We start from the raw sequence: 231,142 nt of genomic DNA, 5'->3' as shown, positions 1-231,142 counted from the left end.
CAAGTTTCAGCCCTCCCAGAATTTTCAACTGAATGTCTGATCTTCCCCAAAAGATTAAAGGTTCTGAATTAGAAATGATACTGCATTGCTCCTTTCCCCAAGTTTCAATATCAAGCTTCTACCATTGGTACTCAAGAGCTGGGACACATCAAGCGTGCATCACAAAGAGCACTCAGATAAGACAGAATGTATTCAATCACACACTAGTACAGCTTATATATAAGAGAATCATAAAAATCCTATAGTGTAAGAGGCCGCCATTTGGACCATCAAGCCTGCACTGACAAAAATCCCACCCAGGCCCTATCCTCACAATCCCATGTATTTACCCTGACACTAAGGGGGAATTGACCATGGTCAATCAACCTAACCCACACATCTTTGGAGTGTGGGAGGAAACCAGAGCAACCGGAGGAAACCCACACAGATGTCACCCAAGGCCGGAATTGAACCTGGGTCCCTGGCACTGTGAAACAACCATGCAAACGACTGTGCTGCTGACAAATAATTTACAAGATTTGACCGATTGTGCTTTTTGTTATTACTACTTAGCAGAAAATCAGCTCAATGTAAGGGTGAAAGCAAGATCCCGCCCAAAAAATAGTTTCTTAAAAATATATTTTGGCCCCAATATAAAAATTTCCCTTATTGGAGATGGGTTTATTCAAAGTTACTACTAATGGGTTGATCAAGAAACTCAAATGACAGTCGTCAAAATGTTTCAAAAACAAGTAGGTAAAAAATCAGTGAAATGGTTATTTCAAAATGACAGAATTTATTTATTTTTTTTTACAGTAATCATATCAGGCCCCACTGCTATCCAGTAAGAGAAATTAGCTTACACGCAAAATATTTGAGGACCCTTCTTGGTGGACAGATTCTGAAGCACATATAAACGCACAACATGTGGCTGCTTCTTAACCGAACACTGAGTTAAGCCATCACTTCACTACCATTTGATTTTAATATTATAACTTGCCTACAATTGTGCACTTTGTCAAATGGAAAAAAAAAGATATATAGCTGCAACAAAGGAAAGAAACTCAAATTAAAAGCGTAACCCATCTCTTCACCACCCCCCCCCAGGAACCTCAATAGAATCTGTGCAAAATCATTCACGGGAGGGGGTTGGGGAAGGTAAGAAGAACAAGGGCTAATTTTTCACCACAGGATAAAATTACAATCTTCAAAATAAAAGAAATTCTGCGCACCAATATTGATAAATTTACACCTTATGGAATTTACGTTCACATGATAGCAAATTACAAACTTGCTAAGGAAGAAATGAGACTTGCGACTTCATGCACATACACCAGTACACGCAAAGACTTAGTAAATTCATTAAAGATCCCGCAACTTTAAGTCTTCTCCATAATGCCAAACTACGTTTAGCATAACATACTTGCACAATACAACTGCTTAGGAAGTTTTTGACCAGTACTTTGCAAATACAAATGGAAAGTTATTAGAATAACTACCTCTACTGTCTTATTATTCAAAGTCAAATGAGATGCAAATTGTTTGAAAAAAATTGTCATCATTCTTAGGCATGTATCACAAACAGCAGTCAGATAGGTCTGAGCATTTTCAAATACACACTTATACAGCTAAAACCCATTAATATTTTGGATCAAAAGGCATGGGGCCCAACTCAATTTCAACATTTGCCATGTGTCTTCCATTGGTACGGCCTGGCTTGTTCCATTTACGTTCCCTGTGCTGGTAAGCATGCAGAGGTTTCCTTTCATGTCTCTGGTATCTGGAGCCATCTGCAGTTCTAGATGACTGCTTTCCACACGGTTTGTATTTACCAGCATCATAAAGCCGACTGCAAGATCAAAAACAGAGTTCATTGTTGCTTTTCAGCTAAAAATAATAATTTTACCATAATCACACACCGATGGCTGCATACTCAATTCTGTATTACCATTCCGGCAACACATATTTGAAGTGCTTTTACTAATTTCCAAGCAGCGACGTTTAGAAGAAAGAGAGGGGGTCTTAGAAACATATAAATCCTGATGGGACTGGACTGGCTAGATGCGGGAAGAATGTTCACAATGTTGGGCACGTCCAGAATTAGGAATCACAGTCTAAGGGATAAGCTATTCTTCTAAGGCGAGGAAGAATTTCTTCACTCAGAGTTGTGAACCTATGGAATTCTCTACCACAGAAAGCTGTTGAACCCAGTTCATTAGATATGTTCAAGAGGGAGTTGGACATGGCCCTTGTGTCTAAAGGGATCAAGGGGTATGGAGAGACAGCCGGAGTGGAGTACTGGAAGTGCATGATTAGCCATGATCATATTGAAAGATGGTGGAGGCTCAAAGGGTCAAGTGGCCTATGCCTGCACCTATTTTCTATGCATTTGAAATGCAAATGAGTTCTTCTAGAAGATCTTTTTGACATTTTTGCACTGAAGTATAGGGCAAAGCAAACATGACTATGCAACCCAATAGGGTTTGGAAGGATATTCTAACACCTTTCCACCCAGCAATATATACAAATTATGCTCCATTTTCCATGGATGAACAATACGTTTCAATCAAGCCAATGAGTTCTTTAAATTTTCTCTCACTGCAGGTAAGATTAAAATGAAAAAAAAATTGACGCAATCCATCTATTTTCTGCTGGGTTAGGCACTCCACAGCACAAATCTAATAATTTAGAAAAGACCATTGCACTCCGAGATACCACAAGGTCATTTTGAATGACAGATGGAGGATATTGCAGTTGGACTTTTTTTTGGAAATTGTAGGGAGGGAACTTACTCTGCATCTAAACCAATGTTTCTTTTTGTTAAATCGAGAAGTGTTAGAATAATGTTGACAATTGGGCAAAAAAAATTAATTTCTACCTCGCCTCTCAATTGTGTGGATAGAATACTTCACATCAAGCAAACGCAATTTTCAATCATGCCAGAAAAATTATAAAATCCTTCACAAAGAAAATGGCAAGCTTTGATGAATTTACCTTGGGCCAAATCGATTGAAATAATTGTCCCCAAAAAAGTGCCTATAGATGTATTCATCTAGGTCATCAAAGGGGTCAATTTTGTCTTCTTGGTGCTCTGCAATATCTTCAAGGTAATCTTCAACATCATTGACAAAATCAGAGAATAACATTTGATCGTGTATAAAAAGGCCATTATGGAAGAACCGGCTTATAAATTTCTCCAGCTCACTCCAGCGTTGGAACTCAACCACCTCCTCTTGAAGGTAATTATGGAGAAGTTTATGGAATTCTTCAACTTTGATGGGATCGAGCGCTTTATTAAAGAGGCTCAGCGATTCCTGATGCGCACATTCAAAGACACCAGAGCAACCTTTGGGGCTCCTGTAGTGGGCATGCTTTCCAAAGTGATCATGGTCACTTGCGCTCTTTTCAAAATTGAGAGGCTCCTTGGTGTACATTCTGTGGGGTTTCCTTGTATCACTATATTGGGAGTGCGTATGAGCAGTTTCCCTGGGTTTATATTGACAAGAATCTTTGTCTCCGTGAACACCACGCTGGTTTGTTCGACAAGGGTCTTCATCATGGCGCTGCTGGAACCCTTGACGTCTGGTCTTCGCATCTTGTGCTTCTTCACGTCTCTTATTTTTATGAAACAAATTTTTTGCTGAGTTTTGGAAATGTCGGAATGTAGATTTAACAGAATCAGAGAATTTCTTAAGGTTCTCTTTCACAGCTTCTTTTGCCAATTTAATTTTTTCTTTGTGATGACGCACAAACTCCTTTGTTGAGTTTTTTACAGCATCAAAACCATTCTTAAATGACCTTATAAAACTTTCTTTGGGTTGGTGTTTTTTACCCCTATTCCCATAAAACCCCGGATTTGGTTTTCTGTCTGGCTTCTTTGAAGTTTTTTTAAGTTCAGAATCATCCTTTACTTCCTTTGCTTCAACATAAAGTCTTTCCCACAAGTCAGAGCGTTGCTGCTCAAAGTCCAATTTCTTCTCCAGTTCTGCAAGTCTGGATTGCAAACTTTCGGTATCTTTACCTTCTTGCGCTGTGTTAGCCGAGGACTGAAGATGACTCAAAGAATCCAGTTCCTTCCGGAGAGCATCAGTAATTTCCCTTTCTTTGTCCAATTCCTTCCTTAGTATCTGAGCCTCGGTCACAAGGTTCCCCTTCTGTTGAAGAAAACTCTGTATCTGTTGCTTTTCCTCCTCCAGATGATCCTTTAGCTTCTGGTTTTCAGTGATGATTGTCTCAGCATCCATCCCCTTTCCTTCTAATGTCCTTATTTGTTCCCTCAACTTACGCAGCTCATTCTGCAGCAAGGACAATGCTTTCTCTTCATGTTCCAGGGATTCCTTCATCCGCTGATTTTCTTTAGCAAGGCTTTGGTGCTGTGACTCAACTGAAAGCTTCTCATCTACAGTCTGTTTTAAACGTGTTTCCAAGTTTTCTCCTTGTGACTAAACAAAGAAGAAAAGTGTTAAATGTACATATGTAAAGGTAATCTAACATATTACAAAACACAGTTTAATGACTAGTCATGTTGTAGGACAACTGACCCCATGTTTAGATTTTTAATAAAGTTAAAATTTAGAATGTCAACGTATGGAGGAGGCAGCACATTAACGTACTTGCTGCACATGATTACAATATGCTACACTTCAAAATATTTTTCTTTAATAGTATCAACTCTCAGCAAGCAGTCAAGCTATTGTTTGAATGCAGAACATTTGGTAAAAACCATAGTAATATGAACTCTTGGAGCAGATGAGGAAAAACATTTTATATTAGCTATTTCTTTACAAAAATTCATTTGCAGTAGCTTCAAGTTGGAGATGCAACTTCCAGTTTATCTGGAATTGTCAATCTCACCCATTAAGTGCTTTCTGTAGCAACCCTGGTCAATTGTGGAGAAGCATGAGCATTTGGCAATCAACCAGAAGATAATTCAAATGTGTCACAAACATGAATAAATTATTCTCCAGAGGAATTTTGGGGACATTTGAGAAACAGGTCACCAGATCAATCTGATTTGATGAATTTCAGTTAATGGCACAAGTGTCTGTTCAGTCAGACAGTGATATATGGTAGAAGAGCGAAGAATTTTATGGATCAATCACTTTTTCTGTTACAAATGACACCGATTCACAAATTCCTCTGAAAAAGGACTTTGTCCTTCTGATTTTCTAAAACTGACCTTGCCTCCTGATATCACCAGTGGCACAATTGTTAAAAATATTGTTTAAATTTAAATTAAACAAAACATTTTAGTAAGTGACCATAGCAATTTCACTTTTTTTTAAGGATGAGAGAAACTAAAAGTATGCCAGATCAGACAGGTCTGTTAAAGATTAATGTTGGACAGAGATTGTGGAGGAAATAATGATGGTGAAGAATCTAGTCTTCACAAACGAAGGCAAATTCCAGATTCAGTATGGCTCAAGATGCTAAAAGACAAGAAGATGCCAAAGTACAGGCAAGAGGACATACTGTAAATTTGGATAGTTTGGTTTTACAAAAGAAAATTACACGTGTTCAAAAAGGAACATAAGAAAGGAAATAAAGATTAATTGGGTATATGTGCTAAAGATCTCCAAGATGACGGGAGGATGTCGTCTAATTATTCGTAAAACAAGCAAGACATGAAATATATAGACTGGTTAACACACTAACTGTAATAGGGAAAATACTTAAAAACATTATAGAACATTATCCTAACCCTATAGATCAGTAATGTCAAGAAGCAGTAATAATGTGGATGCAGAAGCAATCGTGTACACAGTTTGCCAGAATTCTTTGAGGTAACCAGATAATGAATGATATTTGTAATGAGTTGGTTTCTTTGGTCAAAGGCAAATTGAATATTGTAGTTTTCACAGATAGCAAACTAGGAGTAAAAGTATGGTTTATCCTTATTTTAATTACATTTTACCAACAGCAAAACAAATGATTGAGACATACAGACAAAATTAAAAGTGGAAATATCATAGACGTGTAAACTTTAAATTTAAAAAAATTTTTAAAAAGTGCCCCTCCCCACCATCATTATGGAGAAAGTTGACACTGCACAAATGTAGAATTAGTTTTCTGGAGCCAGAGAGGTTTTTCAGCAATAAATACAAACTTAGTACCTCATTAAACAAGGTGTAACTTTCTCCAAGGGTTTTTTTTTTTGCAGTGAGGCAATAACATAAAACGACCGCGATGTCGGCAGACCAGTGATCTCTACTTGATTGCAGTCTGGGTGGTGAGGAATGGCGAGGCGGGGCAGGGAGGCCCACAATAGTCTTCAACAACACACTTTAAGCAGCACAGAACCAGCGACAGAATCTTCTGGATTTCTGCTTCTAACTGGTTGTGTGCAGAATCTAGAGGCTAATCAATTACAAAGGAGTAATGATGGCAAATGCCATCATTATTGTCGCAGAATCCAAGCTTATATGTATTATAATTTTCAGAATGCTTGGATAAAATTGCAAAGGTGAGATGTTTAATGGTTCAAGGAAAATGATAAACTAACTTGTCGGGTTGAAACTGCTTTGCTCAGAGCATGAGCCAAAAAATAGCAATAAATAGAAAAGCAACTGCTTAGATGGCAGTAATCTGCGGAGGTCCACATGGATCTGTACTAAGGCAAATGGTATTTACACCATTCACGAACGGGTGAGAAAAGAACATCCTACAATATCATTGCATTTTCTGAAAATTCCAAGCTGAATAGGTAGGGAGAGTAATAGTTAAAATGATACAGAACAAATAAGCAGATGAACTAAGTAACTGCAGATAGGTAATATATTCTGAATGGGAGTTCAGATTGTGTTTGCAATGGAGCATCTGTTAGAGACAAAGAGGGAAAAGGGGAAAATCATGGTAAAATTAGTAATTATTCAGTTTTTAGTCTGTAATAATAAAGCTAAACAAAATAATAAAAGATCCATCTTTAGGACATCTGACTCCAAATCAAAAAGGTTACTTCAACCTTGTACTGATCAATAGTGAGACCATGTGAAATTTTAGCACCAAAAAGACATTCAACTGTTGGAAAGGATTTAAAGAGGAGAAACAAGAGTGATTCAAAAACAAAGTACTTCAAGTCAGATCTAACTTAAGACAAGGCCCTGGAAGATTCCCTCCAAGTCATGTAGCATCCTGAATTGGAAATATATTGCAGTTCCATCACTGTTGCAAAGTAAAGCTCCAGGGGCTACCTACACACCAAGGATCACAGTGGCTCACCACCATCTTCTCAGGAGCAAGATAAAACTGAGGTTTTTAAAGAGGTATTTAATTTGGTCAAGCAAATCTGCCAATGGATGGCAATATTGTCAATGGATTAGTAAATCCAAAGACCCAGGGTAATACTCTGGGGACCCCAGTTCAAATTCCACCATGACAGATGGTGAGATTTGAATTCAATTAAAAAGAGATCTGGAAATAAAAGTCTAATGGTGACCATGAAGTAAGTTGTAAAAACCCATCTGGTTCGCTAATGTCCTTTGAGGAGGAAACCCTGTTGTCCTTACCTGGTCTGGCCAAAGGTGACTCCACAGCAATGGGGCTGGCTCGTAAATGCTCTGAGGGACGAGCAATAAATGCTTGCCCAACCAGTGATGCCCACATCCCATGAATGAATAAAAGAGAGGTTGGTTATATCAGAGGGAGGGGATAAATGTGGGTGAAAGAGTGTGAAATTTTACTGAGGAAAAGAACGTCCAAAGTGTAGGTAAGGGAGAGGTTAAGCAATTCAAAAGTTGCTGAAAATAGTAGTGATAGGAAGGCCAAAGGCTAAGGAGTTGAGAGATTGAAAACGTAGTTGTAAGTGACATGAGAGAAATTTCTTTTTCAGTATTGAGCACTGAAGTGGGATTGAAAAAACAAAGAGATCTGGGTGGCAAAAGATACAAAGAGGTGGTTTGAGACAGTTTCATCTGTCATCAAGACTATAAAAGTAGAGATCATGAGAGATGGCAAGGTCCAGGTCAAGATTAGGAGCAGCATCATTCTTGGCCTTTTGGCTGGGGTGCAATGCCTTATTCTGTCAGCTTGGGTCTTCTTTGTCTCTCTTAAGGGGATCATGAATTGGATTAATTTGGATTTTGGAGGAATCAAGGAATGGATTCGGGTCCACTCTGAGCATTGGCTTTGTAACTTTAAGGATGGAGTAAGAAGTAGCAACATTAATTCACAGTGTGTTTTAGGAAGCCACAGTGACAGTGAAATGAGGAGAGACAGCAAAGTAATGGGCGTGAAAATCACTGAGGTTGGATTCCAGCATATGGAAGAGAAAATGTCCTGCAAAGAAATTCAGAATGCAGCAGAGAACAAGGATTCTAAATGGGAAGCAAGAGAATGGAATACAGTAAAAGGTACTCGAAGGAGAAGGTGCCCGCAAAGGAAAAAACTGGTGATAAGCAAATAGCACAGCAGAATGGGAAGGTGATGAAAATTATAATCTCGGGGTGGTGAGGGGAAGGTAAACATGATGCAACACTGGTAATTTATTGCTAAGCAAGATACATTTGAAACAGAGACTAAATTCTAAATATTTATAGTCAATCCAAAGACCAATGAAAGTACATTGGAACTGAAGAATCAATTAAAAATTCTTCACTGCCAAAGACCAAAAGCACAAACATAATAGTTTATTGCTTATCCTAAAAGCATTTCAAGTCTCCAAGGACCAACAACTGCACATGCTCTGAAGTTAAACATGTGAATCACTTAATAGCTATCTTACATAAATGCAGTCATTGCACATCATCAATTGCCAAGAAGTGTCAGAACCCAAGGCAAGCACTTCAAAACAATCTCATTTAAGGTATTCTGAAGGCAAGCATGGGAGTTATCTCATCGTTACAAAGAAGGATATATAGAAGATAAATTATGCAAGTGTAGGCATTCATTTTATTTAAATGTCAGGTTGCAGACGGAAGCTGGCAAATATAACTTCTAAAATTTACTCTTGGAGTATTCCCTTAAACCTGCTAATTCCCTAGGTACATGAGAGATTGAAGCTGACTTCATAAACGGTAGTAAAGTCTCAATTTACACAAAGTACTTAAAAAATACACACACTTACTAGGTAATTGCACATCAGTACAGCCCTTAGGCATCTGTCAATTATCAAAACTGTGAAAAATATTACACTGCGTTTTGCCAGGGGAAACAACAATCAGTGAATGTATGTGTACACATCTGCAGATAAAATAAACGATATGCCATGCAAGGTACAAGCCACAAAGGTTGAAACAGGCTGTGGAGACTCAGAGGAGCAGTGAGAGAATGAGAAGAATTACAGCAAATAAAATCATTCCAGAAGCCGCCCAGACGGGCAGGAAGTGGGAAGGTGGAGGAGGAGGTAAAAGGATGAGAAACGTTAAGTCACTGCAGTTTGCTAAGATCATCTGCTTACTTCGGCTTAGTTTTTGTTGCAAATTTTGTGGGGGAATTGGTGAGCTTTGTGGGCTTGTTTATGGAGGCTTTTTTGATTGATAACATTAATTCTTTTCTGAGGTTGTTTAGGTAGATGGTGTGGGTTTTTTATGGTGGATGATGACTGCTTTCTTTTTCTTAGTGGATGTTGCAATTTGGTTTCTTTTTGTTTTGTTAAATATCGAGAGCCCTTTCTTGATTTTTTAGCAGACATTGCTGGCTCCTTTCTGGGTTTCTCTGGACAAATCTGGGCTTTTTTGGCAGATGTGGGCTGCTTTCTCTTTTTTGATGGGTGTTGTAGGCCTTTCCCTGATTTAGTTTGGATTTTGGGAGTTCCAGAATGTGTTTCTTTGTGGTAAGAATGTGCTCTGTTCTGTTTTTTTGGGTGGTAAGCGCTGTGGGCTTTTTTGCAGCTGCCTTTGGGCAGACCTGGACTTTCTTTGCTAGGCATAGGCTGCTTTCTCTTTTGGTGGCAGATGCTGTAGGGCTTTTGCTGTGGGTTTGGGTTGATATTACAGATTCTCTGATTAGCATGGTGGGTTTTTTTATGAGAGCACTTTTGGGAAAATTTCTGGTCTTTTCTGTTTTTATACAGAAGACGTTGGGAGTTCTTTTTTGTGGGCTTGTCTCTCGGGTTTTGGGGATACATTCCAGATTTTATGGCATATTTGGTGGGTTTTGTCTTTTTCTTGATGAATGTCAAAGGTCTTTTTCTATTTTTTTGATGGGTGGTATGGGTTCTTTGGAAATTCTGGTGAAGGCTATGAGCTTTTTTCTCTTTATTTTGGCAGGGCTTATGGGTTCTTTTCTTTTTAGCACAACCTGTAATTTTCCTTTTGGGCACTTCATGGTGGCCATTCTGAGTCTGTTTTCTATGCTTGTGGAACCGGCTCTTTCTTAGATTGATCTCCCGTGGATCCAGATGCCAAAGTTCAAGCCTGTCCTGATTGTCTCGCTCCCTTCTACTTCTCTCCCTTGCTAGAACTCTCCCTTCTAAGTACTGTGGGTCATCCCCCCTCCCAAATTTCCTCTTCCACTCCTGTGGCTTCATGGTTGTATTTCTTTCTCTCTCTTTTCCCAAGTCTTTTTTCGGACTCCACAGTTGGAACTGTTGGTGGTGTCCTGGGCTTGAATTCCTCTGGAAACATACAACCTGCAAGATCAGGCCAATTTTAAGAGAAAGGAAACAAAAACAGAGGACTGTAAGGAAGCTTAAATTTTAAAAAGTGCCAGATACAAATTAAAAAGTTCAAATAATTCCAATACACCAAAAAACACTTCGGTTCATTTGGTCTGTATTAAGAATGCATTGGTCTGTATTAAGAATTCCTTCCACAGTCCAAAGATATGCAGGTTAGGTGGATTGGTCATGCTAAATTACCCCTTAGTATTCAAAGATGTGTAGGTTAGGTGGATTAGCCGTAGTAAATGCCCGGGATTACAGGAAAGGGCAGGTGGGCCTGGTTAAAAATCCTTGATGGACTGAATGGCCTCCTTCTGCACTGTAGGGATTCTACGGTTATTTTGGGGTGGCACAGTGGTTAGCACTACTGCTTCACAGCTGCAGGGAGCTGGGGTCACTGTCTGTGTAAATTTTGCACAATCTCCTCGTGACTGCGTGGGTTTTCTCCAGGTGCTCCGGTTTCCTCCTACAGTCCAAAGATGTGCACGTTAGGTTGATTGGCCATGTTAAAATTGGCCTTTGGTGTCCCGAGATGCGTAGATTAGAGGGGTTAGCGGGTAAATATGTAGGGATATGGGGGTAGGGCCTGGGTGGGATTGTGGTCGATGCAGACTCGATGGGTCAAATGGCCTCTTTCTGCACTGTAGGGTTTCTGTGATTTCTATGATTGTACAGTCACCTATTATAATACAATATACATTTCAAATCGTGGGCAATTTAAGTGAATAGAGGGATGGTGTAGTGGGTTGTGTTAGAAACTAAATATAGGAGAAGAATCAAGCATTTCAATGAGAAAATAAATTGAACATCTATCCAGTAATTCTTGATGGTGATTCCTGTATACAAGTACTATTCACTCGCGCTATTTCGTTCTGGAGTTTTATTCAGGAGCTGGTTAATTTCAAACTATTCACTGTTTCTGTATCTGAACAATAATAACATACAACTAAATGTGTTTATATTTGACAGTTGGAAGACTTTAGAGTTCAACAAGAGAACAATGTCAGATCAGGTATCTGAATGATAATATTTGGAAACAAGTCATTAATTTGAAACACGCTGACATGATCATTTGTACTGTACTGAAATGGTCACATTAAATATCCAACAGCAGTCGTCGAGTTACCTGAAGCTCAGCTTGCTTTTCTTTGAGCTGCGCGTTTTCTTTTCTCATTTTATCCATAAGTTCTGTCAGTGTAAGCAACATGTCCGGTTTTTCCTTTAAATCTTCCAAAGATTCCTCAGTTCCAGCCTAATTTATAACATGGCAGCTATCAGTGAGATTTAATACTGCTGCACTTACCACTTTTTATATTTTTGTATGAAATCATTGGTACTTTAGCTGTTTTAAGATGGTTATTTCCCCTAACCGTAACCAGCCACCCTTCCTTCCTGAATGTATTGACTGTTTGTTGTGTTTGTCACATAACACTGCTCACCTCTGTTTCCTTTCAGTGGCCAGTACACACGAGTGAACCTTAGTAATAGCTACCAACAAGCTACTTACCACACACGGCATCACTGTTTGCCCTGATTCAGTCTTCATCATGCACCCACTGGCGTGCGCTTTGAGCAGGGATTGCTGAACAGCGAACAAGTGGAAATTCTGAGTGTTTGTTTTCATTTGTTCACGAGATGTCAGCATCTCTGGCGAGGTCAACACTTGGAGGTGGTGGTGGTGAGCCACTTTCTTGAACAACTGCGGCCCGTGTGGTGCAGGTACACCCACAGGGCTGTTAGAAAGGGAATTTCAGGAATGTGACCCAGCAACACTGTAGGAACAGCGATAAGTGACTTGGAGGGGAACCTACAGATGGTAATGTTCCTATGTACCTACTGCCCTAGTTCTTATGAGTGATAGAAGTTATTGGCTTGAAAGATGCTGTGAAGGGTGTCGTGGTGGGTTGCTATAATCCATCTTGTATCTTTCCCTAAATATGGGATACTGAAGAGAAGAATTCCTACTGTCGCCTCCTCAGATGATGTCACTTAGGACAGATCTGAGGTTGAACCAAAGACGTTCTTTATGGCACAGCTACTCACTTCAGCTACTCATTCTTACACCATATCTATTCACATTCAGATAAAATATTACCAAGGTTAACTCAAAAAGATCTTCCAATTAATGGTCATTAAGGTTAAATTCTCAACCCTCTTTAGCACTCAGCAATTTTGCAATGAGAAACATTGAAATGTTAAATAATATATTTAGTATTCACCAAAGCATTTTACCCTTTACTATCTAGTAATATTTGTTGTTGCTACAAATCCTGTCCAACAATTTATAAAATGAGTTATTAGTTATTGCTGGACTCCAATGCAACCAGTGGGAAGTAACACTAAACTCAATATGAAATATTCCAAATATTTATGAAACACTCCACTCACATTCTCAACAAAAGTAACAGATTTTGTTTTCACATTTCTTCTTTGGGAGAAATGCCAAGATATTTGATCTTTTTAGTGCTTTTGGGACTTGGAACATACAAGATTAACATTCCTCTTCATTAGTTCAATCTTCCCTCAAATGTTGATTCTAATTTTCACTGGCACAAACTATACTTAGTTGATCGATATTGGGAAAGTCAAAAAGATCTGACAGTACTGACTGATCGCCAGACATACTGGAATGTTCCTTTGGTTTTCTGAAGTTGGGCCAACTGGTCATGTGAAGTATTAAGTCAGCTGCTCCACTGAATTTATTGTATGGCTGGAGCTGGCAGCTATTTAAAGTGCTGGGTAAGTTATTTTAAGTGGTGTGACCGAAGTGGTGCAACATCAAGCGACAGAACATACACTTTGTTCTGGACAGAAAAGTACCTGCAGGAATTGTTAAAACCGAATCCTGCTGAAGATCAATCTTGTTTTGATAGATAAAAGGCCAGATGGAATTGGGCAATACTGCTCCATTTCATTAGTAAGGCCGCTGGAAAACGGTAGCTTTGTTTTTAAAATCATGGAATCTGCAAAAATACCGTTGCTCCATTCCTTAACTCGATCTATACTGTATGCTTTGGGCAGGAAATTTTTGACCTCAATAGTTTTGTGGCCAGAGGAGTGAGTGTGCAAAAAAAAACAAGAGTACTGGCATGAACTGAGGAACTGTGCAGACATAGCAGAATAAAAAGGAAGAGCTGGGAGAAAGTTGCCAATATAATCAGGGGCAACAGGGTGGAGAGGAGAGTGCCAAGATGAATGAGTGGATTAGTGGAGTGTTGTACTGGCATGAACTGAGTGAGTGGATGAAAAATTTGGCTACACGATCCAGCTAGAAGGGAGGGGCCAAATAAAACAGTTTAAGAGCCAGGAACAGAGAGAGCACATTATCCCACATGTGCAAAAATAAATGAAAATCCTTGCAACTTTTTGCCACAATTTCTCAATGACTCTGCTCATGAATCTCATCTCCAAACTACATTCTGATCCCTTTCTGAAAATTCAGCAAGTGAAAGCCATGAAACAATGCAAAGTATTTTGTATTCTTACTAAGTAGTAGCATCAGAAATTGCACTCCAGAACATTATTCCCCACTCAACCCACTACTATTGTGCCAATCAATCTGCTTCTAGAAAAACAGTATAAAATATTCATTTGACTAAAACATAGCATCAATATTTTACTGTTTTATTGCAGCTTTATTGTACTGAAGGTTTAACAACTGAAGTAAGGGTTAAACATAGGAGAGGTTTAATACCTGTAGGCCCATAACGATTTTATGATATTTACTTACTTGATCCTTTTGACAATGAAAAAGATCATCTTTAACATCATTCAACTCATCTTCATGAATTTTCTTCACCATTTTCTGTTGTTCCTGTATTTGGGTCGTTCCTGCAATCAGCCAAAAGAAAACACACCATGGTACTATCAAAAGACAGACTTTTGGATATTCCTTTATCAGTGCATTAATAGCTGGTTACTTGGTAAAGAAAGATCCACCATACACAACTAGCACATGCAAATGATGACAGCGCTAATTGTGAAAAACAAAAGCGGTAATGTGATATGATCGGTACAAAAAAAAATTGAGCACTAATCTTTGCCAAGTTTACTTCATACAAATCTAGTGGTTGATACTGGATATAGTTTATCCTGTCAGATCACTGCAAGTTTGTGTACCTAAGCATGCATTCGCTCTCTTACCTTCCCTTGAAATCCCAGTGATAAATATCAATCCCCAAATAAAACATGAATGTGGACAGAATAAAGTAAAATATATATGTTGTAATTTAACAAATAATTATTTCCATGAATCTAGCTAAGACTTCTCAAGATTAATAAGGCTGAGTCTCCACTTTTATATACTGCACAGATAGTACAAAATAAAACAATGATTCTGTTATAATGAGCTGGCAGACAAAGTTACAAACTCATATTGCGCTAAATAATGTAAGTAGGTAATCTCCAACATTATCTAGTTCTCTCTTTTTACACTATGTACAGCATCATTTTGTAACTGTGTGCTCCACTACAATTATTCCCTCCCAAAGATAAGCAATATCTTAAACTGCATAGGGTGAAGTCCAACACAAACCCCTCTACTGTAGCTCAACTTGCAAGTCAATAATTTGGGATTTCTGCAATTTGCACAAAAAATACTGTTCTGCTTTTGTCTGACATGTGAAAATGGTACAACCTTGATTTTAAAAACATGGCTTTATCTACTTTTTATCCTGTACAAATGATTCCCTTATACCTTCAAGTCCATCTGGATTCATACCTCTGCTACCAACATGTAGGAAGGCTACACACCTGGAGCTCCATTAGTGCCCATTTTACCTGCCATTGAGAAGTAATTCCAAGGTAGCAAAAACCCCATCTCTGCTCCTATTCTTCGAAAGTTGGTGATTAGCACTCGCATGCGATCCTTTCTCTTTAGTAAAGAAACCACTGCATATTTTAAACACACTTGTATTGCTGAAAGAGGTCTACTTTTAAATGTTGCTGATAGTGATTTACTTTTGAAACAACTATGTAAAGCATTCTATTTTAACATGGAAAAATGCAGGTGTAACCAACTTTCACATATTGCGATTTATGTACTTATTTAAAGCACTTGCCTCAAACTTTTACCCCACCATCTAAAAAAGTTACCTTGTTACTAACTAATAGCAACCAAATTTACACTGTACATACAGACTCAACAGAATTATTTGTTTCTCCCTCTGACTTGCAAAGCTCTTAACTCAGACTAGCAGCTGGAGGAAAATGCTCCTCAATGGAGCACTCTCAACAAAATGTGACCACAGTGAGATGCACACAAGCATTCATACACATGCACACACATAAAAGTAAATGTTTTGCACCCGTTGCACAGTAAATATGTAGTCAAATCATTTTTCAGTGAGGTATGGCAGGAAATAAGAGGAAGGGAGCCAAGGCATTTACTGGCAGCATCAGAAAAGCTGCCCCAAAATTAATCTAATGAAAAATAACATTGATTTGAGATGTACAATGTGGATTTAAACCTCAATCTGGTCTCTAAAGAACAGCATAAAACAAAATACGTAATTTGATTCAGTCATGTCCCCATGATTTAAGTTCTGATAATGTTTTGTAATACTCTTTGAAGTTCAGAGAATTGAACCCTTTACTTCAATACATGCCCTTATGGCCAACAGTAACAAAGACATCCACAAATCAAACTAACTCAGGAATTCCAGTAACAACTGAATTAATATTCTATCATGCGACTGGGATCGGAAAATTGAGACTGGTAGTTCTGCTGATGGGTAAAAAACACCAACTGATGGTGTCTTCGGCCATGTAGAGCGGAACATCCTGGGTGTGGTGTCCAGTGTCTGCAGTGAGCAAATCTCAGTCAGGATGGGCAGTGCTCAATCTGGCCTGAGTGCTCACAGACTGGCGAAGATAAACTAGCCATTGATTTTTTTTCCCAACAACCTGTGCACGATAGGACACAAGTGAGATGAGAATGACATCAGACTTAGCATCAAGCTTGATGCTCTCACATTGAAAACAACTGACCATGTTCACCATCTAGGCTTATACTGTAAAATTGGCTACTTAGTTGTGGGTGGATGGCCGGTGGGGGGGGCTGGTTTTGAGGAAAAACCATGAGCACAAGGAAGCAGAAAGCTGTAAACAATGGCTACATAATTTAGTAATATTGCAGATAAATGAATCTGAGTCACATCACATTGATTCATTGTTCTAATTCGCTACCACCCTGAAGTATCCCATGTTATTAAACATAATCTTAACACTTTTTTCAAAAGAAGCGTGCTCTGTTGGAAATAATTCAGTAAACTACAATCATTCTGCTTCTTGCTAGTCACATCAGCCTGCACTATAAAAAATCTGGTGGGACAGAGGGGGAGGAGGGGCTACCACACAGACATTAGCTTTATTCATGCATGGTCTGTTGGATTGGAAGTCTCCTCTGTATTAATTGTAATGCTCCTATACAAAAATGAACTTGGCAACCTCAAGTCAGCTTCTAGTGAGCACAGCCCATTTTTCACACATTGCGGAAAGGTTTTTTTTAAAAAATGCACTCTGATGCCTTTATGAGGTCTGCAGTGAACTGCATAAAAGTTAAAGCACGTTGCTGGGCTAGGGCACAAACTGAAAATAAGTACTGCTGCACTACAGAGATATACCCATCACCAAGGAGAAAATAACTGTGCAAGTGAAAAATTGAGTAACAGAGCAAACGAATGCGCGCTAATATAACATTCTAAGTGACAAATAATCCCTAAATGTATTCTACATACTGCTGAAATACTAAAGTATAAACTTAAAATATACATTTTAAAGCATTTTTTAAAAGCATTTTAATTGGGGCTATCAAGAGCAAGGATGGCCCTCTCATACTCCCCATTATTTCAAATGAGCTTCGTCTCACCCCTCTTCAGAGGCAACTGGCTGCCATCTTGAAAGTCTCCTAAACAGGGATCAAGTATTAAATTTGCAGGTTAGTCTCAACCCCAAATGCAATTTATTTCAACAGAGATTTGAAACAAGTTTTTATTAAATAACTATATGCCCAAATTTACGAACAGCTACGTGCACATAAACACACACACACACACGTTATTGTCTCAGTTCAATATGACAGGCAGCTGAAAGTGTAGCAATATAGTCTTGTTTATCACTGTGCAACTGCAACTTCACACTGCATCCCTGTGCAATAATCAAAGGTGCATTGCAGTCGAACCCCAGTCAGTGTAGCATTGTGAAACTGGGTCACCTTTTAAACCAGCCCAGGCTCTGACAATATGAAAAAACTGTGCAGGCTTGACTTGCCTCACTACCTTTATTTTTGATTTGTATTGTCATGTAAAACCCCATTTTATAACTCACCATTATTTGCATGTGGGGCCATAAAAGAACAAATTGTTATCATTTCAAATTGGGTTTTGGGTTGGTATTTGGATTTTTGGACAAGGTGAAAAGCAGTAGCAGTGTTTCAAACTTAAAATGGAGGGTATATGTAGGCGTGCCAGTTTCAAGAACACAAAGGCACAAAATAAATATCCTTACAACTGAAAAATCTAACCATTAAAAATAAATGAGCTATTTTTTTAAATCCATTTAACCACCACTTTTTTTTAAATTGCTTTTGAGTACATGTATTGATTTCAATTGTAAAAAAATTTGCCGAATGTGTAGATTATAAAAATTGAAAAAATCTAAATAAGGCTTGAATTAGGCATGTCACTATATGATTATACAGTGCCATGTGAAAACAACTGCACATTATAAATTCAAGCAAGTGTGGATTTGAAAATACCAACATTATTAGCTTATCCCAATATTAGTTGCATCTAGATTTTTCCATTTCATTTTCCCTTTTCATTTGTTAAGGATTAACACAAGCAAATGAGTTCACAAACTTCTTCCCTCACTTTGCAAAGAAAACCATGCACACATAGCAAATTTATAGATCTGCACAGCAGCACTTAATTTACTGCAAGTTCATGCACAGAAGTTCAAAGAAAATGACATTCTTCTATACCAAACACATTCAAATTGCAACATTAAGATATTTGAGGTTTCTTTTGCATGCTACAGCAAAGATTGAACAGATAACAAATGGCATACATTACAGCAATTAATCTCAATACATAGGTATGTGCAATCAAATTTAAAAAAAATTGAGGCATTTACTGCTGTACATATTGAATCAAATTGTACATGCTGCATACACTCCATAATGCTTTCAAGTACCAACTCAAATCCTAATGTCCAGCACAAATAAAACCTCACCTTGGCTACTGCAAGTATTATCACTAGCTCCTGTGGGTGATTGTGTATATAACTTCAAATGTTGTAAATAACAACGTGAATAAAAAAGGCACTCTGAGGCACTGCCATGTTTACCTGATCCATCCCATCTGGCAGCACAGTAGTTAGCAGTATTGCCTCACAGCGTCAGGGACCTGGGTTCGATTCCAACCCTGGGTGACTGACTGTGCGGAGTCTGCAAGTTCTCCCTGTGTCTGCATAGGTTTCTTCTGGGTGCTCCAGTTTCCTCCCCCAGTCCAAAAGATGTGCTGGTTAGGTGCATTGGCCATGCTAAATTGTCCTTCGGTGTACCTGAACTGGCGCCAGTTGGGGCGACTACAGGATTTTCACAGTAACTTCATTGCAGTTTTAATGTAAACCTATTTGTGACACTAATAAATAAACTTTAAACTCTCTTTAGTTAGTAGTGATCAGGTCAAAGACCATCATTCCCTTAGACAGCAAGGTGCTAGCTAAAAATCTCACATCTTTGGAGACCATCACAAAAGTTGGAGAGTTTTGAGCATACTTGTCCCACATTAGGTGCAATATCCCTTTGAAATCCAAAACTAAAATGTAATACTTCTATATTACATTCATGTAAACAGCTGGGACATTGCTGGTGTTTATTTCTTTTGAAAGAAGTCACTAATCTTTCTTTTAAGCTTACAAAACAAAAAACAATCTGTGTTGACTTTTTTAAAAAAACAGGAACACATCAGAGCAATAAAACTTGCAGCATCAAGAGAGGTTCCAAGACTCTAGTTACCACTCCACTGCATGTAAATTTGATAAAATATTTCCACACAATCCTCATCACTTTGGTTATTGTACTCACTGTCTTTCTTACCTTCAAATTCACCTGAAAGTACACAAAAAAACTAACCATAAGCCAAAATACATAAAAAACTTGGGTAGTGCAATGTACCATAATGGCCTTTAAACTAGTTGCATCACATGCAAAATATGTGACATCTCTGGAAGATGCAATAGCTCAGTTCCCTAAAATCATACACATAAACAAGAAGCACATTTCTTTGTGTAATGCATGACTGCAAGCTGTTTATTTTTAAAGTATGCTCTACTATAATGGCCAGAATGTATACATTCTTCATAAAAAGCAGCATCTTATTCCTTCTTTTACTTTAATTTTTAGCAAAGGGTACACTTGAGTATTGCTGAAAAAAGTGCATTAGCATAGCTTTTCATTATGCACTCACTGTTCCCTTTAAAGTTTGACATTCTTGTGTCTGTCCAGCTAAGTGCAAAATGAAAAGCACATCTATTTTTTCAGTGATACTCAAGTTCTGTTCTACCAAGCAAAAGGATATATTTTACTGACTGACATCCAAGGACCTGTGAACAGTAAAGTTTAGCATCTCAACACCTAGACAATGCTCCCAAGCACCAACTGTACTCAACTACTGATCCAGAAGTTTTTTAAATTCCGTTGCAACTAACTTTACTACTCGGCTTACAGCAGTCTTTTTTTTGGAAAATCCTCACGATGACAATTCCCAGATAAAACTAATACTATTCAAGAATTAAAAACAAACTATTCTCCAAATTCTGACACTCAACAATGGCAAAGATGTGGCAAAAGTTCTATCTAACCAATGAAGACCACCCCCAGCTACCCTCAACACACATTGCACTCCAGAATACTTTTGTAAATATATTCGTTGGCTCATTATTTCTTTCCTTCCCCCTAAGTCTTTGTTTTTTTTTGTTTGTAAAGCTCACATTCCTCTCAGGTTGACAGGAAGATGGAGACTCAACAGGATGACTGCACGTTACAGAATTGACGAAATTTGTCTTGGTTCGGATGAAATCACAAAAGTTAGTAAAAAGGAAGAAAATCAAACTGACGTAACCACAAGACCGAACTATTAAGTTACAGCACAACTTAGTTCCCTCACTGAGTTGTCCTTCTGTACTCACCCCTCCGTCCATACCAGAGCCTTCAAATATCATGTTACTTCTTCTCTCCCTGCTTTCAAACACATCTCAGAATTTCTCTCTTTGATCTTTTCCCTAATTCTCCAATTATAGCCAAGTGTCCTTCTGCTCTTCCCCTTTTCTCTTCTGCGGCATACCGCAGAACATCAACTATAGCAAATGGGTTAGAGACACACAAGCTGACTCTGCTAAACTTACCATAGAAGTGTCCGAATCCCATGCTGAAAGCGATAACCAGTGCAAGTAAAATACATTTATTCAGAGTGGTATTGAACCGATGCTGTTGCTGCTGCTGCTGTTCCCCATCCAGCGCGTCCTCATCACGCTTTTCCTCTGTCTCAGAAGATGATATTGTTTTTTTTCTAATACGTCGTCTTCGCAGCGTGGGACTGGATTTACCACTGGTTTCATCACTACTTGATTCATCTCTGCTTCCTTCAATTGCGGACACTGAAAAAGTTATGATAAAGATCATATAGACTGCTCTACAATAGGCATCAAGGCAATAAAAACTACCTGTTATTACTAACTTTTCAGGTGGGACAATGGATTCATTTATAAATCTCTGTAAAGGAAAAATACTCTATTCCCAGCTATACTTGTTTGCTCCTATCCCTGCTTAATGCAGACTATGAAATATTAGCCAAGATCCTAGCAATGAAGACTGATGTGGCTGCTCTGGCCCTCCTCCAAAATGAGCCAAACTGGGTCAATACAAAACTCAACACAATCTAAAATGGAGAATCAAAGGCTGTTTTCCTTCAAAAGATTAAGAGGAGATTTGATAGAGATGTTCAAATGGTAGTAAACACAAATGTTTACTTTCAAGATTCAGTTGTTTTTTGACTGTCTTATAAATGTATTTCCAAGTATTTATGCAGCACGGTGGCTCAGTGGTTAGCACTGCTGCCTCACAGCACCAGGGACCTGGGTTCAATTCTGCCCTGCGTGACTGTCTGGGAGGAGTTTGTAGTTTTAACCCATATCTTTGTGCATTTTCTCCTTGCTCCAATTTCCTCCCACAGTCCAAAGATATGCAGGGTAGGTGGATTGGCCATGCTAAATTGCTCCTTGGTGTCCCAAGAGAGATTAACAGGGTAACTAAGTGGGGTTACGGGATAGAGTGTAGATCAGAGAGTGTTGGTGCAGACTCAATGAGTCAAATGGCCTGCTTCTGCACTGTAGGGATTCTATTCTACTGAGTTCCAGAAATGGTGCAAGGGAGGCAGAATGAAATAGAGGAAGGTAATGTTTCAGAGGTAGTAATGAGTGGTCTTGGCAATGGGCTAAAGCTGGAGTTTGAAGCTTAGCTCAGGATCGAGCAGAACACTTTGGATGGAAAGGAATTGGATCACAGAGTTGAGACAAAAACTTAATAAGTCAGTTTTGGTCTAACAATCTTTAGCTGGTGGACGTTGTAGTTCAACGTTTCAATTTCAGATAAGCTGTAAAACAGCATTAGTGATCATGTAATCTATAAGGAGAGATAAAACTGCTTGTCATTGAACACGGCCAAGCTAACTGAAGGTTTATGGTAAATGCCACCAGAGAGGCAACAAACAAATAAGGAAGAAAAGAGGGTCAGAGGTGTAACATTGGACACATTTGATACACCCTGTGTTTAGCCGAGGGAGAAGCCATTGCAGAAGATATGTTATTAAGGAACAGATATGAAAGGAACTTTGAAAAACTAAGTGCTATGAAAGTGGGGAAATAATGGAGAATGTTGGAGCGGTCTGACCACATCAAAGGTTGCAGTGAAATCCAGGAGAATAACGTGTATGCTTCAGAAAAAACTGATGAGTACAAGTTTATGAATAAACGATAACAATACACAAACCAAAATTTTCAGCACTTCAAAGCTAAACATTCTGACCAAGAAAGGATGTGGATCAAGAGACAGGCAGAAATTATACAAATATTTAGCAAGAAAAGACAGCATTTATTGTACATACACATACAGGAGAAGGGGACAGCCACTTCAAGCTATGATGATAATTTCTTCACTCAGCTTTAGCAAGCAAAGTGGATTACGAGGACCCAGGAGTTGTAGTATATCTGGAATTCCAGAAGGCATTTGATAAGGCACCACATAAAAGGTTAGTACACAAGCTATGATCACATGGGATTGGGATAATTTATGGATCATTTGGATAGAGGACTGGCTAACCAACAGAAAGCAGAGAATTTGGATAAGTTGATCTTTTTCTGGTCTGCAAGATGCAAACTAGTGGAGTGCCTCAGGCCCCAACTGTTCACAATCTATATTTAATGACTTGGATGCAGGGATAGAAGGAACTATGCCAAATTTGCAGATTATACAAAATAGGCAGGATATAAAGCTTCAAAAAATTTACAAATGGACATTAATAGGTTAGGAGCCAAAATTTGGCAGGTGGAGTTTAAGATGGATAAGTGTGAGGTTATGAATTTTGGTCAGAAAAATAGAAAGGCAAATTATCTAAATGGAGAAACTTCAGGTGCTTCAGTGCAGAGGGGTCTCGGTGTCCTCATGCATGAATCGCAGCTGCAGCAGGTAAAAAGGAAGGCAAATGGCAGCAAGTATAGAAGTAAGGGAGTGTTGCTGCAACGGAACAAGGCATTAATCAGACAGCACCTAGAGTACCGTGCACAGTTTTAGTCCCCTTGAGGAAGGATGCAGTTGCACTGGAGACATTTGAAAGGAGATTCCAGAGATGAGGGACCTGTCTTTTGAAGAAAGATTGAGCAGCTTAGGCCTATACCACCTGGAGTTTGGATGAATGAAAGGAGATCTAATCAAGGTGATAGAGGAGATTGTTGAAATAGACGTAGAGAGGATGTTTTCTTTTGTGGGGCAATCTTGAACAAAAGGTCATTAGTTTTAGGACAAGGGACAGCAAATTTAAAACAGAGATGAAGAGAAATTACTCTCTCAAAGGGTCATGAATCTGTGGGGTTTACTATGCCAGAGTGTGGAGGATATCAGAACATTTATGGAGATACGGATTTTTAATTAGGAAAGAGTTGAAGGATTATGGCAAATGGACAAGAAGGCGGAGCTGAGACCAAGGTGAGATCTGCTATGATTATATTGAATGGCAGAACAGGTTCTAGCAGCTGAATTGCCTACTCATGTTCTTATTCTCTAGAGCTACTCTGGAAAGCAGAGAAAGCATCATTGAGTATGTCGAAGGTTGAGATTGATAGACTTTGACTCCAAGGGAAGCTGGGATCAGGCAGGAAAGTGGAGTTGAGATTGAGGATCAGCCTTGATCCATTATACGACAGAGCAGACTTGAGTGGACGTATGACTCCTGCTCCTTTTCTCATGTATGTCCAATAAACGGCATTTAGAAGTGTAATTATCATTACTTAGGTATTGATAAAAATCAAAGAATCTACAACTGGTCTAATTGGGTTGGACACAAATAAATGTTCTGGAGTTGTTAGCAAATCACTGATTTGAAAAACATTAATACAGTCTGCTGCTGCTTTTATCTCTTAGGGGCTCAGAATGAAATGATCTTGGCGAGTTCTGAATGGAATTTTGCTGTTGGATTAATTTAACGGAGGTAGGTTGGAGAGGGGTTCTTGCCCATTAGCAGGAGAGCTGGTTACAGCCCTGTGTCATCCCTTTTAGAGAAGGCCTGCTGAATTAAGGCACTTAATTGGACAATGGGCTTTCCCCTTGTTTAAGAGCACCAGAGTAGGAAGTCCTGCCCGCTGAGAGGCTGACACCTCGATGGAACTGCAGCTCCATTGGAGGAAGTACTCACTGTGCCTGTATGACACCCACCCAAAGTCTATTATCATCACTGAATCCCAGGTCTCAGGTAGCGTGGGAAGGCAGCAAAGGAAAAGAGAGGCCCTCATTCCTGATCTGGGTCCCTCAATTAGGCACCAAGTGCCTGACAACAAGGAACCCAACCCAGCAGCCCACATGGCAAGTCCACTCCCCCACTGGATGAATGCCAGCAGTTGTTGGTTAGTGCCTTCAAATGGACATTAATTGCCCACTTAAAGACATCAATTGACGAAGAGTCATCTGGATTCAAAATATCAGCTCTTTTCTCTCCTTATAGATGCTGCCAGACTGGCTGAGATTTTCCAGCATTTTCTCTTCTGATTTCAGATTCCAGCATCTGTAGTAATTTGCTTTTATCAACTGACGGGCAGGGAAGGCCATCCACACACCAAACTCACCATGTTGAATGCATTAAATTCTGCCCATAGTCAACAAATGGGGACAACTTGCAGCACGGCCAACATAAGAAGTTGATGACACTTTTCAGAAGGAAGTACTCTTAATAGTTAAAAAGACTATTGTTGTACCAATGGGGTCCCTTGGGGTCCTTAAAGCAGGGGAAGGCCCATTGTTGTCCTTGCAATCAAGCTGTTTTTGAGCAGTTGCGTTAAATTGTACTAATATTTCTTACCCTGATTAACATGAAGTTACTAATTCACAAACAGAGTGACCCATCTACAAGTTCCTGACAAATCCAAACAAATTGTCACAAAATCTCATTCCTTGCATAACATGTGTTTTTTCCTCCATCATTCACAGCTAAAAATAACAGTCCATTTCAGATAGTAACATGTAAATAAATTGCAACGCTTTTGCAGGTTAGAATACCAAGTTAACTGTATGCAGCTCAGTTAAAACAAGCAGCATAAACAACAGTCCTATGAATCACTATTAGTCACCCTGCTTAAAGCCTACTGGTTCAGTTTAATCACACCACTTGGGAAAATCAGATTGCCAGACAGATGCTCTTTCAACTACTCAGTTCTTTTACATATTCTAGAATCTTCCACAGCTGCTCCTGCATATTTCATTTCACCCAATTTATTTCCAAGCCACTTATCTCACTTTCCTGAGGTAAATGCAGACTACATATTAATTTCATTTTTTTAAAGTGCGATTATTAACCAAATTTTATTTGGAAAGATTGCGAAGTTCTGTTTACTTAACTTAAAAAGAGATCACGATACAAATATAGAAGCCCACAAAAGACACTTGAATCTGCAACCCTCAAGACTTTTGAATGCAAGCTGAGAATTCTATCAGAGGATCTAGAGGCGTGGAAGGTAACGGGTGACTTGGTAGGTGCACAACCGTCAATGGCACAACCCGAAGGAGATAATGAGGAAGTCAAAGAGACCAGAGTGTTGTAAGAGGTGGAGACCCAGAGAAACAGGAGAGGGAATAAAATCTGTACTGAACACTGTGCGTGAAGCATAGCTAGAAAACACAATGTACATACAAAATATATATGCAGTGAACACATGTTTACTTTTGAGATCCAGTTGTTTTTTGACTGTGTTATACCTGTATGTCCAAATATTTGTGCGGCACAGTGACACAGTGGTCAGCACTACTGCCGAAGAACGCCAGGGACGCAGATTCAATTCCAGCCTTGGGTGACTGCATATTCTCCTTGTGTCTGCGTGGGTTTCCTCCGGGTGCTCCGGTTTCCTCCCACAGTCCAAAGACGTGCAGGTGAAGTGGATCGACCAAGCTAAACGGCCTTGTCCCAAGGTGCGAAGGCTAGAGTGATTAGCGAGGTTTTTTTTAATTCATTCATGGGACATGGGCATCAGCATTTATTGCCCATCCATAGTTGCCCAATGACAGTTGAGAATCAACCGCACTGCTGTGGCTCTGGAGTCACATGTAGGTCAGACCAAGTAAGGACTGTAGATTTCCTTCCCTAAAAGACATTAGTGAGCTAGGTGGGTCTGTCCAACAATCAACAATGGTTTCATGATCATCCAGATATCTTCTATTGAATTCAAATTCCACCATCTGTTGTGGAGGGATTTGAACCCTGGTCCCCAGAACATTAGCTAAGTTTCTGGATTAATAGTAATACCACTATTAAGATGGTTTACTGGAGAGTTGGTGCAGAATTGAGGGGCAAATAGAATCCCTACAGTGCAGGAGGCGGCCATGATTTACCAGAAATTTCAATTTAATGTCATGAAGGCTGTAAATTCAATAATCTAGAGTATAGAATGCAGATTAAGGCGGCTATGATATCATAAAGTTGGCATCAAAGGAAGTCCACTGTATATGAGCAAAGAATCACTTGAACAAAGAATAAGATTATCTTCTTTTGGGGTAGTAGAACGATTATTTTTAAGCTCAATATTTACATGTAGTAATCCAACAGCTAAACAAAAATAATCAGTTGACACTAAATACTAAAGAGTGATGTTAACATTTACTTAAACATTGACAATGCAGCATTAAGTTACTGCAGTCAGAAACTGTTTGCTAGTTACATGTGAAACAACCTGTCCTTACCAGTTTCTGGTGGGGCAAAGGTATACTGGCTACTGGAAGATGAACCTAGATTCAATTCATCATCATTTATCTGTTCTTCTGCTGCAACTTCGGGTTCCTCTTGGACAGCTTGAAGGTCTTCCACAGGTGGCGGCTCAAGAGTAACAATATCTGAATCGTCACTAGTTGCACCAATAAAAGTACTGTCATCGACCAATTTTTCTTTTGGTGCCTAGAACAAGTAAATAGAAATCTTTTGTCAAGTTTTCTTTTCTTTAAATGCCAGCAACAACCCTATTCCTGTAAATGCACCAAGTGGGCATCTAACTATCTTACAACCATGTCAATTGGTAGAATACCTGTGGCAGCATGATTTTAATCTTTTTTTAATAGTTTGAATTGCAGGAATACAAAGCTTTTGATTTCCAACGTTTTTTGGTATATTTCCACGGTCAGGAGTGTAGGATGTCATTAAGGATAAAACAACAATGGAAAAGAGACACTAAATCAAAAAAATACTGATTAGATCAAGCTCAAGTTATACAAGCCTATAAAATGTTGAATAAACATACAGGTAAAGAGTTCCATTGCCATGGGAAAAGCTGAATTTGGTAGGTGAACAAGCATCAACAAGTGTACCTAAAGGAGCTAATCAGGAAATCAGCAGAGGCAAGACTGTGGTGGGAAGTAGAGACCCAGAGAAATAGGAGGGGAAACAAAATCTTTATTGAATTCTGCGCATGAAACATTGCAAGAATGTCACATGCAGCTGGAAAACACTATTAATATACATACAAAAGTTTACTTTTAAGATCGAGGTACAGAAGCAAAACTGCTTCTGGCTATTTGTGACTCATCAGAAATATCTGGATGATGCAATGTCTTGATCACAATATAGGATTTAGGAAAGAGATAGAGAATGTAGAATAGTGTGCTTACAGCTGAAGTGGGATAAATACAAGCAAACCATATTATGCTCAAACTTCCTGTGATTGTGGATAGAAACTTGTGACTTGTGCTATCAAATAAACCTGTTGGACTTTAATCTGGTGTTGAGAGACTTCTTATTGTGGATGGAGCCAAACAGTGCTGTAACATGCCTCCTGCATTGTTATTCTTCAGATACTCTGCACTCCTGAACCCCACTGTGCTGGCCTCAAGATAATTAAAAGTCAGTGTTATGTTTTTAGTTGTTTTCTACCCTTCCATGCACCAGATTCCTCCACCCCACCCCCAGTACTTGTACCCTAGATCATTCTCATGCAGTATAACCTCTGTTAAAAATCACAGTTATGTACAGCTAAAAGTTACATTGCAACACAAAAACGATAAATTTCTAAATACAAATTAGCAACCCAAATAATCACTTTAATTGGAATTCTTATGAAATCTGCTATCTTTATTCAGTCATTTTATAGACAGACTAGTGGCAAATTGTCGGAGTTTCAGTTTTGTTCTTTAAATTCATTACACAAGACTTAAAAGCCACAACGTGTTATCACTTGATAAATGAATACTGCGACTGTGTGTTCATACAGAAAATGATTTCACCTCAATCTCACCTCAGAAAGGAGTTCCTTTTCCTCTAATGTAGCTGAGGAGTTGAGAGTTTCTATTGGCAGTTGTGTATGTCCAGTTTCTTCTGCTGAAAAATAAATAAGGGAGAGTAACATATTTTACACTTTTGATTTTAAAATGTAGAAAGTAGTATAAGTAGTTGCCACAGTAAAGATCCCAGGAGAAAGCTATCTGTTCCCTTTGTCCACTGGACGTACTGCAAGTTGACCACAGTTCTCAAAATTAAAACTTCACAATGCAGAGTACATCGCAGAAACGAAATAATGCAATGCAACATTTCCACTTAATAAAAATAATCAATATACAAACTATTCACATTAGATTTTATAAATGTATTGCAAGTTAAATTTATTATAGTAAATTACAATTTAACATTTAAATATAGAGTAGTTGATTATAATCCCTTTATAATGCTATATCATTGAAAGTGTATCCAGGATCGAATTAAATCACACAGGACAATTTGATTAATTGAAAATCAAATCAATTTAAATCTTTCTTGAGGCTTTTGTTCAATAGGAACACTGCTAACTAAGCTATATTGATAGCAGTGACTTCTCGTTCCTAAGGCCCTTTCTTCTTGTCATTAAATATACATTATACAATTAAAATTGCTAGTGTCTGCAGCTTCTAGCAATTTTAGCCTCTATTCCAAGGTGTTTATATTTTTTCCAAGCAGTATTCTCCCCCCAACCCCCTCCCCGCCATGAAAGTAAGGCACTGTGATTCAACAGCTTCTCCTAACCAGTGAGAAACTCGTTCAAAAGTGTAGCAACGAACACTTCCCCACCTCATGAACAGGAAATGCACTTATGCTTAGCATGATGAATATTTGGAACTCAGCATAGCGGAGCACCTGTTTGCTGAGATAAACAAGCACTTGAGCTTAAAAATGTTCTGGCCACACACTGCAGTGCAATCCCTTGGAACAAAGCACTTTCTCGCTCTTCCAAATGCATCACAGCATGCATTTCATTAAGAATGGCAAAACCAATCACCAATGCAATGCATGATTTGACAACAGGACAAATCAGTGCACTTGATTGGTATCCCATCCATCACCTTCAATGTTCACTCCTTCCCTCACTCGCACACAGTGATAGCAGTGTGTACCACTTACAACTCAGCAAAGGAACTTTAAGAGCACCTTGCAAATCCATGACTTCTATCACTTGAAGAACAAGCGCAACAATACACAGGAATATCACCATCTATGAGTTTCCTGACGACGAAATATATTGCCTTTCCTTCACTGTCACTGGGTCAAAGCCCTGAAATTCCCTCCCTAACAACTCTGTGGGTGTACCTACACCACACGGATTTCAGCGATTCAAGAAACCGGCTCACCACTACTTCTCAAAGACAGTTATGAATGGACAATAAATCCTGGCCTAGCCAGCATGACATCAATATCCCATGAAAGAAAAAAAAGGTCAAAAGAAAGGAGAAAAAAAAGAGTAAGAAAAGGAGAAAGAACTTGCTTTTATATAGATTCTTCCAGGGCCTCATCACACACCAAGGTGTTTCACATTCATAGAAGCACTTTTAAAGTGTAGTTACTATTGTAATGGAAGGAAATATAAAAGTAGAAACTGAGTTACATGATTAAGTATTTTGTTTTCAGAGATGTTAGCTGACATACAAATATTGGCCAGGTCACCAGAAAAACACCCCACTCTTTATAGAATTGGATCATCACGAGAGCACAAACAGAGGCTTGATTCAATGTCGCATCTAAATGATCAAATAATGCAGCACTCGCTTAAGATTCAAAACAAGTGTTGAATTATGTGCTTAGCTTCTGAAGTGAGACTTGACCCAATTACTACAATTATGAGGCTTATAAGGATATGATAGATGCCTTTAAATTTAGGTTAGAGTGAAGGGGGTCACATCCAAATCCTGCCTGACACCAACCCTCATTACATCAAGGAACTTGCTGAGCAACAGGGCCTGGGAGAGCAGTGTGCAAACACCATTCAGAGTGAGAAGCCAGACCCAGCACCCACTCCCTTTGCCTCATGCCCCTTTCCATCACGTGAATGCCTGCCACCTGGGCAAGATGCTGGTGAGTATTCAGTGCTCATGGAACTGTATCCCAGCAGGAGGGGAAAGGGCAAAATGTTAAACAAAATAGTGACTCATTACTGTACTTAATTGTACTTATCTCAGTTGTAGTAGAAAATTAAAAAGTATGTCTAGATACTTCCATTTTGCTATGATGCTTACCTTGCAATTCCAAAGGTTTGTGAAGTTGTTGATCTGATAAAGGCTGTGAAACGCCTTCAGCCTCTCCTTTATCTGAACTGAGTACCTCCACATCAGAACCCTAAGCAAAGAAGATCAGTTAACTAGTACCACTTTGATCATTTAAAACAAAATACTGGTATCAGCAGGGTACAATCTCTCAGAGATCAACTTGAAGGTGTGCACATTATGAAAAGGATTTTCTGCATCTGGTTTTCCAGCAGTGGAGGCATCCTGCCATTGGCCAGTGCAGACATCAATGCAATGGTGCTCTCCATGGCTCACCGGCTGCACTGCCAGGGAACACTAGGACAACTTCCGCCACTGGAAAACTCACTGCAGGAGGGCAGAAAATCCCAACCTATAGCTTTATTTTGCTCAAGGTACTCTAGTTAGAGTGCTCAGTGATCCTAAACCCAAGTGGATTTCATGGTTCCTACAATCCAGATCGTGCCTTTATTTGCCTCTTATCTAGGCAATTGATGAGGAAACCCAAAAATCCTTTACCACTGGACTGTATAATACACCACAAATTGATTTTCCTCTCAAAAAGGCAAGTTGAATGCACTTGCTCAGACCAAGGCAATTTAACACAGATGATATTCGGCTCAAGACAGTGTACACTATTTACAAAATATGCTATCCTTCAATGTCATCCTGAGCCATCTTTCATCACAATTAGATCCCCATAAAGGCAGCCTAGTTCCTGTGCCAAGCAACCATGAAGTCAAACTATCACTGGCCCTCTGTTGGCAGTAATCCCTGACTCTCTATTCTGAGCCAGATACTTTAAATGATTTCATGCACGATCTTTTGACAATACGCCAGACAAAACATATGAAATTCTTTATTTTTCGTAACCAAACAGTGTTTTAAAGAGACAGATTGGGATATTAGTGTCAGTCTGAAACCTTTGTGATAATTGGAGAAGCAAAGGTAGCATCAAGCCGTCAATGGCATAGAGTGGCACGGTGGTATAGTGGTTGGCACTGCTGCCTTATAGCACCAGGGACCCGGATTCAATTCCGGCCTCGGGTAACAGTATTGCGGAGTTTGCACGTTCTCCCCGTATTTGCGTGGGTTTCATCCAGGTGCTCCGATTTTTTTCCACAGTCCAAAGATGTGCGAGTTAGGTTCATCAACCATTGTAAAGTTGCCCCTTCGTGTCAGGGGGATTAGCAGGGTAAATATGGGGGGATACAGAGGTAGGGCCTGGGTGGAATTGTTGTGCAGCCTTGATGGGCTAAATGGCCTCCATCTGCACTGTAGGGATTCCATGAAACATGTAGAGTGGAAACCACAGCCTCCACATTCAATCAAAATCAGCATTTCAAAAGCATGTTTCATTTTCACAGCAGTCAGTCCCATGTTTAATGATACATGAAGGTTTCCCCATTATTTTTGTTTGTAAAAGGTATAATGGATATGGTGCAAAGACAGGAATAGTGAGTTAGGCTGCAGATCCGACATTTCAGTGAATGGTAAAACAGAATCAAGGAGTGACCTTTTGTTCCTAATATTTTTTCAGGCAACTGTCTGAATTCCCAAATCCATGTACAATTACATCAAATGCACCATTTATACCAAAATGTCCCCCCCCAAAAAATGCATGTCTCGATTTTATCCTGATAATGCAAATATTAGCTGGGCTGCAATGGAAACTCCCTCCAGAAAGCAGCTAACAGAAACCATGTGTACCGTTTCCAGAAATTCATTACTGATTCAGCCAGAAGGGTAAGAGAATACATAACATACAATGTGACCCATCAAATCCAATCCAACATGATGCTATCGTTTAAACCCAGATGTGTACTTACTGAAAACCTTCAATCAAATGAATTGCTTCACAGGAGGTTAAAGCTGCCACAGAGTAAGACATTGAAAGCACATTTTACCAGGAGCTATATGTTTTCATAAAAGGTTCCCTTCAACAAGTTAGTAATAGGCAATAAGGAGTAACATGCTCCAAAGGGCAGGGGCTAAGTACACTGGCAATGATATGGTCACAAAGGTGAAACTAAATCTTAAAATATTCATAATTGCTGGTACAACAAACCCATATTTTAAAATAACATTTAAAACAGAGAGCCATATGGATTGAGTATGCTTTTCTTGAGACGTTATTGTGAATATTAATGGCATTTTATCCATAGGAACAATTGTTATAATATTTAACCACTGCAGTCCATCAGCATCTACTGTTCAATTGCTGAATATATCATGGTACCTTCAAAGTATAACAGACAGTTTATGGTCCTGATTGACTAAAACTGCTTTGTTGCTGAACCAATCTACTGAATGCTATCAAAACAGTCATCTGGCACGATGATATTCAGCATTTATGTACTGAAAAACATTTCAGCCACTAGGTAAATATTGTTGGCCAGGATTTCCTCAACACAACAACAGCATCAGGTTTTGAGGAAAGTTATGCATATTTCACTCCCGAACCTCTACACAAAACGTCCTCAATCAATAGCTCCATCCCAGATATGTTCGCTGAAACCCCACTTTGCTCATTTAACATAGCTTTGCCCCCCAAGCAAAAAAACTTATCCTAAATTAGTATAAATTGACATCCAAAATTTAAAAGCAGCAAGACCAAAGTCTTCTATTTCTGGCTTTATATTTTTTCCCCCCATTTGCTTTTATTGAAATCAGTATTTTCTCTATCTTTAAGTGTGTTTGTAATGCATCATATACTGCTACTTTTATTATAAAAAGCTCCCCCAATTGCATTTTCTTAAACATGGTATGCTTAACGTACATGGTTTGATAACTTCATACTTTAAATTTCATAACATCAATTAGATCAAGAGGGACTAACACAACCCACCCTTTCATCAGACCCCGATTATAAAAATTAGCAAAATCACTCTGGTTTATGAAAACGAAATTCACACAAATTCCTGCATCAGCTGCCATCAGTAGGATTAGCGTGGAAACCAGCTTATAACGATTGTGGAAATTTTCATGTCAATTGATGTTCACGGTACCATTCTACCTTATCTGAATTAAGCACATTGACTAGAAATGTTTGTAGCAATATTTCTACCCAATCTAGCTTTTAGGCTTAAATACAATTAGAATTTTTTGCAGCTATTTTACACTTATGTAAATTTATAGATAATTTTGTATGTGAAAACTGCATAGTGATATTCTAAGAAACTTCATTCCAGTGTAAGTCTTTTGTTTACACCCCCAGTGGAAAATATCCTCAGGAACAGCAATTTCAGCTTCTTTAATTCCAGGATTCCATTTATTAAATGGGAAAGTCAAAAGCAGCGACAAGTGTTTTGAATATAAAACAGTAATCAATGTCTGGGCAATTACAAAAAAGTCACCACTTTGAGTTGCATGGTTGGTATTTATCTCAGATTTTCCTTCTTCCAGAAAACCACTATTCTACATCTATCCAAATCGGGACGTATAGATGTGGGAATCAATGTATAATGCAGATCGGCATAATTTCTTGTGCCGACTCTAACATTAAGGAAACCAAACCCAAAAATATCGTTATCAATTAAACACCATCACACTTGGTTATCCATTTTCTCCTGTTTAAATCCCTATCAATTTACACCCAGGTTGAGAAGGATGGAAAGCCACATCTATTTTCTCTATCTTTAAGACAGACAAGCATGGGCATCTTCAGAGGCTAAGGAACAATACTAACTTTGGCTAGAAATCACGGGCCGAAATCTCCCAAAAAGTGACTGCCATTTCTGGTGGGAAAAGCGGTGATTACTATTCACCCACACGTAGTCATTCTTTTGAAGCTTGGGGAGGTTACCGCAGGAAAGAGATGTGCGGGACCAAGGAACAATGGCAAAACCTGCTCTTCAAAGATTAATGGCGTCCCAATGTCAACATAAACATGAAGGCCACCCAGCACCCACACCTCCAAAATCCTGGCAATGGCCCTGCCTCTGCCTCCAATGGGGTCACCTAAGGCCCCACCCCCTTCAGATACTCTGCCCCTTTCAGTGCCACCAGAGCACCGCCAGGTTAGCACTGCCATGGTCGTGGGGGGAGGGGCAACATTTCAGCACTGTGCATCCATCTCCCTGACCATCCAGGGGCTTTAATGGCCTCCGAGTCCCAAGCCCGCTTCCTGTTTGTGCCAGAGGGTCATTAAATACCGGGAGCCAGGTGAATCTAGCTAAAACCTTGAAATGCATATTTAAATATGATAATCTTGGTCACACTCTCATTGGGCATGACTGCGTGAGGGGAGGTGGGGAGAATCCCAATAGGGGTTCTCTCGAGCGTAAACCACATTTGACCATACGCGTATGATTCTCCAGCCATAACGCGATTTCCACAGGGCTGAAGAATTGCGCTGCACACCCTCCAACCTCTTCCAGTATGTGCTCAGTACTCAGTGCTGTTCAAGTGCATACTTACATATATAAAAAAATACAGCTGATAGCCACATTTAATATCCACCCTGTGGTAGTTCTGGCATATCAGACTGTTATGATAAGCAAAATAGTGAGCAGGAACTATTATGTTCCACTTCTGCACGATAGTCTATTTTCTTTTTGAAGTACTGTATATGCGGATTAAACTTCTAATACTTGACTACTGACAAAAAAACTTTGCAGTTTCTTCTAAACAACTTTTGCCACAATTATTGAATATACAAAATCCAATTTTGCTCATCAAAAATGCTTTATTAATTCTCAAAAAAATGATGCCTAGCTTCCCCTTGTACATGAACAATATGATTTATTTTAATCAGGGATCATTTATAAATTTTCCATTGTGGGATTTAATTTCAATTCTGAACAATTATGAAGATGTTGCATCCACTACATCAGCCTAGATGCAAGAATGCTGTACTCCAAATAGAACATAGCTGGGATTTTTCACAACACATCTGCAAAGCTATACAAAAATTATGCAGAAGTTTATCTTTCACTTGCCACTTGGTACAAAATAAAGCATAGCAAGAGCAACTAGCTTCGAAGAAAGCCATGCAAATATCAAACTGAATATTATGCAAACTGGCGTACAACTTGAGAGATGGGAGAGGTGCAGAGATTTCCCCTATTTACCTCTGCATGCCAAAATCTTAAACACACTTAGAAAAAGTTCAAGAACATGTTTCTGTAATAGTGCATAGAGGAAATTGTTCCTTTTTTAATGCAAGTTATTGCACAGTTCTTGCGTCTCATGATTTTTAAAAACTCAGTTCTTCAAATGCACAGATAAGACGTACAATTCAATGTTTATCTTTGTGCTTTATGAGATAGAAGAAAAATATTGTTTACTTCATGGTTAATTATGGTCCAACCACAAGATGATTCACTATCGCTGGAACTCTCTGACATCTTCACACCAAGGTAACTGCAAAACAAAGTACATCAAAATCAGCAAAAGAAAATCAAAGTGTAACTTTGTTATGCCGCAATCATTTGGTTTAGTCTATTGTTAATAATACTTTCAATCTAAGTTCCTAGAACTCAGACAATATTAGTTGAACCAGACTGGTCCCCATAAAGAGGCCAACACTACTCTTAATCTGTACAAAAGGAAAACTTTCTATGCTGTTTAATTTAAATTGTTTAGTTCATACTAGTGACTAATTCAAATTTCTTCCAGGAACAAAATTGGATTAATAGTAAACTGAACTGTAATAACAGACCGCTTTTGTTTGAGGAACCACATGACCCATCTTTTCTTCTTGCACCTTATCGAGAAGGCAAGGCCCCTGCTGTACACAGGGAATGCAAATTTAAATTAAATACTTACATATAGTTGATAAATACATCCTTGTGATGGCACTATTAGTCTATAGCTGCAAATCAATTTAAAACTCAACAGCGTTCTAGCAGCTACCAACATCAATCTATAAAGTTAAAGCTACAGGCATCTGTTGATTTTTTTTTAAAAACCAAATGCAACCTCTTTCTATTTTGATTTTCTTTTGTTGGCTAAATGTCATACCCCCAGATGCAAAAATCAGACATAACAGTTCCAAGGTTCACTCAACATTTTTCATATCCATGCACAATTCAAAAAATCCAGATTTGCTTGACATTTCAGAAAACCTTTCAATCCTGTCAAATTTTTCATTCAATAAAACTGACATTAAAATGCACAAAGCCACTATTGAAAGCTTAAAAGGGCAATTAAACCAGATTACAGCAACTGTTCAGCTTGTGCAGGTTTCAGTCAGAAAATTTATACTGTAATACAGCTTTATTTGCATGAAATAGAAGAACATGTATTCCAATAATAATCATAGGATTTGACAGGAGCTGGAAACTTTTAGTACCCTCCCATTATGTTTAATGCACTGATGGCAAAATTTTGCAATGCTTCTCTGTAACTACAAAATAGCATTCATAAGAACTAGCAACAGGAGTGGGCCACCTGGCCCCTCGCGCCTGCTCTACCATTTAATAAGATCGTGACTGATTTTTTTTGGACTCAGCTCCCCTTACCCGCCTGCTTACCATAACCTTTAATTCCTTTACTGTTCAAAAATTTATCTATCCTTGCTTTAAAAACACTCAATGAGGTAGTCTCAACTGCTTCACTGGGCAGGGAATTCCAGATTCACAACCCTTTGGATGAAGAGGTTCCTTCTCAACCCAGTTCTAAGTCTGCTCTCCCTTATTTTGAGGCTTTCACTGCCAGTGGAAACAACTTCCCTGCTTCTATCTTATCTATTCCCCTCATAACCTTATACGTTTCTATAAGATCTTCCCTCATTCTTCTGAATTCCAATGAGCGTAGCCCTGGTTTACTCAGTCTCTCCTCATAAGCCAACCCTCTAAACTCCGAAATCAACCTAATGAAACTTCTTTGCACTCCCTCTAGTGCCAGTACATCCCTTCTCAAGTAAGGAGACCAAAACTGTACACAGTACTCCAGGTGTGGCCTCACCAGCACCTTATAAAACTGCAACATAACCTTGCTGCTTTTAAACTTCATCCCTCCAGCAACAAAGGACAAAATTCCATTTGCCTTCTTAATTACCTGCTTCATCTGCAAACTCCTTGAGGTTCCTGCACAAGGACACCAAGGTCCCTCTGCACAGTGGCACGCTGCAATTTTTTAACCATTTAAGTAATAGCCCATTTTGCTGTTATTCCTATCAAAATGGATGACCTCACATCTGCCAACATTGTACTCCATCTGCCAGACCTTTGCCCACTCATATCTTTCTGCAGACTTTAAGTGCCCTCTGCACACTTTGTTCTGACACCCATCTTAATGTCATCTGTGAATTCTGACACACTATACTTGGTCCCCAACTCCAAATCATCTATGTAAATCGTAAACAATTGTGATCCCAACACCGATCCCTGAGGTACGCTACTAGTCACTGATCACCAAGCAGAAAAACACCCATTTACTCCCATTCTTTGCTTTCTGTTTGTTAACCATATACTAACCAAGTTAATAACCTGTATGGTGTTAACTTGGACCTCAGCTTCATGTGTTCTACTTCTCCCCAGTTCTTACTGATCAGTGTTCAATACCAAATCAAACTTTAAGCACACACGCTAATATTTTGCATTAGAAAACTGATAAGCACATCAATAGAAAAATTTTGATTATGGGCGGAGAAGCTGCTTTCAAAATAACATTTGACAAGAAAAAAACTTGCAAGATACCAGGAAAGATTAAGGAAATAGACTTGTCCAATTAAGGATTTATCACCAACACAATGGATTGAAACAGCCCCCTTCAGAACTGTAATTGCTATGATTAGGGAGATGTAATCAGGGTTGTGACATTTATAATAGCTGCGACAAACTGGATGGTTTTCACTAATCTAGGAAATACAAAGAAAACTTACAACATATCTGTATAACCAGCAGTAACTTTGTTCCACATGCAAACTTTACAGTCACGTTCTTAAGCTAACAATCTTCCTTAAAAAATTAAATCCTAACTTTTCAAAATAAACCATTTTTTTTAAAACTTCTACCTGTCCATTAACCAGGATCTTATTTTGAATCATCACCAGCAAACACTACGGACTGAATTTTATAAGAAAAATTCTAAGCATCCAAGTGTTAATAGATTTGCAGATCTGTTTTTGGGGTGAGTTTTAACGCCCAAGCTTATGCACTTATTGCTTGACTGTTTCTAGCTACTGATGGCAACGCGTGGGGCTTAACATTCCAGCCAGCTTGATCAACCAGCAGAGGGAGCTATTGCACTTGTCAGGCTTCCGCTGCTGCAGTCAGCCTCAACACAGCCACCCCCATCCCCACAATTGCGGGGACCCAGAGTCAATCACAAGCCCCACGTCGCCCAAAAATATAGCCCCAACACCACCCCCACCAAGCCATCACAATGGAGGACAGCAGCAGGCTGCCCTCCCTTCTCCCCACTGATCACAATGCAGAGTGGCTGTGGCCCCTGTCCCTCCACCTGCCATTCACAGGAAGAATGCACAGCAGTGTCCCCCTCCCCCCTGCCTGCCTAATCGGCCAGCCTGGCACTGCCCCCTCCCTCAGAGATCCCAATCTTGCTGGCGTCCTTTTCTGGCCCTGCCCTCCATGCTCACTTCAAGCCCCAATAAAGCCCTGCCCGGTGGACACTGCCAAGGTGCCAAGCAGGCACTGCCAAGATGGCAATGCCTAAGTGCCAGGCTGGCACTGCCCAAGGGGCAACTCCCTTGCCATCAACCTTCCCAGGAGGCCTTAACGGCCTCCAGTTCTACTGGCAAGAGAACAACATACCTGTTCCCATTAATTGAGAGCAGTTTTTTCCCCACCCCCCCTCGCCAGAGGAAACCTGTCCTGGTCAGACTGGAAAAGCAAGTAAGCCCAGACGATTGAGCATCAGACTCGCTAAACAGATGTAAATCACGTTTAGCATAAATTTGAATAACATTCAGCCTCTCACCCAAAATGAGCGAGATGCTGACTGCGCCATAAATCGCCGGTAAGATCGCAAGAGCCGAGAATTCGCTGCCTATGTGTTCAATATCACTCTTCAAATGATGATATATGTGTAAACCAAAACGGCACACCAACTTAATAATTGATTTCTACAACTATTGAAATATGTCTTCATATAATTTAGGTAAATAAGACCATAAGACAGTAGGCATTTTAGCCCATCGGTTCTGCTCTGTCATTCAATGAAACCATGAATGATCTGATGCGATAATCCTCAACTCCACTTTCCTGCCTAATCCTGAAAACCCTGAATTCTTTTACTGATTAAAAATCTGTCTAAAAATCTCAGCCTTGAGCATAATTTAATGACCCAGCCTCTCTGCAGCAGAGTTCCACAGATTCACAGCCCCCAAGAGAAGAAACACCTCCTCTTTTCTTTCTTAAATTGGTGATCCCTTATTTTGATATTATGCCCTGTGGTCTTAGACTCTACCACAAGGAGAAACAATCTCATTATCTACCTTAACAAGCCCGCTGAGAATCCTATATGTCTCAATAAGATTGCCTCTCAATGACTACTGGTCCAACCTCTCCTCATAAGGAAACCTCTCCATACCCGGGATCAAACTAGTGGACATCCTCTGGACTGCCAATGCCAGTGCATCTTTCTTTAGATAGGGGACCAAAACTGTTCACAGTATTCCAGGTGTGGTGTTACTAGTGCTATGGACTATTATTTATATAGTGAAAAATTACAACATGCTACTGTGCAGAGGGACCTGGGGATCCTTGTGCATGAATCACAAAAACTCAGTTTGCAGATGCAGCAGGTGATCAAGAAGGCAAATGGAATGTTGGCCTTTATCACGACAGGGATAGAGTATAAAAGCAGGGAGGTCTTGCTGCAATTGTACAAGATACTGGTGAGGCCACACCTAGAATACTGTGTGCAATTTTGGTCCCCTTATTTAAGAAAGGATATATTAGCTTTGGAGGGGGTGCAGAGAAGGTTCACCAGATTGATTCCTGAGATGAGGGGGTTAGCTTATGAGGAGAGATTGAGTAGACTGGGCCTGTACCCATTGGAGTTTAGAAGAGTGAGGGGAGATCTTTTAGAGACATATAAGATAATGAAGGGGCTAGACAGGATAGAAGCAGAGAGATTACTTCCACTTACAATGGAAACAAGAACTGGAGGGCACAGCCTCAAAATAAGGGGGAGTCCATTTAGAACAGAGTTGAGGAGGAACTTCTCCCAAAGGGTAGTGAATCTTTGGAATTCTCTGCCCATTGAAGCAGTGGAGACAACCTCGTTAAGTGTGTTTAAGTCACAGATAGATAGATTTTTGACCAATAAGGGAATTAAGGGTTATGGGGAGCAGGCGGGTAATTGGAACTGAACCATTATCTTATTGAATGACGGGGCAGGGTCAAGGGGGCTAGATGGCCTACTCCTGCTCCTATTTCTTATGTTCTTGTATAACTTTAGCAAAAATTCCCTATTTTTACACTCTACCCTCTTTGAAATAAAGACCAACGTGCAATTTGCCTTCCTAATTACCTGCTGGCTTCTGTAATTTATGCTCGTAGACATCCAAATCTCTCTGTATTGCAGTTTTCTCCATTTAAATGATATTCAGCTCCTTTAGCCTTTCTACCAAAGTGCAGAACTTCACATTTTCTTACATGATTTTCCACCTACCAATCTTTTGCCCACCCATCTAACCTGTTCTATTCCTCTGGAGACTCTGTCGTACCCTCACCACTAGTTCCCACCTAGTTTTGTGTCATCCACAAACTCGGCAACAGCACATTCAATTCCCTTGTCCAAGTCATTAATGTATATTGTAAATAATTATAGCTCTGACACTGATCCTTATGGCACTCCACTCGATGCAGGTTCCCATCTTGAGAATAGAATATACTTATGCACATTCTCAGGTTCAGTTTGCTTCCCTGGTTACATTAAAAATACAATGTATGTAACTGGCAAAAGTTATTTTGGCTATTTAGTGAGTTAGTTGATGTTTTTGCTTTATAAATTGTAAGTGAAGTAAATAGTACTTGAATCACTATTTTCATAATTTGCCAAAAGAACTACTTAAATTGTAATGAAAAGATATTTCGAAAATTTTAGTTTAAAAGTCCAACTTCATATTGCAAAGAGAAGGAAAGGGAAATTGTGTATAGCTCTGTAAAACAGGTTTTTACACTACTATATTAAACGTATCTCATCAAAATTTCTTCATCAGGAAAACAAATACACAAGTACCATTTTGCTTAAAGCACAATTTATTTAAACTCAAAAATATGCTAGTGTTTGCTCTCACAGCACTAAGGATGAAATCACACATTCTGCCAATGCTGAGCTCCAATGATCGGCAATACATATTCAAGCAACATAGCAATTTCAGCATTTTGTGCATGGCACACGTTGACAATCTGGACTTGATTGAGAGTCCAGTGTATTTTGATAGTTGCTCCCAACTATGGAATGAATAGCAGATAACAAAGAAAAATGTAAAAGAAAAATGAGGAAAAGAAATGGTTATACTTAAAAGTAAAAATGAAATTAAAACTTGAAGCACGTGACCTGTAGGAATGAAAATAACTTGCAGAAAAATAATTGCAAGCAGAAGTGTTTTTTTAAGTTAACATATTTTGAATTCTGGTTTCATTTTACATCCAGGATGTCATTACGTCAGCAAATATAGGCTTTTCATCGGGTGGAACCCCTGCCTTTAATGCTGGTTTCCAGCCAATGGGTAGCCATCTGCCTTTTAAACCAAAAACTGCAATGCAAGCAGGAAGAATAAAAGTGAACTAAGCATTTTAAACAAATAAATGGCAACAAAAAACAAATCCTCCTAGCAAAATACCAGTAAATATATAGGGTGGAGCGAAAAAAGCGAAAGGCAGAAAGGAACAAAACGAGATGACATGATACAGAAGTCGTTTTTATTTAAACTGTGCTTCAAATCTTTGTAGTTGAGGGTGAATTTAAATATGCTAATGCTTTGCCTTATGTTTCAGCAGCTTTATTACAGCAAGAAAATTTAAAACAATCATTAAATCACAAAGTAGACAGAATTCTAAAGATTAAATTCACAATAATTAAGGATGAAAGAGTAACTAGGCAAATTATTCACTGTTTATTCACACAATTTAAAAATTAGGAAGCATGGAATAAAAAGGGGCACTCAAGCAATTGATTCTCATATAAAGAAAAAATAAACCAGTGAAATAAGTTCCCAGAAAAGCCACCAAAGTCAATATATAAATCAGTCTAAAAGAAAAACAAGTACAGTTGTTTAGATGAAGCAATAAGACGAGGAAACCAAGATTTAAGTCAATGAAAATGAAACAGGTCTACCAGGCCAAAGTGGCCTTCTCCAAATTTTACATTTGAATACACCCCAAAATAGTTATTGAGGTAATGAATTGTCTCCTCACCCACATCCTACACAGTGTGCTTTTCTTGCAAGCCCAAATAACCACCTCTTGTGATGTAACCACGCTATGATAATCTTCCATTCTTGTAGAGCTGGTGGCACAGTGGTTAGCACTGCTGTCTCACAGCACCAGGGATCCGGATTCAATTCCCAGTTTGGGTCACTGCCTGTACGGAGTCTGCACGTTTTCCTCCAGTGTCTGCAAGGATTTTCTCTCACAGTCCGAAAGAACATAAGAAGTAGGAGCAGGAGTAGGCCATCTAGCCCTTCGAGCCTGCCCCGCCATTCAATAAGATCATGGCTGATCTGTCGTGGCTCAGTTCCACATTCCCGCCCTCTCCCTATAACCCTTAATCCCCTCTCTTATCAAAAACCCATCAACCCGCGTCTTAAAAATATTTAGCGAGGCAGCCTCCACCACTTCAACGGGCAGAGAATTCCAGAGATTCACCACCCTTTGAGTGAAGAAGTTCCTCCTCAACTCCGTTCTAAACCACCCCCCCCCTTTATCTTGAGGCTGTGCCCCCTAGTCCTACTGTCCTTTCTGAGTGGGAAGAGCCTCTCCACCTCTATCCTATCCATCCCATTCATCATCTTATATGTCTCAATGAGATCTCCCCTCATTCTTCTAAACTCTAACAAGTACAAGCCTAGTTTATTCAGCTTCTCCTCATAGCTCAACCCCCTCAACTCCGGTATCAGCCTAGTAAACCTCCTCTGCACTCCCTCCAAGGCCAAAATATCCTTGCGTAAGTGCAGCGCCCAAAACTGCACACAGTACTCCAGCTGCAGCCTCACCAGTGCCCTATACAGCCGCAGCAAGACCTCCCTACTTTTATATTCAATCCCCCTCGCTATGAAGGCCAGCATCCCATTCGCCTTCCTGACCACCTGCTGCACCTGCAGGCTGGGTCTTTGCGACTCATGCACAAGGACCCCGAGGTCCCTCTGCACCGTCGCCTGCTGCAGTTTTTCGCCACGTAAGTAATAGTCCTTCCCACCATTATTCCTACCAAAAGTGGACCACCTCGCACTTGCCAACATTAAATTCCATTTGCCAGTTCCTGGCCCATTCGCCCAGCCTATCTAGCTCCTTCTGCAGACTCTCCACACCCTCCGCACAATTTGCCGTTCCACCAACCTTGGTGTCATCAGCAAATTTCGACACCATACACTCGGTTCCCTCCTCCAGATCATCTATATAAATGATAAATAGCTGAGGCCCCAGCACCGACCCCTGGGGCACTCCACTAGTCACCAGCCGCCAATCTGAATAGCACCCATTAACCCCCACTCTCTGCCTCCTACTCTCTGCCTCCTATTTGACAACCAATCCTCTATCCACGCTAACACCCTACCCCCAACTCCATGCCCCCTTACCTTCTGCAATAACCTCGTGAGGTACCTTGTCAAATGCCTTCTGAAAATCAAGACAGACCACATCCACCGGCTCTCCTCTATCCACTGCCCTAGACACATCCTCATAGAACTCCAATAAATTTGTCAGACACGACTTCCCCTTAACGAAACTGTGCTGCGTCTGCTCTATCAAGCAATTCCCCTCAAGATGCCTCGCAATTTCCTCCTTGATGACGGATTCTAACATTTTACCTACCACAGACGTTAAACTAACCGGCCTATAATTCCCTGCCTTTTGCCTGGCACCCTTCTTAAACAACAGCGTAACATTAGCCATTTTCCAATCTTCCAGCACTTCCCCGGAATCCAGCGACGTTTGGAAAATAACCACCAAGGCATCCACTATCACCTCCGCCATTTCTTTCAGAACCCTCGGATGCATTCCATCCGGTCCTGGGGACTTGTCCACAATCAGTCCCTCCAGTCTGTCGAGCACCGCCTCTCTATTAACAACAATGTCATTGAGACCCTCCAGTCCTACCACCTTTCCATCGCTAACACCCAGCAAATTATTCACGTCCTCCTCCGTGAAGACCGAAACAAAAAAGTTATTCAAGACCTCAGCCATTTCCCCATCCCCTACCACTAAGTCCCACCTCTCATCCTCCAAGGGTCCAACGTTCACCCTAGCCAGCCTCTTCCTTTTTATATATTTATAAAAACTCTTGCTATCCTTTTTTATATTAAGCGCTAGCCCAGCTTCATAGTTTCTCCTACCCTTCTTTATCAACTTCTTTGTCAATCTTTGTTGACATTTAAACCTCTCCCAATCCTCTTCTCGCCCACTACTCTAAGCTACTCTAAACGCCTCCACTTTTAACTTAACACTTTCCTTCACCTCCTTCGTTATCCACGGCTTATTACCTCTCCTCCTACGGTCCTTTTTAACCATCGGAATAAGACATGCTGGTTAGATGCATTGGCCATGGTAAATTCTCTGTCTACCCAAGCAGGCACCAGAGTGTGGTAACTAGGGGAATTTCACAGTGCACACTTCATAGCAGTGTTAATGCAAGCTTACTTAAGACACTAATAAACTAAAAATGATTTAAAAATTGTAGGTTTCAGGAATATTCACATTCCTTTTACACATAAATTAGGGAAAGATGCAGTTCAGGACTGTTGTATGAAGTGTGGGAAGGCAATGGCCTAGTGGTATTATCACTAGACTATTAATCCAGAAACTCAGCTAATGTTCTGGTTACCTGGGTTCGAATCCCACCACAGCAAGTACTGGAATTTGAATTCAGTACAAAATATCTGGAATTAAGGGTCAACTGATGACCATGAAACCATAAGGGTGGCACAATGGTTGGCACTGCTGCCTCATAACACCAGGGGCCCAGGTTCAATTCCAACCTGTGTAGAGTTCACACGTTCTCCCTGTGTCTGCGTGGGTTTCCTCTGGGTGCTCCGGTTTCCTCCCGCAGTTCAAAGATGTGTGGGTTCCATTGACTGGCCAAGCTAAATTTCCCCTTAGTGTCAGGGGGGCTAGCAGGACAAATAGGTGGGGTTACAGGAATAGGGCTTGGGTGGGACTGTTGTTGGTGTAAGCTTGATGGGCCAAATGGCCTCCTGCTACACAGTAGCGATTCTATGAAACCATCGTCTGTAAAAAAACAATGCATCTGGTTCATTAACGTCCTTTAGGGAGGGAAATCCGCCCTCCTTCCCTCGTCTGGCCTACATGTGACTCCAGAGGCACAGCAACTTGGTCGACCCTCAATTGAGTGCCGGAATGGCTTAGGAAGCCACTCAATTCAAGGGCAAACTTGAGATGGGCAACAAATATTGACCAGCCAGGGAAGAATTTAAAAACTACAACTATTCCTCATCGCTGCTGATTACCATCAAAGCAGAGAGGAAGGAGGCTAAATTTGATTTCATCATCCCTGGATTAAAGTGTGCGGTCATTATTACAACAGGTAACGGGGGGAGGAGAAGTGGAAGTTACACAAATACGATCAGATCTTGCTGTAAGTCACGCCGAGCTGCTTGATCTGAAGCCAGGAGGAAGTGAGCCCGCTGCTAGAACCAAAATAAACAGCCGGCCGTGCGGTGACCTTCGCCGCCGCCTCGTCCTCCTCCTCCTCCACCTGTGCAATAAAGTAACCCAGACATCGGGGGAGCTGGAGCCGATGGCGAAGACGGTGAGGAGGAGGGTGGGAGGTGGAAATAGGTCAGTCCGGGGACGGGGTTAATTCCCCCCTGGCCCCTCACCCCCCTGCCGAGGCCCTCACTCCCTTCCCCAGCCCCCGCGGCCCCTTCAAAATCAGACACCCCCCAAACACCCCCCACTCCCCCAGCCATCAGCGACCCTCCTCCCTGCAAACAGCCGATGGATTGTCATTCGGAGCCAAGCCCTTACCTGCCGCCCCTCTCCTCCAGCCGACGATAACTAAACACTGTTGACTGGTTAAAAAACAACAGCCTCCAGCCGCGGCCCCCTTGTGATGTTTTGACTGACGAGCAGTGACGCTGCCGAGCGAAGCAAAGGCCTCCCCTCCCCCACCAACTCTCCCTTCACCCAGTGCGCAGGCGTGCGGCCCGCCGCGCGCGCCGCATTGTGGGATTTGCAGTCCCAACCCTCCCTCCCGCCGGTCCGCCGCCACGACACCCGGACTACAACTCCCGGCATCCCCCCGCGCGACGGGTGCGCGTCATCCCCAGCGACCAATCAGGCGCCGTTACCAAGGCAACGCTGCCACAACAAAAAGCTCGAGCCGAACAATGGATCCATGGCGACCAATGGATACACACATAGAGTGGCAAACAGCTGACTGCATTGCCTACAACTAGCATCACCCTCCCTGTCTACACACACTGCCATTGCATTACCAAGCTGATAGCTGGTCAAAGGGAGCTGGAGAAATCGATCAACATCCCAGAGAGGTGACTGCTGCGCCTGGAAAGATCCCGACCTACCTACTTAAAGGAAGAATGAGCTGTAATCCACATCCAGCGACACGAAAGGTCCAATTTAGAGACCCAACGTGCGATGATGAGCCGCCCTCCTTTGCTCCAAAGGCTGCGCCCAAAAATGAAATCAATCCATCCCTCGCTCGAAAAGTTCATTTTAAAGACTCGGTATGTGATAATCTTAAACTACCCTTTGAATTAAAGGCTGATCCTTCATGTGATGCCAATTTTGCTTCACTTGCTGAGAAGATTCAGGTTGAAGACTCAATCTGCGATGATCTCAATCCACCCTTAGCTCCTAAAATTGAATCTAAAGCTGACATGCGTGATAATCTTGATTCATCCCATGCTCAGGTGGTTCAGGATGAACTGCAGGGTGATTTCAATCCATCCTTTACTGTAGAGCAATGTGAAGACAGTGTGTGCAATGATCGCAACATAGCAATCGCTCTAAAGGATGACTGTAAAGACCCGGTGAGAAATGATTATAATCAATCTTTGACTCCAATGGTCGAGCAAAGAAAAGAAATGAATGTGGATGATCCCATCCCTGCCATTCCTACAACGGTAGAAACCAAGGAGAAGATGTGGCCTCCCTGTATGAATCCTGGAAACCCTATCTTTTCTTGCATGGCAAAGATCCCAACACCATCGTATTCCCCGGTTCCATTCGTTAAACCTCAAAACCCTCTCTACAGAACCACCTCTGCGGCATATGGGTCTAACCAACCAACTTGTGAAAGTGTACCTTCTGTCTACAAACCATTATCGCAGTCCTTCTCTGCAGCTCTCCAAAGTGGTGGGATGTATCGTAACTGCTCCTTGAATACTAGTTCGGACAAGAACAGAGTGCATAATTTACTTCCATTTTGATTTGTTGCTTAAAGAGCAAAGGTGGCTTGGGTTCATGAGTGCACACGATTTTGTGATACTCAACAGGAAGAAATACTATGATAACATATGTTGGAGAGCTGGCATCGTGAATAGAACTATTTAGGAGAGATTTTTGGAAGAAAATGAGCAGAACTGAAATTTATGTTCATATATATGAATATGGGCATATCTATGTATAATTTTATTCGTGTTTCAAAATTTCTTTCAGTTATGCTTGATAAGGCAGCAGTTAGAAGAATACAGAGGGGCCTAACATTTAAAATATAAAGAACCTGCAGTCACATGCATGTTTTCAATATAAAGTCTTACAAATCCCCTACACTAAATAGTGCTGTTGCACCTTCAATTTGCATCCACTTAACACTCTACCTGCCCTGGCCAATATAATACAGGACACAGATTCTGAGGAACATTTTATGTTTTAGAAGTGCCCCAGCTCAAAATCACTTCTCTTTCCTAACCGTTTAGTCGTTCAGTAGTCGACCTGCCAACCAGTCAGCACTCTCATTCAGTATACATTTGTTTTCTTCCCTGGATTTGTATTCTTGCAAAATTTCCTGATGAGTACAAGATGAAAAGCTTCAACAAAATATATCTTTTTTCAGAGGTGACCTTACTCCGTGACAATCACTTCAGAACAATACCTCTCTTCCAAGTCACACCCTGCTTTAGTTACATTCTCGTTTTGACCACATCTCATTGTTTGTTTAGGTTCCACTCCTTCATCAGTCACTTAGAAAGAGGCGTGAGGCAGAACTGCCTAAGTTGGATGTATTAGAATTAAACTACCTTCAGACCCAGTCTGCTCTGATCTGTTTTTTCATTCTCCACCCCACAGCTTCCATTCCCCTTCCACTTCTATTCTGTCCAATATTTCTATGTTTGTAATTTAGGCAAAATAGCTCCAGACTTAATTTCAGTGTTTATAAGCTCCTACTTCCTGTTCTATACCAGCCAGTTTGTTTAGGTCTTTCTTTCCAACCTGTGATCATCTACGTTCTGAAATACCAATATTGTTTATATTATTTAATTTTAAAATACCTCTGTCAATTAAAAAATACTTCCCAGCCCCATCCTATTATTTAAAGATATACTATTCCTACTCCTATTTTGTTGGCCCTGCTCATTAGGTAATATTAAAATTTTTGCATATGCAATGCACCTACAAAAATGTCACACTTACTTCCTGTAACATTTTCCAAATCAAACGTTGTTGATGACAGCTCTAATAGAAAATAGCCTATAATTCAACGGTTATGAGCAATGTCACTGACGATCTGTTAGTAATATTTTCATGTAAAAAGTGTATTTTTACACACTAAGTGTCTGTTTATACTACAACTTTAATGTTGCACCAATGCTGAAGGTATGGTTTAAAGTCAGGCTCTGGCTTTAGCTGCACTTTAGATAGCAAGATGGTTGCACACAATTCTTTAATGCTGCATGGACTGCAACTCCAGTATGCTGTCGAAGTCAGTTTGATAAATGGGAAGACTGAGTTCTTTGAAATGTTTAGGTAATGTGCATCATCTTGCACACACTTTAAGCATTGAAGTTCTAACTGCTAAGCAAGGACCTCCGCTGATGGGCCACACAGTGACACAGTGGTTAGCACTGCTGCCTCACAGCAACAAGGACCTGCGTTCAATTCCAGCCTCAGGTGGAATTGCACATTCTCCCCATGTCCTCCGGGTGCTCCTGTTTCCTCACACAGTCCAAAGATGTGCGGGTTAGGCTGATTGGCCACGCTACATTGATCTTAGTGTCAGGGAGATTAGCAGAGTAAATATGTCAAGTTATGAGAATAGGGCCTGGGCAGCATTGTGCATGGTGCAGACTTGATGGGCTGAATGGCCTCCTTCTTTACTGTAGGGATTCTATGATTCTATGAACTGGAGCTCCAGAAACCAAAAACAGAGTGCACTTGGCTTGAAGTAATATTGAGGCTTCCAGTCTGAGACTTTTAGCTATTGTTTAAAATACAACTCAACCTACACAGAACATAAATTTCCGTTGCCATTTGCAGAATCGAAGTTAAAGAATAGTTTCACTACTGACAGCAATTACTGGTCCTTTCCTGTTACTGTATTATTGTAAGGTTACGAAGAGGTGGTTACAACAAAACCAGGGTATTTTTAATCTGCATTTGTGGTTTTTCTGCAGGTTATGTTTCTTTATTATGTTTTTTAACTTGAACATTGGACATTTTAAGAAGCTGCACTCCTCAAAATAGTGTTCACATTAAATGCTTAAAGAATAGCATTATTTTCATTCTGCATGAGGTACTTAAATAATCAACAGATCTACATAGTGGGATAAACAGTCACCATGCACCCTGACTGTTAGAAATAATATGTATTACTAGGTTGTTACTCAATACAAATGTAATCAAAAATGTCCTAACATAGCCAGAAGTTATTAGACCATCTGATTTGGAAATATATCACCGTTTCCTCATTGTCATTAGGTTAACATCCTGGAATTCCCCTTCCCCAACAGCACAATGTGCATACCTAAACCACATGGACTGCATCAGTTCAAGACAGCAGCGACTGACCACCATTATCTCAAGGACCACCTTGAGGACAGTAGGGATAGGCAATACATGCTGGCCTTGCCACATAAGTTCCGCACACATGAGGACGGTCTCAACAGGGATCTTGGGTTCATGTCGCACTATCTGTAACCCCTGTGACTTGCCTGGGTTTGCAAAACCTCACTTACTGTACTGTCTGGAGACAATACACATCTCTTTAAACTGTGATCAGTGCTCCTACCACTCACATTGTCAGCCACTTCAGGTCTTGAACAGCAGGTTAGGTGTAAGGATTCGCATTTTAATCAGTAATCTCTAAACTGTCTGTGCTTTATATGCTCTGTCTGAGGCCAGAACTCTCCATTCACCTGACGAAGAGGCTGTCCCCTCGAAAGCTAGTGAGAATATTATCAAATAAATAGGTTGGACTAAAACCTGGTGTTGTCAGACTTTTTACTGTGTTCTTGCCACTAATACCATATCCCATGAATACATTTCAAAAATGACACACAGATGGCTACAAACATGCTTTTGTATTAACTATGGAACTTGTTGTTCAATAAAATATCTCTATATTCTCAAAACTAAAATGATTTCAAATGATTTGTGGGTATAACCTGAGATATATTAGTTAACTTTGTCATCAGGTATTTGATGGCAGATGGTGAAATTTGAATTTATTACAAAATCTGGAATTAAAAGTCTAACGACCATGACACCATTGTCATTGTCATAAAACCAATCTGATTCATTAATGTCATTTAGGGAAGGAAATCTGCCATCCTTACTTGGTGTGGCCTATATGTGATCCACAGCAATGTGATTGACTCTCAAATGCCCTCTGAAATGGTGAGCAATTCGGGGTGGGTATTAAATGCTGGCCCAGCCAGTGGCACTCACATCCCATAAATGTTCTTTTAAAAATTTGAGGTTCTGAGGCTCTGGGAGGAGTTGAGGGGCAAGGGAGAAGCACAGGTTTTGGATGGGGACACCTCCCTCAAGGGCCCCTTTCCACATGGCACCAAAGATCAGCTCCCCCACAGGTGCACCTTCCCGCTCCCACTCCCAGACTTCTACACCCGCTTTTCACTCCCACAACCCAGCCTCAGCTGCCCTCCTCACCGTGAGACCCTATGCACTTACCTGGCCCTGGACTCCAGGATTTAGAATCCAGGGACTGTGTTTAGTTCCAGTGCTGGCTACTGGTGCCACCGGCACTGCTGGGACAATAGAGTTGCCAGCCAATCAGATTGGTCGGCAGCTCTCTGAGGCAGGACTTTTGCTCGAATGAGGGGTGGAATTCCCAACTCCAGCCAATTAACATTCTTCAGAAACATGTTCCTCACCGCCGGTTCAGATGACAGGATGGGAAATGGTACCACCTGAGAAACCCTGCCCCATTTATCATGCGTCGGCCAAACATGACTATTTTAGAGTACATCATATTTGAATGCTAGCAAGCAATGAGTGTTTAAGTTATTCTATTGCTTAAGATAAAAAAGAAGGCCAAAAATGCTAACTAGGCATACCTCTCTCACAGAATGGAAATGTGACAATTCAAATATGAAATTTAAATTCCAGAACTAATTCACACACTACTGCCTTCCACCATCAGCTACTGGTAAATGTATACGCTGAAATCTTGCTGCAGTTTACACTAGTGGGATCTTACAGTTCTGCCGACCCTACACCCCACCACGGGTTTTCCAGCTGCAAGGGGTGCAGTCAACAGAAAACCCCACTGACAATGGTGGGATCATAAAATCTGCCGCCAGTGATCAGTGCATAGCAGGGAGGAAAATCCCACCCAGAAAGTAAAAACGTTCATTGTTATCCTAGACCAACTGTCTCAGAGATGCCAGTATATTATTGAAAGAGAAGTATTAGAATTTACATGCATCCGAGTTACTGTATTAATTGCTAACTTAACTTCCTCTGAGTCATCCAATATAAACCCATTCACATTAAAAAATCAAGCATTATTCAGCTACTAATACAACATGTCACTATGTAAACAAGCAATACATCTTGCCTATTCTGAGGTATATCTTGTGATGCAGTGGGTTGTATCCCTTCCTCTGAGCCAGAAGCTCCAGGTTTGAATTGCACCCAGGATTTGATGGCCAAGGAAGGTACGTTCATAATGCAACCAATGGCAGACATGCAAATGGCAGGCAGCAAGAGCAGCAGGGACTCCATGCTTGATGCACAGTGATGCCCCCCAAACTATAAGCCTTTGGCAACAGATTGACAACTTATAACTCACTATGGAAATACATAAAAGTCTGCTTTAGTGGACCACCAGGTGCAGGATGAGAATTGGAATGGAATTCTGAAGTATCAAATACTTGACAGACACAATTATGTATTTAACTACAGTAAACAAGATAATAGCAGTCAATTTAATAATTAAAGAACAACAGTTACCAAGATTACCAAAGTATAACACTTACTAGATTCAGTTCAATTTCATATACTACATTTATAATTAAAATACCGTGGTACATATTTTGGAAGGTTTTTAAAAATAAGATGGTAATGATTAACAACAAATAAGGATTCCTGCCAAACTTTATTAGATTCTTTCAGAATAAGATCTGATCACCTTAGTCCAGCAGCAGTTTAGTGTCAATGTTGTCTCTCATCTCCTCCTCTGCCTCCGAACTATATCTTTAACATTTTATCCTGAATCTCATTCTCCCCGGCTTGTCAGCTGATTTCTTTTGTTGAGTATTTCTGTGTTATTGAAAACATGAGCTACGTTCTGATGCATTGCATTCCTTTTCCTCTTTAAATAGTTATTTAATTTTTCTTGTTTTCACATTTTCCTTATAATACGTCTTCTGCTCCAGGTGGGTTATCTCATTTCACTATTCAATTAAATCTTCCGGCTTAGAATATCTTTAAAAATACAACAATGGCAAAATGGCAGTAGAAACAATGCAACGTTCCAAATTATCATTCCACATTCAGTTAAAACTCAAGCAAGTACTCTGTGGTGTTTGACCGAAAGACTCTATTAATCTCAGCTGTTGCTAGGGCTTTGAAACAATCATCAATATGTCGAAACATTAATGTTTTTGTTGAATGATGTTCAAAAGAACTGCAAGGATACTAGGACTGCATTATTATCCTGTCCAACTAAAGCTTTTTTGTCATGTTATTTGAGAAGTTACTCCAAAAATGTATGCGTTTTTTTATTGTTAATTTACAAATGTCAAAAGCAGTACCGTTCGCCTGAAATTGCATATGTGGTGTTATGGTATCTAAGCAGCCACATTGGTATAGAAGCTTTAGATTTGTTTAGTCCTCGCATGTATTTAGATAGAGCATGTTGAATTCATAGTGAGATTACACAAAATGCAGTTTGCAATGACTCCTTCTGGGGTAAATTTCTGCTGGTCTCTGAAACCTGCAGCTAGATTTTAAGTTCCCGACTGGCTAGGAACAAGGGTTTCATTAGATTTTTAACCCAGTCACTGTATTGCATCATTCCAACCAATCAGCATGAGCCAGCTTAGTGATGACCTACATGAGTCAATTTTAACTCCAGTACTTAAAGGGACACTCCAACCTGGCAATTTGATGGATTTTGGAGTTGGAAGCACAACAAAAGTAACTGGCAAAATTGAATCTAGAACTTCAAAGACTATGCTTTGTTTCAATGATGCCTCCCTGGATGTGAAGCTGGAGGCTGAAAGGGCCCATACTGTTAGTTCTTGTCAGGGGGATGAAACTTGCCAATGGGGCAAATAAATTGTTTTTTTAAGGATGTGCAGTAATCACCAAGCCAGGCAATAAGTTGGTGATTACTGCACACCAGGCAATCCACAGTGACTAGATGAAGCTCTCTGAGCCCTCTGCTGAATTTTGTCAGGGGGCAGTCTTCAATGGTGCACACCATTGATTGGGATACACCACAGCTGCAGGGAATCCCTCCAAGGCCCCACTTGTGCCAATTTGCTGCACAAAGACCTTGGCCAGTGCAGAAATGGTTGAGGAATGCCCAATGTTAGCATAGCAAATTGTAGCTGGGTGGGCAGGCTGTGGGATCTGTGATGAGGAAATGATTTTGAGTGGTGGAGTGTTGGTTTGGTTGTTGCTGCCATAAGACTTCTGCTGTTATTCCTTGGTACAATGGTTTTAGCTATATAGGCTGGTGTGATGGGAAGTGAGCAGCAGATGGATCCGTAAGGTCTTTGTGTAGCAGCAGGCTTGGGTTGATGTAAACATTCTCCTGGAGCTTTCTTATTGCAATCAACCTCCTTATGTGAGGGGTGGAATGTTGCTCGGGACCGAGAGCCAGAGAGATGGCCATGGATTAGTGTTCATTGGGGAAACTAATGATTCCACAAGGAAACTGAACGCAGCAAGCTCAGGCTTCAAGCATTCCAGTATCACCACATCAAAAACTACAAAGAAGCTGTGGCTGGGTGTAACCCACATGTTCAGCAGCAGGATCCCAATGCCAAGCTCATGAATTGAATAACATAAACCAGACAGGGGAGGTGCGTACAATGCTATTTCCCTCACATGCTGGCATGCATATCACTCCAATCCCATTGCTCTCCTTTCTCAACCATAGTCCAGTACCACTCAACACCAAATTACCTTGCAGGTACACCTACCTTTCTCTGTCATTGCATGCATCTCCGCTTGTCCATCCACCTCTGACATACACCCTCGTCTTTTATGCAATGTCATGCCTTTCCTTAGTTACAATTCATTTGTCTAACACATGCCATTATTCTCATTCATCAGTCTCGTCTTTCCCTCCTTGCAAAGAGAGCACAAAGCATGAGAGAGCCACAGAACAGTGGTTGCCCCCAGTCATCTCTCAGTTGACACTCCAGAGAATGAGGGATTGGACATTGGTGGAACTTCAGTGTGTCTGACCCTAACACCGGCTACCTGGTGTCAGAACTAAACATCACACAGCAGTCAAACATCATGCATGTTGACTTGATATAAGGTAATTAAACATAATCCACGAAGGACCAAAGGTATCTCTCTCCAGTAAAGAGAGAGGACTTGTTACATATAGCTTGAGGGATACCACTGTGCAAGCATGAGGCAAAGTGAGGAGATGACAGTCTTCCAAGAACTACTGGCACCTAGCAGAATTCAAATTCAGTACCAGTGAGCAGATTCCTGTGTTGAATTGTCAATTCAATTGACAATTCAATTTAATTGACAATAGAATTGTCAATTAAACCTTCTATCTCCTTGCTGATGTTTGAGAGGAGACTGATGGGGTGATATTTGGCAGGCTAGTAATTGTCCTGCTTTTTGTGGACAGGACATGCCTGGGCAATTTTCCACATTGTTGGGTAAATTAATTATAACTGTCCTTGAACAATTTGGTTAGGGGCATAGCTTGTTCTGGAGCACAAGTCTTCAGTACTATCGCCGGGATGTTGTAAGGGCCCATAAACTTTGCAGTATACAGTGCCTTCAGCCAGTTCTTGACTTCACATGAAGTGCGTTCAATTGGCTAAAGATGAAGATTGGCATCTGTGATACTGGGAACCTCAGTGGGCCACCTACATGGAGCAACAAACAAGGATAGGCAGACCCTCACCATGGCTTGCAAACTTTGACTGTCACCTTAAACAGGCTGTTATGATACCCTAGCCTTGGTCAATCATACCCCAGTGATCTGCAGAAAAGTGCTGTCCAGCTGATTGCCTGCAGGGATGTAAGTGCAAGTGAGCCTTGGGAAGGATAATAGGTTGAATTTTCTTATGTTGAAGTTCCTTAACTGCCACATGCAGATAGTTGATGCCACACTGGACTTTTTGGAAGTCAGTCAGAATCTCAAACCCAAATGCCCGTTTATTCTGACTGGCAAAATTTTGACAGCAAAATTGAATAATTGCCTGCCCTGGCAAACAAACCATCAGGCACCCATGTTATGCATTTGTGGGCCACTGACTACAAATGTCTCCAGCACAGCCTTGAGGAACCAGAAGCAAACATTAAGGATGATAGTGACTTTGACAACAAGCAGTAAAGCATGGTTGCCAAGTTCAATTGGCAACAGATATGTTTCCAGCAAGCTCTGCCACTGCCTAACGTGAAACTCTCAGCTTCCTGAAACTGTTCACCCAACAATTTGGAACTCCATGGGCGGACCCTGTGGCGATAGGTATGTCTACTCCAAGTGCGGCTGCACTGAAGTATTGCGTACAGTTCTGGTCGTTGCATTATAAGAAGGATGTGGAGGCATTGGAAAGGGTGCAGAGGAGGTTTACCTGGTATGGTGGGAAAGCCTTATGAGGAAAGGCTGAGGGACTTGAGGTTGTTTTCGTTAGAAAGAAGAAGGTTGAGAGGTGACCTAATTGAGGCATATGAGATGATCAGAGGGTTAGATAGGGTGGATAGTGAGAGCGTTTTTCCTCAGATGGTGATGGCTAACACAAGGGGACATAGCTTTAAATTAAGGGGTGGTAATTATAGGACGGATGTCAGAGGTAGGTTCTTTACTCAGAGGGTAGTAAGGGCGTGGAATGCCCTGCCTGCAGCAGTTGTGGACTCACCAACTTTAAGGGCGTTCAAATGGTCAGTGGATAGGCATATGGATAACATTGGAATAGTTTAGGTTAAAGGGTCATTAGATTGGTTCCACTGGTCAGCGCAACATCGAGGGCCGAAAGGCCTGTACTGCGCTGTTGTTCTGTTCTGTTCTCTTCCCATAAGCTGCACCTTTCTGCTTGCCACCTCTCTCCAGCGGAGCTGCAGGTCTGTGAGGAGTAGGTTGTTGCTCTTGTAGGTCCTCATCTGACATCCAAAGTAATACACCATAAGGACCCCATGTTGACCTGACAGCTCAGAGTTCCAAAATGCGGGTAAGAAATACAAACCTCCCAGGTTGCCAAAGTAATCGTCAAAGTTGCCTCTTAGCACAAATACTGCAAATAAAGTCTTTCACACAAGCAGGCAAAATACCAGCTAACAGTTTTCACTGGCACACTTCCCTGTCACGTCCTCTCAATTGCCACTGTGTACTCACCTTACTTTCTTAGGCAAGTTCCAGGAACTTTGGGAAACCCATAGATCCACAGTTAAAATGCAGTAATGGACCAATTAGTATATTAAAATTGACACTCTACTTCTCCTGAGGGGTTTGTTCAAATGCCACCTAAGATGCTGTAGTGAAATGTGGAAGCTAGTGGATTGGAGCCAGCTTCCCAACACGCAGTTTTAAACAATACCTGCTCCGACACATTAGTGACTGATACGTTATCATGGGCATCACAACTAAGATTGATTTTATCTTCACCTTCCACACTCAGATACTTTAATGAATAAAGTTACTCAGCAGTCATGGTAGTCCAGTTGGAATCTGAATGGGCAGCTTTTCACTATAGTGAAAACAAGGTTCACTGAAGACCCCAATGTGTAACTTCAAAGAGTAGTATTTCTTAGCAGAGACAACGCCATTATAAAAGCACATGGATGAATAATTTGCCATTGGAATTTTGACCAGAGATTTTCTAGAGTAGGTGAGGACCCAATAGAACAACTTTGTCAACCACTCTACAATCAGATATATGATTAAATATTCTATCCTCATTTTAATGAAGTGCATACTCAATTTACGACAAGAATATCATGGAAGTAAAAAGTCTTCTTCTCTCATAAAGAATGAGGAAGTGCAAAAAAGCATTGACAATTAATGCCCAACAGTGTCTTAAATATTCTCTGCAGCTTTCAGTTCAAACTGATCCAAATTCAGGTTTTCTTCAGAAAATCAAAGTCTGGTTCGGATTGATGTGGAGATGCCGGCGTTGGACTGGGGAGGGCTCAGTAAAAAGTCTCACAATACCAGGTTAACTTCCAACAGATATTGTTGGAATATTTGGTAGCATGAGCTTTCGGAGCGCTACTCCTTCATCAGGTGACTGAAGAGGTGGGTTCACAAATGGCATATATAGGCACAGACTCAATTTACAAGATAATGGTTGGAATGCGAGTCTTTACAGGTAATCAAGTCTTTACATTGTCAATCACCAGGCAGGAGTGTTCCCTTCCTGTCAGGGAACACTTCAGCAGTCAAGGACATTCAGCCTCTGATCTTCAGGTAAGCGTTCATAGAATCATAGAACTATACAGTGCAGAAAGAGGCCATTCGGCCCGTCGCGTCTGCACCAGCCACAATCCCACCCAGGCCCTAACCCCATATTCCTACATATTTTACACGCTACTCCCTCTAACCTACGCACCTCAGGACACTAAGGGGCACTTTTAGCATGGCCAATCAACCTAACCTGCACATCTTTGGATTGTGGGAGGAAACTGGAGCACCCAGAGGAAACCCACGTGGACACAAGGAGAATGTGCAAACTCCACAAAGACAGTGACCCAAGCCAGGAATTGAACCCAGGTTCCTGGAGCTGTGAAGCAGCAGTGCTAACCACTGTGCTACCGTGCCACCCAATGCGTTCTCCAAAGCGGCCTTCACAACACACAACAATGCAGAATCGCCGAGCAAAAACTGATAGCCAAGTTCCGCACACATGAGGACGGCCTCAACCAGGATCTTGGGTTCATGTCACACTATCTGTAACCCCCACGACTTGCCTGGGCTTGCAAAATCTTGCTAACTATCCTGGCTGGAGACAATCCTCAGTTCTTTAATCTGTGCTTAACCCTCTCTGCACTCACATTGTCTGCACCTGTAAAGACTTGATTACCTGTTAAGACTCACATTTCAACTATTATCTTGTAAGTTGAGTCTGTGCCTACATATGCCCTCTTTGTGAACCCAACTCTTCACTCACCTGACGAAGGGGCAGTGCTCCAAAAGCTCACGCTACCAAATAAGCCTGTTGGACTTTAACCTGGTGTTGTGAGACTTCTTACTATGGTTTGGACTGAGGCTTTGGATGTATTACTACCCCTGAACACAATGTATGTGATCAAGAAAAGGATGAAAAGATAGAAATAAACTATCAGTAAGTCTCTGACACTCCTCACTTGGTTTTTAGGAATTGGGAGGTGTTCCTTGAATCACATGACGTATCTTCTCTGCATCTTCTTGTATTGTCTTGTTGCTTGGGTCAATCTTAAGAGCAGCTTCATAATCCTGAAGACCTGTGAGATCATAATTAAAAGCATCCAGTGAATAAATCAAAACTGTTGTGATGTGACACTGAGCCACAAAGGTCAGGAAGGGTTCAGTCTGAATCCCCAGAATGTATTGGGTTGCATAATCTGAGCTGAGGTGGCAGGTGAGGAAAAGGAAAAAAATAGTCAGGATTATAGATCATGTTGAAGAAGCAATTGCAGATGTTGCACACTTTCTGAGCGTGTTTCTGTTGATCTTCAACAATGGGAGTTGAAATTTCGTTATAGCACACCCCAAAATTGCATCGTCCACCAACATTGACAATCACACACACACTTAAATCCCATAGATCCACTTTCCCCACATGAGTTTGTAAATGTTTAGATAGACAAACTGTGTTGGGAAAAGGTGAAGTTTTTCCCCTTTCACTCCTTATGACATTGTGCATATAAGAAATTGCTTATAGAAGAGAGAATAAGAGACAGAAACAGGGATGGACAGAGAGAAATAGCAGGAAAAGGCTATGCACCAGTATGTTGCTGACTGCAATTACCATTTATTATGAAAGATACTTAATTCTCTACTGTCATAAATTGAGGGCAACTTAATGTGGCTAAAAGTGTAGACGAGTTTATTACCAACTATAAACAATTATTTATAACAAAGGGTCTGACAGAATTAACAATGCAACTAATCTCCACTTCTCCCTGGTACCAACTGAAGGGTCCTCCCTGACCCAGGATACTTTCCTTAACACCCAATTGGCTCAGTTTCCTACCTTAACACTCCATAGGGACCAGCCGGATCACCTGGCCCTTAGGGATTGCCCTCTTAAAGAGGCCACACTACCGCAGTTATTACACTTGAAATACTGTCTGAATGACATAAAGGCTCTGTTAGCTAGTACCTTCACAAATAAATCAGGAAAGAAGGAATGAGCTGGAAAAGGGAGAACTGGTACAGCCAAATTTTAACTCCAACATCCGCCAATTATATGTTTCTACAATTTCTAGTATAATTACAAAATTGTTCTCTTACCCTCCACATATAATTCCAATTCACAAAATGCTGCTCCTCTTCTAATGTGGGCCTTCAGTCTGCTGTTTGCATTGTCTGGAACAGCAGGAGTTAACAAATCAAGTGCCTAAAGGGAAAAAATAAACTTGGTACTTAAACAAATAAAAAGATATAAAATAAGAGCTAGATTTCATTTTGTTTCAAAAATCAGTGGTGAACATTTTCTAAAAGCGGGATGTGATTTAAAAGTTCATATACCAGAGAGACAAGCACTGCTCCTTCAAGCCACTGATTAAAATAGCAGATCTGGTCCCAGTGGCATCACTAGAACTTAATCTATGTACTTAAAGAGAACTATGTCATTTTGGGGTAGATGCTCTTGCCATCTTTAATTTAGTGAGTTGCACTGGCAGAATTGAGGGGAAAGTGTCTGTCGCCTATTTATCCTGAGTCAGGAAGTGACATGTTCCAGAAAAAATAAGACTAAGTATAAGAAATGGGACAAATAAATGAACAATAAAGTACGAATCGCCTTAATATTTGTGACTGATCCTTAGTCAAAAATCATCCCAAATGTAAAAATGAACTGAACCATGGTTAATTTTTGCCTTAATCTAATTAATTAGTGTTAATCAATTTCCCAGAACCTGAATGTGAACTAACCTTGGAGGAGTCTTCAATGGCTTTGTGTAAATTTCTTAGTTTAAGGTGGCTTGCAGCCCGGTTCAGATACAAGACTGGAAGTTTGTTATTCAATTGTATTCCCAGGTTATAGGCATTAATAGCTGCAAGATAATCTCCTGATGCAAACAGCTTGCTAAAAAAAGGAAAATAACATTTGAATAGTTATGATAACCTGATTTGAAGTTTACAACAGATAAGCTAATCAGACCTTCATAGGCTAGCAATGTGTTAACCGCCATAAATTAAGGTCTCTCGTTGCAGTTAGTCATTGTTTAGTAGTCAACATCATGTGACAGGTTCCAGAATGTCTTTCAGAGGATACACATAATAAGCAAATTATTGCATTGTTTTCCAAGTGCCACATCTTTATATAAGAGACCAGTCACTGTTAATAAACCATTTGCACGTAGAGGGTTACATAGCTGGGTATGTTCTTTCATTATCGAACACCCACTCCAGCATAATTTTCCAAGGACAGCAAGACTAATTGTAGGACTGCTCAAATTGCAAGTGGAAAATAAGTTCCAACCACCTGGGTAGCTGATATAAAGGAAAATATTCTTTGCAGATCACAGATTGAACCTTTAAAAAGGCTAGAATTTAATAATGAAGGATTTCAGTTAAGCAAACCAAGAAGGTAACACAGGAAAAGACAAAGAGCCGTATATGTTTTGAGTAATCCTTGACCAGTTGGTAGCACTCTCGCTTCTGAGTCAGAATGCTGTCCATTCAAGCCCCACACCGGAGTCTTGGGCACTATACCTTGACTGACACAGCAGTGCAATCCTGAGGGAGCACTACACATTTGGAGGTGCCTACACCACATGGACAGCAGCTGTTCAAGAAAGTGGCTCACCAATGCCTTTGAGGGCAATTAAATAAGGATGGGCAATAAATGTTGACCGAGCCAGTAATGCCCACATCCTGCGGAAAGAATTTTAAAAAGTTGGCATGGGAGAGGACACTGATTGATTTTCTTGACACCAAATTTGGAAGATCTTGTGAAGGAACCACTGATCGTACTTCTCCAGTGTTTTGAGGGGTCTGAGGAAGGTTAAGTCTCCAAAGCATATAGGATCTCAATATAAACCAAGATTTCAAATGTGGGTTTGAGATCCAAAGATGTAGCTGGCACATCTATGTCTGCCTTTGTTGAGAGGAGCTTCCCAGATATAGAAATGGCACACAGTGTCTCGGATCTCTCCACTGATCTTAATCAATGATGGGGAGGTATTGTGCTGTGGGAGCTAGCTGAAAGAGGACCTAGTTTTCTGGGTATTTCATGTAAGACCCATTTACTCAAATGCTTCAGAGAAGGAGTTGACAATGACCTGAAACTCAGATTTTACATGAGTGCACACTCAAGCATCATCTACATGATGGAATTTAATGATTAAAGCGTGGAATATTTTGGTTATGGATGGAAGACTGCCTCGGCTAACCAGCAACCTGTACAGTATTGGAGCAAGGAAGATGGAAAAGAAATTGTTGCAATGACACAACCTTATTTGATCTGTGATGGTTCTATTAGGAGGATTGTAGCTTGCGTGTTAACATGGAGCAGGTGGAAGATGGTGACAAATTTGTGAGGGCAGCCAGGTTTTAGATGGATATCCCATGAGTCTTCACGGTTGACCAAATTAAGGCTTTGTGAAGTCAAAAGAAGTTGGCACTGTTCCTTGCATTTTGCTGATGAGCTGTTGAGTGCGAAGTTCTTTTCAAATTCAAATTAATGACTTAAAATATTGTCATAACTTACTTTCCTTTATCCTTCAGCCAGTCTGGATTTTTTTCCTCTTCCTTCAGGTCTTTAAGTTCAGCAATATTTGCATTTTTAGCTCGTCTAGCTTCTGCCTGTTTTCTTAACCACTGTGAACCGTTGAAGAGCCTTAGTTCAGATGCAATATACCATACAATGAAAGTTGAAGATATCTTATGAGATCACTGTATGGAACTGCTTTATCAACTTAGCGTATATGCTCTAGAAATTCTAAAGCAATCATGTAAGTACTATATTAAATATAAAGTTCTATTGCATCCTAGATTTTCTGTTACAATATACACATGACAAAAGCACAAGACTAAATGAAACCAGAAAGCTTGTGTAGCAACCAGCGCCTCAATCAACAGCACCACAGATAATCACATCCAGGATTTCTCACACAGGTGAGTGCCAGAATTTACTTGGACCACCAGGCAATGAGCAGACATGAGACACAAAATTAATCAGGGAAAATCTTCAGTGTAAGTTCAGTGCAGGATTCCTCCAAGCCATAATAAACTAGCAACGGCAGAGCCCCAGAAACAACCTGCCTATTCGTTCTGCCGATGGGGAAGTGTGTGTAAGTACATGAGCATTATTGGGATTAGCGAGGAAATGTGTGGGGTGACGGGGATAGGGGAGAGGTGCCTGGGGAGAAATAGGCAACAAAATTGTAAAATAAATTAGAAACTCTATTGATTCCCAACACATAACAGGCTTTTTAAAAATCAATAGGGAACAACCATAATTTCATAGAATAGGATAGAATCCCTACATTGCAGAAGGAGGCCATTCAGCCCATCAAGTCTGCACCAACTCTCTTACATAATATCCCATCCAAGCACCTCTCCCCCTATCCCCGTAACCCCACACATTTCCTCGCTAATCCCTTAACCGACATCTTGGGACATGAAGGGGCAATTTAGCACAGTCAATCCACTTAACCTACACATCTTTCTACTGTGGGAGGAAACCAGAGGACCTGAAGAAACCCATGCAGACAGGGAGAACATGCAAGCTTCACACAGACAGTCACCCGAAGTCGGAATTGAGCCCGGGTCCCTAGCCGTGAGGCAGGTGTGCTAACCCCTGGGCCAGCATGCCAACCTTCCCTTTCAATTTATTTAATTTGAAACTCATCTCCAAATTGATATTTTAACCAATTATGTGAGCTGCCAAATCAATGGAATAAACAATGTATAAATATCAAGCTCAGTTAATTCTGTCACGTGTTTGAGGAAATGCATTCATTTTTACAAAACCCTTACCTCCTCCTCCTCGGCAATAAGAGATTCTCTCAACGCAGTAGGGAAAACTCGTGGTGTGAAGTTTATCTGAATATTGCCAGCTGAACGAGGACCTGGGATGATTTCTTCCTTTGAGCTTTCAGTAAATATACTGCCAGTTGTACCTGCAATTAATCCATGGTTAGAATTAATTTAACTATCAAATACTTTCACATAGGAATGACTACACACCTTGTTTGCAGAGAAAGGAACTTAAATATGAGAAGGGAAACCTATTTTGATGTGACTTTTAGATGTATCAGGAAGTACCTGACTCCTGTGTTAAAGATACAGAACAAGGAATTTTACACCATAGAACCTATCAACTGTCAAGTAGAATGCTGAAAAATGAGAGTTAGTGCTAATCCACCTTATCTAACTTTACTTTTACTAATGATACTGGAGCTGATAATGCAGTCATGTCAAGGTGGCACTGGGACTGCTGTATACTAAACACTGGCTACACCTGCGGGCCATGAGGTCAGCTAATCCCAATAATGCAAGGTCAGCCAATTTTCCCTTTTCAGATGTTACACCTGACATATTATGCTTGCTTGATGTGATGCAATAAGTCTGGGAGTATAGCACTCTTGCCACCAAAGCTCTTAAAAGATTATTGGCTGTCCTTAAAAATCTGTGATTCTTTTGATGCAAAATACATTCTGGGCAGAATAAGCCCTTTCAGTGAGCAGGCTATGTAGGTCCTATAATGAAAGGTGCCTTTCAATGCAGAGCACCACTTTTCTGTTGAATGGATGGAGGGAGGTCTTATGAACTGCTTGAGTGGCTAAGAAAAAACTTTATTTAGCTACGTGGGATCGACAGTGTAATTCACAAATGTAATATCTTAATAGATTATATCGCCAGAATTCACCACAAACGTGGCCCATTATCTTCGAGAAAGAAGTTATAGAAATTTGCAAATGCTGATTATGGTATAAGAATATGTACGCCTATTTTCTTTTGAATCGCTGTGCCCTGCTGTTACAACACAGCGCTGCCCATGTTAGATATTAAATGGGTCATGAGTCAGGCATTATGCCAGCAACGTTCCTTATAGCTGCATATTCACACACTCATACAAGGTTGCTATTGTCCTGGGTATGTCAATCAAGGCCATCTTCAACTCAACTCATCTTTCCTTTGTTGAAGTCAGTTGCTAAGAAAAACGGCAATATGTTTTTAACAAGGGCCTAACAGGTTTCTTAAGAAGCACCCATTTTGTACATGTCATAATATTAAAATGTTGTTGTGAATGACTACTGATTGCCCATTGAATTACAATTAGTATGCCCCACACCTCTTAAAATTCCATGTTCAGTCGTGTAGGAAAGCAGGTAACACAGTGGTCATTCCATCCCACTTTCTTCCTCTGCCAGGAAATTAGGAGACCTATGATTTACATGTGAATATTCTGGCAATCTAGTTACATTGTTACATACAGCAGCAGCTATCCTTAAACTCTCAATCATGAGTGGGCTTGAGCATGGGAGAGGGAGAACCCAACGGAAGGGAGAAAAGTTACTTAAAATAAGAAATCTGAAATTTATCTGGTTTAAAATCATATAATGAATCTTTTGTCAATGTTATTAGACTCGGTTGAATCCCATTTTAAATTATTTTTTGCTCTATGGAAGGGAGAGACTTCACATTAATTGTCTGTTTAGAAATTAATTCATTGAAATTGAAATAGGTTTACCTCCCTTAACAGAATGCTGGTTTGGAGCTCTTGAGGCAAGATTCTGCATTTTATTTTCTTCATTCCTCATCCTCCTCCTTTTCTCTGCCTCAATCTTCTGCCTTGCTATCTTTAGTTCCTCCTTTCTCTTTAGTTCCTCCTTTCTCTTTAGTTCCGCTTCTTCATATTTCTGCTGTTTCCACTCTTCCAACTCTTTGGTCGCTTTTCTTCGCTCTTGCTCTTTCAACTTTTCAATCTGTTTTCTGTTATCCTCCTCTATCTGTACAGTTTTAGTGTAAGTTTATTATTGTTAACCATATGGATCATGCTTATACCAAATTTCCATAGTTTGTGACCTTCCCTTGGACTAAAACACACACTCAAAGGTTCACCTGGGATCATGATATATCCAAATACACCTGAGCTTCACAGTGACACTCAGGAGCATCTTAACATTAGTCTACATCTCGAAAGAGACACATTGCAATGTTGGTGGAGAAAGCAGAGGTGAAAATTACTTCGGTACTTTGTGGAGTGCTAGTAACTAGCATAGGAAATCAAAATCCAAATGTGTATGAATCATAGAATCCCTACAGTGCAGAAGGGGGCTATTTGGCCCATAGAGCCTGCTTTGACAATAATTCCAACTAGGTCCTATCCCCGTAACCCTACATATTTACCTTCTGATCCCCCTGACACTAAGAGTTAATTTAACATGGCCAATCCACCTAACCTGCACATCTTTGGACTGTGAGAAGAAACCAGAACACCTGGAAGAAACCCATGCAAACTCCACAATAATAGTCACCAAGGGCTGGAATCAAACCCAGGTCCCTGGCGCTGTGAGGCAGCATTGCTTGCCACTGTGCCACCAGTGTAAGCAGGCAAAGTTCAGAAATGAGAGATGAAGGTAGCTTTTTACAATGGAAGCAGTTAATGAAAGCTACTGCAGCATGATGTACTGTGTGGTGGACAGGACAAATGTTAATCTATACAAATTCAGTGGAGAGAGGAAGTAATGATTATAGAGATAAATGTAGCAGGATTCCTTCCTCAATAACACAACTACACCACTGCCCCAATCATAAATGGACTCAACTTACCATCAATCTAGTATTCATCTTCGATAGGTTTGTAAACAGAAGATATAAGAATTAGAGAATGAAAACTGGAGGTAAACATGTGACAAAATGTAAGCCAGACACCTGCATATAATTTGTTTCCAGTTTGTATTCATAGATAGTATTTTTGATAACCTCCATGGGGTCCATGAGGAATCATTTAATGATTAATTTCCTTGTGGGGCTCATTGAGTACGAGTTCCCCTGGTAACAGGCAGTGGTTGCCCAGTTAGAACTGAAGCTTTTATAAGAAAAGCCCAGGACTGGGCCTGCAGAACTGTGGCCCCAGGCAGTGTATACCATGATATTGGCTTTACTTTGCATTCTGTATTAAACTGCGCTCCTTTCCAATCAGGCTTCCTGAGTCATTACAGTATTTGATGAGAAAAGAATTTAACACCAGCAATAAAGCTGAAAGCCACTTAATACAACCTTATAGTATAAATACGAGAGAAGTCTCATAATGATTAAGATGCTTGTATGTACTGTCTTGCATTATTTTAATTCATGAGATTGAAGTAATACTTCCCCGAAGCACACTCAGTTTGGTGATACTGGTGATGTCTTTCATTACCATCTCTGAGGTTTTAAGTTTATACCTTATGGTATTGTCACATGGCAGGAAAAGAGTGTTACAGGAAATGCATGACTTCTGCATTATGGAGAATGGTGTCATTTTACTGAGGTTACCCAATTACTATACTACTGTACCACTGACCATCTTGAACTGCATTTTAAAATCTTTAATAACTTTATTAGCTTTGTTGCACATAATGGTTTGAATTTTAAGAAAATGAGTGGTTTTATACCAAATTATGCTCTCAATAACTCTATTCTAAATGGATAATCTTGTGCACAAAAAGAAGCATTAAATATTTAATAGGTTCTGCAACAATTACCTTCATCATCTTTTCCAATGAGTACTTCTCATTTCCTCGTTTTCTAACTGCTTTTTCTTCTGCTGTTGCTTGAGCGTTCTTTTGAGCAGCAAGTATTGCACTCTCCCTCTTTTTCTGCAACACTTCCTTACTAACTATTAAACAAAAGTCAATGTGATTGCTCAATGCAAAAACACTAATTATGCCATAATTACTAGATTTAAAATAATAATCACAAACAACACTGCCAGCACATTTCATATAAATTTTCATCCACAGGAATCAACATAAAGCAAAAATTTCTAACCCTTTCCTCACCTTCAACCGTTGAAAGTTGCTCCCACATTCCCAATTCTTTCTTACACAAGGTGAAGATGATAACACCATTGCCAACTTTAGCTGAGCTTTTTGTCTCATCGATAGAAGCAAATAGCACTACCTCGAACAGAAATGGAGGAAAATTCACCTGTTTAAAATAATACATTAAAAATTAAAATCTGGAGGCAAAAGGAGATTTGTAATTCTAAACGATGCAAAGTGAATTCATTTTTAGTTTTATCGAAAACTAAAATCTTGAATGTGTTTTGTAATGAACATGTCAGCAATTTTACTAAATGGCTTGTTGACAGGTAATATTTTAAGGATTCCCCTGCTACCTCATCATACCACTGCATAGTGCTAATGGGCTTTGTAATGCATGGCAATAAAGGTAAATAAATGTGCAACTCTAATAGCTACATTCAAATGTTGGCCTGTGACATGCTATGCGACTTTATATCTTAGATGATTTAACAGTACAAGGACATTTCCACAATAATGTTATTTATTGTATCAACTTCTTTCTAGTGTGCGGTGCAGATCAGATGCAGACTCTAATCTTACAGAAAGGCCATATTTACACACTTCCAAAAACAGAGTAATACCTGTATGAAACCCACAAATGGAGGGGATTTTTTATGCCTAGCTTCATTTTCAGAGTAAATTTAAGTAGTGGTGGTAGAGATGGTGTGGAGCAGACATTTTGTGTAAAATTCTCATTGACTTAACATGATAGCCCACCACAGCAATTTCATAAATGGATACAGTGAAATAATGACTTTCACAGTGAATTCTCCCCAATTGTCATGTTGCCACACACAGGGAATGACAAAATATACATGCTATGCAATACAAGTCATAACCAAAAAACACAAGTAACTTTTCAATATGTACATGTATATAAACCTCAGAGGATTCTGGATTCTCACTGGCCAACTCCACTGCCAGTTTGGACAATGAGATAATGTAATTGAAAGGCATGCAACAACAGAAGTGCGAACCAACTGGTACAATCTGGGATGTTGCTGAATAACTTGAAATTTTGCAGTATTATTTATGACACTGACAGGGCAAACTGCAGATTTATTCCCCTTTTTACAACAGAAATGCTTTAACATCCAGTGGATAGTATGAAATCCAGAAAAATACAAACAAAAACTGCAGAACAAAGATGCTGTGCCACCATTTACATGTAATGTGCAAATTCGAGAGAAACTTCAGAATGCCACATATTATAATTAGAAATTAGAAAATATAGAAATTGAACTGTCTTGTATTTTATGCGTTATGTGATGTACTTTTACAAATAAAATAATTTTTGAGGAATGGTGAATGAAGGATACAGTAAGGAGCCAAATTTGGCTACCAAATAAATCCGTTGGGCTTTAACCTGGTGTTGTGAGACTTCTTACTGTGTTTGCCCCAGTCCAACGCCGGCATCTCCACAGAATGAAGGATATCTAGTGGATGCAATACATTTAAACTTTCAGAAAGTGTTTTTGATAAGATTTCACATTTGAGGTTTTGAACCACTCAAGATGCACACAGGAATAGAAGAAGCTGAGAGCCTGGCACTTCGTAATCTGAGCCAAAGGCAGACACACACACAGCCGGAGCGGGACCCTCACCTTTAAATAATCCTCCGTGCAGAAGATGTCCGCTTTCCCGGCCCTCACCCCCTTCAGCGGCACCGTGATAAACACCTGCCTCTCGGTCTGATCCCAGCTGTAATCCCTGACCAGCAACGGCATCTTCACCGGCGCCCGTTACCAAGGGACGCGCGTGCGGTTGCTAGGGTTAAGTCCTTCCGGGACAGCGGCTTTGGTTCCGGTGTAAAGGGTGGAGAGCTACAATGGATAGCCGTCTCTGAGTGTGTCATGTCCTCATGTTCCAGATCATCTCTACAGCTCAGCACCCCTTACAGTAAAGTTTATACGGTCTATTCCAACAGTGATGGGTTAAAGATGTGTCCAAAGATGTGCGGGTTAGGGGCTAAATTTGCCCCTTAGTGTCCTGAGATGCATAGGTTAGAGGGATTAGTGGGTAAAATATGTAGGGATATGGGGGTAGGGCCTGAATGGGATTGTGGACTGTGCGGACTCGATGGGCCAGATGGCCTCTTTCTGCAGTGTAGGGTTTCTTCGATTTCTATGGTTATGATATGAAATTCAGTGCTGATGAAACTTAGTACAAACTAAAATCAGGGATGTAGGTAGAAGGGCAAAAATATAGACAATGCAACTTGTCCAATATGTCACAATGGAACTCCAGTATTATTATTATTTCAATAGTGTCACAAATGGGCTTACATGAACACTGCAGTGAATTTACTGTGAAAATCCTCTAGTCGCCACACTCCAACACCGGTTCGGGTACATTGAAGGAGAATTTAGCATGGCCAATGCACTTAACCAGCACATCTTTCAGACTCTGGGAGGAAACCAGAGCACCCAGAGGAATCCCACCCAGACACAGGGAGAATGTGCAAACTTCACACAGATAGCAGTGCAAAAACTGTGTGAACATGCAGCCTTTTATTGGAGACAGAACGTTTTTAAAATAATCAGTAAAATGAAGGACTTTGGTACACACAATATCAGCAGCAAGTATTCTCCAGCCAGGTGTAGCACATATCCAACATAAAGTGAAAGCCTCGCCATCCCTCCATTCATTGTCAATAACATTGTAGAAAATGTCCATGATGCAAGCAGAACCTTGTCAAAACCTCACTATACCAATGCCTCCGCCTTGCCTTTTTTTCATATCAGTTACTCCTTGCCAACTTGAATAAGTCTGCAGATCCAAAAACTGTTCCAGCCATTTTGCCGCACTATAATTAAACCTCCTCCAATGGACTTGTGCACATATATAAAACAGATATTTTAATGTTTTATAATTTGATGAGAATTTGAAACTGCAGTAGGAAATTACATTTTCTATACTGTTGACAACAGCCTGGCATTCAGAAGATTCATGATAAACAGTCACAACTCTTGCATTAAAACTGATATCCTGTTGCAAATGGTATAAAAGATATATGTACACCCAGGGAAACTCCTCCTGCAAATATGGTCTGGGCTTTAACACTTCATTATTTTTCAGATGGTCTTTTAAATAAGGCAAGTTTCTTGACACTGAACCGCCATAGAACTTGCGTTATAAAATTGTACAATGAGGGAAGTGGCAGCCAATGGAACCATAAACAGTATGAATATGTATGAGACTGAGGCAGCCAAAATGGGACAGTATTAGGTCTTGTATAAGAATATAACTTCTCAGTAATGAAGCCACTGGGGTGAATTTGAGCCCATACCCTCCATCTGCGGCAATGGTGGTGTGCACCCAAAATCTAGAACACGCAATTCTCATCGGCAAGTTTCCAAGTTCTGATCTTCCAGGCCCTGGAAGATCGGAACTTGGGAATTTGCCGATGCAAATTGCGTGTTCTGAATTTTGAGTGCATGCCGCCATTGCCGCAAATGGAGAGTATGGGCTCAAATTCACCCTAGTGGCTTCACCACCAAAGTGGAGTGAAACATGCTGAGGGACTGCAGAAAGCTCATTTTAATACATTGGCGTGTCATTAGCCAGCAATCTCTTCGGGACTCCCCCCTCACCAGGTAATCAATAGGCACCGATGTGACTTCACACCGGCGCCATTTACAATAGTTCTACATAAACATGAACCTGGTACCTTCACCTCAAAGTGAGATCTTGAGGGTGAGCACTCAGGCAGCCAGCTCCCTCCAGGATGTTCACTGCTCAGGGGGTGTAGATAAATGATACTCAGGGTTGGGGATCCCTCAGTCACCATATCAAGGTGGGGAGTCCACAGAGGTCATTTTCAGGCCTTCCCCTTCATTCTGAGCCACTCTTTTCTTTAAAGGGGTTCTGAAGGCTGGTATACAGGCAGCATTTCCTGTTTCCTCCTTCCTGGGTTCCTGTCCATATCACAGTTGAGGGAGGTCAGAGGGAAAGCATACCAAATCTCTGGCCCCAATCTCATCTGTTATGCAACCAGGAGTTTTGTGCCCTATTCCGTGGTAGGGCAGATTTAATGCTGCGTAGACTGCAGTCATCCCTGGGTGCCAGATTGAAAAGGCGCCCAACATCACTGACCCACCTTTGAAGAAAGAAGACAGAAGTCCTGAAAATTAAGATGGATCTCCAAGACCATTCTGAGGCTGGAAAATGGACCCCCTGAGAAAAAATATGGATCTCCAGGGACATCCTGAGACTGGAAGATAGACCTCCTCAATGACACTGAATCTGGCAGATTCACCTGTAGATCCTTCTCCTGCCCACTGCCACAGTGTTCAAGAATTCAGGATTCTGAACTCTGGAAGCAGTCCCAGGCATTGTTCAGATGACATTAAGGGGAGGGGGTCTGAATGGGTGTGGGGCATAAGGGGAGGTGGGCGTACGCTGACAAAACAAATATTACTTTTAATTTGCTCATAAAATCAAGAGTCAGAGCAAGAAACATGACTGACACAGCCAACCTTTTGAGGTGCCTTTTTGTTTGGAATCCAAACTTCCCTTTCAATCCTGCCAATCCAATTAAATCTGTTATTTCTTCAGCAAACACGAAACAAAAAGTTCCCTTTCCCCCAGACGAGTTGGGTTGCTAAGGAACATGATTAAGCCATGGTTGTTGCAGGCTGTCAGATTGAGATGAAATATTCAGTAAAGATCAAGCACTGAAAACAGCTATTTGATGAGCAGGTTGCAAAAATGCGAAAACTACAAAAATAATTATACAGCAAATACTGTTCTTGAAGCCAGTGGATTTATCAGAAATGATATACTCTTGAATCCTTTGCAAGTCTGGCTCTTTAGTTTCAAAACCATTCATTTTTATATCATACCACATCACAGTACTGGATTAAAGTTTAAAGTTTTAAAATTTATTTTATTAGCATCACAAGTAAGCTTACATTAACACTGCAACGTAGTTATTATGAAAATCACCTAGTTGCCACACTCTGATGCCTGTTTGGGTACAGTGAGGTAGAATTTAGCATGCCCAATATATGTAACCAGCACGTCTTTAGGACTGTGGGAGGAAACCGGAGCACCCAGAGGAAACCTACGCAGGGGCAGGGAGTGCAGACTCTACACAGACAGGGACCCCAGGCTGGGAATTGAACCCAGTCACTGGCACTGTGAGGCAGCAGTGCTAACCACTATTATTATCCAATGGTATTACAAATTCACCAAATCCAATAAATTCAACATTCCTTTAATGATCAACAGCGTTGTTCCCCTTACAGAGTCTTAAGCAATGAATTGTTCAAAAGCCCAACTCGCAAACACACCTGAGACCATCCCATCCACTTATTTGTAAGATTTTGGAGGAATTATCTCACATTTAAAAACTTATCGCTCCATGATCCATTTTAATAACCAACCCCCACAATATTCATGAACAAACAATATTATTAATCCGAGCTCCATCATACTCCAGTCTAAAACTGGTTAAGGGTCTCAGGCTATGATCTCTGAACGGGCACCAGTAGCACAAGTGTGGAGCTTTTTTTCTCCCAATGTTTCACTTCTATTCTGACCCCAGTACCACTAACCTCTGCACAACAAAACAACAGGCAGGATCTTCCCTGCTGGACTCAACCCCATTCTTGGGATGAAATGAAGTCAGGAACCCACAAATGTTGGTGGTTGGGCCCAGAGGGCGATATTTGATGAGATAGCCTCCATAGGATGCCATAGGAGGCCATTCAGCACTGAAAGACCAGAGGTGGCCACTGCTGGAGTGAGTGAGAAACTGTAACGGAAACCTCAACATGGAGGCACCCCTGAAAATTTTTCAATATTTAAAAATAAAATGTGTCCTCAATAGTCCTAAATAACTACCTGCCACTGGCTGGTGGGTAGCACTGGCTCCACAGAAGCATCCTTCCTCAAACTAGGGTGGAGGCAGGAACATGCCAACAGAATGGCAAACCAGTGCTAGCAAAAGATTACAAGCTAGCATGTACTGGTCTCATCTCTGCACACCAATGAAAATTCAACCAAGATCTATTATACACTAATGCTTCATGAGCATTTTCACTTCCAAATCTTAACTAAGACAGACCCTAGCTGAAATTCCATTTGAAATAAGGAGAATAAATGTGATATGCATGGTAGGGTGCCTCTTATATTTAAAACATTTGCATCTCTGCTGTTAGAATGTCACGTGATCTGTTGTGACATAAGAACATAAGAAATAGGAGCAGGAGTAGGCCATCTAGCCCTTCGAGCCTGCCCCGCCATTCAATAAGATCATGGCTGATCTGTCGTGGCTCAGTTCCACTTTCCCACCCTCTCCCCATAACCCTTAATCCCTTCTCTTATCAAAAACCCATCAACCCGCTTCTTAAAAATATTTAGCGAGGCAGCCTCCACCACTTCAACGGGCAGAGAATTCCAGAGATTCACCACCCTTTGAGTGAAGAAGTTCCTCCTCAACTCCGTTCTAAACCGCCTCCCCTTTATCTTGAGGCTGTGCCCCCTAGTCCTACTGTCTTTTTTGAGCGGGAAGAGTCTCTCCACCTCTATCCTATCCATCCCATTCATCATCTTATACGTCTCAATGAGATCTCCCCTCATTCTTCTAAACTCTAACCAGTACAAGCCTAGTTTATTCAGCCTCTCCTCATAGCTCAATCCCCTCAACTCCGGTATCAGCCTAGTAAACCTCCTCTGCACTCCCTCCAGGGCCAAAATATCCTTGCGCAGGTGCGGCGCCCAAAACTGCACACAGTACTCCAGCTGCGGCCTCACCAATGCCCTATACAGCTGCAGCAAGACCTCCCTACTTTTATATTCAATCCCCCTCGCTATGAAGGCCAGCATCCCATTCGCCTTCCTGACCACCTGCTGCACCTGCAAGCTGGGTTTTTGCGATTCATGCACAAGGACCCCGAGGTCCCTCTGCACCGTCGCCTGCTGCAGTTTTTCGCCACGTAAGTAATAGTCCTTCCTACCATTCTTCCTACCAAAGTGGACCACCTCACACTTGCCAACATTAAATTCCATTTGCCATTTCCTGGCCCATTCGCCCAGCCTATCTAGATCCTTCTGCAGACTCTCCACACCCTCCGCACAATTTGCCGTTCCCCCAATCTTGGTATCAGCAGAAGGGATGGTGGGCTTTTGGGACACTTCCATCTTGGACCTTGAACAAGTAACATCTCCTAAATAAACTTGCATTGTTTTTGACTTTAACCCATGAGTGTGGCACCTCATTATTTTTATTTTTGTTGAAATTCCTGACTGGGAATTTCTAACAGAACCAGGCTGTTCAGAAAGTTCCCAAACTCTCTCCATGGTCAGGGCTGAGTTATAGCATCTATTCTGCAGTTATGATGTGCATGGGAATGCTGATGGTAGATTCCTCATTATTCAAGTATGTCCATGACATACATGATTTCATCATCTTCTCTGGGTCATTCCATGCTTCGAGATTCTGAAATTGGATCAGCATGGATGTCCACAGAATTGATAGCTCATGTTGTCATGGTTAGTGCTCGGGGGGCACTTCTGCAGTTCTGTCACCTCTGATATTCCTCTGGGTACATTGGATGTTGCAAGTTTGGCACTGATGTTTCTTGAAACTCACTGAAACAAATTCCAGTGCTTGCCGCCATGTGTGCTGGTTGGATGCAATGTTTTCCCAAGAGCAGTCAGTAGCCTGCAATGTAGTTTGTGAGGTTTTTTTTTAGGACGTCCTTGTATTATTTGTAGTGGCTCCTTGTATTATTTGTACTGGCTACCTTGATGTAATTGAGACAGCTCCCCATGGCATATCTACTTGGCACTCATCCATGTGGGAGACATGGTCCGCCCATCTAAGCTGAATTTAATATCAGTGCACTTTCTGTACTAAACACTTCAATATGTTTGTAGGTTCTTTTTATTGTATTGATTTGGTTTATTATTGTCACATGTATTGGGATACAGTGAAAAGTATTGTTTCTTGCACACTATATACACTGGATGGCCTACTCCTGCTCCTATTTCTTATGTTCTTATGTTCTTATATAGACAAAACATATTGTTCATAGAGTACATAGGGGAGAAGGAAAGGAGAAAGCAGAATCGTAGAATTGTCATAGAATCTACAGTGCTGAGGGTGGCCATTCAACCCATCCAACCTGCACTGATAACAATCCCACCCACACCCTACCCCCGTAATCCCATGTATTTATCCTCCTAGAACCCTCAAAACTCAGGGGCAATTTAGCATGATCAATCCACCTAACCTGTACATCTTGGAGTGTGAGAGGAAACCAGAGCACCCGGAGGAAACACAATATAATGTTGCAGTTACAAATAGGGAGAGATCAGAGCTTAATGTATGGTAGGTCATTCAAAAGCCTGAAGGCAGCAGGGAAGAAACTATTCTTGAGTTGGTTGGTACCAGATCTCAGACTTTTGTATCTTTTGAAGCACCTCAAGAATGTAATGTGATTTACGTGGACAATTTAAATATCATTGCACCTTCTATGCTGGCCATTTTGAAATGTTCCTTTAGATACTTTATGAATAAACATCTGAGCTGCATTTTCTGGTATTGGTAAATGCCGACGTGTACTGTAGAAAACCACAAGATTCAGAATCCAGAATCCGCAGGATACTTTTATCTCAAGATTCAAGCCCTCTAATGGGACAATCCACATTCCAATGACTGGTAACTCGCTTGGTCAATCAGAACTGAATGCAATTTAAATAAGGTATACTATGAAATGGATCACAATAAAACTTTAAATTCTCTTCGCAACTAACCAGCGGAAGAGAGCTATTCCGAGCTATTAGGTATATTTACATATGATCACTATCACTGCCTAATAACAACAGCCTGATTAGTCATCAGCATTTCTCATTAGCTGTGATCTGTAATGACCTATTTTATCCCGTCATCATTCTTAAGCTAATTACACCAGCGGTTAAGGTTATTCATTCATCGCAATTCACAGATTCACCAGAGACAAGCGCCTCAACAAAGCACAAGATTTAGTACCTTAATTCATCAAGTTTTTACATAAAACCAACTGTCATGCAAAATTAACTGCAAACTCACAAAAGGCAATTAAGGCTGGTGTACTTGTTTTGTGTGTTGAAATCCTTTGCTGATTGCATTTGTCAAATCCCATCCTGCCGGCTGTGTGCCCTCATTGTTCTGCGATAAGTGGCATCATAGAGCACAATGTGCACACTGAACACCAATGTACTTTAAAATTCTGACAGCAAATTTTATCCTTACTCAAATCGTAGCACTCAAAATCTTTTATTTGTAAATTGAATGATAGCATTATTGAAGTTAACTAATCCCTTCCTGCCAAAGAAAATGTACAATGTCCCTGTCAACTTGTAACCACACTCAAACAACACCAAGGAAAATGTTCCAAATTACTTTTTTTTAGGCACAGATGCAATCATTCTGTCACTTGGGACTCTTACCGGACTTCAAGCGCTTTTAGCGAGCTTTAGAATAACTTGGTTTATTCTGGATCGCAGTTAGTCTGTCTGTGTGACAATCTAATTTTTCATTTGCTTATTAAGTTGGCATCAAGAGAGGCTTCAAGGCAGCGCGCATTTGTAGGATCATCAGATTTGGACATTGCCTCTTTTGCTTCAGAATGGTGGTACAGTGGTTAGCACTGCTGCCTCACAGTACTAGGGACCTGGGTTCGATTCTAGCCTTGGGCGATTGTCCGTGTGGAGTTCGCATGTTCTCCCTGAGTCTGTGAATTGCCTCTGGGGGTGCCAGTTTCCTTCAACAGTCCAAAGGTGTGCAGGTTAGGTGGATTGGCCATGCTAAATTGCCCTTGGTGTCCCAAAATGTGTAGAATAGATGGGATTAGTCATGGTAAATGTGTGGATTATAGGATGGGGGAAGAGGGCCTGGAAGAGACATTTTGTCAGAGAATTAGCGCAGATGGGCTTCTTCTGCACTGTAGAGATTTTATGAGTCTGCAGTAGGGTGGTCATATATAGGAAAATACAAATTAGGAGCAGATTTAGGCCACTCAGCCCCTGGAGCCTGCTCCATAGAAATCATAGAATCCCTACAGTGCAGATGGATGCCATTCAGCCCATCGAGTCTGCACTGACCACAATCCCACCCAGTCCGCATCCACACAACCCCATGCATTTTTCCTAGTTAGTCCCCCTGACACTAAGGGGCAATTTAGCATGGCCAATCCACCTTGGACTGCGGGAGGAAACTGGAGCACCTCGAGGAAACCCTGCAGAAATGGGGAGAATGAGCAAACTCCACACAGACAGTGGCCCAAGCCTGGAATCAAACCCGGGTCCCTGGCGCTGTGAGGCAGGAGTGCTAACCACTGTGCCACCATGCCATTCCACCATTCAATAAAATTGTAGCTGATCTGATGGTAACCTCACCCCCACATTCCTGTTTACCCCTGATAACCTTTCACCGCCTTGCTTATCGAGAAGCTATCTAGCTCCACTTTGAAAATATTCGAAGATTCCTTTGAGGAAGAAAGTTCCAGAGCCTCATGGTTTTATAACGGACAGCCCAGCCAGGGTCTCCCATGAGGTTGGCAGTATGGTGAGCGCTTCAGGGATGCTTTGAGGCCCTCCCTAAAACTGTCCTCTTTGGAGTCTCTGTTGTGACTGAGCTCCCAGTGGAATAACTGTCTCTTATGTGTGTCCTTTATGACACTCTCATCCTGCGTCAGTACATCATGCAGGCCCAGTGATGCACACAGCACACTGCTCTTGACCGAGTATCTGCTACAAAGTTTGAGGAGAGAGTGTGAGTGACACGGCAGCAGCCTGGTAAGAACCAATTAAAAACATCACTCAACATTTGATTAATTTTTTTTAGCCCCCCCGATGGTCATTAAAAGCCACACATGTACAAGCTCCCCTAGTTTAGTTCACACTAAAACATGGGGTATGGGGGTTTAGTTCTCCCCCCTCCCCAGAGGATAATCAGTGGCAAGTATTCACAGTGGCAAAGTGCCATAAACATTTATACCACAGCGAGAAGGCAGGCCCTGAGCCTACCTCAGTTGAAAGGGGAATCGATCTCCATGCTGTTGGCATTAATTTGATTCATACACTAGCTGCTTAGCCAACTGAGCTAACCAGCCCTCACTGCGTTATGTGCAGAATTTACATTTAAAAAAATGTGTATTTTCTCTGATTGTGGAGTTGTCAACCTTTCAGCGATGGAGGTTCTCCTGTTGATCATGTTGCCTTGGGAGTTCTCCATTAAATGGAAATCCCAGTAGCTGTCACTTAATTGGTCACCTTCTCAAAAATTGCACCCTGGGACCAGTCCCAGCCTGGCATTTATAGATTCCCAATGCTGGGATCTCCATCTGAAAGCACAAGTTCAACCCACTGAAATCATTGACCTAAAATGGTAACAAGCAATTTGCAGCCAGCATTAAGGACAGGGAAAGATTGCTTCTGTAACTACAACAAGGCGAAGCATCTCTCCCTCTTTCTGTATCAGTGAAATCAATACTTGAAACATTGTCCTCCTCATTGCCTACATTTCTTAAAGTACTTCAGATATTTCCAGAGCAATTAAAGTAAAGTTTATTTATTAGTCACAAGTAAGGCTTACATTAATGCTGCAATGAAGTTACTCTGAAATGTCTCCTAGTTGCCACATTCCAATGTTTGTTCAGGTCAATGCATCTAACCAGCATGTCTTTCAGACTGTGGGAGCAAACCAGAGCACTTGGAGGAAATCCATGCAGACACAGGGAGAACATGCAAACTCCAAGCCAGGAATTGAACCCAGGTCCCTAGTACTGCAAGGCAGCAGTGCTAACCACTGTGCCACCGTGTCACCCAATTAGCTTTCTTATACAGATGAAATAATTCTGCATTCAACAAATCCTAACCTGTGAGTTATGTGAATTACTTGATCATAGTTTTCTCAATCCCCTCTATGTTGAGAGGTTCAAATAACTGTGTCCCCTGTTCCTTTACTAATTGGGGTGGCTCATTGTGTTAAGGAATGCATTGAGTGTTGCAGGCTCCAGGAAAGATTGCAGGGATGTATTTTTTTGCATAGAAAACCACAAATACTTGATTAATATTCACTTCGCTGATCAGAATTCATTTCTGGCCCTCTTGAATTATGCATTTGTGACAAAGTTGCTGTACAGCGTAGCAATTATTTTCTTCCAGTTAACAATGATTGTCAGTGCGACTTCTAAAAAAATTAGCACTTAAAGGTTTGCCACTGTTTCACACGTTGTGATTTGCTCTCAGTGGGCAAGATTTTTCTATAATTTTGTAAATCAAAAACGGGAAAAGATTAAGTTAAAGAAGGGAATGCCAGAATGCCTGTACTTTTACTGAAGTTTGGAAGGCCAATTTTGAAGTAATCAAACCATTTAGCAACACCATATACAATTATAGATATATTTTGATTTGATTTATTATTGACACATGTGTACAGTCAAAAGTATTGTTTCTTGCGCACTATACAGACAAAGCAAACTGTTCATAGAGAAGGAAACAAGGGAGTGAAGAATGTAGTGTTGCCATCACAGTTATGGTGTAGCTAGTGTGCTAGGGTGTATATTAGATGAAGATGGAAATACACATATTAATTTGCAATTCTCTATTCAATATTGAAATTGCAAGCCCAAAAACAATTCTGGAAAAGAACGAAAATACCAATATTTTGGCCATTTAATGAAAACTGAAAAACTACTGCCATCTCTTCTAGGCTGCAAAATGAAGGACAGCAGAAAGAGGTGTATATTTGGAAAACAGACATCACAAAGGAGGAAGTTTTCCCATCCCGCCTGCCACGGGAATGGTAGTGGGTGGGGGGGCAGACAATGTAAAGGTCCGTTGACCTCGGGTGGGATTTTCTGGAGTGTGGCTGGAGAATCCTGCCCAGAGTGTTTCTAGATGATATGCGGTGAATGTGTGAGGATGACTAAAGATAGATGAATCTGACATACTGTGACACAGATCCCCGGGTGGGAGTAGTTACAAGCAGCCGCAATTTACTGAATTCAATCCTTATTCTAAAATTCCACCCAACAGATTCATAAATCACGACTGGCTCAGTTGATTTACTCCTGCCTCTGAGGCAGAATGGTGTTCATAGAAACATAGAATTCTCACAGCACAGAAGAGACCATTCGGAGCATCGAGCCTGCTTCAACTCTCTGATAGAGAATCTCACCCATGTCCTCTTAACTACCCTATCTCCATAAGCATACACACATATACACATTCACAGATACTGGTGACTGCAGCAAAACGGGGGAAGAGAAAAGGAGTGTATGTGTGTGTGTTGGGGGGAGAAGTGGGGGAGTGGTGTTGGGAAGTGGGGCTGCTGAGTGAGTAAATGGGTTCAGGACATTAGGAAGAAGGAATATGTATGTGTATTTGTGTGTATGTATGTGCATGTATGTGATTATTTATGTGAGTGTATGTGTGTATAATGTGCATGTATGTGTATGTTTGCATGTGTATGTATATGTGTGTGTGCGCACGTGTATGTATGTGTGTATGCATGTGCATATATATGTGCATGTATGTTTGTGCATATGTTGGTTATATGTGTGTGTCTGTGGGTGTGTGTGGTGGGGAGGAGAGGGGCTAATTACACTTTGTGTGGTTTGATGGGGACAGGCAAGTGACTTCACTGAGTTCTCTGTCACCAAAGTAAACTTTGTTAACCTGCATGAGTACATCAGTACTTTTCACAAGTACTTTAAAAACACACATTTTCATTTTTGTTTAATATGTGTTGATAATAAACAAACTTTAATAATTATCTACAGAATGATATCATACTACTTTAATGCTGTTGTGTTTTTTCTTCTGGGGTCATGTTAATTTTCAAATGTTAAAATGGAGTCACAGCAGCAACTCTAATTCCTACTCTTGGATTTGCAGCAACTGGAAAGGGACAGAATGATTGGTATGATTTGTGCATCTTGAGTTTCTAAATCTGGTGCAAATTGTTTGTTTGCCATAATTAGGAGTTGAGGAAGTGTTTTAAAGCACCCAACTTCTCCTCCGAACAACAACAATGTTGGAATGTCAAAAGAGAGGTGAAAGTAACTGCCCTTGTAACCAAAGCAATGTTTAACCATTGGACAAGGCAGCTGAAGCAAAGCTGAGGACATGCACAGATCTTTTGTGAGATAAACATCATCCAAAATAATGAAAAAAGTTTTTTATAAAGTTTATGTATTAGTGTCACAATTAGGTTTACATTAACACTGCAATGAAGTTACAGTGAAAATCCCGGCGTCGCCACACTCTGGTGCCCGTTCGGGTATACTGAGGGAGAATTTAGCATGGCCAATGCACCTAACCAGCACATCTTTTGGAATGTGGGAGAAAACTGGAGCACCCAGAGGAAACCCATGCAGACATGTGGAGAACATGCAGACTCCATCCAAACTGGGAGTCAAACTGGAGTCTGTGACACGGCCCAGACAGAATCATAGAAACTTTACAGTGCAGAAAGAGGCCATCCGGCCCACTGACTCTGCACCAACTCTCCGAAAGAGCATCCCATTCAGGCTGTCTCCTCTCTGTAACCCCGTGCATTTACCATGGCCAATCCACCTAACCTGCACATCTTTGGAGTGTGGGAGGAAACTGGAGCACCCGGAGGAAACCCACGCAGGCACGGTGGGGGGATATGTACAAAATCCATGCTTGAGCATTGCTGTAACACTTTCAGAGTTGGAAAGCTGCAGAAGTTCTGTAAAAGCAAATTTGGTGCAAATTGTTCTGCAGAAGGGTCATTTAGACAGAAACACTAACTCTGTTTCTCTACACAGATGCTGCCAGACCTGCTGAGTTTATCCGGTGTTCTGTTTTTATTGTAGCAATCCTATATTGGGAAATCTGTGCTGCCAATGGACCCTAAGGATCTGTCTCTGTCTCAAACAACACACATGAAATGAATTCAATCTGCATTCCTGCTTCAGGTACACATTCCCAGTTTCAGCAGAATACAGCAATTACTTGCGCACAGGCAGCATGATTATTAATCAGCTGGCAATTGAGTGTTTAGGGTTTTTTTCAGGATTTTTTTTGGATCTTTCTAAATGATATGGCAGCACTACCAAATCAACTGATGTCACATCATCAAGTTTCACTTCACTTTTATTGTTGACCCCAGCTAGCAGATTTATTTACCTTTTCTCAATGGAGCGTTGTTTCGATGTCTTCTAGCTGAGCACCTTGAGTCACTGACTTTTGTAAGTTGATTGTGACCCTAAATTCCTCTGCCACAGTTGAAAAGCTGCCTAGGCCTCAGGCCTACTCTGAATGTGCCACCTAAGCTGCATTATCGGCAAACTGGAGTTCACACGTCAGACTGTGTCTTCACTGTGGGCCTCTGCCCTTAGCCTGAACAGGCAGAACTGTCCACCTATCACACTGTTCAGGGAGATAAACATTGAATCTACCACATAGAAACAGACCAATCAGCCCATCTGGGCTACACCAGTGTTTAAATTCCATTCTTTGTAATTATCACTTCCTTTCATCTACCATACAATCAAAAATTCTGAAACAGTCAGTGTGGGTGCAGTATTGATGGGCTGAAAGGACTCCTCTGCCCTGCATGATTCTATGATTTGATGTTACCACTGGTCTGAAGAAATCACTTCGATATAAACAGAATCTAATCAAAGCAGTCAAACAATTTGGATGACATATTTCAAGGGGCCAGCATCATGGACTAAAATTGATAGCAGAATTATTAATTCCTTCTAACATGAACTGCAGCAGTAAGGACTGCAACAGAACAGTAGTGTGAAAGTGTAGGGACTGGCAGTATAGCAGCGTTCCTTTATAGGAGTGTAACAGTGTGCTAATGTGACATTACAATGTGGGAAAATTAATCTACAGAATGTAATGGAGTCAAGCAGTATATGAGTGTGACAGTACAGGAAATGAGGTCCAATATTTAAAAGAATACCACCCTCTGCTCCATCTCAGACAGCCCGATCACTTCTCTTGACTCCAATACCTACCTCCATGATCCGAAATCCCATATATGTCCCACCATCTATGTGCAGCAGTTAAATTTATCCTGAAGATTATTGAGCCAAGTGTAGGTAGATGGTCACAGTGGTAGAGTGGTTAGCACTGCTGCCTCACAGCACCAGGAACCTGAGTTTAATTCTGGCATCAGTTCACTGTCTGTGTGGAATTTGCATGTTCTCCCTGTGACCCAAGCCAGGAATTGAACCCAGGTCCCTAGTGCTATGAGGCAGCAGTGCTAACCACTATATCACCCCAATTTTTGGGATAATGTAATGGGGCATGAAAAGGAGGTAGCACATTCCCCTACGGATCACACACAATCTATTCTTATCACTGGCAGCAGCTCTGCAAATCCGCTCATTTTCGGAAGTTTGACTGTTATAATTCTGCTGATAGCCTGTAGAGGTCAGTACTGCACTTTGAGTCTTTAACCCAGTCTCTGGCACTCAGAATCCGACAGTGCAGAAGGAGGCCATTCGGCCCATTGACTTGTGGAAACCCATTCAGCATAGCCCAAACCAAACTCTTCAAGAAACATGCAGAAGTAGAGTTTTCATTTTCCTGCATTTCACTCAGACTTTTCCTCTACTTGCCCAGGATTTCACATTCCTAAGAATGAGCATTGACTGGAGTTTGACCAGCTGAAGGGCAGCATGGTGGCACAGTGGTTAACACTGCTGCCTCACAGTGCCAAGGGTCCAATCCAGCCTTGGGTAACCATCCGTGCGGAGTCTGCATGTTCTCCCCATGTCTGCATGGGTTTCCTCCGGGTACTCCGGTGTCCTCCCACAGCCCGAAAGACGTGCTGGTTAGATGCATTGGCCATCCTAAACTCTCCCTCTGTACCCAAAGAGGTGCCCGACTGTGGTGACTAGGGGATTTTCACAGTAATTTCACTGCAGTATTAATGTAAGCCTACTTGTGAATAATAAATAAATGTTAAAACTTGAAGGGCTGAATGGCCTCCTTTAGCACTGTAGGGACTCTATGAATCTTAAGCCCTGCATCTTACCTGCCCAGCACAATGGTGAGTTTTCCACTGCTTGCTTCCTCGATTAAGGCGATGGTTTAGAAAAAACTGATCCCATAGCTGAGTCTCTCCAGACACATTCAGTCAGACACATTGATGGGTAACCCTATAGTTGTGGTTTGGTCTGGTTTCCCCAGAGGGGAGGAGCTCCAAATTCAGATAAAACTCCTGGGGACCAGTTCGTGAAACACTGAAAGCAGGAAATTGAAAACAAGAGCTAAGATGCTTGTGAGTTTATTAATTAAGGAGAGACTAGACAGAGTTATGGGTAGAGAGCTGGTCATATCAAGACCCCGTTTGCAGGCCTCAGCGCATCAGCGATAGGCAAACAATTCCAGTTCAGTTAAATAAAGGGTGAAATTCTAAGGAGAGATTCCCCAAACTGGGCCAGTATTCCCTGGAGCAGAGAAGGTTAAGGAGTGAAATGATTGAAGTTTTGAAGATATTGAGGGAAACAGATAGAGTCAAAAGAAACTATTTCCACAGTGGTGTCCAGCGCAAGGAGGAATAGACTAAAACTCAGAGGCAGAACTTCCAGGGGTGAAATTAGGAAAGATTTTTACACAAAGTGTGGCAGAAATTCAGAACGCTCTTCCTCACTTAGGATCCCATGAGTAACTTTGATCGAGGCTGTCTTAATCCTGTTGGTGGATTAAGAAACAAGGCTGCAGGGAGCTGAACGGGACGGGTTGGCTGAGCTACAACAAGGTGTTCAAAGGCCCTGGAGAGAAATGTTGGGTTAGAGGTAGCGGAGAAGTTGGCTAAAATAAAAAGGCAAAGGGAGGGGCTTCTGGAAAGGATGGAAAAGAGAAGAATTTTGGGATATTGGCATAAATTAGGCAAATAACTCCATTGCAACTGGATGCAGTTCCTCCCCTTGACTGTAGATAATTAATTGAAATATTAGTAAGAGTGTAGGGACAGAATTGACCTTCATGATAAATTTAATGGTTTGAATCCCTTCTGCTGTCAATGTTGCTGCTGTAACAGAAAGAGTAGAGATAGTTTACTTATTGTTTGTGCCTTTGTTAAAATCTAGCTGTTTATATTAACCTGCAGCAACAGCCTAGCCAATGCCTGATGTCTGATAACCTGCTGCCAATGTTATCCAAAGACCCCGGAACAGCATCTTCACTTCCTTTTGAACCTGCCTGAAGCATCAGAACCAAATTCATGTCCTCCTCTTGTGACTTTCCTTGTGCTGAATTAAAGTTTATTTATTAGTCACAAGTACACTTACATTAACACCGCAATGAAGTTACTGTGAAAATCTCCTAGTCGTCACACTCCGGCGCCTGTTTGGGTACACTGAGGGGGAAATTTAGCATGGCCAATGCACCTAACCAGCACGTCTTTCAGACTGTAGGAGGAAATCAGAACGCCTGGAGGAAACCCACGCAGACGTGGGGAGAATGTGCAAACTCCACACAGACAGTGACCCAAGCCAGGATTCGAACCCAGGTCCCTGGGACCATGCCACCTACGGATTTAGTTACTTGTCTCATTCATGCCAAAATCTCAAATTCCTCTTTTCTTGTCTTCCCCTTTCTCCAAACCCAACATTTCTTCCCCAGAGTCTTTGATCATTTGGAGGAAAGCAAAAAGCCTCATTACCTAATTAGTCAGCCTTTCTCATTTTCAACATTTTTAAATTTGACAATGTTCCAAGAAAATGATGAAAAAAAAGCAAGTTTTTAATGTCCCAATGGTTTTTCTCCAGGGTAGATTAATCTTCAACTTGTGGGGGCTCCAGGCCAATCCTGGAGAGTTAGCAACCTTATCTGCCATATACCAGAGCTGAGAATAACCCCTTAACACAGTGCGTAGACCAGAAACTGGAGTCTTCATTTCCATTAGGTTTAAAAAAGAGACTTTCAATTATACAGCATCTTCTCACCTCTCTCAGAGATATCCAGGGTGGCACCGGGGTTAGCACTGCTGCCTCACAGTGCCAGGGACCCCAGGTTCGATTCCTGTCTTAGGTCACTGTCTGTGCAGACTCTACATGTTCTCCCCGTATCTGGATGGGTTTTGTCCAGGTGCTCCGGTTTCCTCCCTCAGTCCAAAACACATGCTGGTTAGTTGCATTGGCCACGCTAAATACTCCCTCAGTGTATTCGAACAGGCGCCAGATGTGGCGATTAGGAGATTTGCACATTAACTTCATTGCAGTGTTAATGTAAGGCTACTTGTGACTAATAAATAAATAAACTAAATAATAAAATAAACAAATTGCTTTGAAATACAAGGTAGAAAATCTTTTGTGCAAAATGAATAAAGCGTTGAATGTAAATGAAGATTGAAAGTGTGGATTGTCTTATAGGTTAACTATTTTGGAGATGAAAAGGAGCTTTGTTAAACATGCACAACTGCCAAGCATTCCAGAGATTATGAGTTCAATACTAGTTATCAGGATTGAGTTGATACAAGGCTCACTTCCAGTGAAGAGATAACAGGGATATATAAACGGTGCCGTCATTGTTATTGATGCACTGAAAGAAAGCATTCTTTTTAAGAGATTAACAGTCTGATTGTCTTCTACGATCTTTTGAAGAGGTCATCGTTGAACTGAAGTGAAAGTCCACAGAAGGGAAATTATATTTCACATGGAAACGGAATCTACAGCTGGACTCGCAGCTCACTCCCTACTGCACCCACTTTCATTACCAACAGTTGGGCACCGTCACAGACAGGGAGAAGGTTCGTTATCAGACGAGAGATGATCAACACACGGCATCCCTGGGCACAGGCAGATCCCAAAGCCAGAACAAACCATCAGCGACCCCAGCCTCATACCCAATTCAAACTCACAAGCACAGAAAGGTGAAATGGAGTCCTGAGAACATCCAGCCTCAGCGCAGGGACACGAAGGATTTGTCAGTCACATTGAAAGTACTTTTCCTCAAGGACGTTTGATGTTAAAACAATGGAAAATTGGTCATCGATCATAGAATCCCTGCAGTGCTGAAAGAGGCCACTCAGCCCATCGAATCAGCACTGACCACAATCCCACCTAGCCTGTAACCCCACTTATTTACCCTACTAATCCCCCTGACATTCAGGTCAATTTAGCATGGCCAATCCACCTAACCCGCACATCTTTGGAATGTGGGAGCACCCGGAGAAAACCCACGCAGACATGGGGAGAACATGCAAACTCCAAACAGACAGTGACCCGAGACTGGAATCAAACCCTTGCGCTGTGAGGCAGCAGTGCTAATCACTGTGCCACCACAGTTGTCCTATTAACTAACATCTTGCCCTGGGTCCTGGAGAACTAATTTGTGGATAGTTCCCTGAATCACTGCAAGCCAGTAATGCGCTCCAAAAACTGCTCAGGGAATTTTTTTTTCATTTGGATTACAACACTCAGATTACCGTCATTTACATAACATCTGCCTGCTTGAGTTGTCAGCATAAGCATCAGCAATATGATTAAAACTGCTGCCTCACAGCGCTGGGGACCCGGGTTCGATTCCCGGTTGGGTGTCTGTGCAGAATCTGCATGTTCTCCCAGTGTCTGCATGGGTTTCCTCCGGGTGCTCCGGTTTCCTCCCACAGTCCAAAGACATGCAGTTAGCTGCATTGGCCATGCTAAATTTTTCCTCAGTGTACCTAAACAGGCGCCAGAGAATGGCAACTAGGGGATTTTCACAGTAACTTCATTGCAGTGTTGATGTAAGCCTACCTTGACAATAATACATAACGCTCTCTCCATGTCTGCGTGGGTTTCCTCTGGGTGCTCCAGTTTCCTCCCACAGTCCAAAGAGGTGTGGGTTAGATGAAGGGATTAGGCCATGCTAAATTGCCCCTTAGTATCAGGGGCACGAGCTAGGGTAAATGCATGATGTTGTGGGGATAGGGCCTGGGTGGGATTGTAGTCGGTGCAGACTTGATGGGCCAAATGGCCTAATTCCGCACTGTAGGGATTGTATGAGATAAATCACGATATACACTCATCAAATATAATGTCAGAGTAAATCAGGAATTTTTTTAAGAATTGCAAAGAGCAAAAAGCCAGGATTAGGTTGGTGTTGAGGTGAAAATGTAAACTGGCTGCAGCTACTGGTTGTCCCTGCCACACTGGGAGCTTATCCTACTTGGGTGGGATGGCTGGAGTGTAGCCTGTACCACACCAAGAGGAAATAACTGTGGACGGACATCCCCCCCACCCCCCAACTCACAATCAATCAGAGAAATTTCCACAGTCTATTGTGTGTCTAGTCCCACACTATCATCACACAGCGAGTAGGCCTCAGTCTGTCTGAATGCAGGGGTCAGTCCAACCAGCAGGGTCAAAAGCTTTGTTGAAACGCACAGCTGTACAATCAGATTTGTTCCAAATTCGCAGCTGTTTACAATCAAAATGCCCCTTGAAAATTGTAGAAATTAGCTTCTGATGTGAGCTTCGAGTCAAAACTTTCCACCTCCTGTCGGTGGCTTTTAAACAGCTCGGCAAGTTGATTGGATTGAAATCACCATTCTCCTTTTACTCTGTAGCTCTGTCGGCCGGGGCAGGGGTGTGTGTGTATGTGTGTGACTGCAGTAATGTGATACTGTCTGCTGGCAAACAGGGAGAGCTGAGTAAACAGTACCTGGCTCGGGACTCCATTAACATGGCACCTGATCCATCGTCAGTGCCTTCTTTGTACGGGCTCAGCCCTCGGAGTTGCGAGATGGCAAGGGTCCGCGACGGGCTAAACTGAACGGAAACGCAGCTGCTCTGACAAAGCATGGGGCAGGAATCTGCTACTTACAGGACACAGCTCTTTATGTTCCAGTCAAATCCACAAATGCTTCCAGATCTTTGAAAAACATCCAACACAATTTTCGCGGCAGTGACCAGCTCCAGAACCATGCCTCTGAATAACAAAGAGTGAAATTAAAAAAGACACTAAAGCTTTCTCTGACTAATATCCCTAAATTCATTTCTACTTACTTGTGACACTAATTATAAAAACTTTTCTCTGAAGGAGATATACAATCACAGATTCATATCTGGATTTTTGCTACTGCACAGTTAATGCAGTCAGAACTTCAAATCTCTCAAGTGCTTGTGCCATAGAGTTATTTTGAATTATTTGAACGGGTGGTTTTCTAGACAAATGAAATAGAAACCAGACAATAACTGAACAGAGAGCTGCAATAGAGAGAGAGCAGGCGGAGCACATGTTATATTGCAGAGTGACTAATGCAAATGTGCAAAGCAAATTGGTGTCACTGAACATCTTCCGTGCAACTTTCTCATCGCCCAGTGAAATGGATGCGTGCTGCATTGTGTGAGTAGCTTTAATGCAGGGTGAAATCAAATCTCAGGGGGAAGGGGGCTGCTCCAGGCAATAATCTGCCTGGTTTTAGTTGATGTTAGTATCTAGTCTGACCACATGGTTGAACTAGAATTATCCTCCAATCTGATGGCAATCAAAATATTTTTTATTTATTTGTTCATGGGATATGGGCATCACTGGCTGAGCCAGCATTTATTACCCATCCCTGAGGGCATTTAAGAATCAACCACATTGCTGTGGGTCCAGAGACACAAGTAGGCCAGACCAGGTAAAGACAGCAGATTTCCTTCCCTAAAGGATATTAATGAACCAGGTGAGTATTTTTCCCAACAATTGGCAATGGCTTCATGGTCATCAGATTTTTATTGAATTCAAATTTCACCATCAGCTGTGGTGGGATTCGAACCCAGGGAAGTATCCTATGTCGCTGGATTACTAGTCCAGTGACAGTAGCATTACACTACTGCCTCCCCAATACTTGTCTGATGAGACAACTACAATAAAACTTGCATTTCTGTTGTATTTTTGGTATTAGGAACATACAGACACAATGACCCATGAGAAAGTTCTGCGTTTGGCTAACAACCCACCACCTGACCAGAACACTGAATATGTACACGGAGATTGTAAATACCGGGGCTACACAATATGTACACGGAGATTGTAAATACCGAGGCTACACAATATGTACACGGAGATTGTAAATACCGAGGCTACACAATATGTACACGGAGATTGTAAATACCGAGGCTACACAATATGTACACGGAGATTGTAAATACCGGGGCTACACAATATGTACACGGAGATTGTAAATACCGAGGCTACACAATATGTACACGGAGATTGTAAATACCGAGGCTACACAATATGTACACGGAGATTGTAAATACCGAGGCTACACAATATGTGCACGGAGATTGTAAATACCGAGGCTACACAATATGTACACAGAGATTGTAAATACCGAGGCTACACATTATGTACACGGAGATTGTAAATACCGAGGCTACACAATATGTACACGGAGATTGTAAATACCGAGGCTACACAATATGTACACGGAGATTGTAAATACCGAGGCTACACAATATGTACACGGAGATTGTAAATACCGGGGCTACACAATATGTACACGGAGATTGTAAATACCGAGGCTACACAATATGTACACGGAGATTGTAAATACCGGGGCTACACAATATGTACACGGAGATTGTAAATACCGAGGCTACACAATATGTACACGGAGATTGTAAATACCGGGGCTACACAATATGTACACGGAGATTGTAAATACCGGGGCTACACAATATGTACACGGAGATTGTAAATACCGAGGCTACACAATATGTACACGGAGATTGTAAATACCAAGACTAAATAATATGTACACGGAGATTGTAAATGATGATCTGGCAGCAGCATTTCTAATAGCAGTAGAGGATTTTTTTGAATAATTTACAAGTTGCTCAAGTCCACATTTTCCTCCTCATTTGGGGCTGATTAAGTGATTGGCCCCTGCAAGCACAGCCTGAGGACGGGCCACAGCACTGTTGTTTCAGAAGCAGGATTTGGGTCACTGTTACAACAGAGAACTGTTCTCATTGGACTGAACATCAAAAAGGGAAAGGGGGCTGAATGTGGAGCCTGATGTGAGCCCGAAGCTCATTCTCCACTTTGGAATCAGACATCAGAAGGGCAGCACGGTAGCACAGTGGTTAGCACTGCTGCTTCACAGCTCCAGGGACCTGGGTTCAATTCCCGGCTTGGGTCACTGTCTGTGTGGAGTTTGCACATTCTCCCCGTGTCCGTATGGATTTCCTCCGGGTGCTTCGGTTCCTTCCCACAGCCTAAAGATGTGCGGGTTAGGTTGGTTGGCCATGCTAAAATTGCCCCTTAGTGTCCTGAGATGTGTATGTTGGTGGGATTAGTGAGCGGATATGGAGGAAGGGCCTGGGTGGGATTGTGGTTGGTGCACACTCAATGGGCCAGATGGCCTCTCTCTGCACTGCAGGGATTCTATGATCATCCCACTGGCATCAAATCAAAAGCAGCACCATTCTTTCCATTAAAGCTGATAATGTTGTCAGTAAGGGTTAAGTGGCTCGGGCAGGGTCAGTTGCTGCTCTGTGAAGTTCTTCGGCCCCACCTGAGCGGCCCATGAACAAAGATGTTTGCATTAGGGGACAGATTTGGAGGTAACGCTTCACCCCTGCCATTCCTCCCCTCCCCCACTTCCTCCACCCTGTAAAGAATTGAAAACTGCCCTTTTAGGGGAGTCTGGATGTCTCCTGAAGTTTCTACATTGCTCGCGCTGCAGTGACTATGAAATTACTTTAATCATTCCGAGTGACTCATAAACTCAAGTGTGTTGAACACACTGTGAACAAGGCTGAGAAAGCAGACTGATATCACAGCAGTAAAAAACCATCCCAAGGATTGAGACACCCAGTTCAAGCTACAGTCACAATGATATTTTCATTTTAACCCTTCCAAAATGGTAAGCTGTTAATCTAAATGAGATCTCTGTACACAGTGATGAAGAAGTGGAGGACAGCCCTCCCCAGTGTCCTGGCTATTACCAATCCCTCAATTAACATGACAAAAAGACAAGACCTGCCTGTTGTCACATTGCTGTTTGCGGGAAAGTTTAAACTTTAAGTTTATTTATTAGTGTCATAGTAGGATTACATTAACACAGCAATAAAGTTACTGTGAAAATCCCCTAGTGGCCATACTCTGGCGCTTGTTCGGATACACTGAGGGAGAATTTAGCGTGGCCAATGCACCCTTACCAGCATGTCTTTCAGACTGTGGGAGGAAACCGGAGCACCCAGAGGAAACCCATACAGACAAGTGGAGAATGTACAAACTTCACACAGACGGTGACCCAAGCCAGGAATCGAGCCCAAGTCCCTGGTGCTGTGAGGCAACGGTGCAAACCATTGTGCCACTGTGTCGCCCCAGCTCACCACCACCAAGGGCAATTAGGGATAGGCACTAAATACTTGCCTCGCCAACAATGTCCATGTCCCACAAATGAATTGAAATAAAATGTGAGGGAAGGAGAATGTGAGTTGTTACCTGATCGAGGTACTTCATAGAATCAGAGAATCCCTACAGTGCAAAGGAGGCCATTTGGCCCTTCAAGTCCACACCAACTCTTACCCAGGCTTACCCTGTAACCCCACTTATTTCCCTGGCTAATCCACTAACCTAACATCTTTGGGCACTAAGGGGAAATATAGCACGGCCAATCCACCTAACTTAGATAACAAAAGAGTTTAATAGGGTGGGTACAGAGGATCGTGGGGCATCTGGAGCCACAAATGCAAGAAAGTCATTAATACAACCAAAAAAGAATTAATGAAAAATATCTGCATGAAGAATTATTTGTGAAATAGGAGGAAAAAGTCATATGTTGAAAGGGCTAGGATGGAAGAAAGGAGTGTGGGGTAGTTCCATGAATTAGAGATAACACAAAAGCAGTTAATAAAAAGGACATTTGTGATGATTTCTTAACTTTATGCGTAAGGGCAGTAAGTACAAAAGTTAGGAAAGGGTGGTGAATTTTTGCAGGACCATTATTTGTTTCATGTTTATATTTATTTATTGCTCACAAGTAGGCTTACATTAACACTGCAATGAAGTTACTGTGAAAATTCTCTAGTCACCATACTCTGGTGCTTGTTTGGTTACACTGAGGGAGAATTTAGCGTGGCCAATGCACCTAACCAACACGTCTTTCAGACTGTGGGAGGAAACCGGAGCACCCGGAGGAAACCCACGCAGAGGGTGCAAACTCTGCACGGATCATGACCCAAGCCAGGAATCGAATCTGGGTCCCTGGCGCCGTGACCGTTAAGTGCTTTGGGACACCCTGCACTAGTGAAAAGTTTTACACAAATCAAGTCTTCCTCTTTCCTTTCAGATCCTTCATATGTTGCACGTTGGGAGTGCAATTGTGTAACACTGCCAGTTGTGGTAGGCCTTGCGTATCTTAAAATTGTGTGAAATTTAAAATGATTTACCTGGAAATCCTCTAAAAGGAAACCAAAATACAATTACCAACTCACTTAAATTGAAGCTAAACTGCTGTGTAAAGGAACTGAATCAGATGCTGGTGACTACACACGCTCAGACATTCACGCTTTTGCAGAGTAGCTTCCATGGCAATGACCCATCACAGCAGGACGTTTGGCCGTTGCGATGGAAATCATTATTAGTCAATCAGAAAATTAATATTAGCCAGTCTCAATGAATGGGCATGTTCCGACTGTTCTCTCACACAATGCCTGCAGAGTAAATACGTGGCTTCACTATTATTGTTGGGCTCAGTTGCAAACAGAGATGTATAAAACAGAGCGAGTTGGTTGCCGAGGGGGCCGGGGATGGTGTGTGACTGAAAACATTACACTTAGGCGTAAGGCGAATATTTATTACCACCCAGTGAAGGACTGGCATGATCTTCGAACCCAGGTTCTGAAGAAACAATCGCGATGATGGGCATCGGCCTGTACAAAATAACACATTCATCCTTTTAAAGGGGCACAGCTACTTACATGCTGAGCTTAATGTCTACATTCAATCCCTGTTACTCATTCCTGCATAAAATTACTATCCTATTGTGCATTCTGTAGCTCCTCCAGCAAGAAGTTTGCTGTGCAGAATGATGAGCTGATTCGCTGCTCGAATCCTTAAAACACACACTGTTTGCCTCCTTCATTTTGGATTTTATCTGACGATCCTATTCTCCTTATCCTTACTATTGTCTTAATTTTCAGAACCAGCCTCTATCTTAAATGATGAGGATTTCTCCGAATTAATATGAACCATTTCACAGCACTTGGTCAGGACATGCCAGTCAATGTTTCTCATGATCTCAGAATGGTTGTGGTGATGGTCCTGTCCTGTTCCTTTCTTTATCTTTTCACATCGTACTCAAATGACTGCTATATAGTCATCCACAATCGCAGAATTCTTACATCACATGAGGCCATTTGGCCCATCACATCTATATCAGCTCTCCAATTTAGCATTAGTGCTATTCCCCTGCCTTTCCCTGTAGCCCTCCACATTGTTTCTATTTCCAAAGATATGTGAGTAAGGTTAATTGGCCATGATGATTTGTCCTTTAGTATCGGGGGACTGGGAGGGTAAATATGTGTGTTTATGGGGATAGGACATAGGTGGGATTGTTGTCAGTGCAGGTTCGATGGGCCAAATGGCCTCCTTCTGCACTGTAGATTCTATGATTCTATTTGATAACCATCCAATGTCTCTTGAATGCCTGGATTGAACCTTCCTCCACCACATTTCCAGGCAGTGCATTCCAGACCCCAACCACTCACTACGTGAGGAAGGTTTTTTCTCACATCATATTTGCTTCTTTTGCAAATCACTTTAAATTTGTGCCCTCTCCTTCCTGATCCTTTGACAAATGGGAACAGTTTCTCCCTATCTGCTTTATCCAGCCCCTTCTTGATTTTGAACATCTCTATCAAATCTTCTTTCAGCCGCCTCCTCTCCAAGAAAAGTCCCAACTTCTCCAATCTAACTGAAGTTTCTCAGCCTGGAGCCAACTCTCCAATGTGTTCACATCCTTCCTATAATGTGATGTCCTGAACTGTACACTTACTGTTAAACTAAACAAGACACAAAACCTCTTCATAGGAACAACCAAATTACGCACATCTTACTGCAATCACCAGACATATTCGGCATATTGAAGGGACCATTTTCTCCCTCTGGACATCCTGCTCAAACAATAGGTGAATATGGGTTAATCATGTGGACAAAAGGACATCATTTCACCTGACCCCCTCCACCCCTGTTACAATTGCAACAGGTATGTAGGGTTAAAATTGAGACCATGGTGTAAAAACGAGGGGTTCAAGAGCATGGTCACAGGAACTGGTTTTATAGGAAAGTGGTTGTACATGAAGTTGTCATCAGTCACGCACAGGAATAGAATCCCTACAGAGTAAAAAGAGGCCATTTTGTCCATCAAGCTTACACCAACAACAATTCTGCCCAGGCCCTAAACTCTTAGCCCTCACGTATTTACCCTGCTAGTCCCCTGACACTAAGGGACAATTCAGCATGGCCAATCTACCTAAACCGCATATCTTTGGAGTGTGGGAGAAAACCGGAGCACCCAGAGGAAACCCACGCAGACACGGGGAGAATGTGTAAATTCTGCATAGACAGTTACCCAAGCCGGGAATCAATCCCAGGTCACTGGCACTGTAAGGCAGCAGTGCCAACCACTGTGCCACCATGCCATCCTTGACAGCCCAATTGATCTGTTTTCCAACTTCAGTCTCCACCCACCCTAATCCTGGCTGCAGACCCTCCCATTCCCTTCCTCCTCCTTAGGATGGCAGAGTGGTTAGCACTACTGCCTCACAGCATCAGGGACCTGAGTTTAATTCCAGCCTCGGCTCACTGTTTGTGGGTGTTTCCTCCGGGTGCTCTGGTTTCCTCCAGAGATGTGCAGGTTTGGTTGATTAGCTATGCTAAATTACCCCTCAGTGTCAGGGGAACTAGCAGGGTATATATGGGGGGTTATGGGGATAGGGCCTGGGTGGGATTGTGGTCAGTACAGACTCGATGGGCCAAATGGCCTCCTTCTGCACTGTATGGATTCTATGATTTTAACTTTATCTAGCTTCCCCTTGATAGAGCAGAGTTGCCTTTGCCTCAACTACTGCATGCTGTAAATTCAGGATTCTCACCACACTCTATATTGAATTGATAAGGAACCAGACCATTCAGCCCATCTGATCATTTACACTCCACACCAGCTTCTCCTTTTCACTCACATCCATCTTCTCTGTTTCTCTCACATTTGCTTGTATCTGCTCCCCTTCAGGGTAAAAAATTCTTTTGATTTTTTTTAATTATTGGGTTGACCCGTGATTATCTTCTTTATATCTCCAGCCCCTTGTTTGGCTCTCCCCCACATGTGGAAACTTGCAGATGGCAGCCCTATCAAGTCCGCTTCATAATTTTAAAGGCCTTTATCAGGTCACGTCTCCGACTCTCCCCCACAGAGGGGAGGCTATGAAGGTGGTCTGCAAGTCAGAGCATCGTTAGTTTTACTATCACATTAGCTGAAGATAAAACAGAACACGAATCAATGCTACTGAACTGGAAAAGAACAGCTTTTAGAGGGGAGTGGGAGAGCAGGGAGGGAATCTTACCCAGACTAATGGAAAAGCTGACAGATAAAGCTGGAGAAGATAATGCCACAGACTAAAATATTCTAGCTCGACAAAGGCCAGAGTTCTGGCAGTGAATAAAAAGATTTGTTCCAAAAATAAATCTTGAGGAGGGGATATTACTGAACACTGAGATCCATGGAAGAAAATCAGGAGAAAAACCACAGAAAAGTAGGAAAATAGGGAGATTAGAACAGCTGAGAGAGATTATCAGAAAAAGGGTTTTCTGTTAGAGTTATAGAAAAGGCTTTTTTTAAAGCACATCACGGCATGGTGGCATAGTGTGCCAGGGACCCAGGTTCAATTCCCAGCTTGTGCTGAGTCTGCATGTTCTCCCCTTGTCTGATGGGTTTCTTCCCACAGTACAAAAGATGGGCTGGTTAGGTGCATTGGCCAAACTAAATTCTCCCTCAGTGTACCTGAACAAGCACCAAAGTGTGGCGACGGGGGGATTTTCACAGTAACTTCATTGCAATGTTAATGTAAATCTACTTGTGACGTAAATGAATTAACTTTAAAAACTTTAATCAGATGAGGGTGGGACTGCTAAAAGATGAAGGAGGAGAATGAAAGAATGTTTGAGATGCTTAACAAAGTTTCACCTCCACTTCTGGCACAAGCAGCTGAAGGAATGACTAAAGGTGTATTGAAGGAAGGCATGAAGGAACAATTAATAAAATGAACATTTGAAAGGAGCTGCTACTTGGGCTTAATGGGACACCAAATTAATGAGCTACCAGACCCGGATGGTCTACAGCTCCAGAACACAAAGGGAGGTTAGTGATGAAATATCTAAACCCTCAATCTTACAGGATTCTTTCAAGACAGCCCTAGCCAATATTTCACAAAGAGGCAGTAGCTGGTGGATATTATCACTAGACTATTAATCCAGAAACTCAGCTTATGTTCTGGGGACCTGGGTTCAAATCCCACCATGGCAAATAGTGGAATTTGAATTCAATAAAAAAAATCTCGGAATAAGAATCTAGTGGTGACCATAAAACAATTGTCAATTGTACGAGTGTGGTGAGCAGATTAGAAAGACCCACTTCATTTTCCAACAGTCTACCAACCTCTCAATGTCATTTAAAGGCCTCAAAACTGCACCTCTTAACCATTCTTCCCAACTCCATACCAACTCAAGCCCTCTCACATCACCCATGCCACCTCCATACACCACCCACAGGTCACCCACACCACATCTATGTCTCAAGTCCTCATGCTACCTCCAGAACCCCCTCAGATTGCCCATGCAATCTCCATGCCCCATCCTCATGCAACTTCATCATCATTGTCACATCTTTTTTTCTATTTCTTTATAAATGGTTACATATCCAAGAGGTAAAGTGGAACTATGTAAACAGCTAGAGAATAGTTAGTCAGCTTTGGTTATTTGGCATTTCAGGTGTTGGTACAGTCCTTGTACCGTGTGCACCAAAATGTGTCGAGTGATGCACTGATATGCTGAAATGAAGAAAGATTTTGCTTTGGTTAAGTGCATTCACAGAGGGAAGAATCACTTCCTGGGCAACTGTTCAGCCTCTTGTGAAATATATAGCATGTTAGCTCCAGTCAGAAAATCTCAAGACTTTCCTTCTTTGGACTGGCATCTGCTGCATACACATATACCAATGTTGGATTTGTGACTTTGGCCCTGGAAGCAACAGATTTCTTAATCTGCATTACAAAAAGGTCATGCTGAATAAATCTGCATCGCTCTACTTCTCAAGAAACTTCACTACACTTGCCTCACGTGCCAGGGACCCTGGTTCGATTCTCACCTTGGGTCACTGTCTGTGTGATATTTGCACATTCTTCCCATGTCTGCGTGGGTTTCCTCCCACAGTCCAAAAGATGTGCTGGTTAGGGGCATCGGCCATGCTTAATTCTCCCTCAGTGTACCCGAACAGGCACCAGAGTGTGGCGACTAGGGGATTTTCACAGTAACTTCATTGCAATGTTAATGTAAGCCTACTTGTGACGCTAAGTAAACTTTAAAAAAAACACTCCTAATTGACAAAACTAACAAAAGCTACTGGATAGCAAAGTGAGTATTTCATTTGAATGAAAATATTGCTGCCAACGGTGACTTGAGGGAGATTTGGTCCAAGCTCTCACTAGAGACAAACACTCAACCAAAGTATCAGAGATTTCTTTGGAAAAGTAGAAGTATCTGTATCCTTCAGACAAGAAAAGGGGAGGGAATTTGGTAGAGTGGAGTAAGGTTTTATTTTAAACTGAGTTGATATAAACTAGAAATTCCTCAGGGGATTTAAGTCTATGAGAAGTTAATTGCTTGATAATCATTAATGAGTTCAAATACCTTTAAATATTTTATGGGAAGGTGATGGTCTAGTGCTTTTATTGCTAGCCTATTAATCCAGAAACCCAGCTAACGTTCTGGGGGAGTCAGGTTTGAATCCCACCAGGGCAGATGTTGGAATTTGAATTCTTAACCTGGAATTAAGAATCTACTGAAGACCGTTGTCGATTGTCAGAAAAATCCATCCGATTCACTAATGTCCTTTAGGGAAGGAAATCTGCCATTCTTACCTGGTCTGGCCCACAGATGATTCCAGTGCCACAGCAATGTGGTTGACTCTCAACTACCCTTGGGCAACTATGGATGGGCAATAAATGCTGGCAAGCCAACAATGCCCATGTCCCTCAAATGAAAAAAAATCCTGTTTCCATTAAGTACACAAGGCATATTTTTATGGAAAAACTTTATTTAAACTGTGCAATTGTTCAAAATTTGGACTATTTTACAACAGTTTTAAAACATTTGGCTTTTAGACTAGTTATATTTTTGGCATGACTTAGCAATATTACAGATCAGGCACCTGAATTCTAGGTGGCATTCACCGTAATGCTATTATAAAATAGGGAAACACAGTTTCTCAGTAAAAGTAGTTAAAGACATAAATGAGGTACATTCACAAATCAAGGCAAACGTTTATTCTCCTGCAGCAATGGAGACAAAAGTGAACCTGATCCCCTGAGACAAATAAAATTTGATATAATGCAGGTTCACTATCCACTGGCAGGATCACAAACACAGCCTTTACAAGACAATTGGCAATTGAAGCTAGAAGGTTCAGAACACCTGAGATACATCATTAGACTGGACCATCCACTTCTTCCCTTTATTCACATCTTAATAGTATGCTCTAAATCAAAAAAAACTAACACATTATTGTTCTCACAAAAGGAAAAAAATACAATAGCAAAACAAAAGCGGAACACAGTTTTTTCCTTCCGCCCCGCGACTGATGTAATGTGCGCTTACATGACACACTTTGGTACTGCGACATCAGTTAGCCCACAAGTGGATATAGTCAATGTCATCTAAGCAGCCAATACAGCAGCTGAGCAAAGCTTAACACATGTCAAAGTGAAAACACAATTTCAGATAGTTTAACACAATTCCAGATTAATGTGCATCAACAAATACAAAATTTCAAAATGAGGCAGTAGTTTCTATTTCGTCAACATCTCAAACGACAGAAGTAATCAGCAAATTCTCATCAGTGAGCCAGCATATTTCCCACAGCCTTTACCAGATGAATGGACAGGATTATTTCCTAAGGTTGTGCTCATGTTTCCCAATGTTGTCGGTAATCGGAGATTCAGCAGGCGCAGATTTGCAGGCTCTATAATTCATCTGAAATTAAGACAATTTGGCCAGAATGTGACATATCTGTGGATGCAGCCCGATGCATCACAAACCTCCCAAGCAGAGTTTCTGGGCAAAATGTATTTACAGTAACTATGAACAACGACCTGTGTAACATCTGACAGACATTTGAAAAGTGGGAAATATGCTGGCAGTTTTTAACAGCAGTTCCCAATCCTGAAGTACAGTACATTACATCTCAGAATATATTACCCTTAATGTATTCCTGCAGATTGGATATTTCTTGACCCATATTAAAATGGAGCACGAGTTCTACAGAAGCTACAATAATTTTTAGAAATGGACCTTCAACTTGGAATTACAATAGCAAATCACAATAATGACCAAGATTTGCATGGGTCTGGATTTTCTTTGATATCGGGAAAGGCCGATGTCGGGTGGGGTTGGAGAGTTGAAGCTGTTGATGGCAACAGAGGATTTTTCCGCCACATAATGCAGGACTTTGAAAAAATAAAGTCACGGGTGTTCCGCGACACATTGTTGGCGGGGACAGCCTCTATTTCGCCTGCTCCCGCCATCAACTCAAGACATTCGATGGTCCAGGGCATCATCTTTAAAGGCCGTCCACGGGCATAGTGAGCAAACCAGCTCACCCAGGTGTACACCCCCAACATTCTCTGGAACCAAGATGGCACCACCCAGGTATGGCCCTTCCTGAGAGTACTGATCTCCTGAGACTTGTTGTGCTTCACACCATGGTGGGCGGATATTTTTGTAGTGGAGCGGGGTGGAGGTGGAGGAGGAGGAGTTATTTCAGTATTACGGACGTGATAATTATATGCAAATTTATTATGAGATTCCAGATGACAGGAACTGTGGTGTGTCAATGACAGGGGATGGGGTGTCAGGCAGAGGGAAGAAATGCTTCCTGGTTTGATGTTGTCGTGAAACCCAATTATGGTATTTTATGGACAATCTATTCTGCTAGTCCAGTTCACGCCGTGGATGGGGAGAACATGGTGTTACCTTGACTGCTGATCTCCTGAAATAGGACAATTTTATCAAGTCCGAAGCCACTAAGAAAGGGGCAATGATTTAATATATCTTAGATTTGCAAAACGAATAGGGAATTCTAAAAGATGTCTCCACATCACGAGATGCAAAAGGATGTGGCGCAAATGGGTCTTAACTTGTTCAAAATGGTTCTGTGAACTTACAAGTTCAATATTTTCCAACAGCACAATCAAAAGATGTGTGGGTTAGGTTGACTGGCCATGCTAAATTGCCCCTGAGCATCAGGACAACTAACAACAGGTGAGGTTGCAGGAATACAGCCTGGTTGGGATTGTTGTCAGGGCAGACTCAATGGGCTGAATGGTCTCCTTCTGCACTGTAGGGAGGCTAAGGAAAACCAGAGTAATATAAAGTAGTATCGACATCCAACCTGCAGTGTTGAGCAGAGTGCCACTAACACCATCATGGTTTAAATTATACATAGTAACTCATACCTCAATGAGGAGACAATGCGAGCAATGGCCATAATTATTATTTTGTGCGTTGTGATAATGTCAGTGTACAGTACTTCAAAAAGATTGCTGTATATAATGAAAAGATGCCAGCTCTTAATCAGGAAGTTTAACATGGACATTTGTTGTTGCATTAAAATAAAAAGCAAACACTTAAACAACATCGTTTAAGAGAAGACAACAATCTACTCTTCTTGGATTGAAGAGCTAAATTCTACTTTTGATACACAAAGGTGAACAAAAATAATCTTTGGTTTTCATGGGCAGCTGATCTAGCTGTATTTGAAAATAGTAACACTGTATTTATATTGATTATGAAGGAAGCAGCTTTATTTACTCCTCTTCACACTGTGAAACTTGACTAGTCAAGAGACAGAATCCTCTTTATTGCTCAACACTGGTTACAGTTTTTTTTAAAGCTATTACAAGACCCTTTTCTTTCACATACTCCAAAACTGCCATTTAATTGGATGTAACTCTGAGTATACACTACAGACAACGTGACTCTAAGCCACAGAAGTATGCAGCCATCTTTGGAAAAGTCCTCAGTAAATTGCATAGTTGCAATTCAACTGAATTGTTAAAGCAATTCGAGCAAGTTACAGGCAGCTGGAATATTTCACTTTGGTTTTGCGCAGAAGAATTTGGTATTTCTTTTTAAAAACAGTTCAAAATTAGAACCTAGCTTCATCAGGTGAAAAAGTTTGTCTCTTTTTAAAAAAACTTCAAATAATGAAAATAATGCCCAGGGCATCCAGTAAAGCTTAATCAGAAAAAGAGAATCCTCACCTGCTTAGTGATATTAAACAATGCAATATTGAAGAGCAGTGCGCCTTTACACTACAAGAAAATTCTCTTTTTTTCCCCCATTCATCAACTCCATTGTGGGTTAGATGAAAAGTGACAACAGTTCTTAGGTTTGGAATTCAGATACTGCATAGACACAGTGCCCTGTCAATATATATATAAAAAAAAATCCAACAAAGGAAAGGAAATCTTTGGATATAGACACACATCATTTACCTTCGTATACTGCCTTGACTCCTAATACTATAGGATGACACTAATCTGAAAGACAAGTGCTAAACTGACTATTACTATAATTCTGATCTACACTATTAAGAGCAGAGTGCAGCTAACCAGAAGATAGTACTGAGGATAGTTCAATGAGCCAATAGAAGGACAAAACTCAAACATTAAAACCTTTAGGATTTGGATAGGGCAAAGATCCGGCTTGTAACTAATTCTGGACATAAAAACATTGGATATCTATTTAATATAATTCTATTTTTCTTCTAGTAAAGGCTGAACTATAATAGGCCTTGGGTGTTCACACATCAATATAGCTTGCTCCCCAGATCAGTTTTCCAATTATACGACTGTAATATTGTTTTCGAAAAATCAATTTTTCTATTCAAACACATACAAGTCACTACTTCTGATTGATCAGTAACTATCATAAAATTAAGAGATTTAATTGTAATTAAATGGCCCAAAAGGAAATCTCACAGAGGGGGAAAAAAAAGTTTATGTACATTTTCTTTGGTAAGCTTGTTTTAAAATAGTTTTGATATAATCGGTGTCACGGAGGCGTGAACATTTACTGGCACATATTTCTAGTGATCTGTTCTAATTCTTAAAAGCTACACAGTAACTATTTTAAAATCAAAAATTCAACAAGATACCCTGTCAGTACACCACACATCTCAGCGTGGCAGCTCAAATGTAATTATTTGATCCCTGAGGTTAGATAAAAGAATAACACTAAAATAGGTTTTTAAAAAGAGGTAGTATCAAACAGGAGGTGCAAGGTTAGAGCTCATGAGAGTAGCAGCTTCTATTCCCTGTGAAAATTTTTGGTATCGTAAAGCTCTGATTTACATAAGCAATTCTTAAAAATAAAACTACAGTGAAACGCCAAATGATAGTCTTTGGACTGTAACTCTGTGATGAGTTACTTAATGCAATACCCGTAAGCTGAAGTTGTTTTGATTAAATGCAAAATTTCTGGTCTCAAAACATACACTAACCTTCCTCCACTGCCCACCCCCCCCAATACGCGCGCACACACACACCCACACCCCTCCCAAACACACAAAACACGTTTGTAGAAGTAACTCAGTATTCTAACCATTACAATTGGATAATAAATTAAAATTAATTTTGGACATACATTAGCAGCAATGCTAACACAGTTTAATCAAATCTAAAGGATTCTGCTTAATAATTGATGTTCTTAAGGGATAAAATTAAGTCTGGTGTGTACTCTTCCTGCGCATTTAAATGCAATAGAAACTTTCTTGATGACAAATAGCAACATTCTGTAATTACTTGGCATTTGCCACACTGCTGAAATAAGTGAATCCATGCACAGCGGAGAACAGAAGTATTCTGGGCTATAACTCTGAAAAGGTTATTTAACCGTCATTGTGGGATTGGGCGGGGGGGTGGAGGGTAGAGTTAAATGAAGTTAAAAACAAAGTACGCTATTAATAAGTAGAACTGGTGGAAATAAAATGTCTGTTACAATGAAAAAAAGCAAAATTCTGCAGATGCTGAAAAATGTGAAATAAAAACAGAAGCAGCTCAGCAGGTCTGGCAGCACCTTTGGAGCGAGAAACAGAGTTAATGTTGAGAGTCTGCGTGACTTCAGAGATCTGAAGAGTCATAAGGACTTGAAATATTAACTCATTTCTCTTTCCACCTCTGCTGTCAGACCTGCTGAGCTTTTGCAGCACTTCCTATATCTCTTGAAAAGAATTGCTTATGTTTTATCCTCTACTAAATCTACCAAAGTGGACCTGCATCTTTAGCTGATGGTTTTTACCAGTTCTGAGACTGATCATGATTATGCACAGATTTCAGAACTTTAGTTCCAGGAAACAACCCATGTTAATGCTACGGGATAGAAATGAAATCGAAAGTTACATGTTAACAGGTGATCGTGAGGAATTCCCTTGGAACAATACATTCTTAATACAAATCACTTCAACTTCAACTAAATATTTTACGCAGTTTAGTATTTTTCACGAGGTATTGCCCTGAGGAATGAATGATTACGAATGGAAGGGTATTCTACACTTACATAAAAATGACATACCATAATAAATTAAAAGGTTGCCCAAAAAATAACAAATGGAAAGAGAAGTGAATGAGTATGAACCAGCCCAACTGATGTACATGCGTGTGCTGAAATGGACCAAACATGCAATTGCAAGGGTGTCCGTTAGCATGTATGAAATCTTAACCTTGCTTGGACAATTTAAGGCTATGGCTAGGAGTCGCTGCAGGAGCCAGGTTTTTCCTAATTTCTGTATCTGTGTTATATTCTCCAGTTTCTAGCACAGGAAGCCTATAGGTTAGTCCTGACCAGCTTTGATTTGTCTGCTGTCTCCCTCAACAGATATTCAATGAAACTGAAATGTACCCAAAGCACTTTAGACTCAGACTGGATTCATTCTGATTGCACACAAATACTTTTTATAGTTCAGATGCCCTTCAAATTAACAGCGTAGGCGAGTTCGCTCAATTCATGAATGCTACACTGTGCACAAACATATACCCCTTAAAAGAGTGGAAGCATTTCCTCATCCCTCTGATAAAACACACTTCACATTTTTCACAGCTCTCTGTAAACGTGCATTATAGACCAACATAACAGCTGTGAAAAGAGATCATATTAAGTTTCATGGATTGGGACTGAGACTTAAAAACTCGCATTCAAACACATGACTGAATCCTTTACCTTACATTAAAAAATAAAGCCAAGTGAATCAAAACAACTTCAGCTTAGTGGCGTTGCATTTGGTCCCACTTTAGAATGATAGTTGCTTGTATAAACAGAACTTTAGTTAAACACTCTCATGGCAATGTCCTTACAACCCCTACATCACAGCAGAACATCAACAAACATTTCTTTTAGCAAAACAACGTATTTCTGTAAGGAAGTATCAGCTATTAGGCAATGGAGTCAAATATCTGTTAAATACTGGAGTTTACCATTCGGTAACATTGAGGTAGATTTTTCAGCAGAAAGCCTGACATATTATTTCTGCTCCAGTGATATACTTTTCAAAATAAAAATCAAAAGAAATGTAACGGTCCTTTTCACATTTTTGACATACAGACATTCATGGTGGGTAAAATTTAAAATGTAACATTCATCAAACAAAAGCGTGTAAGAACCTGGAGTGATAAAAAAAAGACCCAGATTTTTGTTCCAGAATGTTCTTTGGCTTACTGCACGTTGTCCATTGTACAGATAAATTACGGTCAAACTGGATCGGGTAACTTAAATTGGAAATTCATTGTTGGCGTGTTCAGGAGGAGCAGTTTTTGGAGAAGGCATTTGACAAGGTGAGGTAGTAGGAGAACCAATCAGCAGGAGTTTGGCTCCCTCCGAGGTAGACTTGACAGGAACGCTGGCTGTTTCTGCCTGGACAAATGGCCCCAAGAAGGTAGGTGTAGTACATGTGACAGAAGAAAGGTGAGCCATTTCCATTTCCTCCCTGGAATCGTGCGAGTATCTGCCCGAATCCCCAGTTTCGTGGCTTCCGTCACTGTTGTGAGAATATTCCGTGTCTCCGGCAGTGCTGAACACAGCCTGCAGAGATGTAGGTGGAATGAGTATCGAGCCACCTGATTCGTCACAGGTCAGCCCAGTCAACCGGTAGGAGCTCAGGCCTCGACCATTTCTTCTCGCTGGCTGCTAGCAAAAGAATTAATAGTTACATTTAGCCAGTATTTCACATTCCAGCAAGTCCCTTTGTAAACACTGCAGTGTAAAACTGTTAACAGGATCATTGGTATGTATGGGCAATTTGTACAAACGGCTGTATGATATATTAAAATGATCACAGTAGAAAACCCTGATTCTTTAGAAGATATCATAGCAATGCAGATGGTGCAAGCTTGAAAAGAGGAATACTATGAAGCATGCTTCAAACAGTTAGCTGAGAATTGCTGTGTTTCTCTCGCATGCTGAACTGCAGACAGCCATTATTGAGCTAACTTTATTTACACCTCCCCAGCAGAAAGGCAACATAAAATGCTCAGATTTATTATACCCAATAATTAAAGGAATTAATACTTCAGATGGCTGAGTGTAATCACCCCATAAAATTGCAAATGCAGGATATTTACTACACTTAGTGAGTAAATCAAGTCAAGCATCTGATTCTCACTAAGTCACAGAACACGGATCGATTCTAATGCAACAGTGACCATCAGACCAATGAACCTGAAGCCTTGTTCAGATAGCAGCCGAAGCTCCAGAAACACACTACATGAGATTCCAGCCACCCGATCAGCATCACTTTCTATTTCTCTGTCTTGTGTGTCTAGCTAGTTTTTTTTTAAAACATCCCCTACAAGAGTTGGTTTCAAATCTTACCTGCTTCTCTTTGTGTGCCTTCACCGATTTCTTCATTGGCCCAAAGAAGCACCATTTCTTTGGCTTTTCATTCACACAAGCAGAGCTGCTAATGATCAGATCAGATCCACCCTATTGGGTACAACAGAAAACATTCAAATGGTTTACTTCTTGCTCAATTACTATATATCATTAGCGAATCGAGGTGTTTGAGTCACACACGTTGTTCTAGGTTGAAGTCTCAGTAAAGCCCTTCCCCCTCCCACCCCACCTGCAACCCACCAACCAGTTTCACTCACTTTCAACCACAATGTCAGAAGGACACGTAATGAGAGCTTTTAACCATGTTCCCACATTCTGATCAGAGCTTTTCTCTACATTATTTCTGCCCTGTGCCAATATCTTCATCAGTTTTATCTTGTGTTAAACACAAGTACAGAAGCACGAAATGAATAATAATGCAAAATATTTCCATATTATCCCATGTTTTTCTCAGTCACTTTTTCTAAGGTAGAATTTAAAAGTTGCAATTAATATATTTACTCTCAAGTTGCTTCCCAACTCCCAATTGTTAATGTGACTTTTTTGTTTCTTTATGTCATGTCCTGCTTGTCACCTCCCCTGCTGATGCATAACATGCCTCAGTCATCTAATCTGCCCTGCTTATATCCACTTGCTCCTATTCTCACAGTAAGTGTTAGGGAACATTATAGAAAATTAAGGTTTGTTAGTGGTATATCAATTATATTGTCAGGATACAGGTGAAGGGTATTGATTAATTAAATGTTTGGAGGGCATAAAGTTTCCTCTAAAGTTTTCTTTTTGTTACAGTGCCCCATTAAGCAACTGTTAATTTGTTCAGTAGTTTATTGTATTGGTACAAAAAGGGGATAACTGGGACATGGGGTTGTGTGTGACAGGAGCTGCAAAACTGAACAAAGTCAATAATCTTTCTTTATAAAGAAAAACTATCTTGGTGTTGGCTTCACAATGCAGCTTGGGTTCTGCTCACTGAGTTCTTCTAGCTCCCTCTGATCTGAAACTGGCGTTGACTACAAATCAGGAAGTTCCAGGTCCATTTCCCAGCTTACTGATCTGGTTACTATGGTTACACTTCAGTTATTTTGATGAATGTAAATCACAGGCATCCAGAGATTATAAATGGCACTAAAGAAGTACAATTCTTTATTTAAGGGTGATAAGAAAGACTGGGTCCCTCTCATAATAGATATTCTGTAATTCCTGCTGGAAAAGTGCACGTATGCATATGGTTGGATGAAGGCAAGAATGATCATGGTCACAACATCTCCTGTCACAGCCCAAGGAGGAATTCACGTATTGAAGTGGGCGAGAAGGGAGAAATGTGGCAAGAGAAGTTGTATAAAAGGAACAACAAGGCATATTGGACTATAGAGGGATAAGATAATAAAGGTAAAATCGCAATAGTCCCAGATACCCATAGGCTGCTTCCTCTTTGATGGGGAGAGCTGACTGGAAGCGATTTAGTAAGAAGTCCAGGTTAAAGTTCAAGCTTGTGGGTTTACTATCAAATAAACTTGTTGAACTTTAACCTGTTGAGCGACTTCTTACTGTGTTTACCACAGTCCAACGCCGGCATCTCCACATCACGGAAGCGATTTAACCAGGGGGTCACCAGAGCTCACGCAAGGAGAAAGGCTGAGAAGGCAGGACCTCATGAATAACGTCAACCAGTATGGTGATTGAACCCGTGCCATTAACAGCGCGGGTTCGATCACCATACCGGCATCATTAACCAACTGTCCAGCCAACCGAGTTGAACCGAACCCCACGGGGGTAAGATCGTATATAAAATTGGATTTCCACAATTTCCATTTTGCCTCATATTCTCCGTCACATATTTTTAAATTTTTAAATGGGTGATTTTTAAAATGTCTTGCCAGGTAAGCAGTCTATAGTTTGATGCTGAGGTCAACAATCCATCAACAGCTTCAGCTGACACAGTGTGCATCATTGTGAGACCACGAGGAGTGGATTGCTTAGGGCAGAAACTCAGTAAACGGGTGATGGTCCAACTGATAGTCATTGTGAGGAGATAAAGAAAGAGAATTCACACAGTTTCAATACTATGGGACATGCATTGGTGTTGAAACTTCTGAAGGATTACCTCATTTCACTCAGACTAGCACATTACTATAAAAGACACGAGATAGGTAAAGCAGAAATAAACGTTAACATAAAATTAATCACCTTGGTATCCAAGAAAACATTTTCGGGCATCATTGGCATCAAGGTTTCCACAGTCTCCTGGTCATTCGGATTCTTGGTGATATGGTTGCCATTGACCAGTGGTCTTGTCACATGGGCCAACTGTACAATTCCTTGTTGCTCAGCCTTGGTAGCAGAGGATTTCCTGAACAAACAGAAATTCACCAAGATAATTTACCTTGGCAAACATGCCAGATCCAACAATGGCATCTGTTATTAAGTATTCATGGTGATTTTAATCCCCGATTCAATTGTAAAATGGGTGAATCGGGATAAGTACAACTTATTACAGGAAAGAATAATTCTTAAAATAATGTATCGGTTTGAAGACTCACAGGACTAAGGACGTTCAGCAGACGACTAACATTTTGATTAACAGAAGCTTTTCCTTCACAATTACATTATGTTTACAATAAATTCTAACATAATTCTTAAACCAAGAGAACTGGCAGTGAGTTAAACATGGGATAAAAGCAAATTCCTGCGGATGCTGGAATCTGACACCAGCTTTGACAATCTGGACTCGAAACGGCAGCTTTTTTCAGATGCTGTCAGACCTGCTGAGATTTTCCAGCATTTTCTCTCTTGGTTTCAGATGCCAGCAACTGCAATAATTTGCTTTTACCTCATACAATTCTTGCCAATTTAATGAGAATATTTTGCATACTAGCCTGAAGAGTTATACTTTGAAAACAATACCTTGCTTTGCTTCGATAGAGAAGTATAAGGATGCAGATGATGATACAAGTTAGGGCTATGCAAACTCCAACAATAATTCCAGTCATCGACTTCTGGTCCAGGTGGTAAAACACATCTGACTTAGCTTCAGTAAAAAAAAAACAGAGTGATCTGGGGCATTAGAACAATTAAATTAAAAGTGCAACAAAATGTTTTCAGCTGCTGTTGTTTCACAATACTATTGTTTTCGGTAATGAAACACAATGGGAAAATGTAGATTTGAGAATCTCTCTCATTATGCACATTATCGTAGAATCCCTACAGTACAGACAGAGGCCATTCGGCCCATCGAATTTCCACCAACTCTCTAACAGAGCATTTTACTCAGGCTCTTATTTCCATGACCCCACATATTTACCCAGCTAATCCTTCTAACCTACATGTCTTGGGACACTAAGGAGCAATTTAGTATGTCCAGTCAACCTTATCTGCCACCATGTCACCCTTCATATCACTGACAATATAAATACGGGAATGTGGAACTGAGCCACGACAGATCAGCCATGATCTTATTGAATGGCGGGGCAGGCTCGAAGGGCTAGATGGCCTACTCCTGTTCCTATTTCTTATGTTCTTATATATCACTGAGGCCATTATTGATAAATACAAAGCAATTAAAAATTAAATCTTCATAAAATTTTCCTTTTGCATATGTAATTTGCATAAAGGCTTCTTGTTGTCTGTAGCAATGATCCACATGGTGAATCTGGACAGAAATAAATTTTGTTCAAATTTGTGGATAAAGAGGATATGCAGTCAGCCATTTGTAGAAACAAAGACGACAGTAATCATACATTTGAAAGTACTGCCACCAGATTTTTTTCAAGTTTCTGCTGACATTATGGGTGGAAGGTTCCTGTCCCGCCTGCCACAGGAATCAGAGGGCGGGACACAAACCAAGCAAAGGTCCACTGACCTCGGGCAGGAACTTCCAGCCTTGGGATGAACACAGCCAGAAAAAAATCTCGCTGTATATATCAGTTAAGTTTCATTCCGATAATTCCAATATGTTGCTTTATTTCCTGACCCCTCTGATCTGCAATTATATGATGTGACAGAACTTTCCAAATCCAATTCTTCGATAAAGACTTCCATAGAGTCAGCATAGAATATTACAATTGAAACACTTACACATCCAAAAGTTCTAACTCAGTCACAATAATTAGGCATAATTGTTAATTGCCGGTGGGATAATTTTAAAACCATCTTCTGTTTTTAAATTGCCCGGTTTAGATTCTTTGTAGCCTGTAGGAACAGCATTTCACTTACAAGTATGCCCATTGAGCCTACTTTGAGAGATCTTGTCAGGAAGGCCTAAGAGATTACATTAGTTACACACTTGCCTAATGGCAGCTGACTGTTTACTGACCTTTGGCATCTCCGTTGCTGAGAGAGTCAACCCATTTAGGCCCCTGGCTAAAGTGTAGTGTTTCTTTAGCAGGAATTGCTAGTTCCACAGCATTTGAAAAGGGCCCTTCTCCGACTTCATTAGATGCAGATATCTGAATGAGGTAGACATTTCCTGAAAGGAGGTTCTCCAGCAAAGCCATAGTAATTGTCCCTAAAAACAAAGATGACATTAATGAATCCATAATTTTTTTAAAAATGCACTGGAGGCAGTATCAGTGTATTGCACAACTAATGATCTATTAGTTTTGCACCTCCATATATCACTCTTATTTTAATTCCAGTTTGGAAAAGTATCAATTCGCACAGTTCTGCATCTGATACAAATGTGTTGCATCATCTAAAGGAAACTTACATAAGCAAAGTCTTCCACTAGCCAACTCAAGAGCACTGTTCGGAAAGACCCAAATTAAGTTATCTGACTGGGACAGACGTGGGTGCAATACCATCGGGTATGGGTTTCTTCATCCAAGTCCACAACATAGATCGAGAACAGTATGGAGTCAACATCAATCCTGATTGCACTCCATTCAGCACTGCCTCAGGTACTGTTCTAACAAGTCCCCACTATTTTCTTTCATTCAGCCAGTTCAATATCCATTCCCAAGTTTTAGCTTGGAATAGGACAGGGGACACAAGTTAAAATTAATAAAAGGAAAAATTAGGGCTAATAAAGAAGTTTTTCCTTTGCACAAATAGTGACAACAGATCCATCAACAAGACCATAAGACATAGACGGAGGTGGTCGTCATTTGGCCCATCAAGTCTGTCCCGTCATTCAATGAGATCGTGACCGATCCGATAGGATAACCATCAGCTCCACTTTCCCGCCTTATCCCACAACCCTCAACTTCCTTACTGATTAAAAATCTATCCATCTCAGCCTTCAACATACATCAAGAAAGGTACTATAGTTCCAACAATAAGGGAACTGTGGGCCCTTATTGAATGGATGAAGCAGATTGGATCTAAATGCCTTCATCATCCATAATTATCTTACGATGGTAATTCTCAACCAAGTGTAGGTGGTGAGGGAGACAACTTCCTCACCACTTAAAATCATATTAGCTGTTAGTTATTACACAATTCTCATTCAGATAAGCCCTGATAATAAATGCTATTGATTTAAATGTAATTTGATGATTTGGTAGTTGCCAGAGTTCGATTTACATTAGGTTAAAGCAATTCATGTGTTCTGAGTGAAACTCACCTTCCCTATGAAGCACTTGCCATTCGCCTGCAATCCAGGCCTTTCTGGAAGCATAAAGGATGGTGTATTGAGTGATGACTCTGTTGGTGCCTTCTGGGGGCTTCCAAGAAATTAGAGCAGTTCCTTCTTCAATTAAAGTGACTTTTACACTTGAAGGTGGATTGACTGGAGCTGTGATAAAAACAGTTAATGAAGAGATCTTCAAAAATACTCATATCACAGGGCTTATACATCTAACTTTTAAGAAATTCCAAAAAAATGACCACAACACAGATCAGCACATTATACAAGAATTAGGACTTTTAATTGATTAAAATATTATTGTCACACGTACTGGGATACAGCAAAAAGTATCGTTTCTTATACAGACAAAACATACCATTCATAGAGTACATAGGGGAGGCCAGAACAGTGTTGCAGTTACCAATAGTACGAAGAGAAAGATCAACTGAATATGTGATAGGACCATTCAAGAATCTAATGACAGCAGGGAAGAAGCAGGAAACAGTTGTGTGCCTGTGTGTCCCAGACAAGGTTGTCAATCTGCTCTGAATTTGGGTATATTTTGTGCAACTGGCCCATGTCATCATTAGCCCAAACTAATTTTGTGCCAGTACTTATAGTCAGGATATTATCTTAGTTTAAACTGTATTTAACCAGAGCCCTTTAAGGTGAAAGGGCTAGTATCTAACCCACTTTCACACGCAGTTCAAGGACTGCCGTTATTTGGCATTATTAAAATACAGACAGCATAATGCAGCTTTTTATATAATCCTGATATGCATTGCTAACCGTTCATTACAGCAATGCACTATAATGTCACAGAACTAATCAACCTGATCACTTCCATTCTGGCATCAAATGCAGTAAGAAAGGTTTATTAAAAGGTTGTTTCCACAGAACATTGATGACATTTGATATCACAATAAATGAAACTGGAACATTCACAATGGAACATTGTGTATGGACTGAAGAGCAGATACCAGGTTCAATAGTTTGACACAACTTAAAAGATCTTCAAGCGATTTCATGAGCTGTGAAGATTGGCTGGCAAATTATTTTTTGTTGGATGGGGTCATATTGTTGGTAATTTAGCTGATAACTTGACAATGCTATTTCTCAGAAAATGTTCAGATAATTTATCATTGCTGTTGGAGATCTAATGCTTTACTCATTTCTCAAAACATTCCCCATTGCATTAGGTATAACCAAGAGCAGCATAAAGCAGGGTACCGATTCGTCTTTAGGTAATGTGCAATTGAGTTATTTAAAGTTTAAGATTAGGGAGATTGACACTGTTCCTACCTTCTGGCAACGTAAGCTGATAAACCACAGGACTCCAGGGGCTGGAGAGCTGGTCTGCATGAAGACGCACAGCAAACTCATACTTAGTGAAAGGTTGTAAGCCATGAACAAGCATGTGTGTTTCAGACCTATTTAAATGAAAATAAAATAGAGTTATTAATACGCTAGAATTCTGAAAGGCCAATTATTAGACTTAATTTTTGAGCATAGTTATAAATACCAAGCAGTTTGCAATATAATTAAATTTCTTCAAAACAGCTTAATAAGTACCTGAATTCAGTGTAAAAGTGAAGAATTTTTGAAATCTTTAGCAAAGTGCGGATAAATATCTTTATTATTCATTCAACAATTCAACATGAGCCAAAATATTCAGGGTTCCAGAGGGCAGTGTCTTAGGCGAACTTCAGCTACTTCCTTCCATCACAAGGACAGAAGTGGGGACGTTTGCTGATGACTGCACAATCTTCTGCACCATTCGCTACTCCTTCAGATACTGAAGTAGCCCATGTCCAAATACAGCAAGACCTGGACATTGTGCAGGCTTGAACTGATAAGGGGCAAGTGACATTCATGTCACTCAAGTGCCAGGTAATGACCATCTCCAGTGAGAGAGACTTTAACCATCTTCCCTTTACATTCAATAGCATTACCATCACTGAACCCCTCACTATCAGCAAACACTCACTCTCTCCACCACCGACGCACAGTGGCAGCAGTGTGTGCCATCTACAAGATGCACTACAGGAACTCACCAAGACTCCTTAGACATCACCTTCCAAACTAAACATCATCTAGAAGGACAAAGGCAGCGGACAATGGGAATGCTACCATGTGGAAGTTCTCCTCCAAGCCATTCACCATTCTGATTTGGAAATATATTGACATTCCTGATGTATGCTAATAATCTAGATCTTGGTGTGCAGGGGTCAATTTCAAAGTCTGCAGATGACACAAAACTTGGGAAGGATTGTAAACTGTGGAGAGGACAGTGTAGAACTTTAAAAGGACACAGACAGGTGGGTGGAGTGTACAGATAAATAGCATATAAAATACATTGTGGGTAAGTGTGAGGTGATGAATTTTGGTAGGAAGAACATGGAGAGACAGTATAAACTAAGGGGTAAAATTCTAACAGGGTGCAGAAGAAGAAGGGCTTAGGTGTACATGTGCATTAGTCAATAAAGGAGACAGCAGTTAATAAAACATTATATTCTGGGCTTTACTAATAGGGACATGAAGAACAAGAGCAAGGAGGTTATCTTGACTTGTACAAGACAGTACTAAGACCCCAGCTGGAGTATTATACACAGTTCTGGTTGCCACAACGAAGGATTGGAAAAAATGCAGAAGTAGTTCACAAGAATGGTTCCAAGGATGATAAAATTTCCATTATAAGAATAGACTGTTGAGGTTGAGACCCCTCCTTGGAGAGAAGGTGGCTAAAAGGAGATTTGACAAAGATTTCAAAATCATAACCAGATCAGGAGAAACTGGTCCCACTCATAAAAAGCTCAAAAATAAGTGGGCACATATTTAAGGTGATTTGCAAAAGAAACAAACGTGATGTGATTAAAAAAAAATCTATTTCAAATAGCAAGTGATTCGAGTCTGAAATGCACTGCTTGGAAGTGTGGTGGAGAAAAGTTCAATTCATACATTTGTGAGGGCGTTAGATGATTAATTGAATAGAAACAACGCGCAGGGATATGGGGAAAAGGCAGGACAACAGCACCAAGTCATCATGTTTATTTGGAGAGCAGGTACAGACATGATGGGCCAAATGGCCGCCTTCTGCACTGCAACGATGAGGAGATTCTGGGATTGTCCAGGGCGATGAGGGATGGGCAATGAATGCTTTTCTCGCCAGTAATGACCATATCCCATAAATGAATAAAAAAGAGCAATATTTAATCAAGTGACATTGAAAATTTGTTGCTGAGTTAAGGTGAAATTGGATCGGTGATCTGCATATTAAAAACAGGGTTTAAGTTTTAAGCTTGGAAGCTAAATTCTATCAAAAGAAAGGAAATATGAAACAGCTTGGAGACGTGTAATTCTATACACGGATCAGGAAAATATTTATCTCAAGTGATTGGCATGAGTGAGGCACAAAGCGTGTAACAACGGATTAAGATAACCTATGATAAACTATTTTATTTCACTCTGGAAGAAGGGTGACAGAACGAAACTCTGCAAAAGGAAGAGGATTCTTTCTTGATTGTATCACAGGAATATTGACCGTAGCTACTTTTTTACATTTAACTTGCAACTGAAAATTTCATACTAAATGCTAACCACTGTCGGTCTTCCTTTGACTGTTCCTGCACCTGCCAAGACCCACGATCCCAACCCAAAAGCTAAGTGACAAAGCCTGAAACGGACTGTGGCTTATGTTATTTAGAAATAACCTCCTTTCACGCACCAAAAACTTGACAATTTGATCTTTATTTTTTCATGCATGCCAAACTGGAATACAGTGCTTCAGAAGTCAAAATAAAGTTTTTAGACCTCATAAGCACCCTTTCTAATTGGTTGGAGATAAGAGTTTGACGAGTTAATTTTTTTTTGTTTTCATGTATCCGTTTAACAATTTTGACAATGTTTGACAATTTCTAAATAAACTTGCAGGATCTGAACCATTTGCAAGGCAAATTTTAAGACATTTTGTTCTTGTGGCATTGGTTATATTGTAACAATGGCACAGCAATATGAAAAGTCACCTAACATCTACCCCCGCCCCTCCCACACAAGTTCAGTAAGAATGTAAGGCACAAGAGAGGGGGGAGAGAGGGAAAAGGCAAAGCTGAATTGCTCTGCCATAAAAAAGAGTCACAAAAAAATCACAATGCTTAAAATGTGGGATAACAATAAGTTTTGGATTGTTAAACAACATGGAAACATATCTTAAAGAAAATCACAAATGCAAGTTAATGGTGATGATATAAACAAGTACTTAGTTAAAAGCCGCATTCACTCTGGCTCGAGCTTTCATACTTTTAAAGCGTAAACAACTATCTGGTGTCAGGCCAGAGGGACACAATAATCTCTCTCAAATTGCTAGACAACAAAGGATAGCAGTATGGGGACTCGAATTTTCACTATCTGGCATTCTTGTTTAGAGTGTGATTAGATTGGAGATTGATACTGAACAGCACCCATCTAAAATCACCCTGAACAGGCAGGCATAGACAAACGCAACGCATCACAAGTGAACATACTTGCAAAGGCTGAAGGTGTTGATTGAAAAGAAATAACGTACGCTAATGAGATACATTAGTGTAAATCTTAAAACAGCTTTCCCCAAATAGTTTCATCTGGACTCCAAGCATCTTGTTGATATTCAGCAGATTTCCGAACTTCTGAATTTACAAGACGACTTGAGATGTCTGAATTGAATACAATGCTTCAATAAAATAAATAGTATTCGGGACGATCTCCAAATACAATTTCTTTAAGTCAGTCACATCAACAAAGCTCAGATGTACTTGTGCAAGAACACACTGCTATAAAAGTAAAATATTGTTATTGATGGAAATTCAAAACAAAACAGAAAAATGACAAATACTCAGCAGGTCAGTCAGCAACTGTGGAGAGAAAGTTAACACTTAGATCAATGACATCTCAGCAGAACTGAGTTCTAAAGAAAATCCATCGATTAGGATCATCGATCTGAAGTATTAACTATTTATCTTCCCTCCAGATCTGTTGTGAATTTCCAGCAGAATTTTCTGTTTTTAAACAATGTACATTTGAAAATTATGCAGTTCCATTGTATAATTAATAACCCCCAAACCGCTGACTGTTGCAAAGTCAGCTTTGTCATCTTGCGATATAGATTCACAAATAGAGATGTTTACTTACGTCTGAAGGTACATGACAAGGGAGGCATTCTGCAGCCCCACAGGATTACAGCGGACAGTATAGTTGATCATTACTGCAGCAGTAAAAACCGGTTTCCCCCATTGTAAAGAGATGGAGGATGAACTGTTGGCCTTTGCGTACAAGTGATGAGGTGGAGGTGGAGGAGGAACCATGCGATCACGAACAGCTACCAAATTTAAAAAAAAGTTCATCATCTGTTTTGGGCTCTAAAAAGCACATTTAAATACTAGCGCTCTTTCATTAAATCAGAAATATGGTTTGAGTTTGCATCCGAAAAATGTATGTTTTCTACAAGTATTTATCAACTTGAGGAAGGAATAACTATTTCAATGGAGAACAGCTGCAAGCTCGGGGGACAAGATGTTATCAAACCCCTGAGAAATGGCCAACATAAATTCAGCAAGATCGATCTTCAAAGCATGCATGTTGGAGAGTTGAATTGGAACCACATATGCACCTTGATTAAAATAGCGACAGTTTTCCAAACCTATTGAACAATCAGGACATGTTATCAAGTTCTGTAGCAAAACAAGAGTATTTAACACAGCTTTAGAGTGATTCAAAAGATTAAACAAATTTAGGAAAATTCTGAGGATCCCTACAGTGAAGGAGGTCATTCAGCCCATCAAACCTGCACTTACCACAATCCCACCCAAGCTCCACATATTTATCTTGCTAATCCCCTTCGGGGTCAATTTAGCATGGCCAATCCACCTAACTTGCACATCTTTGGAGTGTGGGAGGAAACCCGAAGAAAACCCACACCGACATGGGGAAAATGTGCAAACTTCACACAGGCAGTGGCCCAAGGCTGGAATTGAACCTGGGTCCCTGACGCTGTGAGGCAGCAGTGCTAACCACTGTGCTCCTCCATGGGCATATTAAGATGTTGCCAACTTACACAACAGTAAAAACACTAAACTGAGAGACAAATGGCAAAGAATGAAATGGTTCAAACTCAGACAAAAATAATTTCCAATTTACTAAATCCGCAGTTGCTGTTTGGATTTGGAATGTTGCGACATTCAGCAGCTTAAGATTGGGAATTCAAGGCTGGGGTTTTCTGCCCCACCCTTGTGGTGAGTTTGCCCGTAGCGGAGGTGACTCACCATTGCCTGCTGGTGGGACCTTCAAGTCAATGGCAATTTGCATGGCTCACCCACCCTGTCATGGGGAACCTGCCGCATTGGGGATGGAGATTGACTTTGTTGGAAGTGAAAGATTGGCCACTGGTGGGACAGACCAGAAAATCCCACCTCAAATCCATTTATCTCCACAGACAGACAATGTTATTTACTGCAATTTTTTTTTGCATAGCAAAAATTAAAATCTTTAAAACAGGTTCCTATAAATCTGAAGTGATTGATGGGAGCTGGTGATTTTGAAGTAACTAACTGGCTACTTTAGGTCCGACAGGATGTCCTTGTTTACAATTAGCATTAGTAGCAAGAACTCTCACTTAACATTTAGCCATCAGAATTGGGGAATGGAGGTGGGGGCGTTCTAGCAAGGTTCTATTACAATAAAATGCTTTCCAGGTTCACTGGATTTTTCTGGAGATCACTCCTTCAACATTTGATACTCTGTACAATTTTAAAATGGAGAGTGAAAAATAAGCCACTTACACACGCATCCTGGGGTGCTTACGGTCTGGTCTGCCTGGTAACCTTCACCCATATAATTGTAAGCCAGCAAACGGATATGATACTTTCTCCGAGGATCTAAAGTTTGAAAAACAGTCATTTAAGGCTTACGTATATCCTCTTTTCTGCTCATTATATATATCTGCATTGTCACATAGCTCCTTGCTTAGAAGGTCTGTTCTGTTGCCACAGATTAGTGGCTGTCGCTCAGTGCCATCTAGCCTGCAGAATAATTTTTAATAATTCATAAATTAATCTGAAAAGTATGAAGCAGTGTTAAAAAGTTAAGCAAGTATAATTTATGAAAACAGATTCCAGATATCATGGCATTTGTAATAATCTAAACATGGACAATAACAGGGGAAAAACATCAAAAACATAAAAATTAATTGATTTTGAAGTTCAGTGATGTCCTTCCACATTTAACGTGCTTATTTTAAGCATTTTAAGAGTCAAACACTCCTCTTTTCTCAACTATTTTATTTATTAGTGTCCAAGTAGGCTTATATTAACCCTGCAATGAAGTTGCTGTGAAAATCCCGTAGTCACCACACTCTGGTGCCTGTTCAGGTACATTGGGTGGCACAGTTGCACAGTGGTTAGCACTGCTGCCTGAGTACCAGCAACCCAGGTTTGATTCCTGGCTTAGGTCACCGTCTGTGTGGAGTTTTCATGGTTAGACATGCTGGTTAGGTGCATTGACCATGCTAAATTTTCCTTCCGTGTACCTGAACAGGTGCCGGAGTGTAGCGACTACACATTTTCACAGTAAATTCATTGTAATGTTAATGTAAGCCTACTTGTGACTAATAAATTTTTAAAAAATTACAATGAGGGAGAATTTAGTATGGCCAATCCATGTCTTTTGGACTGTGGGAGGAAACTGGAGCACTGGAGGAAACCCACACAGACACAGGGAGATCACGCTGACTCCGCATAAACAGTGACCCAAGCCGGGAATTGAACATGGGTCCTTGGAGTTGTGAGGCAGAAGTGCTAACCACTGCGCCACTGTACCACCCAACGAGACTTCATGCTGAATAAATCTAAATACTGTTGTATCGTTGTATGCAGATGATGCTACTTTCCCTTCTCCAAAACATTTGAAAAAACAAGCTATTCACTAAACATGCAGAAAACTCATATCCTCAAAATCTGACAAGAAAGGCGGTCAAAAAGCAGCATCCTCTCCTAAGCCAACTTGCTCAGCATCATGGCGCTAGTCATTCTTGCCAGAAAGGACATATCATTTGTATACCTGACACCAGATTCTCACAGCAACTGCTCTACTCAGGACTTATGTTGTGGCAAGAGATTCCCAAGAGGACAGCAAAGACTCAAAGATGTTCTCAAAGCATTTCTAAAGAGGCCAAAGATCCCCACCCACCCACTGTATACCCTGGCTTACAACAGGTCAAAATTGTGAAGACTCATTTGGCAAGGCACCAAGCATAATTGAGGGGTTTTGTTGGGAAATGTGCAACGGTGAAGTTGAAGTGTCGGAGGGATCACAAAGCTCCAAAAAACCCAGCTATCCAACCCTTTAAGCTCTACCCGACTCCTACGATAGAGTCATGTTGAAAGGGCTAGGATACAAAAGCAGGGATGTACTTCTGAGGCTGTATAAGGCTCTTTTCAGACCCCATTTGGAGTACTGTCAGCTGTTTTGGGCCCCATCTTCTAAGGATGGATGTGCTGGCCTTAGAAAACGTCCAGAGTAGGTTCACAAGAATGATCCCTGGAATGACGAGCTTGTCACATGAGGAATGGTTGAGGACTCTGGGTCCGTACTCATTGGAGTTTAAAAGGGTGGGTGTGGCGGTGGCGGGGGGTGTGGCGATGGATCTTACCGAAACTTACAGGATAGTGCGAGGCCTGGATAGAATGGATGTGGAGAGGATGTTACCACTAGTGGAAAAGCTAGAACCAGAGGGCACAACCTCAGGCTAAGGGAATGATCCCTTAAAACAGAGATGAGGAGGAATTTCTTCAGCCAGAGTGGTGAATCTGTGGAACTCTTTGCCACAGAAGTCTGTGGAGGTCAGGACATTGAGTGTCTTCAAGACAGAGATAGATAGGTTCTTGATTGATAAGGGGATCAGCGGTTATGGGGAAAAGACAGGAGAGTGGGGATGAGAAAAATATCAGCCATGATTGAAAGGTGCAGCAGATTTGATGGGCAGAATGGCCTAATTCTGCTCCTATGTCTTATGGTCTATGAGTCTGCAGATCATGCATGGATTGGACTGATCAGCCATCAAACCAGAAAGGAAGCCAGTCATCCTCGATCCTGGAGACTGCCTGAAGAGGAGGATATTGAATCCCAAGTAGTTGTGACCAATATCTCTTATCCATTCTGCCTTTGGGTTTTCTCTCCAGGTTGAGAGTCTCAAAACCAACAGTCAATGCCAGATTTTGGACCTTGCTGGTGTATTTTTTGGGAAGACATTTCACAGTACCTGCAGGGTAATTAAATAAAGATCGGCAGCAACCAAGTCTAAGAGTAAGGTAGCCACACTGAAGCTGGAGAGCGCTTTGGTACAGTCACAATTTTAAAAACTGTGCTCATTAGCTCACTAGGGCACTAGAGAAACACTCAACATGGAAGCTGAACACAGAAGTGCATCTCCCCGAACCTTTCCAAGTTGGGTTGAGTGGGGTCAAGGATCGCTCTAAGCACTCTTGAGCGTGGGAAGCAATGGGTGCGTGAAGCGGATAACTACTTGGCACGCCACCGCAGTGATGCAGCAACTATAACACTATCGCACACCCACCCCCCACCCCCACAACAAGGTTTCCCACTCATTTAACAGTACTTATAATTCGTGCATAGCTCACTTAAAAAAAAATGTTCATTTTTCAAACACCATTGATTTCCGGAGAACTGGATTTGAGATACTGTACCTGTACTAAATGTTACCAAAATAAGAATTCAATTTGCCCATTCCTTTACGCTTTCTGATCTTTAAAAATTTAAAAGGGCAAAATTCCATCACAAATCCTGTATTCTTAAACCCAGAATCCTTTTGGAAGGTTTCAAATGAAAAACACAGGAATGTATAAAATCCAATGCACAGATGTTACATTCCATCTGGCCAGTCCCCAAGTTCAAAATTATTCCATGCACAATTTTGGATAATTGACAATTATCTCAACCTATTATCCATTCATTGGTTTTTTCCCAGTGCTATTCCCACCATCTCCCGACCTCCCAGTCTTTTCTAGTTATATTTCCCTCTGTGCTGCAGTGTAGAGTTTTGTGATGTCATTGTTCAATTTATCCACTCAATAAGATCTCACCTGAGCTCTCTGCCCTCCAAGTCAGAGTGTTCCCAATTTCAAGTGTCCAACACAAGTCAATTTAGTTATGTTTTCAGCAAACTTGTAATACAATGGCTAGAATTCTACACAGTATGATACTGGACCAGTGTTTTGTGTAAGATCATTCTCCACCTTTGTACTCCATCTTACTGGTTAAATGCCTTTAAGATCTTATCTATTTTCTTTAATATTTGCCACAATTTTTCGAAGAGATTCGGTGAGTGGATTAGAAGTACACAAGCTCACTTTCTGATGCTGTGTTCTGTTGACTTACTCCATTTAGTTTATTCCCTTTTCTCAGTTTCAATATCGTGTATTCACATTCACAGTATATTAAAACAGTCCAACGACTACCTAACTTTCCTCAAATTCATTCATATTCACTACACCATTTATTACACACAACAGTAGCAACTTGCTTTCAACAAATGCGATTTTGAGATAGTGGCACATCCTGAATAAGCATCTTATTCATAGGTGCGAATTTAGTGAGATTGCTTTATTCTGCTGAGCAGTACATCAAAATACTTCAACTTAAAAGAAAGGTTTGAGCATAAGCACTGCATTCGTGCAGCACAAATTATTTATACATAATAAGCATTCTAATCACAAGTCACATTGCCAGTTTAAGCTGCCAGGCATTGGAGAGTGTTCAATGATTTCTCTATCACTGCTGATTTAGAAACAGAGAATTAATAACAACCAAGGTACAATTTTGCACCCGTCTGTTAACCCCTGGAAAAAACATTATTGGACATATCTGCAAATAATTCATTTTTAAACAACAATACACTTTTAAAGGAGTTGCCTGAGCTCTGAGGAAAATTAGCTTGAATATTTTAAAAAGTCAAACTCTTCTGCTAGCAGCAAACAATCATTTTAAATAAATTAGGGAATTGTCATCAGCATCTGCATACTTGACTGCTTCGATATCAAATTAAAAACATTGCTCTAAATGAAATTTTTTTTAAAAACTATAAGCACAGGGTAACTAGCTCATGGATCTTCCAACAAAACAACTTATCTACAGGGGACCCCTGCTGACTTGTTGAATGCCAGAGGTTGGCCCCACTACCATTTATCATACTGTCAAATGGCTTAAAATGTCTGCTGCCCTCCCGAGTGGTCATCCAGAACCGGTCACTGTTCCATTAAATGGAGACAAGTGAAGGTCTAATGTCAACACAGAATTGCCCTTCCTCAGAGAGAGATACTGCTCACAGCAATAGTTTACACAATGCATCTTAACACACGAGGCCTCTCTTTGTAATCGCAGCCAATCCATCACTCTGCGGCTCTATAAAGTTTAAGATTTTCTTATCCAAGACTGCAAGGCAGTGATATTTAAAGTTTTGATTACCTTTACATGCTACATTTGGGGGCATTTGTACAAACTGAAGCCAATGCAACATCCAGTTTGAGTACAACTTTATCTTAAAATTCAAAATGGGAAAGGAATCAGTTTATTAACAAGCTGCAATACAAAGAGCAATTATCATTTAAAGCTATCTGAACAAAGCAGAAACACATGGTCCCTGCAAAGAAGCTTCCAGGCTGTGTAATGAATTCAAATTCATTTAATTAGCAACTCTCATGGATTTTAAATACAGCTGTCCTACAGGCCAAAAATAGTTTATAAATCCCAATTTGCCAACAACAAATAAAGATTTCCTCTCTTTCTGCCCCCTCCCCCCAACCTAATTTTATCCCATTTTCCTTGCAAGTCAGTGACTCTCGCTGGGGCACAGCTCCATCAATGTCAGCAGCCTTCTGGCACCTCAGCAAAGTGAGACGCGAAAATAAATGTCAATAGGGTACTTGATCATAAGCATATCCATGCCAGAGCACTTTCCAGCAGAGGTCACTAGATAGCAATCAGGAGCACGAACCTAACTGATACTTCCCCTCCTTAGCCAGAGGCACCCAGGATAATTGTAACACCCCCACTACCAAGATAAGCCAACCAGAGCATAGTCTGTATGGGTCAGTAACACATCAAGAGCCACTGAATGAGAAAGCAGTGTTTTAATTTCTTCACGCGTCTATTAATTTTACTGAACCATTTAGCACAGTCATAATGAATGGCAAGATTAATTGGCTAACAGAGGCAAAGCTGAAAAACTTTTCAGGTCATCCCAACATCTTTTCTCTGCAAAAGGTCCTCAATTAAAACTTTTAAAAATTTATAGGGCGGTCATTATTAAGACAATTCCACAGGGCAAAAGTATACAGGATTCATTCCAGGCACTCAAATAACCTAACCAATCCCGTCGAGGAAAAATGAACAGCGCTGCTGCTCCAGAGTGTCTGAAAGCAGACAACCTTCCTATCTCTCTTGACATATAGGCTCAAAAGGACTTAATGGGGCAAATGTTGGGGAAACCCGAGGCAGCATGACTGTGTAAACTCACCTCACTGAAAAGATTACATAATCATATTGACAAATTATGCACTACCAGGCAAAGCACCCCTACTTAGCAAAGCTAAGCTTTTAGCTACTTAGCTTTTAAGTAAAATAATGTATGACTGAAAAATAATTATTGGCACGTGAAGTGGATGACAAGTATATTACAGCGCATTTAAATTGTTGTTGAAATAATGAACAAACACAAGATTGCCAAACCTGCAATATACTGCTGGGTAAAAGTGTCACGGTCAGTACAGCAGTGAATAGAACAGAATTTTTTCATATTAGTTCTGATTCAAGTCATCAAGAAAGTTTTTTTTCTTTTTAAGGTTTTCTGAGCACAATTTTTAGCGAAAACACCCTACAAAAGTCAGCTGAATTAAAACGTGTGAAAATGGTCGATTTTTCTCCTCTAAGTTGGGACGTGCAGAGCTCCCATTACACAGCAATACGTCTGCTGCTGCTAATGGATCATCTAAAACAAAAGTGCAGCCTTTGCTGTTTTAATGGTTTCTGGTAACCAGATAACCTACAAGAGGGCTTAGATGCAAAACACTTGTAGTGGGTTCAAATAATCCCCATAAAAACCTGAGAGCCACCACTTATCAGGAGATCTACTAGCGACCATTATTTATTATACACTATCTTTGTTAAAAGTTCAAACAGTGGAAATCTTTACCTTAAGATAACACACTGTCTTTAAGTAAAGGACTATGGAGTTAATGCTGCACCAGTATTGTCTCCACCATTACGGAGATGACCTTTCTGTTAAATCGTGTTGGAGATGATCCACTGTCTCCTTGTTGCTTTTACTTTAAAGCCCCAGACTACAAACTTTAAAGGAACTAAAATTTCTCACAACAGTTCTAAATGATCTAACGTACAGTTACAGAATGAGAAATATTGTAAGTGGCCAGTGGAAACTGTATTGAGTTTCTAAACTAAAGGCACATTAAAAACAAGTCAAACGACGTTGGAACACACACACACACACTGAAGAAATTATTTATTTCTCAAGGAACACAAGGTTTTACGATTACTTAATTAATCACAATAATTTTCTGTTCACACTGCATTGTGCAATGATGGCACCATTTTATTGATACTTTGGGGCTCAGTACACGGTGCAAGACTGAATGTGTTTCTCTGGCTCAAAGTTTCTCGTGCAAAGAAAACTCAGCTATGGGGAAAGACCAAGACAGTAGCTTGTGAAAAATGCAGCTCGTATGAATGGAACAGATGGTCAGAAAAGAAAGAAAAAGGCACATCAAGGCATGACAGTTTTGAAGATACAGAAGTTTTGAGGATCACAGGATGACAACAGTAAGTAAAACTCACTGCAATCAGTGAAGTTATAAAGGCGAAATGAGAAATCGCAGGTGGGCAACTTCAAGGTTTCAAGTGAAAGGTGCAGTGCAATGGACTTATTATTGGTCTGAAACAATTAAACTATTTTGTGCAGGTATAATTTTTCCCTTGTTCTTCCCTGAAGGCAGCAAAGCATATTGGGAAACAGTTCTGGGAGTGCCAGCAGCCCTCTCGTAAGCAGCAGTTTTCCCCACACAGGAACCACAGCGTACTGTAGTGGCATGCTATTCAACTCAGAAGGGCATCACAGGTGAATCCATTCCTGTCCCTCTTGCTCGATACCCGGGCACATTTCGAGCAGTGCTCACTGTATAGAGCTCAGCAGAATGCATTTTCTTCCTCAGTTTTGTCCTGAAGACACCAACCATTGCACTCCATTGCAGTAACCGATGGATTCAGTCCCTTTAGCGCAGAGTAACATCAGCCCTGATATCGCCTTAATCTCTTTTGTTCAGCACCTTCCCTCCTGCATCAGTAAGAAAATAAATCTACACTCCAGCAGGTAGCCAAGTAAATCAGCAAAGAAACAAAGTAACCTGCTCATTTCAACTCATGATGCTCAACAAGACCTTGGAGTCCTCGTCACTGAAAGTGCCCGTGCAGGTACAGCAGGCAGTAAAGGTAACAAATATTAGCCTTCATAGTGAGAGGATTTGAGTGCAAGGATAGGAATGTTTTGCTGCAATTGTATAGGATGCTGGTGAGGCCACACCTGGAGTACTGTGTGCAGTTTTGGTGTCCTTATCTGACGAAAGATGCCCTTGCCACAGAGGGAGTACAACAAAGGTTTACCAGGCTGATTCTTGGGATGACTGGTCTGTTATATGAGGACAGACCAAGTCTGTTAGGATTATATTCACGGGAGTTTAGAAGAGTGAGATGACATTTCATAGAAACTTAAAAAATTCTAACAGGGTTAGACAGGATAGATTCAGAAAGAATGTTCCCAATGGTGAGGAGTCCAAAACCACAGGTCATAGTCTGAGGATATGGGGTAAATCTTTTAGAACTGAGGCGAGGAGAAATTTCTTCAACCAGAGGGTGGTGAATCTGTGGAATTCACTACCACAGAAAATAGTTGAGACCAAAACGTTGCCTGATTTCAAGAAGAAATTAGATACAGCTGTTGGGCTAAAAGAATTAAGGGGTATGGGAGGAAGGGGGAGAGGGGGAGTTATATCAGGATATTGAATTCGATGACCAAGATGAATGGTGGAGTGGGCTTGAAGGGCCGAATGACCTGCTTCTTTTTCTTCTAGTTTCTATGATCCATTTTGCTATCAGGTGGACAAAGAATGAATTTCTCTGATAAAGAAGTCCCTTTAAATTCTCTTTTTTTTAAAAAAAATGGTGGGCACGATGGCCTCCCTGACCTATCTTTGAGGGCCAATTTCTGCTCCAAAATAAAAATTCCAGTGAAATAATTAAAATAGAATAGAATCTCTGCACTGCAGGTGGCCATTTGGCCCATCGAGTCTGCTCCACCATTCATCTTGCTCATGGCTGACTAGGCCCTCTCTCTGCCCTATTCTCATAATCCCACACATTTACCATGGCTAAACTATTTAACCTATACATCTTGGGACAGTAAGGGGCAATTTAGTATGGCCAATCCATGTAACCCACACAGTTTTGGATTGTGCAAGGAAACCAAAGCACCCGGAATAAATGCACACAGACATGAGAAGAACATGAGAACTCCACACAGCCCGTCACGCAAGGCTGGAAGTGAACCCAGCTCCCTGGCACTGAGAGGCAGCAGTGCTAACCACTGTGCCACCCTACTGGTAAGTGCTCATTTAAAAGCTCTGTAGTTTAAACAGCAGCACCCCCATTCCCCCAACTCTAGTTCACACTTTGGGGGTTGTCAATTTTCAAACCCTAAAATGCATCATGGTGGGGGAAAAAAAGTTTGGGAAGCCTGAATCTAAACTATGGATTAAAAAGTCAATCCCTGAGCCGGCTGGTGTACTGGAATGAATCTCCACACAGCTCAGAATCCCACTATCGATGCATAAAAACCCTGAATAAAGCCATCGCTGAAGATTCTATTGATCTTTCCAACAGCTGAAGTTACAGAATTTGGTTCTGCTATCATGTACAAACACTATCATCCCAGATTAGAGCAAGACTCTCACAAAAATCAAACTGCATGTTCAGTAAGTGCATAGTGCACAAATACACAACATAGTGTTCTCACTACGGGAGTATTTCATGTTATATAATGAAAACAAGAAGTCATTTTATTAAATCCAATAGCAAAAGCTGTGCTCGAGTTTACCATTAAACTTTTATCATAATACTACTTGCTGAATTCCAAATCAGTTAAAGTTTCTTGCCAATTGTTTAGATTTTAGAATTGGCTAAATGGACAGACAATTGAAATTTAAATAAAACAACTAAATATGCAGATTCCAAGAACAAATATCAAGACTGCACTGAGTGATCTGACATTAGAGATTTGTGTTCTAGAATTGCAGAACCAAGTTGCCTGCCTCCTCACTCCTGAGACTTCAGCAGACTCTGTTGAATCTCTCAAACTAATGAGAGACAGTCTCAAAGGATTTTTAAGACTCTTCAATATTTTAAAGCATGTCACAGTTCATTAGACACAATCTTCTGCATGAATTCAGACACTCCGATACAATCTACAGCATCAATGCAGCAGAGGTAAAATTTAATTCTTTGTCAGTTCTGTTCGCAAAGCCCTCAGGACCAAGAACATTGCAAGCTAACTTAAACAGGTCACACATTAGAACATATTAACCATTCCACTTTGGTCATTATAAAAAGAAATCTAGACCCAAAATCACAAATATTGATTTTAACATAAACTAGAATGGAAATATTAAATATCAGGCAACAAGGTGGCACAGTGGTTAGCACTTCTGCCTCACAGCGCCAGGGACCCAGGTTCGATTTCCGGCTTGGGTCACTGTCTGTGTGGAGTTAGCACATTCTCCTGCGTGGATTTTCTCCGGGTGCTCTAGTTTCCATCCACAGTCCGGAAGACATTCTGGTTAGGTGCAGTGGCTATGCTAAATTCTCCCTCAGTGTACCCAAATAGGTGCCGGAGTGCAGTGACTAGGGGATTTTCACAGTAACTTCATTTCAGTGTTAATGTAAGTCTACTTGTGACACATAAATAAACTTAAAAACGTCCTCTTATTCATAACTTCCTCTTATTCATACGAACACTATGCCTATGCCCTGCCAGCTCCACAGAGGTAACTACTCCAATTGTGCTTTTCCTTTGCCTTTGATATTTTCTCTTCAAGTGTTTATCTAACTCCCTCTCAAATAGCCACTTATGATAATACATTCAACATTCTAATAATGCTGATTTTTTTGGTAGCATTTCTCTTTATGGTCCAAGTGTTAATCCTAAAGTTGTACTCTCTTGCTACTAAATATTGGTCAGCAGAAATGCACCAGGTACCTCCTTAAACTCAATCACAATGCATCTTCCCCATGGCCAACATCATTTATATAAATGTGGTGCGTCAAACCGCACACAGTATTCAGCTGAAGTTTAATTGGATGGCACAGCAGTTAGCACTGCTACCTCAAGGCCAGTGAATTGGGTTTGATTCCGGCCTTGGGTCACTGTCTATGCGGAGCCTGCATGTTTATCTGTGTGTGGCTTTCCTCCAGATACTCCAATCCAGAAAACCTGCTGTAAGGTGGATTGTCCATGCTAAATTCTCCCTCAGTGTAACCCGAACAGCCGCTGGAATGTGGCAACTAGAGGATTTTTACAGTAACTTCATTGCAGTGTTAATGTAAGCCTACTTGTGACACTAATAAATAATCTTAAAACAAATAATTGTCCACAAAAATTCACCACCCTTTCCTAACTTCTGTATTTACTGCTCTTACGTGTAAAGTCAAGAAGCCCACTTGCATTATTTATGGCTTTTTCTGTTTGCAATCCTGCTTTTAAAGACTGGAGTAACTGTACCCCATAATTCTCAATTCCTCTGCTTTATGATGATTTACTTTATTATTTTTCCATCATCCTTTTTCACAAAATATACCACTTCACATTAACCACACAGCTGCCCACTCTTCAATGAAGGGGGCATGATTTCAAGAGAGAGAAAAATATCTATGGTATTGTTTTAAAAGAAACAAAACATTGTGTAAAAAAAAAATTATCTACTCTGTTTTCAAGTAGAAAATATTGGAATTTATTGAAAATAATCAGGTCAACAGAGGATGAAAATTGACTTTGCAAGTCTCCATGTTGCTCATTGTAATTTCCCATGGATATAGGAAGAAAACTCAAGTCCGAACTGTGACAGCACATTTACCCAATAGCTTCTAACATTATCCTTCATCACCTTGGTGCCTAGCAGGGTAAATATTTGGGGTTACAGGGATAGTGGGATTGTCGTCAGTGCAGGCTCGATGGGACAAACGGCCTCCTTCTGCACTGTAGGGATTCCATGATTTGTTAAGAGTCAGATAAGAACAGGATGGATCTCTATAGCCTGTCATATACCTCACTATTTATGCTACCAAATGGAGAATTATTTGATTTGTCACATGTATTAGTATACAGTGAAAGGTATTGCTTTTTGCACACCATACAAAGCATACCGTTCATAGAGAAGGAAGAGATTGTGCACAACGTAATGTTACAGCCATAGCTAGGGTGCAGTGGAAGATCAACTTAATGCAAGGTGGGTCCATTCAAAAGTCCGATGGCAGCAAAGAAGAAGCTGTTCTTGAGTTGGTTGGCACGTGACCAAAGGCTTTTGTATCTTTTTCCCGACGGAAGGTAGTAGAAGAGAGAATGTCCGGAGCTTGTGGGGTCCTTAATTATGCTGGCTGCTTTGCTGAGGCAGCGGGAAATGTAGACGGTATCAATGGATGGGAGGCTGGTTTGCATGATGAATATTTTGCTTGACAAAGTCTGGCTGGCAGTCTTGGAACTAAATTTCAGCAAGGTTCTGACGCTGAGAGCAGGGCAGAAAAATGCTGCAGTAGTAATGAGCATAGACGTTTTTCACACCCAGTGACCCATGCAATTAAACATATTCCTAGCTACACCATGATGTACCCAATCATCAGTTGTGATTTTTTGGTCTTCCATTTTAACCCCATGTTTTCTCCAGAAGTAGTTGCACTGCACCCACACAATAGACAATTAGCTGCAGTTGGGCAGCACAGTGGTACAATAGTTAGCACTGCTGCCTCAGCGCCAGGGACCCATGTTCAATTCTGGCCTTGGATGACAGTGTTTGCACGTTCCCTCTGTTTGTTTCCTCTGGGTGCTCCAGTTTTCTCTGACAGTCCAAAGATATGCAGGTTGGTTGGACTGGCGATGTTAAATTACACCTTAGTATTCCAAGACATATAGGCTAGGAGGATTAACTAGGCAAATCCGTGGGGTTACAGGGATACAGCCTGATTAAGATGCTCTGTCGGACAGTCAGTTCAGACTCAATGGGCTAAAAGGCCTCCATCTGCATTGAAGGGTGCTCTGGTTTCCTCCCATCTCCTGGGTTAGGTGAATTGACCAATCTAAATCGCCCCTTAATGTCAGGTGAATTAGTAGGGTAAACACATGGAGATAGGGCCTAGATGGGATTGTTGTTGGTGTGGTCTTGAATGGGCTGAATGGCCTCCTTGAGCATTGTTGGGATTCTATGATTTTACTTCTCCAGTACTTTGACCAAGGGTTGATAATGCAGTCTATACTGTTGGTTTCCATTACAGTAAAACCCTATCATCAGATATCCACATACATCTTACATCAGCGGTCAATCAGGACCAGGAATTCTGACTGACTTTCCCTAACTCACATTGAAGCCAACTAGTCTGTTCATCATGGAAGGAGCGGAGAGGTGTGAACAGGAGTCTTTAGTTGTTATGTAAATGAAAACAGCACTCTGCTACTTTTCACTTTGGACATCAGCAAAGCAGCGCACTGTAGAGATTTGAGGGCTGGCGACCTTAATTATTCATTTAAAAAGTTACACCAACATGTCAGCAAAGCATTTTGGACTACATGCCAAATGCATCATTGCCAGCAAATGTTTGCTGGCCATTCATTACCAATGACAAGCTGTAAATAGTTTTGCTTCAAAAAGGTAGATTCCCCTGTCTGTTAGAAATACTTGCAAATCTTAAAAGTCCTTCAAAAAAAAGAGGGGCTAGCAGGTCATCAGTAAGGGGAAAAAAAAAGATAAATCTGGGGTCAAAAGTATGGAGAAGTTTTTCTTTCTAAGGGTCATTCCACCCACACAAACCTTGATTCTGTGGTGATAAAGACAAAAGCAAACCCCTGAAAAACCAGACCTCTCAGTTCCCAAAAGGTCCCCTCTGGGACCAAGCAACAGATAAGGGCTGGCGAGACAAGACAAAAACAGTGCCTGCACAGAAAATTTACAGCTCTGTTTTTTTTAAAAGCTCCAACTACTTAATGTAAGATGGAGTTAATATAAGATGGCGTCTACCCAAGAAGGGCAGGCAAAATGTTAGCCTGGCTAAAGTTTTGACCTCCAGCAAAAAAGTGGCTGGCTTCTCTGCTGTCTGGTTCCTAGTCAGCTTGCTATATATTGTCCTGCAACAGTCCAGCGGGCTAGCCTGCTGGGGTGAATACAGTGCCCCTGGCCCATTCTTAGAACACAATAAAGCTGCAGCAATTATGCAGAAAAGAATCCAACCATGTTAGATGGTGACATCTGGGCCATGCCCTTTGACACGCTTAGAATCTGCCTCGACTAAAGTCTGCTTTTGAAGCAACGAGACACTGAAGTCTGGGGGACTGCAAAGGGAGTAGTGACACAACAAAGCCAAAAGTAAGCTGTATGATGTTACAGAATCTTCCTGAAAGGCTAGTTTCTTCAGTTGTAACAGCTAGACAACAGATATTAATGCATTTAACATATACAAGTGCAAGTATATTGAAGTACTATCAGTGCAAGTTAACAACCTATCCACTCATAAAAAGCTATTAAATCAATCCTCACATTTTGCAGCACAGTAAACATTTCACAGCACACTGGGATACACTCGCACCAGAGCAAGCTACATTCCATTCACATTCAGGTGATTCAACTCGTCTATTCATCTTCTGTTTTCATTCAGTGTAAAACGATGAGTTTGCAATTACATCTGGCACACAAAAGGAGATGGGAGATTGTTGCACATTGAGCCAGATACAATTCTCTGATGACAGCAATAGTCAAACCCAGCAGCAGCCAAAGTTGGGAGTTTATAGCTCAAATCAAAACCTGAAATGATTCCTCCCCTTCTACATCAAACCTGTGGATCAAGGAAGTCAAACTTGCAATTGTAGAGTAAACCAGGTTTGAGAGATTTAATTGCTGCTCCCATTGTAAATCCTTCCACTTCTTCATGGTCACCTGATGTTTATGATTTATTTGCGTAATCCTGGCTATCTTAAGCCTTTGTTCTGCCCCCTTTGAAGGCCTTCGGGTCAAACACTCTCTCGCTCTTCCACCCAACCCCCATCTCCAAAATAAATGGTTCCTTTTCTACGGCGCAGTGTTATTTGAAGGGGAAAAGTCTCATCAAGATTACACCAAAAGAGGGGCAAAAAAACAAGGGTGGTGTAGAAATGTTAGAATAATTTTCAATACAATAAGCAACTTACTGAGTCCAGTTGATATTTCCGTAACTAACATAAACCGTTGTAAACAGCAGTGTTAAGACACAGGGAAAGGGAGATGATATCTGTTTTGTCCAAAATATGCCCTCAGGCCTAGAAATACATTTTCTTCTAGAATCAACATGGCTCTATTAGTTTTTCATGGGTTAACTACCATTGTGACCTTGTAACAGAATATAAACTTACATTTATCAAACTGGTTAAATTAAAGCAACAACCTTGCGCTTGATACAAAGAACAGAACTATTGGTCATCAGTATTTGAACATAACTACACAACTTTGCTGGCTGCAGTAACCTTCTTGTCAACAATACTTCTGTTTTGCCACAGCTGTGACCTGTTCGGTAGTTCAGCACTGTAATGATTTAACAGTATATAAAGGGGTCTGTCGTTTTACTTTTAACAAGCTGTTAAATGGAAATGTGTTTTTCACTTAATGTAGTTTGTGTAAAATTATCACCCCAAGGATGCACTGAAGTTGCACCAAATGAACAAACCTCAAACATTCAATATCAAGAAGTTTGTCTTTTTAATGTTGATTTTCAGTGCTAAAGTTAACTTAGATTTAAATTGTTCTCCTCCGCGTCCATTCAAGTAACTGCAAAGTGAGTAAAACAGTCTTTTGATCTTTGGTATTTACAGTTGGGAGTTGGGCCTAATTCTGGATTCAAATGAGCCAAGGCCCATTACCGGCATTGGTGAAAGTGAATCATTCCTCCTGGTACACAGGGGGTATCTTCAATCTCTCGTGTTCAGAGAGGATTTGTCTGCATCTGTTTTCCTAGCAGTCGAAGGGGACGGGAAGTGTTGCCCATATTTTCTGAGGCCTGTGAAGGCACAAGTTCCAATCTGTGCTTAGATTTGGTTTTGCCAGTGAGTGAATTAATGAAGAATAATCGGTGGGGCACCTATTCCCCCATCCCACATCTCATTTGATTGCTTTATAGTTTCCAAACAAAACACAGAGTGAATTTTTAAAAATATATTTGTGAATTTTGGCTAACTGGTAATTCCACACTGTTCAGCTTATGGATTTCAAAATGAACAGGCGCAGAACATTTCATAGTTGCTCAAAGTTACTCAAATCCCTCAGTTGTGTAGTATTCATCAGCTTGAAAACTACAACTACCTTTTTAAAAAAAAACATCTTGTAGCATTCTTCTTTTAAATAAACACAAGTGTATTGAATTTGCAGAAGTCACGGGCATGAAAGATTATCCTTTGAAGACTGTGGCATTGTGGAAGACCTGCGGCTTAGAAATTTCTCCAACTTGACAGCTTTGAGCAGATGGCAACTAAAGGCACGTTTCTGTCTTTTTAATATAATGGAAAAAAATTATGTGGGAGAATTTATCACCAAATAGAAGAATAGAAGCCCCACAGTGCAGAAAGAAGGCCATTTGGTCCATCAAGCCTGAACCGACAACACTCCCACCCAGGCTCATCCCTGTAAACCCATGTATTTAGACTGCTAATCCCCCTGACTCTAAGGGGCAATTTAGCCAATCAAACCAACCACAACGCTTCTCCCTGGCATATCCTATCGAATTGGCTGTTGCAGTTATAGGGCTGAAAAGGTAAGCTACATATATAAAAGCAGTGATACACATTCGTAGGATTGGCTATTTCAGATCCCAATTAAAGCAAGTCAAGCTAACACATTCATTTAGCTTCCAAGAATGATACTTCAGGAAGGATCAGTCAGATTAAAAGAGAAAAAAGGATCAGTGTTTTCAAACTCTCTTATGAGTTAGATACTTCCTAAAGTTTAATTTAAAAGGATATGTTGGAATTACCAATGAGAAATTTTGTGTCAACATTTTTCTCAAGTTTTTTGAGCTTGGGGCAAGAGGTCTCAACAAGCATGTGTAAGATTTCTAAAGCAAGCACTAATAATTACAGAATGTGAAGCCTTCAAACAGCAAACAAGGAATTTCATATCTTAGCACTAAAAATAAACAAAGTCATTCCAAAAACTAATATCCGTGTTCATACCACAATCCGTGGCATGTGCTTTTAATGATCCAGGGTCAATGTGAGGATGGGAACTGCAATTGAGGAAACAGGGCAGCACATTGGCACAATGGTTAGTACTGCTGCCTCATAGCACCAGGGACTCCGGCTCGATTCCTGGCTTGGGTCACTGTGAGCGGAGTCTGCACATTCTCCCTGTGTGTAGGTTTCCTCCAGGTGCTCCGGTTTCCTCCCACAGTCCAAAGGACGTGCTGATTAGGTGCACTGGACATGCTAAATTCTCCCTCAGGTGTGCCCAAATAGGCGGGGAGCGTGGCAACTAGGGGATTTCACAGTAACTTCATAACGTAAGCCTACTTCTGACACTAATAAATAAACTTTAAAACTGTGCCCTTGATTTGGAATCCTGGATATGATCAGTGCCAAATGCTGCCTCAACGCAAACGGAGCACTGAATTTGGAAAGCTGGAATTTATAACTTTGCCATCACCTTCTTGTTAAGGGCAGCACAGTGGTCAACAGTGCTGCCTCACAGCGCCAGGCACCTTGGTTCAATTATGACTTTGGGTGACAGTCTGCAGTTTGCGCATTCTCCCTCGTCTACTTGAGGTTCCACCGGGTGCTCCGATTTCCTCCCACAGTGGGTGGATTGGCCACGCTAAATTGTCCCTTGGCGTTAGGGAGATTAGCAGGGTAAATATATGGGGTTAAAGGGATAGGGCCTGGGTGGAATTGTTGTCAGTGTGGCTGGGTGGGCCAAATAGCCTTCTTCTGCACTGTAGGGATTCCGATTTGGGGGGTATACTCCTTGGTTAGAAAATAAACATCTTTAGTGCCTTTTATGTCCTCAGAACAATCCAAAGAACTTCATGACCAGCAAGATACTTCTGGAGTGTAGTTACTAGTGTTATGGAGACAAATGCAGCAGCCAATTTGAGAACAGCAAGATCCCACAAACAACCAATAAAATTAATGGATAATTTACAAATAGAAAATAGAGTACTCAGCATGTCAGGCAGGATATCAGGAGAATGATAGTGCCCTGGAGCTTTTTCTTCACATCTATCTGCACAGGGAGATCAGTGTTGTTCAACATGTCCCCAGAAGAAAGCTGTATATAAACCACCTGAAATGTCATTGCACCCTCCTGCCAGTGACAGCAGTCTTATAACTCAGTTTTGCATCTCCCAGTCATTTCCAAAATAATCCCACTGTGCTCCAAGTGATTTCCTGACCTCTTTTTTTTCCTAATCCTTTTGCTTTTTTTTGTTTGGGTGGGGCAGAGGAACCAATCACCAATCCCAACTCGATCCAAGATAATTGAGTTAAAGGTTTACTGTAATAACTTGGGCAAATTCAAATTTTAGCCGCTTCAGCGACATAATCCACTCTCCATCATCTGGCAACAATGTGAACTCTTGCAGAGAAATTATGAACCAACATTTTTTTTTAGGTCTATATGAAATGATGTCACTTTGACAATGGGGTACGTGAGTGATTCAGAGAGTGCCCATTTTTATTAATAAGGGTTGGAGACTGATAAATCAGTTAAAGTTTGAGGTGAATGAGACAGTCAACATAAATGTCCCCCCTTCAAGGAGGAGGCTCTTTCAATATTGAGTAGAGGGCTGGGGCAATTAGGGGGCAGGGGAAAAGGAGGTGCTGCTACACAGACTTGTATCGATTCCTGGAGACTGGTTTTCTGTGCTGCATTCTTCATTGATATCATTGAAGAATGCTGTGTGGACCTCAATTTCTCCCCCATGTGCTTAATAAACCCACTTGCTGAGGGGGAGGTGATGGCACACTGGTAATGCCACTGGACTGTCAATCCGGAGGCCCAAAATGCCCAAGGGGCAGAGGTTCCTAACCCACCACGGCAGCTGGTGGAACTTAAATTCAAGTAATTAAAATGGGTAATTGAAAACTAGTCTCAGTAACGGCAACCACTAAGCCATCATCAACTGTTGTAAAAAAAACACCATCATTAATGTTGGGCTCAATAATACCCTTCAGGGAAGGAAATCTTCTGTCGTTACCTGGCTGGCCTGGTCCAACATGGTGTTGTTAGCACTGTTGCCTCACAGCTCCAGGGATCTGGGTTCAACTCTTGTCTTAGGTCATTGCCTGTATGGTTTTTTGCATGTTCTCCCCGTGTCTGCATGGGTTCCCTCCCACAGTCCAAAGATGTGTGGGTTAGGAGGATTGGCCATGCTAAATTGCCCCTTAGTGTTCCAGGATATGTAGGTTAGAGGAGTAGTGGGGTAAATGTGATGTTATGGGGATAAAGCCTAAGTGGGATTGTTGTCGGTGCAGACTTGACGGGCCAAATGGTCTCCTTCTGCACTGTAGGGTTTCTACAGTTGCTTACATGTGACTCCAGATCCAGAGTAATGTGGTTGATTCTTAAAAGCCCTCTGAAATGGCTGCGCAATCCACTTAGGTCAGGGGGAAATTAAGGACAGGGAACAAGTACTGGCCCTGCCAGTGGTGTCACATGCTATTAAGGAACAAAGAAAAATAATTCATGCAATTCTTATAATATTTTAAGAGGCACTCTTACATTTTTTTGGAAAGCATGTAATTTTACAAGATTTGTGAGATTTTCGATGCACAAAGTGCGAATGAAAGGGCTTTAAAGCAATGCAAGGATGAAAACAAATTAATGGTAGTTTAAAATTTAAATCCACAATGTCAACAAACAGTCTAATCCAACTTTGCAAAAGCACTCAAATTTAGCTTTTCAACTGAGCAGTTTCTATTTTCTGAATAGCTTTCAGGATCCTTTCATGTGTTAAGTTGAAGCAACTTTTCAAAGATATGCACCTTTGACTTAGTTACACTCTAAAGGACCTCACACATCCAAGGGCTTCTCATTCTTCTGAGAATAATCAACGGAGAGACACATCTTGCCTTACAATTTGATTAAGTGAGGGGAAATTATTCAGTTCAAGCTGCACATTCAGATGACCTTTTTTGTAAGTGCTGAAAACAAATCATTTATTTTTTTTTAAAAAGTTGCTCACAAACTCTCAAAAACAGTTCGGTTCAATTTGTAACATGAAGTTTTTTTTATTTGAGGGATTATATACGACAAAGCTTTCCACTTCAAATAGAGAAAAAAAAACAGATTCCAGAAAAGGATAGACAATCAAACATGTCCAATGCAACAAAAGATGTCCAGAGCAGAAACCCTTTGTTCTTAGACGACGATGTTCATGTGAAGGCAGGATGGGTGCGTAAGATGGAAGCCTTCATTACACATACTTACTTCACTGTCCTGACAGTAAACATTTCTCCTTCTGATTATGCAGCATGAATACGATATAAACTGTGCTCAACTAGAATCAAAAAGGGATCGGCGCGGATGTGGGTTAAACCTGATAAGAGAATCGGTTTCCTAAACTGAACTATCACTGCAGTTTTCTGGTTGTGCATACATCTATTCACTGTATAGATTTGCATTAATAAAGTAACATATGAAATTTATATGGCAGCAGGCCATTACTAAAGGTTTAATCACATAGCCACAGCACTTACTGACGGGCATTACCATGCATTAGGCATTTGGGTCACTCCAAAGAAAAGTGTATTACGTTAATGATTCACAGAAGATAAATACAGCAAGCTATTAACACTGTTTACAAGTCGTTCTAATATTTACTTATATCATTACTTGCTCATCCACAGGTCTTATCTTTTATTTATTCAAACAGGATCTTACAGTCTTGCTGATAATTAATCAGATAAAATTAGGCCTTTTTTGATCTCACTGTGCTGCGAAAGCCTAATGTCATAAATTAAGCGTAATGTTTTGAAGATGTCCCTTCATCGGTTAATTGTGACCTTTGGATTTCTGACAAACATATGGCCTCATTTCTAAAGCAAGGAACAGCAGCTGCTTTGATGCTGCACTCATTTTCTGCTACAAAGTACCCGACAATCTACAATGATAGCAGATCTTGCAAAACCTGTACAGAGACAGAGACGATTTGCTGCAATTTGACCATATTTCCTCTTGGAGCAGCTACTAGAGTTTATACCCTCCTTCTAGGTGAAAGAATAAAATAGCTTAGATTTATACAATGTACCCCAAAGCATTCTGCAGCCAATGTAGTACAGTCCTTTTGAATTGTATTCACTACTGCAACATAGGAAACGTGATAGTTAATTTGCACACAGCAAGGTCTCATAAGCAGCGACGAGCTAATACATAAACTAGATGCAGGGATAGGTCATTCAGCCCACTCCACCATTCAACATGATCATGGCTGATCATCAAATTCAATATCCTGATTCCCCCTGCCCCTTCCTCCCATATCCCTTGAGCCCCAAGTGCTATATCTAATTTCTTCTTGAAATCAGACAACATTTTGGCCTCAACTACATTCTATGGTAATGAATTCCACAGATTCACCAGTCTGTGGATGAAGAAATTTCTCTTGATCCCAATCCCAAAAGGTTTATCCCTTATCCTCAAACTATTACCACTAGTTCTGGATTCCCTCACCATTGGGAACATTCTGAATCTATTTTGCCTAATCCTGTTAGAATTTTATACATTTCTGTGAGATTCCCTCTCACTCTTCTAATCTAAATTCAATGAATACAGTTCTAACCAACTTAGTCTCTGCTCATATGACAGACTTGTCATCCCAGAAATCAACTTGGTAAACCTTCGCAAGGACACCAGAACTGTGTACAGTACTTCAAGAATGACAGGAGGGTGGGCCTGGGTAAGATGCTGTGTTAGCAAGTTGGTGCAGACTCGATGGGTTGAATGGTCTCCTTCTGCACTATAGGGATTCTATGATCAAATATTCTGAATATTTTTAAAAAGTCATCTTGGTTGTGGGATAAATATTGCCTAAGACACTATGGAGAACTTCCCCACTCCCTTTTAAATAGCGCCATGGAATCTTTCACATCCACCCGAAGTCGGACGATCTTCTGAAAGATGGCGCCTCCGACGGTGCAACGCTCCCTTAGCACTGAACTGAGGTGTCAACCTAGATTGTATGCTGAATTCTCTGGAGAGAGTCTAAACACAACCTTGCTGCAGGAAGAGACTGGCGGCTGCATCTTGGCCAAGCCAGATCTTTCGAAATACAAGATAAAACCAACAGAATAATCTGTTATCAATAATTTAGAGGTCCAATATTTAAAAATAAAACCTATTCCCAAGAATGGGCATTTAAAAAAAAGTTAAACCAGCACAATTCCTCGATTTTGTTCAACTGTTGAAGGATTTCTCACATATGCACTATAGATGAAAAAATAATTTGAATAGTACATCACAATTCTGTATCTAAAAAGGTTTGTTTGATAATTTTCATTCTTTAGAGATTTAGGGGACATAGTCAGATAACTCGAATTAAATTGCAACGCTCATTTCAAAAGCTGCCTTACATTTTACTTATTATTCAACTGTGTAGGTGGTAGAATTCTGGGTATTAAAAGTTAAATTCAATTCATGTTAAACAAAACTGAATATAATTAAAACAAAGGAAATAAAGCTGTGATTAAAGTATTACTTTATCAATTTTAATTAGGAGATTAATAAAGCACAGGATGAATAATGAGTGGGTGGTACAGAGGTTAGGACTGCTGTCTCTCAGCTCCAGGGACCCCGCTTCAAGTCTGGCCTTGGATGACCTTGCATGTTTTCCTATGTCTGTGTGGGTTTATTCCGGGTGCTCTGATTTCACCCCCCCTCCTCCGCCAGTCCAACGATGTGTACTGCACAGATTCAATGTTTCTATGAAACTGCCATAAATGAAGCATGCCAATTAACAGTAACATTCTTTTATTTGATAATTATTAGATTTATGGAATAGGTACAGCACTGAAGCTGGCCATTCAGCCCATGTCTGTGCCAGCTGTCTAACAGTAACTCAACTGCCCCACTCATCTTTTCACAGTTGTCCTGCAAACCTTCTCTCTTCAGATAATGATTTACATCCCTTTCAAAAGCCAGGATTGAATCTGTCTCACCGACCTCAAGTAGTGCATTCCAGATCCCAACAAGTAACAAGAGTGCTACAGTAATATGGGTGACTTTTATCTACATATGGATCACATCCTTACTAAAATATGGTGTCCAGAATTGGACACTAAACTCCACTGGAGGTCAAACCAATCTTTTATTAAAATTCATCGTAACTACTTTGTTTTTGTACTCTCTGTCTCTATAGATAAGGAACCTGATTACCTTGTTATCTGCTTTCTTAGCCTGTCCTGCCACCTCCAGTCCACCCATTCTTCCAGCTATGTCCTCTCGAAGGCTATCACCATTCTCACAGACACAATACTTTGAAGTTTTACATCATCTGCATATTTCGAAATTGTGCCCCGCACACCCAAGTCTAGATCATTAACATAGATCGAGAAAAGAAATGGTCCTAGCACGGACCCCTGAGGAATCCTATTGTATAGTTTTTTTCAGCCCAACAAAACAACCATTCACCACTACTCCCCGTTTCCCGTCACTCAGTCAGCTTCGTATCCATGCTGCCACTGTCTCTTTTATTCCATTGGCTTCAACATTGCTGATAAGTCCCATTAGTGGCACTTTATCAAATGGGAGCCCGTGTCCTCAACAACATTACCTTCATCAACCGCGCCTGTCACTTCATCAAAAAACTCAATCAAGTTAAATACAATTTGCCTATTACTAATCAGTGCTGTGTTTCTATAATTAACCTACATTTAGCCGAGTGATTGTTAATTTTATCTTGGATTATCATTAAGTATGCCCACCAAGGTAAGACCGACTGTCCTGTAGCTACAATGTTTGTGCCTACATCTTTGAGCCTTTGGCTGGTTTTCAATAGACCATTCCCAACTTTTAATGCATGTTTGAGCTAAAAAAAACAATAGTAGCTGAAACTAGAACACACTGAACAGTGTCATCCTACATCAACAAGTTTACAGGCAAAGCCCAACTCTCGACGATAAGTACGTAAGGCAAATCTCAGCACAAGGGTTTCAGTAATTCTGCCATTTCATTCATACTTGACCTCCCTAACCAGTTGCTTAGTAAAATGAACTGAAGCTTTGGGTGGACATTTTGAAGATTAAACGGCAATAAATCATTTAAAGAGTTATCATTAAAAGGTAAAATGACATGGGAATTATATCCAAATTTAAAAAGCTACAAACATACCAACCCTGATATCACTGAGCAACCAGCTGAGTATACATCATGTTTATTGTTATCTGTTTCTCTTTAGCTTTAACCCTTCTTGCATGTTCCAATGATAACCCACTGCATTTAAAGACTCGTCATTCCATTATAAATTTAGTACTCCCCCGAGATAAGATTTCTCAATGGCTTTCTCTTCAGTTGTAATATAACACTGTCTATAAACAGAATAGTACACGTCTATTCAGCAATTATGTAAAACAAAAGCTCTTCACTTGGTTAACAGGGCCATTAGGATTTTGCAGCCAATTACCAGAACAGTCCCATCTCTTTCAATGTCAGAATTTTTAAAATGATTGACAACTGACTTTCCTGCACATTGGTATTGTCACACAAAAATCATGAACATACATACACTATCCATCTGTCTGTAACCTTATGTTATTACAGATTTCTCATCTCCTTCAGTTAGAAGCGTAGGCACATGGGTCCACCAGTGTCGGTCTGTGGTCAGGACATTATTTCTAACATTAAGGGGAGCATTTCGCTTGCACAAATTGCTCCGGTGAAATGAGGGTGCCAGGATTCAATGACTCATGGCCATTTGGATGGAAATCCAGCAAAGGCTACTGAATTACCGGCAAAGCTCAGAAACTTTTTTGTGCAGGCAAATTAATTCAAAAGTGGATTGTTTTTGTATTAAATATTTATGGACTCCAACACGTCTTCCATCAAAACATTTTCTCACCTTTTAGTCCACGTGAGTTTCAGTACTTTATGACGCTGAGGTTTTATATTTGGGATTGCTATTTACCAATCCCAAATGTGTTATTTTCTGTCAAAATACAAATGGCAATCATATTCTTGGACGTTTCCAGAACCTTAACTGAGAAATATGCGGTGACAGTACAGCATTAATGTCAAAAAGACATAAGGCAACGGGAAGGACAATATAACAAATTATTGGATACTGTTCAGGACGGGGAAAACATTCAAGACCTCTGATTTCAGAGTGTTACGTTTAAGTAAAACACACAGTTAATCATTATAACATGTTCTCCAAAATCCTGCTGCCTTTCACGCCAGCGGGGTCTTGTGGTCCTGCTGATGGTGCACTCACTACCACGGGGTTTCCCGGTGATGAGGGATGCATTCAATGGGAAGCCTTGCTGGCAACAACGGGTCCGCAAGATCCCGCTGCCAGCAGTGCGCCATTCCCACCACTACGAAACACGCCACGGGGGATTCTCCCCATCAAGAAAGAGATGATCACAATTTCCTCCAATCATCCTGTGTACTAACATTTAAAATATTTAACATTTTGGCCTGTATTTAGAGAATGATTTCCCTCAGAATATTAAATATTAATATATAATCAAGATATTTATACATAAAAGTTCACAGATGGGACACAATGGTATTAATTCATGTCTTACATGCTATTTATGTGAAGAAACAGCTTGATAAAAGCAGTAAACAATAAGACAAGAAGCTTTGTCCAGGCACTTCCTCAGGATTATCAGACATCTTTGTATAATAAGTATTGAATATCAGCCACATTCAAAAAGCAGCAAAATTTACAGTTTATGCTTGATTAAATCTTTATGTTGAAACTATTCAAAAATCTAATACACATCTTGAAACTAACACACTCCTCAAATTGAGCTTTCACAAGGTCACCATAAAGAGTTGCCTCTCATTATAAAATGGCACGCTTCCATACAGGTGTTCTTAACTTTATTACATTTTCACACCTTGTTAACTCACAGCAACTATTTAAACACAAACAGCTAGTAAAAGACTCCATTTCCTACCAATTTGCCTCCCCTTTTCATAGTACTTAGCCCAATTTGTGTTGTCTTTCAGGCCCACCCTGGCCTGTATAATTTTATTGCACCCTGGGAGATCATCATTAAAACAGGCCTCCAGTGCATAGGCTGAAATTGCCAAAAGAACATAAGCTCCACCCCAGTGTGCACCCAGCTCCTGTTATCATATCCCACAGAAAACAAATCAAACACTAAAATATCACTTGACAACCACCAACAAAACTGAGCCTAAATCTAGTGTCCTAAAACTAGCTAATTCCTGGGGTATAAATCTCACACTGCGTTGTGCTTTTCTAAATATGTCTCTCTGTACCCTCCCCCTTCTCCCGCATAGGCAGCAGTTCACACTGGGGTAGTTTCATAATTGCTGGGACCTCTTGGGTACCTATACCCCAGTGATCATTTTTCAGGTAGGAATCGGGAAAGTGCATTTTGTTTTGCTGCTCAACTATGAAGCATCAAGGCAGAACCCAAAATCCCAACCTCATTTGCTCTCTACACATGTACGTGCTCCCCAGCAAAGAGTTATTAGACAGCAATCAGGACTGGCAATCTGGGGGATTCCTTTCCTTCTGATGTTGAGGCCATACAACCAATTCCAGCACATAACGAAACAGCCACTGGCAGCCTAACTGAGATCATTCAAGCAAAGGCCAGGGATCCAAACCTGGGACATTCTGATCTGCATAGCTCACTACGATACCAGGCAGTGCATTTACACACTTAACCATGACAGTGCACTTTCCACATTGCTAGCTTAAGACAAGACCATTCAAAATGTTATCTAACAGACAACACAGGTCCTCAAAATTCTGGAAAACCAATGGTTGAAGCACCATATACATTGTATTATTCAATGATCTAGCCAGTGAAGGTCATGGCTTGGAAATGTTGTTCCTAGCAACGTTGCCCAATTCAGAATCACAGAACCCCCAGTGCAAAAGAGGCCATTCAGCCCATTGAGTCTGCATTGACTCTGAGAGTAGCTTACCCAGCCCTCTTCCCCACCCTATCACGAACACTCCATACATTTTCCATAGATAATCCACCTAACTGACAAACCATGAGACACAAAGGGAGGATTTAGCATGGCCAATTCACTTAACCCACTCATGCTTTGGAGTGTGGGAAGGAATCGGAGCAGCCTGAAGAAACCCATGCAGACACGGGGAGAGCGTGCAAACTCCACAGTCACCCAAGGCCAAAATTGAATCTCAAATTGAGGGGCAGCAGTGCAAACCATTGTCACCATGGTAGTTTAATGCCACATACAACATACCAAAATTTGCAAGAAGATTGGTTACCTCTGGTCTAAATGGTAGATACGAAAGAACACAGTAGAATTTTGCTGTATAAGAACGTGGCAAGTTAATGCACAGATAACTGCCGCTTCCTTAAGAAGTGAATCATAAAATCAGCATTAACACAAACGGAACCTCTCATGATTGCACAAAGACATCTTTAAATAGAGTAAAGCATTTTAATATAAAATTAACAGAATCCACTCTGCTCAAACCCAGTGCAAGAACCACCTTATAGATTTTTCCCTGTTGGAACTGTTAATTTGGTTTGAACATAACGTTTTTATACTACCACTGATCTCAATCCAAGTTTGCTGCTTTAGTTGCGCAGTCCATTAGCCAGATCACCTGATTCTCCCTCCAAAATATCATGCGTTTATTTTGCCCTCATTACACAGCAGGAAAAGCTTAGGCTTCCACTTTGGTTTGATCCAATACTCTTCCAAGCTGCATCCTACTAAAATTTCCAACACACGCACAACTTGAATGTCCAAAGTTTACATCTTGATTCAGGGAAGACTCCTCTTCTGACAAACTTTTAGAGCTAATAGAAGAGTTTAATTTTTTGTTTGCAAATTGCACGGACATGTGTATTTGATTTGATTTATTGTCACGCACTGGGATAGTGAAAAGTATTGTTTCTTGTGCACAATACAAGCAAAACATACTGTTCATAAAGTACACAGGGGAAAAGAGAAAGGAGAGGGTATGGAATATAGTGTTGCAGTTACAGATAGGGTGAAAAGAAAGGTCTGCTTAATGTATCATAGGACCTTTCAAAAATCTGATGGCAGCAGGGAAGAAGCTGTTCCCTAATCTGTTGGTACGCATTTCCAGAATTTTGTATCTTTTTCCCCCAGTGGAAGAAAGTGAAAGACACTATGTCACCAGAAGTAAAAATAATGGCCAAGATTTCCCACCCATCCTGGGCAGGTTTTCTGGGCCTGTCCTGCCAAAGTCGTTGGTTATTTGCATTGCAATGTGACCCCAGACTGGAAGATCCTGCCTAAAATCTCACTTTTTATTGGGGTGGCACAGTGGTTAGCACTGCTACCCCAGAGCGCCAGGGACCCGGGTTCAATTCTGGCCTTGGGTGACTGTCCGAGTGGACATTCTCCCCAAGTTTGTGTGGGTTTCCTCTGGGTGCTCTGGTTTCCTCGCACAGTCCAAAGATGTGCACGTTAGGTGGATTGGCCATGGTAAATTGTTCCTCAGGTGTTAAGTGGATTAGCGGGGTAAATATGTGGAGTTACACAAATAGGGCCTGGGTGGGATTGTCAGTGCCAGTTCTACGGGCCAAATGGCCTCCTTTTGCATTGTAGGCATTCTATGATCCTACAAAAAGTAGAGAAATCAAAAATCACTTAACAATAACTGAGCATATTTGTAAAGTTTCTTCACGATTTGAATCATTTCTTAGCCTTTTGGCTAAGATCAAGCTCAAGATGGGATGCAATGCCCTGTCAGCTTGGGTCTAGTTTGTCTTTCTTGTGGGGACCACAAATTGGATTCAATTTGAATTTGGTTTTTGGAGCAAGCGAGGACATTCAGGCCTGCCTTGTCCACTCTCAGCGTTAGTTTTGCAACTTTAAGAACGGTGTAAAAATCTTTAAAAAAAGAATTGTATTAACCACAACCATTATTTAAGCATGTTTACAAACCTTAATACATCTTTTTGAATGAGTTTAATTCGGAGTTAAGTTTACCATCATGAAGCAACTTTACCACGATTCGAACACGAGCACGCAAATTTATACGTGTGCGTGCGCATAGATCAGTACTCATTCATCGCGAGCCAAGTGCTGAGTGGCATAGGCAGCCAGTCTTCCAAACCTTTTCAACCATTCCAATGCTCATTACTCAGCTGAATTAATCCTCTCCAGTTCAGGGTGGGTAATTTAACAATCCACAAATCAAAATGTCTAAACATCTAGGACTCCATGATAAAGTGTTCCATTTTTCCCATGTAACACAGTGAAGAAATAAAGAAAATACTGTAAGACAGTTTTAAACAACGAAAACAAAAAGGGATTTACTTTTCACACTGTACAGTTTGCAGTCTGTAGTACCATTTCTTATCACCAGGTGTTGCCATGGGAATCTTTTTTGAAACAACTTAAAACGATGGAAGCTAATTTCAAAGCTCAAAAACTGCCCAGTGGTTTTCTTTTGCTTTCATAAACAGCGTCACTTGTCCCTGGGGTTCCAATTAATAATACAAGAACTTCATGTATTCTGATTCAGTTGCAGTAAGCATCCTCTAAAGGTCCATAATACATTAGTGATTATGGCCCTTAAACTCGAATTTTCTTAGCATTGTTTCAAATCTGGGCTGATTAAAACTTTATAAAGTGACGTGGGCTGCAAAAAGGGTCACATTTATAAATCGTCACTGTCTGCCAGAGCAGAGACAGAACTTTATCTCAGTTCACAGGGAAGAGATAAAACCCTGGGGTCCTGGAGGTCAAAAGACAGCGGCTGGGACAAGTGCCTTAAGCAAACCATTCTCATCTAGCCCCCAGTTGAAATTTTGTGACAAGGCTGAGAAAATAAACTGATTTGGTGCACGATAAACCAGCTTAAATGTTGAAAATAACAGAGGCTTGTACTCAATAAATCATGTATTCTCAGTTAATTTTAACAAGTCAATTAATTGCAGAAATAAAATGCTACAAAGAAAATGAAAAACAACTTTCAATGAAGAAACAGTAAACACAGGTGCCTAGGTTCAACAGCACGATGCCAAATTCCGGTGACTTGTTTGAGTAAAAAATTAATATAATAAAGATGATCTTTCTGGGGCTGTAAACATGGTGAGATAAAAGGGTGTGGAGCAAATAATAGGTTTTTAAAAATACTTTGTTGTTTGCTTTACAGCTCCATCTTTTTTTTAATGCTTTACTCTGACGGAAAACTTTACACAAATCAGCCTCTGTAGTGCAGAAGTAGTTATTACAGTTAATAACTTTATCCTCCAAACACATTCTACAAAACACTGGCAGACAGGCTGGTCCAGCTGAACTGTAACTGGATTTTCTTTTTGTTTTTAAGATCAGGGAACTTTTAATGTTATAGTATAATGGAATATTGTTTGAATAATAAAGGAAGAGATATCAACCAGAAAGTGTTCTTGTAATCCACATAATGTAGAATCAGAAAGCTATAGTATTAAATAGGGGAAAAATTGGACCAAAGAAGGCAGAGATTATGCAAAATTAGTGCCGCTACAAAGTTACATTTACTTTGGTTTGCAGCGATTGATCTAACAGCCAAAGTAGCTATTTCAGGAAGGTTAAATAACATGCAAAACACTGGAGCAGGGACAGAATCCAATCAATGATCAGGTTTTGTTCTAGTCTCTTGGCTCATTGTCCTGGACAGCTTTTTGCCTGGTTAAATGGTCAGCTGCCAGCCACCTGCTATGGCTGGAATGGCCACAGATGGTCAGTTGTCCAGTTAGTAGTTAAGAATGTGCTGTTGTTCCCACATCACATGGGGATTGAGGCCCTTGACAGGGATCCGTGAATCTAAGCTCATCACCAAGCAACAGTCAAGGGCCACAGCCAAACAGTGACTGAGGTCAGACCTAATAATTCTACAATGACTTACATTTATAGATCATTCAAACCAAGAATTTCAAATGCAATAACATTCAGGTATTAATGTTCCTTTTCTTCGCTGACAGATCACGCTACTTAAGTCAAAAGAATTGCAGTTCCGATAGTATACCAAAAACATTCAAAACTCTTTACTAGGCAAAACTACAAAGTCTTTCTCAAGCTTACAAATAGACAAAGATCTGAATTCAACACAATTATAATTGTATACTAATATCCATCAGTAAGTGCACATTAAAGTAATCTGGAAGAGGTCTAGAGTTTACCTCGATCACATCAAGTCTAGAACTTCACAGTGGCACGTTAAAAACTTTACTACATATGCACAGAAACCAACTTGTACATTTGGTGCAACTTGCCCTGCGCACAAAGCTGGTAAAAAAAAACCTTAGTTCTGATTTAGCACAACTTGATAAAAGCTTGTAATGGCTACGTGACACTGCAGGAGCCAGATTTCAGAACATTTCAGGTGGCCTGGGAACAAAAGTGCAGAACAACTGCGCTGAAGGATTGTGTTGACAGAGAAGGTTGTGTAAATAATTCACAACACAAAAAAACTCTCAGGAAGGGCTGACGTGTAAATGATACCATGCAAATACAAAAGCCATTTTTGCCAAGTCACACTACTTTTGTAGAGCTAAATTCAGAAAAGTAATTTTAAATTATTTCTGCAGCAACACTAAAATGATGTAATCAATGGGAAGATACAAGTGCTGAACAGTGGTATTTGCAGATGAACATTTGCCGTTTGTAAAGTGATAAATTCTTGTCCCAGACTAAAGAATAAACAGATTCAAATCCTTCCACTTTTAATTAAGGCAAGGGACAAAAGGAATTAAATAAACTGTTGAAACTGATTAGCAAATCCAATTAGACTTATTCTGAAAAGCTGGTCCAGCATACGAAAATTTGCACTTTTATTAGTTACAGTAGCAGCACTCACTGCCATCGTGTGAATAAAGTTTGTTTATACCATCACAAAGGTAGATGTGACTTGCATATTGAGTTTCATTTACTGAGACATCTCAGAAAAAGCTAGCCATTTCAGTGAAGGTTTTTTCTTATTTCTGATCATTTGCTGAATATAATTTTAAGTTTACCCCCTGTCGAGCAACTTGTTTGTTGTTTAAAAAACTTTACTGTGGAGTTGATCTAGAGGGAAAATGAAATTTCACCCCTTCCCGACCCTTGGGGATTTCCAGCACAACTGAAGCCCACTAAGTATACAATGAAAGAAAATGTACTATTAACTGGGTAATGGGATGTGTCTGGTGAATCAAAAAGGTTAAAGAACCTCCATTAGTAAGCATAAAACACAAGCAGAGCAAATAGTCCCAAATAAATTGGGTTATCGCTAAAAACCTTTAAGAAATCCACGTTTTCACCCAGGCAAAAAGAATTTTAAAAATTAAAATGGGAGAAGCTTAAAGATGGGGAGTTAAAAGTACCATCACTGAAACTTCTGCAGGTAAAGGCCACAAGTTAAGATTGAATGAAATTTCTGAACATCACATACCTAAGCCACTGATGGTGTAATGGGAATCTTGCATGCCAAGTCCAATTGGCCCAGTTTCTTGATGACTTTCTTCCCGGTAGAAGAGTCTATATCCCTGGATGTGTACACTATTCTCCTCCGCTTGTTTCCAGCTCACTGCAATTGTTGTGCAGTTCAATGGCTCCAATCGAAGCTCCGGGGCCAAGGGGACTATGGAAATAGGAGATTGAAAACATTTACATCCTGTTCAAATTCAAGTTTCTTTAAGCTGCATCAAGATGATTAAATGGGATTCTTTATTTTTTTCTTAAATATAGTTGAAGCATTGCAAGTTACTTCTATAAACTTGGAATGAGACAATAATCACAGCTCAAACTCCTCTATAAATAAAAACCTCAGGATTATCACGGCATTTACATTTGTGCTCGTTAGCACTCCTATCTCTCAGCGCCAGGGACTGGGGTTCAATTCCGGCCTGTGTGGAGTTTGCACGCTCTCCCCGTGTCTGTGTGGGTTTCCTCTAGATGCTCTGGTCTCCTCCCACAGTCCAAAGATGTCAGGTTGGGTGGATTAGCCATGCTAAATTGCCTCTTCGTGATTAGCAGAGTAAATATATGGGGTTACGGAGATATGGCCTGGGATTGTTTTTCAGTGCAGACCCAATGGGCCAAATGGCCTCCTTCTGCACTGTAGGGGTTCTATGATTACATGCAAGTCTAAAAGTTCTTACTAATACCTTATTTTGTCACTGTAGAAAGATTTACTGTCCTTGGACACTCCCCAAAGCCAAAAAAAAATTTTTCACAGGTTTCAAAACTAAAGGGAAGCCTGAAAACAAATTGCTGTCAAATCCATGAAGCATTTCCATTGTTCCTACTTTGGAAAAATTGGAGTTCAGTTGCGACTTAAACTGGGCCTTAATATCTCAGTCAATAAAGACACGCCTGCGAAGAATTCAAGTGGTATCCTACAGCTTCCAGTTGAGGATTGGTCCAATACATAAACATTCAAATTGGTGACCCAAGTTTCAGGCATTTTGCGCATATACACATTTTGAAAAAGACACACTGCTTTGAGGTCATACTTTCCAGGCAGATCATGATTTGTGTTGAGAAAATCTCAAAAACATAGCAGCGCTGTAGGATGGGAAATCCAGGGATGACAGACGGGAGGCTACTAGAAGCAAAGACAAAAATCACAAGAGTAGCAGAAGTGGGGATGAGACTTTTCCAAGTCTTACTTTTCTTCTTTTAAGGGAAGGAATGCTGTCTACCCTGCTGCTTACTCCCCTAATCTGATGAAAACAACAGGCCTGGAGCCCCACAGGGATATGTCCTGTTCTGAGCCTGACAGCTCCAAGATTGATGGTTTAAGATAGCAGGCACCAGAATGAAATACTGGCGCTTCGACTGTTTATTTGGATGTATCAGCAAACATAAACACACCATCCCTTTGTCTGTGCCCAAACTGAATTATTCTTGAACGGATACCATTTAATAAAATCGAAGATAAACACGAGATATTTTCTCCTCCCACAGTTGCAGAATCAGCTCCTATCAAACACCCGACTCATCTTTGCCATTGGGGCAAGCAGACCCATTGCAAACGGTCATGATCCATTGATCTGGGGCCCATTCTGATGTTACTGGCACAAGGGTAAAGGTTACTAGGGTAACAGCAGCAACATCTTAACAAGATTATTGCAACAATCTCTTACGGACAACAGGCAGATCACCATATGCTCTCTGCCCGAGGATGGAGGTTTTAATTTTCCTCCTTCCAAATCATAACAGCTTCATTTTGCTCTTCAGTTATAATAAGAGCGTGCGCAAAACTAATCCTAGATTAAGAGCCTCAAATAGTTATTTCCAATCTCACGTTTTGACAATTCAGAGAGGAAAAAAAAATACACTGACGATCCATCCTTTGCGTAACAGAATCCACGGTGCACGTTTTGCGTCACTTTAAAATGGAAAAATTGTAGCCATGGGTCTATTGGCTGCATTGCTGTGATAGAATTAATTTCAGGAGACATGGCCCAACTTGCAATATTTTTATGCAGCACCTTGTGCATGCTGCCAAAAAAATACACCACTTATAATAAAACTGTTCCGCTGGTCATCGTACACAATAATTCCAATGCCAGCTCCGTCTATGCAAAGGAGTAAAATAGAAGTATTAACATGCATCTGCAGTACCCACTGTGCCTTTAGATTGCATGGCCAGCGTGCAATTTCAATTTTAAGGCTCCGATTTTTATCTCGGGGATTTTATTTTTGGGCAGGACACTGCTGGTGTGAGGCTCAGGCTATTGAAACTCCCGGGTCTCATTAGCATATGGGAGGTAGCACTCCTACTTGGACCTGGCAAGATGGCCAGCAGACTTCACTAGGTAGGAGGCCATTGTCAGGGCCCTGAGGGAATAGTCTCTGGCATTAAGGTAATTGGAGAGAGGAGATCTGGAGAAGATCAGTGGAGGGGGAAGGGAAGCCACAGTAACAAAATTTAACTTTTTAAAATTACTTATGGTGCTTTATTTTATCTGCAAGTGCTCACGGGCAGACTCTTAAGGCTCGATTCTCCTTTACTGCATTGGATCGGGGAGGGGTATTTTTAGATGCACGTGCTAATGATTATTTACATACAGCCCAACAAATTAAGTTAGTCATAGGAAAATGAAATTCAGGCCTCCCACAAATCTATTTTTCAGTATCTGATTTCTAATCTCCATCTGACTGAGTGAGTATAAGCCGTCTGACATAAAAACAAAATTCTGCGGATGCTGGAATCTGGATGATCCTCTGCCAGGAGGGTCATCTAGACTCGAAACATCGGCTCTATTCTCTCTCTGCAGATGCTGCCAGATCTGCTAAGATTTTCCTGCTATTTGACCTGGCTTCATCCAGGTGGGAGAGCCCTTGGCTCTCAGCAAGGCCACGCTGGAACTTCACAATGCTGCCTCGCACTTATTTGCATAAAAGTAAGTCAAAAGTCAAACCAACAGAACAGAAGTTGCTTTTGGGGAAGGATGGTCCCCAGCAGACTCCACCAGGCTGATACAAGCTGAATGAAATGAGTTTTTCCCCACAAAAACAGAGCACGGGTGAGGTTAAGACTAAAATTAGTTTAAACGCACGTTTAAAGAGGTAATTGTTAGCATTTTATTGAGGCTTGGAATCGGAAGTTGATCTGAACATGCAATGCTTCACTACGTAGAGGGTTACACAAGCTGGACTGTAATACTTAGCTTGCCGCAGGTTGGCATTAAAGCTGTGGGTCCAGGTCTCCAGCTTGATCAGTGTCTTGCAGCAGGAGCATGCACAAAATCCAACTAGTGACAATGGCTAGAAGTCAGGAGATGACAACCTGACCTTTACTCACCCTGGCCCAGATGCACGAATGGCAACTTTACTCATCCTTGTTGGAACCTTGGTCAAATCAGTTAACACTCTCCATGAATGAAATCTGCAGCCCAGTTTAGTTAGATTTTATCATCACTAATTGAGCCAAAGAAAGTCTTTATGTAATGGTAAAAACTAAATGGATGGCAGAGCATTGCAAATTATACTGTTCTTCACATCACTAATAGAAAAGCCTACATCTAGTGGGACCACAAAGCAGTCAGGTCCTGGTCATCTACTAAACGCTATTCCATGATCATCCTGGATTGAAAAGATGACCCTGACTTCTCTTCTGCAAATTATCTTAAAACATCTGTAGAACATCTCCTACATCCTGACTTCCAACCAGTGAAAGGAACACATGGACATCTGTTAACTTCTCCCTCTTTCCTACCATGCTGGGGTCAAGCTACCCCATCACATCCCTCCACCATATCCCCCATCCTCCCTTGTCCTTCTCAACCCACCTGAACCATACATTCAATATCTCCCCAACGCACTTGCCTGGTTCCATTCTTGTGCATCCAATCACAGTCAAAGAATTGGTGGCACAGTAAATGAATGCAAAACTGATCAGTGCTTTGTGAATTCTAAGATTGCAAAGGAGTACACAATTTTGCAACAAAGAAACAATACTTCCCAAATGCAAAACTAAAGACTCAAAAGGTTAAGCATGCTGCTTTTCATTGGTCTATTAAATCTGATACACTCGTCACCTTAACTCCGTAATAATATTTTAACCAGGTATCTAATTTGGTTATCAAGCCTGAATGTATGCTCATTGCAGTGGATGTCGACATCCCAGTTCTAAACTTGCATGATTGTTGAACAGCTACACAGACCCTGTGGTCAATCACAACAACAGATCATAAAAGATGCAGGATTAGTCTTTTCAGGTCAGTTTCTGTAATTTCACTGTGCAAAGATCAACATTGAACAAGACTGCATATTACCTTTTACACTCGTGGCTTTTGGGGTTCTGTGGGAAGTCCAGATTGAAGATTCTCCCCATCCCACTCTGGTTGCTGCAGAAATTCGTACAAGGTAAGTGCTGTCAGGCTCCACATCTTCAAGTAGGTGTTCGGATATGGTCCCTGGAAGCTCCACGAGGTGGACAGCACTCTCTGTACTTTTACGGTAGTAAATGCGATACGCAATAATACGCCCTCTCCGGAATTTGGCTGGAATGGGGAGCCATGAAATGAGGATGTTGGTTGGGCTGCGACTGGTCAAGCTGATTTCTGGCACTCTCAAAGGGACTATGTTAGGATTGAAAAAAAGAAACAGTATATAAATTTAATCCATCTGATCTTATCCCCAGCAGTACCAAGTTTAATAGCAAGAGGGCATTAATTTCTCATAGGAAACACTATCTTATGCCATAGAAACTCAACATAAATGAATGAGGGCAGCATGGTGACACAGCGGTTAGCACTGCTGCTTCACAGCGCCAGGGAGCTGGGTTCAATTCTGATCTAGGGTAGCTGTCCGTCAGGAGTTTGCACATTCTACCCATGTCTGCATGGGTTTCCTCCGGGTGCTCCGGTTTCCTCCCACAGTCCAAAGATGTGCGGGTTAGCTTGATTGGCCATGCTAAATTGCCCCTAGTGTCAGAGGGACTAGTAGGGTAAACACCTGGAGTTATGGGGATAGGGCCTGGGTGGAATTGTTGTTTGTGCAGGCTCGATTGGCCGAATGGCCTCCTTCTGCATTGTCGAGATTCTACAACTCTAAATACTGCCAAGTTAAACATACCACTGCGGATGGCACACAGTTCAATGTTTGGCTTCTAAAATTGTTTCTCCGTTTTGTATAAATGGTTATATTTTGCAAAGAAGTCAATGCCCAGAAAAGTCATCGTATACAACGAAGGGGAGAGTTTTAAAGGTTTACACTCCAATTATAGTGGACAGTCCAGGAGATTTACTAAGTTTGAACTAGAAACTAATAATTCACGCGTTGTGTAATTACTGGACAGCTGGTGCATGTATTTAACAGCTGGTTTCAGAAAACAGGGGAAAAACTGATTGGGAACTATAAAAATAACATTTTTCCCAGCCATTGATAGAAATAGATGAGTATCATGAAACAGATTTGAGTAGGAATGAAGAGGGAGAGAAGCAAGGAAAATTGCAAGTGAAAAGCTGGTGACTTAGATAAAATAGAAAAAGCAAACACCTTTTGCACAACACTCAAGCACTACTGGTGATTTACGTTGCATGAATGGAGTTGTAATTATACTGAAAAGCAGAAATTTGTTGCAGATGAGTTTAAAAAGAAGTGTTTAGGTTCATTCCAAAATGGTAAAAAATAGAATTAATCCCAATTTATTTTTAAAATAAATTCTTCCAGAGGCTCAGTGGAGAAATAAACCATGGGTGAAACTTTGTTGGACAAATCTCACGTGCCATTTTTTAATACACATTTTCTGTGATAAACAGTAGCCAATATTAAAACGCGCTACTTCAGAATACCTTGCCATACGTACCATCTTCCAATGTGTGCTGAATAACGTGCTCCGACATTCGACTGGCTCCCATAGGCATGTATGCTACAATATAAAACGTGTAATTGCTGGCTGGTTCCAAGTCATCAATAATGTACCGGGTTGTGTCATTCCCAATAACCACTTGATATTCTTCATTATTTAAACCTGGAGAAAAGAAAAATCCCCTCTCAATTTGTGAGCCTGAAATAATTAACCTCCGCAGCACTATTACGTCGCACTTCTTTAGAGGTTAGCACGTGACAGAAAAATAACATTCAAAATCTGAATATCCCTTAAAATGACAAACTTCTGCTATAATTTTGCAGAAAATAAACTTCTTCTCTCTTTATGGCAATGGAGTCACATAATTCATGTTAAGCAATGATCTCCCCATAATCAGCTTCACCAGTACTTTGCCTCTTGAAGTAAAACACTGCATTTTAAATCACAGCCAAAAGCAAAATTATTCCCAATTACATTTTCCCACATTCATGAATAAGCTTGATAGCCACTTAATTTGCAAAACCTAAGAGGCCCATACACAAGTAGTAATTACTGGCTAATAACGCATTTCAAAAGTCCTGATTTCTGACCTAGAAAACAAAATCCTTGAAGGAAAATTAAAGAGTCTTGTAACCCTGCTGAATACTCCAACAGAACTCACGCTGGGGCTTAATGAAATAACTATAATGGAACACAAAGCAACCATTCGACTGCAATCTGCACTCCATAGCCAACACTAATGCCTTCAGAAAACTGGTGGTGCTGCCTCAACACACTTCACCACACACTTTAATTACACCTTCACGCATTTCTATACTCTCTGTTCTATGAACTCATAATAAACACCTTTCCCTTGAGAAGGTAAACCTTCTACCCAATTTTAATCATCTCAGCAGATCACATTGTTTGTACAGAGAAGGCTGCTATTCCCATTTCATTAGAGAGGCTATTCTCTCCTTGTGACCTCTGCTCAGCAACAGAATATTAACAACAGATGGTCAACTTCTCACATTCCAATTAGACATTGGGAACGGATAACGTCCGAGCCCAAACAACAAAAAACGTGAAGAGGATGATATGTGCAGATTAGCTTTAAAACAAGCAACCTAATTTACATTTAAACAGATGCTTCGTCTGAAGTTCCAGTAAAGATGCACCTTGTAGGATTACTGCAGTAAACAAGTCTTTATTACCTGGAGGACAGCTTTAAAATGAACAATTCTAGCCATCTACTGGCCGAAGGAGAAAACATGCTTCAGCAACCCAAGCTCGAAGTGTATGAATAAAACTCATGACTCACCTTCTGCTTTCATGTAATGGACCGAGTATGCGATTACTTTATCAGAATTGTACATGGGCCTTTCCCAGGACAGAAGAATCCCTGAACTTGACACAGTTTCTGCCTGGATATTTCTAGGTGCGCTGGGCCTGTCCTCGGACATAATAACAATCAGTCTGGCCACCGAGAGAACAGATCCTTGTTGGTTTTCAGCCACACACTGATAAATGGCATCATCTTCGGGAATGATTTGGTTTATCACCAATTTGCTTTAAAAAAAATAATTTGGTTGAAGTTTCAAGCACGTACCTGCTTAAGAATAAATGCAGTAACATCTGGCATATGCAAAACTTAAAGGGAGCCATACTTCGCACATTTAATAAATGAAAATATTTACACTCGTTATAACAATATGATCATGTTAATTAGAAAAGTGTCCAGAGTGCTTACTAAGCAAGCCCTACTTGTATAAAACTAAATTAATTCTAAAGTTAATCTGGTTCAATTCAAATCTAAGAAGGAGCCAGCACCCTCCAAAGGCTAACATCTAGTATTCACTCAGTCAATGGTAAAACTTTTTATTGGTATGATACCAGCCTTCATACATTGTAGAGAGCAGCCGGAAAGGATAATTGCATACATTTGGTCTGTGCCACTAGTCTACAGGTAGCAGAATTACATCAGATTAATCGCCTGCACCTGAGGTTTCTAGGCCTGCTGCTGATGGAGCGCTGTGCTAGAGTCAGACCAGATCCAGGTTTTGCTACATTTCTGGCTTAAAGAGCAAACTAATCAGGTAGGGAATTCTGAAGGTATAACAAACATTGACTGAAACACCAATATACTGCTCTGGGATTAGTTGTGCTTCCACTACTTCAGAACCAGTGCTTTAAATTCCATGCTCAGCAAGTCAAAAGAGAGACAATTGTAATGTGCCAGCCCTACAAATGTAGTATAGACAGAGTGCAGCCCTAATGGATAAGACATTGACTTCCTAAGCCAGGGGTTGTGGGTTGAGTCCCACCTGGAATGAAGTTAACATTTCCAGGTGGCATGGTGGCACAATGGTTAGCACTTCTGCCTCACAGCACTACAGACCCGGGTTCAATTCTGGCCTCAGGTCACTGTGTGGAGTTTGCACACTTTCCCAGTGTCCGTATGGGTTTCATCTGGGTGCTCCAATTTCTTCCCACAAAGATGTGAAGGTTAGGTCAATTGGCCATGCTAAATTGACCTGAGTGTCAGGGGATTAGCAGGGTAAATATGTGGGGTTTCGAGAATGGGGCCTGGGTGGGATTGCGGTCAGTGTAGACTTGATGGGCTGAATGGCCTCCTCCTACACTATAGGGATTTTGTGATTCTATGTTGAGATGAGCTCCCACCACAGCACCTACAAAATGGAGCCTCGTTCTGTGCCAGTTTTAAATTTAAGTATTAGTGTCACAAGTAGGCTTACATCTGGGGGCGGCATGGTGGCACAGTGGTTAGCACTGCTACCTCACAGCACCAGGGACCCAGGTTCAATTCCCGGATTGGGTCACTATCTGTGTGGAGGCTGCACTTTCTCCCCATGTCTGCACAGGCTTCCTCCGGGTATCCAAACAGGTGCCAGAGTGTGGTGACTAGGGGATTTTCACAGTAACTTCTTTACTGTAAGTCTACTTGTGACACTAAAAAAATAAGCTAAACCTGGGACCCTGGCGCTGTGAGGCTGCAGTACTAATCACTGTGCCAGATCCCAACAGTGCCAAAAAAAAGTGCAAAGCCCTCAATGGTTTTTTAAAACTCTGGCAATACATTTCAATTAAATGGATCTGACTGGTGTATGACATCTTGAACTGGGAGATAAAAACCTGAGACAGGATGAGTAAGCAGACTCCGATAAAGCTTTGACCTTCCCCCACTTCACAACATTGCCAGTCATGTAGCCTCAGTTCCTTGGTGGATCTTCTCACCCATCCAAAACAAAAATCACCAAAAAACAAAAGCAGGAAGTCTGGTCTATTTTCCCCTCATACCTCGGGGCTCCGAGGTCCACCACACCAATCCTGAGTGACGGAACCTAGATCCTTCCTAATATCAGTAGGTCAGTGCCACATAATGCTGTGTACTGACTAAATGGGGCATCTCCAAGTTCATGCAAACTCCATGCCCTGGACAGTTATAATAGCAAACCTCCCCTTGACTCTGTCACTTTTCACAGACTTGTAATTAAATGAAATACATTTTAAAAAATGCCTCTCTAACTGTGTGAAAAAAGGTATTTACTGAAAAGTACAGAATATTGCCAATTTAGAATTAATAATTCTGCACAGGGTAGTAAAGTACCAAGGTGTTTATCAATTAGATTCGTTAATTTAACAATGTAACTGGAAGTTACTGTTCACTGAGTTCCGCCAACAAAATTAATGGACAAAAAGTTGCACTTAGAAGTCAAGTATGCTTTAGAAAAATATTTTTGTTCAGAGTCCAAATAAAAGAGACAGGACTTTCAAATCAGATCTAAAAATAAATAGTTGTGTACCTGCTATACTGGACTTTGATACGTCCATTGGAGTGAATCCTCTGTCCATTCTTCAGCCAGCTAATTTTAGGTGTAGGAATACCTTCCGCCTGACACATAAATCTGGCCGTGCCAGCCCGAGGCCTGGTCAGGCTCTCAGGCCACTCAACAAAAGAAGGTGGGGCTACAAAGTAACATTGGGAAACATTAGTAAGGGTATGTTCTTGTTAAAGCATCTTGACTCCATTTATCAGTCAAGATGTAACACTAAAGATGATTTTTAATTCCACATTGTGCAGCCCACTCTTAGCAGCAAAGCCAAGCAAAACTTCAGTGGTAGCCCCAATTAAGGAAGCGCAATAGCCTTTGGTCAAAGGATATCTGTCATAGATAATGATGAAATATGATATCTCAAGCAACTCAAGGCCATGTATATTTTCAATTCATACAAAGCGGCTACGATGCCTACTTTAGATGAGGGAGGTCAACACCAATATTTGTTCCGTAGTACATGAGAGATTTTGCACATTATGATGGATGAGCTGCTGCCATACCCTCCATATACACACATAAACACTGCAACTTTCCATGCTCCTCTAAACAAGACATTTTAATTTAAAAATGACAATCATAAATCCTATAAAAACAAGGTACTAATATAAACACTTGTCTTTTGTCTCGGGGACGTGAAAAGAATCCAGCCTGAAACAAAGGAATACATTGCTGTCCGCCTGTCGCTGCAACATTCCTGTATCACTCTCCTCACACCCACCTCTCCCAATGGGCATCCCGGCCTGCTCCCCGTGGGTGCCCCAGCCCATTCTTCGCATGGGCGTCATCCCCAGCAAAAAACTGGTTTCATTTCGGCACTAATGCACCATCTAACCTCGTGAACACAAGACGGCTGGTACAGAGAATGTGAATCTCATCACTGCAGTACAGGTGCTCTTGGGTTAGGGTTGTTGCACACTTTTGAGCAAAGTTTGGATGGTTTTATTGTGCATCTGGCCATGTCATGTCAGATCTGATGTAATTAATGTTGATTCTGTTTTCCCAAATTAGGCGAACATGACATTTTATAGCACTGGCATTCCTTACACTGATAATATTCACTTGAAAATAAAATTTTAAAAAAATGTTTAAACTTGTCCACTTACACCTCATAAATCAGGTACACAATTTGAACAATAGGAGACAAAAAGGAATCTAAGTCACCTGAACTACATTCAACGTAGCAGAAATTTTGTCATGGACTCTATTTAAGCTGCACATTTCTGTTGTTCAAAAAAAGCCTTATTTTGATTATTCACTAAGCTTTTTACAAAAATGGAGATAAATCAGTGTCTCCAGTTAGCCAATATCCTATTGCTCACCTATCCCTTTTGGAATGCCCACTGTGTTCATCCACATTCTTCTAGGGATAACAGTTCTAGCTCACTACCTTTTAAAAGCTTTACCTTTTTTTGTAAATAATTGCAAACAAAAGGCCAATTATTTATCTCAGTTTGGTTTGGTTGCAGTGCCTTTAGTTGCTGGCCTGAGCATATAATCTAGGCCACAACATTACTGAGAGGGTGCTGCATTCTCAGATGTGCTGTTCTTCAGATTTTATTTAATGGATGTTAAAAAGCCCATGGTACCATTCAAAGAGACAAAGGGAGTTTTGATTGCCCAATGTTCCTCCCTCAGTCAACTGCATCAAAAGAGAGGGGTTAACTGGCAATTCATCCTAATGTTTTACTGGGGCACTGCTGTGTTCATCATCATCATCATCTTTTGCCTCTACTCCAATACTTTGCATTTAAACAGCACTTCTATGTAGCAAAATGCCCCAAGGTGTTTCACAAGACCTGCTAATAAAATCTGACACCGAGCATACATAAGGAGATATTAAGGCAGCGGACCAAAAGCTAGGTCAAAGTGGTAGGTTTTAGGGAGCGTTTTAGAGAGGCAGAGAGATTTAGCAAGGGATTCCTAGAGATTAGGACTTTGACAGCTGAAGACATGGCTGCCAACAACAGAGCAATATATATAATATGAAATGAGGATAGAAGAAAGGCCACAATGAGAGTAGAGCAGACACTTCGGAGAATGCAGGAGATTATAGAAACAGAGCAATTCCGCAGCTAAAATGACAATTTAAAGATCAGGATGTTGCCTAGCCAGGAGCCAATGTAGGTTAAGGACTATTGGCATGTAGGGTGAATGGGTTTTAAATAATAATGCTCACTGCACTTCCAAAGATTTAATTGTAGCTCCAGTACTTTGGGTTATTTCTGAAAGGCATATTCAATGCAAGTTCTTGATAATTTGATTTTACTTAAATGAACTTTAAGAAAACACCCGCGTGCCTGAATAACTCAATCAAAAAATGCAATGTTGCTTTTTCAAAATACTTGCGCCTGAAGATATTGCAAATTTCGACAGCATAGCATGAATACTAGAACCTGGTTAGACCATATCCCTTTTATAAATGATTTTGTTGGGTCCTCAGAGCAACATCAAGCACCTTCAGATCACACTGCCCACTGCAATCACATATTCATTCCAGAGTTTTCAAGGGGCTATATGCACTGGTTATCTTACCCAACACAGTAAGCATAGCTGTGGCTACAGTGTAATTGCGTGTGCCTGGTGTAGTGGCCCGACACACATATATTCCAGCATGTTCAACCTTCACATCGGATATCATTAAATTTCCATTCCCCAGAACCCGTGTATTGAAAACATCGATAGATCGATGATCTGTTTGGAAAAAGCAGATATTTGTGTCAAACCATTAAAAATTAGGTCAACATCATTCAGCAGGACTAACTCAAGCAATTGAAATCCACTCATTGCTAAACACATTTACTTGCAATATGCTTGTGTTACAAAGCAAGACAAAGAATTGATCATTTAGTTATAATTGAGATCAACATTTCTAGTTATAATTGTCTGACCACAAAGTTGTCAGTGTTTTAAAATTGCCAGTCTAACTATTCCTGGTCGAATGATTGCTTCATGGTTTCCACGTGTCAAAAGTACAAACAGCAGCAGGAGGAATAAAGGAAATGGACAGCTCACCTAAACGGCTCCAAGACACGAGAGGTTTTGGGGAACCAATAGCAATGCACTCCAACATGGCAGTTTGATGTACGGGTACGGTGAGGTTTTGGGGACCAGCTACAATCACTGGCTTCTGCAAAGTCTTTGGTTCCCAAGCTATTCATGAAAAAGAAACAGTCAATGGAAATCACTGCTATTCGGCGAACAGCATTAAACAAATACCCCATGAAGTTTAACTGATGAGCAAAGTCAATTAAGAATGAAAATAAAATGGATCTACTGCTGAGGAATAATCCCAATAACAAAAGAATGTCATACAGAAGTGGGTCAGTTAGATTTCAAACATGTCGTGAGGAAATGTGCGCACATATCCATTTTGGGGTTATAGAAAATATCATAAACATAATCAATATCTTTGTTGCAAGCTATGTATACTGATAGACGTACTGCAATTTAAATAGCACCACGAAGCAAATCCATGAAGATTAGAAAGAATCAGAGGGTGGCACAGTGGTTAGCACTGTTGCCTCAGTGCCAGGGACCCAGGTTCAACCCTGGCCTCAGGTCACTGTCTGTGTGGACATTCTCCCCGTGTCTGTGTGGGTTTTCCAGCGTCCTCCCACAGTCCATCGATGTGTGGGTTAGGTGGATTGGCCATGCTAAATTGACCCTCAGTGTCCCAAGATATGTAGGTTAGGTGACTAATCTTGGTAAATGTGTGGCCTCACGGAGATATGGTGGGGGAAAAGGGTTTGTATAAAGTACTCTAAGAGAGTCGATGCAGATTCAATGGGCTGAATGGCCTTTCCTGCACTATAGGATTTTATGGATTTAAGATTCCCAGTAAGTGGTGAAGGAATAACAACATTTCTCAATCAAACCAAATTGTGTCAAGTGGGCTTCCATTTCAAGAACCCCCTCACCACTTTCCACTTTACTAACAAAACATCACACATAACCTTTGGGAAAGTTACTGTTGCAAGAGTAATGGTTTCTAGGGCAAGTCAATAGGAAATAGAGGTAGAAGTGCCTTTTAAAATGAATGACGATAACAATTACGGACAAAAAAAAGGAGTATACCACTTGGCCCTTCGAACCCACTTCGCCTTACAATCAGATCGTGGCTGATGTGATTGTGACCTCAACTCCACACATCCGCCTATACCAGTAACCTATCACCCCTTGCTTGTCAAGGATCTACCTCCACCCTACTCCCATCACCACCTTTTGAGGAAAAGTCCCAAAGACTCTCAATCCTCAGAAAAAAATTAACGATGTCTCCATTTTAAATGGGCGAGTCCTTAATTTTAAACAGTGACCCTGTGGTTCTAGGTTCTCCCTCAAGAGGAAACGTCCTCTCCACATTCACCCCGTTTCTGATAGACAAGTGAATTAAGGGTTATGGGGAGAAAGCTGGAAAGTGGAACTGATCCACTTCAGATCAGCCATGATCTTATTGAATGGCGGGGCAGGCTTGAAGGGCTAGATGGCCTACTCCTGCTCCTATTTCTTATGTTCTTATGTCAACCCTTCTCAAAATCTTGTATGTTTCCAGTTCCTGATATTTGACACAATGACCTCAAGCAATTAAAATAAATATAGACAATTAACTCAATGACACAAAGATTGGTGGAACGGCAAATTGTGCAGAGGGTGTGGAAAGTCTGCAGAGGGATCTAGATAGGCTGGACGAATGGGCCAGGAACTGGCAAATGGAATTTAATGTTGGCAAGTGTGAGGCTGTCCACTTTGGTAGGAATAATGGTAGGTAGGACTACTACTTACGTGGTGAAAAGCTGCAGCATGTTACGGTGCAGAGGGACCTCGGGGCCCTTGTGCATGAGTCGCAAAAACCCAGCCTGCAGGTGCAGCAGGTGGTCAGGAAGGCAAATGGGATGCTGGCCTTCATAGCGAGGGGGATTGAATATAAAAGTAGGGAGGTCTTGCTGCAACTGTACACGGCATTGGTGAGGCTGCAGCTGGAGTACTGTGTGCAGTTTTGGTCGCCACACTTACGCAAGGATATTTTGGCCTTGGAGGGAGTGCAGAGGAGGTTCACTAGGCTGATACCGGAGTTGAGGGGGTTGAGCTATGAGGAGAGGCTGAATAAACTAGGCTTGTACTCGTTAGAGTTTAGAAGAATGAGGAGAGATCTCATTGAGACGTATAAGATGATGAATGGGATGGATAGGATAGAGGTGGAGAGGCTCTTCCCGCTCAGAAAGGACAGTAGGACTAGAGGGCACAGCCTCAAGATAAGGGGGGTGCAGTTTAGAACAGAGTTGAGGAGGAACTTCTTCACTCAAAGGGTGGTGAATCTCTGGCATTCTCTGCCCGTTGAAGTGGTGGAGGCTGCCTCGCTAAATATATTTAAGATGCGGGTAGATAGGTTTTTGATAGGCAAGGGGATTAAGGGTTATGGGGAGAAGGCGGGAAAGTGGAACTGAGCCACTTCAGATCAGCCATGATCTTATTGAATGGCGGGGCAGGCTCGAAGGGCTAGATGGCCTACTCCTGCTCCTATTTCTTATGTTCTTAACTCAAAATAACAGACTAAATTGGACATGTGCACCACATATTAGAAACTAGCAGAAATCGATGTGCAGCTTTCAAGAATTAGTTTTATCTTGAAACTAATTAGGATAACCTTGCCGGCAATTTGGTCGTGGCAATGGAAAACTTGATCATGGCGAAGGAAAATTTGCCAAATTAATTGCTGACTTGGTCAGTCAAATCCAAAGGGATCACATCCCTAGCCAGAAATTAAATCAATGCCAACTTAATCATACATTTAGCTAATTTCTTCTAAAGACATAATTTATCTCAAAAAGAGTTTGATAATGAACAGCGGGACGTATCTATTGTGACAGGGAGTTGAAGGCAGTCTGATCAACTCAACCTTTCTGCACTTTGAACAACATTAAAAAGTGCACGCACATGCAAATTAAGGTCAGATGTAGTGATTATGCAATATCGTCAGCAGTGAAGTAGAATACAAAGCCTAATCCATTGTTGGACACTGTTCAGAAAGAAAAACATCTCAACTGTTTACCTTTAATAACGGTCAAAATGGCTTCCGAGCTCCGACGTCTATTTGCAATATTCGTTGCAACACAACGGTATTGTCCAGCGTGTCGTCCTTCAACACCATAGATCTGAAGCACTCCCGTTGGCAGAGCAGTTATCCTGAGAAGAGAAAGAGATGCTCCTTTTCAGCATTTTCCTTAAAATTCTCAAATTTCTAGCAAAGGTGCGGTAATGCAGTGACAACAGTAACAATTCTAGTGCAGTGCAGTTACACTAGTGGCAAATTATTGACCCCAGCTTTGCGGTGAACACAATGGGATGATGCCCATTGCTGGCCAAATGAAGCCGCCCAAAACAGTGGCACAGTGGTTAGCATTGACACCACACAGTGCCAGGGACCCAGGTTCAATTCCAACCTCGGGTCACTGTCTGTGTGGAGTTTGCACGTTCTTCCCATGTCTGTGGGCTTTCTCTGGGTGCTGTGGTTTTCTCCCACAGTCCAAAGATGTGCAGGTTAGGCTGCTTGACCATGCTAAATTGTCGCTAGTGTCAGGAGATTAGCGGGGTAAATATGTGGGGTTATGGGGGTAGGACTTGGATGGGATTGTGATCAGTGCAGACTTGATGGGCCAAATGGCCTTCTGCACTGTAGTAATTCTAAGGATTCTATGAAAAAAGTGTTGGCTGGTTCCAGAATACCAATTTCTTCTATCCCGCGTGATTCCAGTGCCATCTATGGCATTTCGCGACAGTGCAACCAGTCTGATCAGCTAATCATAAAATTGAAGGATTCACACAGTCAGCAAAGTAGCAAGTTAAACACAGGGATTTAGTCACATTTTAGCACACTGCACAGGAAGCAAAATAAAGATTGGAACATTCACATGGGACTATGGTGAAAAGCTGAAATAGAGTGGAAACTTGTGTTTAAAACAAAAATAATAGAACTTTTAAAATGTTGAGGGAATAAGACGCCACAATTGTAAAATTAGATTTCATGGTCAGAGAGGTTGTTCAGTAATTAGAATCATATAACAATTACAGCATAGGAGGCGGCCAGTGGTCTGTCATGCTTTTTCTGGCCCTCTGAAGGAGCTTGCCACTCCCCAGCCTTTTGCCATGGACTTTTCCTTTTCATGATCCAACTTCCTTCTGAAAGTTTCAATTTACCCTGTCTGCACCACACTCAGGCAGTGCATTCCAGATCTTAACCACTTGCTGCCATTGCTTCTTTTGCCAGTTATCTTAAATCAGCTCCCTATGGTTTTTGATCCTTCCACTGTTCGGTAGTTTCACAGTATCCCTATAGAGCTGGGGGCCATTTCGCCCATCAAGTCTGAACCAATTCTCCAAAACAGCATCTTACTCAGGCCCACACCCCCATCCTATCCCTGTAGCATCACACATTTACCATGGCCAATGCACCTAACCTGCACATCTTTGCAGTGTGGGAGGAAACCGGAGCACTTGGAGGAAACCCATGCAGACACAGGCAGAATGTGCAAACTCCACACAGTCACCCAAGGCTGGAATTGAACCCTTGTCCCTGGCACTGTGAGACAGCAGTAATAACCACAAACTGAATTTAAATTCCACCACCTGCTGTGATGGGATTCAATCCTGGGTCCCCAAACCATTACCCTGGATCTCTTGGATTACTAACCTAGCAACGATACCACTACACCACAAGACAGGTACAAAGTATTCAGTTAATACCTCAGTCATGCCACTCAATGTGTAAGCCACCTCTGTGATACCTAATTGGCCCTATTGGTTTCATCATCCTTTTGCTATTTATATGACCATAGAAGACTTTCAAATTCTCTGTTATATTAAATGACAACCTCCTCTCATACTCTCTGTTTCTGCTATTTACTCTTCCAATTCCTCTCAATCTTCCACATAGAAACATTGGAAATAGGAGCAGCAAGCCATTCAGCCCCTCTCTGCTACCATCCAACTAGACTGTGACTGATCATCACCCTCAAATACATTTTCTTGCACTATCCCGACATCTTGCTATGGCTTCACTGTGTAGAAATCTGTCCATATCCATCTTGGAAATACTCAATAACTGAGTCTCCACAAACATCTGGGGTAGAGAATTCCAAAGATTCATATCGTCCAAGTAAAGACATTCCTCCTCATCTCAGTCTTAAATGGCCTACCTCTTATTCTGAGACTGTGCCCCCTGATTCCAGACAGGTCCAGCCAAAACGAACTATCCTTCCTGAATCTACCCTGTGGAACCCTTTCAGAATTTTGTATACTTCCATTAGAACACCTCTTAGAGAACACAGGCCCATTCTCCTAGGGCAATCTCACCATCCCAGATATCAGTCTGGTGAACCTTCATTGCACTCCCTTTATAGTAAGGATATTCTTTTTTGGGAAGGAGACCAAAACTGCATACAATGCCCTGACAGTAATCACAGCAAGGCACTATACAATTGTGGTCAGACTTCTTTATTCCTCTAGTCAACAGCCAAAGCCAACATACCATTTGCCTTCCTAATTGCTTCTCTACCTGCATGTCAGTAACTTACAAACAAGGATGCCCAGAGCTGTTGGGGCATCAGCACTTCCCAACCTCTCATTATATTGAAATATTTAGAATTTGTTTTTCCTACAAAAATGGATAACTCCACATTTTGCCACAGTATTTTCCATCTGCCATATTCTTGCCCACTCACTGGAGTGGTGTCTAAATCCATTAAAGCCTTAGCATCCACCTCACAACTCATGTTCCCACCTAGTTCTGGGTCAAGAGAAATCTTCTATATTCGGCCACTGTATTATCTCTCTGACATCTGTCATAAACACACCTTCATGTCTATCTCTTTTGGCATCCAAAGAGCTCTGTTTGCCCTTCTGCCTTGACTGTGCTTTAACGATCTCTTCTTTAACAGCAGTTACAGTTTTGCCTGCTAACCTTCAATTCCAACTTTTCTGGACTAGATCCATTCCCACCATATCCCAATTAATGATTCTTATCTTACCCTGGTTTGCTCTTTGTCCTTTGCCAGAGCCAACTGTATCATAAAGCCTTATGACACAATGATCACTGTCTCCTGGATTTGACATTTCATTCATTTTGCCCAATTCATCACTAAGAATAAGGTCCAGCAGTGCTTTCATATTCATTGTGCTGGAAACATACTGTTGTACATCAGTGTAAAGCTACAGATTTTGTTTAGGTTTGTTACCTGTCAGTAGACAGTGGCAGTGCTGTCCGGTTGAATTCCCAGGTTATGATTGGTGGAGGATTTGCTTGTATTTTGCAGATAAACCTTGCTACTTCGCCTTCATTCACTACTGTATGGACTGGCTGAACTTCAAATGGAGACATACCTGAGAATTAAAGGGACATTGCTACAGTTAGACACGAACTCATACACAAGTTGTGTTTGTAGGGAAAATGTGTTTCCCGCTTCACTGATGGAACTCAAAATTCAAACTGAAAGCACATCATGCAAGTTTCAAAATAGGAATATTAAACAGCATCAAAGGACAGCAGACAATAACCAGAATGTAATGACAAGCAAAGGATAACTTTGGATAATATTTTAGAACTTTTCCCCAGATAACCCCATAAATTACCTTCCAAAATCGAGGGAATTGCTTATTTGGTGTTGCCCCTGCAACATTTAAGCTCAGTATGGAGTTGGTCAGGGAATCTGACTACCTACAAAACTGTTTACGCATATTTGTAACCACAACACGGATTTAAGTGGATGGTTCTCAAAGGAAAGCATGGTCCGTAATTTCCTCAGTGGCAAGCGGCAGATTGTCCCCCCCATATGAAACTTACCTGGGCTTAAAATGGAGTGTGGCCCGTCTCGTCTGACTTTCCTGACTCAGGTCAGGCTAGCGCAAAGAAAGAAAACGCAAACCTGACTCCAACGCTGACTACTGTAAAGCAGTTGAGTGTTTAACAGTCTTATTGAAAGGGAAGTTTCTCAAGCACGTGAATGGGATGTGAGGCAGATCCCAATATGCTTTGGGTGTGGGGTTGAGCCCAGTCGGTTCAGCTCAAAGAGGATGGATGGGAGCTTGGTCACCGGTGGGAGAGATCAGGTGGTCAGTGTTGACCCATGGAAGGCTTGGTCCGAGTCTTCAAAGCATTTACTTTGAAGTTGGATGTAATTTTGTTTTTCCCTTTCCATTCTTTCAGAGTAACTATGAATATAAAACTGGCAGAACCATCCAGTGTTAGCAATTTAAATCGCTTTGTTGGATGGTTCCTCCCACAGTGCAATTGCCCAGGGGAAGTCAGCCCTTCTGGACAATTGCTAGATAAACCCTTATGTGGGAAGTTCTGAGAGGATTCCTCAGTGCATCTTTGGGGTACCCCCCAAATCCGATGCTAGGGAGGCAAAAAGTTATGGCCCAATGTGAATCCATGGAATACACTTCAGAAAGTTTAGAGGCAGGAGATTATTTTTGAAACCCTTAGCCAAATTAATGATCCTCAAGGGCTTGGTGCGGCATTAAAGTACAACAAATAAAATTTTAAACATTAAGTGGAAGTATTCTTCCATTAAGTTGAAATACCAAAACCACGTTCTCCACGTAGTAATCCGGTTCACTCCATCAAAATGGTAATTTAAATTCATCAATTTTTTTCCCAGATTACATTTACGCAAATGCGTCAGAATTGGGCTAAATTTCAAATCTTAAAAGCATGCAGAAACAGATTCTGAATCCACTGAGCAAGCTAAGATTACCAAAAATAGTGGCAAGAAAGATAATTTTGTATAAGCAAGATTATTTTGTGATACTTCACTCCTGCGAAGCATTGCCAGTTATGCGTGGCACAGTGGTTAGCATTGCTGCCTCACAGCGCCAGGCACATGCATTTGATTCCCAGCTTGGGTGACTGTACAGAGTCTGCACATTCCTTCCTCTCTCTCTCCTCCGTCCTCCTACCACCACCACCACGACGTCTATGTGGGCTTCCTCTGGGTGCTCCAGTTTCCTCCCACAGTCCGAAAGACGTGCTGCTAAGGTGTAGTGGCCATGCTAAATTCTCCCTCAGTGCACCTGAACAGGCGCCGGAGTGTGGCAACATGGGAATTTTCACAGTAACTTAATTGCAGCGTTAATGTAAGCCCACTTCTGACACTAACAAACAAACTTTAAACAGATACTGTTCAGCAAGTCTACTAACATAATTAAAGGTCTTCTAATATAATTAAATGCAAGAAATTATGCAACTAAATATCCTAATGCTTTCTGTGCATTCCTAATAAATTATGCAGCAGCTTGCTCATTTTGTTAACAAAGTGGACTTTATCAATGTGAAACTGACTTCTCCAATACAAATGGCTCTCATCTCACAGATGTTTTTGCCAGCAGTAATTGAAAGAAACCTGGTGAGGAGAGTCATTTCTCACACTCCAGGATCTGAAAGGAACGCCAAACTCTTTCAGGATTGCACACTCGCAGATGTCAAAACTTCCCTCAGGATAAGTGATCATTCTGAACCTCACCATGCAACCCATGCAAGAGTCGCCAACAATCAGAAAAAAGCATTACCGCTCATAAATATTTCACACTTTTGGAAATTTGCAGCTCATCAACGTGAAAAAAAAGGATTAAATCCAAGTTTGCCTGTCATCAACAGAGACATGTTTGTAGATCAATACAAATCTTTAAAGATTAAAGAAACCTAAAACCTAATCAATGGGCAAAAATACAGATTGCAATCAATTAATAATCAACCAGCCCATCGGGGGTCCAATAAAATGTCAAGAAATCAATCATGCTTCTTAGTGAAAGATGCAGAATTTACCACTAGAAATGAAGAAGCCTGTACCACCCCACACGGCCATCTGCACTGCCTAAAATTCAACACCAACAATAATAAAGTTAGAGTAGTTTGAGACACAGTTTCCCCAATAGCTCAAGGAAACTATTTAGGGAGTAACCACATCCAACAGACCAAAAGGTGTGTGTTGAGTTGCTGAGGGGAATGATTAGGGGTACTACAATTGGCCCCAGCTTTCCTGGGCTAAGACTGAAAAGTAAATTCATCATAGAATCCCTTTAAGTATAGAATGCAGCCATTCGGCCCATCGAATCTGTAGTGACCACAACTTCACCACAGCCCTACTCCCGCAGCCCCACACATTTATCCTGCTAATCCCCCTGACACTAGGGCTAATTTAGAATGGCCAATCAACCTAACCCGCACATCTTTGGACTGTGGGAGTAAACCCACACAGACACGGGGAGAAAGTGCAAACTCCACAGTTACCCAAAGCCGGAATTGAACCCAGGTCCCTGGCACTAAGAGGCAGCACTGATAACCACTGTGTCACCGCGCTGCCCAAAGTTGTTAAAATTTCCATTCCTGAGCACCATGCAATGCCCCTGTTCGAAATGTCTATCTAAACAATAAAGTAGAACATCTGTGATGCCTGTGTGGTTGAGCAGCTTACTGACATTGCCCATGAAAATTCACATATGCACAACGGCCACCTGGGTGAAGTGCTCGAGAGCAACTAACATCTGTGAAAGTTTGTGTCAAACAATGACACACTGCGGGGCACAGGAACAGGCCAAACTAAACTTCACAACTTTCAGAAGGAATAGCTATTCCATGTACCATTAAAGAGTTGTTTCTTGATGAATTGAGCTAAACAACAATTAAAACGACAGATTAAACAAAAAAAAGGAGGGATTGGTGAACCATTCCCAATTTCTGAAGTGTAACACAGATCTTTCTCTCACTATCAGATTTTCCTACCCCTAAACACGGTCTCTTACATTACTAGGTAGTGTGTGTACAAACAAGTGAATGGTCTACCATATTAAGAAAAGCAGGATCTCCTTCAGTCTATTTTTTGACGTTATCTCAATTTTTAGCCAAAATTTTATGCTAAGAGCCTCATGGTTTTTCCACACTTAGAGCTTCTGACTTTAGTGTGAATGTAAAAATGCAATCAGCTTTTGTCCGAGCACAATGCCTTAAATGCGCTCTGGCTAAACTAACAAAAGTGCCTTGTCAGATTCTCTTACTACAACACAATTAGTTCCTGTGAGATGAAAGCCAAAAACTAGCCAATACTAATCCAATTTACAATCAGTTAAGGTTGCCCATATGCAACAGCATTTTTACACCACCAGTGTGAAAGGCACCCGCTCAGATCACTCTACACATTATTACAGGGTTTACTTGCATGCTACAGAAGAGCAGATGTTGGATGAGATGTACAGCATGGAAATCAATACAAGGATTTCAATGAGAAATTAGATACTTCCCTCTACTTTCACAACAAACACGCTGAATTTGCATATTAACAGTTGAGAAATATGGTGGGTAATTTAAGCAGGTCAAGCTGAAGCTTATCTGCCTGCACAAACCTGTATTATTCCTGGAGAATTAAGCTGTGGGTGTATTTCACACATTAACATAACGTTTTTGCAATGAAGCCAAGTTAATAAAACTGTGTGATCTATGAAAATGGGCAGGGGATGGACAAAGTAAGTTTCTTTTCTCCAAGCTGTACACATTGTCAAGCTAAGAACAGAAGAATAATTTTACTCATTAGAAACCAGAGTCCAAATGTTATCTCACAGAATCTTACCACATCTAAAAACGTAATCCAGTTTACTTTCATTTTGATGCCACGTCTTAGCCCTCCCTATACTGGAGTGTCAACCTTCAACTTTGTGAATGTATACAGTGAATATCACATGCATCACAATTGTATTGAAGCAACTCGAGAGTGCAGCTTGATCTATGTAGACAACTTAAATGCCATTGCACTTTCTGTAATGACCATTTTCAAGTGTCTGTAATGTTCTTTTGATTGTATTGAAGCACCTCAAAGTGCCACTTGACCCATGTCGAAAATCTGAATATTACGGCACCGTCATGCCTATTTTGTTATGGCTTTTTCAAATATTTTATAAATAAAGTATATTTCTGGGAATAAAAACTGTTCCCTCAACCCACAAACATCTGACTCAGTGGCAGGAGTGCCAAACCTAAGTTATGCCGACAAACAGACTGCAGTGAGTGGATCTAAGACAGATCATAGCCATTTTCACAGATGCCAATCCAATGGTAAGATTATGTACAAGAACTGAGACTTGAAAATTTGTAATTGAGATGCCTGCCACTCAGCAGACACCATTTGTCAGGCAAGGTAGTTTAATTCCTAGGACATTAACTCAGATAATAAGATCCATTTGGGTTATGGCAGTTCTGTTCTCAGCTGGGGCCAGAACAGGGTTCAAATCCATTCTTCACAGAAAGCAGGGAGTCAAAGATGTTGCTTTATGCACCTTCTAGGAGTTCAGCTGGAGACTGGTCTGAAAATACCCAAACATTTGAGAAATGTAACAAAGTACAATCATCATTTAATTGGCCTAGATACGGTCCCTTACATTGCTGGGCAGTGAATGCAAACAAACTCATGGTCTACAATGTGGCTGTGGATCCCATCCTTACTTTATGGGGCTAAAACATTGACAACTGATGGAAGGCACGTCAAAGGACTGGAGTTATACCACCAATGCTGCCTGCTGAAGATCTGACATATACGAAGTGGTATGAGAGTCACCAGTATTAATGTCCTCAAACAAGCATCGAGGCTATGATCATCCCCCATCAATAGGGTTTCAAAAAAGTTTTAAAGTTCATATATTAGTGTCACCAGTAGCTTTACATTAACACTGCAATGAAGTTACTGTGAAAACCCCCTAATTGCCACAATCCGGAACCTTAAAGAAAGGGATTAGGAGAGCTAGCAGGGGGCATGAGAAGTCCTTGGCGGGTCGGATAAAGGAAAACCCCAAGGCTTTTTATCTTACGTGAGAAATAAAAGAATGACCAGGGTGAGGTTAGGGCCAGTCAAGGATAGTAGTGGGAACTTGTGTATGTAGTCAGAAGAAATAGGTGAGGTATCGAATGAATACTTTACTTCAGTGTTCACTAAGGAGAGAGGCCATGTTTTTGAGGTGATACAGGCTGCTAGGATGGAGGACTCAGATGTTCTGACGGAAGATGTATTAGCAATTTTGAAAAACCTGAGGGTCACTAAGTACCCTGGGCCAGATAGGATACGTGCTAGGATACTTTGGGAGGCAAGTGATGAGATTGCGGAGCCTTCAGCTTTGATCTTTGGGTCCTCACTGTCCACAGGGATTGTGCTAGAGGACTGGAGAGTGGTGAATGTTGTTCCTCTCTTCAAGAAAGGAAATAGGAATGACCTTGGTAATTATAGGCCAGTTAGTCTTCAGTAAGTTAATGGAAAGGGTCCTGAGAGTTAGGAGTAATGACCATTTGAAAAGACACAGTTTAATCCAGGATAGTCAGCATGGTTTTGAGAGAGGTAAGTCCTGCCTCACAAATTTGATTGAATTCTTTGAGGAGATAACTAAGGGTGTAGACGAAGGTAGAGCAGTTGATGTCATATACATGGATTTTGGTAAGGCGTTTGATAAGGTTCCCCATGATAGGCTCATGAAGAAAGTAAGGAGATGTGGGGTAGAAGGAAATTTGGCTGATTGGATAAGTAACTGGCTGTCTCATAGAAGACAGAGGGTGGTGGTGGAGGGAAAATTTTCAGACTGGAGGCAAGTTACCAGCGGTGTAGCACAGGGATCAGTGCTGGGTCTTCTGCTATTTGTGATTTTTATCAATGACTTGGAAGAGGGGGCTGAAGGGTGGGTTAATAAATTTGCTGATGACACCAAGATTGGTGGAGTAGTGGATGAGGTGGAGGGCTCTTGCAGGCTGCAAAGAGACATTGATAGGATGCAGAGCTGGGCAGAAAAGTGGCAGATGGAATTTAACCCTGATAAGTGCGAGGTGATTCATTTTGGTAGGACAAACTTGAATGCTGATTACAGGGTCAACGGCAGGGTTCTGAGGAATGTGGAGGCGCCGAGAGATCTTGGGGTTCATATCCACAGATCTCTGAAGGTTGCCACTCAAGTGGACAGAGCTGTGAAGAAGGCTTATAGTGCGTTAGCGTTTATTAACAGGGGGTTTGAGTTTAGGAGCCGTGGGGTTATGCTGCAACTATACCGGACCTTGGTGAGGCCACATTTGGAATAGTGTGCAGTTCTGGTCACCTCACTATAAAAAGGATGTGAAAGCATTGGAGAGAGGGCAGAGGAGATTTACCAGGATGCTGCCTGGTTTGGAGGGTAGGTGTTCTGAGGAAAGGTTGAGGGAGCTGGGGCTTTTCTCTTTAGAGCAGAGGAGGAGGAGAGGCGACTTAGAGGTTTATAAGATGATGAGGGGATAGATACAGTAGACACGTAGAGACTATTTCCTCGGGTGGACGTAGCTGTTATGAGGGAGCATAACTATAAGGTTCATGATGGGAGATATAGGAGGGATTCTTTACTCAGAGTGGATGGGGTGTGGAATGCGCTGCCTGCTGTGATAGTGGAGTCGGACACTTTAGGAACTTTCAAGCGCTTATTGGATAGGCACATGGGGCGCACCAGAATGATGGGGAGTAGGATATCTCGATCTTGGGTTTGGACATAGCTCGGCACAACATCGAGGGCCAAAGGGCCTGTGCTGTACTGTTCTATGTTCTGGTACACTGAGGGAAAATTTAGCATTGCCAATGCACCTAACCAGCACATCGTTCAGAACGTGGGGGGAAATCGGAGCACCCGTAGGGAACCCGTGCAGACAGAGGGAGAACGTGTCACCCGAGCCAGGAATTGACCTAATGGTCCCTGGCACTGTGAGGCAACAATGCTAACCACTGCGCCATCGTAGTTGATCATTAGTTTGGATGTCAGATACCGGATCCTAAAGCAGGTCTTCCTCCCCCAGTTCAGTCAGGGCAGACGAACCAGAGATCAGAAGAAACAGTTCAAGGATGTGCTGAAAGCCAACATGAAGAAATGGAACACTGACATTAACTTCTGGGAGATCACTGCCTAGGACCACACCAGATGGCAGCAGTGGGAAGGATCCCAAATATTCTAAGACCCAGCGATGACAAAATGAAAAGCAAAATTGAAAGCACTGAAAAGAAGCCATGACAAACTGATAATACATGACTAGACTTTACGCACAGCCCCAAGTGCAATAAAATCAGCAGATCCCAAATCAGCCATCTTTGGACTGATGGAAGATAATCATTCCCTCTAGTAAGGAATAGGCACTAATAATATTTTCAATAATCGCTCTTACACATCAACATAAACTATGCAGAATGGAGGATTTGCAGCCATGTTTGGTAAAGGTGGTCCTCCCTCTAAGAAGGGAAATTGTTTCGCTATGCTTCCCAGGAAGTAGGCTTCCCCACTATCAAGTTTATTCTACATACACTTCTCCCTCAAATTTATTGGTTTCTCAATCAACTTTCTCTCATTCCCCTGAAAGTGGCTTTAGCAAAGCTGAATGACTTCAAACCTCAAGCAGGGCTCTTGTATGTGCATTCCTAGCTAGTGAGAGCCCATCAGTTATATACCTCTGAAATTAATGCACTCAAACTGTCCAACGTATAATTGCTGCACAGGACAGCAGACGTAATCAAGATTGGAACCTCTGGCTGATTTTTTTCTCCCTCTTTAACCTAGGGAACACAGAAGGTAATCGTAGTGAGATCAGCAACTTAGTCAAATTAGACCTTATCTGGTTGACTCAGTGCCACAAAGCATATCCTGACTTTTAAATAATAGCTCTGGGCAATTCAAGAACGATGGGTGCAAATTGACTACAATTCAAAAAATGCTTTATTGGTTGTAAAGTGCGTTGGGATGCCCTGAGGTCACATAAGGCACTGTACAATTGAAGTATTTTTTCATGCAAATAGGCCTAAAAGAGACACCTTAAACGATTGAAAGAAAAACAAATTAAGTAAGTAGTCTTGAAGATGGCAATGGTTGGCACAAGGTTACAGAGGAAGAGATACAGCTCTTAGGGCTAAATGGATCAAAGGATATGGGGGAGGGGGGGGTGGGGGAAGAGAGAGAGAGAGAGAGAGAGAGAGAGAGAGAGGAATCAGGAGATTGAATTTGATGATCAGCCATGATCAAAATGAATGGCTTGAAGGGCTGAATGGCCTACTCCTAGATTCTATGCAAGTGTTCAGATTTGGGCTTCTGGGCAAAGTGAATTAATGGATTCCAAATGAAAGCCTGAATGTTCCTCATTGCAGAAGAGAACATAAGGAATTAAATGGTCTATCAAATAGGGCACACAATGATAGCAAAACAAACTGCTGAAGGTAAGTATCAAATTAGAGATGCATTGTTGGCTTATTTGACTTCAGTATACACACACACACACACACACACACACACACACACACACACACACACACACACACACACACACATAGATATTACACCTAAAGCCATTTGTTGGCTTAGTGGAAAACGCAAGTATCTAGAGATAATAATCGCTTGTTAAATATCAAGAAGAATTGAAGCTTGTTCACTATCTTTCTGCAACAGAATAAGGAAGTTGTGTTTGAAAGTACAGCACTTCCTCATGCAGAAGTCAATGAAAGGACCAGGTAATGCGTTATGGTGGGTGGCAAGAAGCTTGGAATCTGACTTCACATTTTCAGGCTTTGTCAGATAATCAGAACCATTTGGAGCCAAGTCCACATGGCTCTGAAAGACAGGGTGACACAGTTGATAAAATATCTCCTGGAATTCCATGCAAGGGTATGATCGGCCCGTGATGGGTTGGAGGGGACGGCAGTAAAAAAAAAGTTCCATCTTCCTTCAACTCAAAAATTAGCCTCCCTGTTTAAAAATCTCAAGCTTATTTGAAATTTAATTATCAATAGTACATTGATATTTTAATTTAGTATTTTATGGGATACAGACAACACATTGCATGGAATCACAATGATACAGCACAGAGGCCATTTGGCCCATGATGCAGTGCTGGCTCTTTGAAAGAGCTATCCAATTTGTCTTACTCCACTACTCTTCCCCCATCCCTGCAACTTCTCCCTTTAAGTATTTATCCAATTTCCTTTTGAAAGGAACTATTGAATCTGCTCCCTGTTACACAAAAAATAAGCTTCTTAAATTTATGTCACCATAGCCAGACTTAAACGCTCTTATCACTGGCTTATAATGCTTATGACACTCGTATGACCATTTTTACCCCACCAAAATAATTCAGATCATTTGGAGTCGGGAGGAATTTTTACTTAAGTAAAAATAAAGTACTGGAAATACCCAATAGGTCAGCCAGTGTCAATGGAGGGAGAAACCGTTAACATGTCAGGTCAAAGAGGAACTCTTCCTCAGATCTGAAGTCATATTTGACTCAATATGTTAGTCCTGTTTCTCTCTCCACAGATGCTGCTATACTGACTGATCTTTTCCTCTTTAAGCTTAAAACTACCAGTTCCAGTTCAAACATTTTGCTTGTTGGTTTTGAGCAGACAATTCCAGGCTGATATAACTACAGTCACTCTCTTTGACCGTTAAAAATTGACAAACGGGAGATTTCTTCATTCTGAAACCAAGTATCTCAAATTCTAAAGCTGCACTGAATGTTGTGATAAACTCCCTTTGATTGTGCTTCATTTCCCAATTCTCTGATTAAGGTTCACCAAGGTTAGAAAAGGTAAATGAGAGCCACCGGATAAGGTTTACAACTACAATGAACTTTATATCCCAGGGGATAGAATTTCCCTTTTCCAAACACTTACTGAACAGTTCCCTCAACAGAATAGGTCTGTGGCAGGAAGAATGCAAAATGTTAAAGCACCCTAAACTTCAAATATCTGGGTGGTCTTCCACATGCTTTTCAACGGTAGTAGAATTATAATTTAACACAAATCAACTCTGATCAAAAGATCACCCTTCTCTTCTATGGACACTGTTCGAACTGGACCCGAATAACTTTGACACATTTGTTGGGAGAGAAAACTACTCCTATTCTTTCCCCAATTCCACACAAAGGTACAACCATACTTCCCTCTCCAACTGCAAGGATATGGCCACTGACTGCAGAATGCAAACCCAGGTTGATCCACATTTGGAGAACAGGAGGTACTTTTATTATGGCAAAACTGGAAAGTCCAGTCGGTCGCACCCCATCCACCTTGGCATTGAAGCTCAGTGTTAATACACAGTGTTCTACTGGGTAGCAAAGTCAATCTCTAGTCAAACTCATCAATTACAGCAAAGGAGTCTTGCACCCATTGATACTTCCAAAACCAGGGAGAGCAAAGTGGCACAGTGGCTGCCTCACAATACCAGGGACTTGGGTTTGATTCCTGGCTTGGGTCATTGTTTGCGCAGAATCTACACGTTCTCCCCATGTCTGTGTGGGTTTCCTCCCACCGTCTGAAAGGCATGCTGTTAGGCACATTGAGGAAGAATTTAGCATGCCAATGTACCTGAACAGGTGCCAGAGCGTGGTGATTAGGGGAATTTCACAGTAACTTCATTGCAGTATTAATGTAAGCCCACTTGTGGCACTAATAAATAAATAATTTAAGACATCCCAATTTATATGGAGCGTTGCCAGAAATTACTAAATACATTTATTTGCCCAATAGGTGAATGCACTTTCAGTTACCAACTTACTGCACCAGGAATATCACACGGAGTATTGTGCGATCCCTGACTCGCATTGCCAAGTAGTCTGAAGGCAGGAGATTTGGAAGCTTTTCACTCTAAGTTCTGTGCAGTTAACTTTCTCTTATTGTCTAAAGTATGTTTAGCTGGTATCAGTTTGCCTATAATGATTAGATTATGTAGGTAAATATTTAATTTTTCATCTTAACACAAGCATAGAGAACAATGCACCATACAAAGTGTGCAGAAAATGCTGACAATTCCAAATAACGCCACAACAAATAAAATACTTTGCTTTGGATGTTCCTTCTTGGTGTAACATCTACAACACAGATCCAAATAGTCACGTTCAGAATAAGATAGGTGGAACAAAACCAATACAATAAAGCCATTTTAAAGGACTACAGGAACAATATGTATCAATCTCCGAAAAAAATAATCAGCTGACAGAGGAAAATTACTCTGTAATCACAAGAAATTAAGGAATTTATAAAGTATTAGTGAATAAAATGGAAGTTTACTTTAGCCATCTTTATTTACTCGTGTATTTTTGCTTTGAATTGCATTCACCCCTCATGCATCCTTTCAATACAGGCTCACTATTGAACCATCCACAGGAAAAACCCTATAAATTCGGGTTTTCCAATACTGGAATCATTGTTTTGCCTTAACTAATACAGATGAATTCGGCTTATTTATCCACAACAAAATACGTCTTAAATTTCCTTCATGAAACTCTCTCAAATCACTGGACTTGTACTGAAATGCCCCAATTTTATCATCAAGGTTTCAAAAAAATACTTAAGGCACTGCAGTAACGGACAACTCGAAATATTGTTTCCTCACTCTCCATTGCTACCTGTAACAAGGAACATGTAGAGAGACAGAGCCTTGATCACTGTACTGGAGAGGGATGGTCTCTTAAAATAGAGAGGCCACAAAAGTGGCACTTCAACAGGCTTTGAGGACAAAATGGATTTAACTTCTTAACCCTTTGGGTTTACCTTTCATTTGATGATTTTACAAGTGTAATTAACTCAATATGAAAACCTTCACACTGGAACCTTCCCTCTTTGCTTTAGCAGTAAAGCAAGCACTCATCAACAAGAACTCATTAAACCATTCCATAAAAAGGCCACAGCACTCCAGTGAGAAACAAAGCCCTGAAGAAGGGCTCACATTATTCAAGTTGTTGTACAAACGTGGGGCTGCTTTTCCACTGAAATAGATATTTTTGTCATTACTTGGTAACATAAGCTTTATCATCTACATTTATCAAGAAACTCAAGAAATGCACAAAATTTTGATGAGCTCATGCCAATGACATCTAGAAACTAAAACAAACCTGCTTATCCATATACTACATTATAGACTATAAAAATCATGACATATGGCCAATTTCAATTCACCCAGTTTGGAACGTGCAAATCAAATTAAGCTTTTTCACATTACAGTACTGATGTGCTGACCGCCTGATGTCAGCTATAGTTGTACACCCATAAACAAGCCCAGCAAGGAACCAACATAAAAAGTTTATTTATGAGTGTCACAAGTACATTAACACTGCAATGAAGTTACTGTGAAAATCCTCTAGTCACCACCCATTGGTTACGCTGAGGGAGAACGTAACATGTCCAATGCACCTAACCAGCACAACTTTCAGACTGTGGGTGAAAACCAGAGCACCCAGGGGAAACCCACACAGACATGGGGAGAATGTGCAGATGGCACACAGTGACCCAAGCCGGGAATCAAACCCAGGTCCCTGGCGCTGTGAGACCGCAGTGCATGGTACCTGTTCCAGCATATCAAGCACAGACGTCCAGTTCCTCATGTCTGCACTGAATCACTATTACATTTAAGCAACCAGCATGCATCAAACATAACAGAACATCAACCCTTTTACCAAGCAACAAAAAAGCAAAGTTTTCTGAAAGAAAAAGGATGCCTCCAGAGTGCTTAATGATAAAAATCGAAAACACTCCAACTCAGTGAAAAACACTAAACTTTTTTTAAAAAATGGGACGTGAGCATCACTGGCTGTCCAACATTTTCTGCCCATCCAAGGGCATTTAAGAGCCAACCACATTGGTGTGGGTCTGGAGTCACACGTAAGCCAGACCAAGTAAGGACAGCAGATTTCCTTCTCTAAAGGACAAGACTGAACCAGAAGGGTTTTTACAACAATCGGCAATGGTTTCATGGTCATTTTATTTTTTATTTTATTGAATTCAGATTTCACCATCTGCTGTGCTGGAATTTGAACCTGGGTCCCCAGGCCCCAGAGCATTACCTTAGGTCTCTGGATTACTAGTCCAGCAATGATACCACTATGCCACTGCCTCCCCATGTTTTAAGCAAAATTCCATCTGCGGGCTACAACAGTTCACCTTTAGTTCTCCTCAACTTTATAGAACGCTGTCATGCTAATAAATGGCCAAATAGAGCTACTATTTCTACATTTGCGGATTTGGGTGCAATCTCAATTCTTTTCTGTGTCCATTTTGATCCACGTTTATAAATGACATACTCAAGGAGAAAAGTCTGGCTACCAAAAACAAAAAAGTTCCATACAACAGTATGGGTGGCACGGTGCACAGTGGTTAGCACTACTGCCTCACAGCTCCAGGGACCTGGGTCTGATTCCCAACTTGGGTCACTGTCCGTGTGGAGTTTGCACATTCTCCCTGTGGATTTCCTCCGGGTGCTCTGGTTTCCTCACAGACTCCAAAAAATGTGCAGGTTAGGTTGATTGGCTATGCTAAATTACCCCTCAGTGTCCCGGGATGTGCAGGTTAGAGGGATTAGTGAGGTAAATATGTGGGGTTACAGGGATAGGGCCTGGGTTGTTGCTGGTGCAGACTCTATGATCAGAATGGCCTCCTTCTGCACTGTAGGGTTTCTATGATTTCTTCTATGAAATGAAAATCAATCAATATTTTATTTATGAAGCATAACCTTGTAGGAACTCAGACAACTGGGCTGGATTGTTTTGATGCTTTTGTTTTAAATTACAAATAAAGAATAGCTTTTTGGCAATGGGTCCCATTCAGGCCTCGAACTTTATGGTGACATCATAATGGGTAAGCTCACAGCTTTATCCCGAATGCATCTCTTGGTATTCACTGATGGGACTGTCATAACATCTCTCATTCAACTCATCCTGCTTTTTCTACTCCTCAAACCCCACTCTGAATTTCTCCCCAAAATGTCGTCGTCTCCTCTTCCTTTCGTTTCGAACCACTTATGTGTACCAAATTACCTTGTAATGTTCAAAGTATTTTCTTCTGCATCTGCCCCTGATATAGAGTTTATCAGAGTCTAAATTTCCAAGTGCCTAACCGTTAGCCCTCCATTTGCTATGATACTTTTTAACATTACTACTCAGACATGATATCCTTGTACCAATAAAACCCTAACATTCTCTCTTGTTGTTCCCTCTGATATTGCCCACATCAAGTCCGGTTGGTACAAACTTCAGCATAACAGGCACACAACCGTTCAAGCCATCCATCATCGGATTTGACTGGGCCAACTCAAGTACTACTAGACAACATACTGCTGACCTCACCAGGGTCAACAGAAAAGCAAAGAGGATCTTTGGTTAATTTCTCCTCTTCCAATTGCCCAAGTTATTTAGACATATTTGTCATTATTTCGAGGACATAGTTCTGCTGACTCTGCCACATCCCGCTTCTGTATCAAGCCAAACCTTCTCCTCCACTTGTCCTGAACCCATTTATTTTTCTAGTTTCACTCCTGTTTCCTTTCTCTCCCAGCTCCTGGCTGATAAGATCGCCAGCTGCCCCCTTAACTCCATTCTTACAAAACTGCCACCTCAACTGACACTGGCAAGGTGGTTCCAACTCTGTTGCTCCTCCTACAATGGCTTCACCCCCAGTACTGGTGGCGAGATCAGCAATATTGGTCCTGACTTCTGCTATTCCCACCCCACAATCTACTCTATCTCCATTGCCCTAACCTCCTTTAAAGGTCCTCCTCAAAACTTTTATCTTTGACCATGTTTTATTTACTGGGAGCACCCAATAGCTCCTTCTTTGGCTGAGCATCCATTTTTATATCATGTTTCCACAATGCACCATTGTGGTGGATGTGCTGCATTTACACACAAGGTGTTTTGGTTGTAGTTTTTAAGATTGGGGTCATGGACATTGTCATATTGATCGATATGCTTATCCTTGTGTACAGAAGTCTTTAAGAGAATGTTCAACCATAATCAATCCCAAAAATGTATATAATTTTGGAAACAATGCTTGATGCAGATACAGAACAAACATACTGCTTTCATCATTCTAGTAACATTTTGTAAAAATTGCTAACATCCATGTGTCATTATAATGAAAAGCACCCTCAAAGTTGTGCTCCAAATTCTATTTTTTCTTCTCCCACCCCACCCTTAGCAGCTCCAACACACAACGAATAAGAACAGCTGAAAAAAAATTCAAATGAATAAAAATCAATGTTACAAGCTGACCATTGTTGACTCGACAGTTTTGTTGCTGGCTCACTCTCAAAGCACCATGGCCCTGACTGTCCTGCAATGCAAAGATAGTTCTAAACTGTGACAATTACAGTGATCTATTATACAAACGCTGTTTATTGACAGAGTGACCTCCACTCCTCTGCCTTAATTCCTGAGTGGCAAGGAGCAGAGATTGCCACACGTGGTAAAAATTAAATGGCAAAACTGCAGAGTTCAATCTTAATTACAAAAGCAAAGCCTCGGTGCTTCAAAAATCCATAGGCTTGCAAATGTGCAAAATACCGCATTTCAAAATGTTTAAATATCGATAGTGTAGCTGAGTTATTAACCTACCATCAGGACAGTTTTAGTGCGCTCTGTATGATGGATGCTATCCATAGTTAAATGCTTAGAGAGCCAAGTAGCTCTAAGCAGGACGTCGATAAGAATATAATAAGTGTCTCTGAAGCTATCCAAGCAAGGCAAACACCACAGTCAAAATGTAGGTCACATGACACACAGAGCACTTTGGACTTTCATTTGTCAAAGATAAAGAAAATTCCTGATGAAAGTTGTTATTGGTGAGAGCACTTCCCAGTTGGTCTACATAAGCTGAACTTCAAAACCATCAATAAGGAAGGTCACACAACATTACCTCCTTCATTACTAACAAGGCAAATAAGAATCATCCAGCACAGGAAGAAGAGCTGTCAAAGGAATAGTTTATAAGCATGACAACTAAACTTACAAAATGAGTGGTGAATGCTAGTAAGCATTGGCACAAATCATTTTAATTTCCATTTATTTTGTCCCTCTCGCTTTAGGACAGTGCGCTCAACAACAACATACACTTTGTTATGGTTCCGTAACAAGAACCTTTCTGCAGATTGATCAAGAAGCAATTCTTTTCTTGGGATTAACCACATAAGAAGCTCATTGAGCATTCTAAGGTCAGGCAGAGGTGGGAGTAATAATAGCCGCTGCACCCTCTCACCTGCCGAAAATCTTCTGCAATCCATCTGGTAACAAATTCAAAGTATGTACTTACAACAAAACTGATTCCGCTAAACATCATATAAAAGGTGAGCCCTACATTAGCTGAACCACTGGATTGAGGAGAAAAGGCTAAGCACATAATATTCCTCTCTCCACCGCAATTACATTGGCATGGATTATGGTCCTTCTGCAAATCTAGGAATAAACGACCAATATTTATGAAACTCTTTGAATGGGTTAGCACAACTACATCCACACAATCAAAAACTATCTGAATTTACAACTTAATTTAGTGGTAGAACTTGAAAACAAATTTTCCAATTCTGAATTTATTTTCAAAAGAAGTATTTTTTCTAAATGAATACAAGGAATGAGCGCTTCGCTGGCCAGGCCAGTGTTTATTGTCCATCCCTAAATGCCCTCGAGAAAGTGGTAGTGAGCCGCTGTCTCGAACTGCTACACATGAACTGTAACAATGCAAGAAGGCAGCTCACCACCAGCTTCAAGGGCAATTCGGGATGTAAAACAAATGTTGACTTTGCCAGCAAGGCCCACATCTCGAAAATTAATTTGTTAAAAAAAGACAGCCCCACGTATGGAAACAAACCAACCTCCTTCTGCCAAAAGGAACTGTGTCCAGGCCAAAATCTCCAACTCAGCTGAACCTAATCTGCTCCTCCAAATTACCCCCAATTTACCCCATCCACCCTCACGGAATTAACTTATTTGGCACAATAATCTCAGAATAAATGTAATCTGCTCCACATAACAACACTGTACAGCAACTTCAGATGGCACAGATTTACCCTCTCAAGAAACACATTTCCAGCCCAGCCATCAGTTAGAAGGATATCTGTCTTTCCTTTCCATTTAAGTCTCAGGTCAAAATTTAATCAGATTGGGAAAAGACAAATCGCCTGATTCTGCCTGTTGGGAGTTGAGCTTCCAAAGCACAGCTAGGATGGAAGTGCTACAGAAACCTAAATAAACCAAAAACAAATGCTGAAATTCACCAGATAATCAGGAGAATCCTCAAGAAAATTCAACTTCTTATGGTATATTGTCACGTTAACTATTCTTGCTAGCTTTGACTGGTGAGCTTCTGCTGAACACCTTCCCAATCAACTCTTACAATAATTATTTTCCTTTGTAAGTGGGAGCTTTTCTCAATTGGTACGCAAGAAGAGTGGAAGGAGTTTGTTTAGCACATCAAGGCCCACTCAGCCATTCAATACAATCGAAACTGAAATGATCCTGGTTTTAATTCCACCTTCTGACTACTCCCCCAACCCACAGATTAAAAATCTCTCTACCTCAGCCTTGAATATATTCAATGACCCAGCCCCCACTGCTTGCTGGGAAGAGAATTCCAAAGACTAGCAGCTTTTAAGTCCCTCCTTATCTCAGTTATAGATTCACTCAAGGAGGAACATTCTCTCAGCATCAAACCTGTCAAGTCCACTCAGAATCATGTGTTTCAATAAGATCACCTCTCGTTCTTGCAAATTCTAATGTGTATAGGTCCAACTTGCTCAACCTTTCCTCATAAGACGACTAACCGAATATTTATGGACAGAATAAAGTCACAGTTCCCAGATCAGTCACGAATTCTAGGATGGTTTTTCATTCAGATAAACTGGGGCTAACAGGAAGCATCCATTTTTCTAAATAACAGATGGAATTATTGGAATTTCTCTCACCTTCCCAATTAGGAAGGTATTTTATCAAGGTATCCAAAAGTATTTATTTAATGTCTTATCTCCAACCAAGGCATGTGAAGATGCTTTACAGAATGACCTACTTTTGAAATGAAGTGTGATTATTTGCAGGAAAATGTAGCAAACAATCTGCATCAAGATTGGACAATGACTAGTCAACGTGCCTCAGTGGTCCTCATTGATAGAGGAAGGAATGCTGGCCAGAAAATATTCCCTTATTCCTTGAAATGGTTTATTTATTCATTCATGAGACATGGGCATGCACTGGCTGGCATTTATTGCCCATTCCTAGTTGCTCTTGGAGGGCAGTCGAAAGAGAACCACATTGCTGTGGGTCTGGAGCCACATGTAGACCAGATCAGGTAAGGATGGTAGATTTCTTTCCCTAAAGGGAACCAGATGTGTCATAGAACCTTTTGACATCTATTGCAAGCATCATCCAATGGATGATTACCAAAAATTATGGCATAAAAATGTCAAGTGAAGTCATGGCACAAAGATTCACCACCCTCAGTGAAGAAATTCCACTTCCTCTCAGTCCTAATCAGCCTACCCCTTATTCTGAGACCGCGTTCTCTGGTTCTAGGCATTTCCCCCAGTGCCCCACAGAGGGCAAACATTCTTCAATGCTTAAATGAAATCACCTCTTTGAGAATACATGCCCAGTCTCCTCAATCTCTCATCAGGCTGTTCTGCTATTCCAGGAATTAGTCTGATGAACATCTGCTGCAACCCTCTCTCACACATATCTTTGCGTAAGCAGACCAAAACTATTCACAAAACTCCAGATACAGTCTCACCAAGGTTCTAAAAAGTTGCAGCAATTCTCTGCCCCAGAGGGCTGTGGAGGTTCATTCACTGAGTGCGTTCAAGACAGAGATCGATAAATTTCTAGACATTAAAGATATCAAGGGATATTTAGGATTGTGGGGGGAAAATAGCACTGAGGTGCAAGATCAGCCACAATCCAGTTGAACAGCAAAACAGGTTTGAGCGGCTGAATGGCCTACTCTTGCTCCCTATGTTCCTATATTCTAAAAGTTCCTTCAGCGTTCCTGGGATTTTATTTGTACATCACTTTCTGCAAAGTCCAGGCACTATGATAACACTTCACACAATACAAAGCAATGATCTAGACATGCAAAGATAATCTTAAGACTTTTGATATTCATTTTTGAGACTCGGGCATTGCTGGCTGGCCAGTATTTATCGTCCATCCCTAGTTGCCCAGCAACTATATCGCTGTGGCTCTCGAGTCATATGTAGGCCAGGCCAATTAAGGACGGCAGATTTCCTTCCCTAAAAGGACATTAGTGAACCAGATGGGTTTTTCAGCAAATTGACAATGGTTTCATGGTCGTCAGTAGATTCTCAATTCCACATTTTTTTTTAAATATTGAATTCAAATTCCACTATCTGCTGCGGCAGGATTTGAACGCGGGTCCCCGGAACATTAGCTGAGTTTCTGGGATTAATAGTCTAGCGATAATATCACCAGGCCATCACCTCCCTATTTGGAGAGCAACATTTGGACAGCACTGTGCACCGATGTGATTAACCTTATTTGCCAGAAGGTTCAGACAGTCAGCAATACAATATCTGTAATGTTTTTAACCAAGGAGTCAATTCATGAGGTAACTCCTACCATTTGTCAAATATACATATCTCAGGGAATCAATGCTCTCTGAAGGGCATCATTTAATTTCCAATTGCAGCAAAGTATTGCCTTGACTCCATGGTAATTCGGGCCCTCGGGTAGAATACTGTTTTTATGTAAGCAGGAGCTCAAATGCCAATGAATCAAAGTTCAGCCTATTGGCAAAGCCAAAATCGTTCAAGTGACAGTTTGGAATGCTGCCAAAAACTCAATGACCCAAACCCCTGGTAATAACCTCTATAATGGATTTCATTTCCAAGACATAACCCTTCAATCAACACAGTAATCCACTTTGTGGTTTACAAATCAAAACAGTTAAAACACAGTCGTTACTTCCTACAGCTGTCAAAATCTATTACTACACTATTTAGTTATTTGCAGGATTCTCTCCCAGTTACCGTCTTGCCTAGGCACAGATGAGAACACAAACCTGCAGAAAGGAGATTCAGTTTCACTCTCCCAATTTTACACAAATCTACATCAGTTTCCAAAAAGCCATTAGCAAATCCCAAAAGGTGTGGGCTACAAAATAATTCACCTGCTTCCGATATTTGCGATTTTATAATTAAAAATTGACAATTTATTAATCTAAACCTTCCTGCCCTCCAAGCATCAACTGAAGCTTACATTAGATGCATACGCTATTTTTGACTTTTTGCTTTGATAAATTATCTTACATTTTTAAGCAACCATTTCTAATAAAGTAAAACATGCGACTTGGGTTTTCAGTGTTTGTTAAAGTAACTCTTTAAATGCTCACTTCCACTGGTGAATGTTTCATTCTAGACCATTTTAAATTTCTTAGTGTGACTCCTAGCAAGCTTTTTTCAAGTTTATTAATGTAAGCCTATTTGTGACATTAACACTGCAATGAAGTTACTATGAAACTCTCCTAGTCGCCACACTCCAGCACCTGTTTGGGTACACAGAGAGAATTTAGCACGGCCAATGCACCTAAGCAGTACATCTTTCAGACTGTGGGAGGAAACCACACGCAGACACGGGGAGAGCATTCCCTTCCAAAAAGTAAAACAATTAGTTTATGCCAAACATTAATTTGCAACAGCCATACTTATATTTTATTCACTATGTAGAGTCTCATGTAGAATTCTCTTTGACATTGAATAGAATGCTCACAATTTTATTCAAATTCTGTTATAAAAAAATCATTTAATCATGCAACTGTGGGAAAATTCGTCCAAGCACTATGCAAAGTAATGTCAGAAATATGTTCACAAAGAATACATCAACAATTTTGCTATCCCTAATGCACAGCACAATACTTTCCTCATCTTTATAAATATATATTTATTTTTGTCAGAGGTAAGTTTAAAGTTTATTAGTGTCTCAAGTAGGCTTACATTTTCACAATAACTTCATTGCAGTGTTAACACCCTATCGCCACACTCTGGCACCTGTTCAGGGACAAAGAGGGAGAATTTTAACATGGCCAATGCACCCAACCAGCATGTCGTTTGGACTGTGGGAGGAAACTGGAGCACCCGGAGGAAATCCATGCAGACATGGGCAGAACGTGCAGACTCCGCACAGAGAGTGAACCAAGCCAGAAATCAATCCCGGGACCCTGGCACTGTGAGGCAGCAGTGTTAACCACTGGGTCATCGTGCCCAGATGGGCTTCTTCACTGGTAGTCGGGTCTGTATTTTTCAGTTCTGCATAATAATTATCTATCAGAGACAGCAAATGCAAGGCAGAAAGCATCACATTGACAAAAGCAACAATTCAAGTCGTTGTCTCACAAGCACATCACTTGCTCAAATAATTGCACCAACTGAAGTTAGTGTATAAAAGGTCACGTGTCTTTGCTGGAGGCAGTCAGTTGTATTGTCTCATACTGTTTGCATAACTGGAAAAGATGCTCAGTCACTGCAGTGTATCCAAGGTTACACCATGGAGTTTGAGGGGGCAGAGGGTAGCCTGCATCTGTTCTGCTGCAACTAACAAAATTTACCCCTCACATATGATCGCAAATACAGGCTGGTTGCTACAGGCAATCTAACAACTTCTGAAAAACAAGATGGCAGATCAATGGTTTTTACCGTGGATATTAGCAAGTAAATGTGCGCCCTTCATCATGAACGGCAAGGACACAAAGAACCACCCACAGATCTGTTTTTGTGCTTCTTGTATTGTTCATCTCCTTAGTCCATCTGATCGCAATGCCTTTTTTTTGTAGAAGCTTTATCCTCAAAACAGGATCAATGGCTTTTGAGTTTTTCTACTGTGGTTCCCCCAAGATCCGATGGCACCAGTCCGGATTAGTAAGCACTAGGCTCACTGGCCTTAAAACGGTGATTGAAAAAGCCAACACAAGTGTCAAGAGGTCCACAGAAATGATCTACACAACAGATCAAAAATATCCTTCACCCGGTGTTCTAACAGCTGAGCCACTTGGTATCTGTGATAACTCAGGTTAAGTGAAAAATGTAAAGTATTCAACACTGTTTGCTTTTTAAAGCCTTCCACCAAAGTTTATCTGCTAATGGGATGTATATTGTGAAATGGGAGGGGGCAGAGAAAGAGAAACCAGGCAAGAAAGAGGATTAAAGGATCTTCTGAATTTCACATGCATGAAAGTTCCACTCATTCTATTTTATCTCGTCTGATTGTTCAGCTGTGACAATTCAATTCAAATGACAAAAAAGCCCTCTGCATCTGAAAACATTTTGCAACTGTCCAGAGTAAAGAGCACTCAGGAATGCAGGAGCTTGCTTCCTGTCAACAGAATAATTACACCAGGATTTCTAAATAGAGCGCTGGGGGTAGGGTGGCATTGGGGAGAGAAATCAGACCCTTAAAATACATTCAACTCACACCCCACATTTGAAACTTTGACAAAAACCTATTTGTACATGGGGTTATGAGACTGTGGTATTTTCCTATCCTCATTTTTTTTCATGAGCAAATGTCCTATTTTTATTTCTTTTGATGTAATTGATTTTCCACTTTTCACCTGCCCTCCTTCAAGTTCTCCTTTCTGTATCTATTGCCTTTTATAACCTCATCCTCCATTTAATTGTTCTTAATATCTCCTTCCTAATTTCTGTCCCGTACCATTAATTCTCTACTTATCTTTTCTAAATTTCCTTTCATCTTATTCAGTACTTGTGTGTGGGGTGGGGAAGGGGAGGAGGCACAGTGGCAACAGGAAGACAGCAATATTGTATTCTATAATCTTCAAAAATCACTCAATCTGCAAAGTGGTGCTTAACTCAGTGGTGAATAATGGTGCAGAGAAAATATACATTAGCTCCTGAAGAGTTTTATTTCCCACAAGATGACAAATGTAATTAAGAATCTCTTGCTAACGGGTAGTCCTAAATTTCTATATCTTACAGCCACTTAATTACAGAGTTGAGGTAAGAAATGCAGTGGGCGAAATTGGCCAAAGCCAATAGCACTAAACAAATCAACATGGAACTGGCAGTGTTTGACTTCAAAATAGAATTAAAAGTTGAGTTGGTGTAAAAAGTGTCTGTTGATCGTCCATTTCACACTCCTTGCAATGACCAACTTCACCCTTGTACAGTAGCTCAATTTACTCAATCCCGTTCTTTCACTCTCCCTTGCTGCATTCATAGAATCCCTACCGTGCAAAAAGAGGCCATTTGGCCCTTCGACTTTGCACCGACCGCAATCACACCCAGGCCCTATCCCTGCAACCCCATTTACCCTGCTACGGGTAAATGTTATGGGTCAATTTAGCACAGTCAATCAATCTAACCCAACCCACACACCTTTCGGCTGTGGAAGGAAACGCAAGCACCCGAAGGAAATCCACACAGACATGGGGAGAATTTGCAAAGTCCACACAGGCAGTGACCCGAGCCGGGAATTGGACTCGGTCCCTGCTGCTGTGAGGGAGTAGTGCTAACCACTGTCTCACCATGCTGCCCCACTCCACTGATTGCCTTAGGAAAGAATGAAGCAGAAAAGAACACTTGAATGCTGACCATACCTCTTTCAGTTAGCCTCAGCAAGCAGCAAGGGACCCATTCTCTACCTATTTATCCAAGGCATCTGCACTTCTCCGATTTTGATCTTGCGCATCCTGAGCTTTCGAGTTGCACCACTATCGAAGGCCATCTCATCAGTTGTGTAGGCTCCAAGCTCTGGAATTCCTGACCTAGACCTTTCCATCTTGCTACCTTGTTTTCCTCCTTTAAGGCATTTCTCAAAACCTCCCCCAAGCTTTCAGTCATTGGACCCATTATTCACTTTTCTGTTTCCGTGTCATACTTTGTTTTGTAATGGTCATATGGAGCACTTCAGGACACATTATTACATTAAAGGTGCAATATAAATAAGTTGCTCTTTTGCAACAGGCACAGCATTAATTAAATCCAGGTTGTGAAAAATAAAGCTTTCAAAAGAAATGTATGTAATATTAAGGAGTCAGAGTCAAGTAAGCAGTTATTTGAGCAAGAAATATGAAGTATCAATTTAGTTAAAAGCGTTAACTTACAGAACAGTCATACACCGGATTCATCATAATCCATAAACATTAGCACCCAACAACACAATAATGTTATTCCAAACAGTACTTTCGGTGCAACTTATTTATATAGAATAAACTGCAAAAAAAATGCTTTGAGGAAAAAAATGTAACATCCTGGCACGGTATGGCATGGTGGCACAATGGTTAGCCCTGCTGCCTCACAGCCCCACGGACCCAGGTTCAATTCTGGCCTTGGGTAGTTGAGCGGCATTTGCACATTCTCCCAGTGTCTTTGTGGGTTTCCTCCTATTTCCACCCACAGTCCAAAGGTTTTTGGGTTAGGTTGATGGGCTGTGCTCAATTGCCCCTTAGTGTCAGAGGCATTAGCAGGGTAAATACACAGGGGTATAGGGATATGGCCTGGGTGGGATTGTTGTTGGCACAGGCTTAATGGATAGAATGGCCTCTTTCTGCACTATGGGAATTCTATGATTCCATAATCTTCATCACCTTACAATTTATATTTAAAACTTTTTTTTGACTTGCTGCCATTGGCTGTGTGTTATGCCTGGATATTGTAGTTCCATCACAACAGAGCAACAATTGCCATGATGCACAACACACATGTTCAATCACACGCACATACATAAAACTGTGACCTGAAGCCAGACTTCAACAACCTAATATCCACAAGAAATTTCTAATCTCTGGAACAGAATTAGAACTGACGTCAGGCTTTCCCAGAGAAAATACCTTGCAAGTATCTCTAACATTAACCAAATGATTTCGTAGAAGGATTTAATGATTTTCCAGATTATTGACCATGGAATCAAAAACTGAGCCATTTACCTGACTTTGCTTCTACCCTGTCTTGCAGACATTATTAAGGCTTTTGATTGCTTCATGCTTAGTCAATGGCATATTTCAGACAATGGACATCACCAACTTAACAGATAATGCTTAAATTAATTAATCACTATTTTTTGCCCTACATAGACTTACATTGTGCAATACAGCCAGCAAGTAGAGCAGTCGGTGTACATTCACTCTGGAATTATGTAACATTTATGTGTTTCTACTTATTGATTATAAAGAGGTGCCATTACTGTACACAAATACATAGATGAAATGAGAGCCGTAACTAATGTTAATGGCACTTGCTTCTGTAAACAGTCTTAGCCACTGTTCCTAATAGCCATGCAGGTTTATCAAATGACTAGCAAAGACAAGGTCAGGAAACACCATAATTCTCTGTACATTTTATGCCAAGTTAGCTGATCTCAGCGATGGGACTATTGTAACTGGCCTCAGCCCCCAGGGTTAGAAAAGTGTAAAACTTAGAATCATAGAACCCGACAGTGCAGAAAGAGGTCCTTCGGCCCATCGAGTCTGCACCCACCACAATCCCACGCAGGCCCTACCCCCATATCACTACATATTATTACCCACTAATCCCTCTAACCTAAGCATCTTAGGGCACTAAGGGGCAATTTTAGCATGGCCAATCAACCTAGCCCTTCTACATAACTTCTGGGGAGAACCCTTCAATGTTGCATGAGGATACCAGGATCGGGCTTGATTCCAGAGCTCGGAAGATCAAAGACCCTGTCATCTGCAGATATGAATGCCAAATGCATTGGTCAAGTACTGAAGGACAACCAGCACCCATGGAACCATTGCTCAGCGAGGGGACAATCACTCCTTCAGCCAAGGCTACAGAAAAGAAAAAGCAAAAGCAAAAAATATCCCAGACATGGGCAAGTGATCTACTAGTTAGCTCAATAAAATGATTAACCTCTGACAAAATATTTGAACATGTTGGTAACTGACAGCTTATGGAACTTTTAGAGTGATGTGCTTTTAAGTAAGTAGCTGATGGCTTTTAATTTAAACTTCATGTTCACTAGCGTACAGAGAGCTACATCAATGGCAATTACATCACAAGTTCAATTCAGCATGCAAACAGTTAATTCTGACTAACACAAAATCATCAGAGCTAATAAAATTAGTCATAGCCTCCCACTCGGATTTAAATGGCTGTTACTGTAGAACGATCTGCCATCATTTTTGAGTGAGATAGCTCAAAGGTAACTCCATGAGAGACAAGATAACAAGGTATGCATTCAATACAGAAAAACAGGTTATTGAATAATATACTACCTATGGATACTGTCTATAATATAATATTCTTGTCCTCTGATATAAACAACTGGGCTTGACGAGATTCCAATGTCATTAAAATTCTGTCATAAATGGGAACAAAACAGTGCTCAGGAAAATTGCTATTAATATCGCTGCAAAATAGGACATTATTCAGTGGTTAAGGTTGCACTTATGCTGCCATTTTAGCTCAACATGAAGTTGTTTCAGCTCCAACCCAAATCTAGCATTGCAGAAACCCTTTGCTTTGATATCAGGCAAAATTCAAGTTGCATTTACAAGACAACTGCAGCCATCAGTGCAAAGCACAAGAAACACTGCTCACCACAGCTACAATTGTCGATTAAACACATACAAGCGTTACATATTCTCCAAGTTGGAAGGAATACAATTCCTAACATTACCATCTCAAAGCAAGTAACTTTTCTCTTTTTATTTATTAGTGTCACAAGTAGGCTTACATTAACACTGCAATGAAGTCACTGTGAAAATCCTCTAGTTGTCACACTCCAGCGCCTGTTTGGGTACAGGGGGAGAATTTACCATGGCCAATACACCTAACCAGCACGTCTTTCGGATTCTTAGATCCAATACTACTGATCAATAGCAGCTTTAGATTGCCATTTCACTATAATGTAGTGATCCTAAAACACTTCATTTGTGATTCTCTTGACTATGTTAGTCATGTAGTTAACTCCAAAACGTGCTGTTATGAAAGTTCTAGTCAGACTATTTAATCCATATTCATATTTACTTTTTTTTTAGAAAGTGTTATCAAATTATCCTCGTTACGCAGATAAATATATGATTTCTCGATGAAAGCTATGGTTCCAGTTCACGGGTATTCTTTAATTAGACAGCTACTGTATCTGTAGTGTTGATGACACTTGACCTGTTTTCTCCCAGTCAAGCATTAAGTCACTTATCTGCCATTTTGAATTTTCTGAATGTCTTCCATCATCTAATTGTCCCATGATCTTTGAAGCCTACATTTCTCTCAGCACCCTGAAATTGTAACCGTGGGGAGGACACAGAGGCCTGTCCAGTAGCCTCCCCATTCACCACCCCCACCCCACTATGTAAAGAACAGGGTAGAGACCTTTAATCAACTTCAAAGGAAATTCCTTGCTGCTGCACAACAAGAGATTCTCACCAGGCAGGTATCAAATCAGCACAGGCCCTGAGGGTAAGACAGGGATGTTATTACAGAAGAACTTTACAGATACAAGACAGGATGAAGACTCACGCTAATGAAAGATAGAGGGACTCTTAATGATCACCAAATCTAACAGCAAGGCACAGAACCCAACATTTGTGGTAATGACTGTATTGTTTAAAAGCTGAGGCAACTTATTAATCATTTTATTTTGGGCAATTTCCTGTCCAGGGACAAGCCATTTACTACTAATTATTGCAATAAGATAATTTATTCTGAGCAGATTCAAGTTAGTTCCTTTGACATGACAATGTCTTTCTTTCAGCATAATAAAATTAAACATTTGTTTGCTCTAAGACATACAGATTTTGAAAGCTCCAACACATCTAAAGATTTAAGACATTTTTTCCATTCCTCAATGACCGTTCTTGGGCTGTGGGTAACCATTATCTATTTTCATCACTTAGTCCTCATCTAGTATTTCCTATCACTTAGAAGTTTTGACTTAGAAAGAGGGCACTGGGTAGGGTTGAAGAAACTATCTGGTTTAATATTAATGTTTGTGTGGCCCCCACTACAATAAACTTAAACCACATACTTGATTGTGTAGTGCCTCGCTTTCACATTTTACTTTAATTTCAGAGCTAGTTAGTTAGCTGTCCAAAATGTGCATGGTTTTTTCAGAAGTGCTTTTCAGAAAGCTTTCAGGAGGTAATCGCTTGGAGAATTCCGCCTGCACTGAAAGAGGATTTAACCATCTGCCCCTGCCCTGTCACCTCTGCCCCACACAAATCCTTGCTGAAGCAATGCTTAGTAAACCAAAGGCAGAGTTGCTTCACAGGCCTTATTACATGAGGCTTCCTCGTTCTCAACTAACTGCCAATCAATCACAAGCAGGGGCCCAACTCCATTGGGATTCTTAAGACACATTGTGCATATCACAGCTTTTCCTGCCTTTGCTTCCACAAAATCATCTGAAGCCCTTTACTGCCTACATTATCCAATCGCTTATGTAAACCCGTCAAAGCTTTACTGACCAAAATTCATTGACTGTTTCCATGCTTGCACACTTTGAAAAAACAGCAAGAGGTATCTCTTCAGACTTTCACACAGAAAACAGTAGTATTTTTTTCCCCATTGAAACTCTACTGCTAATTTGCTCAATTGTTCTGTAACCCGAGAAGCTGAAACACTAAGCAAAGCAACAGAGTAAACAAGAGGTCAGTTGCCAGGTCAGCACAGAACAAAGGTTTCCTCAGAGATGTCAAAGGCAATCTCATTATTCTTCTTGCAATAGTGGTATGCCATCCTGCCCATTTCTTGGAGGTTCTTGCTTCAGCAGCTCTCAAAGGAATAGCCCGAAGAAAAATACCGTCTCCCGAACCCAAAAAAAGCCAACTTATCTATTCTGGTGACAAACGAGAAATGAATCAAAATGTGTTTTTAAAAACAGGATGATTAACTAAGGAATGATAAACTCCAAGTCAACTAGAATTTTAGTTGGATAAGGCAAATAGATATTACAGCACCCATGTCACAAACTATTTTGCGTGCAAATTAACATTCTTCACATATCAATGAATGAGAAAACAGCGTTTCTATGGTTTGACAAAATTATACAATGAAGAGCGTTAATTTGTTCTCTTCTGCACCCCATCTATTAAATACGCATGAATATCTTTTCACAGAGGAGTGCAATAAAACTGATGCACTAATCAAAAATCTCTTGGCTCTTTCCTAGGCTGTGAAAAGCAGGAAATGGCTTGGGTGACACCCAATAAGCCACATTAGGCTGCTTCAAAGCATTTCAACTTGTGTGGCTGCTGTTCGTTCAGTAAAAGCACATGCTTTTACTCTGCCTGCTCTATTTGTCGGGGCCCTTCAGTGATTGTCGGAACAATTCATATAGTGGAACACTGCCTTTGATTTTCAGGTATTCACACCTACAATTCACAAGAACCTCTACAAAACCAGCAAGAAGTCAACGCACCCCTTTTTAAAAATTAATTTTTCAGTCTTAACTGGAAGTGCTCCTTTTAACATTGGGTTAGGTTGAGTGGCCATGCTAAATTGGCCCTAGTGTCGGGGGCAGGGTAAATATGTGCAGTTACGGGAATAAGGCCTGGGTGGGATTCTGGTCAGTGCAGACTTGATGGGTCAAATGGCCTCCTTCTGCACAGTAAAAATCCCATGATTCTACCTGACGAACAAATGCATTTTTTAAACTGACGAGTTAAGATTTTAAGAAGCATTTACAAATCAGGAAATATTCATTGCATTCTACACATTGCTCGAATTCCAGTGCCTAAGAATAGCTTCATCATGCAGAAAGTACAATTGGTGAAATTCTTTGTTTGGATACTGGGGATTCTGACTAAATGGAAAAGGATCTCTCATCCCAAGCAGTAACATGTTAGAAGTTTAGTACAATTTGTATGTGTACAGTACAGTTGTCATGGTAAATCATTCTCAAGTGCCTACTTGAAAGTCTGAAGAACAATATGCAAAGTTCTTTGAAAGCGTAAATAATCTCACCTTCATGACTTATACATGAAGTGTAATCAGCCCATGCTATCCATGACAGGATGGGGATGGAGAATGAACACCATATATAATACAAGCTGTGACGCACATTTCTGAAAACGTAAAACAGAGAAAGGAAACCATGCGATTCCCTGTGCAGCTCAGGTGCTTAAATGGTACAAATATACGGGGCTACTCAGATCAGGAAAGTCTTCAATTAGTGAACTGATTTCAGGCAGGCCAGCAGGAGGAGTACAACCAGTACTCCTGAGCTTTGGGGAGGGGGCCTGAAGGCAACAGTGGTAAATCAAAACGTCCTGCATCTGGTCACTACTCAGTGACCTCTCCCGGAGAGCAAATGTGCATGTTGGGTAAGACTCAGCTATGCTGGCTGAAACAAGGTCAGGACAGTTTGCTGATAGCGTCTCAGCTCGCCAAGATTAGCCCACCTGGGTACAGTACAGGAAGACTGAAGTACTTGCATAACTACATTTGAGTGCAAGATCCAGTTAGGGAAGAAGAACATTTAGAAAAAAACTTAGCAATATAAAGAAAAATGCTGAAAACAGTGATAACTCTTCTTTTCAGCATATGACATTTTTCTTCACAGTGCTAAGCTTTTTTCTAAATTTTCTCTGCTTTCGGGAGAGCAGATAAAGATAAATGATAGAAGGATCTCAACCAGAGCAGAAATAGCACATACAGTACAACATCTTTCAGTGCTTCAGAACAGGAGTTGGATGGGAAAACCCAACCAGATGTCCATCATAACTGCTGTCTGGCAATCCCAGTTAGAAATGCATTTTTGGACACAGTGAGGTAACATCTGCCTTAGTCATCATACCACCAGGACTCAAGAAGTCTGTTGACACTGGGCAGCATGGAGGTGATACTGGGCACACACATTAAAATGGCACACTAACGTACAGCTGCTATATTTAGAAGGATGGAAAGGGAAAGCAAAAGCACCATTTTATTTCTAATTATTGCTTTCACACTGCATTTTTAGAAAAATTGTTTAGATATTGTGACAAATATATAGCAGGCCAAAGCTAAAAATATATGTAGTTTACAAATTAACAATATAGAATTGGAGGTCATTAAATTTTGCACTATGATTCACATCATAGAACAATACTGTGCAAGAAGCCATTTGGTCCTTAGTTTTTCCAAATGGATACAATCCAATTAGTCCAACTCTCCTGCCCTTACCCATAACTCTATGGAGGTCTCATCTCCTCAACCTTGCCCCTCTCTGGAGGTGTGGTGATCCTCAGGTTAAAATGACCACCAGTCAGCACCCCCCAGTCCCCCCCCTCAAAAGGGGAGAGCAGCCTATGGTCATCTGGGACAATGGTGACTTTACCTTCAACAAATTTCTCCCATTAGTATTTATTTTGAAGCTTTAAACATGTCACATTTAGCAGGTAAATGCTGAATCCTGAGTGTGTTTATATTGAAAAACATTAACTGGAGTTTTGCTCTGAATGAGAGCAGGACAATGAATTTACCTCACTTAAAAAGCATTTTCTATTTGACAGCATTTAGTGGATAGTGATTATCAGGCTCATCTCATAACTTACATCTCAGAGTAAAAAATAGGAAATGTATCACTGTCTTATAATTGCTCAACATTAGGCAACAATGATGAACACACTATCCATCTTTGTGTTCACTTTTTCTTCTAAATCAGGTATAAACAAGACTTCGACTATTTATAGTTATTCAACCAACTTGCTGGAAAGCAGTTTCTAAAAAAAATTAACATCTAATCCCCAGTCTACACTATTGACTAATCTAGTAATATGGCGACAGCTACAAAGGTTAGAGATAGAAAAACTATCTGCCTGTGTTCCCCTCCACGTCACTAGCCAGCATTTAGCATTTTTACTTTGGGTAAAGACTTAGGTGTGTTGCTCTGCACATTAAAAGCCTGCCAACAGGCAGCAATAAGTCATTGTAAAACTGTAACCCAGGAAAAGGGTAAGCAAAAAATATTGACAGAGGCATCTAACAAAATTAAGCCCCAGGATATTGCAATAAGACCTTGCACTGTTGTCCTATAATCAGGACTTTTTAAATAATATGGAAGCATAATGCCAATCAGCTTTTTTAAAAAAAACGTTGAACACTGTAAATACGCCAAATAAAGCAATACACTGTTGAAAAAATGTTGCAGGAAAAGAACTTATTGTAGATCATATTTCATCTAGTGCTGCTTGTCATGCTCACTCAAACAAAGGCAGGAGGTTAAATGGTTGGATCTGCCTTTTAATGCTCATTAGGTCCATTGGAAGGAAAAGCAAGCGTCTCTTTCCTCGGCAGCTCATAAGTTTTGCTCGAGTGAAACCTACATCAGAGGGAAAGAAACTATCTGCTGCCACAGTGCTTCAGAGCTGACAAATGACACTGCTGATAGATTGTTCCTTAAATCCAAAACCAGTGCTCTCAGCAGTAACATGTCAGCCCCCCCTGGAAAATGGAAACCAATTGGATAAGCAAGTGGCAGGAAATGGGATCCTCAAAATAAGCAATTTACTTCAACAGTGAATGCGTGCTTTTAAAAATAAAAGATCCATACACCACGCATGCCCAACAGCACCTTTCTCAGGCAAGCTCCAACACGTTACATCCAGCAAGCATTATTCAATTCAGAGTTCCGTTTTCTTCTCCCCCTCCTCCCTGCTGCCGCCACCACCACCACCACAAGAAAGTCACAAAATGAGAAATTAATCATTGACAACTGACCATTTCTAAACCAGTGAACAAGTAGCACACATTGCCATTGAGGTTTATTCAGGCTTAACAAAGGGGAAAAAGGCAACTTGCTTATCTGCCATCTGTGAAGATCAATAAAATACATCAGCATTAGTTTGGACACTAGGCAAAACATCAACTTCATCAATGCTACACGAAACCACATCTGTGATCATTCAACATGAGCTTCTAAAGAAAAACTGTGAAGTGCAATGTAATGATTGTGTATAATATGTATACACACTTAACCAACATTCATGTAGAACATTAAAATAATTTTAATTACCTAGTCATAATTACGAATCAAAGATTTTTTAAACTGGAAGAATGACTGGGTGGTTTACCTACATTTTCTAACAAGATTTACTTAAGCAATCTATAAATTATAAATTCAATGTAGTTGGTTTATGTTGGCTAAATAATCCAAAATTGTATTAGAACAGATTCTTGACAATGTTTTAAATCCTGTAATCTGTGATTATGTGCCTTAATAATTAGCGTCTTTAAGTTTACATTGATTGAGTGAGTCAAAGTCTGCTTCCATTCTGAACTTGTATTGGTGTTGTGATCATTACGTTCTCAAATTTAACCAATTAGTCTGGGGAGGGAAGAAAACGCAAGCAGTGTCTTTGATAATATTCTTCCTCCCCGAAAGATGCCAACTCCAGCTAGATTTGATACTAAGTGCAATGTGCAGCAATAGCCCCTTGGCACTTTGCCCATTGCTGGCATTCTTCATGCGATCTGAGACAGAGTACCAGTGCACAATTGATGATGGGGGGCCCTGACAACTGAACCTGATGCTGGGCTCACCCACATACAAGATTATAACATCCACAGAAGAGATTAGAATTAGCTCCAGGCTATAGTGATAAATCTTCAACAAAAATGGAAAAAAAAATTGCTGGATAATTCATACTATGAGGTTAAGTTACTGGAAAGGGCAGCAAACTTGTTCGATTCCCCACAAGCTGACTGAGGACAGCTGCAATTCTTCACCAATAAAGAAGCTAAGGATCCACAAACTCAACACAGACAAATAGCATCTTTTTTTGGACAGCTGAGCAACGTGAGAAGTAGGGTAAGATCTGATTGAGGAGTTAAAACAAAACACAGCTCACTGTAAAACATAAGAACATAAGAAATAGGAGCAGGAGTAGGCCATCTAGCCCTTCGAGCCTGCCCCGTCATTCAATAAGATCATGGCTGATCTGTCGTGGCTCAGTTCCACATTCCCGCCCTCTCCCCATAACCCTTAATCCCCTCGCTTATCAAAAACCCATCAACCCGCGTCTTAAAAAACACGAGGGGCATCTTTACAGCTTAATTACAAAACAGTTGTAAGTAATGCTACAACAATTAAATATAAATTTTAAGTTAGAAAAAGACATACAAACTGCTTTAAACAAGAGCTGGGAGGATCAGACATTATTAATGTTTATTCTTTATCCTCGCAAATTCAGGAGGTTGAGGGCTGATCTGATAGAAGTCTACAAAATATTTGCAAGAAAGGACAATGTGGATAAGGATAAACTGTTTCCACCAACTAAAGGCTCTAAAACCAGCTGCCGTAACTTCTACATAGACTGGCAGAAGTTTGGAACTCTTCCTCACACTGCGGTGGATGCTTTCCAATTGTTAGGTTTAAGTCTGAGATAGACATTTCTTTTATTGAGCAGGGGTATCAAGGGGCATAGGCCTAGGTCATGGTACAGAGGCAGGTACATGGAGTTAGGCCACAGATCAGCCATGATCTAATTGAATGGCCCTCAAATGGGTTTGAAGGGCTGAATGGCCTATTTCTGTTCTAATGTTCATTATAGTGCTTAACTCCTACCAAAAAGGTGAGTATTACACAACAGTCTTTTTAACATCCATTACTTTCCAAAATTCTTGCTTTTACATTTTAGTAGTTCTTCCAATCAGTTGATCTAATAAACCTAATAGTTCTGTCAGAGAGGCAGTCCATATTTTGACTCACCTCTTCTTATCACATATTGCCATTATAAATAGATTTGAAAAAACTTCACAGTGGACAGAGACCACTCTGCAACGTGCTTTCTTTCTGAACATCACAATCTGAAGTCCAACGCATCCACTGCAAAAAGCTTTTTTTTCCTGACTCCAACTGAGTTCATTTTGCACAGGAATGTAGCCTGATCTTCCGCAAATCAGAGCTGGCTCAAAAGGGTCATTTTGTCACTTCATATGCAAATAGCCATAAACCTACTGCATGCTGTGATCAAGGGAAATGCAGAGTGGCAAACCAGCAGAAGTGAACACACATAGTCCTCACATAGGATCAAGCAAAATTTGTGAACTTTTCTTTTGCTAGTAAGTCAGCTCTGCTCAAACCATGCCTACCCTTAAAACTCCCAACACAGGTTCTGCCAAAACATGTAACATGACTTTTTGATTAGGAGCGAGTTAATAGGATACGCTGACAATTTCAAAACTTTTAAATCATTTGCAAAACAACAAGCCACTCAGTCAACCAGAATCCCTTTTCTCGCTTTAAATGACCGTTTCTCAAAAACAGATTCTTTCGGAAAGAAAGGCACTAGGAGGAACAAATATGCCAGCGGAGTGAACTAAATTAATCAGAGGTAGATGGAGACGATCGTTTGTTGCTAGGGTGGTTAGCAAAGCCTGCCAGAGTTCACTGACCACTGCCAAAAGATAACAAAGCGAATTCTCCTATGAATAGTCTGGCCCCAGAACCCAGAGGTCACCGGGTAGCCCCTGCAAAGGCTTTGTGGTAGCTCCTAAGTTTTCAGGTTATTGTGTTGGCCATACCATCATTTTAAGATGTCACTGCCTTGCCACAGGGGGAAGGAACTGACTTTCCTGCAGTTCTTTTGTTCCAGAGAAACATTTTTTTTTAGAAAACCTGATACCATTCCAATGAAGGAAATTTTATTTGATCAAAAATGTTAAAATGAACTCATTTTGATCTTTGAGACATTTAACAATGTGCACTTTTGGAGTTTGCCTACTTACAGGCTTAAATTCGGAAATCCGTTATGGTGTGGAAGCAATTCTTTACAAACCGAAGGAATAATTAGTAATACAGTACTCCAGAGGTACAATAAGGATTGATTTACAAGGTCTGGACAACAATTAGCTTTAATAGTCAGCTCAATTACTGTAACTATTGTCTTTAGCAAAATAAAAAGCCTTTCAGCTGTCTAGTACATTTTGTCCAAACGCGCTCAGCAGTGTTTTGTAGTTCAACAACATCAACCAACTCCTCTACAAATATACAATCCTGTCAAAACTAAATGAAGATAGCCCTCGTTTTTTCAAAAAAGTGTAAATGAAATCAATTACTTTAATTTCATATATTTGGAATTGCAGAATATGCAATATGAAACATACAGTTATTACTTTTGAATGAATTCCGCCCCACTAAAAAGCTTCCCCAGATATGGAGGAGTTTAATGAACCAAAAATTCCACACCCTTCTGATATTCCTGGGTGAGGGAAGAGAGGGCTTAGAAACAGAAGCTACCTCTCCCAACTACTATCCAGTGGCCAAAATACATGCAACATGGATTTTGCAAAATATTGGGATCAGGATCGCTTGGGATGTCACAATTGAACAGCCTATACCAGCTCATGCATAAGGAATGCCCATTGGGAGAGACACCAGGGGACAGTCAGAGCCCTTGGGACTGGTTCGAAACATTCAAGAGAGATAAGTAGAAAGCCGGAGACTGGATTTTATGTTTCCAGAGCAGAGTCCAATTACAGTATTTTGTTAAAATAATTCACATCATGAGATCCACTAATTCTACCCTAATTGACATTAGTTGTGGCCAATTGTCACTGGAAACATTAACCCTTTCCCTCTCCAGATACTACCTGACTTGCTGTGTATTTCAAGGTTGTTGTTTTTAAGTGTGTACCATTTGCACCTTAACATAGAAGGGACACACTGTAGCCATGTGTCAGGATCAGGTTGTCACTTAATTTTAAATAGTGGCAGAACTCAGGTTTCACTGTTATTCACTATGAAATAGAATAGAGCAAGGTACCTGCCCTCCTGCTCTCACTCAAATATTTTGACCACAGCCTTTGCATATAATCAGTGCTTTGGAGTAATTTAAAGCTTTGCATGTTTGGAACCAAACAAAGAAGTTACCACTTAATTAATATTTTCTCGATGAATTCATTAGTAGCCAGATTCCAATATGCAGGAAGGAGATGACTAAAAAGCAGTTCGAAAAGACGATGAATGATTTAACAAAGCTTGACGTTTCCAGTTTTTGCCCATGGCTGAATGACATACACAAGCTTTATACATAAAATGATGAATGCCTGTCATTGTGTAGATAAACTCAATGACTGCTATTGAAGTGAGGCAGTGATAACACAAGTTATAGCCTCGGGGCTATGTTACACTTATTAGGCCAACAATGGAAGGGGCTTTGAGCATAAACCACAATTTAAAAACAGGTACAGTAACTCAAATTATTTGTCTGTTAAGTCAATGTTATGCAGCTCTCAAAATATTTTAAAAGTGTTGGCGTTGTAACCATAAATGCTAGTTTAGGAAACATATAGTTGCCTTAATTAATTCCCATTTTCAGATGTCTCCCATTTTTGTCAAAATGTCAACATTCTAAACGGAAGCCATTTTTCCTACTGAGGGCAAAAGGTTACACTGATTAAATGTCAATAACCCTATCAGTGTTTGAAATTCACAGTAACCCGATATCCAGGCTACTAAATTTTAATTCCTGGGTATCCTACTGGCTACTTTTTCTGCTCATTTTATAACTGCAGTGGGATACACATTGGGGCTCGTCAGACATATGACAGACTAAAATGGATCAGAATTTCTTCTTTACCTTTTTAAACAAGGGGAGAAAGCCTGAGCACCATTCAATCTGGGCACCACGAGTCATTTGTCGAGCTGATGTTTACAATATTAATTAGCCAGACTGGAAATAGACTTTTTTTATTTAAAAAATTCACCAAAGTGAACATACGTTTCCAGACAGTTTAACGAAGATCTGCAAACTGATGGTGAAAGAGTAATGAGGTGATATCAAATATGGCTTGATTATCATTGTTACTATCAGTTAAAAATTAGGGATGTCCCTCTGGTCCAACATCAACTGAACTCTGTAGTCATTACTGGTGAGAATGAGTATTTTGCACTCTTTTTGAAAGCAGCTTTAACTTCAAGGACTCTGAAGGCAGATGCCGCAGCCTTCAATGCAGGCTAAACTTCCTAATACAACCTAACTAGACCATATTTACAGCATCCATTGAAAATTTTCATTTCCTATTCTACCCATCTTCTTAGTCCCTGGAGTAAATTCAGCAGTAAATCTTCAGTCACACCAAGGCATAAATGGGGCAGCTACACTCTGTGGGCTTGCACCTATAGAAACTGAGTTCACACTGCCCAAACTCATTTGACTGACCATTTTTGGTCATCAAGGCAGGAGACTTTCATCCCATTAGTCTAGGCAAGATGCAAATCAAAGTCCCAGGAGGTGAAAGGTCCCATATGTTGTCTCACTATTTAGTGCAGGCTGGATTCCAAAATAAAACCAACCCACACTTCAAATGGGTTTTCAGTCCTCTTGTCTTTGCAGGACTGAAGCAAGGAGCAGCACATTTGTAGACGTACCAGCAGTCCTTTGGTACCTCAGCCACGTAGCCATTCTTTTTTTGCATGTTACAGCCTAAACAGGGGCTTTAGAAACACCACCACTCCTGTCACTCATCCAGATTTCGCTCCTGGTGGGGTGCAGAGGTGGGGATACACAAGCTAACTTTCCCTCCCCCTAGTCCTAGACACTCGAGTGCAATTGCACCACCGCAATTGTCTGCTGAGCAAAGATCAGCTAATTTAATACAAGTTGGACTGCAGCGACCAGGCACAGCGTTCAGCCAATCATGCAAGATTTCCTATATTATATATGATTCCTATATTCACATTAATGTGACTTTTCGGGATGAACGTGTAACTGTTGGCCGCAAGACAGCTTCACGATACACAAGACCCCTGCTCTTTAATTGATTTAGCATTATTCTATTAGGTATAAAACTCAATTATGCTAGAATAAATGTGCCATTCTGACCACAAACATGGGTCTCACACACACAAGTTCTACCAACAAACCTTTTTCCCCTTCAAGGTTAGCACTACGCATAACTACACAACCAAGTTAAAAACATTTTCTAAAATGGGATATTTCAGGCTGCCCAGAGTTAATTTTCTTTCTAGTTACAATGTACATGGCCTGCTTCTACTTAAAATTTACTTTAAAAACTTGTAAAAAGTCATTTGTGAATGAGACTGCTTTACGTTGTCAACATTAATCTCCCTTCAGGCAGCGTGTTTTATCATGCTCTCAATGACAAAGTGAGGACTTTTTAGGAGAGGCACCAAAATATTCAGAGTCAAAACCAGTGAGAAATTGTCTTTAAAAGTTTCATTACCTCTAAGAAATCCAGTTTTACAAAGTACATTATATAAGCACTCAAAATGATGTTGAAAAGTAGCAACCGTTTCTCTGGGGGCGGGGGGGGTGAAGTGGAATACATCTTTAATATCAAGGGTTAGCTCCTCCATCCACCTTGACATGCACCACCCCAGCACCCACACACATACACTACCCCCCCGCACCACACACACACAAAACGTAGCAGAAATAACGCTGTTCTGGATCTCCGTGCCATAATGGAGTAAGGCCAGAAACATTAGTATCATTCACTAAGGACGCTTAGTAAACACTGGATGAACCATTCCCTTATCCAGATTGAGGGGTGGGGATTGGTGGCAAAGATAGAATTGCACTGAAGGTTTCTCCTGAATTTCACCTCTTGTGACTTGGACTCAAATTCAATACAGTGAAGGTTTCCTGTGACTGATAGCCACAAGGTCCAACTTGAGCTATTTCAGTCAACAAAAGGGAAAAATGCAACTCTGGTGAAGTGAAAGCTGTTCTTTTTAAAATTGCGACAGAATAGAATGCCAGTAATGAGGCTGAGATCTGCCCCCAAGACGCAGTGCAGAGTCTGTCCAGGTGCTCAACCTTTCACACCTGCAAGTCCCGGAAGATGCTATTGCAATTTTGAGAACTAGAGGAAAACAGGTTACACACCCCTATGGAGAACTCTACTGCGACATAAACAAGAAAAGTAAAACAAATTGCCATCAGCAACATGCCAAAGATAAATTGCACTTTGTTGATTAGACAAAAGGGAGTAGCGTTAACCATCGCCCCAAACATGTTTCACATACAGTGCGTGTTTATTCCTAACACTAGCATCATGCAAGGTAACAAAGCAGCAAATCAGTAAAATAATACAGGTCATGGTTGGTTTCATGTTCTGCTCTCCCCCACCACTAGGAGGGGGAAAAGTTTGGATCTTCTAACAGATCCTACTGTCCTAAAGGAAATCAATCAGATTTGCTATTACAACAAGCAGGTGCTCCTGGCTCATCTTCACGTTTAATCTAATATCCCATTTACACAGCAGCTGCTAATTCAGTTTGCAGCACATCCACACAGAGCTGCTTTGAATTAAAACACATCACACACACACGCACACACAGCAGCAGCAATTTGTTTACTTTGCTTTGTAAAACAAAGTCTAAAAATCAATCAGCACCTTTGCGCTGCCAGTTTCAAACCAGTTCAAAGATAAAATTATTCAACTTGTATCAATTATTTAATTCAAAACAAGCATCATTTCGCTGCCCTCGTAACAGGAAAGCAATAGAGAATCTGGTGAAATGGTGCAACAACAATAAACTCTCCCTCAATGTCACTAAACGAAAGAGATAGTTGTCGACTTCAGGAAACATAGTGGAGAACATATCCGTTTACATCAACAGGATTGAAGTGGGAATGGTTGTGAGCTTCAGTGCTCTAGGTGCTCAGATCTCCAACCACTTGTCTTTGTCCCTCCACACTGACCCAACAATCAAGTAAGCCCATGAATGCCTCTACTTCCTCAAAAGGCCAAGGAAATTCAGCATGCCCATACAACTCCCATCAATTTTTACAGGTGCATCATAGAAAGTATCCTTTCCAGATGCATCTCAACTTGGTGTGGCTCCTGCTCTGACCAAGACTGCAAGAAACTACAAAGTGTTGTGAACGTAGCCCAGTCCATTACGCAAACCAGCCTGAGATCACGTACCAACCGACTTAAGAACAGCTTCTTTTCTGCTGCCAGACTTTTGAATGGGTCTACGATATATTAAGCTGTTCTTTCTCTATACCCTAGCAGTGACTGTAACACTACATTCTGCACTCTATTCTTTCCTTCTCCCCCATTTTCTCTAAGAGTATATGCTTTGTCTGTATAGCGCGCAAGAAACAATACTTTTCACTGTACCCAATACATGTGACAATAACAAATCAAATCAAAGTAACAGCACTGAACAAGTCATACAATTCAATAATATTGTTAAATTCAATTCCACACTACAGATCAACATTGTAATCATTTCATGAAACAAATTACTTATCTACACATAACTGGGAGGTGCTTTTAATTTGTAGTTTCTTCCCTGCCCTCCCAAAATTATACAACAAACTGAATTGTTTAAACAGAGTGTCCAGCCGGTCTTGCAGCATCTGTGAAGGCAGAAACAGTTGATATTTCAAGTCGATGATCTTTTATTAGAACTCATCTGGATTGCTTCTGACTCAACTGACAAGGAGGATTCCTCATTCAGATGTAGTCGGACCATAGACAAGACTGGAAGTAGTTGAAACTTCTGCTAGGGAACTGTGAGCAACTGTCTGATAGGAAATATCAATTTGTGTTGTGACGAGACAAGTTCCTAAAATAGTAACGTTTGAAAACCCGACAATCCAAGTTCCCCATCTTAAGTAAATTCATTGGAATCATAACAGCACAGGAGGCCATAATCTCCAAACAATTTGAATGTGAAATGACTTCAAGAAAAAGTGCACCTGAACAGATTCTTTGAAACCGATCAAAAGAAGATGATAGTGTTTGTTTTTAGGAAATTAATGATCAACTTCTAGTTCCTTTATCAACAAGCGGGGAGTATTCTAACCCACTTTTTTTTAATATTCCAACGAAGTGAATTTGGTGCCCATCAAGATAAGCAGTCAATAAAAAGTGGTCCCACTTGTACAGCAGGTACACCTCATTGTTCTGCCTACTCTGCTGAACTGGTGTACCTTAACCAACGCTGACAAACCAGACTCTCCTGTATCACAGAAGATTTTTTCAATTTCTTCCATCCATATGCTCTCCTTTTACAGCCAAGTAGTGTATCAGAATTCAAACAGATTTAGGACTCACGCCAGCCTCTGAAATAATCTCAATTCCAACTGCCTCAAACTCATTTCAAATGCAACTCTTACAACTTGACAGAGAGCATACTTTAATCTCAAAAGTGGAATTTTATTCTAAACCAGATCTTATAACACACTATCCAACCCACCTCTAAAAATATTCGCACGCTGGCACAGTGGTCGGCACTGCTGCCTCACAGCGCCAGGGACCCAGGTTCGATTCCCAGCTTGGGTCACTGTGTATGGAGTCTGCACATTCTCCCTGTGCTGCATGGGTTTTGTTCCACATTCCAAAAGACGTGCTGATTAGATGCATTGGCCATGCTAAATTCTCCCTCCATGTACCCGAACAGGCGTCAGAGCGTGGCAAATAGGGGATTTTCACAGTAACTTCACTGCAGTGTGAAAGTAAGCTTACTTGTGACTAATAAATATACTTAAATATATTCTATCAAAACTATGAATTTATTTCCTATATCCTACCCCACCCACTAAATAACCATTCCCTGGATTCTATTTTCTTTCCATTAATTTCCTCTCGAAGCCACTCTTCACTAGGGTACAGCATCACAGCTGTCGGACGCCCGCTGGTATCTCACCCATGTGACCATTTTTCACACGTGATGCTGGACATTGATTGTCACCAGGATATTTAATTCAGGGGGGCACAGAACCGCACCCCCCCTCCCCACACACACAACCAGTAGCTGAGGAATTGATCCAGAATGGAAACCTTGATGACTTTGTTCCCTTTCCTAGCCAAGTTAAGTCAGTTATAACAGTCCCTACTGCCTCCTTACTGAGCTGTATTACGTCAGTGCAAAGGGAGTATTAAATGGGAAACTTGCTCTGCCCACATGGGACACTCAGCCAGCTGAGTCACTGGTGGATTTGAATCTCCTCATATCGCAAATGGAAAATTCCAATCTCAGCATGTGGCTCATGTTTACATGTCAAATTCAAGATATCTACCAAGGAACAGGTCATTTCTCAAACACACATTCCCACTGTGGCTTAACAGGTAAATATAAAATACCCCATTCCTGTTCTGTGTTGAGTTAACAAATTTCAAGCAGGGTAACAGTAGGAATACAGCTACTTCAAGCATCCTAAGTTGTGTTTTAAGTCATTTATGGGATTTGGGCATCGCTGGCTGGGCCAGCATTTGTTGCCTATCCCTAATTGCAACGAGTAGCTTGTTAGGCCATTTAAGAGTCAACCACATTGTTGTGGACCTTGAATTACATGTAGGCCAGACCCAATAAGGGTGGCTGATTTCCTTCTCTAAAGGACCTTAGTTAACCAGATGGATTTTTATGACAACTAACAATGGTTTCATCATCATCATTAGACTTTTACTGAATTCAAATTTCAACATCTGCCATGGTGGGACAGAGTGAAAAAGGGATCAGTTCAAGACTCCTGCTCTTGATCGCATCCAATGACAGGATCAAACTCAACTGTTTATGCCCCATTGACAAGTAGTGTGCAAGCACACAAAAGTTTCCACTTGGCTGAAATAATGTAGAGCATCCAACATGCATGAAACGGAATCCCAGCGCAAGAATGCAGGGGGGGAGCAGGGGGAATAGAAACATAGCTTTTGCAATGAAAGGCAAGACATTAAATGAACTATAATGAAACGATAAGGAATTCAACTGCTTTCCAAAATTTGGTCATATTTATTTTGTGTGTGTGTCAAACATGATTGTTAGTTCAATCCCACTCCAGGACTGGAGAACAGAAATTGAGGCTGATAATGCAACACTCCACAGGACAGCACTGAACTACCAGAGGTGCCTTCTTTTGGCTAAAGCATTAAGTCAAAGCCTTGGCTGTGCTCTCAGATGGATGTGAAAGATCCCATGACATAATTTCAAAGAAGAACTAGGGGCCTTAACCCCAGAATCCTAGCAAATATTTGTCACTCAATCAGCATCTCAAAGACAGATGATCTGGTCATTATCACACTGCTGTGTATGGGATCTTACTGTGCATAAATTGGCTGCTGGACTTCCTGCATTTACAACAGTAATTACACATTGGCTGAAAAGTGCTTTGGGACATTGAGGTGAAGATGCTGCTTAACTGCAAGTTTTTCCCCTTTCTTTTTGTGAAGAATGTCAAATAAAATGAAGGATTCAAACACAACTACAAGCAAATTAAAGTTGTGTTAATTTATATGCTGGTTATGTAGTTCCTAACCCCTTCAAATTAAGTTTTAAAAAGCCATTTTTCACAACATGGTAAAAGGTCATTTGATTACAGCAATGAATGCACAAAGTTATCGGCTGCAACAGGAATGCGGATAAAACAAAAAGACCATTAGGATGTGCTGCATGAGCTGCTCCTTCAGGGAGGATCCTGGATTACCCAGAGTTGAATGCTTCTGTGTTAAAAATCCCTTCTACACACTGGGGACTAGGCAACTGTTTTCTTTATCCTATGTTACAATAGCATGGATGTGTCAAAAATTCCCTTCTGACACACTCAAGGGGCCGAGCAATTTGGAAAGCAGACTTACTCTGCCATTCAAATGCCCAACTTTTTACATTTCACGTCAATTTTATTCTTGTAAAGTAACTGAGTGTTACTTCAAACATTGTCTCTCCTAAATCTTTAAAAGGTAATGTGTCCCAATTCATATTACGAGGTTTTTTTCCCCTAGTTCCTCTTCATCACCTTGATTGTCCTGCACATAATCAATAGGTCCAGCTGTTAAATTATGGAGACCTTAGAATCCCTGCACAAACAGAAGCAAAGAAAAAAGATCCCTTTTATTTAGGATAATCAGAACAGACAAAGGGACCAGAATGAATTCTTTTCACTGACCCCTTGGAGTATTAGACTGTAAAACAATTGCAGGACCAGAACTATCCTGCGCTTCAGCGAGTTGCCTTGCAATAAAGCACTACAATTTAGACACTTAGTCACACTGGGAACTTTTGGCAGGATGCTAAACAACAAGAAAAAGGTGGCAATGTGGTTGGGAGATACAGCCCCATCCCCAACTTCATCCACCCTCCATTTCTCAGGTATGTGCAAATTGCATGGCTTCTGGAAAGAACTTCCAGTACAGAGGCAAAGCCAACCTGTAAAACAAAATCCCACAGACAGCTCTCAACAGATTAATAACCACAATTTAACTGTCAGTAATGGCAATACATAACAGGATTGTCAAATACAAAAAGACAAGTTTCTACTTGGTATAAACAAAAACACTTTGCTTGACATTATATCCAAATATATTCTTCCATTAAAAATGACAAATCTGAATGGAATGGTGACACAACTTAAACTGCATAATTCTGAGTTCTTATTCTCCAAAAACAATGTCCTTTCCTCCATCAGAAGTCCAATTACTAGTTTGCATTTATCCTGCACTGTACACACAGTCTGTGTTTGAAAACTGACTTAACATTCTCAAGTAATTTTCTGGAGTTACAATATCCTCTTAAATCGCAACAAAATCATTTAAAAGCAAAAATGAAATTGTTTGGAGTGAAGGAGCATACACTCCTCATCGGTGGCAAAAGACTTTTCACTTGTGATCTTACTCAGACCTGAAGCAACCCATATGGGCCTTCAATTGTTTAGTTGGCATTTTCCCCAGCAGGGTGCCCCACAAAGAACACAACAGCAGTGAAAAGAACTTCCTATTGTCTCCTAGTTACAAGAAGGGGGAAAATCTATTAGATGTACAGTCTTTTCTTTATATCTTAATAATTTCCTTAAACACTGGTGTTCAAAGTTACTTTAAGGGAATTCAAGAAAGCAAAATTAGCTAAATTCCTTTCTGCATGGATGAACACCAGAAAACAGAGCCTTAAGGGTTTCAGAGCTCGAAACTGTCCCTAAAGACCTGCTGTGATGTCCTTATGTGATAAGGCTCCACAGTAACACTAAAGGCAAGGCATACGATTCCCTGCATTCCTTAAGAACAATTCCTGGCAATCACAAACTTTGTGGAGGAACAACATGAAAGCTACGGACAATGAATAAGGGTCATCTGCTCTTTATCACAGGGCTAAACCTCATCCTGCATAGCCTCTAACCTTTTAACCCAAAGAATTCTTAATTTGCACATGAATAATCAATTTCTCGACCATGGTGCAAGTATCAGCTTTTAGTTTCTAAGTTTGGAATCAGTGACACCTCCTAGTGTGTTCATGTCTAACAGTTCTTGCATGGATTAAATCAAGGCTTTAAATGTTATACCAGACGTTACACATCTGTGATAAAGGATAACCTTACTGACAAATGCTTAAAAAAAGTATGCTGAAAGGAAAATTCCAGTGTCCCACTGCTGACTGTGGTTCAGAATGCATTTCCTATTCAAACTAAAAATACCATTTCACTGCTTGCTTTAAATGTTTTGCATATGACTGCAAACTTGATGATACTTCCATCAAACCATTACAAAAAACCTGGAAACATCAATCGAAGTGAAGATATTACATATTGATACATCACTATAATGTAATGGTACCAATTTTTTGCCAAACTGATTGTAAATTACAACAGTATAATAACTTGATTAAACAGAATATATAAATTGCAAAAACATGATAAAGTCTTCTTAAATTCTTGCCTAAGTGAAAGTTATGAGAAAATTTAAGTTGTACATATGAATCAATAAGTATCATTAGTTGATGTTTTTCCTTCCAAAAGGTGCCTGAAGTTGATTCTGGGGAGATAGACCACAAGTGCCAACAACCCCAAAGCACCTCCCTGAAGTAACTTCTCTGAAAATGAGAATCTAACCCTCAAGATACGGATCACAACCAACTCAATCATATCCTCACCTTTGCACCAATATTTCTAGACAACTTGCTGGTACCCTCAGAGAGCAGCTAACTTAGTTAAACCAGGGAACAAACCTAAGGTTTTCTAATTCTGTGCAACTTAAGCAACGATGAAGTTTAATAGACTATTAGACATACGATCATAAAACTGCCAAAAATAGATATCATTACCTTTAACCTCAAGTAGCTGTAGCTTATAATGAGTATATGAAGAAATATAATTATCTAATTGCATCAGGAACAGTGGGATTACATTCAAATCCTGAAGATATGTAGGAGAGCTAAATTTCAAATGTTTGAAGTTTCAACAGGAATGAAATTATTTTGATGGTAATTTTACCCAAACCTAATAAATATACACCAGAAATAAGATTACATGACTAAAGATGTTCAACGTAATGAACTTGTGCCAAGAGGCTGTTGCACGGCTTCAGAAGTCTTTGTACAACCATGTCCCCATTACTTTGTTTGCATCTAAGTAATGTCTGCCTTTAGACTTCTGATTTTCTCAGAAGTGCCACACAAGTATCACTGAATACTGGTGCTGGCGATAACACCACATGACTGGAAACAATGAATGTAATCTGCTTACAATAGATCAAAGTGCTTTATCACAGTCCTAAACAATAACTGTGTGTCATGCTTACAAATTACCATTTTGGATCTATTTCCTAGAATTAAATACATCTCTCAGCATAACAGAAAGACCAAAGCATCTAATAAAGCGCATTCAATGTTTGACTTTGAGATGAAGCAGCTATATCGACAGAATGAGAAACTGCTTTGAAAATCGGCAGGAAATCTTGAATGCTATTCACATGAAAGCAAGCAAGACTAGGCTTTTTTGGTCAGGATTAAATACAATACTTTAACTTCCTAGTTTCCCCAAGGAAGGAGCATCAAAATTTCACCATTTACTACTAATTGCAAAATTAGTAATACATTCTTAACATACATATTACAATTTTAATAGAAAGTGACCAGCAGTAATAACAATAGCTGAAATCCAGTGCGTAGGATGTTTGTTGCATGTGATGGAAAACATCAGATTTTGGGTATTTTTCCCAACAGTTTAATTTTCATGCTTCAGAATGTATGAACAAATATAACTTCTAATCATTAGAAATTAAAATCTGACTGACATTTGAAAAGCAATCATTCTCTCTCATCTTTATAAGCCACTTTAGAACCATTTGCTTCAACACGAGATGGAACTGCTTGTACAAGCCACAACCCCATTTAAGGTTGACATGTTTGTTAAAAACTCTGCAAGCCACTCTCTCATGCTTACAGATTATAAATACAGGGGCGGGCATTGTAATGTACACAGAAAGGGCAGAATGTTATGGCCCACTGCTGGCAGGATGTTAACTGGGGAGTGGGGAGCAGCACCCTCTCTAACCCATGAAAAGACCCAAGGTGGTTTGGCCTCCCATGTTTGAAGAGAGGCGCTTAAGGGGTGCTTCCCACCCACCCGCAATTTTGAACCCCATGGGAGGATAACCACCCCCCCCCCACCAGCCTCTTCATCAATACCCCGTCCCCCTCTATCTACCATGAGATTTCCCAAAACTACCCAGTCCTTGAATTGTAATCTGGTTACTGCTTGTAGTCCCAACCACAGCCATTGCTCCCACCAGAACTAAAGTTGAATGGCCTCATCGGACTGGCTGAAAAGCAAGATGCAGAAGCCACATCCCCAACCAATTAATGTTCAGGGGTGGTAAACAGCTGAAAGGCTGCTGTGATCGGTGGAGTGCACTTATCTGTGGCGCTTCAGCTGGCTGGGTGGGAAACCCCAAGTATCCCACAAACTCAATCAGGTTGATCCTAATTACCAAACTCCAAAAAAAAATATCCTTTGCTCTTACCTGACCAGAAGTGCCTAGAATCCTCCTATTCTGAACTATGTATGCCAAAGGTGACATCTGCCTTGGAAAAAGTGGACAGTTTAAAATGTACCAAAAGAAAGAAATACTTACTGGCCACAGAAAGATGGGATTTCTGACTGAGAATGGCCCCATACTTGTTTTGAGCCAAACATTCATAGTAGCCTTCATCTGATCGCTCTCCTCTACGATGTTCAACCTCAGTGATATAAAGAGATCCATTTGATAAGACATATATCCGCTCACTATCCACTAATTTCAGTCCATTTTTCAGCCAGACAATGGTAATTGGAAGTTCTCCACGAGCCTGGCAATCAAGAACCACAGGGTCTTTCCGCAGAGCAATTACATCCTGGGGCTCCCTCATGAAAAAAAGCTCAGTAAAGCACCAAATACCTGGAAAAGACAACACAAATCATTTCAAATTTGACAAGACGGTGAACATCCATATTTCAACAAAACAAAAATTTTTGACAAATAAAATCATTCCCTCAAACTGAGCCCAAACTGATCACAAGAACATCGAGGCTACAAAGAGGTAACACAATTGGTTGAAGAGAGTGCTGTGTTAAATGATGCAAGATCAATTAGGAATTTTGCTTTTTTTTATTAATTTGAATGGTCTGAAGCTGAATTTAAGATTCCACCGGGCTTACAAATGCTTCATTAACCATCCTAAAATATATATATGAACGTACGAAATAGGAATAGAAGTCGGCCATTTGGCCCCTCAAGCCTGCACCACCATTCAATAACATCATGGTTGATTAGTTTGAGTCAAGTTCCACATTCCCATCCATCACCGATAATCTTTGATTCCCTTGACTAATAAGAATCTATCCACCTCTGTTTCAGAAGCAGAGTCACTGAATATTTTTAAGGCAGAGAGTTCCAAAGTTGCTCATCCCTCAGGTAAACAAATCTCTCCTCACCTGTCCTATAAGGTGACTTCTAATTCTAGAACAGTGCCCCTAGTTCTGGACTCAGTCACAAGAGGAAACATCCTTTCCACATTCACCTTGTCAAGACCATTCATAATCTTATATACTTCCATCAAGTCACCCCACACTCTTCTAAACTCTAGTGGAAACAAGCCCAATCTTTCGAACCTTGATACGTGCAGGCATTCTTCACATCAACTTGTTACTTGGGGTGGCATGGTAGCACAGTGGTTAGCACTGCAGCCTCACAGCACCACAGACCCAGATTCAATTCTGGCTTTGGGTCACTGCCTGTGTGGCATTTGAACATTCTCCCCATATGTGTGGGTTTAATTTGTCCAAAGATGTGCGGGTTATGTTGATTGGCCATGCTCAATTGACCCTAGTATCGGGGGATTAGTAGGGTAAATGTGGGATTGCTGGCATGAGGCCTGGGTGGGATAATGGTTGGCATAGACCTGATGGGCTGAACGGCCTCTTTCTGCACTGTAGGGATTCTATGATTCTCCTGATTCCATAAAATATCAGGGTGATATCTTCAATTCAATGGATCCTCACTCGAAACCCATGAATTTGTGGTCGGTCCTCATCTTCAATCTTCCCAGTTCCTCAATATCTGAGGCAGGATGTTAGTCTTATCGGCTACAATGGTGAGTAAAGGCCTTTAACTACAACCAGCTCATTGCAACCTGCGATCTATAATCTTAAGGAAAAAAATACTTCTAGCTTAATTGGAACCTTAATAAAAACCCCAAACGTCCATACAATCAAAGTTCACTTGCTGAATGATATTCAGATGGATGACACTGGCAAAAAGATCAAAGATTCACCTATGTTTAGACCCAAAGGTTCTGAAGACAGTCTAGATTGCAACCATTATCCCTGTGGAAGATGTTTCGCTTCCACTCTATCTTCAGAATTTCTCTTCCGCATGCCCCATTCCCACAAATTAAATGTGATTAAATTGAATATTTAATCGGCAGGCTTACCTTACCAAATCACTGACCTTTTTTGTTTTAGTCACATGAAGAAACTAACAGGATCTCTGACTGTTTTAAATTTAAGACGCTTGTTTGCAAAGTTGCAACATGACTTATCGCTATCAACAATATGCTTCTCTCAGTTCTTAAAGATTGCAGGATCCAGAGAGGCACCAGGAACCATGAGTAAAACACAAATTTAATAACAAAATTTCAAATTTGGGAATCAAAATTCTGCATTTTGTTTATTATACAAATTTTATAATTTTAAATTATATAAATAATATTTAAATAATATTCTGCATTTTATTATACAATATATAACAAAATTATTTATTACATAATATATAATATATATTATTTAAATATTATTTATATAATTTAAAATTATAAAATTTGTATAATAAACAAAATGCAGAATTTTGATTCCCAAATTTGAAATTTCGTTATTAAATTTGTGTTTTACCCATGGCTCTAATATAAACTTGATGAGAAGCATGCCTAAATATAAAGGGCTGGACTTGTTTCCGCTAGAGTTTGTGCTATATACATGCTATAAATGTTCTTATTTTGTATATCCATCTATACTTTAGGATGGTTAAATCAAGCATTTGTATACCCCGGTGGAAATCTTTAATATATACATTAAAGCTTATTTATTATTAGTCACAAGTAAGGTTTACGTTAACACTGCAATAAAGTTACTGTGAAATTCCCTTATTAACTTGGGAGGAGTGAACGAAAATTTCTAACAAATGTGTGCGACTGTATTGAGAAAGCCATCAAAACTACAGCCCCTTTCTGAGGGGAGGATGGAGAGCAGCAGGCGCTGCATTCTCAAACCTACAAATACCACAAGGAGAGAGAAAAAAAACTAATCCAAGATTACTAATTAATTCAAACAAATCGAAGAGCCAGTACACCGAAGCATCAGTGTTAAAATCACTGCAGGGGCGCATTACAATGGTGGTAACCTTTTATTGAGTTTTTACATGGAACAGAAAACTCAATTAAGATCCGAATTAAAAGGGACGCTCCTCTTGTAAAAGCGTGTTATTATTTTGATTCTAAACACCACGCCGATAGAACCAGTCGCTCCAGTCTGAAGTTGCAACCGGTTGCTATACAGGGCGGACTTCGCACAAGATGTTTGCTAATTTTACAAGCTTGTCAAAAAGGAGTCTGAACAGGCGAAGTCGTAAAAGTCTGATTTTACGAGAAATCATTAGCAACAGGCTCTCCTCGTGTATCAATAAGCTCTCGCCGCCGTATTTTCCCCCCCAAGTTTTCAACTCCTCTCGTCTGGAAAAAGCCCATCCAACCACGTGTCGAGAACTGAGTACTTGCAGTTTGGGAATCAACAGACATTCAGCAAAAGGTGCACATCTAAAACAAAAAAGAGCGTCTCCCTCTCTCTCTCTAAGTGACTTAAAAGATATTTGAGTCTGGCAATCAATTCAAGTGGGCTGACGGATTGGGCAATGAGCCTGAAAAAGGGGCAAAACAATTCATTTTCATTAAATCGGTGGGCAGTTTCAGACTCTTAAACCAGTCTGCTTTGATATTGCCACTAAAAAAAATCCAAGCACCGAATTGGAGGGGGGCGGGAGGAGGGGAGAGAGAGGCTGACAGTGCGAGGCTTCAAGCTGTGCCAGTCTATAGTCACTCTAACTTTATGTTGGGAAATCGATGTGCGTGTCTAGGGGTCCCAGGGAAAAAAAATCCAGAGATGTAACGTATTTTTAATTTGTCGTGTATTTGTCAGTATTACGGTGACAGCGGAGGGGATCGGTTAGAGGTCCCGGGTGAATTCGCTCTACGTGATCGAGAAGGGCTCTCATCAATTAATCAATTCTCTGCCATCAATACAAACCTGTATAGATCCCCCTCTCGAAACCCCCCGACTTGAATTAATCAGATCAGGGATGCAAATGAATCCTTCCGTTGGGGGACAATGTAACGCGACAGGAGACCCCAACACACTTGAAAGGGAGAGGGGGGAGAACTTGGCTTTTTTTCCCCCTTCTTCAATTTCTCAATTTAAAAAAAAGTTAAGACCTATCAAAAAAATCCAAAAAATACACATTTTCAGCCAGCAACAGATCCATCTGTCTGATACTCAGCATCAGTTTAAAGGCAAATGTTTACAAATATTCAGTAAGTGCATCAAGTCATCTGTGATCAACTGATGTGGATATAATTATCTTAGTTCAAATTGTTTAACTGGACAAAAAAAGGGGAAAAAGTCTTCAGGAAGAGGAGTCAGCGTGGCCGGAGACCCCATGCTGGGTTATGGAGGAGGAGGAGGAAGGGAGAGAGAGAGAGAGAGAGATTCATTCTTATCTCAAAAGTGAATGAGAGAGAAAAAACAGTGAAATAAATAAATACACGTGGAGGGAGCCAGGAGGCGATACAATGTTTCAGTGAGAGACACTTCGTATCGAAAGAGAAAGGGCAACTTTTCTGTGGTAACATTGTGAACACAAGGGACGAGGCGTCCTGGAGGTGGACAGCACAAAAGCCGGTGTGTGGACACTGCCGGCCATGAAGTGGCTGCAGAGATGAGTAACCCTCCCCCCATCTCATCTTGTTCACGACTCAGTGCCCCCCCCCCCAGTGCCCCCTTCACATCCAGGGCCGCCCGCCCACCCCCCCCCTCCTTCACATCCAGGGCCGCCCCCCCCCCTTCACATCCAGGGCCGCCCCCCCCCCTCCTTCACATCCAGGGCCGCCCCCCCCCCCTCCTTCACATCCAGGGCCGCCCCCCCCCCTCCTTCACATCCAGGGCCGCCCCCCCCCCTCCTTCACATCCAGGGCCGCCCCCCCCCCTCCTTCACATCCAGGGCCGCCCCCCCCCCTCCTTCACATCCAGGGCCGCCCCCCCCCCTCCTTCACATCCAGGGCCGCCCCCCCCCCCTCCTTCACATCCAGGGCCGCCCCCCCCCCCCCTTCACATCCAGGGCCGCCCCCCCCCCCCCCTTCACATCCAGGGCCGCCCCCCCCCCCTCCTTCACATCCAGGGCCGCCCCCCCCCCCTCCTTCACATCCAGGGCCGCCCCCCCCCCCCTCCTTCACATCCAGGGCCGCCCCCCCACCCTTCCTTCACATCCAGGGCCGCCCCCCCCCTTCCTTCACATCCAGACCCCCACTCACCTTCCTCCTCCAGACCCCCACTCACCTCCCTCCCCCTCTAGACCCCCCCAACCCCCCTCCTCCTCCAGACCCCCCAACCTTCCTCCGCCTCCTCCAGACCCCCTGCTCACCTCCCTCCTCCTCCTCCTCCAGACCCCCCGCTCACCTCCCTCCTCCTCCTCCTCCAGACCCCCTGCTCACCTCCCTCCTCCTCCTTCTCCAGACCCCCTGCTCACCTCCCTCCTCCTCCTTCTCCAGACCCCCCGCTCACCTCCCTCTCCCTCCTCCTCCAGACCCCCTGCTCACCTCCCTCCTCCTCCAGACCCCCCTGCTCACCTCCCTCCTCCTCCAGACCCCCTGCTCACCTCCCTCCTCCTCCAGACCCCCCGCTCACCTCCCTCCTCCTCCAGACCCCCCACTCACCTCCCTCCTCCTCCAGACCCCCCGCTCACCTCCCCCCTACTCCTCCTCCAGACCCCCCGCTCACCTCCCCCCTACTCCTCCTCCAGACCCCCCGCTCACCTCCCCCCTACTCCTCCTCCAGACCCCCCGCTCACCTCCCCCCTACTCCTCCTCCAGACCCCCCGCTCACCTCCCCCCTACTCCTCCTCCAGACCCCCCGCTCACCTCCCCCCTACTCCTCCTCCAGACCCCCGCTCACCTCCCCCCTACTCCTCCTCCAGACCCCCCGCTCACCTCCCCCCTACTCCTCCTCCAGACCCCCCGCTCACCTCCCCCCACTCCTCCTCCAGACCCCCCGCTCACCTCCCCCCACTCCTCCTCCAGACCCCCCGCTCACCTCCCCCCACTCCTCCTCCAGACCCCCCGCTCACCTCCCCCCACTCCTCCTCCAGACCCCCCGCTCACCTCCCCCCTCCTCCTCCAGACCCCCCGATCACCTCCCTCCTCCTCCAGACCCCCCGCTCACCTCCCTCCTCCTCCTCCTCCAGACCCCTCGCTCACCTCCCTCCTCCTGAAGACCCCCCGCTCACCTCCCTCCTCCTCCTCCTCCAGACCCCCCGCTCACCTCCCTCCTCCTCCTCCTCCAGACCCCCGCTCACCTCCCTCCTCCTCCTCCTCCTCCAGACCCCCCGCTCACCTCCCTCCTCCTCCAGACCCCACGCTCACCTCCCTCCTCCTCCTCCTCCAGACCCCCCGCTCACCTCCCTCCTCCTCCAGACCCCCCGCTCACCTCCCTCCTCCTCCTCCTCCAGACCCCCCGCTCACCTCCCTCCTCCTCCAGACCCCCCGCTCACCTCCCTCCTCCTCCTCCTCCAGACCCCCGCTCACCTCCCCCACTCCTCCTCCAGACCCCCCGCTCACCTCCCCCCTCCTCCTCCAGACCCCCCGATCACCTCCCTCCTCCTCCAGACCCCCCGCTCACCTCCCTCCTCCTCCAGACCCCTCGCTCACCTCCCTCCTCCTGAAGACCCCCCGCTCACCTCCCTCCTCCTCCTCCAGACCCCCCGCTCACCTCCCTCCTCCTCCTCCTCCAGACCCCCGCTCACCTCCCTCCTCCTCCTCCTCCTCCAGACCCCCCGCTCACCTCCCTCCTCCTCCAGACCCCACGCTCACCTCCCTCCTCCTCCTCCTCCAGACCCCCCGCTCACCTCCCTCCTCCTCCTCCTCCAGACCCCTCGCTCACCTCCCTCCTCCTCCAGACCCCCCGCTCACCTCCCTCCTCCTCCAGACCCCCCGCTCACCCTCCTCCAGACCCCCCGCTCACCTCCCTCCTCCTCCTCCTCCAGTCCCCCCGCTCACCTCCCTCCTCCTCCAGACCCCCGCTCACCTCCCTCCTCCTCCTCCTCCAGACCCCCGCTCACCTCCCTCCTCCTCCTCCTCCAGACCCCCGCTCACCTCCCTCCTCCTCCTTCTCCAGACCCCCGCTCACCTCCCTCCTCCTCCTCCTCCAGACCCCCGCTCACCTCCCTCCTCCTCCTCCTCCAGACCCCCCGCTCACCTCCCTCCTCCAGACCCCCCGCTCACCTCCCTCCTCCAGACCCCCCGCTCACCTCCCTCCTCCAGACCCCCCGCTCACCTCCCTCCTCCTCCTCCTCCAGACACCCGCTCACCTCCCTCCTCCTCCTCCTCCAGACACCCGCTCACCTCCCTCCTCCTCCTCCTCCAGACCCCCCGCTCACCTCCCTCCTCCAGACCCCCCGCTCTCCTCCAGACCCCCCGCTCACCTCCAGACCCCCCGCTCACCTCCAGACCCCCCGCTCACCTCCCTCCTCCAGACCCCCCGCTCACCTCCCTCCTCCAGACCCCCCGCTCACCTCCCTCCTCCAGACCCCCCGCTCACCTCCCTCCTCCAGACCCCCCGCTCACCTCCCTCCTCCAGACCCCCCGCTCACCTCCCTCCTCCAGACCCCCCGCTCACCTCCCTCCTCCAGACCCCCCGCTCACCTCCCTCCTCCAGACCCCCCGCTCACCTCCCTCCTCCAGACCCCCCGCTCACCTCCCTCCTCCAGACCCCCCGCTCACCTCCCTCCTCCTCCTCCAGACCCCCCGCTCACCTCCCTCCTCCTCCTCCAGACCCCCCGCTCACCTCCCTCCTCCTCCTCCAGACCCCCCGCTCACCTCCCTCCTCCTCCTCCAGACCCCCCGCTCACCTCCCTCCTCCTCCTCCAGACCCCCCGCTCACCTCCCTCCTCCTCCTCACCCCCCGCTCACCTCCCTCCTCCTCCTCCAGACCCCCCGCTCACCTCCCTCCTCCTCCTCCAGACCCCCCGCTCACCTCCCCCTCCTCCTCCAGACCCCCGCTCACCTCCCTCCTCCTCCTCCTCCAGACCCCCCCTCACCTCCCTCCTCCTCCAGACCCCCCACTCACCTCCCTCCTCCTCCAGACCCCCCGCTCACCTCCCTCCTCCTCCTCCTCCAGACCCCCCGCTCACCTCCCTCCTCCTCCTCCAGACCCCCCACTCACCTCCCTCCTCCTCCTCCAGACCCCCCACTCACCTCCCTCCTCCTCCTCCTCCAGACCCCCTGCTCACCTCCCTCCTCCTCCTCCTCCAGACCCCCCGCTCACCTCCCTCCTCCTCCAGACCCCCCACTCACCTTCATCCTGCAGCCCCCATTACTTCCATCCTCCTCCTCCAGACCTCTCACCTTCCTCCTGCAGCCCCCATTACCTCCATCCTCCTCCTCCAGCCCCCCCCTCTCCACCACCTTCCTTCTCTCTCCCCCACCTCCTTTATACCCCTCCCCCTCTCTCCCTCACCTCCATTCTCCTTTCCCCCCCATCTCTCCCTCGCCTCCCTTCCCCTTTCCCTCTCACCTCCTTTCTGCTCCCTCCCTTTCCCTAACCTCCCTTCTCCTCCCCCCTCCCTCAGCAAACCATTCCCCCCCCCACCCCCACCCCCACCCCAATAACAAACCGCTGTCCTCATGCCCTCAGCCCCCTTGCCCACTCCCTGTGTGTTTTAGTAGAGAGCCGAGGGTAGTGGCCCGGGCCACAATGGAGAAGCCGGACACAGGAAGGGGGGGGGGGGGGGGGAAGGGATGGACACTGGTCACTCCGGACATCAAAGCTCCTCTTCATCCAAAACATCAGCAGCAACAAGAATAAAGCGACCCAAATCACTGCTCACCTGAAATTGGAAGCAGCAGCGCTACCAGTGCAGTCCCACCACAAGTTCTCCTTTGGAAAGTCGCCATTTAATCCACAGTTTCTTTTCTCATGCTAGAAGCCCTGAAACTCTTTCCCTTTCTTTCCCCTCTCTCCTCCAGTCTCTGCTCTGCCGCAGCTCCGGCGCCTCCGCCTCACTCACTCTGCTCGCACTCTTTGGCGGCCGCGCGCGCGCACAATACACGCGCGGCGACGCTCCGACCAGCCGCAGCACCGGAGCCGGCGGCTCCATCCGCGAGAAGGAGGGGGGCGGGGCATCCACACTACTTTCTTTTGCCGGCAGCCAAAGGAGCAGCCGGATCATCAGAGGACGGGAGCAACAACCACCTGGGCAGGAGTGGGTTAAAAAAACTACCTGGGCAGGAGTGGGTAAAAAACTACCTGGGCAGGAGTGGGTTAAAAAAACTACCTGGGCAGGAGTGGGTAAAAAACTACCTGGGCAGGAGTGGGTTAAAAAAACTACCTGGGCTGGAGTGGGTAAAAAACTACCTGGGCAGGAGTGGGTTAAAAAAACTACCTGGGCTGGAGTGGGTAAAAAACTACCTGGGCAGGAGTGGGTTAAAAACTACCTGGGCAGGAGTGGGTAAAACACTACCTGGGCAGGAGTGGGTAAAAAACTACCTGGGAAGGAGTGGGTTAAAAACTATCTGGGCAGGAGTGGGTTAAAAAAACTACCTGGGCAGGAGTGGGTAAAAAACTACCTGGGCAGGAGTGGGTAAAAAACTACCTGGGCAGGAGTGGGTTAAAAACTACCTGGGCAGGAGTGGGTAAAAAACTACCTGGGCAGGAGTGGGTAAAAAACTACCTGGGAAGGAGTGGGTTAAAAACTATCTGGGCAGGAGTGGGTTAAAAA

At 41.3% G+C, this 231,142-nt stretch overlaps 3 protein-coding genes across 8 annotated transcripts; all 3 read right to left on the bottom strand.

Moving 5' to 3' along the window:
- Positions 1-755: 755 nt before the first annotated feature.
- ccpg1 (cell cycle progression 1) lies at positions 756-47,558 on the bottom strand. 5 transcript variants are annotated; one of them, XM_080214280.1, is made up of 11 exons: positions 46,988-47,199; positions 36,155-36,230; positions 30,861-30,960; positions 28,616-28,695; positions 27,075-27,285; positions 20,984-21,235; positions 17,445-17,483; positions 14,307-14,407; positions 11,703-11,828; positions 2,974-4,421; positions 756-1,828 (listed from the first exon to the last, which is right to left on the bottom strand). In XM_080214280.1, the coding sequence occupies exons 2-11, from the start codon at positions 36,212-36,214 to the stop codon at positions 1,618-1,620; spliced, it is 2,628 nt and encodes an 875-aa protein (XP_080070406.1). In that variant the 5' UTR covers positions 36,215-36,230; positions 46,988-47,199; the 3' UTR covers positions 756-1,617. The 5 variants fall into 5 exon arrangements, with proteins under 5 accessions (XP_080070406.1, XP_080070405.1, XP_080070408.1 ...); XM_080214279.1 differs by having other exon boundaries at positions 28,616-28,698; positions 46,988-47,197; XM_080214282.1 differs by lacking the exon at positions 11,703-11,828 and having other exon boundaries at positions 28,616-28,698; positions 46,988-47,205.
- A 6,090-nt stretch (positions 47,559-53,648) lies between these two features.
- dnaaf4 (dynein axonemal assembly factor 4) lies at positions 53,649-70,552 on the bottom strand. 2 transcript variants are annotated; one of them, XM_080214161.1, is made up of 10 exons: positions 70,411-70,552; positions 68,783-68,930; positions 68,486-68,619; positions 66,487-66,745; positions 64,770-64,912; positions 63,499-63,608; positions 61,719-61,872; positions 61,077-61,182; positions 59,948-60,064; positions 53,649-53,869 (listed from the first exon to the last, which is right to left on the bottom strand). In XM_080214161.1, the coding sequence occupies exons 1-9, from the start codon at positions 70,531-70,533 to the stop codon at positions 59,955-59,957; spliced, it is 1,287 nt and encodes a 428-aa protein (XP_080070287.1). In that variant the 5' UTR covers positions 70,534-70,552; the 3' UTR covers positions 53,649-53,869; positions 59,948-59,954. The 2 variants fall into 2 exon arrangements, with proteins under 2 accessions (XP_080070287.1, XP_080070286.1); XM_080214160.1 differs by lacking the exon at positions 53,649-53,869 and having other exon boundaries at positions 59,774-60,064.
- Positions 70,553-107,809: 37,257 nt separating this feature from the next.
- LOC145359531 (protogenin-like) lies at positions 107,810-230,318 on the bottom strand. The gene is made up of 20 exons (XM_080214163.1): positions 230,252-230,318; positions 221,702-222,004; positions 172,375-172,519; positions 169,194-169,327; positions 166,160-166,297; positions 165,680-165,838; positions 163,115-163,277; positions 160,612-160,859; positions 159,309-159,473; positions 157,774-158,079; positions 153,441-153,629; positions 121,304-121,399; positions 119,658-119,844; positions 115,797-115,924; positions 114,492-114,662; positions 113,244-113,435; positions 111,836-111,959; positions 111,119-111,281; positions 108,911-109,021; positions 107,810-108,226 (listed from the first exon to the last, which is right to left on the bottom strand). The coding sequence occupies exons 1-20, from the start codon at positions 230,316-230,318 to the stop codon at positions 107,810-107,812; spliced, it is 3,606 nt and encodes a 1,201-aa protein (XP_080070289.1).
- Between the last annotated feature and the right edge of the window lie 824 nt (positions 230,319-231,142).

Source organism: Carcharhinus amblyrhynchos, chromosome 28, assembly GCF_965287045.1.
Source record: "Carcharhinus amblyrhynchos chromosome 28, sCarAmb.v2.hapA, whole genome shotgun sequence".
NCBI classification, from domain to species: Eukaryota; Metazoa; Chordata; class Chondrichthyes; order Carcharhiniformes; family Carcharhinidae; genus Carcharhinus; species Carcharhinus amblyrhynchos.
This window is presented reverse-complemented; position numbering and strand designations above follow the sequence as displayed.

Excerpts from the sequence above, each read along its gene's own strand:
- dnaaf4 (XM_080214161.1), bottom strand. The coding sequence starts at position 70,533 with ATGCCGTTGCTGGTCAGGGATTACAGCTGGGATCAGACCGAGAGGCAG. Across the intron at positions 68,620-68,782 it reads GCAACTTTCAACGGTTGAAG|TTAGTAAGGAAGTGTTGCAG; the intron begins GTGAGGAAAGGG and ends TTTGTTTAATAG. Across the intron at positions 60,065-61,076 it reads ATTGGAATTATATGTGGAGG|GTCTTCAGGATTATGAAGCT; the intron begins GTAAGAGAACAA and ends ATGATCTCACAG.
- ccpg1 (XM_080214279.1), bottom strand. The coding sequence starts at position 36,214 with ATGTCAGAGAGTTCCAGCGATAGTGAATCATCTTGTGGTTGGACCATA. Across the intron at positions 14,408-17,444 it reads CCAGTTGCCTCTGAAGAGGG|GAACGACCCAAATACAGGAA; the intron begins GTGAGACGAAGC and ends GGCTGATTGCAG. Across the intron at positions 11,829-14,306 it reads TTCATTGTCAAAAGGATCAA|GCTGGAACTGAGGAATCTTT; the intron begins GTAAGTAAATAT and ends GTTATAAATTAG.
- LOC145359531 (XM_080214163.1), bottom strand. The coding sequence starts at position 230,318 with ATGGCGACTTTCCAAAGGAGAACTTGTGGTGGGACTGCACTGGTAGCG. Across the intron at positions 166,298-169,193 it reads CATTTTGACCGTTATTAAAG|CTTGGGAACCAAAGACTTTG; the intron begins GTAAACAGTTGA and ends TTTCATGAATAG. Across the intron at positions 160,860-163,114 it reads ATCAAAGTCCAGTATAGCAG|CAAATTGGTGATAAACCAAA; the intron begins GTACACAACTAT and ends TTTTTTTTAAAG.